Source organism: Punica granatum, chromosome 3 (assembly GCF_007655135.1).
Source record: "Punica granatum isolate Tunisia-2019 chromosome 3, ASM765513v2, whole genome shotgun sequence".
NCBI classification, from domain to species: domain Eukaryota; kingdom Viridiplantae; phylum Streptophyta; class Magnoliopsida; order Myrtales; family Lythraceae; genus Punica; species Punica granatum.
The window spans coordinates 36,655,041-36,933,408 of NC_045129.1; the positions used below are offsets into that span (position 1 = coordinate 36,655,041).

General features: G+C 38.3%; 36 protein-coding genes, 1 non-coding gene and 1 pseudogene across 60 annotated transcripts; 17 read left to right on the forward strand and 21 right to left on the reverse strand.

Moving 5' to 3' along the window:
• Nucleotides 1-7,694: 7,694 nt before the first annotated feature.
• Nucleotides 7,695-10,378, forward strand: LOC116199863 (F-box/kelch-repeat protein SKIP11-like). Of its 2 annotated transcripts, none has more exons than XM_031530426.1 (2): nucleotides 7,695-7,980; nucleotides 8,348-10,378. In XM_031530426.1, exon 2 carries the CDS (start codon nucleotides 8,617-8,619, stop codon nucleotides 9,928-9,930), a length of 1,314 nt encoding a protein of 437 aa, XP_031386286.1. In that variant the 5' UTR covers nucleotides 7,695-7,980; nucleotides 8,348-8,616; the 3' UTR covers nucleotides 9,931-10,378. The 2 variants fall into 2 exon arrangements, with proteins under 2 accessions (XP_031386286.1, XP_031386287.1); XM_031530427.1 differs by having other exon boundaries at nucleotides 8,579-9,930.
• Nucleotides 10,379-45,030: 34,652 nt separating this feature from the next.
• On the forward strand, nucleotides 45,031-46,052 carry LOC116199926. Of its 2 annotated transcripts, XM_031530517.1 has the most exons (2): nucleotides 45,031-45,589; nucleotides 45,632-46,052. In XM_031530517.1, exons 1-2 carry the CDS (start codon nucleotides 45,134-45,136, stop codon nucleotides 45,776-45,778), a joined length of 603 nt encoding a protein of 200 aa, XP_031386377.1. In that variant the 5' UTR covers nucleotides 45,031-45,133; the 3' UTR covers nucleotides 45,779-46,052. The 2 variants fall into 2 exon arrangements, with proteins under 2 accessions (XP_031386377.1, XP_031386375.1); XM_031530515.1 differs by having other exon boundaries at nucleotides 45,037-46,052.
• A 13,398-nt stretch (nucleotides 46,053-59,450) lies between these two features.
• Nucleotides 59,451-60,707, reverse strand: LOC116199942 (HVA22-like protein c). Its single transcript, XM_031530533.1, has 4 exons — nucleotides 60,547-60,707; nucleotides 60,286-60,435; nucleotides 59,965-60,208; nucleotides 59,451-59,813 (listed from the first exon to the last, which is right to left on the reverse strand). The coding sequence occupies exons 1-4, from the start codon at nucleotides 60,603-60,605 to the stop codon at nucleotides 59,745-59,747; spliced, it is 522 nt and encodes a 173-aa protein (XP_031386393.1). The 5' UTR covers nucleotides 60,606-60,707; the 3' UTR covers nucleotides 59,451-59,744.
• Nucleotides 60,708-66,981: 6,274 nt separating this feature from the next.
• LOC116199874 (transcription factor TCP15-like) lies at nucleotides 66,982-68,953 on the reverse strand. The gene has a single exon (XM_031530444.1). The coding sequence runs from the start codon at nucleotides 68,577-68,579 to the stop codon at nucleotides 67,422-67,424; it is 1,158 nt and encodes a 385-aa protein (XP_031386304.1). The 5' UTR covers nucleotides 68,580-68,953; the 3' UTR covers nucleotides 66,982-67,421.
• Nucleotides 68,954-80,890: 11,937 nt separating this feature from the next.
• LOC116199930 (ran guanine nucleotide release factor) lies at nucleotides 80,891-83,122 on the reverse strand. Its single transcript, XM_031530521.1, has 7 exons — nucleotides 82,903-83,122; nucleotides 82,745-82,780; nucleotides 82,411-82,548; nucleotides 82,165-82,251; nucleotides 81,707-81,754; nucleotides 81,537-81,613; nucleotides 80,891-81,368 (listed from the first exon to the last, which is right to left on the reverse strand). The coding sequence occupies exons 1-7, from the start codon at nucleotides 82,975-82,977 to the stop codon at nucleotides 81,227-81,229; spliced, it is 603 nt and encodes a 200-aa protein (XP_031386381.1). The 5' UTR covers nucleotides 82,978-83,122; the 3' UTR covers nucleotides 80,891-81,226.
• Nucleotides 83,123-83,230: 108 nt separating this feature from the next.
• LOC116200596 (cation/H(+) antiporter 15-like) lies at nucleotides 83,231-86,493 on the reverse strand. The gene is made up of 5 exons (XM_031531430.1): nucleotides 86,223-86,493; nucleotides 85,356-86,125; nucleotides 84,978-85,188; nucleotides 84,434-84,882; nucleotides 83,231-84,323 (listed from the first exon to the last, which is right to left on the reverse strand). Exons 1-5 carry the CDS (start codon nucleotides 86,457-86,459, stop codon nucleotides 83,585-83,587), a joined length of 2,406 nt encoding a protein of 801 aa, XP_031387290.1. The 5' UTR covers nucleotides 86,460-86,493; the 3' UTR covers nucleotides 83,231-83,584.
• A 4,526-nt stretch (nucleotides 86,494-91,019) lies between these two features.
• Nucleotides 91,020-94,577, forward strand: LOC116199815 (cullin-3B). Its single transcript, XM_031530349.1, has 2 exons — nucleotides 91,020-91,657; nucleotides 92,354-94,577. Exons 1-2 carry the CDS (start codon nucleotides 91,494-91,496, stop codon nucleotides 94,389-94,391), a joined length of 2,202 nt encoding a protein of 733 aa, XP_031386209.1. The 5' UTR covers nucleotides 91,020-91,493; the 3' UTR covers nucleotides 94,392-94,577.
• Nucleotides 94,578-95,244: 667 nt separating this feature from the next.
• LOC116199910 (haloacid dehalogenase-like hydrolase domain-containing protein 3) lies at nucleotides 95,245-98,084 on the reverse strand. Its single transcript, XM_031530498.1, has 9 exons — nucleotides 97,906-98,084; nucleotides 97,667-97,786; nucleotides 97,210-97,292; nucleotides 96,975-97,058; nucleotides 96,790-96,865; nucleotides 96,606-96,678; nucleotides 96,144-96,217; nucleotides 95,809-95,902; nucleotides 95,245-95,609 (listed from the first exon to the last, which is right to left on the reverse strand). Exons 1-9 carry the CDS (start codon nucleotides 98,054-98,056, stop codon nucleotides 95,546-95,548), a joined length of 819 nt encoding a protein of 272 aa, XP_031386358.1. The 5' UTR covers nucleotides 98,057-98,084; the 3' UTR covers nucleotides 95,245-95,545.
• Nucleotides 98,085-106,396: 8,312 nt separating this feature from the next.
• LOC116199864 lies at nucleotides 106,397-110,039 on the reverse strand. 5 transcript variants are annotated; one of them, XR_004155612.1, is made up of 10 exons: nucleotides 109,845-110,039; nucleotides 109,547-109,730; nucleotides 109,222-109,320; nucleotides 108,787-109,130; nucleotides 108,179-108,390; nucleotides 107,820-108,076; nucleotides 107,565-107,743; nucleotides 107,304-107,405; nucleotides 107,030-107,109; nucleotides 106,397-106,692 (listed from the first exon to the last, which is right to left on the reverse strand). XR_004155612.1 is itself a non-coding variant. In XM_031530429.1 (8 exons), the coding sequence occupies exons 2-8, from the start codon at nucleotides 109,692-109,694 to the stop codon at nucleotides 107,334-107,336; spliced, it is 1,311 nt and encodes a 436-aa protein (XP_031386289.1). In that variant the 5' UTR covers nucleotides 109,695-109,730; nucleotides 109,845-110,039; the 3' UTR covers nucleotides 107,303-107,333. The 5 variants fall into 5 exon arrangements, 1 of the variants encoding a protein (XP_031386289.1); XR_004155609.1 differs by having other exon boundaries at nucleotides 107,030-107,180; XR_004155610.1 differs by having other exon boundaries at nucleotides 107,030-107,180; nucleotides 109,828-110,039.
• Nucleotides 110,040-110,253: 214 nt separating this feature from the next.
• Nucleotides 110,254-113,011, forward strand: LOC116199905 (origin of replication complex subunit 6). Its single transcript, XM_031530489.1, has 10 exons — nucleotides 110,254-110,539; nucleotides 110,638-110,684; nucleotides 110,772-110,876; nucleotides 110,967-111,047; nucleotides 111,477-111,588; nucleotides 111,678-111,740; nucleotides 111,824-111,911; nucleotides 112,067-112,137; nucleotides 112,479-112,575; nucleotides 112,672-113,011. Exons 1-10 carry the CDS (start codon nucleotides 110,420-110,422, stop codon nucleotides 112,749-112,751), a joined length of 864 nt encoding a protein of 287 aa, XP_031386349.1. The 5' UTR covers nucleotides 110,254-110,419; the 3' UTR covers nucleotides 112,752-113,011.
• A 5,109-nt stretch (nucleotides 113,012-118,120) lies between these two features.
• On the forward strand, nucleotides 118,121-120,311 carry LOC116199914 (sphinganine C4-monooxygenase 1). The gene is made up of 2 exons (XM_031530501.1): nucleotides 118,121-118,613; nucleotides 119,512-120,311. Exons 1-2 carry the CDS (start codon nucleotides 118,392-118,394, stop codon nucleotides 120,064-120,066), a joined length of 777 nt encoding a protein of 258 aa, XP_031386361.1. The 5' UTR covers nucleotides 118,121-118,391; the 3' UTR covers nucleotides 120,067-120,311.
• A 2,597-nt stretch (nucleotides 120,312-122,908) lies between these two features.
• On the forward strand, nucleotides 122,909-125,960 carry LOC116199887 (putative membrane peptidase YdiL). Its single transcript, XM_031530469.1, has 10 exons — nucleotides 122,909-123,237; nucleotides 123,334-123,431; nucleotides 123,802-123,909; nucleotides 124,001-124,083; nucleotides 124,313-124,446; nucleotides 124,527-124,576; nucleotides 124,655-124,747; nucleotides 125,216-125,307; nucleotides 125,480-125,586; nucleotides 125,705-125,960. The coding sequence occupies exons 1-10, from the start codon at nucleotides 123,010-123,012 to the stop codon at nucleotides 125,744-125,746; spliced, it is 1,035 nt and encodes a 344-aa protein (XP_031386329.1). The 5' UTR covers nucleotides 122,909-123,009; the 3' UTR covers nucleotides 125,747-125,960.
• Nucleotides 125,961-129,077: 3,117 nt separating this feature from the next.
• LOC116199881 (protein FEZ-like) lies at nucleotides 129,078-130,967 on the forward strand. The gene is made up of 3 exons (XM_031530456.1): nucleotides 129,078-129,507; nucleotides 129,669-129,976; nucleotides 130,065-130,967. The coding sequence occupies exons 1-3, from the start codon at nucleotides 129,327-129,329 to the stop codon at nucleotides 130,650-130,652; spliced, it is 1,077 nt and encodes a 358-aa protein (XP_031386316.1). The 5' UTR covers nucleotides 129,078-129,326; the 3' UTR covers nucleotides 130,653-130,967.
• A 5,020-nt stretch (nucleotides 130,968-135,987) lies between these two features.
• LOC116199922 (glutathione S-transferase U10-like) lies at nucleotides 135,988-137,222 on the forward strand. The gene is made up of 2 exons (XM_031530510.1): nucleotides 135,988-136,512; nucleotides 136,595-137,222. The coding sequence occupies exons 1-2, from the start codon at nucleotides 136,186-136,188 to the stop codon at nucleotides 136,946-136,948; spliced, it is 681 nt and encodes a 226-aa protein (XP_031386370.1). The 5' UTR covers nucleotides 135,988-136,185; the 3' UTR covers nucleotides 136,949-137,222.
• Nucleotides 137,223-138,454: 1,232 nt separating this feature from the next.
• Nucleotides 138,455-139,238, forward strand: LOC116200597 (glutathione S-transferase U10-like). Its single transcript, XM_031531431.1, has 2 exons — nucleotides 138,455-138,802; nucleotides 138,885-139,238. Exons 1-2 carry the CDS (start codon nucleotides 138,476-138,478, stop codon nucleotides 139,236-139,238), a joined length of 681 nt encoding a protein of 226 aa, XP_031387291.1. The 5' UTR covers nucleotides 138,455-138,475.
• A 332-nt stretch (nucleotides 139,239-139,570) lies between these two features.
• Nucleotides 139,571-141,408, reverse strand: LOC116199949 (60S ribosomal protein L34). The gene is made up of 4 exons (XM_031530543.1): nucleotides 141,242-141,408; nucleotides 140,956-141,035; nucleotides 140,037-140,146; nucleotides 139,571-139,919 (listed from the first exon to the last, which is right to left on the reverse strand). Exons 1-4 carry the CDS (start codon nucleotides 141,318-141,320, stop codon nucleotides 139,826-139,828), a joined length of 363 nt encoding a protein of 120 aa, XP_031386403.1. The 5' UTR covers nucleotides 141,321-141,408; the 3' UTR covers nucleotides 139,571-139,825.
• Nucleotides 141,409-149,035: 7,627 nt separating this feature from the next.
• On the reverse strand, nucleotides 149,036-153,201 carry LOC116199810. Of its 2 annotated transcripts, XM_031530332.1 has the most exons (5): nucleotides 152,601-153,195; nucleotides 151,261-152,516; nucleotides 150,026-150,439; nucleotides 149,639-149,865; nucleotides 149,036-149,525 (listed from the first exon to the last, which is right to left on the reverse strand). In XM_031530332.1, the coding sequence occupies exons 1-5, from the start codon at nucleotides 152,783-152,785 to the stop codon at nucleotides 149,271-149,273; spliced, it is 2,337 nt and encodes a 778-aa protein (XP_031386192.1). In that variant the 5' UTR covers nucleotides 152,786-153,195; the 3' UTR covers nucleotides 149,036-149,270. The 2 variants fall into 2 exon arrangements, with proteins under 2 accessions (XP_031386192.1, XP_031386193.1); XM_031530333.1 differs by lacking the exon at nucleotides 150,026-150,439 and having other exon boundaries at nucleotides 152,601-153,201.
• A 10,295-nt stretch (nucleotides 153,202-163,496) lies between these two features.
• LOC116199916 (probable sulfate transporter 3.5) lies at nucleotides 163,497-166,002 on the forward strand. The gene is made up of 7 exons (XM_031530503.1): nucleotides 163,497-163,690; nucleotides 163,847-163,934; nucleotides 164,007-164,133; nucleotides 164,249-164,535; nucleotides 164,670-164,866; nucleotides 164,997-165,443; nucleotides 165,567-166,002. The coding sequence occupies exons 1-5, from the start codon at nucleotides 163,638-163,640 to the stop codon at nucleotides 164,853-164,855; spliced, it is 741 nt and encodes a 246-aa protein (XP_031386363.1). The 5' UTR covers nucleotides 163,497-163,637; the 3' UTR covers nucleotides 164,856-164,866; nucleotides 164,997-165,443; nucleotides 165,567-166,002.
• Nucleotides 166,003-171,662: 5,660 nt separating this feature from the next.
• LOC116199800 (probable leucine-rich repeat receptor-like protein kinase At1g35710) lies at nucleotides 171,663-177,973 on the forward strand. Its single transcript, XM_031530306.1, has 5 exons — nucleotides 171,663-172,222; nucleotides 172,344-174,518; nucleotides 174,667-175,074; nucleotides 177,125-177,504; nucleotides 177,624-177,973. Exons 1-4 carry the CDS (start codon nucleotides 171,748-171,750, stop codon nucleotides 177,472-177,474), a joined length of 3,408 nt encoding a protein of 1,135 aa, XP_031386166.1. The 5' UTR covers nucleotides 171,663-171,747; the 3' UTR covers nucleotides 177,475-177,504; nucleotides 177,624-177,973.
• Nucleotides 177,974-178,001: 28 nt separating this feature from the next.
• Nucleotides 178,002-178,962, reverse strand: LOC116200598 (UDP-glycosyltransferase 71A16-like). The gene is made up of 3 exons (XM_031531432.1): nucleotides 178,836-178,962; nucleotides 178,326-178,547; nucleotides 178,002-178,207 (listed from the first exon to the last, which is right to left on the reverse strand). The coding sequence occupies exons 1-3, from the start codon at nucleotides 178,960-178,962 to the stop codon at nucleotides 178,002-178,004; spliced, it is 555 nt and encodes a 184-aa protein (XP_031387292.1).
• Nucleotides 178,963-179,369: 407 nt separating this feature from the next.
• Nucleotides 179,370-185,115, reverse strand: LOC116200599 (DNA repair protein XRCC4-like). The gene is made up of 7 exons (XM_031531433.1): nucleotides 184,689-185,115; nucleotides 184,086-184,178; nucleotides 181,505-181,642; nucleotides 181,387-181,434; nucleotides 180,845-180,973; nucleotides 180,487-180,609; nucleotides 179,370-179,871 (listed from the first exon to the last, which is right to left on the reverse strand). Exons 3-7 carry the CDS (start codon nucleotides 181,625-181,627, stop codon nucleotides 179,635-179,637), a joined length of 660 nt encoding a protein of 219 aa, XP_031387293.1. The 5' UTR covers nucleotides 181,628-181,642; nucleotides 184,086-184,178; nucleotides 184,689-185,115; the 3' UTR covers nucleotides 179,370-179,634.
• A 3,721-nt stretch (nucleotides 185,116-188,836) lies between these two features.
• LOC116199801 (probable leucine-rich repeat receptor-like protein kinase At1g35710) lies at nucleotides 188,837-195,184 on the forward strand. Of its 4 annotated transcripts, none has more exons than XM_031530309.1 (5): nucleotides 188,837-189,420; nucleotides 189,543-191,645; nucleotides 191,794-192,201; nucleotides 194,318-194,705; nucleotides 194,806-195,184. In XM_031530309.1, exons 1-4 carry the CDS (start codon nucleotides 188,946-188,948, stop codon nucleotides 194,677-194,679), a joined length of 3,348 nt encoding a protein of 1,115 aa, XP_031386169.1. In that variant the 5' UTR covers nucleotides 188,837-188,945; the 3' UTR covers nucleotides 194,680-194,705; nucleotides 194,806-195,184. The 4 variants fall into 4 exon arrangements, with proteins under 4 accessions (XP_031386169.1, XP_031386170.1, XP_031386168.1 ...); XM_031530310.1 differs by having other exon boundaries at nucleotides 194,819-195,184; XM_031530308.1 differs by having other exon boundaries at nucleotides 194,825-195,184.
• Nucleotides 195,185-195,571: 387 nt separating this feature from the next.
• LOC116199931 lies at nucleotides 195,572-198,658 on the reverse strand (annotated as a pseudogene).
• Nucleotides 198,659-206,002: 7,344 nt separating this feature from the next.
• LOC116199911 lies at nucleotides 206,003-209,389 on the reverse strand. Its single transcript, XM_031530499.1, has 8 exons — nucleotides 209,124-209,389; nucleotides 208,692-208,917; nucleotides 208,172-208,243; nucleotides 207,976-208,043; nucleotides 207,574-207,730; nucleotides 207,155-207,235; nucleotides 206,928-207,017; nucleotides 206,003-206,464 (listed from the first exon to the last, which is right to left on the reverse strand). The coding sequence occupies exons 2-8, from the start codon at nucleotides 208,893-208,895 to the stop codon at nucleotides 206,333-206,335; spliced, it is 804 nt and encodes a 267-aa protein (XP_031386359.1). The 5' UTR covers nucleotides 208,896-208,917; nucleotides 209,124-209,389; the 3' UTR covers nucleotides 206,003-206,332.
• Nucleotides 209,390-211,909: 2,520 nt separating this feature from the next.
• On the forward strand, nucleotides 211,910-211,983 carry TRNAT-AGU. The gene has a single exon. It is a non-coding gene; the product is annotated as a tRNA-Thr (tRNA).
• Nucleotides 211,984-217,817: 5,834 nt separating this feature from the next.
• On the forward strand, nucleotides 217,818-223,074 carry LOC116199822 (beta-1,3-galactosyltransferase GALT1). 5 transcript variants are annotated; one of them, XM_031530364.1, is made up of 9 exons: nucleotides 217,818-218,788; nucleotides 219,009-219,084; nucleotides 219,305-220,228; nucleotides 220,566-220,801; nucleotides 220,907-221,188; nucleotides 221,391-221,519; nucleotides 221,641-221,820; nucleotides 221,907-222,014; nucleotides 222,552-223,074. In XM_031530364.1, exons 3-9 carry the CDS (start codon nucleotides 219,463-219,465, stop codon nucleotides 222,765-222,767), a joined length of 1,917 nt encoding a protein of 638 aa, XP_031386224.1. In that variant the 5' UTR covers nucleotides 217,818-218,788; nucleotides 219,009-219,084; nucleotides 219,305-219,462; the 3' UTR covers nucleotides 222,768-223,074. The 5 variants fall into 5 exon arrangements, with proteins under 5 accessions (XP_031386224.1, XP_031386220.1, XP_031386221.1 ...); XM_031530360.1 differs by having other exon boundaries at nucleotides 217,818-219,084; XM_031530361.1 differs by lacking the exon at nucleotides 219,009-219,084.
• On the reverse strand, nucleotides 222,782-224,208 carry LOC116199921 (protein DMP9-like). Its single transcript, XM_031530509.1, has one exon. It carries the CDS (start codon nucleotides 224,063-224,065, stop codon nucleotides 223,370-223,372), a length of 696 nt encoding a protein of 231 aa, XP_031386369.1. The 5' UTR covers nucleotides 224,066-224,208; the 3' UTR covers nucleotides 222,782-223,369.
• Nucleotides 224,209-224,324: 116 nt separating this feature from the next.
• LOC116199944 (50S ribosomal protein L18) lies at nucleotides 224,325-225,774 on the reverse strand. The gene is made up of 5 exons (XM_031530539.1): nucleotides 225,641-225,774; nucleotides 225,193-225,548; nucleotides 225,008-225,096; nucleotides 224,723-224,875; nucleotides 224,325-224,597 (listed from the first exon to the last, which is right to left on the reverse strand). The coding sequence occupies exons 2-5, from the start codon at nucleotides 225,296-225,298 to the stop codon at nucleotides 224,442-224,444; spliced, it is 504 nt and encodes a 167-aa protein (XP_031386399.1). The 5' UTR covers nucleotides 225,299-225,548; nucleotides 225,641-225,774; the 3' UTR covers nucleotides 224,325-224,441.
• A 905-nt stretch (nucleotides 225,775-226,679) lies between these two features.
• Nucleotides 226,680-228,479, forward strand: LOC116199919 (E3 ubiquitin-protein ligase MPSR1). 2 transcript variants are annotated; one of them, XM_031530506.1, is made up of 2 exons: nucleotides 226,680-227,440; nucleotides 228,047-228,479. In XM_031530506.1, the coding sequence occupies exons 1-2, from the start codon at nucleotides 226,825-226,827 to the stop codon at nucleotides 228,130-228,132; spliced, it is 702 nt and encodes a 233-aa protein (XP_031386366.1). In that variant the 5' UTR covers nucleotides 226,680-226,824; the 3' UTR covers nucleotides 228,133-228,479. The 2 variants fall into 2 exon arrangements, with proteins under 2 accessions (XP_031386366.1, XP_031386367.1); XM_031530507.1 differs by having other exon boundaries at nucleotides 226,681-227,440; nucleotides 228,042-228,479.
• Nucleotides 228,480-230,256: 1,777 nt separating this feature from the next.
• Nucleotides 230,257-230,784, forward strand: LOC116200600 (probable calcium-binding protein CML30). Its single transcript, XM_031531434.1, has one exon. It carries the CDS (start codon nucleotides 230,257-230,259, stop codon nucleotides 230,782-230,784), a length of 528 nt encoding a protein of 175 aa, XP_031387294.1.
• A 1,222-nt stretch (nucleotides 230,785-232,006) lies between these two features.
• LOC116199904 (expansin-A1-like) lies at nucleotides 232,007-234,648 on the reverse strand. 2 transcript variants are annotated; one of them, XM_031530488.1, is made up of 4 exons: nucleotides 234,555-234,648; nucleotides 233,403-233,551; nucleotides 232,861-233,173; nucleotides 232,007-232,610 (listed from the first exon to the last, which is right to left on the reverse strand). In XM_031530488.1, the coding sequence occupies exons 2-4, from the start codon at nucleotides 233,539-233,541 to the stop codon at nucleotides 232,301-232,303; spliced, it is 762 nt and encodes a 253-aa protein (XP_031386348.1). In that variant the 5' UTR covers nucleotides 233,542-233,551; nucleotides 234,555-234,648; the 3' UTR covers nucleotides 232,007-232,300. The 2 variants fall into 2 exon arrangements, with proteins under 2 accessions (XP_031386348.1, XP_031386347.1); XM_031530487.1 differs by lacking the exon at nucleotides 234,555-234,648 and having other exon boundaries at nucleotides 233,403-233,742.
• Nucleotides 234,649-241,063: 6,415 nt separating this feature from the next.
• LOC116199883 (methyltransferase-like protein 7A) lies at nucleotides 241,064-243,657 on the reverse strand. 5 transcript variants are annotated; one of them, XR_004155613.1, is made up of 8 exons: nucleotides 243,233-243,657; nucleotides 242,918-243,013; nucleotides 242,614-242,832; nucleotides 242,272-242,368; nucleotides 241,957-242,044; nucleotides 241,828-241,880; nucleotides 241,648-241,710; nucleotides 241,468-241,545 (listed from the first exon to the last, which is right to left on the reverse strand). XR_004155613.1 is itself a non-coding variant. In XM_031530460.1 (7 exons), exons 1-7 carry the CDS (start codon nucleotides 243,512-243,514, stop codon nucleotides 241,352-241,354), a joined length of 1,044 nt encoding a protein of 347 aa, XP_031386320.1. In that variant the 5' UTR covers nucleotides 243,515-243,657; the 3' UTR covers nucleotides 241,064-241,351. The 5 variants fall into 5 exon arrangements, 4 of the variants coding, with proteins under 4 accessions (XP_031386320.1, XP_031386323.1, XP_031386321.1 ...); XM_031530460.1 differs by lacking the exon at nucleotides 241,828-241,880 and having other exon boundaries at nucleotides 241,064-241,545; nucleotides 241,643-241,710; XM_031530464.1 differs by lacking the exon at nucleotides 241,828-241,880 and having other exon boundaries at nucleotides 241,368-241,545.
• A 146-nt stretch (nucleotides 243,658-243,803) lies between these two features.
• On the reverse strand, nucleotides 243,804-245,865 carry LOC116199943. Of its 4 annotated transcripts, none has more exons than XM_031530536.1 (7): nucleotides 245,708-245,865; nucleotides 245,136-245,304; nucleotides 244,890-244,952; nucleotides 244,759-244,806; nucleotides 244,606-244,656; nucleotides 244,321-244,378; nucleotides 243,804-244,178 (listed from the first exon to the last, which is right to left on the reverse strand). In XM_031530536.1, the coding sequence occupies exons 2-7, from the start codon at nucleotides 245,301-245,303 to the stop codon at nucleotides 244,051-244,053; spliced, it is 516 nt and encodes a 171-aa protein (XP_031386396.1). In that variant the 5' UTR covers nucleotide 245,304; nucleotides 245,708-245,865; the 3' UTR covers nucleotides 243,804-244,050. The 4 variants fall into 4 exon arrangements, with proteins under 4 accessions (XP_031386396.1, XP_031386395.1, XP_031386397.1 ...); XM_031530535.1 differs by having other exon boundaries at nucleotides 244,606-244,659; XM_031530537.1 differs by having other exon boundaries at nucleotides 244,606-244,659; nucleotides 245,136-245,278; nucleotides 245,708-245,864.
• A 6,531-nt stretch (nucleotides 245,866-252,396) lies between these two features.
• Nucleotides 252,397-254,851, reverse strand: LOC116199846 (cytochrome P450 704B1). Its single transcript, XM_031530398.1, has 6 exons — nucleotides 254,451-254,851; nucleotides 254,056-254,271; nucleotides 253,649-253,945; nucleotides 253,134-253,526; nucleotides 252,852-253,052; nucleotides 252,397-252,734 (listed from the first exon to the last, which is right to left on the reverse strand). The coding sequence occupies exons 1-6, from the start codon at nucleotides 254,733-254,735 to the stop codon at nucleotides 252,555-252,557; spliced, it is 1,572 nt and encodes a 523-aa protein (XP_031386258.1). The 5' UTR covers nucleotides 254,736-254,851; the 3' UTR covers nucleotides 252,397-252,554.
• A 716-nt stretch (nucleotides 254,852-255,567) lies between these two features.
• On the reverse strand, nucleotides 255,568-257,511 carry LOC116199838. Its single transcript, XM_031530388.1, has one exon. It carries the CDS (start codon nucleotides 257,454-257,456, stop codon nucleotides 255,801-255,803), a length of 1,656 nt encoding a protein of 551 aa, XP_031386248.1. The 5' UTR covers nucleotides 257,457-257,511; the 3' UTR covers nucleotides 255,568-255,800.
• Nucleotides 257,512-257,825: 314 nt separating this feature from the next.
• Nucleotides 257,826-264,579, reverse strand: LOC116199803 (anaphase-promoting complex subunit 2). Its single transcript, XM_031530322.1, has 16 exons — nucleotides 264,178-264,579; nucleotides 263,790-263,879; nucleotides 263,481-263,712; nucleotides 262,999-263,282; nucleotides 262,734-262,805; nucleotides 262,103-262,344; nucleotides 260,928-261,344; nucleotides 260,571-260,772; nucleotides 260,333-260,447; nucleotides 260,139-260,221; nucleotides 259,517-259,636; nucleotides 259,313-259,401; nucleotides 259,142-259,223; nucleotides 258,811-259,002; nucleotides 258,632-258,700; nucleotides 257,826-258,540 (listed from the first exon to the last, which is right to left on the reverse strand). The coding sequence occupies exons 1-16, from the start codon at nucleotides 264,406-264,408 to the stop codon at nucleotides 258,418-258,420; spliced, it is 2,643 nt and encodes an 880-aa protein (XP_031386182.1). The 5' UTR covers nucleotides 264,409-264,579; the 3' UTR covers nucleotides 257,826-258,417.
• A 1,779-nt stretch (nucleotides 264,580-266,358) lies between these two features.
• Nucleotides 266,359-269,822, forward strand: LOC116199889 (mitochondrial uncoupling protein 3). Its single transcript, XM_031530470.1, has 2 exons — nucleotides 266,359-266,852; nucleotides 268,116-269,822. The coding sequence occupies exons 1-2, from the start codon at nucleotides 266,361-266,363 to the stop codon at nucleotides 268,641-268,643; spliced, it is 1,020 nt and encodes a 339-aa protein (XP_031386330.1). The 5' UTR covers nucleotides 266,359-266,360; the 3' UTR covers nucleotides 268,644-269,822.
• Nucleotides 269,823-270,527: 705 nt separating this feature from the next.
• Nucleotides 270,528-272,352, reverse strand: LOC116199840. The gene has a single exon (XM_031530390.1). It carries the CDS (start codon nucleotides 272,208-272,210, stop codon nucleotides 270,789-270,791), a length of 1,422 nt encoding a protein of 473 aa, XP_031386250.1. The 5' UTR covers nucleotides 272,211-272,352; the 3' UTR covers nucleotides 270,528-270,788.
• Between the last annotated feature and the right edge of the window lie 6,016 nt (nucleotides 272,353-278,368).

Below are 278,368 nucleotides of genomic sequence, written 5' to 3' on the forward strand. Positions count from 1 at the left end.
ATTTTAATTCGGCCTGACTAATCAGTTTCAAATGTTCACTTTTAAGATATAAAATTATCTCAATCATAAATTTTCTCCATTCGTAAGATTTGAATATGAGACCTTATTTAAGAAGAATAAACGCAGAATTACCTCAAGTAAATCAAAATATATGGTGGGTTAAGAAAAAGAAAAGGAAAAAGTGTGTGTTCATGCATGCACCATAATGTATCCGCGCATTATATAGTAATAACGTTAATTAAAATAGATGAACAGTCAACATATTTCGTATACAATTTATTATTTGAAAAGGAAATTCGGAGCCGACATAAGAAATCTTGATAATACCATTTGCCCAATTGCAGGGCAATGTGCATTTCCACCTTTCATTTTCATAGAACAATGATACTTCACGGAACATCGGTTAAATGTACTGTATCTCTATCAATGGAACCTGTTATAAATGAGCACAATAAATATGTACATTAAGTAAAAGGATTATTTCAAAAGCTAATGAGTTGGGTGGGACTCTGCTTCTTTTGGTGCATCGAAACGGAAGAGACACACACAGACGGAGGGAGGAAAAACAAGAAATAACACGAGGACCCAAACGTTCCTAAAACGCTTCATTGATTTTCAAAAGAGCGAATTGAAAAAAAAAAAAGGAAAAAAAAGAGAGAAATTCGATGGGAATAAAGATAAAAGTAATTAATATTTTTAATTGGGTTGGCCGTATACTGCCAAAGTATAGGGGTCAAAAAGCTCCAATGGCACTGTCCATTTGATAAACACTATGAATCATGTTCATGCATGGCCATAAATAATGCTTATTAATTAATAAAATCATTTTGGAGCACTTACGTTATTTATCTGCACGAATAATATATAAATAAAATGGAAGCAAAAGCCAGCACGTACGGACAGTTTTCCAGGGGTTTATTAATCATTTTTCTTGGCCTTCCCCACATTTAATTAGTTTAGTTAATAATAATTATTATAATAAGCTCATTAGCCGCAAGTTTAGATGCGTGCGGGAGGCCAATATAATAATAGTGATAATGATAATAACATGAATAATAATTATTATTATCTTGACTTAAATTAGCCCAGATAAATCCATCCATAGAGACATATTTATAATTTATAATTCAATTTTCGTGTAGACTCTCTATCGCACACATATAATCTTCATCATTAAGAAAACACACTATCCTTCATCCGAGTGAATTCGTTTTTCTAACGCAGCAAAACTTATGATCCTTTTACTTCCTCCTCAAAAAAAAAAAAAGGGAAAGAAAGAAAGAAAGAAAATCCTACATTTGAACAGAGTAATTTAGAGTAAATTATATATTTATTGTCAACTAAAAAAAAGAAAAAGAAAAGCTTCCATCGTGAGTTGATTCAAACGGTTTGACACTTGTTCCCCTATGTAAAGTGTTGGGTTCAAGTATCATAAATGGAGAAAATCTATACTATGAGAGATTTACTCCCCTTAATGTATCGAACTGGCTCAAATTGAATTAGTTGGGCCTCTTAATCTTCTGGAGACCCCAGTGCATAACCAAAAAACAAGAAAAGCTATATATGCATATAACAAAAAAATTCGGGTAGAGCAGAGGCTGCAAGTGCAAGAGGACCTCACGTGCGGAGACACATGGCACACGTTCCTAGACTGATGTTTTTCCTTCCTCGCTCCAAATTTTATTACCAAAAGAAAAAGAGTTAGTGAAAAAAAAATCAATTTTGACATTTTAAAAATTTTTGGTACGAATTTTATTTTTCTATAAAAAACACGAATTTTAATTTTCTTGTCACGTTAGCTATTTGTATCATTTTCTATCCATTTTGCTAACTTGTCTGAAAAAAATGTCTACGCGATAAATGTTGTCATGTCACTTCAATAAAAATTTTAAAAAATTAAAGAAAAAAAGTGAGAAAGGCATTGATCGGACAAAGGGTGAGCCACTGCCCCTGATTGGAATCGTTGGTGACCCTAGAGGGTACCGACAAACCTGATTAGGGGAGTGGTGGACGAGCGAAATCAAGGAAAATCCTCAAATTGGGGGTTCTCCCTATTTCGGCGGGTGGGTCTTTGATCTTGGCCACCACCCTTGGGATTCTCCCGATTTCAACAGGTAGGGTTTCCGTCCCCATTATTACCCCTTAATTGAGGTAGCTGACGCCCTTCGAGGACACCGACGATCCCAATCGGGATCACGAGAGCCCACCGGGGCCCTCATCCTTTCTCCTATCAAAGCATTTCTCTCTTTTTCTTTTAAATTATTATTATTATTTTTGCTAACATCGCATGACACCATTTACCACGTAATCATCATTTTCCGTCACATCAGCAAAACTGATGGAAAATGATATAGATGTCTAATTTAACAAGAAAATTAAAGTTCGTATTTTTTGTCAAAAAATAAAATTCATGTCAAAATTGAAAAATGGATCAAAATTCATACTTTTTTGAATTATTAATCCAAAGAAGAAAAAGAAAAAAACGTATCCCAAAACCCCCAGCTGGGTTTGGGTTTGGGCACGTGCTGGCGATCAAAATGGGTATGCGTTTTTGGGTCAGATCGAATTTTCTCTTTATTTTTCTTTTTCATTTTTCATTTTTATTTTACCCCCTCAGAATCTAATTCTTTCTTTCCCGGCGGCGCCGTTAAAAGTTGCATGCCACAGTCAAACGGAGGCACTCCACCGCCGCGCCTTGAATATGCATGTTTCCGTTCTCAAATTTTCTTCTCTTTCTTATTTATGTTATAACAAGGGGTGCAAAGCAGGTACGAACCTTAGATTTGAACTGAGGAGTAAACTTTTTGGTATACGATGGTATCTTTTCGAGTTAGGGGCAGAATAAAAGGATTTTAATGGAAAATTGAACAATCATACATAAATTTCCCTTAAGTGTCAACATTTTTGGGAGGCGATTGCACCCCTCAATTCCACCCTGTTCCATCCTTGATGAAAGTCCACAATCCATGCAAACACCTTATAAGCATTATAATTCGAGTTAGTGTAATTACATATGTCTTGCAAGTGAAGGAGTAAATATTCTCCCGCATGAATTTCATGGTAACTCGAATTAATTAGATTTATATTAAGAGAAACGCGTCAAACACCGCGCTTTTTCTTTAATTATTAATTTTTCCATTTGATAGTTGATTCTATGGATGACTTGTCATCATTAGTATTAATTCCGAGGATAAAAATTAAAAAATGAAAGAGAAAAAGACAATGCCCGCTTGGACTGGGCACGTACCCCTTAATTAGGATTACCTTCAATGATAATCCATTACGTGTCCTTTACTAGCTTGGGTGATGATTATGATGTATTAATTAAACTAGTTTATCCTCAAGGATAAAATACTTCTAGAACTACTCTTGCAAGCGCAAAGTTATCTCGACAGCAAACTCATGGGATACCCTCGGAAAACTAGGATTCACAATTGAGATATTATGGGATTTGCACATAATCGGTGCGTACCTCCGATTGAAAACTAAAACTTATGCATACACCGAAACTCGGCCAATTCAACCAAAACCCTTCCTTCCTCTTACTTGGTGAATAATTAGTGGGGGTTCATATATATACAAAGGGAAAAAAAGAAGAAAAAGGAAATATTTGGCTGAGGAATTAATTATTAATTGTATTAGGAGGCTAGTGGAAGAGGGAGAAAGGTGTGGGTGAGGTGGTGATGATTAATTTCAATGGTGATAGGCAGAAAAGTTTGAGGGGAGGGACCCCATTCTAATTAACCTCTATATTATAGCTTAAATAATTGAAAGTGGGAAATGATTGCATAGAATCCCCGCACAGTGAAATATATGGAACATATATATATATTTTTTCTTTAGGCATGGGAAAGGTTCTTACTGCATCCGTCTAAAATCATAATAGAATTCGAAATAGCAATAATTTGGTAATTAAGAAATATGTAGCTAACCATACTCGGAAAAATAAAATTAGTCGGTAATACATACATTCATAAATCTAAAAATGATTTTGCAAATTGACTTTAGATTTGCTCGTTTTTATTTTTGCCCCATTTATTGTCTTTAAGAATTCATTTATTCAATCTTTTTTTTTTGACAATATTCATTCATTTTATCTTGCTGGCATTTTCAATGTTGATGTTAGGTTGTCAAAAAGGATATCATATCTGAGTGCCAGACTGCCAGCCATTGGCGTTTCATCATTTGGAATTTGGTTGACAATTTTTGCCCAATATAGCCTTATTTTTAAAATTATTTCCCATAATAATCTTCCTTAACAAATATTTCCCACAATAGTCTCATAAAACTTTTTCATTTGTTTTTAAAGTCCTTGAAACTCTATTACCGAAAAAAAGTCCCTGAAACTCTTTTACTATTTTATTTGAGGTCCATTACATAAACTTATAAATTGAAAAATAAAAAGAAAAACACAAATAAAAGCAACGTGATATGAAATGGAGAGAATGGGGGTGGTGTGGGGGCCCTAGAGGTGGGCATGGTTCGCTTCGGTTTGCTCGTGTCAAATTAAAAGAAAATGATTAAGTTCGAGTGATAAATTCAAATTTTAATCACTTTGTGATTAAAAAAAAAGCCAAATATTTTACATGAGTATAGTGATTCTCATCTTCATTATCCAAAGGAGTCGTGGCCGATGTCGGGGTGGGACCTAGGGGTGTACAAAGAAAACAAAAAAAAAATCCAATTAAGCTACCAATCCAATCGAATCTAATTCATAAGAACTGAACATCTCAAACTGATTCGAATTCAATACGAATTTTAACCAAAGAGAAATTCGATAATAATTTATTGTAATCAATCCGATTAATTATGGTCCACTGAACCTAATCAATTTAGTTAAATTTATTTTCTAGAAAAATACTAAAATAACTAAAATACAATAAGATAAGTAAAATAACTCAATAAATTGAAACATGAAATAAGAAAAATATTAAACTAAAAACATTTTTTTTATGGTTTGACTCATGACAATTGTGTCCGACGGAGCCAAACTCAATTATTTCTATCTAATTTAATATATTTTTTAAATAAAAATTAAGTTAACAGAATAAAGAGGAGTTATATTTGATTCGATTTTTCTCATAAAGTGGTTATGGTTTGGACTTGTAATCTCGAACAATATCGAAGCATTTTTTAAACCAAAAAATTGAAGCATTTTATTTTCTGTTTCAGCATGATTTCCGAATTGAACCGCTGCATGCCCAACCTTGTGTCCACCCACTACCCCTCCCTCTGTAATTTTACCCCGTCTTTCTTTTTTTATATTTTTTTTCCATCTTTTATTTTATAAGTATCATAAAGGGACTTAAAATAAAATAGTGAAAAATTTTTAGGGACTAAAAAACAAATGAAAGAGACTGTAAGACTATTATGGGGAATAGTTTGCCAAGAAGACTATTATGAGAAATAGTTTGATAAAGAAGACTACTTTGATAAAAAAAAAAAAAAACTCGAGAATTTTGACCGTTCCTTTGGCCAATGACGCACCTTTTCCTCCTCCCCTACCAGTTTTTATTTTCTTTGAAAAATTCAAATTAAAATTCCACTTCGTTGTGAAAGAAAAAAATATAAGGCAATTTGATATGCATTTTACTTATAAAAAAAATTGATATGTATTTGTGAATTGCAAAATGTACTGCCAATACATGATTAAGGAAGCAGCCTCAACATTGCAATGTACTTCCATGAACCGGAAAAGTACAAATATAAAAAAGTTCTCTTCTTAATTAACACAGTAATACTCATTATCGTTTTTCTTTTCACACATCAAAACTTGATGAGTTGAGTTATTCACGTAAAATTGCAGGGCGAGATGCTTGTTGAAGCTCAACGTCAATATTTCAAGCTATCATCTAGCCTCAACCCTCACAAGGGGCTTCGCTTCCTATCGGACTATATAAATTGAGCTTTTGAGTAAAAGTTTTTATTTTATCTTGACACCATCTCGTTTTAAGAAAAAATACATCTCGGTAGTTATTTAGCCCGCAAAGGACCCGGCTTACATAGATCAAGCTGCCTTGTTAGCTCCTATATGGCGTTTGAATTGACACTGCCGAGCCAGCGTCCTTGGTGCTAGTTGTGAATGAGGATCCTTCTTGTTTATTGTACGATAAAGTGTATTTAATATATTCAGTGCATTTGCATTGAAAAAAAAAAAACTTTCCCATTTGACCTTTATAATGTTCAACCTTTTATTATCACTTTTATTCCGATCAAATTATTATTCAATTCATTCATTTATCCACCTAAAAATTCATCGATAATCTCCAAAAATAATCAAGTCAATTCTAATGATTTAGACATTGATTAATTAGTTTTGTTCAGCACGTATAGTTCACGTACCAAGAAAAAATCTTAAATGATCCGTCTTGACGATAGTAGGTGACGACAAGTTCATATAAATTTATGCTTCCTAGTAGATGCTAATAATAACCTTCCATGACATCGAGGATGAAGTTGATCAATCAAATATCGGCCACGGAATTTGAAGCCGTAAAATCATCATTATTACACTAGATAATAGCATGAGAAGTGACCGGTCAAAACCATGATTAATAATATTACCTTAACTAATCCCTTCTTGAACCCAAAGCCAAAACGATCATGTTGAACGATGAGACAGAGGTTGACCGTTGACCAATGAGAACAAACTAAAACGAAGAAAAAATAGAAAAAGGGAATTTGACCAGACGATATATTGGAACAGTCCCCAAATCCAACGGAGCAAACACGTGAAGATAACGGAGTCTTCTAAATTTATTTATTTATTTATTTTTTTGGTCGCAAAGGAAGGACGGCGTGACTAACAGTTTTATTCTTCCCGGTCAACACGTGTCCTCTCCGGTGGATTTCCAAGACGGCGCCGCATCTGCACCGATCAGAAAAGCCGCCTCCCCCGGGCCCCACCGTCCCCTCATCACCCCGCCACAAAACCTCCCCTCCCTCCGCTCCGCTGGACCAAAAAATTATTTAAAAAAAAAAACACATACACATCCGATTAAATGCACCGATTGATTAACTAATATGTATAGACACATTTTCTTTTCTTAGCTTCACAAGTTTTTTCTTGGCCTTGTATTTTGTGATATTCACATCATTGATAATATAAATAAGATCTACCCGAAGAATCGCATTTTTTTTGGTAGTATATGTGAAATTACTTCCTTTAACAAATCAATACAGAGAAATATAAGTGTGTATTATATTTTCATTACATCAAGCAAATTTTTAATCAGAAATGAGTATGATTTATCTAGCTTGAAAACGAATATTGACAAGTTTAAAATATACGTCAGTTTGAATACAAACGAAACTGATGAATTCATAACGTGTCCCGTTATCGAATCGTTGCTGTTGTGGAGCCAGAAGTCCGAGCGGGGTGATTAGCAACATGTTTTGAGAGGGATTATGAAGAAGTGCTCGAGTGTAATTGTCTTTATTACAAGCATTATAATTACGAGAATATGCTAATAAATACTTGTATTTTTTTTTCTTCGTCCCTTTATTCTTTTTTTGTTTTTTAATTTCAATAGCTTTTGACGCATACTTTTGTTTTTAGCACTAAGAATTTGATATTACGAGAACACTTTAACATCCAATTTAATATTATATCAAATATATTAAAAATTAATTAGTAGTATTATAATAATTAATATATATATATATATATAATAATGGCATGAGCAATAGGGGAAGGGAAGAGGAAGGGGGGGGGTCCTCTCCAAAAGAGATTTTGCTCCGCACCCAAAACCTCAAAGCTCCATCTGATTTGCAGAGAACAGAGAGAAAGAAGAGAGAGAGGAGGAGGAGGAGGAGGAGAACGCGAAGAACTGAAGCAGTTGAGCTGAAGCTGTATAGAGAGAGAGAGAGAGAGAGAGAGAGAGAGAGAGAGAGAGGAAAGAGAGAGAGATCGTCGTGAGCTCAGAAATAATAATATACCAATCGAGTCCCTTTTTCTCTGTTCTTATCCAATCCAATCCCGTGAGTTCCCTTCTCCTTTATCTGATTCATAATCATTATCATTCTCTGCTGTTGCTGTTCGTCTCTGCTCAACTCTGTTCTTCTCCGCGTCATTCCTCGGAGATTCGTGCGTTTATTGCTCTGGTTTTGCTTCTATTAGCAGATCTAATCTGATTGCTCTGCCCGTAATTGGAGTCCTACCGGTTTGAATTTGGGCGAATCTGGAAACTTTTTGGTTTCGCCGGTGGTGTAATTGGGGATCTGGGGCTGTTCCATTTGAGGATTTGAGTTATGATTCAAATGATTTGTGTAATTCGTCCCAATTCATTGATGTATTGGATTCAGATTGTTAACAAAGCGTGCCATGCGTCGTTGTTCGTTATTTCAGATCGTTCACGGCTCAGCCTGATGGAAAAAGGATTTCACTTATATTGAGTTGAAGCGTGGGAATTTGTTAATCTCTGAATTGGGTCTGAAGAGAGTTTTGCCGTGAATACAGTGATTTGGTTGTTGATTTCGTGATGTTTGATTGTATGCCTGTGTGACTGATGAAGAAAATGAATTCGATTGGATTGGGTTTATGAGGTGCTGAATTCATTGAATCGTCTTTCTTGGAAAGGATCCTTGCCTCTCAAACTTTGAAGATTATACAGCGATATGTTGGAGGGCCGATCCTGTGTTGTCCCGAGGGTGTTTTCAAGCTCTTGCCAGCAGGAAAGCAGTTGGGGTTGCATGAGTTACCGGCTCGGGCTCGACATTGGGAATAGCAAGCGTCCACTGGAGATCGATAGCGAAGATGACCAGCATCAGAGGAAGGCAACCAGGCTCATTGATTTGGAATCACGGCCCCAAGAAGGGGACGACTTGCAAGAAGGTTCCGATGATCAACGCCAGTCACCGGATTCTCATTCTCTGATCCCTGGCATTGACAGGGACAACGCTATCAGCTGTCTCATACGCTGCTCTAGATCCGATTATGGTTCTATAGCATCACTGAATAAGAGCTTCAGGTCTCTGATTAGCAGCGGCGAGCTCTATAAGCTGAGGAAGCAGAATGGTGTGATTGAGCACTGGATTTATTTTTCTTGCCATTTAGTCGAATGGGAGGCCTTCGATCCTGTCCGGGTTCGCTGGATGCGTTTGCCCAGAATGATTGAAAATGAGTATGTAATTTTTCCCGACAGGGAGTCCCTTGCTGTGGGCACGGAGCTTCTCGTGTTCACCCGAGACGTGATGACAAATTCCTATGTTATCTACAAGTATAGTATCTTAACTAATTCTTGGACCTCAGGAATGAAGATGAACGTCCCACGATGCTTGTTCGGCTCTGCTAGCCTGGGAGAGATTGCAATTATAGCAGGGGGACGGGACTCACAGGGGAATACACTTAGGTCTGCGGAGATGTATAACTCGGAGACTCAGGTCTGGGAGCAACTCCCAGACATGCATGAACCGAGAAATATGTGCTCTGGGGTGTTTATGGACGGCAAATTTTACGTGATCGGTGGGATGGGAGGGAATGAGTCCAACAAATCTCGAGTCCTAACCTGTGGTGAAGAGTTTGATCTGAAGACTAGGACTTGGACCAAAATTCCAAACATGTCCCCTGCTCGCGGAGGTGGAGCGGATACTCCTGCAGCAGCTGAGGCTCCTCCTCTCGTTGCTGTGGTAAATAACGAGCTTTATGCAGCTGATTATGCTGACATGGAGGTGAGGAAGTATGACAAGCAGAGAAAGGCTTGGTTTACAGTGGGAAGATTGCCCGAGCGGGCGGCCTCCATGAACGGTTGGGGCCTCGCTTTCAGGGCCTGTGGAGATAGCCTTATTGTCATAGGTGGGCCTAGGACAGCAGGTGAAGGTATCATAGAGGTTAACGCATGGGCCCCAGCAGCTGGCCCGCCTCAGTGGAACTTGCTAGGCCGAAAGAGGTCGAGTAATTTCGTGTATAATTGTGCTGTAATGGGATGCTGAAGGGTCTTGGGCTATTCTGGGGTCATCTGTAATGTTAACGGTTCGACACTCCCGGGGGGTTGTACAAGATTGGTTTAATCTATCCTACGAGAGGAAGAAGATTCTTGCTAACGGGTACTTTCCCTCTCTTTCCTTTTTTCTTTTCCTTTTACCCTCTAGGGCAGGCAGGGAAGAACGGGGGAAAGATTTTCAGGTTTCACTCAAGATTTATAGATTTTTTTGAAAGAGGTCTTGAGTTCATTTTCGTTTCACTACCCATTGATTTGCAATTTTGCCAACCAATTGGTATTTCACTTGTGTAACCGAACTAAACGTTGGCGTCCTGTATCACAGCAATAGATTTTGTAACTTGAAGTGCCAATGGATTCTTAGAACGATGTCTACGTTTGCTGAATTTCTTGCTTAGAATACAAAAACACTCATATGGAATAAGTTTGTTTTAACTTCCTTTGAATGGTCTTCCACATAGTGTACAAAATAACTCATGGGTTGTGCAGTCATTTTTAAAGGTTGAATTCATGGCCTAAGAATTACTTTCAGCTTCTAGCTTATGATGGTAGCTTCAATATTTTAGTCGGTTCATAACACCTTGCAGTAAAACAGTTTACTGCATAATGGTGTCCGGGTGATATTTTGCTCTAACTGAAGCTGGTGATGTAAAGCTGCACGAAATCTTGTAAAGAAACAATTAAAATGAAATGAATTTCGGCTTTGATTTCAAATCGTAGAATATCTCATGCAGAGGGATCTTCTTGGAGCTTCCATAAAAAAAAGCCGGTTACATCTGGATCTTTCATTGCTGTATGAATGATCGATCCTTGACATCCATGGATTGAGTTGGCAAATGAGGGTCTCAAACTTGCATGTTAACATTATGATTGGAAAACTGATCCGGTGAGGCATTGTGATGGCTTTTGCATAGCTCTGTCTGGCTGGGTTGGAAAAGATTAGAAGTTTTGCTTGAAACATGTTTAGAAGGGCACTTGAATTTGTACAATCATCACCATGCTATTACTCTGCATTTAGCTTCTTTCTTTGTTAGATGCGGGAATAGCGACAGGCCGATTCCTGCTACAGGGTATTTCCCCGTGTCTTTTTCAACAGTTCTGTGTAGCATAGCATTTTCAGGTGAGCTAATGCTGGTCTGATCACAGCCAGTCTGATCACAGCATTTATTGGCTCGTGAGTTGAAAGGAGGGAATGGGCAAATGCAAGGTACAGATACTTTGCCCAGTGAAACAGGAAACGAAACGCCTGAACGTGAGGGAGGCCTATTTGGAAAGCAGAAATTGTGTTCCGTTTTCCAAACCAAATAGTGACTCGGTGCATATATGCTTGGCTGAGCCTAATACCACGGATTAACCCCCTCCTCTTCTGCCACAACCCCTTACTCCTCCGTCCTCCAATTCCCGACTCCATATAACAGACAGTTGCCCGTTGCCAGCTCCGGTTGTCGGATGCTGGTGAAATCTGTTTGCAAAATCTTCGGCATAAAACATTGTTAAAAGGGAACATTCAAAAGCAATTACGCGAGCTGGACGGCGAGAATACTCATGGTTATGATATGAAACATCACACCAAATGGTTGGTTATGTTATATGAACATCATCGGAGCGTTCCACAAGAGGGCACCAGTGGAAGGCAGGGATCGTGGCTGACAAGCTCTCCTTAAGTTAAGTGGGCTCTCTCCTGCACTGCCAAAGAACTCTTGCCTTATGAGAACTGCAAAGTCCGGAGAGTTTGATTCAATCCTCGAACGTTCAAGGCAACCACACCAAGCACGTTCGACTTGGCTTCTAGGTCTTGGTGGTAACAGAAACCGTTATTAAGTCAGTCCATGAGGGCTGATTATCCATACGATCCGATCTTCTGGCCCGAGCTGCCAAAAACTACCTTAATTAAGATGTAGAGTTACAAGCTCCACGTGCTCTCGCCTTAAACAAAGAAGTTTATCGAACAAAAATTGTTTAATGCTCTTTCCTCTTCAACAAGGTTTTGGGTTCGAGTCTTTTGAATAGAGAAAATTCATACTGTGAGAGTTTTATCCCCTTAGTGAGTAGATCCGACTCGAACTGAATTACTCAGGGTCCGTTAGGCATTCGAATATTATGGTATACATTGAAAAAAAATTGTTTAATGATGCTTCAACTTTACTTTAATTAGAGAAAAAATTTTAACAACTCAAAAATCTCAGAGTTGCGGAAGGTTGAAAAATAATTTTAAAGTTAAAGAGGAAGATCAAATAAAGGGACGATTGATTTGGTTCAAGGTATGAGAACAGAAACGGAGACAACAACACGAGGGAGGATGAGTCCGAATTGGAAACTAATTAATAACAAATTTTACTTTTTGTCTCGATCAACGAGGGATCAAGGGAAACTTTTGATTCGCCAGGCCCAAATGTTTTATTTGTTCGAGTAAAAATTGACCATTCAACAAAAAGTAGAAGACAAAACTTTTATGTGTATGTTTTAGACTTTCAGGGTCAGTGTCACATCTTATGGGCTACTAACATATATGACAATCTAGCTGTGATTTGAATTATATCTAATAATCTAATTAGCTTATTATAATATTGCATCTCGCACTAACTTAGAAAAATATTATAAGAACATGACACCCAAAGTGAAGGATGACCGAGGGAGGCCGAAGAACAACATTGATAAATTATAATTATTGATGTGATCAACGTGGACTGTGCGTACAAGATTATAATGAAGGAGTTTCTTATGCTCCAATTAAGGTTGTGTTTGGCAAATGAGTTTTGAAAACTCAACTCAACTCATTTACACTAGAAGATAAAATTTTGAGTTTTTTGCAACTCATGGTGGGCTCCATGTTGGGTTTTCCTTCCAATATCAATTTACCTTCAAGACACATTTTAATACAAATTTGACACTTTCAATGTCAAAACAGTACAATAATTATCACTAAATTCAAATACAAATTAAACAGTGTCTATTATCGTCATCCTCTTTCTGCGCACCATAAGCGATTAACAATACGGTCGTGCACAACATTCATTTCATCACTACTCATATCCACTTGAGTTCTAACTCCTTGTTTAGGTGTTGGACTTCGAAATTCATCGTATTCCATCCACGCATCGCCGTACTCCACAAATAATCAGTCGTGATAATTATTGCGTCGTATAAAATTATGCAAAACAAAACACGCAAGGGCAAGTTGCCCTTGTCTTAACGGTATGAAGTTTGACATTAATCTTAGTATGGCAAATCTCCTCTTCAAAATACCAAAGCAACGTTCGATGACCTTACGCACTGATGCGTGATGCTGATTAAAAAGCTCCTTCTCTCTTGTCGATGGATTGCGCCGACCGAAATCACTTCGGTGATATCATTCCCCCTTGTATGGAGCCAAATATCTAGGAATGTTTGAAAACCCTGCATCGACAACATAATATTGGTCTGGAAAGAAGAAAATGACAATTTTTCAGTTAAATATGTTAGGGTTGAAATTTTATCGAAAAGAGAGAAGTAATCAGCAAACACTAACCACCACATGGCGCTGGAAATTGCTCCAATGTAGAAGTTTCAGAAAATATTCTTGAATCATGTGCCGAACCCTCCCAACCTGTCATGACATATGTGAACATCATATCATAGGAACAAGCGGCCAGTATATTTTGTATTATCTCAACGTTTCTATCGAGATATGGTACTCTATTCTCTCTAGGGGTACATGCAGCCACATGGGTTCCATCAATTATTCCGATACAATCCTGCGTGACAATACAGAATTATATATAATTTACATAATATTACGATATGAATTATTACAGTTTTGCATTATTAGAAAAATACCCTAAAGAAACGCCATCGTGGTTCCCTTTCAATTTTTGGATGCACAGGGACGTTCCTCGGTCGAATATACTCAGGTGATAAGGCTAGTATTCCTCGGAGAATTTTTATGACTACTCGTGACACCGTTTCCTTTGAATGTTGATACCTTTCCGCCACAATTGCATAGTGTGAACTATGTGAAATAACCAATAAGAACATTCCTACCATCTCTTCTACGGTGATACCATTCCTACTGTCAGTGATACCACAACGCAGCCGAAGTGTGTCGCAGAGATTTCTAAAGACATACGGTTCCATTCTAAACGACTCGAAGCCTCTAACGTCATTCCCAAAAACTTCAAGCGGGTATTGTCTTCCTTGGAGTGCCGAAGTTCTGCACGGGATGTTCCTTTGAAACACTCGTTCGGCCTCCATAAGTCGTACCATCAATAAGAAGAACCACCGCTTCCTAATTACGATCTCGTCGTCGTTAGAGGAACTGTCATACCGTGCAGAATTGCTATTCCTTGGCATATTGTATTGCTACCGTACGCCTATAACTATTGAAAGAATATCATGCACAGTACGTTAACAGTAAAAAACGACACTTCATAACCACACAAAACAGTCAAAGCACACATAAAATATATTCAACTGAAAATATTCCTAACACACGAGACAAACATATCAGGAAAACAAATGTCATAACAAAGTAAAGTAAAAGCAATTAGCGGAAAATGTTCAACTAAATGTAAACCCATATACTCTGCGCGCCGATTCAGGAGTCAGCAAGGTCCTGTAGCCATTCAATTCGCTCATCCTCGTCTAAGAACATGAAAACCTTCCTTATTTCCTTATCTGCCAGCGCCATGGCGGCTTTCACATAAAAGCGATGCGGGACCTTCTCCTTCAAATTTTTCAACTCTAACATGGCTTCGTTGACGCTATTCTTCTCTGGCTTCTCAGGGCTTGAAATGGACTTGCTTCTCTTTGACGTCGATGGGGTTTCGGGAGCATTCTTGTTGAAGCTATCCCTGAACAATTCCATGCACTCCTGCATCATGGACTTTTCCGATGAAGCTCTTTTAGGCACTCGACGTCGGGATTCTGATATAATTGGCTCTTGAACATTAACGAGGTCGTCACTCTCGTCGGAGCCCTCCCCGATGTTGACATACTGTTTCTGCTTTCCCCTCGATGCTGATATGAATGCCGTATGCAGTCGTCGTTCCTCAGATGAAGTTGTTGGTGGATTGGTCGAGGAGATGAGAAGAGCACCGCTAGCACACGAAGAACTGAAGAGCTCATTCAGTAGAATGTAGTGCTTGCAGCCTTTGGTCCGAAATGCTTTGAATGCCCTGTTCTTCTGCACGTTGAGATAAGGAATATGTTACGAGAACAGTTCAATAGTTAGGAAGGAACTATAGAAAGCGAACGTATGAACAAAGGACATGCAAATATCTAGTAAGTTGAAGTTATAGTCGGCATTTTACATGGAAGGAATTGTTAGCACTTCATAACTCATATTATTAGGAAATCAGCTTCACGCGCAGAAGACAATAACATATATAAAGCGTGTACCTCGATGAACATATCCCAGACATCGGGGCTGGCCTTGATGGTGTTCGTGTCTGCATCCCATCCCATTCCAGTGTGGTTCCTTAGCTCAGTGAACTGCCTGTACGTCCCTTTCAACCTAGCACACTTGTCCCTTAGCTTCGTCCAACAAAGTTGCGCTTCAGGAAATTGCTTTTTCTATTTCCTTCATCATCTCTTCCCAATGAGGTCTCTTTCAGGAAGTCGTCTAGGTCACTTTGAACTTCTCAAGCATGATATGGATGAAGGCCAACTCCATCTCATCACTCCATTCGAGTACATGCTCACCCTTTGGAGCCATGATCGATGCACTTTTTGGACCACAACTTCCACACATAATAGGCAAAAAATAATATTAACAGAACAGAAACAACTTGCAGTAGATCTAAATTCCAATTACTCACAAAACATGTTAATTCATACTCAGATAAACCCTTGGCTGCTTAGATTAACCCAAACAATGCAACAAATCGCAGATTGAGAGAATAACAGCATGGAGAAAGCTACCACAGAATTTGTGTAAAATATTCCTACATGTGCGAAATATCAGGCAAATGATGTATCGACTACACAGTTGCACAATAACAGTAACCGACACAAGAAGAGAAGCATATCACTCAACCAAACTGAAAGAAGAACAGAAGCTTAGACCGCAGACTTATTGAAATAATAACACAACAGCTTCAAATTCACATTACACGGAACAAGAAAACAAGCTTCACACTGACATTCAGCGAAACAAGAACAAAAGATTGCCTCTCAGTGACCAAAGAAGCAAGACAAGCCATAAAATTATGCAACAGACATGGAGTAATGGCGAGAGGAAAGTAGAAATTACCTCAAATGTAGATGGTGTTCCCAAGCAGAGGAGACGCGGTTGTTAAAGCCTCGTGTGCTGGTGAACAATGAAGTGCAAGGACCCTTGAAAAAGCCCAAAGGAGGGAATCTCTGTCCTTTTGTTGCAGACTTTGCAAATTCGGGGAATCTCTCCTGACAAAGGGGGCCTTTGCCCTGTTCTTGCAGGTCCTTTCTCCCGCTTCTTCTGCTCAATCAAGCAAGGGAAATTTGCAAGCTGGGAGGTTAGTTATCCGTCAAATTGACTATTGCTTCTTAGTAGTTGCGAAATTCCGACATCAATAACCTTCTTCTTGCAGCCATTTCGGTGAAATGTGGACCTATTACGACTCGCCGACGTCGATTAGGAGGTTGAAGTTGCCGATGTCGATGTCTTCTACGATGTGGCGAAGGAAAATGGAGTCGAAATCGGGGCAGATGCTGGAGCTTCAACAGTGTCGAAGGCAGGTTTCTTCTCTCAGCTAGCAAGAACGAGGACCCCTACCCAGAAAGCGCAGCCGACAGTTCTTTCAGTGAAAAAAAAAAAATAGGGCAAGACAACACTTTGAATTTTTCAGTCTTTTGTGGGTCCCTCAATCTTACCGTTGGACCCCCCCTTTTTTGTCCGTTTGCGAGTTAAGTTAAAATTTTTTTGGTTGCCAAACAGAGCCTAAATTTGTTTGTCCCCCTTTCTCCTCAGAGAGAGGTATTATCCATAATTGATGCACATATTTAAAAAAAAAATGCCCACTTCAGCTGATAACTACAGTAAACTCACCTCAATTATTATTATTATTATTATTTTGACTGGATAATCAATCTATTGATGAAAAAAACAAATACTGAGGAAAATGTTCAAGAGAATACAAGACAGAAAAATTACAGCAAATCCATTGAGATTACTATAAATGAAGATATATGTGACTATAACACCTCAAATAGACCTTAGATACAATTGCAGAAATTCTTCAAGTTACTGTAATTTGTTCTCAACCTATTGATGCTATATTCTATATGGATCCCAGTTAAGGCCAGAAAGCAGACAATGGTACAATCCATATAGAGACTGCAACTACTAGAGAAGCAAAGTCAAGTGGAGTCTTGGACCAGTACCCAACGACCCTTCACATATCACATCTCTAGACCAATTCGATCGATCAATTCCTAAACAACCCAATACCTAGGCATTCAAACCGATTCAACTATGATCGCTTCAAACGAGTGACGGCATGACTAATCAAGAGCAACCAGACTATTAAACCAAAGCACCAAGCTTCCTTCATCGGTACAAACCAGAGAGTGTCGTCAGAGAGACGAAACTTGTAAATACTAATAAAAGGGGGTATGGCCGCAAAAGATCGGTTTTGTGGGCGATTGATACGATTGATTGGCCAAAAATACGATTCTTTGTAGTGGATGGCAGAGATTCCATCGCACTGAGGCACTTGTCCGCAGATTAGAAGCCATCATCAATGAGGGGGGAGTTGGACAAGCGGGGAGGTGAGGATGCCACCACTGTGCCACGAGTGTTGCTGGACAGCGGCGGTCAGTTGGTTGGGAGGCGGGCAGTAGACGGCCGGGGATGGATTAGTCGGGATGTGGCGGGACAGGAGGTGGGTAGACCCGGTCGGAGGGTGGTGAAGCCTCTGACGTTGGAGTTACCGATGACTAGGGAATTGAAGGTCCTTCTTCACTCTCTGCTAGAGTTCTTCTCGGATAAGGAGAAGGCGTGACCTCGATGGGGAACAAGAGACTGCTCCATCGGAAGACACCTCCATCACCGGAAACGAAGAGGAGGAGGAGAAGGAGGAGGGCCGCTGCGATCTCTGGGACACCATCAAACACCGTCTCCACCTTAGATCGGTGGCCGAAGATGTCGGAGACGACCCTCAACTCCACTGGATGTCGACAGTGAGCAACGAGCAAGGCTGAGCCACTGCCTAAACCAAGGATAAGGTCAGCTACTGTTGCTGTGAGACTGAGGTCAAGCTCAGCCATGTTTGGACTGAGTTAACTAAGCTGAGCCGCGCTGAGGTCCTTCGCAGATATTAGAAGCAAGACAGGATTTGGCTAGCAAGACCCGCGATCGATGAGATCCGTGGCCGGCGAGTCCTGCGACAATGACCATGACCCCTCGATATTGAAAAAAGATCGTCCAAGTGAAGGAGTGTCAAGACCCGCGACTGGATCGGAGGACAACTGGCACGAAGGATCCGTCGCCGTGGCCTAGAGCAGCGGTGCCGAGTGGCGATCCTAAAAGCCACCCGCGTTTGTCCAGTAGAAAGGAACCTCTTGTTAGAAACATGAACATAATGTCTACAACAACATATTTTGAAGAATTAAATAATTGCAAAGTATCAACATAATATTTATGTCGTCTACGTGATGCAGTACGCGCCAATTTTTTTCTTTTCATAACTATATATCTCCAAGTTTTTGTTTTTTGGTTTAACATGAGTTTCATAAATTTAATACAATGAATAGACATCGAAATCGTAATAACAGAAGAAGAAAAAAGTCAACCTTTGATTTGACTATATTGTGGAGTTCACTCTTCAGCAGTTGCAGGGGCTCTATGTCCATGTCCACGTCCATAAACAAAAATAACTCGGAATTAGTGCCAACCTCCTTCCCCCTGGCAAGAGGGGATGGCCAATCATCGGAGAGACCCTGGACTTTATAATGGCTAGCTACAGGTGCACCCCGGAGAGTTTCATCAGAGATAGAATGATCACATAACCCAGATGTCTTCTGGACCAATCTGCTGCGCGAAAACTTGGTCGTGTTCTGCAGAGCTTCCGCCGACAAGTTCCTCTTATCTGGCAGTAAGGAGTGCGTAACCTCGTGTGGCCCCGCTCCATAAAGAAGGCTCTGCGCGTCCCCGATGAGGTTCTTAAGGACTCTTAATGCTGCAGACGACCTGGCAAGTCGGTACCTAGAGAAAAATAGGTTATGACGACCCTATTTCAAAGGAAATGGCCTCGGGAGAAAAACTCACGGCCTTTGGCCGTAAAAAGACGATATTTTAGCCGAATTCCATCGTTTAGGGCCTCAAACGAGCATTTTATCGTTTTTTGGGTGTTTTTTGCAATTTTAGAAAATTTTATTTCTTTTTGTGCAATTTAGGTTTTTTTTAATCCCTATTTAAGCTTTGTAAGCCCTAGGGCTAAAGGGAGTTGTTTTTGGATTATCAATAAAAATTGGAGCTTTCGTGCTTTTTGCCTAATTCTTGGATTTGTTCGAGTTGGATGCCAATTACCTAGGTATTCGAATAATCAATAGGGATTGAAGGTCGTAGTTCCGGTATTCGTGCTCGAATCAACGGGTCTGCGACAAGTTACTCGTGTGTACGCTGCATCAGTTGGTATCAAAGCTTACGGATGATCTTGGATCAGCGATGCCGCCCAAAAGGATGGATCATGTGGAAGATGTTCATGACCGTGACAATCTGCGACGTCTAGAGCAGAGGATGGATCGTATATTGGAGCAGCTAACGCAGCAGATGGTTGCACTTATGGAGAACCAGAATCGGAAAAACCATAATCCGACTGCAGACTTAGAGGATATCAAGTATGATTCCAATTCTGAAGGGGACGCGATTTTGTTTTCCGAAGAGGATCCATCCGATGACGCATTTTCTATAGCGGAGGGCAATGGAAAGCCCAAGTTCAACAAGGAGGAGGAGATTGTGACAAATTTCAACATCGATGATAGTGGTCTTTAAGGATCAGGCTTCCATGAGGGCGCTTTTGCTTACTGCTGGTCTGCGGCCTGTGCGACCGTCGGAATCACTGGAGGAAGGTATTGTTTTGGTTGCAAGATTGTTTCAGTGCAGCCAGTTGACATGTCTGACACTCCTCCCGAAGATCAGCATCTTTGCTCGATTGGTATCTCTAGAGTGGAGGAACCTGTAGAGAGCCTCAGAGAAACCCAACACAGCTTTGGTTTCGGGAGCACAGGAAAATTTTTAATCGCTGGAAAATTTTCGGATTATGATGAAAAGTTCGGATTGGTGATACAATTGTATGTGCTCTCAACATTGAGAGTGCTGGAAAGTACTCAGATTATGCTAACATCGGTTTCCGATCAAGTATGGAAGATGTGTATATTTGTGTGGATAATTTTATATCTAGACTCCTAGGGCGAATTCTCTCCACCTATGGGAGAATGATGCGGCAGACGACCTGACAAGTCAGTACCCGGAGAAAAATAGGTTATGACGACCCTATTTCAAAGGAAATGGCCTCAGGAGCAAAACTCACGGCTGTGAACAGACGAGATTTTAGTCGAATTTCATTGTTTATGGCCTCAAACGGGCATTTTATCATTTTTTGGGTGTTTTTGCAATTTTAGGTAAGTTTATTTCTTTTTGTACAATTTAAGTTTTTTTAATTCCTATTTAAGCTTTGTAAGCCTTAGGGCTAAAGGGAGTTGTTTCTGGATTATCAATAAAAATTGGAGTTTTCGTGCTTTTTGCCCAATTTTCGGATTTGTTCGAGTTTGATGCTAATTACCTAGGTATTCGAAGAATTAATAGGGATTGAAGGTCGTAGTTCCGGTATTCGTGCGCAAATCAACGAGTCTGCGATAGGTTACTCGCGTGTACACTGCGTCAACTCTTCTATAGATGAATCCAAACAAGACGATGCCGAGCTTCCTTCCCGAGTTCCTCAATCACCTTTGTGGTGAAATTTCTTGCCAAGTATCCGGATGTCTACGAGCAGGTCTTGAATGGTATACATAGCATTCGTATAGTCGGCTAATCGGCTGACCCCTCCCTTTCTTCTTATTAGTGTCTTATTAATGACTGACTAATCATCCTGTCCGGGTCCAATGTGAGCAGAGCAGATGGAAATCGCGAGGAGCAAGGAGCCAAGGACCCCGATAAGTTAGCCATGAGGCTTGCCCCACCTTCTCAAGGTTCCTCCTGTGAGGCGATAACCAACATCACTTACTCTGGCGTACCATTCCCAAGGGCTGGAAGGTTAGTAATTAAGCTAAGCTTTAACATGTAACAGTAAAATTTTGACGAAACCATAAAAAGTGTGATGTAAAAAGTTCATCTTGATTTTTTTCAGTGAAAAAAACGTTCGTCTTATTAAATATGACGTGATTTATATAATTTTTCCATATACAATAACAATCTCACTTAATACCCTATCGCATCAATAGTACTCTGATGCAAATTTTCGGTTCATTAATCAGTATACTCCACGCACAGGGTCCCCAGGTACTTAATTCCCTGATCAGGGGGATGTTTGATCCTACAAGACAGCGGGAGCGTGCCATTCCATCCAGCAGTCCATTCCAGACGAGAAAATCACCTACAACCCTGCTCTGATCCCAGCCAGCAGTCTTCCTATTCAGATCGAACCTCTTCTATAAGCCAAGGAGAGCATATATGTTCGGTTAAATACGGAACAAAGGCGAGCAATTTTACCGAGCTGTCTGTTTCAATCCTATCTGCCATGTAAAATCAAATATCTTCTTGTTCCACATCACCATGTAAAATTTCAGTGCGGAAGAAATATTGTATCGTTAGCAACTTCACAGCCTCGTATCTCATGTAGTTATCGAAGACATCCACCATCAAACCGAACTAGCAGAAAGGATATCTCTGGCAGCTTTGACTGACATAGTAGTACTCACAGATTTGACAAAGTGAGGCGCAAGTGGAAGGCAGGCTCGTGCCGAATAGTCAAGATCTAGCTCCCCGACCCCGGGTTAAGTGGGCTCTCCTCCTACCATCTTGGCCGGGCCGGGCCACACGAAGAACTCTTATTTTAGGAGTCACGATGGTTGAACCAGACCTTGCTCTGATATCTCTAGGCAACCGCACCAAGCCGGTTTGACCCGGCTTCAGGTCCTTGGTATCTTGGCCGGACTTAGGCGTCGTCCAAAATTAGCTCACGGTTGCATGGGCCCTTATCTATGGTTTGCAGAAACAATTAGTGGGTCAGTCCATTTGGGCTGATAGGGGCCCATCAATTTATTTTTTTGGTCGAAAGCTGACGGGCCGAACATCCAAGAAAATTAAAGGTTGGAAAGACGGGATGTAGCTACTATAAGATCTCCTAACAAAAGGTACCTAAATCGTGAGGAATTGAAGTAACAACATGAACATCAAGAGGACGTAGGATAGATCGCCAAGCAAAGCCAATCCGTGCAATAGTTCCCATCATTTGATCGTGGTATCTTATATTTTAAAACATATATGACGAAATTCAGCAATTTCACGCATAACATCGGCCTCTCATGTTATGTGTCGAATGTGTATATGTAGTCGGCGGCCCATCTCCATCGTCATCAACCATGCCGATGAAAAAGCAGCACAAATAAATTAATTATCAAAATCCCGTCATAAGTTATTTCTTTTTTTACTCATTATTGTGAATTAAAAAATATTTCATCGATGTTTTCCTTTCAAATGACGGAAAGTGCGAAATTACTTATCGAAAGCCTATTTTGTCACATTACCAAATGCTTTGTTTCTTTTGTAATTGGAAGTTACAATTGCTATTATCACTGCAATTGCTTTTCTATTACCTTTTATGCTGATAGGCCAATGCCATTTCATTGAAAATAACGCAAGATGTCAAAGTTTTTCTTCTCTTTTCTTTTCCTTTTTCTTTTTTGGGTAGATTGGTGTGAATCTTTTTCACCGAAAGAAAAGGATCATCTTTTTTCTTTCGAGAATATAATGGCAAAGTAGTAATATTATCTTCAACATCACGAAAACGTTTCCTCCTTTCTTTCATCGTAGAGTACATAAAGATAGCCATAAAATAGTTCAATTTTTTTTTATTACAAGGAAAGCCCATGGGTCTCGTACATTAAAATATAAATTCTAAATATCTAATTGTTGGGGTTAGGGATGTACTCAACCAAACAATAACGCAGCGATTAATCTTCCTCCCCTTCTAGTGTAATCGAGATAGGAACTAATCAAATCAACCAACAAGCAGTAAAGTAAAACAACACCAAGAATTTTACGTGGAAAACCCCAATGTGGGGAAAAACCACGGGACCAACTCCGAATCAACGATCCACTATGAAGGTTATACAATGTCTTTCATCAAGGGTAAACCCTTGGATCACCAAACTCAAGAGAAACACTCTCTTGGATCACCCAAATACTAAATTCGTCACACACACCGGGTGGTTCACAAAATCAGCTGAAACAGCACCTACAGAGCTCGAATAGAAATTCTGACCGTTCAGAAGTTAGCCCCACGTGTTGTGAAGCTGCTGTCAAAATTTCGTCCCAATCGGAGTTCGTTTGATGTCCCGATCGAGGTTTGATCTCCAGCTGCGCGCTGCCCCTGCTCTTCGAATTCTGCTGTCTGCTCTTCCCTGGTTTTGTGCTGCTATGCTGCTGCACTTCTGCCGCTCTACTCTAATCTGCAGCTGTTCTGCTGCTATTTATACCTCAGCTGATTTGCTGAAACAAAAACCCTAATAAAATGGGTTCTTGGGCTTATTAAGGCCCGATAAAAGCCCAATACAATTTGAGCCCAACTTCCTCCAAATTGGAGGGATACCCAACAAACTCCCCCTCCCGACTATTTGGAGGCTTCAAGCATACCGGCTATACTTCGGCAAACATGAAGTTTCTCCCTAGCGAGAGGTTTTGTCATCATATCAGCTCCATTCTCATCAGTGTGTACTTTGTCTAGCTTCACCAGCTTAGACTCCAACACATCTCTAATCCAATGAAACTTGATATCGATATGCTTCGACCTCGAATGGAAAGTGGGATTCTTGCAAAGATGAATGGCGCTTTGACTATCACAGTGTAGAACATACCTTTCTTGCTTCAAGCTCAACTCCTGCAAAAACTTTTGCAACCACAACATCTCCTTACAACCTTCGGTCACCGCAATGTATTCGGCTTCCGTTGTAGACAAAGCGATGCACTTTTGAAGCCTTGATTGCCATGAGATAGCTCCCCCTGCAAAAGTCATCAAGTATCCCGAAGTGGATTTCCGGGAATCGATATCTCCTGCCATATCTGCATCCGTGTAGCCCACTAACTCCGGCTTACCAGTGCCAAAGTGTAAACACACCTTGGATGTTCCTCTGAGATACCTCAGAATCCACTTAACTGCATTCCAATGCTCTTTCCCCGGATTGGAGAGAAAACGACTAACCACACCAATAGAATGAGCGATATCTGGTCTTGTACAGACCATGGCATACATCAAACTTCCTACAGCTGATGAGTAAGGAACTTTCTTCATCTCTTCTTTCTCCTTCTCACTTGTAGGACATTGCTTTGAGCTAAGTTTGAAATGAGAAGCAAGTGGTGATGAAACTGGTTTAGCATTACCCATGTTGAACCGATCCAAAATCTTCTCGATGTACTTCTCTTGAGAAAGCCAAAGTTTTCCACTTGATCTGTCACGAGAAATATGCATCCCAAGGATCTGCTTTGCCGGTCCCAAATCCTTCATGGCAAAGGACTTGTTGAGCTCCTTCTTCAACTCTGTAATCTTGCTCATATCATGACCAACAAGTAGCATATCATCCACATATAACAGTAAAATGATAAAATCACCATCCGAGAATTGTTTCACGAACACACAATGATCTGAAGTTGTCCGTGTGTAGCCATGGCTCAACATGAAAGAGTCAAACTTTTTGTACCACTGCCGAGGTGCTTGCTTAAGTCCATACAAGCTCTTTCTCAGCCTGCACACCAAATGCTCCTTACCTTTAACTCGGAATCCTTCAGGCTGCTCCATATATATTTCTTCCTCCAAGTCACCATGCAGGAAAGCTGTTTTTACATCGAGCTGCTCGATCTCCAAGTTCAGACTAGCTGCCAGTGCGAGAACAACTCGGATCGATGACATCTTGACAACAGGCGAGAAGATCTCCTCGAAGTCAACTCCTTTCTTCTGGTTGAAACCTTTCACTACCAGTCGAGCTTTGTATCGAGGTCGTGAGTTCTCTGTCTTTAACCTGTAGACCCATTTGTTCTTCAATGCTCTCTTACCTTGCGGTAGCTTCACTAGGTCATACGTGTGATTTTCAGACAAGGAGTTCATCTCCTCATTCATCGCCTTCAACCAGTGCTCCTTGTACTCATGTGCCACAGCTTCATCATAGCACTCAGGTTCTCCCCCGTCAGTCAGTAGCACATATTCATGAGGCGGATATCTTGTAGATGATCGTCTTATTCTATCAGATTGTCTAGGTAGATCTGCAGGCTCTAACTGTAACTGCGAGCCTGTATCATCCGTAGTCACATCATCATCTACCTGAGGAATCTCACCCCCAGTCGTGGTTTCTTCATATTCACCAGGTACCTCTTCCATTGGATGCTCTACATCAACCGGTACAGGAATAGAGATCTCGTGAGGATTGCCTACACTGGCCTTCTCTAACTTTTGCAAATCCTCGATTGTCTAGTCCTCAAAGAAGACAACATCCCTGCTCCTGATGATCTTCTTGCTATCAGGGTCCCAAAGCCTGTACCCGAACTCTTCATGTGCATAACCCAAGAAGATGCACTGTTTTGCCTTGGCATCAAGTTTTGATCTTTCATCTCGAGGAATGTGAACAGATGCCCTGCACCCGAATACTCTGAGATGCTTGTATGATACTTTCTTGCCGGTCCACACCTGCTGGGGTACATCTCCATCAAGTGCAACTGACGGTGTAAGATTAATAAGATCAACCGCTGACCTCATTGCCTCGCCCCAGAAAGGCTTAGACAGTTTCGCTTGAGAAAGCATACAACGAACTCTCTCAACAATTGTGCGGTTCATTCTCTCTGCAAGCCCGTTCTGCTGTGGTGTCTTCGGTACCGTCTTCTCAAGTTTGATACCGTGAGTCCTGCAATAGTTCTCGAAAGGACCTCTATACTCACCACCATTATCAGCTCTGACACATTTCAGCTTCATGCCTGTTTCTCTTTCCACTGCTACATGGAAGTTCTTGAAAATCTCAGTCACCTGATCTTTAGTTCTCATAGGGTAAGCCCAAACTTTCCTGGTGTGATCATCTATAAATGTCACAAAATAGAGAGCACCACCAAGAGATCTATCCGACATAAAACAAACATCTGTATGCACAAGATCAAGTATATGATGGCATCTAGAGGGACGACTTCTAACAAAAGAAACTCTCCTCTGCTTACCAGCTAAACAGTGATCACAAGTGCTCAAGTGCATACCTTTAACGGGCAAAGACTGCTTTCTAGCAAGAATTTGAATACCTTTCTCGCTGATATGCCCAAGTCTCCTATGCCATAGCTCGATAGGATAATCCTCAGCAACATTAATTTGACCGGAATTGTGTCTGGCACGCAGCCTGTAGAGAGTGTCGGTCTTCTGACCCCGTGCCACAATCAACGAACCCTTGGAGAGCTTCCATCTCCCATTACTAAATTCGTTACTGTAGCCTTCATCATCAAGCTGACCCGTCGAGATTAGGTTAAGGCGAATTTCTGGAACATGCCTCACCTTCTTCAAAAACAACTTGCAGCCAAGCTCGGTCTCTAGACAGACATCACCAATACCGACAATCTTGCATGATTGTCCATTCCCCATTCTCACATAACCATAGTCCCCGGTAGTGTAAGATGAAAAGAAATCCCGATGAGGAGTGACATGAAACGAGGCACCTGTATCTGCAACCCAGGTAGAGTCCTGACATGTGAAATTCACATAAGCTTCATCACAAATGATGTAGGTCTCTCCATCACATGCCACTGCTGTAGTGCCTTCTTCCTTCTTGCTCTCACCGTTGCCATTCTGATTTTTCTTCAGAGCTCTACACTCCCTTTTGTAGTGTCCCTCTTTTCCACAGTGATAGCAAGTGACCACTTTCCTCGTCTTCGACTTTGATCTGCCCCTCGATTTGCCACGTGAGTTACTATGCTTGGAAGAGAAATTTCTGCTTTGACTTCTCCCCCGTTGTTCAGTAACCAAAGCTTCAGACTGAATGGAAATTCCCGTGCCTTTCCTTCTAGTCTCCTCATTAAATAAACTGTCTGTCACCGTAGCCAACGATAGCTTCCCGTTTGGCGCAGAATTGCTTAATGCAACCACAAGTGTGTCCCAATTATCCGGTAGAGTCCCTAAAAGTAGACAGGCCTGCAACTCATCGGGTAATATTATCTCCAGGTTCGTCAACTGGTTAATAATATCCTGGAAATTACTCATGTGCGCAGCCATATCACCTCCATCCTGGAAACGAAGATGAACCAGCTTCTTCACGGGGAATGCCTTATTTTGTGGTGTCTTCCTCGCATAGAGATTTGTCAATTTATCCCACAAAGCTTTCGCATTTGTCTCCTGAGCAACATGATGATAAATACTATTGTCTATCCACTGCCGAATCAAACCAATAGTCTTCCGATTTGTGCGTTCCCAAGCCTTGTCATCCTTATCTTTGGGTTTCGCGGAATCCCCTCCAATAGGATCGTACAAATCCCTGCAAAATAGAAGATCCTCCATCCGAGACTTCCATATAGAGTAGTTGGTTGCATTCAACTTGAACATGGATCCTGTAGACTCCTCCATCTCGAAAACACCGAAAAAACTCAAACTTCTCTAACCCGAAACTCTGATACCACTTGTTGGGGTTAGGGATGTACTCAACCAAACAATAACGCAGCGATTAATCTTCCTCCCCTTCTAGTGTAATCGAGATAGGAACTAATCAAATCAACCAACAAGCAGTAAAGTAAAACAACACCAAGAATTTTACGTGGAAAACCCCAATGTGGGGAAAAACCACGGGACCAACTCCGAATCAACGATCCACTATGAAGGTTATACAATGTCTTTCATCAAGGGTAAACCCTTGGATCACCAAACTCAAGAGAAACACTCTCTTGGATCACCCAAATACTAAATTCGTCACACACACCGGGTGGTTCACAAAATCAGCTGAAACAGCACCTACAGAGCTCGAATAGAAATTCTGACCGTTCAGAAGTTAGCCCCACGTGTTGTGAAGCTGCTGTCAAAATTTCGTCCCAATCGGAGTTCGTTTGATGTCCCGATCGAGGTTTGATCTCCAGCTGCGCGCTGCCCCTGCTCTTCGAATTCTGCTGTCTGCTCTTCCCTGGTTTTGTGCTGCTATGCTGCTGCACTTCTGCCGCTCTACTCTAATCTGCAGCTGTTCTGCTGCTATTTATACCTCAGCTGATTTGCTGAAACAAAAACCCTAATAAAATGGGTTCTTGGGCTTATTAAGGCCCGATAAAAGCCCAATACAATTTGAGCCCAACTTCCTCCAAATTGGAGGGATACCCAACAAGGAGATTTGTTGGGTATCCCTCCAATTTGGAGGAATTGGAGGAAGTTGGGCTCAAATTGTATTGGGCTTTTATCGGGCCTTAATAAGCCCAAGAACCCATTTTATTAGGGTTTTTGTTTCAGCAAATCAGCTGAGGTATAAATAGCAGCAGAACTGTTGGGTAAAATCCATGGGCTTACTTGAGACTCGGGCCCATCCGCAACCCAAAAACTTAAGCCAATGGGTTGCTAGACCATTATCTCTTATAAACCTATGGATTTCCTCTCAATTTTTCCATGTGGGATTACTTCCATCACCCGCCCTCATCATTCTCCATATAGGAGAGAAAACCGGCCCAACAATTCCCCCCCATTCTCGACTATATGGAGGACTTCGAGCCGGGCTTTTTACTTCCGAACTCGGATACCAATTGTTAGGCCATTCACTAGCCACGAGTTCCACACTCGGGCCTTGGCGCGGTGTGGGTTTCCACGCATAGCGTGTGCACTTCTCCAGGATCGTTACCTTGGGCTCTGATACCACTGTTGGGAAAAATCCATGGGCTTACTTGAGACTCGGGCCCATCCGCAACCCAAAAGCTTAAGCCAATGGGTTGCTGATGGGCCTGAGTCTCAAGTAAGCCCATGGATTTTTCCCAACAGTGGTATCAGAGCCCAATGTAACGATCCTGGAGAAGTGCACACGCTATGCGTGGAAACCCACACCTCGCTAAGGCCCGAGTGTGGAACTCGTGGCTAGTGAATGGCCTAACAATTGGTATCCGAGTTCGGAAGTAAAAAGCCCGGCTCGAAGTCCTCCATATAGTCCAGAATGGGGGGGAATTGTTGGGCCGTGACCTAACAATTGGTATCCGAGTCCGGAAGTAAAAAGACCGGCTCGAAGTCCTCCATATAGTCGAGAATGGGGGGAATTGTTGGGCCGGTTTCTCTCCTATATGGAGAATGATGAGGGCGGGTGATGGAAGTAATCCCACATGGAAAAATTGAGAGGAAATCCATAGGTTTATAAGAGATAATGGTCTAGCAACCCATTGGCTTAAGCTTTTGGGTTGCGGATGGGCCTGAGTCTCAAGTAAGCCCATGGATTTTTCCCAACACTAATAAAATGACAAGGATAGTCCCACTAAATATCAAACCTGGAATCTCTTGATCACCATAGGTTTATAAGAGATAATGGTCTAGCAACCCATTGGCTTAAGCTTTTGGGTTGCGGATGGGCCTGAGTCTCAAGTAAGCCCATGGATTTTTCCCAACACTAATAAAATGACAAGGATAGTCCCACTAAATATCAAACCTGGAATCTCTTGATCACCAGACAAGAAGTACGCTATCGCGTTATACTCTTTTTGATTAAAATAAATCAACTTTCTTATCTTGATCGGCCAAAACACAATCTAATTTTGAATCATTCAAGAAACAAACACTTAAAATGATCAAAACATTCCATCAAAAAACTGCAAATGCGTTCTAATATATACGAGAATGCAAAACTTTAAATATAAGGGATTCTCTTAGGAAAAAATATTGCATGTTAATATAATTACAATTCACCATATATTAGAGCTCCACTATGGCAAAGCCCATCATGAATGAAAAGGGTGTCTCAATAAGATTTTGACACCCAAAAAGGAGCAATTAAAGCCATCACGAACTAACCATATCATTGAGCCCTAAAGCTAAGCCGCTTCATGCAATATATTGCAATGCAACCCAATATTGATAACCAACGGTAAAGGATGGTCCATCTACTTGTCAAGTAGTTGAGGCACACCCATCATGGAGACTTCCACCTAAATTTTCATGCCATTCCATAGCCCTACCACTCTTTTGATTTCTGTTATGGCCCCCTTTCCCCCTCCCTCGCTCACCCCCAAGATTTCATAATAAGCAAGAAATCCAGTATTTAGGACAACGATGGATTCTATGATTGTCTGAGTTTTATCCTTGAATGGACCAACATTACACAAACTGTATTAGTCGAGACTGATTGAACTTCAAAATACTGGAGTGGAGATTGAAAAGAAATTAGTAAATTTAAATAAATAAATAGATAATATTATATTAATAGGTGAACAATAAGATCTGTCGTTGCATTTTCTTTTATGGGGCAAATCGCCTGAAAGGTCCTGACATTTTGTTTCAATTAAAGATAAGTTTTAGTTGTTACGAAAACAGGTTATTAAACCATATATCCTATTATTTCACCGGATTCTCAAATCTATTATATGCTTTAAAAATTACTCAAAATATCTCACGATTTACATTTGGTTCCAAATCTATTACATCGTCAATATATCCGTCAATGAAACATAAGTAGGCTTCAAATCTATCTCATAGTTTTAATTTTTTTTTAATCTATCACATAATTTTAATTTTTTTCTTAAATCGATCATCGAGTAAAGGGCCACAGTGGCAAGAACAAGTTCACTTACGTTCCACGTCAGCAATACTGTTAAATGTTGATGGAAGATATAACGGTGGGATAAATTTTGAACCAAATGTAAACCATAAGATATTTTGGATAATTTTTAAAGTATAAGATAGATTTGAGAATCCAGTGAAACCATAAGATATATGGGTTAATAATCCATCACAGAAAAGAAAGACTAGTGACGTTAGAATGCTGCTAATATGGGATTCTATTCATCTTACGATCAATTTTAACTGTTTATCTTGACATTTTTACAAAATAGGATCGTATAAATTTTAGAATAACGAGAAAATTACGAGAAAACTTTAATAATTGAAAAGTTGGAATAATATTTTAATTCACCGAAAACGTTGAGATTTTTTTTTATGTAATTAATCATCCTTTATTCTTAATTTATAAAATTGGTCCTTTTTTTAAGCGTACTAATGTGGCAAAATTTCTTGTAAGCTTACATTCAATCAATTAATGAAATAATCCAACATATGGAAGTAATCATAAAGTGTGACAGCTCGAACGTGGGGGGACAAAGGAGTACTATTTGGCGGGGTACTTGGCTGGCAGCTCCAAGTATTAAGATCCGTGTCACAGGGAAGATATTAAAAATAAAAACAACTTCCGAGAAAAATAAAAATAAAAACAACTTGATATTTGTATGCATGCGTGTATGTATAAATATGTATGTATATATCATATTTTTCCAACGAAATAATAATAATTTATTAAAATACAAGGATTGGTTTATGCCGTGTTTGATGCTTGTGTTCCCTCAAATAAGGATTGAGGTTGAAGTCTTTTTAGTTGTCAATAGAAAAAAATTTTAATTGAGAAAGTTTTAGTTTTTAATAGGCAATCTAACTCGATCTAAATTAGTTAAGTCTAATTAAACTTTTATATATTACGAAACACATCGGAAAAAAAATCATAAAATGGAAAAGGGAAAAGCAAAGAAGATGAGATATGGTACGGTAGGTCCACTTACCATGTGCTAGGGCTTCCTTTGATTACCATCACCCACATGCTTGCCCCCATCAGAATATTAGGTGACATACTTGCACATGCTTCTTCCGATAATAATTATGCTCCATCATCATAATTTCGGTGCCAAAATTGATTAATATTATTCCCAAACCTTAAATAGTTTAAAAAAAATGTATTCATAACGATCCAAATATCTCGAGTTATAAAAGGTTGTTAATGTCGTGGAACTAACAAAGTGCTATCAGAAGATATTCAATCTCTGAACAATTATCAGTTGCGTGAACTATCACGGATATTTAGATACGTCAAACCAAATTCCGTCATCCGTTCGAGTAGAAGTTAATTACTTGACTTTGTGCACTCTAATTATGTGTTTCAGTTTTTTCGAGTCTCATTCAATGTTTCAGTTATTCTGACGAATAACATGACAAATTAGGGTGACTTATTTTGAATGTATGGTGCAACTGATTGGACCATAAATCTTCCCACCATGACAAAGTACTCTCATCTGATAATCTCTCTGATTAATTAACAATACTCTAGACCGTGATCAAATTAACGACTCGTGCGGTTTTGCCAGTTGATAAACGGTGGAGATGAAGACAATCTCTGTAGAACCATCTTTAGAATATTGTGAACCGCCTTAAATCTAATCTAATTATTCATTATAATAATAAAATGTGTAGTACAGTGATATGTCCTCATCTGTTGATTTAGAAATCACAAGTTCGATACTTAGTGAGACTACACGTGCATCTTTATTAGTTATTTTAAATTTTTCTTTCATTGTACTAGTTATTAAGTCTCCTTTATAACTAAAAAAAACTATGATGAGATTGCATCTCGCACTAACTGAGAAAATTATTAAAAGAACACTGCCCAAAGCAAAGGGCGACAAATGGGGAGTTCAAAGTATAACATTGATTATTAATTTGAATGTTATCAACGTACGTGGGGCTGATCAGTTCAACTTGGTCCCACGAAACTTCGTTTTTTTTTTAATGATAAGAAAGATTTACGGGTCTAACAGAAATTAAAAGCATAATACATAAATATTGCTGATAATAATTGAGTTCGAAATATTTTAATTTTTAGTTGAGGGAGCGAATTCCACTGCGATGTATAATCTCGAGTTGAATTTCACTGTACTGAACCTTTGTTTTTTGTTTTTTTCACTCGAACCCATATTTTTCGAATCAAGCGATGTATCTATTGGTCAAACCGACCTTGTTTCATCCGCGAATACAATATGGGAGCTAAGTGCCAAGCAATATTCGGGGCATGATCCGGCACGAGCCAGAGAAAAGTTGTAATTTACATCAGGTAATGGAGTGCCTTTGTAATTTTATAATCCAACATGTAGATTGCCACTAAGGATGCTTTATTTCCAAGTCTTCATCATCTAATTAATTATTTATGACGTGTAGTTATCTATTGTGAAAGCCTTTTAAGAATCAAAATAAAAGATTTTCTTTCAAGCTAAAAGAGTTTTATCTTTTAGTAGGTCAACTTGACTCGATTGAATTAGTCAAAATTTAATAAAACTTTTGAATATTAGGATTCACATCGAAAAAAATAGATGCTTTTCCTTAATATATACATATGCACCACATACAATAACAAACTAGATAGGCCTACCCCTTCGAGGATTTTTTCAAAAAATTAATAAATTAATATATAAAAATATTTTATATAGTTAAATCGATTTCTTAGCCCTCCACACATAGATAAAAAGGTTTTAAAATGAAAAAGGTAGGTAATGCAATGAACATGTCTTCGCTTAAATTGAGACCTTATTCTTTATTTGATTCTTGTTAACGGTACTTTTAATATCCCTTTATTTTCATTCCTCTATTCTTTTACTCAACTTAAGCATCTCTCTCGCATTAAAAATAAAATAAAATAAGGAAGTTCTAAAAATTAATATTTTTTAATTAAAGAAAGGTCTCCGACGCCTATAACATGAAGGTTACACTAGCCTAAGTTAGAAGTTTAATATCTACAATGATCTATAGTTAGATTATCTTTTAAGTGAAGAATTGCAAAACAAAAATTAGACGACTATACACACACATATATATACCAGTAGATCTACACGTGCGTTGCACGTGAAATATTTTTCAATCAAGTTATAATGCGTACTACTGAAATGTAGAAAAATGTAAACATAATTTAAATTTCATTAAAAAATATAAGCTTGTATAACATGCTTCATATATATTGATTATTTTAAGTGAACAAAATCAACAAATATATATTATTAATGGATCATCAAAATCAATTGATAAAACTTTAATTTAAATTAAAAGTAATTGTTATGCCCAAACTAAATAAAATAATTAAGTTGATTTACATGTAAAATTCTATTTATAAAAAATTTCAAAAATAATATTAACAATGAATCATACCTCTTATACCATCATTTATTTTTGCTTTCTATCATGTGCACTCAATTACATGAAATAAAATCTCGTTAGGAGATAGCACTCAGAAACTAAAAATTATATCTAAATAGATTTAAAATGGTATAAATTTATTCAACCTGAGAATTGACATAGTTTATCATTGCAAAAGGTGAAAGATTCATTATCTTATCAGATCAATTACATTACCAAAGTCCTATGAAGAAGATTTAGACTTTTATCATGGAAGTATTAAGAAATATAAGTTTACAATTTTAAGAAATAGAATATATACATATATATATATATATATATAATGAAAACATAACACATTAGGTGCTATTAGTTACGGAAATATTCAATAAAGCACAATTTTATAATATTTAAACTACATAAATATTTTCAGTTTTTGATATTTTTTAGGATTCTTAATAAAGAAGATTATTTATGAATTATTAATAAGGCTCAAATTTATGACTTTTACATATTTTTTTCACAATATATAATATAATAAAATTTTAATTTTAAATTTTACATAAGTGCGAAAATACTTAATATATTTTGAATTTTTCCAGTTTTCATGATTATATAAAAAGCATATTTGAATTACCCAATTTTCAAATAAAATAATTTTTCCTCTGTTTTCAAAATTTTCAAATTTGTATTCCGTATTATTTCATGCAATCCTCAAGCTCCACGCCTAGTATTCAATATGAGGTATGACAATAGCCAATTTAAAAAGAAATATATTATGAATCTGTGATTTTTCATGCTAATTTTTATACACATATATACTTAAAGTATGAAAAATTGCATTATTAAAATGATAGATACTCATTGTTGGACTTTCAAATAAATTATGCATCAAAACAAATGATGAGACAAAAACCCAATTATATTTTCATTGTATGTAAAATGAGAGGAAAAGTATCATAAAATAAAAATAAGGTAATAAATTAATTAATAATACAAAGCCTTGACCTTTGGCAAAGAGTAAGAACAAAATCAAGATAATTGGGATAGAAAAGGATGAAATTTGTTAAAAATGACAAAAAAAATCATATACTAATAATTCTAAATTTTTTAAAAACATAGAAACAAGCTCAAAACTAGTGAATGATTAATAATTATAATTAATCTTCTTTATATGTAAAGTGGGTGTAATTGTATTTTATCTTAATTTTTGTTTTGATATCTCTATCACATGAAATATATATGTGAAAATATAATAATTTCAAAAATTAAAAAATGATTCAATACATAGACACAATTACAAAATACAATTACAAAATCTTACTTCACTAACCCAAATTGCATTGGTAAATAAATATCAATAAGAGTTTGCCCATTCAAATCAAGGGCCAATTGTTTTTCCTTCATTAAACTCCATGCAAACTTTATTTATATGTATTCTTTAAAAAAAAAAATAGAAACATCATATCTGTACTTATCAAAAAAATAAACATAATCTATCTTCCTTCCTTTGTGGCCTTTCTCTTCAAGGAAATTGATGTCTCTCTCTTCTCTCTCCCTCGCTCCTTCATTCTCTCTCTTTTACAAAATCCAACCAAACCCATGGCTCTTGTCTAGGCTACAATCTCTCTCTCTTTCTCTCCGTCTCTCGCTCTTCCATTGGAGGGATTAAGAAGTAAGGGCTTATGCTCACCGGTAGATAAAAAAAAAACTAAAATAAAGGACAAAAAATTGAATTACTGAGACTTTGCAGTTATGATACAAATCTAAGGTGAACATGGTGATAAATTGATTCTTTTTTACTTGTCTCTTCATTCACCTATATTCAATGAAAATTAGAAATTCAAGACATATAAGCACTTGAAATAAGAATGATATTTCTTCGTCTACTTGAGATTAAATAAGGATTGAAATACTTGAATGACCAAAGAAAAACAAAATAGTATCAAGAGTATGTAGAAAAATTAAAGAGAGACAAGAGACGATCAAATAATCTCGAAACAATGGAAGAGTCGGTCACATGTTATATATTCTTTGCTGATGACATGTTAAAACCTATAAAATAAAATAAAATAGATATTTTATAAGAGAGATTACATATATTTTTTATGTTATAGAAACACGATCATTGAGATTTTCGAGCAACAAGACAGAGAATTTTCAAAGACTTTTCATTGAATTATTAGGGAGAAGAATTTCATATGGAAAAGGGAAAAGTTTGAATGGTTTCTCATATGTCTCTTAAAAAACTTAAAAGTATATATAGTAAAAATAAATATACCTTTTTGAATAGTCATGTCCGTTTAGATCATAATTACATCATTTCACTGACCAATCACATTTTTTCAAATATGAAATATGAATTAAATATTTATTTTATTATGCCATTTATGATGATTAATTATACTTGCACTTATTTAATCAATAGATTTGATTGTCTAATTACATTATAGTTTTCTTTTTATAATTTTTTTATTGATGCTAAAAAATATTTTTCAAATAAAATAAAAAGTGACATGTGAATTTTATTTCATCATGAGCGGTGCAAGGGCATCTTAGGAACTTACTTATGTTTGCGTTTTTGAGTGAAAAGAAATCAATCAATAGCCAAAGGTATTATGATTTAAAAAGTTGAGATTTATTATTTAATTATATACATGAGTAAAATTGTAATATCATTATGTTAAGTAAAGGTAAAACGGGAAGAAAAATTGAAGAAGCACTATAGGAGGGATCGTACTTTTGTATATAGTATAGATATGGGAAAAGACATTTTTAATCCTATAAATTTACACCTCATTTGGTTTGTAAGTAACATTTTAAAATTAAATTTTGAAGGGTTAGTGTAAAGAATTTATTAATTATGGAGTTGTATTATAATAGAGTGGTATAAATGTTTATGTATAGGGTTCACCTTTTGACTTTATATGATTTATTTTGTTTTGTTATGGGTAGAGTTAAGTTAAAGTAAGAGTTTAAAATTTTACTTACAAAACAAACGAGCCTTAGTTTTTAGTAAATTTTGATCCTCTAAATTTTAAAAGTTTTATAGTTGAACTTGAAAATGTAAATGAATGTAATTAAAAACTGAACTTATTTATTGAGGTTGCAATTTACACATATATTTAAATATATATCATACTTAAATAAAAGATAGTTTAAATGATGAAATGGACACTATTTAAATTTTTTTGAAGGAGACATTATTACATCGAGCTGGAAAAAAAAGAAATCCTAATAGAATGATCTTTATAATTCATAAAAGTGACACTAAAAAAATAATAAAAGAAATAATCTATTATATTCTATTTCTTTTGACTCTGGTGCACCAAATGTAACTTTACATAATATCAGGACGATAAAAGGGAAAATTCTATAGCTTTTTTTTTTTTGATAGTTCGCCAATACTATAGTTATGTTTGTTCATCTGGGGAAAAGCATATATTCTCTTCGAATTATTACGCTGATACATTTATATGATGTGGTAACGATTAGTTTTTGGCTAAAACCAGGGCGGTAACATTTTCATTTTTTTTTAATAGCGGTAATTCTCAAGTCTCAAGAGAAAGTTATGGTCATTGAGCCCTTCGCTTTCTGCAATTGAGAACAATATATCAATGTGCTCGTTAGTTGAGCAAGATTCCAAGTAATTTTCTTTAAATAAACGACTGTGAATTGGAAAATCAGATATGGATTGACTGGTCAAAACTGGAAACAACGTACGCCTTCTCGAAGATTTATGCAATTTTATTTTTTATATAAATTCTTTTTTTAATGCTTTGGGCACCATTAATGAATTTCTCCCCTTCTTTCAGTATCCGACGAATAAGAGGATGCCAAGTTGTCAATCGAAAATTATCGTATTATTATCGCATATATGTATATGTATATACCATATACACTCAGATATATATATATATGTGCGCGCGCGCGCGCCTGTGTGTGCGTACACCATGTGGTGCACTGACAATTTCTTTGGGGCCTCGGCGAAGCCGGCGGTATGATATATTTTTCTTTTCATTTGAGTCTTGAAGATCCATTTTTGTTTAATCTTTTACATTAATTTTTTTCACCAGAAAAAGAAATATAATTTCTTTTCAACGTATTTTGTATTTCTACTTTGTATTAATTATGAAAATCACGTTTTCTGTGCAATAAAAAATTACAAACATAAAATTAAGAGAAATACTCACAATCGAATCTATTAATTTCTCTATGTGAAAATAAAACATATGATCCGCATAGATCCGTATCATCTGACATCAAGTGCTCACATTTTTTTTTTGGTTGAGTGCAGTAAAAATATCAACTGAATCTATAAGTGATTATGCTCATCTTCAATCTAAAAACTCAAATTAATAGATCGTAATATCTAATCCCTTATAAACTCATATTTTTCTATTCTATTTTTCCGTATAGAATTAACTCTCAACATTCATCCTTTCGTGATGACTTGGGACCACCTACACGTATCACGTGAACTTGAAGAACCTTCTCTCAAAAATTGACTACGAGCCGGGACTAGACTTCCGTGCTCGGGGAGGAGGGGGCCTAAAAGGAGACGCTCAATTGCTAGAAGTTGGCAAGAGATTTGGTGTGGTGTGAGTCCACAGGGATTATACGGAAGCATGCCTGCTTTGTGAAATATGCATTGGATCTAGGAACTAATAGATTGTCGTATTTAATCTCTTATAAACTTGTACTTTTTATTTTATATTTTCGCGTGGGATTAACTCTCATTGATTGCTGACTTGATAGAATATTACTTCCAGTCTCTTAAACTTCTTTCTTTCAAAGTATTTTATGTTTCTATTAATGTTATTTCTAATTTTGATTAAATTTACTAAAAAAATTAATTATTATGCAATTAAAATATTATAAACGTCAATGAACGGATTACGAACTTTCTTTCTAAAATAAAATTAAATTATGATCACCTTTATCCTATGCGATATTTCTTTTATGCTAAGGGAAACCATTTATTTTACAGAAAATTATTTTCATGAATCTCATATTCCTAATATTTTGAGGTGACTTCCAAGAATTCAATTTTAATTTGGGTACTACGTCGAGCGAGTTCTTTCATTCATCGATAAAGCTATTTTATATTAAATTAATATTGTGCTATATATTATTATTTACTTTGAGATAAAACTGTGAGATATTGAAATATCACAAATAAAAAATTTAATTTTGTTAGATACAGTGCAATTTATATATTTATTATCAACAAAAACCTTATAAATAATTAGCTATACAGATTTCATTTTTCTTAATGGATGATTTCGACTTGACCATATAAGTACTCGTTCAAATTGTTTCGTATTAATTGCTTCGACCTAATTTTTGTGGATAGGGTCGATTTTATATAATTGAAAGCGGTTCATATACATACTTAATAATATATTATTTAAAATATCCTTTTCCCTGAATTTGTAATGAGTGGCTACCACTAAAAAGTCATATAGTTGTTGTTAAAGATGATTCCTCAATTGAAATTGATAAAGAAAAAGTCCTCTTGCTAATTTTTTTGTTTGTTTGCTTCAAATTGAATCATGAATCCAACGATATTTCAAACGAATCGCACATTACTTAAAAACCTTATTTACATTTACTAAAATCTAAGTATCCGCAATTATTATGATGTAATTTCTCTATGAAGGTTAGCATTACCTTTCAAAGTTCTTAATAATAATCAAAATTAGGTCTTGGCTATGATGTAAATGATACTTCGTCGAATGACGTAAGATAATGAAATTACAACATCTCTTTTAATTTTTTTGGTTTTTTTTTAATTTAGTTGGAAAAGGAAAATGACAGGGAATCCTAGGGGGTAGAACCTACACATAGAGGCAAGCCCAAAATGTCTCATTCGTTCATGTTTTTACCAATTTTTTTTTATAAGTATGTTTTTACAATGTTATCAATGCGAAATATATGTTTGTCTAGTAATGTAACGCAAAATATTGTTGACTGTCCCAGGGCCTGTCCTTATAATAAGTACGATTCCTTCTTTCTTTTCCTTGCACACTACTTGGAAATTGAATAGACTCCAATTAACTAATGAATATTCAAATCGTGTCGATTCACAAATGGATAAAATTTTATCAGTTCTAAATTTTTTTCTTCATAATATTTGAACACTAAATTTTATAAAGAAGAATAAATATCAAATTATTTAAACCAATCGATATTGATAATACAAATCAAAAAAGAAAGTACAATTTTATTTTGCCCACAAAATAAAAAACATTTCCTATACTGGAGAAGAAAAACCATTAGGGGTGATAGTTTAGTAACTCGAAACTATGGTTTGGAGACTCTTAGGTCTCAAGTTCGCATCCCCAGGTGACGTATGTTAGGGTAGACTCTTTGGCTTAGGCTTGAAGTCATCTTCGACTTTTGTGAACTATATTAGACCCTTAGTGGTGCTACGTTGACGGGACCAATACTTATATTGATAGTTCAGTTAGTCTGCTATGTTCGCGATTGAATATAAAAGCCCAACCATTACGTAGTGAAGGGCAATAATATTATCATCACTACTGTCCATCTACCTATAAAAACACACTGGAGAAGAAATCCAATCGAGTAGTTGAGCATTACCCTTTCAACGAACTATTATATATCGAACTCCTTTTCTTTTCTTTCTTTTCTTTTTTTATAATATTACTATCACTATTACCCGCGATGTTTACCTATTAAAAGTACTGAAGAAGAAAAAGGAATACTCCAATCAGAGTAGTTGAGCTTTACCCTTTCAACAAAATATTATATATCGGACTCCTTTTCTTTTTCTTTGCTTTTTTTTCTTTTTTAAGTTCTATGTATTAGGGTTTGGTTTTCAAATTGGAGGGACGCTCCAACTAAAACAGAAAATTTAGCTTTCCTCTCCCAGAAATGTTTCTGAGCTAAATATGAAGTGCTCTCGGTCGCCTTCGACGCCGTGTCCCGATCAACTTCATAAAGGGATGGGACAAAAATCGATTCTTTTTTTTTTCTTTTAAGTTCCATTACATGTATAGGATGTGATAAAATATTCTGACTATTGAAATTTTGTTTTTAGACAGAAATCACGAGAGGTGTTTTCAATTTATAAATTAGTGATCGATTAATCTAAGCACCAATTATGCCCTAATCATGAAGTATTTCCAATAGTTTTGAACCTTTAATTAAAGTCATGAGGGCAAAAAAACTCATCGCGACGATTGCCGAAGTTTTAGGGTATCCGATGATACTACTGTTGCCGAAGTTGTAGGGTTTCCGATGGATGTAAACAATAATAATAAATCCGTGACAGTGCAAGCCGTCCCAAATGGATAGAGACATGCCATGAACCGTACAAAAATAATAATCAGACGTGGACAAATTTATTAGCCGTTTGTGTACCAGGATAGAGAGGAAAACACGTAAAAAAAAAAAGGATAAAACTGAGGGGGTCGGGTCGGGTGGTGGTGGTGTTGGTGTGGACCCAAATTAATTTAAACAACAAATGCTTTTTGCGGAGATCTCATCTGCCACTTGTCGATTTGAGCCGACGGTACCCAGCAAAAAAAAAAAAAAATGTGTTGTGCCAATGGTGGGTGACGAGGGTCCCACCTTCCCCTCCTCTATCCATTCAATTTATCCTTCAATTCATTTGTACAAATGTACCAGCCGGGCCCATCCAAAAAAAGTAAAAATTGTACTAGCCTGAGAAAATAATTAGATGGGTATTGCCCATCTATTATAGATGATTAAAAATCTATTAAAATGTCAAAAAATACAAGACCACTGTTACATTAATTTTTCACTTATAAATATTCTAATTGCGTGCTTCTTATCCAAATAAATAATATTTTATTTAATTTATTAGTGTGATTTTAAAATCACACTTTAATTTAATTTTACTCACAATAAAATAAAATAACTCATACAAATTTAAAGGATGGGTTCCATTTATACCTTTTTTTTCACAACAGAACAAAATAATTCATACAAAGTCAAAGAATAAACTTCATACATAACCATTTATACAACTCTTTTTTAAAATTAAAATCTAATTTTAAAATATTACTTACAAATCAAACTCAGTATAACCATCACTTTACCAATATTTTATCACTGTTTCCTTCCCTCCCCTCCTTGCCTTTTTTTATTTGTCCCTATCCTCCTCCACTTTCCAATTTTTCCTATTGGAAGTCCAAAGAATGTAGAAGAAATAGGGAAAGGGAAAATACAAGAGCACATGAAATTTTATGGATGAAAATCGAATTTAGAACCGTGTAGTCTTATATTGATCATATACCAGAACGTCGTTTTGCTCCAATTACACATCCTATTAATTATCTCACGGATGTTATTAATCTAATCATCATTTCATTTATTGTTATGAGCACTAATTAAATGGAGATGTGGCATCCATTTTTAAATCGAATTTGGTGGATCAAGGCAATTACAATACACAATTACACATAACAGTTATTGCCTCTATATACATATATACACACACATACAAAGAACACGCATAGATAATAAAGAAAGAAAACAAAACATCATATATATATATATATATGCCCAAGCTTGTTTTCTTTATTTGATTTGTGAACTCCATCAGCCATCATCAAAAATGAAACTTCGATCCCTGGTTACATTCAAAGCGGCATGACGTGTTAATGCATCGCATATTAGAAGTCGTTTTTGGTAGACAAAACAGATATATTAGCAACGGCTCTTTTTTTTTTTAAGCAATGGCGTTTCATTTATACTTCAACTTTCCAATTTATATTATCAGAAAGCATTTTTTTACTATGAATAAGTATATAAAGGAATAAAAATAATCAAATTTATTTTTTATGCTTGACAGGACTAAAGACTAATTAATACATAGTATCTACATTAGCTTTTCTTTTTCTTTTGGTGGGGGTTAAACGCATATATTGGCTGGTTGGAGTTGGGGTGAATTTTAGGCCTCCGATGAAGAATAGGATAGATCTCGTAAGGGAAAAGCCAAATCCAATGGCACAGGCAGAAAGAGTCCCATTCTCCAATCGCATTCCGAGACTGCCAATTATAATCCTTGTCATCCTCTTGTTTGCTTTTCCACACAAGCATATCTTCCTCTCCTTCTCTCAAATATATATATATATATATATATGTAAACCTCAATGTGAAATTAAATTACCTGCAGTGAAGTTTTGCACTCTTCTTTTTCGTTTTTTTATTCTTTTTTGGTGAATCTCTCCTTTATTTTACTTTTTTCACTAAGTTTATTGAATCATTCTTATTATTGAAGAAAATAATAATACAAATATATTTCATATGCTCTATCAGAAAATAATGCATATTCCTCGTGATCACTTCGCATACAGTGGAGTATAAGTTCGTATTTAACAAAGAAAGAAAAAAGTATTGGGGGACCTCTTAGGATGCCCCAATAGAGAACTCAAGAATTTTAGGTTGTGTTTGGTTTTAGAGTTGAGTTTTGATTTTAATTGGTTTGTAATGATTATGTTGTTGAATTATGAGAAAAAGTGTGAAAAAGTAATAAATAGTTGAGAGAAAGTAATAATTGTATTGTTGAATCGTGAAAAAAATAATGAATAATTGAGAGAATTTAATATTAAAAATTCAATTGAATAGTTTAAAAAATGAAGAAAAATGAAAAAATAATAATTGTATTGTTGAATTGAAGATAAGTGGAGTAGAGATAAAAAAAAAATTGAAACCAAACAGGCCGTTTAATTTTCTTTTTGGTTGCATCACTCAGTGTTCAAGTTCGAGCTTAGTTGACCCATTATTAAGGGGTAAACTCTCACATAATATATTTTTATCATTCACAAAACTCGAATCTAAAATCATAAACTTAAGAAAAAGAGATGTCAAACCATTTGAATAAGACAACAGAAGTTCAACTTTTATGTGATTAATCATGGGAAGAGGAATCTTTAAGTCACTCTCTAACTTTCTTGATAGCTATATACATGAGAAGTTTCTTCCAAGTGCCAACAACCTATATATGCCATTGGCATTGATTAGCATCGAGAATTGCAATGAAATATATATATATGTATATATATGTGTGTGTGAGTGTATATACATTTTTTCATACTTTTAGGAGGAATTGTCTTATTCTAAATTTTTAGATAATATTACAACTTTTAAGTAAACATTCAATATGAAAACATTTCGTGCGCGAGAGCAATTCAATGCCATAATGAGAATTAGATTGATCAGATAATAGATTGAGCATATTTCATAGTCCCCCAGAAAAGAAAGCAAATATTCTTTTTTGATATGTACCATAGTCTTCGAAATTCAATAGATTCTTACTAATTCAATTATAGTCGGGTATGTCCATTAATGAGGTAAAGTTCTCTTAGTATGATTTATTTATTCAAAAAATTCGAACTTGAAATATTGTTTAAGAGAAATTAACGCCGAATTACTTGAATTAACCCATGTTGATTGAAATTGAAATATTCAATAATGATCAGTTGCCCATAATAGTGCCTCTCGATAGTGTATAACCTAATCAAACATATTTATTATTATATATCATGCTTGTAGTTGTATATGTCTCCTCTCATTTGAGCCTGTGAATGTCTCCTCCCTTTCTCCCATCTCCAAGAACACTAAAGAAGTTTTCTTTATTAAATAGAGTTCTAATAATAATATTGGAATAAAAAAGAAAGAAACATATTATGCATTAAAAATTTAAAATAATGCCACCTTTTTTTCGGTTACAAAAATAATACGACCTTTCTCCCGTTTTGACCGCAACCCCCACATTTGTTCCACTTCTATTTAACCCCAAAACTCTCTCTCCTCGTCCTCACCCAAACCCCCACATTATTCCCTGCCCACTCTCTCTCTCTCTCTCTCTCTCTCTCTCCCCCCCCCCTCTCTCTTTCTCTCTTCCTCTCTCATTGAGAAATGGCCGGAGACATGCCACTTCTCAAGCGCCAAAGGGAAGAAGTGGAAGAAGAAGAACATGGAAACCTAACCCTAAAACAAGAGGCAGAACAACAACAACAACATCATGAACAAACCCTTAACAATAAGCGCCAAAAGTCATCTTCCTCGTCCTCGTGTTCTTCGTCATACAATCACATACTCTCCTTCCTCGAAGAGGACGAAGAGAAAGTGTCGACGACCCACCAGGACCTGTCATCCCTCATCACAACCCTCCAACAGGAGCTCTCCCCCTCCGACTCCCTCGTCGACCTGTTGACTTCTTCTGCCACGACGATGTCTGAATTTGAATCTGACGTCGCCTCGGCCGCATCCGAGGAGGAAGTTGATGACAGGGAGAGGGTCTTCAGGCACTTGCTCGAAGCCTCCGATGACGAGCTTGGCCTCCCAACCAGGGATGAGGGAGCCAGCAGCAGCGGCAGCGCATTGGAGTCTCCGTCGCTGTTTACTGTCAATGGTGGCAGTGCAGACGCGGAGGGTTTGACTTTGACGACTTTGACCTCCATCGATGGGCTGTGGGAGTTCGAAGATGAGGCTGCCAACTACTATGCCGTCTTGCAGTCTGAGCTTTTCATGGAGGGAGATGAGAATGGGGTGAACTATTAAAGAAGGAATGGGACTTATCCAAAAAAGGAAAAAAAGAAAGAAAGAAGGAATGGCCCCGAAGAAGAAGAAGATGGATAGTTCGGGGGGTTCTATTGGAAAAAAAGAAAAAGTTATATGAAGGGTGAAAACGAAAATATGAAAAAAGTTTTTATTTTGGTTTCTGCCCTCCCCCTCGTGTAAATGAGCATATTACCCCCAACGTAGCCTTGATGAGTTAATTTAATTGTAGAAGAGAAAAAGAAATTATTCATATTCCATTTTTTGCTTATTCTCATTTTCTTCCTCTTTTTGATATAATTAAACTTCAATTGGTCCATCCTATTGGCCGTTGGTCTGTTTATCTACCGAAAACAAAAAAGCAAAAAAACTTCAACTCTTAATTGAGATGGAGAAGGATGACAAATAGCTAGATTGACGAGTACAAAATTGACTCGTTAACCCTAACTTAAGGGAAAATGAAGTTATGCATGCAAAAAAAATTTTATTGAGATACTTATAGGTCATCAACACTTACACATATCATACAATATGTGAAATAAATAACTTTAGCGATATGAAATCTTTTATCAAATTAATATGGGAAAAAAGACCCTCCAATTCTATCATTATTTGGTTGTTTAAGTACCTTACAAACTTCTAATAAGCTAATTCATCACTCGCCAAATAACAAATGCATTTAGCAAGTACAGTTATACAGTTCAAACGATGACGCAATTTGGTTCATCAATTTTATTGATGTTAGTTGCAAAATCTCACACGCATTACATAATTGTAAAGCATCATCTCGGCATCTAATAAAAGAAAGTCTCTGTTGATAGCGCTTGATTTCATATTCAATCTAAAATATCGAAAAACTCATTTCTCTAACTTTTAATTTTTTAAAATGCCTATGTGTCATATATATACATTAGAATTATGAAAGCCAGTACATAAATGACATTTTTTTAAAAATAAATTTATACAGTAACTGTGCTGTTCATTACTTCCTAATTTTTTCTCTTCTCCACTTTCTCTTATGCTTTCCTCTCCCTTTCTCCACATATATTATCATTCTACGGTATGTGTTTCGTTGAATTTATATAAGTGGCGCTACTAAAAATATCGGGATGACTAAGAGGCGGATCCCTCGGTATATAGGTTTACCGAGGGATCTGAATCCCTTGGTAAATTGGGCCATATTTTTTATTTGACATTATTTATCTATATAATGCACGTGATATTTAATTGAAAATAATCACATCGTTTATTTGACCGATCTAAATAAATTTTAATGTAATATAATTGAGAATTTTATAGGCTCTCCCTTATGAGTCTAAAACATGTTTTCCACTGCTATTTATTTTGAGGTTTTATTTCTAATATTATTTATTTCATTCATTCTTTTTTTTAAAACTTTTCATATATAATATTAAAATGGTAAGTAACTATAAAATGCATCTACTTATAACTTGGGCTCCAAGCGTAAACATAATTTTTGTTATAATGTTTACTCGCTCCGAACGTAAACATTATATTTATATACTTATATCTATAGATGGTTTTCAAAAATCCAAAATTTTGAATATTCAAATTAATTTATTTCATATTAACGATAAATATTTAAAACTTTTAATTCTAAATTAAATTAATTTTATATTTAACTTAAAATATAATATTCTCTTCAACAAATATAATTTATATGTGATATATATCCCTATAATTATTATTGTAAAATAAATATTAATTTTCTCATTCAATATTTTATTTTATTTTACTTTTTATTAAAAAATTCATACTTTTTTAATTTACCTAGGAATTTTCCCTCGGTAAATCCCTAAGTAATATTTTACCGAGGGATTTTTCCCTGGGTAAAATTTTAAAAAAATTTAAATTTTAAGTAGGGAAATATCCCTCGATATATTATTTTTTAAAAAATATTTTTTTTAATTTTACCTGAGGAAAAAATCCCTCGATAATCCCTCAGAATTTTTTTTTATTATTTTACTGAGGGATTCCTCGGTATCCCTCTGGTATCCCTCTGTAATCCTTCGGTAAATTTTTTGACGGATTATCGAGGAAATTTTACCGAGGGACGCAATTCCTCGATAATCCCGTTATTTTCAGTAGTGTGGCACTGCACGTAATGCGGGCACAACTCTAATTTTTCACGTTGTTTATGTTTTCAACTCTCCACAATCTGCTTAAACTTGTACATTGGGATATAACATCTATACTTGTATGTTTGGTAGAACTTTTACGTGGCATGACAGGATGCTAAGAGCCCCAGTTGCCATGTGAGGGAGGAATATTGAATGTATATATGATCCATCCGCATGTCATCAAATTACATCTCAGAAAAACCGATATATATATGATAAGAAGACCGTGGTGTACTCAAGCTTTTTGATCGTTTGACGGATCGAGCTAATTTTCATGGTGGTTGACAAGAGCTCGATCTCATCAAAATTTTATACAATCGATTTCACGAGATTTAAAGTTCTCCTTCATGTGTAGGCAAGTAAATAGGCCCTTCTGTTGGAGCTAGGTAAAGACAATTGCGGTCTGTTTGGTTTCAGAATTAAAGTAACTTTGATTTTGATTGTAGAAAATGATAAATGTTATGTAGTGTGTTGAATTAAAGTTAAAATTAAAATTTTTGACTTGGAAAACGTGTATTTTTTGTTGTGTAGTGAGTTAAGTTAAAATTTTTGTAATTTTAACCCTGAAAACAAACTGGGATTGATATTTCATTTTCCTAATTTTACTATGTAAACTCAAACGTTGTCTTGGGGGGAACATTTACATGTCATCGTCCATATTTTCTCGATCACTTTTGCATTTCACAATTGCGTGCAGTTCACGAGGGTACTCTTTTTTTTTTGGGGAATAGTGATCACGAGGCAAACTTTGATTTATTGGTGAAGTAAACATGTAAATCGCACTGAGGCTGAAAAGACAAGGCATCTAATTATTCTAACAAAAAAACAAAGCATCTAAATCATTTTTAATTTTGTAAAGGCATTTACTTGAAAAAATAAAAAGAAAGAAAAAAAAGGGTAAACTGTACTGGTGATCTAAAAAATTTTATAAATGTTTTAATATAATACAAAATATTTTTTTTGCTATTTGATGGTACAAAATGTTTCAAAATTGTTTCACTATAGTACAAACCGTCATCTCGCCATTGACGTCGTCAAACCGACGCTGATGGTGCAAAATCGATTTTTATGGGACGTTACATGATGGTGTAAAATGTTTTGAAGTTGTAACTTAATAGTACAAAATGTTTTGCGTAAATTACATGATGATGCAAAATTTACGAATCTTGTAAAAGACGGATTGACGGCGTCAATGGCGAGATGACGATTTGTACTACACTGAAATAATTTTGAAACATTTTGTACTATCAAATAGTAAAAAAATACTTTGTATCATATTAAAATATTTATAAAACCTTTTGAACTACTAATGTAATTTACCTAAAAAAGGCACTCTCATCTTACCCCTCCAAAAATTTAAAAGAAAAAATAAAGAAACATTAATTGATTGCTGGCACCGCAAGGCACTCTTGGTTGCTAACCTGCGCCCTGGGGCGCCAATGTGCTTATGTATTATTGAACTTACCAAAATGATAAAGAGAGAGAAAGAGAGAGAAAAAAACTAGAGAGGTTGATTGGGTTTAAACCGATCAAAGAAACTTCGCTCAATTGGTTTGACTGTTGGACTGTTTAAAAGTTGGTTAATTGATTTGGTCTAGGGGTGTAACTCGTGAAGAGTTTCAGTGTCAAATACTAGTTCAAGATTCATCTTAGCTCTGCTACTCTATTTCTACAGTTATAGCTATCTCTACATGGATCGAGCTATACTTTGCTTCCAGATTTTTACTGGGGTCCACACAAAATTTAGTCGCAAGAGGTTGAAAACTAACAACAACTAAAATGATTTCTACAAGTATATTTATGGTGATTTGATATGCTTTAGTAATTTGTATTTTCCTTTATAATGATTTATGTGGATTTACTATTTTTTTGAATTATGTAATGTACTTTCTTGGACATTTTCCCCTTGTACCCGTTTTGTTATTAATTGACATTCATTGATTTAAAAAAAAAGAAAAAAAAACTAGAGAGAATAAGGCCTGCTTGGTTGAGAAAATTTCTTGTGTCCAACTTGTCACGTAATTCGTACTTTCAATAGGGTGAAATGTTACGAGAGAAATGAGATTTAGTGTAGCAATACTGATCAAATAAATTCTGAAACGAGACCTTTCAGATTCAATGTTTACCGATGCAATCTCTATTGCTCGTTCCGTATCTCTACCAAAATTCATATGCTTTTTCCTACTGAAAAATATGCAATCCTACCAAAAGAAAAAACATGTCTTTTTGTAGTCGAAATAAAATACCATGAGCCCTCGTTTCATTATCGAAAAAATATATATACTATGAGTGTATAAGAGAAAGAGTAGAGTGAGCAGAAGTTGAGGCAATGATTATTTGTTTCTATGGCCTACGCTTTTACTTAGAATAAAGTCGACCATGCATCACAATCATCACAAGCATTCTTTGTTATTAATCCAAATCACGTTAATAAGGTTGAGTCTTGTTGCTGCTAGTACTAACCCGCACGTCGTGTCAAGGACAGACGTGCTATAGCTTGCGAAAAACGTTCGGTCGACCAGTACAGTACGGTTAAAAAACCATAATAACGCACACACAATATGATAATCTAACGGTCGATATTAACTGAATTAATTTCATTCGATTATATCATGATCAATGAAGATATATGCTTGGGACCACACGATCCAAACGAATTAGATACGATGTGAGAGGCTGGGGCATGTGGGGGCCACGACATTATGGGACTAGATTGGCAATGCCCTGTCCCCCATGTATGTCCATGTCTTACTGGCTCATCATTAACCACCCCATTGAAGACACCCCTTGGTGATGGATGGAAACATATGGAGTGATAAAGAATTTAGATGGCTATATAAAAAGAACAAGAAAAGTAAAAGGAATTGCATGCTCTTCTCATGCTATATATTATCTTATCCGTACCCCTGCTTAAATTAGACTAGATACCGGCTTGTGCTGCGTGTAGGCAATATTTATCTCGTTAACACGATCAACTCTAACTAGGTTTCTGCAGTTAGAAGAACTTTCGCACTCGGCAAATTGCACTGCGATACATGAATTTCATACTCTCTAAAATCATTTCGTGACCATAGTAAGTCGACCTCTGACTGAGTTTAGATGGGAAAACACAAACAAAAAAACATTGGAGCATGTTCTCTGATTTTGTTTTTCTTTTTTTGGGGTAGGGTTTCCTGAGGAGAGGACAGAAAATCCTAGGAGAAAAGCCTTGTCCATTACATTTGGATAAAGTTATAAAATCTCTGGTGGAGGGGAACACATAATATGTACTGATGGTATCATCCAGCAAAAAGAAAATGTACTGATGGCACATATAATATATATATATATATATATGTATGTTTCTATTTATATCTTTATAAGTGGGGGATATTTTACCCCACAAACAAAAGAGTTGTCTCTAACGAGAAGATGCTCCACTTTCAATATTGAATGGATGCCTTTAAGATTTTTATTCCGTTGTACTAAATCGATACGCCCCTCTTATAATCGAAAAAAATATGAAAGCTTTATATATGTGTTTTGTATATTTGTGGAACTTATATTATCAACACAAAGTGCTTTTTAATTAAGAACTAGGAAAAGAGAATCCGCATTTTGTTGCAGAAAAAAAAATTTAAGTATTATTTGAATTATTATAAATATTTAATATTAATAAGTAATTTTATTATTATACTTTTACCATGATTACATATTATTTGTCGTTGAAAATATCTTCTTAAATTAGATTATATTTCATAAACATATTACATATGTATGAGTTATGAAAGCCAACACTCACTGAATGAAAAGAATTCAATTTTTAAGGAGTTTTCAATTTAGATATTTAAGTTTGTTGAACACATTGGAATTAATTGACTATTTTATATGAGGTTTTCAATAATTTGGTTATTTATGAAATATTAATGATAATAGCAGTATATATGTACGGATCTTATATCAGCTTGAGAAGATAATTAATTTGAAAATAAGAAATAAAAGTCCTACATATGTTTTTTAAGATAGGGCGGTAAATTACTATCTAGAATGAGTTACAAAATTTGAGCGTTTGGTTTCAGAGTTAAAGTAACTTTGATTTTGATTATGGAAAAAGACAAATGATTATGTAGTGTATTGAGTTAAAGTTAAAGTTAAAAAATTTTACTTGGAAAATGTGTATTTTTGTTGTGTAGTGTATTGAGTTAAAGTTAAAGTTAAAATTTTGTGATTTTAACTGCGAAACCAAACGGAGCGATATATGTTTCTCATAATTAAAAATGAAATTATGGTGATACTCGTGCTATATCAACGTGGGTTGATAAAGATGAGAGTATACAAAAATGATAATAATTAGAAGATAACTACTTGTTTTAGTATGATCTTATCTGTTTTGCATTGAGCCTTATCGTTCCTCTTCTCTCTTTTATTTATTTTAAATGGACAATGATAAGATAATTCCTCATCTAAGAGAGAGAAGAAATGATGAGAAAGAATAGAAGGATGAGAAATGTCACAAAAAAAATTATAATAATCAAAGATAAAGGGAAAAGCTAGTCCGTTAGGTTGCTATGTTGAGGTAAATTCCTTTCAAATTATTTCAATTAAAATTAAATAACAATAATAAACCTGAGTTTGTTTAAGTGGTATGACACATCTTTCTTATAAATAAGATTTCGGGATTGAGTTCTGTGAATGGAGAAATAATACAAATGCAAGTAAATCGTTAGTAGGCCAATCTAGCTTGCTAGGATTATTCAAGACTCATTGAATTTTTGGATATCCAATAGTGTACACCGGGAAAAAAAACTAAATAACTACAAAATGGGTTAAAATAAAAAAAAAATAAAAAAAATAAAGAGAGTGTGCCGTTGGGGAAAAAAAGAACTCCCAATTACTCGCCTCCTTGGATAGACGGACATGCTTTAAAATTATTAAGATTAAGATAATTGGTTTTCATCGTGAATAATTTGGATAACTTATAGGAAATCCTATTAGTAAAAAGAAATTGGTATTCCAAATGGATTGGGTGGATGACAAAGATATCATAATAGACTTGCAGAGTCAATGCCAGAAGGAGCAGGAACAGTCGATGGCAGATAATTAAATCATGTCGGTATCAAGAAACTTATTAAGTTAATATGTCAAGCGTTATTTGGTTACGCTCGCAAATCACACAGGAAAAAGATACACATTTATATCACTTGCTGACTCATCATATCATGGAGTCATGGATGCACATATGCATGTGTGATCGATTGCATTGGAATTGTCGGTGTAATTCATATGAAAGTGGACCATATTATTAAAAGTAAAATTTAGAAAAAAAAATTGATGCAGTACAATGATAGATGTTCTTATTTAAAAAATTAAAAAATTAAAGAGGTTTCAAATTTGATTCCCGTGAAGCGGACTATTTATGTCCCTTTCATTGAACTTTTCATTTCCTTGAAACTAATAGATTTCCTTGTAACCGATAAAAAAATATTCAAATTTTAAAAACTTTGGGATCAAAACTCAGAAGTACATATGCGGTAAGCAAAATTTTCAAATTACAACCTTATATTTTTTTAATCAACATGTATTTTAATCAAATACAAAAAATTTCTACTCTATTAATTGTATCTAATCCTCATAAGTATTGTTACCTTGATCACAAAGTATTTTGAGTGAGTTTTAAAATTTCATATGATAGATAAAATTCGTTTTTTAACAGGGCAAGTCCTTGTCATGGTTTTTCGAATCAAATTCCACCACCATGCATGGACAAATGAACCTTGCTTACATGTAAGGGATAGATGGAGCGACACAAATTAGGCAAAGTGGGATACTTTCTTAGGACGGCTTGAAATTGAAAGGGCGGCCGTGCCGTATCCGTTATTGCTTTAGCGACTTTATGAAAAGTTAATGTATGCAATTTCGTATTGGGCCAGTCAATAGCTTTTCAATTCGGCGATTGGGCTAAGTCAATTAGTAGTTATCTAAAAGCATTGATATCAAAATTAATATTTGACATTTAAGTTTTGATTCTTCCTTTCTTGTCCATAAAGCGCATACTAGTTTGATTCTTATTTTCTTTTCCTCGAATAATTCCCGAGTTCAACCTATTTGTTTATCCACTATTGATTTTTCACTCTGTATATTTTTGAGACACTCAAAGAGAAAGGGAAAATCCAAATGAAATATTTGGATATAATTATATTTTCAGTTCTCGACAGGACGATCTCTTACATAGCTCTCCTCTAACGTGCAGTGAGTGACATATCGCTTGGCATCGTCCTGAAATTTGACGGCGTTAGTGATATGGAAGAAACGATCCGATGGTTTCTGTTGCACAATCTATCGGGAATAACTGGAAACAACTCCACCGGGGGGGGGGGGGGGGGGGGGGGGGGGTGAATTACTCTGCCCACAAACTATAGGGCTAACTTGAAATTAAACTTATTTATTTATTTATCTATCTATCTAGTCGTTTATTTATTGATTCATTCAATTATTTATATCTCGGGTAATGCATCTTTCGCTATTCCCCGAGACTCCACTTGTTCGGCATCATATGAGTTGGCCTTCTTTTAATAACATTTTTTAATATAACCATAAAGATTTCGTATCTATATATCTGAAATTGTTTAATGAAAACGATTGAATTAATTTATATAATTACTATAGAGAGTGACTTGGATTTGCCATTATATATATATATATGTGTATATATTGTCTTTCAGTTTTGGCCGACACAGAATTAATGCGTAATTTTCACCTTTTTCTGAATATCTAATTTATTTAATGAGTCCATTTTCATATGCTGCATAAGGAAAATTTTATATATATCGGTTGTCTAACTATTATAACCACTGGCCGGGCTACTCATTTCTTTACTTATTAGATATGTATTATATACAGTCACTTTTATTATTGAGGTAGCTAACTTTATGCCAATTGATTACAGATAGTTGTAGTACCCAAATAAAACTATACAATAATTATTCTTTTCAGTTATAAAAGTAGGTCTATGACTTTAGTATAAAGAAATATAAATCTTAATAGCTAATAAAGGGATATGAATAGTATTATTGAGTATTAAATCCGTAATTTCTTGATTGTTAGGAAAGAGCGTAGTTCACTTCGCTATACCCATTTACTATGCAATAGTTAATTAAATGTGAACTTATTTAAAAAAGAAAATCGATGTACCGCAATTTCTATTTAATTACACGAGGAGTTAATGGTAGATTTAAGTCTACCGTTGTAATTATATATATATATATATTTATATTTATATTAATATCATATTACCCTGTCAAAGTACGGTTAATTATTAATGCATATGAGACATATCATTATCTAGTCGGTCGGTTCAGCGAATGTCCATATAGGCCTCATGATCAGGAAGCTGGCTGGGCTTTCGTGTAACCAATCTAAATATCTAAATCTATTCAATCAGTGTTGGAAGTTTTCAAGGCCAAATCGTGGCTATAAAAATAATTCTACAGGTTTGTCCCCTTGGGAATTATAATTCCAAGAAATCTAGTGATTTATAAGTGATTGGGTATCACAATCCATTAGTTCGAACTTTTTGTTTGAAAATGGACCCAATCACTTATAAGCGCAGTGAATTTCTCTTTAATTTTTTCGTGTAGGACAATATGTCTCAACATGTCCCTTTTAGATATCAAGTCTTTTATTTTAGCTTTTATAGTTCTAAGTGTTTACTCCATTAGATACTTATGATTCAAATCAAGACTGATTGTTGACCAATATTGATGTAAACATAAATGGTGTTAAATTTTTCCCACTTGAAATAACAGTGGTTGTCCTAAAAGTTTTTATTTTTTGAATTCGAGTCCTATAAGTTTAATTTTGAAAAAACAGTCATAAATTGATACCAGCCATTAACAGATGATGATATGGACTTAACGCCGTAAATTTTTTTAAAAGTTTATCTTTTATTTAAATTTAAGAAATTAATAAAATATTTATTTTTTGAAAAAAATTAAAAATTAAAAATTTTATAAAAATAAAAAAACTACATTAAATAAAAATAAAAATAAATTAAATTAAATTAAATTTGCCAAAGGTTCTAATTTTTTTTTAAAAAAAGGGGGGGGACGATCATAAAGGGTGTCCCTTTTAGCCAGAGCCTCCGACGACCTCGCACTACTCGATATCTTGATAATTATCTAGTCCCTTCTCATTCTTCGACGTGTTTGAAAATTATCCTTCACTTCTAATTTTATAGTTATTTTTTAATATTAATTTTCTTATTTATTATTTTCTTAACATTTTATTTTTATTTAATTTTTCTGTATCTTTTTAAAAAGTTTGAACTATTTATGAACTTTCTATAATCATTTTGATTTTTGATTTTTTTTTGAATTTTCTGTATATTTTAAGAAAATTTTCAAATTTTTCTGTAAATTTAATTAATTTATGTAATTGTTCTGAATTTTTCCTCTATTTTACTATAACTGTTAATTTTTATTTTAAATTATTCTCAAAAATTTTTTAAAAAATAATTTTTTGAATCTTTTCTACTTTTTATTTAATTTCAGTTAATCTTATTCAATTTTTAAATTTACTTTTCTAATTTTTATTTTTTAAAATCTTTATGAATTTTCTGAAGTGGCGTGCGATGGTTAGTCCACGTGTGCCATATTAACTACCACTTGTAAGCTTTTTTACGGTTTTAAGTCCACATCATCGTCCGTTAAAGGCCAGTTATGGAATAAACTAAGACTGTCACTTTTTGAAATGATTTAAAATTACTTTTTCCAAAATTGAACTTATAGAACTTAAGTTCAAAAAATGAAAAACTTTTAGGACCATCCTTATAATAGGCATTTTCAGTACAAGTGGAAAAGATTTATCGCCGTTTACGTCCATGTCAGCACTGGTTAACGGTCAGTCACGATTTGAACAATAAGTATTTAACGGAGCAAACGTTTAGAGCTGAAAAAGTTAAAATGAAACTTATAGGATTGAAAAAAAGGGCAAACTTATCGAACAATTTTTATCATTCTTCCCATTTAGTTTATAAAATTAATATTATTAAATACGGTATGATTTGTCTATTTATTTTCTTACGCTCCCATCACGCGTGAACTATAATATTCTTTTGTAAGTTAATCACGTGGAATTAATTAATTAGGAGATATACGTGTATATGGAGTCTTAATAAAATGACATGAAAAAGCTAATTTGGAACTAATAGGTCCTAAGTTTAATCATCATCTATGTGAACTATATATATTATTTATTTTTTCTTTTACAATATACGCGTGGGCTAGAATAGTTTTGAAAGTTTATCTCATGGAATTAATTAAATAAGAGGTATGCGGGTGGTTTATCAAACTTCATCTAATTTTAAAAATTTATCTTATTAGATATATATAGTGTGGTTTATTCATATATTCTCTTGCATCACTTTGTCTCGTTTCATGTAACTTATGGTTCAGGTTCGCTACAGCGACTGTAGAGTATTATGTGATGACAAGATTTCACACCAAAAGAATATAAAAATCTTCAATCTTTGTTAAGAACAAAGGATGATGCTTGTTGCCAATTTATAAATACCCCGAATTTTGGGTGTATATATATATCAAATATTTCGATTTCATTTCAATTGAATTGTGTACGTGTGGAGGTTATACATCCACTTCATTGCTTCCAGAACCCCACATGGACAATCCAATCAAAGTACCCCAGCAACATGTACGACTCTTTGCAAAGACGCCCAAATTGGGCCGAAGCAACGTTGTCTCATTGACTCCACAAAATCAATTTCTAGGACCAGAAAAAAAAAAACATAAACAAAAGGATTTCAAAAAGAATCCTCTAAGGCAGTGAAGAATAATTCACGAGAAATTTTCAAGATAACCAGAGACCGAGAATGGGGACTAATGCAGTCGTACTCGTTATCGACTTGAGATTAGAAAATTCTGAATTAAGATTTCATTAATAAAACTTCTCAGTTCTCATACCTTTTTTACTTTTAATTTTTCATATTTTATCTTAGGCCAAGTGACCGAAAATGTTCAGAGGTATTATCTATCATTATAAAAATAAAATTAAAAAAATTTACATACATAAAATAATTGAGTTTGCCATTCTGTCTACTCAAGTTTTTATACTAAAATTTAGTATAAAAACGTTTTTTTATTAATCGAGGTCAATGGACTTCCAGATACTAGAGTATACATTGAAAAATTAAGACGGTCAAAGTATGGAAGCTGTAGCTTTGAGATTATATGTGGAAAAATTCAAGCTGAAAAACCTGCCCAAGAAGACCTCATGATTAGAGTGAACAATTCGAAAGTCCATGAGCACCATATGACCATACAATTCACAATCGCAATCATGAACGTACCTCTTCTTTTCTTCGATGAATAATATTAATAATGTCTTTTTTCTTTTTGGAGTGTATTTCTTTTTTTATAATTGTGAACATGTATTTACCGTTCGTACTTTTTTTTCCCGACTATACTATGTACTATGTAGGACTTTCATGAGTATTCACGAGAGTTATTATTATTATTTTTTAAAAAAGAGTATATTATCCATAGTGGTGGGCGGCAAGAATTGTCAAATTTGGAGTCTTATTCATGCAGGTTTGAATTTCCTATAATTTTTTTCTCTTTTGAATCAAAACCATGGATTCAAACTAGTCTAGATCAATAAAGAATTTGTATCCATCTATAAATTGGCAAACCTGGAACAGCCAACAAGTGATACGCGACAGTAACTTGAAGTGATAATCAAGGTCGAGGTCAAGGTCGTGTCGACGTGTACACTACTCGCATTTGAGTGTTGCAATGAATTAGGTCATAGAAATCATCATGAATTGTTGTGTTGATCAATTGCAAATTGGGCTAATAGAAAACATCACTAGACACAATATGCAAAAATGTACGAGAAATGAATCATAAGCTATCTTGTGTGGAGTCCATGATAAAGCCACTTAATAATTTCAATTTGGGCGACTAGGCCCATTACTGATAGGCTGGACCAAGAAAGCCCAAAGTCAGGCCCGTAACAAATTTGGATGATTATTAGGTCACGCGCTAATCCTCATTGATAGTTGGATATGGGCTTTGTCTTCTCTCTTAAACTTCGTTTTCTTTCAAAACGGTCCCAATAACGAGAATTGCTTGTCATCTCTTTCTATTCCGCCGTACCAAATATGGCATGGTTCAGACACCTTAACCTAGCGATGGACAACTAGCATATCTCTTATAGACACCAAATACCTAATTTAATTCATATGATAGTAAAGTAAAGATCATAGCCATACCAACATTGGTTGGTTGAATTGGTTTGACGCTTGTTAACCTTAAATAAGGTATCGAGTTCAAGTATTATAAATGGTAAAAATCCATATTGTGAGAGTTTTAATCAGCTTAAATTGGATTAATTTGAGCCTATTGGGCTTCCGAATACCAAGGTGCACGCCGAAAAAGATCATAACCACACGAACTTAACCTTGAGAGGTATATTTGGAATTTGATGCGTATGAAGTTCTCGATTCGATTATTTAGCCAGCAGTTGAACTTAGTTAAAGATATTCCAACTTTCTTGGTTACTTGCCAAAAACTAGATATATAAGCTTGATAATGAGATGCAGCAGCCAGGAAGACAACCAACAATATCTAGCAGCATGAAGAAGTGAATCATGGCTGCTTCTAAGGGACAAGAGCAATTCGTAAATGAAAACTCGAACATCACGCGCATACACAGGCGAGAGCTTAGGAAACGCATATAGTTAGGCCCCCGCGAGTTATAAGCATACAGTCTTAACATATTATCCAACTGCAGGGTAGGATTTCATAAAGGACATTATTGCTATTGCAACTACTTCAGTATCTGTAGTCATCGTCGAATATCATGTAGTTGTTGCTCCTTCTCGTTCTTGCCTCCCGATCAGCCTGCAGAACGAAATAACAGAGAGACATAAGAAATCTTAGCACACATGTACATATTATGTAGGTCTTTGTATGTTCTAAGTGCAGGCAGAGCTACATACAGAACAATCTGTTAAAGTTGGAAATATTGATTTGCATGTGAATATATATGCACCTTGGCTATGAGCCTCTCGAAGGCTTCGGGTCCGTGCTCTTCGATGTACCTCTCAGCAGCAGTGAGAACATCGTCTTGCTTGCGGAATATGTTTTTTTTGTGCGGGATGTACCACATGGTTGTCGACTGCGGGTTCATGTAAAATGGCCGGATGAAGCGCCGATAAACATGTGCCGCCCCATTGAAGTGCGGCAACACCAACCAGCACATGAAGATCAGCTTAGCGTACGGCCAAATGGGAAACCTGAAACCGATTAGAGACTATGAGACCAGACCAGTATTCAGTATGCATAGTCGGAAACGCACGTAGCATTACTGTACCACTCGATGAGTTTGGCGAAGGTGAGCTCGAAGAGGGTGATGAGGGAGTAGAGGACCCAGTAAGTGAGCCATTGTTGGTCGTCCGACCGGGACTTCGTCTCGATAGCCTTGATCGAAGCGTACAGAGGAAAAACAAGACTGACTAAAGGCCTGCACAACAAACCGAACCGGACAACCTCGGAGTTAAAATTTCAAGCGACCCTATAAGTATAATTAAGGAGGAAATAAAAACATTTGCGCAGGTTGAGGAGGGGACTTAACAGAGCAAGAACATCGAAGTTCTTGGCCACGACTTGGAGGAAGTTCCCAGAGCCCCCCATCTTTTGTTCACTGTTGCTTTCTGTGGGTTACAGAGAGGATTTTACAGATCAGAGATGAACTGTGTCTCAGCCTCGGGTTAGTGAAAGCTGAAAAGAAGAAGAAAAGCGACCTCCTTTTTTCTCTTTTTTTCTTCTCGAGGAGCACACGAGGTGTACTGTTCTTGGCTTATTCCCGCTTGAATCTCGATTTGCTGTGCTTTGAGTGAGTTTCGAATCCCAATTCAATCAAGTAAAGAAAAGCAAAGTTTGAAAAGTAGGGTAAGAGGAGGGAATATGATGGAGTGAAGTGTCTTTTTCTTTTTTTTTTCAATTACAAAGGAGGTTCATGATCTAGTACATTGAAATAGAAATATTAAATATCTAATAAATGAAGTATTAGTAATTTCACTGAATATGGAATATGAGACCTCTTAATTATTAAGTATCACTTTGTGATTCCCTTATAGGCTGAAGTGTCCTTCGTGTCATTGTAGTAAGGGAGCTGATTTTCCGGAGAGAACAGAGGAGCACGAACATAGAGGCACCGAATTCGTCGAAAATTATTCGGTGCGGTGAAGGTGTATCAAGTTCTCGTTGAGCAATCCTATATGCAGTTGACACGTCATGATCAGTGGATGACGTGGCTCGATAGAGAGCAACCATTGGTTAATTTGGTCGAGGGCGTAGCGTATCGCTATCTCGGTGAAGGGAGATGTGCGTCTTTGGCGCGGGAAAATTTTGGACCCACCGGTCGCGAGCCGTACGGCTAATCAACAAACCCTTTGTTAATGTCTAAAATAAGTTTTTTTAAAAACAGAAAGATCATAAAAAGAATGAAAAAAGGTCTTTCAATCGAAAGAAATGGAAAAAACAAGTCTATTTCTTAAAATTTTAGAAGCAAATAATATTACATCCATGAATTAAAAGGAGTTTATATGGTCAATATGAAGTATTATCTTTTTTGAACTTTTCGAACTATGAAGTATGAACTAAACTATTATTACCTAATTACATAAAATTTGTGGTAACTTTTCCGAGTTTTTTAGTGTAGTATTGATATGTTTTTTGAATGCTCATTTTGAAGCGATATTTTATTTTATTTTTTCCGGTCGAAACCAGCGCGCTCTTTATTGATAATAACCGACCGAATGCAACAAGTCCATAACATTTGACCGTCATTCCATACAATGCAAAGCCCAAAGAGAGGGCACACAAGCCCAATTAACAAAACATCAAAACTATTGCACTAGACATGAATTAAAACTCAATACCCCAATCAGTCAGTAGCCTCTTCTGTGCAGCGTTTCTGATTCTTCTCTGCAGTATCTAACAGGCAGGGAACCTTTCTTAAAACCACTGCAGGTTAGTATCTCCTCGACTTCTTTCTCTTGAAGCCCAGCTGATGCGGCAGAGATAACGGCAAATCGGTACCTAGAGAAAAATAGGTTCTGATGACTCTATCTCAAAGGAAATGGCCTCCGGAGCAAAACACACGACTTCGCCGTGATTTTTCGATATGTAAGGCCAATTTCATTGTTTAGGGTCTCAAACGGGCATTTTATAGTTATTTGGGTGTTTTTACAATTTTAGAAAAGTTTATTTTTTTCATGCAATTTAGGTTTTTTTAATCCCTATTTAAGCTTTGTAAGCCGTAGGGCTGAAACAGTTAATTCGGATTTATCAATAAAGTTCAAAGCTTTCGTGCCTTTTTACCCATTCTTGGATTCGATCCGAGTTGGATGCCAATTACCTAGGAATTCGAAGAATCAATAGGAGATTGAAGGTCGTAGTTCCGGTATTCGTGCCCAAATCAACAGGTCTGTGATAGGTTACTTGCGTGTACGCTGTGTCACCAGCACAATAAAGTTGTCTTCACTGGATTTAATCGAAGCCCTGACATGAGATAAAATCTTTTGAAGATGTCCATAATAGCTCGTAAAGAATCAGAGTCCCCTTTAAGGAAGATTAGGAGTTCGTCTGCAAAACCTATATGTGTCAAGGCAACCTTCTTGCGCCTAGGATGATACGAAATTCAAATTCCATGGAGAGGATACCTATACTTATAAATAGAGAGGTTAAGTGTGGAGAGGAAGATGAGAAAGGGAGAGGAAATAAATCGGGAGAAAAAGTAGGAAATGGATTTAGTATAGGTAATGTATAACTTTTCAAATACCATGGGCCTCAATGATGGGCCATTTTTCAATGACGAATAACTGTAGAAATTATGGACTTTGAAGCCCAGCTTAAGTGAAAGGACAACTTTTGTACATGTCCCTGTTGATGCCGCAACGCACCAATAAGAATTTGCACCAAATATAAAGCCCATAATGTACGATTAATTAGACCCAAATAACTCTTTATATAATATAATATATATGTATATGTATATATAATGACCAATGTCCTCTCAGTTAGCAAATTGTAGCATGACGGTGCGATAAAAAATAATTGGCGTCCTCATCGTCAGAGGCAAACCGATGTCCGAACGGCATTAATTAGTGTTAGTCAATAAACTGAAAATATCCGTAATTTCGCTTATAAAATTCATATCATGAAAAGGCATATTACATATTATAATAGCTATTACATTTTTGTTCCCAAAAAAAAAAAAGAGGCACCTAAACACTAGATCACAATGGGCGTCTGCTCCTTTATGCAAATGCCCTGGACGGTGATCTCCGGGTCTGGGAGATGATCGAAGATGCAAGGGTTGAGCCTTGGATGTATTGACTGAGAATTTAGCGGCTAGTGAAGCCTTCGATGTCATACATAAATTTGATAACCCAGCCAAGGTTATATTTCAATGCACCAACAATTAGTTAATGTTGTATGATAGATATACACGAGTTCAAGATTTTCGACAACCGGGTCAATCAACGTATAAATCCGTTTGAGTCGGCCATCTAATTCGGAAGGCTTGGTGTCACCACTCTAGTGCGTAGAAGTGGTGGAAGATTCGAGTCAGATCTTTGGGAAGTATTCATGTAGCCATTTGAATGCATTCTCCAAAGCCAACCCTCGTATCACCTGGTCCAACCTTCTCTCATCGTCGTAGTGTTGGACAGAAGTATGCTTATGTGGGAATGCACTTGACAAATACTTATAAGACTATGAAACGCACAAGTATTATATAAGACTATAAAGAAAAGTATTTTGTTTTGTAACCCCAATTCATCTTGTATGCATATAGTATCATATACTGCATGATATAGTATAAAATGATAGACTATAAAAAAAGAAAAAGAAAAAAGATCATGTATATGTATGCACAATTTTAATTGATTTCATTACTGCTCAGAGGAGAAGTAATAGGTAGGGTTAATATGCTACTTGTGTAAGTGATATGGAAACTATCTAAATGCTCATTTCCGCTCATGTTAATCATATCCAAGATCCGATCTTGATGGGAGCTATACCCGATCCCAACTAAGGAATCAATCTTTCGCAACGCAAAAGACATTGTGCATCATGAGGATCATCATAATCTTATGAATGACAGAAATGTCTTTGATATTGTCAATGACAAAAAAAATATCTTTGACACTGTGAATGACCAAAAAGAGAGCTTTGCTGGATTCTCATGAAGATTTTTAGTCAAAGTGATGCGTAAAAATAGAAAGATTTTCACATGAGTGTCACATAAATTTCAAATCTATGTAACACCCAAAATGGTATAAAGTTAAAATTGATTTCTCATTTGAAAATTGTTTCCTTTTCCATTTTCTTTTCAAAAATGGATAATTACATAGATTTGAATTTTATGTGACACCCATACAAAAATCCCTCATAAAAACAACCAAATGGTAATGAAATTCCTGCTTATTACGATTCAGGTCATTTGCAAATGAGGCTTCAGACCTCTTCCATTTTTGTTTTTTTTTTTGAGTGATATGTCGGTTGCTTGTAATTTGCTGTAAGACATCTTTATTAATGTTACTTCGTATGAGTTATAAAAAAATCAAATAAAATTGTTTTTACAACCCGTAACTTATTTTGTTTGGACCATTTTAAGTTAACAAACATGAATTAGAAATGCTACCGATGTGACGGCTCATTTTGTAATACAATCTTTAATTTCATAATCTTCATGCAATTAAGTTGCGGGAAGTAATTTTCATATTGTGCCACTGGCATGAGCCTCTTCTTGTTTGAGTTTTGTAATTTTTTACGCCGTATATCACAACATTTGAGCTCGACAAGGCGCAAATTTTTAACTGTTTACATTAATAACTTGTGAAGTAATGTATAGAGAAAAGTTAAATGATATGATAGTGAGCCGTATATCGTTAAAATAATCGCAGAGAATCATTGAGCCAATATTATATTTGCAAAAGAAAAGCATGAATAACGTTTTATCAACTTCTATCAATATACCTTACAAAAAAAGGGATCTCCGTTTCATCAGTAATTATCTTTACAATTATTAAATATGTATTAAAATTATTAAAAATGGTAATATATAATCTTGATACCGAGTCCCTTCAATTTTCTAAATATTTTATAAAACGTTTCTTATATGTTGTCATTGTTATTCAGAAAAAATAAATAAATAAATAAATAAAATCAAGGCATATATATTACCTCTGGGAATCTGGAAATTTATGTCAAAGTTGGTTCAGTTTAACGTGATGTGTTATATTGATGTCCAATGTATAATATATTTTTTTTCAGCGTAATTATATTGGCGTCAAATATTTGGAACTTGCATTCTCGATAGCTTAGACAAAATATATATAGTTGTTTTCCTCAACGTAATTTGATGATCACATTTCATCATATGGTAAATTTTCTTTTGATAGTATATCGAAATACATTTAAATACGATATATTGCTTATAAAAGTTAAATCATGTAGAAATACATAACGCAATATATGCAGACTAACACCATATAAGGGCTAACACCTTACTTTCAGGTGGAGGTCATGCTTCCGTGCACCATACTTCCTCTTTTGAGGATGAAATTTTCTTACATTTTTCCTTTAAAAAGACCGAAAAATAATTCCTTTCATGGTGAAAAAAAAAGACCCTCTTTTTTCTCTGTAACAATGACTGCCTTTTTCAGCAAATAACATGCGAACAAATAGATGTTTTCATATTTATATTTAGCGTAAGAAAAACTTATATTACGCTCTTTCTCATGCATATATATAGTTCTTTTTTTCTCTAACAGGACAAAGCCGCATTAATCCCAATACTTCTGATGTTCAGAGTGGATTCAATAATGTTCATAATTCGGAAAAAGAGAGGATATATTGCAACTTGTGATGGAAGCATATATTTGGTCTTTTTTTTCGGGTGAAAATATATTGGTCACTTACATAGAGAGGAAATAGACAATATATATATATATATATATATATGTATGTTATATATGGATACATGACAGAGCATCAAATTAATGTACACATGATATGAAAATCTGATAGAATTCTTAAATGTATGCCAGAGATATGTACATGCATTAACCAATCATCGTGGTTCTCTGTCATGCACGGGCAACACAGGCTGGATCAAATATATACATATATGCACACACACATATTTGCACATTTATATTTCTCTCTCTCTACATGCATACAAATGTTATATGTGGATATGGATATGGAAGTCAGGATTTGAGCTGGTTAACTAAATGAATGGATATTACAACCAAAAGAAATTAGGCCCACATGAATCTATACATAGATATACATGTGTATAAGATGGAGGACACTGCTGATCAATCCTTTTTCATCGCTATATGGAACGGATATGAAATCGATAGGGCTGTTGCTATATAACCCCAGCCATATGTTTTTTTTAGGACCGGCTGCCAGTTTATTGGTCCCAAAGACGGAAACCTTAACAAATCTTGGACATATTTGCAGTGGATATTCATGATGCATGCTAGCTAGCTTTGATCATATTTGTAATGTCCACAGACCAATAAGATGACCGATTCTGTGTGATTTTATCTGGTCTCCTACATGGCAAAAATGGAACTTGCAAGGATATATAAAAATATAAAAATATATTTCCTTCTTTTACTTTTCTGGGTTGAAATGAGACTACATTCTTTTTAAAAATAATTTTTGGTTATAAATTTAAAAATAGGTTTAATTGGATGCAAACCAGGAAAAATCAGCTAAAAATTTAAAATATGATAAATATTAAATGACAGAGTGACTGTAAACTGCAATATCATAGATTCAATAAGATGATGAATAATATACTGGCAGCCATGCTGAAAATAAGAGAGGAGCGTGAATTTATAATATGATTCGAGTATCACCGTGATGAATCATGACTCATAATCATGGCAATTATATTGCAATTGGAAGAGAATGGAATTATGGGTTTGTTGGATCTAATTGAGTCGAGTAAGGTGAAAATGAGCTTTAACATATATATATTGAGTTCCTTCAATCCAAAGATATGTGTAAATTTTAAATATGCTTAATTAATATAATTTCCTTTGGTTTTCCTATTGGAAAATTCCATCACAACAACAAGATTTAAGGGCCAAACACACTGCCATTAGAATTTAGAACCTTAATTAAGTCAAAAACACTCATATATTAACACTTCCTCTCGCACCTGAAAACCCTAGCTAAAATTCCATAACACTAGCCAGCTAATTAACTACCAGTAGTGTATCACACACCAGAGGGATCACATCATATATATCAATGACCCCAATGACAAATCAAACTTCCCCTATCTCTAATAAATCCAATTGACAAAACTTCGGATATTTAATCTTTTATGCATATATTAAGAGAAGAATTAAGGACGGAAATGTGAGAAAAGTAGAAGCATCGAACCGATGAAGCCATAAACATCCTTTGATTGAAAACTCAGGAGCGATGGCGGCTCCTTGTATCCCGACCTTCTTCTTCATCGTCGTCGTCATGAGCTCCATGATGTGGGTTTGTCGCACTGGCTGGGGACTCCAACCCGCCACCACTAACGGGGACCGGCCTGAACGCATTCAGAGCCGCGAGCATGCCCAGGTGGCTGTCCGTCACCGTTCCACCACTGCCGCTGGCCATCGGTTGGCTGGACAGTAGAGCCATTGGGGTGTGGAAGTTCATGAAGTGGAGCCCGCTAGACATGGACCCTCTGTACATTGTAGCAGCGCTGTTGTTACTGTTACCACTTCCACTAGGAGTAAGCGGCCACAAGGGCTCCCCGCTTATGACCTGGTTACTGCTCTGGTTCGCGAGCATCCAAAGCGTCGTGGAAGGGACGACGGTAGCATGGCTCGTGCTCAGGCTCGAAGTCTGGCCCGTGCTCGACTGCAAGAGATAATTCCCCATCTGGTGATGATGAGTGCTGTTCTGCTGGGGCTCCAGTTTAGCCTGTAGCATCGCATTCATATTATACGAACCCTCACCGCCAGCACTAGGATATGCGATCCTGTCATCGAGGCTGAAGTTCCTGAGCTGTTGGGAGGCAGCGCCGGGGAAACTAGGGTTTAAGTAACTCCCACTCCTCATGAAGTGGGAGGGGGCCGACATGCTGGACCCCGCGCTGCGGAGCGAGATGTTGAGGGAGGTGAAGTTGGCAGGGATGGTGCCGGTGCCGGTTGCAGCGATCACGGCAGGCTCAGCCTGCTGGAGGAGCCACTCAATGGTCTCGCCATCAGTCTTGTGGCCGAGCTCCCGGGTGAGCTGGAAAACCCTGGCTGCACACTGGGCAGGCATCCGGATCCGACGGCCACGGCCATCCACCTTGGTGTGGCGGTCCTTGGTCGATGCCCGCTTGGGGGCGGGCTTCTTGGCTACAGGGTCGGAGAGCTGGAGTACTCCACCAGGGGTGGAGCTTGGGCGGCTCGTGCTGGGCTCTCCGCTTCCTCCAGTGCCGCCGCCGCCGCCGACAGGGATAGCGACCGGGATGGAGGAGGAGGAGGACGAGAGGGAGTGGTGGCGGGGGTGGTGGAGGTCGAGGGAGTCTCTTCTCTCAAGGAGCTGTAAGGGGAAGTTGGGCCTGCGGATGCCATTATCTTCATCCATGTTTGGAATTGGAGCTGATATATTATATTTGTTTATGGAAGAGAAAGAGTATCTTTTTTTCCCGTCTTTGCTATCTCTCTCTCTCTCAGTACAATATCTGTAGCTGACCCTCAATTCAGTAAACTCAGTGGCCTAGTGGGTCTCTCTCTCTCTCTCTCTCTCTCTCTCTCTCTCTTTCTCTATCTATGGGTTTGTCTGAGTGAAGGGTAGAGAGGTTCCTTTCAGACGGGAGCTGGCAAGGGGGAGTTTGTTTTCTCTGTCTACAGAGAGAAAAAGAGAGAGAGGGGATAAGGGGAAAGGGAAGGGGAGAGAAGGGGAAAAGCTTGAAGCAACAAATAAAATGAGTAGGAAGGAATCATCATATGGGGGGATGAGATGAGCTGTTGGAAATGATATTATTTATATAATCCTTTCTTTTATATGGAAGATCAATTGCTCTCTCTCTCTCTCTCTCTCTTGGAAAATTGAAATTTGAACCCTAGAAAGTTCAAGCAACATCTATCCTAGTTGTAACATATCATGAACTGTTGGTTCAGACAAAAGAGACTTTAATTCGCTTCTCTCCAGTTAAGGTCTTGGAATCAATCTCATTAGAAAGTCAGAGAAAGTAATTTTCTATGAATGAATTGATCTGGTATAGATGACATGTTTAGATCGGTCTCTAGTAAGATATTACGTGGCCTTGCATTGATGATAAGTTCTTCGCACACCTTCATTGTGTATTTGTAGGGGCACCTGCATCTCTTTGGGTCGTATAAAAGATTATGAAAAAAAAAAAAGTGTGAATTGGCTATATACTCACAAGCAAGCACATAATAATTTTGGTGTTAATTACCATATGCCTATGTACAATAGAATTTTCAATTTAATATATGTGACGTGTAACATAATCTTGCAACACATTAAAAAAAGAAAAAGTAATTAGGAGAACACCTAATTACGTACATTAGCTAATTGGATCTTGAAATGGGTTGAGTTACTCCCTGAAACATAGCGGCATGCATAATCGAAAAAGTTTACCGGTTGTCATATGACATGGTCAATTGGGTTATTGGGAAGTCCCATGACAAATTCTATATAATTCATGAATTTATGAAGAGCTACATCATCTGTAGTTGGGCAACGCACATCCACTTTGATGTCATCAATAAGCTCGAAATTTGTTTAAAAACGTGAAGTTATACCTGATTTTATGCCTAGTACCTGGATCGATCAATGCGAAGTACTTTACCCACCCTAATCCATGGTCCCCAAAATTCCAAAACTGTTTCTTCCAACTCGTGAAAAGTTTACATCTGACTTGTTGGAGAAATCTTTTTCTGTACAATATGTTTCGAAGGCAGATAAGCCGATGATACAGAGGAACTTGATCATGATGAGTCAAGCACAAGTTTCTGCTGGAAAAAAACATGAATTGAGATCCAAACGTCCTGAGATAATTAAATGACTTGTCACCACGAGGAAATAATTTTGTTTTGTTGCCATCTAATTTTACGGAACAAGGCAATTACATACACAATTCAAAATTTCTGGGGATCCCTTTTTATTGTGGTTGGACAGTCCCTTGGTTCAGAATCCACGTGCGGTGCTCCTTATCATTCAAGCCATAGAGACAGTGTGGTGGCCCCCTGAGGGGTGGGACCAGGTCAAAAATTTATCAAATTATTTAAAAATATATGCAAACTCGCTAGAGACATTTCGTGATCAAGACAAATCATTATTCGAGCAAGAATTAGCATTCTCGGACGGACCGAGAGCGCACCTTGTGATCTCATTAGAATTAAAAATATTTGTAGAAACGATAATGAATTGCATCGACAAAAGAAGAAAATGAAAAGAGAGGGGACTGATGATAAAAGAATAGATAATCAATTATGGGGGGTTGTGGGCTCCCATCTCATTCAATAGAAATTGTTGCCTTTTGCCTTTGGCCTTTGCTTTTCTTTTTCCTTTCATGAATCATAGTTGAGGGTTTTGAGTCTTTCATTGCAATCCAACTTAGACCTTTCCATAGAGAATGATTTAATCAAAACTAGCTGACTACCGGTGCATTGCACAGGAAAGATGAAAACATAATTATTATTTCGGTGAAGAAAAATATTATAAATATATACATGAATCAAAAACTTATTAGAAGAAATTGAGAAATTAGAAAGTATAAGAGAATATAGCTAAATAAATAAAACAATCTCTATATATATCTTTTTTTCTCCCAATTCTTTTAACAAATAATTAATCATTGTAGTATTTCAAAATTTATTATGCTATGGACAAATTAAAAATATGAAAGGAAAAATTCTCATGCCAATATGTAACAAAAAAGAATTGGATTAAAATATGTCAACAAGTATATCAATTAAAAGAAACTAAAAAGTTCTCATGCAAATATGTGGAAAAAAAATATTCGAATAAATATATGTGAGCAAATATATGAATCAAAGAAAATAATAAACACTCCAAGTAAAATATCATCATAATAAAGTAAGCAAAGATAAAATCTATGAAGTCTTTTTGAAACGACCAAAATGACGTAATATCGGTATTGGCACTGGATGAGCATGAAACACAGTATATATATATATTTATATATATAAGTTCGCAAAGTTCTTTACAAATGGAAATATGATGGTAGAAGTTGTAATTTATACTATATCTATATATAGTTGCCAATATATAATATAAATTTGTATGTGAGCGGCCAAAATATATTTTCAACTATATACAATTTTTATAATGTATCTTCATGTATATATAGTTGCCAATATAAAAATTACTTATATTCTTATTATGCAAGATTGCGAGTTCTCTTTAGATTCGTCAATACTGATTACCAAATCTATATTTTGCTATAATATATAGGAATGACAACTCGATTGCTATAGTATAAATTTTTTTTAATGAATAACAACTAATGTATATAGTATATATTACGTTGGGCATATGCAAATAATATATATTATACTCTATAATTAATAATACAAAATTTCCTTATATATATTAGTAATAATGTGACAAAGCGAGAGAATTTCGTTTCTTATTTTTTATTATATGACGGCGTGAGAATTCGGCTCTGGCTTTAGTTATATATATATAGATTACTCGTTTAATTGCTTTAGTCGGTGATAAAATTTTAAAATATCTTTGATAACTATACATATATGTATATATGTATGGTTTTGCTATATTCTCTCAAAAAGATCTTTCTAATTCAAAAATACTATTCACAAGCCATAATGGTATGTGTTGTAATTTATCAATGTTGGAAATTTTTTATTATATGTAAATATTAGGAAAATTTGCTAAGTACATTATAAAAGCTAGGTTGTAACATTTTTCTATATATGTACATGTATTCTCTATATCCAACTAACTATCTTCGAGATTTCTTTTTTAATTCCTTTCTATTTTTGGGTGGTATCTCCAAGATTTCTTTTAGTTAGCTTTTCTTTTTCTTTCTTTTTTTTTTTGGTGGAAACCTTTAGTTAGCTTTTAATCAATTAGATTATGTGCATAATGTCTGTAAAATGAATTCTAAAAGGGTGATCATATGGCTCTTTAGCTGCTAATAATCACGGTCAGTAAGGTGAAATGTAATTAACGGAAATAACATATATGAGTATCATAATTTGCGTGGCATTCACTACATTGGTTCACCGTTTCTTTATAACAAACAGGTCATGAGTGTGTGCCCCAACATGGTGCAACAATTTTTTTTCTTCCCAAATTTAAAACAAATTATTAGAAGAGAGCATAAAACAGATTATGAGTTTGTATAAAGTATGGATGGATTCTTAAAATTATTCAACGATGCGGTGGAACAGTGATGAAAAAAGGCATGTTTGAACAGCCAGCACACATACGCACCAAACTAATTAATAATGGAGTGATTAGGATTTTGGATTATTGTAATTACTGAATTTGTTTTAATTAAGGACACACTCACCCGAACTCAATGATGACAACCTTAAGATATTGTCATGAACTTTCAATGGAGTTTGATGTGTACTTTAGTACACCAAAATGACACTTAGTCATGTCATTTCCCTACACGCACAAAGACATTAATAATAATTATGAGGGATGATGCACACATCTATGCCTTGAACCCACAAAATATCTAATCATTGAGCTCAGGAATAAACCGATTAATTCGCGTATGGTCTGCAAGCTCGATCGACAAAATCAATTTAGAAGATAACAAAAGATACCAGAGTACATATATACGGATGGAAATCGTGCTCCTGTGTGAGAGATTGAGAGAGATGTGGCTGATTTGAATAGACCGGGTCAATAGAGGACAGATGATCATGTTTTGTTCCTCTAGGCGAGACGACAAGATATCTTCGACCTGTTATTGCAGACTAATCCTGGTACGTGTCAACTTATTACTCTAAGCATGAGAGGTGCTTTGATGGGTTTCGTTTTTTTTAACTAAAAACTCAATTTGCCTTTGAATCACGATCTGAAAATTGAGGTTTTGGACAGATGGCAATCTTAATAATTTGTGAGAGAGGACATGCATCAGTAATGGGTTTGAGTATACGGAGGTTGTGTGAGTTTGATGTGATGTCACCAGATGCAGCGACACAATCACGTTTCCATGTAGAACCAAACTTCCCTGTGTATAGGACCTCACCCTTTATTATTGTGCTAGCTTTATGATCGAGGTGATGTTCCTCCATGGAAATTATAATTATGAGCTATAGGGTTAGCTGTTCATCTATACTTACATATATAACTATATATATAACTATATATATAATTGTGCATTCTTTTCTTTACTCCCTTTTATGGAGCCTGTCTGAATTTGTTCTGATCTCCAAATTCTCTTCCTGTAGATGATTCGTTAATGGATCGTGACGTGTGTTAACTCAACTTGTATAAATGTATTTATTCAACTAAGAATTAGTCGAGAAAATAATTTATTCGACGGCTAAAAGTCCAAAATATATACATATTGAAATTAAAATGGGTCCAATTATATCAAGCTTAATAACGATGAAGATTTTACAAGGTTGACACCCAAAAATAATCATAATGATTATTTTATTATTAGTCGTTAGTGCTCCATTTGGATTCAAAGTGAGATTTTAAAATCTAACTTTAACTTAATTCTACTAATAACAAAATAAAATAACTCATACAAAGTCAAAGGGTGGGCTCCATTTATACTACTTTTTTTCAAAATCAAAATCACATAACTCATACAAAGTCAAAGGGTGGAACCCATACATAACAATTTATATCACTCTTTTTTAAAATCAAAATTTGATTTTAAAATGTTACTTACAAATCAAACGCACTATAGATTTCTTGACATAAAATCATAACCATGCAAGTATCATATATTTTTTATCTTTAATATTCACTCTTGATGTTTTGATTATCTATAATTTCAATCACATATCTTCGCGTTGACGTTCGGTCTCACCTATTTTAATACAAAATCGAAATGAATTGGCGCCGGTTCAACCTAATTAAAAATAATTTAATTAATTTAAAAATAAATAATCATACAAAAATGTCCAACGTTATCTTGTCATTGTGTTCTTCCTCCCCAATCCCTCATCTCAAATCAAACAAGAAATTTCAATCGAACAACAATCGTCACTGCGCGCCCTTCCCGACTCTGCCTCCAGCTCCGAGCCAGAATCCTCCCCCTTCCCAGCGGCAAAAATTCAGTGTGCACCATCACCGGTCACTGCTCTTCCTCCTCCTCCACGGTGCTCTTCAGAGCCGAGAACAACCCTCATCGACGGATCGAACCTTCGCATTTACGACCTCCGGTGGGGTGTCGGTCTTATCCCTCTCTTATTGTCACTCTTTTCACCGTCTTGACATCTTCCCGATTCTAATCGTAGAAGGACCTGTGATTTTTTTAATTAATCTTCATACTTGGTTACATTAATTTATTATTTATGATATTGATGGGAAAAAATGTCTTTGGAGCGAGCAACGTGACGAAGCTATTGAACGAGTTGTTGCCACACCAGAGGGAGGATGCAGTGAACTCACTCGTGTATAGGGCCGAGATGAGGTTGCAAGACTCGATCTATGGCTGCGTTGGGGTCATCTCCCTCCTCCAACACTAGCTTCGGTAGCTTCAACTCGATTATTTATTTTTTTAATTAATTAAATAATATTTAATTTGGTTGAACCAGTGAATTCAGTTTGATTTTGTATCAAAATGAATTCGGTCATTCACAGGCAAGATAGAACATCAACAAGAACATACATGGTCGCAATTATAGATAGTCAAAATATCATGGATGAATCTTAAAGATAAAAAATGTAACACTTTTACGGTCATGATCTTATAGTAATAAATCTTGCTGTCAATAATAATATAACCGTGGTGGTTGTTTTTGGGTGCTAACCAGTGTTACATCACCCTAATAATAATTGTTGATATGGATGAAAGGACTTCCCCCTTCGCCATCATTTTATTTAGCTTAAATTATATTGAACGAAGTTCTCCATATAAAGCTTGAACTTTCGGAATTCTTAACTATTTCAAATGAAATGAATTGAATTGAGAATATACGTATATATATATATATATATATACCCTCAAACTCTATATATATATGCACAACATAATATACATGTATATATTATACGTAAGCTCATATATGTGTATGATGGGAGAGCCTTGTATGCCCTAAAAAAGTAGTGAATAGGAAATGGAAGGCTAAAACTAATTCGAAAATAACAAAAATTGAATCCGAAATCTGACGACCATAAATTATATGGTCCGTGAAGGGAAAAGCCGTCCTCCACATCTTTGGGCCAAAGAATCCAAATAATGGACCCAAAAGTTACCTCCACAAAAACGACAGCCACCACTTCTCTTCAAGTAGTGATGATTCCTTTGATCCTAAATATTTCCGATTCCTTTGTACAGTATCGACCATGAATCTTTATATTTTGTTTCCTTAAACTTAACACAAATTATTTGTGTTAGTTGATTAGAAGTTCCTGTATATAAAGAGAGTCAAATTTTTTGGTCGAAAGTATGCATAATTGAAGTTTAATTAATTAAGTACATCTTTTTTCATCAACCAATGATCCAAACTCCATTTTAACTTTTTCTAATATTGTCTAATATTTGAAAGTTTAACAGGTGTTAACTAATTCAAATTTGAATTGTAATCAATCCATTAAAGAATAAGATTATTTTAATCGTAAATTTTCTTTATTAATAAAATTCGAATTTGAAACTTCCCTTGATAGGAAAAGGCACTAAATGAAATTCCCTTTAATTCATTAATTAATACTCTCCATGGTCTCTTTTTTTTTTCTTTTTTTTTTTTCTTTTTTCTTCTTTTTTTTTTTGGGCAGTGATCTCCATGGTCTCTTCTTCCTTCCTCCCCCTTCAATTCCACTATTTCATTTTTCTGACAAACTTGGATATCTAACTTTTTGAGCGCTTAATTAACCCAAAAATTCTATGTCGCAATTTACTGTCATGAGCAATTTATTGTTAATATTGCTATATTTGGCGGCCATTACACGGGGGTCAAGAATAAATTGAAGACTATCCAATCGATCGATTTTTTCTTTTTTTGGGGGGAGGGGCTAAATCATGAAATTCAATTTTGTTGGAATGCTGGTGGGTACGTAATTTATAGCTAGCTAGCTAGCTAGCTATATGGTTTTAATCATATTTATAGGTTATACTAGCTAGATGTTCTTTCTATTCCTGTATTTAGCCAAGCTGGTCTCACTGCGTTGAAAGCTGTTTATGAAATTTCATCGGCATACATATATCCATATATCTATATATATTATCACTTGAGGATTACTAGGGGCCATCGTGGTCCATTTTTTGTACGGATGGGTGGTGTCCACCTAACTACGTTCAACAAATGGTCCACATCGATTCGAAAGATATGTTTGAGGATGACTCACAATCTCACATGCACTTCTCTCTGCAATATTTCCGATTTCGGGATAGATGGAATATCGAGATAGATTGATTCATCAACAGTATGAAGATGAATATGTTATTGTTTGTTCATAACAACGTTGCGACTTGTTCATCCGCAGAATCTGTATTAATCTCCTCCATCGATATTGATCGATAATTTATAGTTATTGGATGTGCGATATGAAAAAATGAAGCAGAAGATTAAAATTGGGGGAAACATATAGGCTCTAGATTTTTCTGAAATTTGAATAAACAAATCATTGATTTTCATTTTTTGGGTAAATAAACAAATCATTATTTCGATGCGTTAATATCGTATTGAAATTGTGAACCCTTGACAAGTTGCGATCGTCAAGCCTTTGATGTCTCCACCTCTGATCGTCATGTTCCTTTCAGATCTATTTTTGACCATTTCCTTATAAATTATAATCAAAGAAGAAATGGGAATAAATTAACAAATATATATTTATATAAAGGTGGAGATAAAAATTATGATTTTTGGAGAAAACGTGTATTATAATTACACACGTTCTTGACTAAAATTGAGGAGAAATTTTTCGATAATCCTATCTCACCATATAACATGAGGAAGAACTAAATAGAAATACATTAAACTCATAAATTGAATATTAATCATATAAATAATTACCATAATTGTTACTGATTACAAGAATTCTATTTGTTCTTTCTCATCATATCATTTTAAGATATGATCATTTAAGAATTTTTCAAAATTAAGAGATTTTGAATTCGATTCTCATCAATGACACTTCTCGTACACTCTTTGTCTAATTTCTTATTTAAACTTATTCACCACCCTTATATACGAAAAAAAGAATATATAATTTTCCATTACCTCCTCTCCTAGACATTTTTTTATATTAATTATGTAAAAGAAGAATCAATAACTAAACTTTGACTATTTTTCAATGAAATTCGAGGAAAACTTTTCATCATTACGTCCCTCTTTTTCCTCCTTGGTATCAATCAAACATATATAATGCATAACCGAGAATGACAGGTTGGCTTGCACAATTCTGAAAAAGAAAGGGCAGGACGACAGGCCCTTATAACAAAAAGGATCACACGTACACACGCACATACATTATATATATATATATATATATATATATATATTAGTAAGTTGTTTTACGGGAAATCGCCTCATTTCTTATTTGAAACTAATCTTTATTCGGACATTTGAATAATCTTGAAGGCAATCATCATTTGCAATTTCTTTCCGATAAAAAATCATTTGCATTTTTTTAAAAAAAATTGGCCTTTTTTAAGCTGTCACACTCTTTCAACTTCACTAAAGAAAAGTATGATAAAAAAAAAAAAGGAAATCACACCCTTCTGGTGACTGGGTCTTCGAGTGAGATAATCTCGGAGTTAAATTGTTGTCGTACGAGAGAAAAAAAAAACTGTAGTACGATGTTGTCCTTTATGTAATTTATGCATGGGATCCTTCAGTTTAATCAATCAATGGGCTGATCAACCTACTACTAGCCTTTTCCACATCACAAAGCTAAGCTAGATATATGTATATCCTAATTCCAATTTTATTTTAACTCTTATATCTTTATTATGAAGTCGACAGCACTGGGGAACGTATCACAAGCCGAGAGATATCAAGGTAGGGGCGGTCGACATCGAGCAAGTAACCAGATAAAAGTTCACAAATACGGATTCTGCTGACTGATAATCTATTAGTCTATATAAAAGTGTTTATAGTATTAATAATTGTTTACTAATTACCAGGATTAATAAATGGATTCATAAACTAACAAGTAAAGGATCCAAGGCTGCGGGTGTTACTTTCATGATGAGGGGATTGGAGAAAAGTATCCAACTTCCTGAAGTGATAAGGTTTTATATATTTGTCCGAGCAGGCAATAGAATATAAAAGGAATTGTTCTAATATAGAGAAATGGGGTATCTTATTTTATACAAAAGGGGTTGGATGTTCTTTTCAAATCTAATCATATAAAGCATTCATGGATGGGTTGGTCATAGACAAGTTAAATAAATGAATTCATAAATCTGCAGAATTCACTTGCAGATAGATATTATGGTATTAGAGAGAGAGAGAGAGAGAGATGTTTACTTGATTTCTACAGTTTATATTATTTATTTTTTTATTATGAACATGAATTCCTAACTTGAAACCAAGCTTAATGTGGTGTTTGTTTTAGAGTTGAGTTTTGATTTTAATTTATTTGTAATGATTGTATTGTTGAATTATAAGAAAAAGTGTGAAAAAGTAATGAATAGTTAAGATAAAATAATAATTATATTGTTGAATTTTGGAAAAAGTAATGAATAATTGAGAGAATTTAATATTAAAAATTAAATTAAATGGTTAAAAAAATTGAAAAAAAAGAAAATAATAATAATTGTATTGTTGAATTGAAGATAAATGGAATAGAGTTAAAAACGAATTGTAAAATCAAACGGACGGGTTTTCAAAACAGATCATCTATACTAGATTTGCATATTTTATGAGAGTTATTTTTTACCGTCTCTCTATCAAGACTTGAACTCGAGATATTTATAAATATTGTATGAGGAGACTCGATCACAACCTGTGACTTTTAGATCGGGAGGGGGAAGGGGATTTTTGAGGAGTAATAAGATCTTTTTGGATTTGAAATATAGGTAAATTTTCTCATAGTATTAAATTTTAAGAGAGGTGACTACCTTTCCAGCCTCCCTCGATCCAGAGCACATCTCTACATATATCAACATACATATACATATACATATTATATTTTATATATATATATATGAGATGAATAGTGAATTAATTTTGTCGTGTCTCATGGACAAATTATGCAAATAATGTAGGAGTAGGATGGGAAGCACCTTTCATAAACGGAGAGCTGCAAGCCACTTGGGCACTACTGTTGACTTGGAAAACAACCCATCAAAAATCGAAGTCAATCGGAGAGACTTGTCTTTTATTTACAGATCCCCAACCCAATGTCGGCAACAATCATACATATACATATACATACATATATATATATATTATATTTATATTTATATGTGTGTGTGTTGATAAATGTGGCACTGTTAATCATCTTTCAACCTGTCAATCAACCAGCCCCATGTGTGTGAAACCACAGGACATATTACAAAGAAGTTAGCAGCAATCTTGGAGGAAAAATCGAACCTAGAATGTCTCTTAATTCTTACGCAACGGTGTGTGCCGCTAGATTGTTACACCTCCTTTCTCTTGCTATTAGCCAGAAAAGGTTATATATTTCCTTTTTCTTTTCCTCTTTTCTCAGGTTTCAAAGGAGAAGTTTTAATTATCAATAACGGTTCAGTACTTGTTATTCTTAAAAAAGGTCTCAGGTTCGAGTTTGATTCGGAGGGTTTTATTCCTTAGAATGCTGACCCGACTAGAACTGAATAAATCGAGACCTATTGACTTTCAAATATCAGAGTACACGGTGGGAAAAAAAGGAAAAAAAAATATTTAATTTCTTGGGGTAAACTATACTAATCATAATATATGGGCTACCTATTCATGCAAATATTCATTTTGGAAGTTGAATAGCACTGCTACCTATTCATCGGGGTCAAGATTCCTAACGAGAAAAACAACAGTTGATCCAGTACTTATGTTACCAGTCTCTTTATATGACGAAACCAAGTGATAGCCAACATTATTTGAAAGAGAAGTTCCATCAGACGGAGTAGCTCATCGTTTCGATCTCACAACGTATCGGTTCTCCATGGGCGGTATATGGACTGATCGATCGCATTAAAAAGGCCAGCTGGGATTGCATCCATTTAAAGGTAGGGTAAGGTATTTCTAATGTCGAACGTCAGGGAACCAGCTCGTGGTCATGCCCTACATATAAATTGCACAATTTTCCTTTGGGGCCCAAAATTGCAAAACGTCGGGTTAAATGGGCTGGCCTCACTTCCCCCTTAACCACCAGCCTATATGCTCTTTTCTTTTTCCTTTTTTTCTTATGAAATGAAATCATGAGTTGCAATCAATCTTTTTACTTTAAAGTAATACTTTGACGTAAATTTGCTCCGGCCACAAATCATATTTGTTAAGTAGAAGAATTCAACTTCCATAATACCCGTTTGTAGGTAAAAAGCATAGTATAAAATAGCCCCATGAACTTTGCCATCTTCAAACAATTTGATGTCCTTTCAAATAATAATGGTCTTTATGTGAAATAAATATTGTAGCACCAGAAGTATCTTGAGTGCCCATAAGATCGTAAAAGAAGGCACGTATAGTGAATTCAATGACTGAAGATTCAATCGGAGTTCCCATCATGAGTAGTTCAAATGCCATTCATGCCCTTTAACGACAGTACAACCGCTTACGAGATGATGCTGTTAGACGATAACATTGAGAACGAATAAACTCATATATATGCTTGACTATAAAGCAAATGAGTTTTAACAAACTAAAAGCATTCCTTTCTAGACATTCCATGAACACGTGAAGTAACCATTCATTCCGAACATCACCTTGCAGACCAAATCCAGGAACGACGCTGCAAAAAGCACGAGGTATGTGAAAGCCAAACCTATCTACCCTTCCCGACTTTGGTTGGAGATGAGAGACGCACGAAGAAAGCCATAGAAAGTAAACCTAACATTCTCTGTACACCTTAATCTGGACCCAAGAACACGCCCTTCCACTTTGCTTAGATTCTCCTGACCAGTCCAAGAATGTTGCTGATTAATTGATGAAAAGGCTCCAGTCATTGATCGTGAAGTTAGAGTACGCCAGCTTGAAGACTTCCTCCATAGGCAAGATCCCTACCTGGGCCGCTGGGACTGCTAAACCTGCACCGACTGTTCCGGCAGTTTCGCTCAAAGGGCTGTAGAAAGTGACGAGCATCAGCAGAAGGGTCAGCAAACATAAGCAAACTCAGAAACCATCCCTTCAACCCCATCCATCAAGAAATCCACACGTCTTAGCAAGTAGATAAATCCGCAAGAAGTTCATGAATCAACAGAGGTAGATACAAACTTATCTGAATACTCACTTTATCAGAAGAGGCTCGTATGCGACAATTAACACATCAGTAGCAACCGCTCTGAGACGGATATTCGCCAAATAGACCTGCAAGGAGTTGATTGAGTTCAGCATGGAAAGAGAGGAGCATTCCACTGCCTGGCAATTGGCAGAATATCAGAAGAATAAATAGACACTCACCTTCACAATGTTTTGTGCCTCCCTTCCTTGCCGACCTTTGGAAATAGCCTATACAAATCACACACATTAAGACTACTCATATAGTGTTACCTTCCTAGTTCACATCCAACATTCACGCATCTTGTTAACAAGAAACAATTAAAACATCAGGGATAACCGGAGACCAGCAAAGATACCAAAATGGGTGCTACTTCAGACAATGCATATCATGCAGATAATTTACTAACATAACCATAAACCCGAGTTGTCAGCAACAACTTAAATCATATAGTCAGCAGAGATATGAAAACTCAAAGAGATAGCAACTGTCTATAACAACAAGACAGTGCTTCTTGTCAATACAACTAAATCAGATCATCCCAAAAGAATTGCATAAGCCAGAAGAGGCAGATAATCACAGATTATGCACCCCATTGTGTCATTTTACGATATTACAGATCATAAATTAGAACCCCTACCATTTGTCCAACTGCAGTGGTAACAACTGCAGGCATATCCCTGTATGTCAATCCTGGGGCATTCAGTACTGCAGACTGCTGGATCGCCTGAAGAAAAAATTCTAGTTCAAAAGACTGTGATTAACCATAAACATCGAATCAGGGTTTCAGGGCACTACAAAAGAACATTGATTGATTAACTCTAATGTAAGACACAATGAATCAAACACCACGGCTATTAGAGTTTGAGCATGGGAGGTCCCATACCGAGACGAGCCCAGCATCTTGCTCGTTCGCGAGGTCCTGAAGGAACCATGCCGCACTCTGGTCATCCGGCAACTCATGCTTCATATCCAACAGCTCGAAAATCAAGCTCTCATCCCGGGAAGGGTCCACAACCACCTCCTTTTACACCCAGATTACAAAACAACCACGAGGAATCAGAGAAATTTAGATCATTTATGCTAAGAAACCGCCAATCATCCTCATTGCTGACTGCTGAATGCATCATCGCTACTTATTCTTTATGCATTGATGAAAACAGATTCACTTGATTCGAGAATCGCTGGCCACTTTAAAAAAAGAAAACTAAATTGCTCACCTGATTGTCGGGTACATCCCGAATCTTGCTGACATCCTGGGAATTCCCGAGAACAAGAAAAACAAGAAGCGATTAAAGCAGATACAGTAGAAGAGCGCAAAGACTGATGATTCCCCAAAAGAAGTCAAAACTGGGGCAATGGGAGTGAACAAGAGAACCTCGAATCGCAGAGGGAATGTGGTCATGATGGCGCCACCGAACAGGGGTCTCTGAGCAACGGCATCGCCGGACATTTTCGTGATCAAACTGACAACTGAGGGCAGGACGCAGCGGAGGTTCGCGAGGTTTAACCTCAACCGATAAAGACAGCTTTAAATGGAGAGGGCGGGCGGGGCTGCGCGCGTCGGGAGAACGCCAAGCGCCACGTCCGGAGAACGCTAACCGAGAAGAAATCTGTGGGGGTAGAAAGGGAAATTCTCCTAGACTAGGGACAAAATCGTAAATTGGGACAAAAATTGAGCGCTTTCTGGAAGCTGATTCTGATAAAGGACAGTTATAACGGAAACCGTGAATTTGATTTTTTCTTTTTTTTGTTGTATTTCGAAATCATATCCATATGGAAATTACTGTTTTCAAAAAAAGATAATCAAACCATAAGTCTCGAATTTTTCGGTTCAATTAACCGAATAACAGAAACTCTTTTGGGTTGTATTGGATCAGAAATATATTCTAAGGAACTTAATTCTCGTCCCGGGTCATACCGGGCAGTCTAATTACGTCGCATAAAAGTTCGAACTAATTAACGTTAGCATTTGAGACTATGTACAGATTAGAAATATTTGGGCTGGCTATGCTATACAGGATGAATCTTCCAAATCAACGCCCTTGGGTTGCTTGTCATCAACAAACTGATCTCCGGAGGAGGTATTCTCCTTCGTAGTCCCCGCAGATATAACGACCCGACCCTTTAATATCATCACTATAGTGTTGCATCACCAACACCGAAGTCTGTCCGTGACAGAAGTCTGCCGACGAGACATAATCACCGATGACCCCGAGCTCCGGATTCTCGCTCCAGTTGAGCATTTGCTCGTCGAACACCGACATCGCCCCCTTTCTTTTACGCCCCACGATTATGAGATTGTGCTTGCCCCTTAGAGAGCGGATCTGGGCGAATCCCTGCTCGGTATCCTGTACTGCTATTTCCAGGTACGTGGAGCGCTCGTTCTTAACGGTATTGAGCTTAAACTCCTCGATCAGTTGGATGTCGAGCCTTTTTTCTAACACGTTGATGCTATCCATGTCTTGACTCTTGATGACGAGCCGAAGCACAGTGATGGAGACCATCGGGTGGCCTGACATGCGGATGGCCAGGGACAGGGCCTCCCGGTCGTCGGCTCCAGAGACAAAGATCACCCCGATGCTGTACTGGAACGTTGTGCGGCTCATGCTGTCGCTGACGGCCTTGTCCACGAGTATCCCGACCGTGCAGGGGGCGTGCTCCTGGACTTTAATGTTAAAGTTTCGCAAAGAGGTGGCTTCCGCATGGTCGATGTCTGTCATCATCTGATGGAACGGAAGGATGATTAGGGGGATGAGCTCGTCCTGGGCGAGTCGATAGATGTACTCGTGCATGTTCCTGTTATAGGACATACATCACAGCACGTTAACACCCATAGAGCCAAACAATTTGAAAGTCTCTGTCTCAAATCAGTTATCTGAGTGATTAATTCCTCGAACTCTTATTACTTGAAGGGTGCGATCACGCTGTAGGCCCTCGCTTTTATCGCGCCGTTCGAGTTATTGAGGTAATTGTCGAATGCCTGCATGATGTGGGAAGACCGTTTGGATTTCACCCTTCGGAGCTGGTCCCCGTAAGGGACCAGCATCGGGGTAGCTCGCCCGATGAGATCTCGGAGGTGGACAATGTGCACAGACAGCGGGGCTGTCTCGGTGGGGTTCATGGCCTCGAGGAGCGTGACCATGCCTGGGACATTCTCCTCGTTGTAGATGCAGCATAGGACTTTCAGCTCGTGGTTCCTCGGTGTTACATGAAGCCCCCTCATGTTACTCTTATCAACAGAGGCGGCATTTATTCGCACGTACGACCCGTACATGATGTCTATCAGAGGCGCGACTATCGCTGTTATTACCAGCTGAGATATCACTAATACAGTGAAGTGTCTCCCCCCAATTTCCTGCATCAATCAATCGCAAATGCTTGCTAGTTAATAGGTGAAATTTCTTTGAACAAAACAGAAATGACGTTTGAACATGAATTAGGCGAACTTACTTTTACTCTAAGCCACTTGAGGAAGGTGTATAGATCGAAAGGGCCTTTTACGTTTAACATTAGGCCGAGCAGCATGGCGTGCTGTAACTTGAGCCTGCAGAACAATGCGGCCCCCATGCCTGCTGCGAACTTTGTTATGAGCCCCACGAAGACCACTGGCAATATTTGTTCCAGATCCTCCAAACCTACCGAGGCCAAATCCACTTCGGCCCTGTCAACTCAAACAACGAGTTCAGACAATCAAGCAATATCAGTCTGCATCTCAGAAATGCCATTGCCAGCAGAATAACTAGTTGAAGAGCAGATAATTATAAATACGTGAGCACTTGAATTAATTTCTGGACTTGTGTCTGTAAGAGATTTTATAGTCAGTCTTACCCGATAACGACATAGAACATAGGGAAAATGATCTCCATGACGATGAACTCAGCCTTATCGATCAAAGTGGATCCTAGAGGAGGTCCGCTGGGAATTACCAGACCCATAAAGAGGACGCCTATCTGAAGAGCGCCGATGAAGTCAGAAAGCAGGGCCCCCAGTAGTGCCCCAACCAGGATCATCACGACAAAGACCTCCTGAACAGGCTTCCCCTCCGGGGCTTTCTTGACCAGCGCTTGTATCAGGGGTCGCAGCGCGAAGAGAACGAACGTGATAAAGAATATGGTGGACAGGATGGCCCCGGTGGAGTGCATGCTCAGGGTCTGCCTGTAGTATATCCTGATCACGATCCACAACCATGAGAAGAACTCGCTCACCATCGAGGATGACATGGCAAGCTGACCCAGATCCGAGGCCAGGATGTTGAGCTCATCGAACGTGTAGGCCACGTTAGGGAACCGGGTCAATGACAGGAAGACTGCCATCAAGCACTGAGGGAAACCCTTGGGAATATCTTCGGGGTGCAGGGCCAGCAAACTGCCGAGCACCACTATGAAGGACCCCAATATGCTCGAGAACCCGATGATGGTCGCATTCTTTATGTTCTTCCGGATGACAGTCAAGTCCATTTTGACCGAGACGAGGAAGAGGAAGTAGGTCATCCCAAAATAAGCATAAACTTTGGGCACTATGATCTCATATCTTGGGAAGGGGTGTTTTTGGAGGATATACCTGCGGCCTGTAATGTAAGGACTTATCAGAATCCCCGCCTGAAAACAGAAAACACCCCAATTCGGGCCAATTCCGGATTAAGAAGAGAACTTAATTGATCACAGGTGAGATTTGAATGGCGTATAACGTACGTACCAGAGTGTTGCATACAAACTTGGGCTGCTTGAGAGGCCGGAGAAGTAAGTAAACCAACCTAGAGGCCAAGCTCATCACTATCATCTGCACCATGAACAGCACGAAGATCTTGTCCAGAGGGTCGTCCCCGAAGAAGATCCCACTCGACGACTTCGGGGCATGTAACAGGCAAATGGCCTGGCTATGGCCTGCCTTTGCATTATGCGAAAAGAGCTCTCTAGCAACTGGCGACCCCATAGTTCTCTTCTTCCCCTGCTGTTTCCTTCTGACTTCTGTGGATCAATGGAATTGTTACTGGAGGAAATTGAGAATCCGCAGGGCATAAGAAGAGAAGATTAATGGTAAGGCCATGGGAAAAAAAAATGGTCAAATTCTGTTGCTCTTTGCGGTTGAGAACAGCACGCCACGGCCATGTACGGTGGAGAAATGGTGGCGGAGGGAAGTTTTGTTACAGACAGCATCGTTGCGTTGTCCTTTTGCAGTACCTTGCTTCACCTTCTTTTGATTCACGTTCTTCCACAGACACATGATTCAATCTGGTATCACAAAATAACTAACTAAACAAAATGGAATAGAATATCAGAAGAAAAGGTCATTGCATTATCAAATTTAGTTTCAACCATAGTTTTCATATTCATCCGTGCACGGATTCATGGGTTCGTCTAGAGGTTCGATGGATCGAAAATTGGAGTTTCTAAGCCTATATATAAATAAGGGAAAATTATTTTTTTTTTAAGAAAAAAACCTCGAGTTTGTACTTTGCACATTGTCTCAGATATAGCCAAGCGTCCAACTCTGTTAAAGTGGACCCATAGCTGCATACATGGCATTGCTCATTGCAAGCCACGTCATAAAATATTTTAGAAAAAATCTTGAAATCAGAGAAAATTCATAAAAAAAAATTCAAAAGAATTATGGAAAACTAACAAAATTAAAACTTAAAGAAAATTGGAAAACATTTTGAAAATTTTAAAAAATACAGAAACCAAAGAAAATTAAGAAACTTACGAAAAAGCCTTAAAAATATTCAAAATATTTTAAATTGAATTAAAATTCTTGAAAATCAGAGAATTTTGAGACGAATAAAAAGAATAATTATTTATGGAAATTAAAAAACCTAGGACATATCATAAAACTGTTCGGGACGTTTCTTTTAGCGTCTTTCATCTCTAGAGGGATCCTTTCGCTTTTCATATGACCAGTCTTTACCCTTCTTTTCTACAGTCAGTGACTCTTCCATGGTCATGTATCTCTTTGCACTTATGGAGAGGTAGCCCAGGTCCTGAGCTGGATGGAAAATGCATGTATTTATAGAGAATTTAGAGATAGATTATGTTACCACCATGACGATATATTCGATATATTTTTGTATCTCATACCTCGATATATTAGGAAGCGTATCACGTAGTTATGAGAAATTCCCTATTATAACTCATACTGATAAGCCCTCGCGAGTGTGCCTCGCTGGGAGGGCTAGACATGTCTCGTGAATGATCGGATTGGGCTTCATTACCTCTCGCCCGAGTCGCTGAGCCTTTTGGGCTAGATCGGGTCGGAGTCCGAAATCATGTCCTCAACATATTTATAGAGAATTCTGTAAACTGAACTTGAAGAATATCACGTAGTTTGAGCAATTCTTTATGATTATTGAGAAAATTTTTAATTTTTCCATTTTTCAGTTATATATTACTACATGCAAATTATCTAGACATATTTCTAATATTCATTGAATATAATACCAATATATGTCAAATGCATGAACCTCGATCAAGATACATCAAATTTTCATCAAATGTAACAAATCAAGAAACGCCTTAACGAGGAGCTGAGAGTTATTGAATGGGTTGATACGAGCCAGTAACGACGTTTAACCAAGAGTTGGAAGTTCTCAAATCGAATGGTCACATTCTGCTCTTCCGCTTTTATATATTATATATAAATTACGCCTTATGGTATTATGAAGAATGCAACTGCCTAGTATAATAATTGCAATAAATTTTTCACATTATATGAGGTTAACATTTTAATAAAACTTTACGTTTATATCGGAAAACTTATAATATGAAAAATATTGTAAGAATTATAAATTTGTAGTGTAATTGGAAAAGTGATTATATTATTTTTTTTTTTGGAAAAGTGATTATATTATTTTTTAAATCTACATATGTATATATGTAAAGGAAAACTCTTTTTATGTAAATTAATAATTAAAATAATTTCTAGAAATGCATGACTTGAAGTACTTAATATTTGAAATAGAAAAGATAAATCTATTTAAAGATTTCATATTTTTATATTTATTAATACTAGTGTCTGACCTCGCTACGCGCGGTGTCAAGATTAAATTTAGTATATAATTTTTATTGAGTTACAATTGGTATTATGTTAAAATATTAACTTAGGATATAATTGTGACAATGGTAATTTTCTTAAAAAATTACTATTAACTTAAAATTATCAAAAATAATAATTAATGATTTTTTTTTGCCACAATAGGGAGGATTATTTAGGGGATTTTTTTTAAAAAAAAAGATGAAGAATTGTGACCCCACCATTGTAGAGAAGAGAGAATAAATAGGGGGAAGAGTGATAGTAAAAGAAGTGGTGTGAGGATGGCTAACAAATATATAAATGCATTTATTTTTAAAGTGCATTTCGTTAAATAAAAAAGTAAGACCAATTAACTCTCTTCTCCCATTTGTAATAGTATACGTTATAAACTTCAAGAGGAGCTTAAGTATCCATCCGATTTCAGGTTCGAAACCCCTTGGAGCCACCGGAGCGCCTTTAGCGTGATTACCCGTTCCGTGCGTCGCTGAGAGTTCACAGAGCCCGGGGATTAGCCGGGCGAAACCTGAACACCCCGGGTTAGCAAAAAAAAAATATACATTATACAATATGAACTTATGATGTCTCTTTTTTAAACCTCCAATTGATATAATCAAAGGGATTAAAGAAGGGGATTTGATGCAGTGGCACAGGTCGTCATTTGAAACCATGAGGTATCGGGTTTAATCTACATCAGTGGGTCTTGCGTACCCCTTTATTTGGTTTTGCTACTCTTATACTAGGTCATAAATTTCCCTTATAACCGAAAAAATAGTGATATTATAACTTTCTTTTATCAAACACAGTAATTATTACCATTAACTGAAAAAAATAGTGATATTATAATTTTCTTTTATCTAACGCAGTAATAATTATGACCATTCTAGTAGCGCAATACATATTCAAAAGGTATTTTTTTAAGCAATATGTTTTTGTTTGTATTTATATATATATATATATATATATTAACCCATTTTAAATATCTGTAATTTATTAGTATTCATTAATGCACGAAGCATTTTAATTAAAGAAGATCAATTATTTAGTGAAAGTGTCAATTATGATATTATTAAGCTACTGAAATTATCACCAAAAAAAAATACACTAACCAAAAGTCCGCGCATCGCACGACCCCATAAACCTAGTACTAAAATAAACTTGTATGCGTTGAAAATTTGACGAGTGCATGTCTAGTTCTGGCAATTTTTTTCATAGACAAATCAATTACAGTTTATATATGATACTTATGTTATTTATGATGTATCATACATAATATAATATAGATAATACATCATATTTATATATATATATATATATATATAATTCCATAACTAAACGTTCTAAATTCATCTTGCCGAATCCACCATGTTCTTACTTTCGTATAGATATATAGATATGGTTAAGTCAAAAATTTTTCAGTTTTCAACCTTGAAAATTTATACTCAAATACATTTGATAAAAAAAAAGTCGAACCAAAATCAAACCATATTTTCGGATATTTGAATTACTTTCGATTTGATTTTCATTTATTTGATTTATCTTGGTTTTTGTAGCAGTCCTATCATATCACAACTTTAGTTCTATTTGCATGATCTTGGATCGAAATTGAAACCTTATATGCGGAAGGGCACTGATAGAGCCTAAGCAGCGCCTAGCATGGGCTTAATGTGATGAGTCCACTCCACATGAAAGTGTTCATTACTCCAAGGAATTGATCGCCAAAGGGTTTGGGTAGGTGGTAAGACTTTGGACCCATGCCATTCATACAGCCTCTGTAAAGCTCAGAAGCTAAAGCCCGTTTGGATTATCAAACAAAAAATTTTAACTTTAACATTAACTTTAACTCAATACGTACACAATAAAAATACACATTTTCCAAGTCAAAAATTTTAATTTTAACTTTAACTCAACACACTACACAACAAAAATATACGTTTCCCAAGTCAAATTTATAATCACATCTCATTTGTTGTTTTCCACAATCAAAATCAAAGTTACTTTAACTCTGAAACCAAATGCACCATCAAGCTCTCCTCATTGTCATGGACCTCATGGTGTTGAAAGAACAATTATCTTAATTATTGCTATGTGGATCCCTCGCTATGAAAAATGTATGGTGTTAAAACCTGCAACACAAGTGAACACCTTTTTTCTTTTTTTGGAAAAAGTTAAGGAGTAGTGAACACTTTTTTTTTTTTCTGGAAAAAAATTAAGGAGACTCCAAGGATTCGACACGGGTTTAAGTACTTGAATTATACCAAACTTCCGTCATTAACATAAATGACTTGATGGCCAGGTTACCTTATCGAGTGCCTGATGATCACTGTGCACCCTGGTTTCTTTGGCATGAATCAAATGCGAGAACTAGTCCACTGAAAAGCCGCTAAATGATCGATACGTGATGTGCCAAATTAACCACGAACAACTCTATGTTATCAGTTTTCTTCATTGGCTGGGGACGCGCCATAGCCATTTGGTATCGAAACGTCGCAACGCCATAGCCATCGGGCCATCTCACCCCGACAGAAACGTTTCGCCGCCCGAAACTCGTACCAGAATCAGAGAAGAAACTCGCAACTCCATCCTCTCTCTCGTTAATGGCATCCTTCTTCACCTCCTCCTCCTCCTCCTCCTCCTCCTCTTAAAAAGCCCCAAAAATCCTTTCCCCATTTCTCCGTTTCTTCTTCCTTCTCCCTCCTCCCTTCCTTCCTTCCTTCCTTCCTTCCTTCTCCCCTCCCGTGGGTTTCCTCTGCTCCTCCGACCGCCGCCTCTTCATCTTCTCCCTACCACGTGAACCCGATTCTCCAAGAGGGCCCGCTTTGCCGGGATTAGGGTTCGTCAGGTTTTCAATCGGGAGCCAATCTCTGATCCCCCAGGCGTTGATTCGGACGATTTTAGGGTTTTTGTGATTCGGCATCCTCGGTTCGACGGAGGGGCGACGACATGAGCAATCCGCAGAAGAAGAAGAACTTCCAGATTGAGGCGTTCAAGCACAAGGTGGTGGTGGATCCCAAATACGCCGACAAGACATGGAAGATCCTCGAGCACGCTATTCATGAGATTTACAACCACAATGCTAGTGGCCTCAGCTTCGAGGAGCTCTATAGGTTGCCCTAATTCTCCCCTTCCCCCCGCCCCGCCGATTCCTTGAATTTCTTCTCTTTTGCCTTGGCACCAGTATCTTGCGCAAACTTTAGCTTTTCTTGAGATTGTCTGCTGCAATCCGGGTCGTTGAAGCTGTATAAGACGTTCTGGCCGGTTTTGGTTGTGGTAGTCTTGCTTAGTTTGATTGAGTAGGGGTAGTTTTTGTATGTGTAGCTTTTGGTCATTGTCATTGAGTATATGGTAAGAACGCGGGTCTCTGACTCTTGTTCCCATTTCCTTGAAAATGTTCATTGCCCTTTCAGACTCTGGTGTTTATCATAAGATATGCTCTGCGGTGAATTTTTGTGGATGATTCGCAATTCATTGCACAGCTGTGCGTTTGATCCATATTCATGTCGCTCTGATGCATTGATTTCAAGGACAGGGTCGAAAGACTTCTTTTCAGATGATATGATTTGTTGCTGTGTCGGAATTTTAGCCTGTATGATATCTGAGTTAAGTATAATATGTTATCAAAGAATTTAGCTGCGCACGCCGTACTTTATGCTTATTGTAAATGTTTGGATTCATTTATATCTTGTTTGGTTTGGACAAAACATGCGAGTTCTTGGAACGCATCAGCTTGCATACTTTCACTAGTTGACCCTGTTGCCGGGTTTGAAGCCGCCTAATGCTTTTCGTTATTGTCTTGGATGTAGGAATGCGTACAATATGGTCCTGCACAAGTTTGGTGAGAAGCTATATACCGGGTTGGTTTCAACCATGACTGCCCACTTGAAGGAAATCTCAAAATCCATTGAAGATGCTCAGGGAGGCCTCTTTCTCGAGGAATTAAACAGGAAGTGGAATGACCATAACAAAGCACTGCAGATGATCAGGGACATCCTCATGTACATGGACAGGACTTTTATCCCCAGTACCCGCAAGACACCAGTTCACGAGCTGGGGTTGATTCTCTGGAGGGACAATGTCATCTACTCCAGCAAAATTCGTAGTCGCCTCTTAGATACCCTGCTCGAACTAGTGCTTAGAGAACGAACTGGTGAAGTTATTAATCGAGGGCTTATGAGGAATATAATTAAGATGCTCATGGACTTGGGTACTTCAGTCTACCAAGAAGAATTTGAGCAGCAATTTCTTGAGGTTTCGGCCGAGTTTTACAAGGGTGAGTCTCAGAAATTTATCGAGTGCAGTGACTGTGGGGATTATCTAAAGAAAGCTGAGAGGCGGCTCAATGAAGAAATGGACAGAGTGACGCACTACCTGGATGCCAAGAGTGAAGCTAAGATAACAAATGTCGTTGAGAAGGAGATGATTGCAAATCACATGCCCACCCTGGTGCACATGGAGAACTCAGGCTTGGTGAAGATGCTTCTTGACGATAAATATGAAGACTTGGGAAGAATGTACAGCTTATTTCGCCGGGTTCCCAACGGCCTTTTGACTATACGGGAAGTGATGACTTCTCATATTAGAGAAATCGGTAAACAGTTGGTTACTGATCCAGAAAGGCTGAAAGACCCTGTTGAGTTTGTCCAACGACTCTTGGATGAGAAGGATAAGTATGATAGTATTATAAACCTTGCATTCAATAACGACAAGACGTTCCAGAATGCATTGAATTCGTCCTTCGAATACTTTATTAACTTAAATACCCGTTCTCCTGAGTTCATCTCACTGTTTGTTGATGACAAGCTTCGCAAAGGCTTGAAGGGGGTTAGTGAGGAGGATGTGGAAGTTATCCTTGATAAGGTGATGATGCTGTTCCGTTACTTGCAAGAGAAGGATGTGTTTGAGAAGTACTATAAGCAGCACTTGGCAAAACGGCTCTTGTCTGGAAAAACTGTCTCTGATGATGCAGAGAGAAGTCTCATTGTTAAGCTCAAGACAGAATGCGGGTATCAGTTCACCTCGAAGCTAGAGGGCATGTTTACGGACATGAAAACCTCTCAGGATACTATGCAGGGATTCTATGCGAGCCACCCTGAGCTTGGTGAGGGGCCCACCTTGACTGTACAGGTTCTGACAACAGGGTCGTGGCCTACCCAGCCCAGTGTTACATGCAATTTGCCAGCAGAAATGTCTGCTCTCTGCGAGAAGTTCCGTGCCTATTACCTTGGGACCCACACAGGTCGGAGGTTATCGTGGCAGACTAATATGGGAACTGCAGATATAAAGGCGACATTTGGGAAAGGACAGAAGCATGAGCTGAATGTTTCCACTTACCAAATGTGTGTCCTGATGCTATTCAACAATTCCGATAGGCTCAGCTATAAGGAGATTGAGCAAGCAACTGAGATCCCTGCTTCAGACCTGAAGAGGTGCCTACAATCCCTCGCTCTCGTGAAGGGGAAGAATGTTCTCAGGAAGGAGCCAATGAGTAAAGATATTGGAGAAGATGATGCTTTCTTCGTCAATGATAAGTTTGCGAGCAAGTTCTACAAGGTCAAGATCGGGACAGTTGTTGCTCAGAAAGAATCAGAACCCGAGAAACAGGAAACCCGGCAGAGAGTGGAGGAAGACCGGAAGCCCCAGATTGAGGCAGCCATAGTGAGAATCATGAAATCGAGGAGGGTGTTGGATCATAACAACATCATAACTGAGGTCACGAAGCAGTTGCAGTCAAGATTCTTGGCAAATCCAACAGAGATCAAGAAGAGGATCGAGTCTCTCATCGAGCGGGACTTCTTGGAGAGAGACAATGTTGATAGGAAATTGTACCGGTATCTCGCATAGAGCTTTGCCTTCTTTTTTACTTGTGGGAAGGTTAGCATTTCTGCCATGACTGGGTTTGTACTTTATTCAAGTGGGAAGATTTGTTCTTTCGAACGTTGCAAGCCCCATTTGGTTTAAGTTGAATTGGCCAAGCGTAGTTTCTCTATGTTAAAGTCTTGCCATATAATCCGATATCTATTCGTCCAATCGAGTTGTGCAATTTAGATACTTGTTTCGTGGATGTGCTTGTCTTCTCCAGCTTGCAATTAGTTGAGTGAAGGATGTTGTGACGAAGTTCACTACCATTTTGTTCGTCTTACCACATAGCAATCTTTATTGAAATCAAAGTCACATGTCGACCAGCACAAATCCCAGAAGTGGAACGCTTATTCACTCCTGATTTTCTATGCTTTTAGCAAGTTTCTTCCCAAGACCAACCAAAACAGCTCCAGATTCATCCCTCGGATGGGAAAAATGCAACTGAGACGAGAAGAAATGCTTTATGGTCCATAATTAGCCAAATTCTATCAGGTACCAAAAGTTTAGCAGCAATCCCTCGAGACTTTTCAATCTCGAGAGGTTAGGTAGCAGCAGTCACGAACAAGTCAGTTTACTTCAGTTGGTTAATAATTTGGAAATCTGCTTTTCAAATTAAGCAGGCTTTGTTTGGTATTTAGACATGTAGATGGAATATGATTTAGTTTTATTTGTCTTAAATCTGCTCTATAGTCCATTCATCGTGCAGAATTGTGCGGTGTGCGTTTGTTCTGCGTTAGCAGTTCCAACCAAATGATATCCGTATGGCTTTTCAGGAATTTTCTTGTGATTGAATTTCATCTCTGCCACAATTAGTTGGCACCCGAAGAAAATCATCTTCATCATCATCATCATCGGTCTGATATAACCAGTCATGCTGAATTACATTACTGATGTAAAAGGCAATATAAAGAGAGAAATCAGAACTTTCTGCCTTTTATATAACTGTGTTTAATGAATCAAAACGACATTGCATATGAGCCAGCACTGGCTGACAATGTTCAATCTTCCACGATTTTGAGCAGTAAGTTTTCCTCGATGCTGTCAGACAGGTCAGGAGATCCATCCCTGTGATTCGAATACAAAATGCACGACGGACAGAGCAAGGAATGACATTGTGTGGGACAAAATTCCGTGAATTACTCGAGAATGAGCATCCGGCTCTTTATATCCGAGAATGTCTTCACATCTATTCCCCACAGCCTGCTCATAAAAGAAAACCGTTCAGTCATATAAAAAGGAAAATTCTTCCCAACCTCAACTTCAGCGACCCGGCATCAATGTCCATCTAAAAGGTTAGGTAAGTGGATGGATAGTTTCCATTGTGTAAACAATATAAGGAACAAAGAAATTGCGAGAAACATTTACATATGAGTTGCCATCTAAGGGAGAAGGGGCTCACCAGCAATCAATTCCGATGGCAGCAGCACCATCCTTATCAGCCTTTTGATCATCTCCAATATGGACTATTCTGCCAGCTTCCACCCCAATTTGATCTTGGAAATGGCACAAAGAAGCAAGCACGATTGAATAACTGATATATAGCTACTACCGAGCAATCAGTTTGTGCTTTTTCTAGATTTCTGTTATATAATATATAAGCAAATCCCACATAGAAATCTGAAAATCAAATGTTGAATTCTTGCACAACAATGCTACGCAATCAGTATCATAATGCACATCTAAGATTCAGCTATAAATATTTCGAGAAGATATGAATCGAAACGATAATGGTACCTGATGCAGCTTTAAATATTTCAGGATCTGGCTTTTCATATCCAACCTCTGAGGAGATGACGATAGCATCGAACCTACAAGAAAAGGCAACTGCATCTATCCCAAGGAACAGGAAGAGAGAATAATAGATTTTTGGTTCCTCATTGCATCAAATCATATTACAAAGCCCTCTTGTCACAGGAGGAGTCCAGAAAAGGGTACAATAACAGTTCAAAATACTCAACTTTCAACCCGTTTAATCATTAAAGAGACGCAACATAAAAGGATAAGTAGCTAAATAAAGACAGAGACGAAAAAAGTGCTCTCTTTGGGGCATCTTAGATGAGCTCGGCATGACTGTCTTAACAAATATACCACTTTCTCAATTCTCTTATTCTCGCCACCCAAATGATGTTACAATAACCCATTGCCCGTTCAGTTGATAAACTAAAAAAGGAGTCTCAAGAGATGATCGATGCTTACAGATCTGCAACATTTAAGTCCTTCAATAGCTTCCTCAATCGGTTGTCGAAGTTGGACACAACAGCCAACTTAACTGTTAGAACAGCTAACAGCGTCAGTAAGAAACAAACAAGAAGAACCAACAGTGCTTTCTATTGACTTCCTCTGCAGCAGATGATAAAGGAAAATACTTGATAGGCATGACCTCCGGCATCTTTAAGAAGGCCAAGGGTTTCGTAGGTCCCATTGGGAAGACACCATGCATCTCCATTTGCATAGTACTGAAAGGAAACAGTTTAAGATTAAACTTCACTTTTTTTTTAGGCCATTACGCTACTCCGGCGATCATTATTATATCGACTCTACGAAGAAGTCCTTCAAAAGATTGACCTGATAGACCTCCTCAAAATAGTCTCCATCCTCACAACCAGTGGCTTCAGATACAACAAGCTTCCAAAATGGCCTCCCATCTCCCTGAAAAAAGCATACGCTAGAGATCAGACGAGAAAGGTTAACGAGTCTTACAAAACCAATTAGATGAATAACAAAGAGGGTAGCACTATTCCAAGTAACAAAGCACAAGAGACTAGAATAAACAAGATGACTGAAATGGAGAGAGAACGACCTGGTATCGGAGTTTCTCGGGCCATGGAGCTGAAAAAGCTCTCTTAAATCCTTGTTTTATCTCGGGTGCAGTCACGGTTAGACCTAAGAACAGCACAACAAGTTAACAAACCAAAAAAATCAACGAAGCAATGCGTCTATGATGAATCTGCTAACATTAGATCGTGTATGCACGGCAAAATGGTGAAACTATAGTCAAACAAATTTATTACAATGCCTGCGTTTCCGATAACTTTTCCCGTACCTCCATTGAGCCTACCCTCTATTCTCCACCTATAAATTCAAGGACAAAATTGAATGGATTGTCGAACCGATGAACTGCCCGTCGAGCTTATAATCTCAGCAAAAGGATCAAGAACATGTCCTAGTCCTACCCAGATGACTGGAACATAATATAGAACACACAATATTAGTGGGAAATCCCTCCGACGGACGGTGAACTGAGTGAGTGAGCTCACCATACTTGCTTCCTATTGAAGCGTAGGTCTCTTCCACAGGTCTCTGCAGCTGCAACAGAGTCCCTCCGGCGTCCACCAGCAGACCGTCGTAAGCTTTTTTAACAGCAGCTTTCCCTGCTTCTGGGAAACACACCACAGGCAAAGGATCAGCTCAAATTCAGACGTTTTCACCCAATTCAAACTGAGAATTTGCTATGAAAGTTCAACGTCGAATTGATCAAGAGAAAGGGTATGCCGACTTGAGTGGAGGAGCATGGAAGGAGGACGGCGGAGGGAGGAGACGGGTGGCTTAAAGCTTAGAGGGTTGACAGCTCTAAAGAGGGATCTCCCCGGGCCGCAATTCGTCAAGCAACGTTCCATGGCGCTTCCAGACTCAGAGCTCATGGTCATGGAAGATGACGGGGAGAACGAAAACCTTTTATCAGTAATTAGCATTTAGTCCTGAAATTTTATCTCCCTCGCAATGGAGTCAATGATCTTTTATTTAAATTTGATTTACTCCTGATAACTTTATCTTCTTCTTCAATGTAGCCCTCGTCCAACCCTTGTACTTTTCGGCTCGGGCATATTGGACAAGGACAAAATAGACGATTTGGTCCCTCAAAGATGCTGCTCACGGCAACTTCATCCCCGAAAGATTTTCCCTATACTATTTGGTCCGGCCGTATGAAACCTTTGGACCAATTGGTCCTTCTGTTCCAAACATTGCAAGTCCCTGACGGAAACCCAACTAGACGCCGTGAGGGTCGAACTTGGTCGCCCCTGCTCATCTTCTTCACGCTCTCCCGCTCGAATTTCCCCCAAATCGAGCAAACCCTTCCTTCTTCCGATTCCGTAGTGTTCTTCCTCCAGTCGCCGCAAGTTTTCTGGTGGTTGTTTTTCGGAGAGAAGCCCGACAGCCGCTGTGTTCTGCTTCCTCATTCTGCTGCCCGAAGTGTTGCTCGTCTGCTGTGTTCTGCTCAGCTCATAGTCGCGCTGGTTCTGGTGTGTTCTGCTGCCCGAAGTTGCACTGGTTCTGCTGTGTTCTGGTCCCCGAAGTCGCGCTTGTCGGATTCAGTGTTGAAATTGCCCCAGCCGGCCATCGGATTTCTTCCGAGAAGGCGATTGTTGTGAAGATTTCTTTCTTCCGATTGCCCCAGCCGGCCGTGAGAAGCCCGATTGTTGCACATGGGGAGCAGGTGAGTTCAACTCCCCCTAAGAATCATGCTTATGCTTTATGGGCGAAGGCTTATGATCATCTCCGAGGCTTTCTGATCGATTACTCCTTTTTACAGTCCTTAAGCTTCAATTTCCTTTCTAGTTGATTGTGAATAATTCTTGTTCGACTGGGATATGTTGGTAGATTATGCCTACTTTGCCGATTCTTTAATCAAGCCTTGAAAGCGACCGATGGAGTCTAGGATATCTGAGAAGCTTCTGCTTTGATCTCCTTTTTTACTATAACTCGATTTTGGTGAAGTTTTGTGAATTTTTTGCCTTGCGTACTTTCTGGAGTTCTGATTATGGATCACGTATTTGTGCAGATAACTAAGTGAGGTCTCATGCATAAGTTAGAAGCTGCATGAAGCTGTAGATTTTATTAGTTTTGTGTTCTAATCTTGGCTGTAAAGTCCGATCTGGTTCTCATTTTTCAATTTTTAAGCTTCCCTGGACCTAGATTTATCATGCTTGTTCCAGTTTTAATTTTGTCCATGCTTTTGCATCAGATTTGGACTGATTCCCAAAAAAAGGAAAAAAAAAAGATTTAGACTGATACCTGGATGTACAATCAAGCCTTTTGAGGATGGTAGGAGGCTTAGGATTTCTGAGAGGCTTCTGTTTGGATTACACTTTTTTCTAATAATTGGACTGGACCAATTCAATTTCGGTTAATTATTGTAATTTTTTAACGTTTATCTGTCCCTGGGGCTCTAATTAGTTGGTCACATATTTGTACAGAATCCTTGGTCATATAAGGTTCATCAATAGGAGCTACATGAAACTGGAGAGTTTGATCGGTCTTGTGTGCCAAATCTTGGCTGTTATATCTGTACTATTATTCTTCATTTTTAACCCTTTTTTTTAATTCATGAGTTCATGATTGTCCAATTTTAATTTTGACTATGCTTTTTCTTCAGATCTGGATCGATGATAGTGGTTGATATTCATACTTTCCAAGCAATGGCTTTCGATCGTCATGGGGGAACTCTGAAACTCTGATCTTATTCCTCAGAAGTTTTCCTTTTGATTGATTGTGAGTTCTCGTGCTTTGACTGCAATTTATGGGTAGATTTTGCGTTGTATGCAGATTATGTAATCAAAGCCTTGGACAGATCAGTGGAGTCTTGGATGTCTGAGTTCGGATAACACTTCTTTCAATAACTAGATAGACACTTCGATTTGTCTTGCTAATTAGTGGATCACACACACACACACACACACACACACATATATGCAGATTCCTGGAGATGTGATAGGTTTTATTCCTCTAGGCTTTGCTGTTAATCATTCTTTGATTTTGTAGCTTTTCCAATCTCATAGTGAGCAGAGTTCTCATATGCTTGAGGCTGTGAATTTTAGCACATATTCTTGCGGCTGTGAATTTGTGAATTTTGCTGTTGAACTTGGTATCACGTATTTGTATTCTCAGCACTGTGATTTTTGCTGCTGAACTTGGTATCACATGGACTTGGTAGCACATGAATTTTGCTGCATTTGCTTGGTGCTCTGTTTAGGTACCTGAATTATGTTTGCGTGCGGTTGCTTAGTCTGTTGCCGTGCATGTGCTTGGTGCTTGTATTCACAGCACATGTACTTGTATGTTTAATTTCATGGTCTTGCTTTTCAGATTATTAGCCCATTTGGAAGCGACATTGAACAAAGACAGTACAACCAGAGAGAGAGAACAGAGAGGGGAATCACAATAGATATGGGAGGTGAGGGAAGCCATTGGAGTGGGACAAACCAATATGTCCAAAAGTCCACGGCTTATTCACCGGTTGAGGAATCAGTCAATCTCTGTGGGTGTGGAAGGAAGCTCCTAGTACAAACATCTACAAAGAAGCAGAGCTATGGTAGGCGTTTCCTTAGTTGTCCCTTATGGAAAAGAAGTGATCTTACATGTGGATACTTTGAATGGGTTGATAATGAGGAGCAACTTGAAGTGCAGCAGACTGCAAGACCCCGGACTGGAGCTTCTTTTACATCCCCGAAGAAACAAGCTTTAAATGGAGAAGATAACAAGCTCATAAAGAAGATGAAGAAGAAAATTCAAATGTATGAACATGAAAACAAAATGCTTAAGATTGCATGTGGTGTATTGGTTTTCATCATTGTTTTAGTCGTAATTTGTGTTGTATTGAGATGACTCTGGTATTGATAATATAATACAATGTTTGACTTTGCGTAATCTGCTGTTATTGTTGCAAATTCTACGTGGCTTTCTGTTATTGTTACCTGTAATGTATTTTTTAGACAGAATACAGAAGAAAATGCATTTTTCAACAGAATACAAAATAATTTGTATTTTTCACCAGAATACATAACATAAAGCTTTTTTTCAACAGAATATAAAACAATTTGCATTTTCTAACAGAATACATAACATAAAGCGTTTTTTCAACAAAATACATAACAAAATGCATTTTTTCAACAGAATACAAAACATAATGCATTTTTCCAACATAAAACATAACAGAAAGTGTTTTTTCAACAGAATACATAACAAAATTCGTTTTATGTATAGAATACATAACATAATGCATTTTTCCAACATAATACATAACAAAAAGTGTTTTTCAACAGAATACATAACAGAATGCGTTTTTCCAACATAATACATAACAGAATGCATTTTCATCTTTAGAATACATAACAGAAAGCGTTTTTTCAACAAAATACCACACATAATACATAACCACAAACATACAACTATTGCAGGTCTCGTTGACATCTCATTAGGTGAAACTACAATTAAAACTATACAAACTGCCTATCGGGTCTACTAACTCATCAAGATCTTCGACTAATGGTGTTTGATCCTTGTGATGAGCTTGAATGAGAAGTTGAAGCTGAAGCTGTTGAAGCTGGTGCAAGTCCTCTTGGCCTTATAGGAGGGGCTCTATAAGCATGAGCACTCCAATTGCCTCTACCCATCACTGCTGCAGGAAACCTGAATGGAAATGTACTTGGACTTTGAGATGGATTAAATGGTGTTGGAGGCCTCCAATTAGGACCTTGGTTTACCGGTATCCCCATTCCTGAGCTAAAAGTCCTTCGTTGAACCTGTAAAAACAAGATTAGACAATATGTTGGCATCCCTTAATTAAAACAAAATTGTAATACTCAATGTAAGTTCAATCAACCTGTGCAGAAGAATGTGAAGCCGATCGAATGGATCCCATTGAAACAGGTACGCTAGGCCCGAGGATGATAGAGTCTTGAGACCCTACAATGGGGACTGAGGGGTCTACGGGGGCTTCAACCTATCAAAAGAGCAAAACAATTTGCATTTATAAGACACAACTAATTAAATTTATCATAGTTAACATAATAAACAATGGTCAAACTTGTGAATCAGATGCATTTAGACCCTCCATTGTTCTTCTATTTCCCCTCATATTTGGAGCATCATTAGTGGCTTCATTCATACATCTTCTAATGTTATGCCCAGCCTCTCCACATCTAGAGCAGTGAATCTCACCATACTTTCTTGTTGCCTTGGACGAGTTGACAGAGTTGCTTGCCTCACCTTCAGATTGCCTTCTCCTTTGCTTAGGCCTTCCAGCTGGTCTTTTAAATGCTGGTGGTTCAATTGGTGGCAGTTCTGTGCGGTTCCAGTCACTTTCACCAGTAATTGGTTCGATGTACGGAACATATGTGGCTCTCCATCGTTAAGTAGAATACCATGAATGAACATACTTCTCGGGTTCCAAATTATTATAAGCCATGCAAGCAATAGCATGTGCACAAGGTATCCCAGTTAACTGCCACATTCTACAACTGCAAGTTCCAGCACCTAAATCTACAACCTTGCATTGAGGCCTTTTCCACACTTGAAATTTGTAACCATCTGCATCACCAACCCACTCAAGAGTCCAATATGAACTATCTTTTCTAGACTTGTCTAGCCTACTTTGTGCTACTGGACAAATTGGACCCACAAAGCTATTTGCCTTCAATCTGTGCTTATTCATCTTCCCCATCAAATAACATCTAATCTCTTCAAGCATCGTAATGATTGGCTTACCTCTGAACTTCACAATCTTCGAGTTAAACTGCTCACAAGTATTATTTAGTAGATTATCATTTTTAGAATAATCACTAAATCCAGCTTTGCTCCAAGCGTTAGGATTAAATCTCTTCAGCCATGCCCATGCATCCTCATTCATTCTCTTCATTATCATCATATTACGTTCAAACTCCACCATTGTGGTACTTCTTGCACATTTCCATAGTTGCTTGGTTAGTTCCATGTTCTTGAATTTGCTGTAGAAGTTCCTCCATATGTGCAATACACAATTTCTATGTGGAGCACCATGACATAATTCCTCCAAAGCCAATTTCAAACCCTGCAATAATCTTTATTGTCAAATAATATTCTAGTTTTATTCAATATTAATAAATAATAGTTAATTGATAGGTACCTTCTGCTGATCTGATATAAAGTTCCAACCATTGTCACTGTACTGTCCAATATCCCCAAGCAAATTACTCAAAAACCAACTCCATGTATCCCTACTTTCTTGCGCAACAACAGCTATTGCAATCACATAGAAATGTTGATTGCCATCTTGAGCAACAACAGACAATAACTGTCCTCCATAATACCCCTTTAGAAAACACCCATCCAACCCAATGAGGGGTCTGCATTCTTCTTTAAACCCCTGTACATTTGCATTAAAGCAAATGTATAGCCTATCAAATGTTGGTGGCAGCTCTAAAGTAGGTCTATGTACTGTCAAACCAAATGTAGAATTAGGATTTCGTCTCCTAAGCTCCTCACAATAGTCCCACAATTTTTGATATTGCAACCTCTCAGATCCCTCTACAATTTTCCTGGCCACGCTCATTGCTCTGTATATCTGATAGTCATCTACATGAATACCTCTATACCTTTTAAACCACTCAAAAGCATCATGTGCTGACATTGTCGGGTAAGATCTTAATTCATCAACAAGTTGAGCAGCCAACCACTTCTTATTAGCTTGCTTGTTTTTGAATCCCCTAGCACAAGTATGTGGCTCCACAAACTTCTTTATTTTGAAAGTTTTCACCTCATTACTCCAAGAACAAAAGATCTCCCATTTGCACCCTTCCGATCTACACTTTGCCCTAACCCTTTTGTTGTCATTCTTCACAAACTTGAACACCCTTCCTATTGCTATGTTATAATCTGTCACAGCTTTCTTGAACATAGTTAAGTTTGTGAATAACATATGTAACTGTAATTGAACCTCCCCAAACGTGGCATTCTCATCAAACTCGGGGTACTTTCTTAACTCATCTTCACCATTGTCATCATCAGAGATACACTTGTCCACTAACTCTTCTGAAATATAGCCTTCCTCTTCGTCACTAGATATAACCATATCCGCTGTTGTTGGTGATAATCTAACAACTATTTCCTCCCCATTTTCAGAATCTGATCGATCACCAAGATGCTCTTCTTCTTCACCCAAATGACCTTCAGCATCGTCATTAACCAAAATGCATTCTTCATCCCAATAAACTCCTGAATCAACATGTTCAGCACCTTCATATTCAAACTGATCCTCCTACCTATTTACATCAAATCCTTCAAGATTATTTTCCTCACCAACCTCATAATCATTCCTTCACAAAACCAAACAATATAGTTAATATATAATTAATACCAAATAGAAAGACCAATTGGAATGAAAGACAGATAGTGCTCATTGCCCAGAGTAATGATTCCTGATAAACTAAATCACTAAGCTCCCTACTACTGAACAATCCACGAAAATAAATATAGCAATGATTCATGCACTTGGCAACCCTTTCCAATTTCCTTATGAGACACTGGTTATATCAGTTCAGATACATATTCAACATATCACTCACTTACTGCCATTAGGAAATATCCACACCTAAGCAGTCTATCCCCTGAATTAAATATCCGCCCTACCATAATCAACCGAGAGTATACAAAACGCAGGCTCACTTAATGCCAATTTCACCAGATTGAACTCCTTAGCAGAACGCATTCAACATCATACTACCAATACCAAGCATGATAAATCTAGGTCCAGGGAAGCTTAAAAATTGAAAAATGAGAACCAGATCGGACTTTACAGCCAAGATTAGAACACAAAACTAATAAAATCTACAGCTTCATGCAGCTTCTAACTTATGCATGAGACCTCATTTAGTTATCTGCACAAATACGTGATCCATAATCAGAACTCCAGAAAGTACGCAAGGCAAAAAATTCACAAAACTTCACCAAAATCGAGTTATAGTAAAAAAGGAGATCAAAGCAGAAGCTTCTTAGATATCCTAGACTCCATCGGTCGCTTTCAAGGCTTGATTAAAGAATCGGCAAAGTAGGCATAATCTACCAACATATCCCAGTCGAACAAGAATTATTCACAATCAACTAGAAAGGAAATTGAAGCTTAAGGACTGTAAAAAGGAGTAATCGATCAGAAAGCCTCGGAGATGATCATAAGCCTTCGCCCATAAAGCATCAGCATGATTCTTAGGGGGAGTTGAACTCACCTGCTCCCCATGTGCAACAATCGGGCTTCTCACGGCCGGCTGGGGCAATCGGAAGAAAGAAATCTTCACAACAATTGCCTTCTCGAAAGAAATCCGATGGCCGGCTGGGGCAATTTCAACACTGAATCCGACAAGCGCGACTTCGGGGACCAGAACACAGCAGAACCAGTGCAACTTCGGGCAGCAGAACACACCAGAACCAGCGCGACTTTGAGCTGAGCAGAACACAGCAGACGAGCAACACTTCGGGCAGCAGAATGAGGAAGCAGAACAAAGCGGCTGTCGGGCTTCTCTCCGAAAAACAACCACCAGAAAACTTGCGGCGGCTGGAGGAAGAACACTACGGAATCGGAAGAAGGCAGGGTTTGCTCGATTTGGAGGAAATTCGAGCGGGAAAGCGTGAAGAAGATGAGCAGGGGCGACCAAGTTCGACCCTCACGGCGTCTAGTTGGGTTTCCGTCAGGGACTTGCAATGTTTGGAACAGAAGGACCAATTGGTCCAAAGGTTTCAAACGGCCGAACCAAATAGTATAGGGAAAATCTTTCGGGGATGAAGTTGCCGTGAGCAGCATCTTTGAGGGACCAAATTGTCTATTTTGTCATTGGACAAGCTTAGCTGTCTGATGTTTTAGATTACTAGTTACCACGCGATATGAATAAGGATTCATTTACTGCACGATTGACCATCCATAGTCGGTCATAATCATTTTCCGATTGCTTTGATGAACGTTAATGATATTGTAAGCCTACTGTACTTGAACTCGATGAATTTCTTACCACATCGCAGTTTTGAGACGGTCGGATAATATTCCAATTATATTTCTTGACATCGAAGCTGTCAATTGATAATTCCCTCCCTCTTAGAATTGCAAAGCTGGGCTTGAAGGGGAGAATCTCGATTCCAGGCTTGAGGGGAATAATAGGTGGCCCGACTTGTCAAGCCGGAATTGTCATTCTAAGCAGCCCAACCAAACAGGACGTAATAACGTCCATAAATGGTTATGAAATGGATTCAAAAATTTCAAATGCCAGCCATGAACTAATTTTATTCCTAAAATTTACCAAAATTTGTTTTACATTTCTTGCTTCCATCCATCCCATCTTGGAAATGATGGAAACCATATCACATTCTCAGACATGATGCATTCTCCATCAAGAATCTTAGGATAGACAACTCGATTCCGTGAATCACCTATCTTGCTAATACCCGATAGCTTCAGGGAGTCGAGAATCAACGGCAATTACATCCTCGGAGCTTCAAGTGATAGAAAGGGAGTGGAGAAGCCTTCCCATAATCTGATCCCCACCTGCATATATTGGAATGAAAGAAGATCTGATCAAACATTGGTTTTGTGCTGGTCAAGCTGATTCTACTCGTCATCTTACTAAGACTAAGAGCAGCAATTACATTGATCCATCCGAGAAAAACCTAATAATTTGCTTTCACATATTCATTTTGCACAATGCAAATCACACTGTATTCTTCTTTAGCTGACCAAAGAGCTTTCAGGGTTTTATAGCAAGCAAACAAAGTGAAGCATGTACAAGTATAGGCTGGAATCCATTAAGTGTAAGCAAAATGGTATATCGTACAGATTGCTCGATGGAAGGTGCTACTATAGTTACAGGAGCATAAGAACTTACCCGATTGGAACCAGGAATTCCCCCGAGGACCCAGCAGAAATAGGAAATAATCAAAGATCCTCAATTGGATTCTTTCTTTCCTGGATGAAAGTTTACACAGCCAAGATATAATTCAGGTAACCGTACAAAGTACAGGAGAAATTTTCCTTAACTGCCCAAGAAAAATCCATCGTGAGAATAGTTAATACAGGAGACATATATACAATCCATAATTGAATAGCTAAATCACTGCAGGGGTCAAATTTTTAACTGGAAATATGAAAATTAGGCTTACCAGGTCAAACAAAAACGGTAACTCGACAGCTCAAGGAGCATTTGGTGGCGATGGAAATTCCCTATGGTGGAACAGCTTCACCAGTGCTCTTCGCTCACAATCCTGAACAAATCCCAAGACAGTAGATTAGTTCGATTAGACATTGATTTGAAAGCAATGTATAATATATATATATATATATCATCCTTAAAAGATGAAAGTGTTCATTATGGTAAGGACCATAATGGAACTACCAAAAGACAATAGGTACAGATATGTTACCTTAAACATGTTTAAGCGAAATGGTCTGTCAGGATTCTGTCTTTTCAATTTCAAGTATGTGTAAGCAAAGCTTAATTGATCTCGTGAGGTAAATCGATCAACCTCATTGAACCAGAGACATGAAAACAAATTAGACATTGGTGTGTGGGCCCTCACAATAAACGAGCCTTCTGGAACATCTACAGAGGATATTATCCAATGTTAGCAGAAACAAGTATGCAATTTCAGAAATAGAAGAAGCAAGTTGAGACTTACAGCTGGGAAGAGGAGTATTTGGATCTGTAGCATCAAACTTGATTAGGCCATCAGACTGATAAAACATAAACTGTTCGTCAATGGCTTTATGATAGTATTTGTTGAGCCGCTTATTCTGGAGAACCTCCTCCCAGACACAGTGGCGCACATAATGGTTTGAAATGGCATATTCTGACCTAGTCCGCCATAAGAAGTACTCAATAATGAGCATCGGATCAGTGTTGAGTCGCAATTTACTGTCAAGCCATATGGAATACCTAGACAAAAGAGGAGAAAGGATGGATTGTAATAAGAGCTGAGAGAATCAAAAGAAGGTTGGAGAAGCAGACCATTAATGTTAAGAAATGGCAACTACTTACCTTGAAGACGGGAAAAGCCGGTGTGACAAGAATTTAGGCACCTTCCCAGTTCGCCTCATATCCTCATAGGGTAGGTTCTTCACTACAACTACTCTCCATAAACCAATCTTTCCATTATCATCGGGGGCATTCCCTTCTGATGCCAAAGTAGACAAGGTAGGCTGATCCACGAACATAACAAAACAAACATTCTTCTTGGAATATTCACTCATCTGCAGCAGATTGCCCGTGTCAATTTGGAAACATACAAAGACAGCAAGCTATTTATTTCCTCGAGCCAGCGTGCATCTCATAATTATTTAGATCATACATAACATGAGAGCACATGCACAAATAAAACGGCAGATTTTATCACTAAAAGATTCAAGAGTATCAATGCACCAAGAGGGTGTAAAACCACTGTGTGAGGAATTTACAAAACTGCAAAAGCATTATTGTCTAATAGAATGCCTTTATTGATAAATCTCATTGACATCCTAAGGTTTTACAGAGTAGATTCAGCAAGGAGCCCACCAATTACTTGTAAAAGCCAAACTAGTTGATATAAGACTTTAACACGTTCCATATACTAAACAGCTTGGAAATGTCTAAATCTAATGATTATTTACCAGTTTGCTCGTTGGCCTCCTCAAAAAATCAGAGCTCCCAAATATGCAAGAAGATACCACAATCATGCATTTATTCATGAATATCTTGTCCTTCTCTTCCAAATCGAATCCCGTGCTGGGGGAGCCTGCTGGACCTTTGACGAAACCACAATGAAGTGTTTGACTCCTCGCATAAAATGTCATTTTTCTCTCGTCAAGGGTTTGGTGTCCAGCGAAACTTGCTCCCAAAGAAGTGTTATCTTCCCTGTCAATATACTGTAGTGAAAATTTCGCGAATTCCTCAAAAGCGGCGGGTTCAACTAGGTTCTCAACGGTTTCCAACAATCCAACTTCACAAGGAAAGTCTGAAACGTCGACAAAGAACACAGATAGAATTAATATGCTCTAACCAAGCTAAAGTAGTGGTGCCTTATCACTTCATTAACAACTACTTACATTTTCCACGGTGCTTGCTTTTTGGCGGGCCCTCAACATCGGACTCCACTCGCAATTCTCTCACTACCTGGGTAGATGGACTCCGGTTTTCGATCTTACCTGCAGCAAGTGGTAACTCTATATAGCGGACAGATACATTTATGAAGAAGCCCAGTAAACAAGAATCAACAGAACATTAATAGTTTAGAGTATAACAGCAATATCAGATCGCACTCGGAGATGGAAAGATTTCAGTACAAGCTATATTTGAAAAACATCCAAAGGACTGATACCCGAACTATATTTCCTTATTAAGATTGAGAGATAAGAGATGTCGGAGTCTCACCGTGCAAGAGCAAGTTTAGGCCAAAAGCTGCCAGGCAGAACACGAAAATGACTGCAATTAGGAGCACCAGACGCGAGAACCTGTGCTTACTGATCCTTCTCCCTCTCCTCTCAGACAAGAGCTCGTTCTTGAGCTTGGTCGGTCCCATTTTTCCGCTCCTTCCGAGGAACCAGCTAGCTCATCTCTGTGCAAATCACAGTGACAATTAAGATGCAAATGCGGTTGGAATCCGTTAAGCTCGCATTGGAAGGAACCGAGAGGAAACGAACCATCTGCATTACCAGAAGAGAGATCTCACCGACAGAACACTGTGCAGTGGGAGAGGGAGAGAGATCGACCGAGCAGGGAGGACTAGTTCTTCTTCAAGCAGGCAGCTTTCAGTCATTTTGATACGCTCCTGCGTCCGAGAATCGAGCTTTGAGCTTTCTTCTTTGGCGTCCGTCCGAATCGAGCTCAACTGCTCAGAGCTTCTCTTCTCCCATGGTGATTGATGTTAGAACACCGACGGGAAGGAAAAAGGAAAAGTGCTTAATTACAAAACTCCCCCATATTTTGTGTTTTCAGCAATGAACCCCTCAAAGTTTTCAGTTAGTCCTTCCATGGGCCGGGCCGATATAAAGGCCCGGATGGCCAAGTGAGGCCCGAAGGGAAACGGGTCCGGCCTTCTCTGGAGCGCCAAACGTTCAAAAATTTCAAATTGCGGGAGCCGAAACCGCAGGCGCCGGATCCCATTTCGCGCTCCCGCCAAATTCCAAATCCATATCTCCTTCTTCCTCCCCTCTCTCCCTCTCTCTCTCTCTCTCACTACAGACCATAGCTCTCCTCCTCCGCCTCTCTTCACCCACTGAAACCTTCCCTCCATTGCCCTTGGAGATGGACCTCATGGAGATCGCAAAGAAGCTCGGGATCTCCGACCCCAAGCACCTCATCCGCAAGGCAGCGGAGCTCCGCCGACTTTGCGACGTCCAGTTCGATTCCTCCATCATCGGGGTGGTAAGAACCTATCCCCTCAATTCGCCTTCAATCAATGCCCAGCAGCCTCATCTGGTGGTAGTAGTTAGTGATATTCTTTTGTTTTTTTGGTTGGGCAGGGAGAGGTGTGCAAAGCGATTATCTGCTTGGAAATCGCTGCGAACAGGTTTGGTCGTTCTCTGTTTCGTTTTGATTAATCTGTCGGTGGTGAGATCAATGGCGGTTGATCTGATAAGGATTTTGTGGATCTTAGGTTGCAGGTAATGTTTGATAGGCAGAGCGCGATTAAGCTGAGTGGGATGTCGGAGAAGGCGTATAACAGATCCTTCAACTCGCTGCAGAATGGGATTGGTGTCAAGTAGGTCTTCAAACTCTTTGTTCGAACTACATGTGAAGGAAATGTGTCATCAGGAACAGGAATGATTCGTGAGTTTGGATATTTTTGCAGCAATACACTGGACATAAGAGAATTAGGGATTCAATTTGGATGTGTTAGGATCATTCCTCTCGTGAAGAAGGGCCTTTCTCTGTAAGTTTTAGAGTCCTCCATTTCCATTCGAGGAAATTCTGTAATTGTACTAATGCAATGACTAGTTTTACTTCCGTGTTCCGTGGAGCATGACTGGTGTCTTTGCTGGATGCTCGATAAATTGTCCGAGAGAGTTTCCTAAGCTTGTGAATTTGCATAAGCTGGCAGTATTATCTTGTTTCCACTGACTGCTTTTAGACCAATAAGGAATGATCAAGCTGAACTAATGGTGTTCCAAATGGGGTGCTCAAGAAGCTTGATGATCTCATGCAGAATGTTCAGTTTTTCCCAGTTGGATGATCGAATATTATAGCATTTTGCTTTCTTATTGGCTTGCAGAATGTGCAATTTTTCTTTCCAGTTTGATAATTAATCAAATAAAATGGCATTTTGCTTCTCATTAGTAAAATATTGTCTTCAAATTTCCAGGTACAAGGAAAGGTTTATTTCATCTCTGCCTGCCTCTCGTCGTGCAACTGCTGATTTCACACGGCCTGTGTTTACAGCAGTAGCCTTTTATCTATGTGCAAAGAAACACAAGGTAACACTCTACGAGTTAAAAATTTGGCCTTATCAATTTCGATTCCTTCTTAATCACAGTGCTTTAAGTTTGGTGCTTCTTTTTTGCAGCTTAAGATAGACAAGCTCAAGTTGATCGAGGTGTGCGGTACATCTGAAACTGAATTCTCTTGTGTAAGATCACCAGTTAATTGCTCTGGTTTTACCGTTTCCATACTTCTTCCGAAGCACCTCTTACTTTATGACTGTGATTTCAGGTTTGTAACTCCATGAAGGACCTTTGCTTTGATGTTTTTGGAGTTGCAAAGGAGAAAAAAGATCCCACGGAGGTTAAAGGGAACCGAGGTAAATATTTGATTTTTCCTGCTTAGTGATTATCATGATTAATGCTCCAACTTATGTAGTTTCAATATGCTTTCCTCCAGCCATCATGTTGCTAGAAATGCATTATTGGATGAGTACTTGAGTCTTATCCTGATTGTTCGGTTTTGCATTTTCAGATCTATTAGATGCCCTACCTGAAAAAAGAACATTCGAGGACGGAGGTTATCCATCTGATGATGGATCAGAGGTATGACATGTAAATAGCTGAAAACAATGAAATTTGTTCCTTATAGGCAACGCTACTTCTTTCATGATTATTAAGGTTTAGGGCATCATGATGGTGGCCTCTATGTTCTATTTGCACTGTTCCAGATGAGTTCCATTGCTTCCTATAACTATACCATTACATTTGTAACTTCGTCTATTACAAAAAGCAAAAGGCCTTTCAAATAGCCTGCAAGTAGTTGTTGATAAAGCTCTTGAAGCAACACTATACCTTACAAGCCAAAAGGGCAGGTTGGAGATAATTACGGTAAAGTAGCATGTTAAGATTATTACTGAAACTTCATTGGTGATGCTCTCTTGCAGTCTTCATGTTACAAGAAGCGTAAACGTATGGAGAAGCATAAATATGAGCAGTGGAAGTCTTCCGTTCTCGAATCCAATGACCAAAAAAAAGCAAAAGGTTGTCAATCATTTCCTTTCTAACTAGTTCCTCCCAGCACGATATTGACCTAGGCTTTGCCTTAATCTGGTTATCGTTTGCTATTCATTCTGTCAGTTTCTTGCAAGCGGACTAAGCAAACACGGATCAACTTCCTAAAGAAGGCCCCCGACGCTGAGGAGTTGGAGGCAACTTGAGCAGCATCCTGCACTTTCTGGTGCAACAATGTCAAATAGTCGACCACAACGGCTCCCCAGGTGCTGCGCCATTTTGTCTCATATAGGCGACTGAAGCTCTAATTGTTTCATCTCATGAACTGTATGTACAAATGTTGGAACCGTTTGCTGGACTAATTCTTTTAGTTCCTTTCGTCTATGTATTATCCTGCTCTCCGAACTGAACCCAGATGGTTTCATCGTTCATCATTGAGTAATGCAATCTTCTTCTTTTGATAGTCTTTGATGCAATTCATATCTCTAAGTCGTGCATAAAATATATCTATAGTGAGATCATTGTAAATAAGATAGGGAGATGGATCGGAAAGGCCGTATCGGTGTCTCCGATATCTCGCCCTTGTCAATGTCAAACTGTCGGCAACCTCCACTGGGGCTGAACATGGCCGAGCTAGGAATCTCGTTGAGGGGGCCAACCAAGACTCTCTGAACTGCTCGGAAGTTTCTTTTCTAAGGTTATCATATTTTATTAAATGTAACATGGTATGGTATTTATCTCGCATTTGGAAGGATTATTATTTATATATAAGTCGAGACAAGCAGAAGGACCGGCTTAGGAAATTGATATGTTTAAGATTATACTGATCTAGAATAGAGGCTGGAATTGGATACCAAAAGATCCGAAACATAACAGAAATTGGATATTGTGGATGCACCTTTTCCATATTCTATTTTATTATATATATATATATATATGTGATGATGATGATGATCACATGGTCATAAATAAGCCCACCTCCTCTAAGAATGGAAACTTTTACCTTGTAGAGCATATACCGGTCATAGCCCTTTCATTATCGTTGGATCAATATGGGATCCATCCATAACTGTTTGTTGACTGTTGATTCAATTCGTTCGAGATGGATTTGTCCGGCGTTGACTTTTCCTTGCCGTGGTTTTAGTACTCTTGGATGGACCGCTCATTTCTAGTTTTCAACCCCTTATGATTTTCTTTTTTCTGTTTGGGAATAAGTGAAGATACGCAAAACTCATGTCATCTCAGCATTTTTTTTTTTAATTTGGCCCCACCAAATTGAGACATATATAATTATCTAGATCTTGTTTGGCAAATAAAAGTTTTTCTTACTCAATTCTATTTTAATTTCACTTATCTTCAATTCAAAAATATGATTATTACTTTTTTCTTTTTTTCTTCAATTTTTTTTATCTTAGTTACCATTCAATTCAATTTTTAATACTAAATTATTTCAACTATTCATTATTTTTTTTTCACAATTTAACAGCACAATCATTACTTTTTCTCAATTATTCATTATTTTTTTTCTAATTTTTTTTTAATAATTGAACTATACAATCATTACAACCCCAAATAAATATAATTATTTGGAATTAGAATGAAGTCGAGTTAAAACTCCATTTCATTCTCAAATAAAGTCCTAATTTGTGACATTATCGAATACATGATAGAGAAGAAATTAAGCCATCAGATTTTCAATTTGAGAAAAAGGTATTCATCAACTTTAATACAATTTAGCTAGCGTGATTTAAAATGTCCACTTTCGTCTGTCTATTGATTGTTAAATGGATTATTGTGCAATAGCACTTGTACAGTTGCTGAATGAGGATGCGCTCAACCCCTTGCACAGTCATCAAAACTTTGTCCTCCATTGCCTTCAAAATATTTTGTCTAAAGAATTTCATTTCTTTAAAAAAAAAAAAGAAATAACTTAAAATTTATGAACTTGACACGTGTCCCACTGAACAATAATTTTAGTTTGATTTTACGATTATCACCAATTTATCATAAAAGCCAAGTGTAATTCTCATTTTTTATATGGTTCATTTAACAGAAAAAGAAAAAAAAATATTTTTTTGATATGTACCTTGATGTTTGAAAGCTCAACGGCCCTCAATTAATGTAGTTGATTTAAATCCCTCCGTATTAGAAGAAAATCATTTTTTTTTGTTGAAAAGAAAAAAAATATCTGCAAAGTTATTGTTATGGGATATGACATATCACCTTTGTCCATATATGAGCTATGGCGACCGCCACTTGTCAAGCACGCCCCTGCTGTCAAAATTGACTTCCCGTACCCTCTTGGCAGACCACAAACACGTAACAGAGGGCCCCATGAACGATGGCGACCGAAGTTTTGCCAAAAAGAGAGTTCAGTTTGGTACATCGTTAATAAAAGAGGTATTACGTTGCATATCCATCGTATTATCCGTTTGTTATTATAATTTGAAAATTACTCAAACAGACTCATACTCTATATCTGATTCTAAATATATCATGACATTAATTTATCCATTAACATTCTTGCCACCGTGACCCTGTACCTATAATAGATTTGAAAAAAAAAATTAAAATCATATAATAGATTTTAGAAAAAATCAAAATCGTGGGATAGGTTTAGAGCCCGCTTATGTTTCTTTAACAAACAAATTAACGGCATGATAAATTTGGAATAAGATGTAAAGTATTTTTTGATAATTTTTAAAGTATGAGATAAATTTTAAAAAATAGTAAAATCATTAGATATATGACATAAAAATTCCTTAATAAAATCACCACTTGCCGCTATTTATCCAATAACATATTGCCATATATCTCCCCGCTTTCATAGGACATTTTTCCTCAAAGCACGAGTACGAGACAATGTTGTAATTCAATACATATTTGTCATACTCTCGTTTAGGCATTGTACAACACTCTAATATACTAGTACAATCAGTTTTTCATAATCGTTATGTTTTAAAAACAAAGTCTTTACACCCTTCTCATTTCGCTTTGTACGACTTTTCGTGAGAAGAATGTGAATACAATGTCACACTTCAATTTATTTATGTCGTATTTAAGTTTTGGCATTGTATGACGTCCCGAGGCACGAATAATAGGGAATTTTCAAAATCTTCACACTTGAAGAATTAAGTCATCACAATATTGTGATTTCTCTATGCATGACGACTTGTGAAAGGAAGCGCGACGACCATGTCGAATGCATTTGACATGACTCTACGATCCATCAGCTACATAATATGTTTTCTCTTCAAGTCAATTCTTCTTCCTACGGTTGATTTAATTTTTCCGAATTTTCAATTTTTTGTTTTTTTTTCCAATAATTTTTCGGGTTATTCTTTAATTTCTAATTTTTCCTATTTTCATGTGATTTTTATGAATTTTCTATAATTTTTAAATTTTTCTTTATATATAATTTTTTCATAGTTTTAATAAAATTTTAAATATTCCTATTTATTTTTTTGAACTTTTCACCTAATTCATTTTATTTTTGTGAATTTCTATGTTTTTTAAATTTTTTTTAAATTTTGTGAGAGGCACGCAACTAGTCAAGTCTTGTATGCAATTGTGGGTCCACATTGACGTCATATTAACTCCACATAAGCAAATGAACTCAAAAGCTTAAAGGACTTAAATATCGGGCCATTTCTTAGACGGAGTGAAAACTAATAATTTTTTCGTGATAAAAAAAATTTGGATCGAACAGAGATTTCAAATAAAATTTAGATTTTTTTTAATGCGATATACCTATCTGATTTAGTTTTTCGTATTGGGAAAGTACTTCTATGTATCCCAATCTTTATACTTTTTTTCAGTTTTATCCTAACAACGATTTTTTTTTCTGAGGAACCTAACGTTACTATTTTGATTTCAAATCTATCCCCGGGGACAAATGGTGATATCAAACTAGTAACGTTAGGATATCTCAAAAAAAAATTACATGTTATGATAAAACTAAGAAAATGAGAGAACCTTAGGATACATAGGAGTATTTTCCCTTTCATATTCTATTATATTATAATTATGACATATCAAAATTATGTTAATTTTATTGTAAAATATGTGATGTTATATATATATTTTATATGCATTTGTTTTTTGGTTTTATAATCGATTTAGTTTTTCATATATATATATATATATTTATACATATTTATACATATTTGTATTAAATTATTGAAATATCTTATATTGTTATTTAAGTGAGAGCATCATTTTGTAACCGCTTTAATTTTTTTCTATAATTTAATTTTATTGTGAAACCATATTTTTATTTGTTCTCCAATTTTTGTTGAACAAAAAAGAAGTCCTTAAAAAAAAAAAGAGGCGAGCTACATATGAGTTACACTTGGAGATGGAAGTCTTTCCATTTAATACAACTACCAAAGTATTCACAAAAATGAATCATAACTCTCATAAATCTAACAAATTTTTCGTGAAATTCAAAATCGAAATTGGATAAGAATATGAAAGCAATTGTGCACATGCATAAAATAATTAATAATATCACATAACACCATCCTTAATATGGAACAAAATTTTATAAATTAAAATTACGTTTACTGTGTGCATAGCGTGGGCCACGTACTCTAGTAATATTGAGGCAAAAAATAACATCACAAATTATATTAATAGAAAATTGTGTTATATTATATATATGTATTTTTTAAAATATTATTCAAATATATTATATTATTTCATAGAAAAAAGAATGTTATAATCTACCATCAGAGCTTATCCTGTTCGATACCTTTTTATTATGGTTGGATCAATGTGGAATTCATTACAAAGTGTTGATAGGACGATAATCTAGTACCCCTGAATGATATAATTCATACTTGGAGCTCAGCATTTAAACAGACACACAACATGATATTTCATGATTTTACCAACACTCATTTCACTGCTCCATTAGATAAAATCAATGGGTATAATAGAATATCAAATTTTTTTTTTTACTGTAAAGAAAAAATATCATGGAAGTGATTGAAGCTGTTATTAGCCATTGATGTCTCCGTCCTCATGCGCGCCATGGCCATGCAGAGAGGCTTACGTGCCTGCGCACTGCTCGGAATTTCTACGTTCCGTGGTTGAACTCACCGTCGAAATGTTTTCGTACTTGAAATAGTAATGTTCCATATACTATACATTATTGTACTTTCCATTATTTGAGATTTTAATTCAAATATTTCGCTCAAGAAGAAGAACAGTATTTCCTCCTTGTACGAAATATATTTCGTTGTTCGAGTGCGAAAACATATTTCGTTCTTCAGAGCAGCGACTGAAGGTTTCGCCAGTAGAAATTCCCACGCGCCGCCACTCGTCAAGTGCAGCCACTGCGGTCAAAACCGGCGTCGTGTCCTGTTGGCGGACCACAGACGCAAAAGAGAGGAAGCCGACTGAATTTTCGCAAAAAAGAAAAAAAAAAAAGAGTCCGGTTCGGTACATCATAAATAAAATAAAATAGCCATCTGTCGCGATTTATCCAATAATATAATGCCACCTAGATGTAACGGCATATCTCCTAAATTTTATGGGGCTTTTTTTAAAAATAATAATAATAATAATTGATTGCGAAGAATCTTTCCTCTTCTTCTCCCCTCACGAGCGAACCCTAATTTCTCTTTCCTCTGACCAAATTCCCGATCTTCTTCTTTGAAATTTCCGATCATTGCCGGCCTCCTGCACCCATATATAAGTTGGGGGAGAGAGGTGGGGAGAGAGGAGTCATTTGGTCGTCGAATCTGAAGATAGGGCTTGACAGAGGGTCGTCAAATTTCGGGGGCGTCGATTCTCATGCCATCTTCGATCATCGGGGCTTGAATTCGTGATTTTTTCGAGACATGGGTTCCGCGGTGTCGGATGAGTTGCTGGGGACTTTCGCCCCGATCATAGTATACTGGTTATATTCCGGAATTTACATATTGTTGGGATGTTTTGACAATTACCGGCTGCACTCCAGGAAGGAGGAAGACGATAAGAATTTGGTATCCAAAGGAACTGTGGTCAAAGGCGTTCTTCTTCAACAGATTGTTCAGGCTATCGTAGCAATTATTTTGTTCACGGTATGAAATTTCCTCTTTTCGCGATTTCCATTTATGAGTCTGTCGCAAAGCAATTGATGATCTTCTTTATGTCAACGATGAAATGAAGTTCAAAATACCAGAATTAGAATTTTTATATTTTTTTCCTTTTGATTGGGAGGGTATGCTCTTCGAGTAGACATCTTTCATTGTCGCTTAGATGCTAAAAAATTGTTTTTTCCCTTTAAGGTTTTAGTATGGTAGTGGTTTGATCGTACGATGTTCTTGTGAGGCAATAGATTTCTTGATTATCAACTTGTGATGTGAACTTGTGTCGAATCCTTTCCCGTGAATGTTTCTGCAGATGGGACTGACTTAGAACCATGGAAAGGTTTTGTCTGTTGATGTGTCACTGTCATAGATTGTTACCTTCAGCTGCAAATTTCACCTATCTAGATTAGATGAAAGCAGCCCTATGTCCCATATGTAAATTCAACACGATGGGTGTAACAGTATTATGCAGGCATCCTACTTAGTCTTCTTCATCATACTTCGCTTTATCTCCACATCTACATCTATCATAGCTTAATGGTAGGCGTGATCATTGAAGCTGTTGTTATATATTGCACCATTGATTATGTTAGTCCAAAGCGATGGATTTCGATTTTTAAGTTCCTTAAATTGTCTTTCCTTTGTTGAAGTTAACCGATGAAGCAGAGGGAAAGGTGAGATGTAAACAGACCAAAACTTGACTGGGAATCGAAAAGTTATCCCTCAGATTATGTATGCATTAATTTGTATGTGATAAAATCTTTGTATAATTGATGTCATCAATCTTTTCGGGAATTCACTTGTTTCTTTCCATAGTTTTGTTTCTCAGAGGATACAGGGAAAGATGTTGGTCATAATTTTGAGCTTAAATTCATCGTTCCTGTTGCAGGTCACAGGAGACAGTTCTGGGGCTTCTGCAGGTTCAGGCACTTCCCTTATCGTCCTTGCAAGGCAGTTCATTACCGCGATGCTGGTCCTGGACACGTGGCAGTACTTCATGCATCGGTACATGCACCATAACAAGTTCCTCTACAAGCACATCCACTCGCAGCACCATCGCCTTGTGGTCCCCTATGCCTTTGGGGCCCTCTACAACCATCCGATTGAGGGCCTCCTCCTTGACACGGTCGGGGGGGCCCTCTCCTTCCTTCTCTCGGGCATGTCCCCTCGAACCTCCATATTCTTCTTCTCATTCGCCACCATCAAGACAGTCGACGACCACTGTGGCTTATGGCTTCCAGGGAACCTATTCCACGTCTTCTTCAAGAACAACACTGCCTATCATGATGTTCACCACCAGCTATATGGGAACAAGCACAACTTTTCCCAGCCGTTCTTTGTGATGTGGGATCGGATTCTCGGGACTTACATGCCCTACACACTAGAGGAGAGAAAAGGAGGTGGGTTCGAGGCCCGGCCGACGAAGGAATTCAAGGACATGTGAGCTACGACACTTGAGCGGTTTCTTTCTTTTTCACCCCCTCACACTGCCGATGGTGCTGCCTGCTTTTTCTATGTAGCTTAGTGTATATATACTGTTGTGCATTTACTTCTTTTCGGGTTATTTTAATGTTTAGTATCATAATACGAATTTTTGTGGATGATTATTATATCGAAGCCTTTGTGTGATCATCTTGAAGGTAGAATACACTTGTTGATGACAATGGTTTCTGTGAATTATCCCTGAAAGACATTTTTGTCCGAGCCATGCAAGTACGATATTAGGTAACTGGTTGGTTATTCTCGGCAGCTTTCCATATTCAATGCGTGTGCTTCTTCGCCGGTACTAAGTCTCGAGGTACAACCCTGCAAGGGTGATGGTGTCATGTCGTAAATAATTTGCTTCAGATCCTTTTACATATCAAGTGCTGATGAGCAATAAAAGCAAGGAAGAAAAAAAATGATCAGGGCCTGCCATTTGTTCTAGAAAAAGCATGACAAATCGGAAACTGGTTTTTGGTGAATTGCCGACTGGTCGCCTGACAGTCAAGGCAAATATTGGATCATGGAGAGCGACGACGCAATGCGCATAGTGATAGGCCATTGAGGACGGTACAACGATAAGCTTGTCCGTCTACCTCCTCGAGACAGGATATCGTATATGAATATGATGCAACCTAGCGAGTTAAGTGGTCAGCTTTGCAAAGAAATGTGAAGGATTCTGATGATCTTAAATTTCCATTGGACTTATACGGATTTAAGATCTACCCACTTAAAAGTTTAAATCGATAAGTGTTGGTACTCAAATCTCATATAAACTCATGATTACTCTTTCATTTTTTCTATATGAGATTATAATTTATAACACTTGCCCTCACGTGCAACGTGTGGTCTATTTCTGCTTACGCGTTGTCACGTGCCTTTAAATGTCCGCCCTCAATAACTTATCTCGAGTTGGTCTCTCATCTCTTTTGAACTTAGGCTTAACTACCTCGATGTGGGCTTCTTCTTCACTGGCGGGTGTTGAGTGTTGTTCTACACGGAAAAATTGAGAAAAGAAACCATAAGCTTATATGAGATTTGAGTTCAACAACCTATCGGTTTAAGTTTTTGGGTTATAAATGGGCTCAAGTTTGTGTAGGTCAAAGTGAGAATTTTACATGGTATAAGAGTAGAAGATCTTAGCATAGTCGTGACCTTCCGTTGCTTGGAGCACCGGCGTGTCCAGCTTGACCGGGCACGCCCGATAACTCCAATTCCGCTATAGTTCTTGAAATCCTTGCCTGACAACCCCAATTCTGCCTTGTTTTTTGAGGCTTTGTCGATATCCCTACAATGTCTCCGATCTTTCGCTCAACCTAGTGGTCCATTCCTCACACACTTTCTCCTTCTAGGCCATTCCCTCAACCACGCCATTTTTTTACACCGCAACCCTCTATCATCCGACTCTCTCACTCAATGAACTCGTCATTCGATCCCTTTAGTACTTAATTCTTCAATCTTCTGATATGAATTGCGAGCTTTGCTCTTCCTTTGCCTTTCCCGTTGCAAACTAAGCCAAAATTGGCCTTATTCTCCTCTCAGCGTAGTTGTCTCACTTCTACTTTGTTATTGCTGCTCCTTCAATTCATGCAGTCCCCCCTACTTTCTTCCTCTGCTAAATTGTTGCTTTCGTGTCTCCATACACCACGTGCAGCCCATGCTCGCTCTCTAGCCATCCGGCAACTTAACGAGAACATCCGGCATCTTAACGAGTTCCCTTAATCTCCTTCATTCTTTCTGGCCATCCTGAGCTTCGGCCATGACCTTGTTATCACGAGATATCTCTCAGCCTCTCTAATATTAACCAGTCATCACAGCTTCTCCCTCTCTGTCGGTTTCCGATCGCTTGGCATATTCTTGACCTCATCACCCTCTCTCAATCATATTTAGTTCCGGCCTCACAAAAGTACAATTGACTTCTTTTTCGTCTTCGAGACTCTAGCGGAGCTGCTGCTATCATGTCCTCCTTTCTTTTCATGGATTGATGTTGCTATGGTGTCTTCATTCGTTCTTTCACAGATTTTAATTTACTCTCTTGAGTCAGCAATATCATCCTCTAGGCTTCCAATGCTTAGATGAAGAGCTTCTATGATGGCTATGAACGGGAATGCAAATCTAATTTATTTGGAGCTAAGGAAGAAGAAAAGGATAGGGGCCACATCACTCTGCCCAATTTTCAACAATGCCCACCTAATGGTAGAACAACTCAATGATGACAATCATATGGCAAGAAAATTAATAAGGATTTTCACTGATCCAATCACAACGTGAACTTCATCCCATGACGCTTGCGAATGAGTATTAGAGATATCATATTAAGGATATCGAAAAATATCTGATATTTATGATATTGTGTAATTTTTTATATCCTCCATATTTATTATAATTCGTCTACTATAAATAAGAGCACCTCCACATGATTATGTGTGGGAGCCAATTCTATATATTCTTGAAATTCTTCAGATGCGAGCCCACTCCAAACTTGTTAAGTATTCGAATTACCATAAGATCATTGATTGCTAACCAATCTGCCGAAACTATCCTTATAGTGAAGGAGGCAGTCACATGGCCATTGGTATGGGCGTTGCCTCTAAGGGAAAGAGTTTTAATCGTCTTCCCCAGAGCACCGTGGGCCCGACTGTGGACCTTTTGACATTAGTATTGGCATTGTATCCGACATGACTGGGCTATTGGCCCATGGGCCTGGTGGGCCATAAGGCCAGTTATTACATCAACTGAGGCCCAATGAAGTCAACGTTGGTCGTCGTAGTCGTTTTCTTCTTCACTTCATTGCTTACGGGCTCGGATTAGTTCAGCTCAGGTAGCTTCAGCCTTATCCGATGCCCGCATAGAAAGAGACGGCGAGCTCCGATTAAAGACCTTGATTGCTCGCGTCTGCTCGGAAATGGGTTCTCCGGCGGTGGCTGCGTCCCTCTTAGCTCAGTCTCAACTCTGCTTCTTCTCCAGCTCGCCGGGCCTGTCCTCGGGGAAGCAGGCGCGCGCCTTTCTTCGCAGCCGAGGCGCCAGCTTTCCGTTCCTCTTATCGACCCGCCGTCATCTGAGGGCATTTTCGGATCGGAGTAGAGCTTCTCCGGTTCGATGCTACAACGCTGGAGAAGAATCCGAAGAAAAGGTGATGAGTTGATAAGAAAATTGTAATGGAACTTCGATTCAATTGTTGAGTGAACCCGTCATATTGACTTGTTTTCTCTGTGTGTGTTTGGCTTAGGAGAGTGGCAGTGGTTTGGACTGGCCGGTACTACGGCGATGGGATGTGCCGTGGCAGTGGCAGACGGTTTCTCTTACCTCCCTTGCCTGTGGAGTAAGGTATCATCGTCCACTTTTAGCAATTTGTTTGCCTGTTCATATTATTACAGTTCTTGTTCATATATTTGTCTTCAGTTATAGTTGAGGCAACCTTTGTCAAAATTCTGCACTTGCCATATATGTTCCATTGCAAGAATCCTCCAAAAAAGCTACTTGATATGCATTATGGTCTCATTCTACTCGTTGGGTTCTGTCTCAAAAGTTCAGATCCCTCGGTTGCTGCCTGTTTCGTTTCGATCGATCTAAATTAGTTTTCAGCATGAACTCTTTCAGGGGGCTGACCAAGTCGTTGCACACTGTTCTTTCGAGGAGTGGAGTTTTTCAAATATTGGTTTAGACTGTAGGATGAGTCTAATCTTTTCCCAGGCAGTTTTGTTGTGACAGGATTGATAGAGACGGCAGCAATATCATACTTGGGCCTTCGGCTCGAAGAGTTGAGCTTGGATGAGAAGGCAGAAATTCTTTTTCTTGATCAGGGGTATACATTTGCTGTAACTTTCCCAGTGTATATTTTTGAAATTGCAGCTACATATGGTCGTCTTAGATTTGTCTTTTGATTTTCTTGGCAGTATAACTACTGCAGTTACACTTGGAGTTCTGTTTGGCATTACCAGGAGTTTTCAACCACTTCCGAATGACATTTTCCGATACGGTATTGTTGCACTTGCTAATGACTCAGTTTACTTATCATGATGCACCAGTCTATATACAAATTTCCTAGCATGCTTTCAAGGATCTCAACGACCAACCAGGTTCACTATAGTTGGGCCTCTTCGGTCATTCAATAAATAGATAAAAAAATATCCAGTTAAAACAACTCCTTTAAATTTCTGCGTCATATATTCTCGAGTGTTTATTGACATTCACTAGTGTTTCTTCAGATTTGAGGGAGCCTTTCAATCTACAGAAAGGATGGGTCTTATGGGCTGGAGTAGGTCTTGTTGGCGCTATAGGCGCTATTGCATTGACGGGAGCTGCTATGTCCTTTTCCAATGGTGAGCCCCCACAAAGAGAGGTTAGAACATTTGCAGATACTCTGGCTATAATCCCAAAGGAATCTGCATATCTTGACTGTGTTTTATTTTCTGATTTCAGACTGATGCTCTTGTACGCTTGCTTCCGTTGATCGGTTCCTCAAGCATAAGGTAATTTTTAAGATTATTGATTGGTAACCTTTATCATGTCAAATGGCATTTTGCTTCTAACTGTAAGATCCATTGCAGCACGGCTTGCTTGGTTGGCATTACTGGTGTCCTCGCTCCAATTCTTGAGGAGACGGTATTTCGAGGGTTTTTCATGGTGTCCCTAACAAAATGGTATAGTAAATATTTTATTGGCATTTCAAGTTTGTAGCTTTTCTTTTAATATGTCCTTGTGATAATTATACAATTTCTTTTTACCAGTTTAGTTGGAAAAATCTTTTTCTTTGTGGAAAGTCTCGTTGGACCATAGTAGTATCTTCTGCGGGTTTTGTTTTGGTCCTGAATTTCTCAGCCTCTATGAACTGATGATAGTGTCATATTTTGTATCGGTAAATGAACGAGTTGGACAAATGTAGAAGCTTGACGTAGTATTTTCTCCCTAAACCTAGTCCCTTTCAGGAAAAAAACAAAATATTCAAATAAGGTACCACTAAATCTAAATTCGCTAATAAAGGTACTGGTTTCTCAAATAAGCTACCCTAATAAGGTACTGGTTTCTCAATGATTGTGAACTGAGCATGCATTCCGCAAGTGTGCCACTAAATCTAAATTCGCCGAAGACCTGCAAAATTCTTTCCGCAGGGTCCCCACTCCTATTGCCATGCTGATCAGTGCAGCTGTGTTTGCTGTGGCACATCTTACTCCAGGAGAATTTCCTCAGCTTTTTGTCCTCGGTAACATCTCCATAGCTCAGATTTCAGTAAACCCTTTTTCTCAATGAATTGTGATTAACTTGTGGTCCTTCTACATTCTCTGAAGTCTGAAGTATGTTTCACTTCTCGTGAGCTATTTTTTTACCCCCAAAGTTCACTGGAAGAGCACTTTCACTTTCACTTGCACCTGCAGGGATCGCCTTGGGGCTCTCGTACGCTCAAACTCGAAACCTTTTGACCCCAATCACAATTCACGCCCTCTGGAATTCGGGAGTCATTCTCCTCCTTACCTTCCTTCAGGTAACATCCCTTCCAAAGCTTTCACTGGGCTCCCGATTTCCATCTTCCGCATGCTGGCAGAACTTTGTTAACTCGATCATATTTCTGAGAACTGTTTCCGTTGGATTGTTTTCTGCAGCTCCAAGGATATGATATAAAGGAACTGCTGCAGGCTACCTGAAAGAGATGGATTAATAATTTTTGCTCTTGTAATTTTCTGTATTTTCTCCTCAAATCTGGCCAGTGTCTCATTTTCTCTTCTAATATTTTCCTCCTCTAATTTTTCTTCTGTATTTTTATGAATTACATAATTTTGTATAAATATTTCTACCGCCGTGAAATTAGCTATCGCTATTGTAATATAAGAATGTAAAATTTACTCTTGATGCAAAAAATGCCCAATTCCATAACACAATGATTGGCTAAATAATCGAACATGGGGTCGTAATATGGTCTGCAAAAAGTAAACGCTTCGTGCTTAGATCAGATTGCCTAAGAAGCGGATTGAACTCGAGGTTCGAATTTCCGTGTCATAGTTGAAGGCTAGTCTGGCCGCTTTGGCTCAAAATGGATCTTACGACGCTTTAAATCAACTTACCCGCACGCGATTTGTTATTCATAACATAATAAGTTGATTTTGCAACACATAGTCACAAGAAAACGAACTCGCTTGACTCGAGAATTTCGTGTGCTCGATATATTATATTGAGCATTGTCGCAAGGACCGATTCTTTGAAAAGAAAATCAGATAATTATCGGAGAAATCGAATGGGGGTAAGTTAGACGTGGAGTAAGGGTCAAATAGGGCGAAGTTTTGGGACTAAAAATTCAGTGAAATTAAGCTCCCCAAGAAACCAAAGCCGCCCGTTGTCTCTGTTCTGTTATAAAATTGACCTCTGGTTTTCCTCTTCGCCCTTTAGACGTGTAACCAAAGTCATAATTAGTAAGCCTAAGCCCAAAAAAAAAAATCATTAATTATTATTATTTTTTAATTGAAAAGGAAACAAGTACACCTATATTTTGTCAAACACTTCAACCAAAAGCATCCAATGTCTCGTTCCCCGTGGCCGTTTGGTCCTCCCATTCATCGGAGAAGCTCCAATATAGCTATTTGCATGCATTACTCTTACCGAAACATAAGCCACAAATGTTTCTTAACATTATTGGAAGGGAATTTCAGGAATTAATCGATAGAATTTACACTCATTGTGGCGGAAACACAGACAATATTGCTGACGATGATGATGGCGGAGAGTATCCAAATTTTGTACCGAAACAAGAGAATGGAAAAGTTTATACCCGTTTGATTTCGCAATCTAATTTTAAAATTTTAACTCTACTCATTACATAACAAAAATTAACTTTCAAAAGTTAAAAGAGTGGGCCCCATACATAAACTTACATATCATTTCATTATAATTAATTCTCTACACAATTCTTTCAACTCTCATAAGTCAAAATAGTGAGCCCCATATTTATTTTGTCTATTTCAAAATCAAAATTCAAGTTAAAATATTACTGTAAAACACAAGAAAATATCAATTCCACACTTTTCCTTTAAATATTCTAAGCATATATTTTCCTCTAGATTACTTGCTTAATATATGTGTATGCATATTTTATATAGTATACACACACACATGAATGTAAGGTTACATTGAAGGTCAAATTTCTAATTAAGGAGCTGGTGATTCCTTTGACCGCCTGTAAAAACTATTAGGTTGGGTTTGTTTCAACTTAATCAAATTCAGTGCTTAAAAGTTAATTACAATTTAGTTATAAGGGAAAATGAATAGGAGAAAGAGGGAAAGATAGGAAATGAAGTTCTAAACTACTTAATTATTAAGTCAAAAACTACTTAATGAGTTAAGTAAAAATATTTAACTTAATGAAATAAGTCATATTTCCTTATTGGACTCTTTTTTTTTACCAAATATATCCTCATCCTGATCATATATCAATTCTTCTTACATATTTCTTTCTTTAACTAATTAACTGCTAATTAATTTGTCAAACGTCACTTTGCTTGTTTATTATGGCTATATAGGTATCCAAGTAAGATTTAGAAAAAGTTTACATATATATATATATATATATAATTCTGACAGGTCAATGGAATAGAAGCTTAGGAGAATGGAATAGAAACTGAATTTTCGGATTCAGAGACCCTAAACCTGTAAAATAATCCTGATTGATCACTAACGTCCAAACTCTATGTATATTTAAGTTAAGGGCATTAAAAGTTAGGTTTTCGTTCGATGATCTTAATTAGTTATAATAATAATATAAAGTCTGAGAAACAATAATTGCAAGAAATCGTACATATAATTACAAAATAATTGCCAACGTGGATTAATTCAAATGATTCGGTACTAATTGTTTTCCTTAAATAAGGTATTCTTGTATTCGAATTTTGTGAATGGATCACTCCCTAGTAGATCGATTTGACTCTAATTAGATTAGTTGAGATCCTTTGGACTTTCTAATATTAAGATGCACATTAAAAATTATAAAATTTTCTACTTCCATCGCATCTCAAATTATAAATCTTAATTTACAATTCTTCTTGCCTGGACTTCTTGAGGTTGCTTGATAGCGGTGTTGGCGGTTTTTAGGTTATCTTTCATAAAGGCATCAAAAGTAAATGTATAGTAGGTGATACTAACACATCATCAAATAAATCATTAAAATTTTAGTGGTGAACTAAAATAGAAAATAAAAAGGACGTTTTAGCGATCTAATGAACTTTATCTGAAACTTTAATATCGGTTAGACCATATCTCTACTGACTGATTAATTTTTTACTAGACATTGATCACTTGTTGTGGACTACAAAATTAATGCTTCTAGTGGTTTCAAAACCTTGCATTATAAGTAAAGTTTGTTATTTCACAGTTGATCGCATCACATCTCGTAGATACGTTGAATTTATTAATTAAATTAACCTTATTAATTCACTTATTAGTGAGCTAGCCAGACAGCCAAGAGGCAGCTTTCTCCTCCTTGCAAAACGAATGCAATGCATTGGTTTTAGACTTTGTTTGGATAGCATCTTATGAAAGGTTATTCAGTGGTGAGGTGAGATGGGTGGAGTGGGGTGGGTTATGGAGAGATGGAATGGGGTGTATTATGGAAGAGTTCTTTTTAATTCTTCATAATTTATGTTTGAATAAACTTCATTAAATAGTAGGGTCGGATGGTGTGATAATTTAGAAAAAAATCTTGACATTTGATTATTTTTTATAATGTTACCTTAATGATTGATCTTCTTATCCCTCCATAACACTTTAAATTGATGGGATTAAAATATAAAGATTATAAAGGGTTATGGTGGGATTAGTTATCCCTCCATAACCTCCCCCTTTTAAAAATTTTAAAAGCCAAACACGAGTTATTATAATCTCTCCATAACTCATCCCTTCGTAACTCTCCATAAACTTCAATTCAAATAAGATGCTAAAGTCACCACAAAGGACGGCTGACCCTTCGGGACACCCTTCTCTTCTCGGGAAACCCATTTCCAATTAATAATTTTAATTTAATTTGGCATCAAATTCAGAGAAACCTAATCTATGCTCCCCCAGCTTAATTACAAAAGTCCTAACGTTTTGGTCTCTCTCCTCTTCCTCTCATTTCATGTTCCTCAGGGTTTTAGGTTTAGGGTTAGAACAAAAGAAAGAACTGTAGTTAGTACTACTCCTATTGGAAGTTCTGCGTAAGCTAGCTAGATAGGGTTTGTTTTATAACTTGGTGAGGGTGAGATGAGATCATCTGTTGAGAGTGAGAAGATGGAGGAAATGATGTTGCCTGGGTTCCGTTTCCACCCAACAGACGAAGAGCTCGTCTTGTTCTACCTTAAGAGGAAGATCCAACAGCGCCCCCTTTCAATCGAGATCATCAAGCAGCTCGACATCTACAAATACGACCCCTGGGACCTCCCAAGTAAGCCGCCTTGGACTGACTATCTCTTCTTTTCGTGATCGTCTTCTTTACCTTGAAATTCTTTTATAAATCAACATGAAGCATGCATGCATTATAACTAAGAAACTTAAGGTCGAATAATTAACCACCTTTTTGGTTCTTTTCGGTTCGTCGAATTGAAGAGCTGGCAAGTACAGGGGAGAAAGAATGGTACTTCTACTGCCCAAGAGACCGGAAGTACAAGAACAGCACAAGACCTAATCGAGTGACTGGAGCTGGTTTCTGGAAAGCAACGGGCACGGACCGACCCATATATTCATCCGATGGGGGAAACAAGTGCATTGGCTTGAAGAAGTCCCTCGTCTTCTACAAGGGCAGAGCCGCAAAAGGAGTGAAGACGGACTGGATGATGCACGAGTTTCGCCTGCCAACTCTCACCAACTCCGCTCCACCCAAGAGATACCTTGGCAAAGGCATTATTCCTCCAAATGTAAGTAATCAACCATAAGTATACGAAATCAACTTATTCTCTTAGTATCATACAATTCTGAGAGGGAGTTGAAAATATATATTTGCAGGATGCATGGGCTATATGCAAGATATTCAAGAAAGCCAACTCCGCAGTTCAAAGATCTCTTTCCCATTCCTGGGTTTCTCCTTTACCGATCGCTCTCGCAGACTTACCCGATAAACATGCAGTTAACCGGCAGATTACCAGCCCTCCCGAGAGCACATCGTCCATAAAGACTGCTTCTTCAGCCGTCGTTCCCCAAGTTTTCATCGAAAACAAGTACAACTCGCATTTGGACCTTTCGAGCTCATACAGGACCCGTTATCCTTGTACACCACTAATGACTAGTCAAAACCTCAACAGTAGTCCGTTCTATTCTCTTAACATGTCATCGTCTTCTCCTGTTGGGGATTTGCTTAAGGCCTCATCATGCCATGGCGTGGTGGATCACTTGTATGGCAGTTCCATTATCGATCATGGCATCGGAAATGCATGGGAGATCGACGGTGCAGTGAAGAATGGCTGCAGTGGACAGTGGGAGTCCGCAGAGCCGAACCTCAGGTTTTCCTTTAGTAGAAGTCTGCCCGATATGCAGTCTTGGGAGTTAGCTTCCTCATGTTCCACTTCCAATGAACGTCCTGCAAACTACATATGATCATTTCGAAGTCGGAACATTTTAGGAAATTAACCATCGAGGCAAACTTTTGTGTCTAGCTAGGTAAGAAGAACTAATTTTTCTCTAATTTTCTTGGTTGAGGCAATTGTACTTTTATCCTAATACTTTTCCAATATATATTATGAAAATCCAAAGTATTGCTTATCTTTGTTTAGAGATACGTGACATTGAATGAAAATTAATATTAACCAATATGTTGAGAATATTTTGTAATTCCACCAAAAGAAAGATGTGATAAATATAACATATGGAGTGGTTTTGAGGGAAATCTCGACAGTGGGCCTCTTTCGTGTATATAAGTTAATTGATCAACGATTTTGAAGGCCCAAATTGGAAGAAAACCAAGCAGGCTAAAGTAATTAACAGCATTTTGCTAAGTGAGCCCGGCCCATTAATTAAATCGGGATCGATATGATGATCAATATTTTTATATCATTGGCAATCTCGGGGTGAGATACACAAACTATCCCGATCCGTCGTATTACTTTCTTGCTCATTTTGGAATTCATGTTATGGCTGGAATAAGGTACGGATTTTTTTTTCCTTTAGAAGGTAATGAGATTATGAGAATCCATTCCAACATTTTTTTTGGTAAGTCGATATTACGGAATATTTTTTAAAACATTTTAGAATATTCTATCATCTATATAATCTATATAATATATATGATAATCTTGAATTTTTAATTTAAGATAAAAAAATGTAATTTCTAATCATATAAATATAACTATCTAAATAAGTATGTATTAATATATGGTTATTTATAATAAAAATGTATTAATATATTTCATTAATATATAGTCCACGCACTATCTCTAGTACATGTTAATTTTTGAATTTTTTAAAATTGATTGAATATTTTTATTAGAAATTTGATGTAATAGAATATTTTTAAATTATTTTAGAAGATTTTGTCGTCTACATAATATTTGATAATCCTGAATTTTCGTTTTTAGTAAAATTAATATCTAATCAAATTGACATTAATATTAAAATAAGCATATATTTATATATATGAATAACTATATTTTTTACTTAATTGGTAAAAATTTATAGTTAACAACAATTATATATATTTAATATAATACATCTTATTGATCGTAAATTATGATTTTTATACATAATTATATATTTTTATTTATTATATTCTTTGAAATTAGCGTGTATATATATATATATATGATATATAATTTAATTTACAAAAAGAAAAAAAATCACGTTTTGTCTTGTGCAATGTATAGGCTTTGCAACTAGTAAAGAAATAATCGAGAGGAAACGAGGAAGGTTTGAGAAGAGGACCTCCTGTCTTGCTGACTTCTACGGACGTACTATATCTCTCCTCTTTATCTTATTTAATTAAGGAAGATTTTGTGTGATTTCTTATAAGTTTTATTATTATTAAACTGAGACAATATAATTAATGTTTTGAAGAAGACTACGTACTGTTAATCGGATGATTGAATATATATATTTTTTTGTGTTTGCAGAAGAGTGGTGTTCCCTCTCAAGTTTTAGAAAGACCAGTCGAAGGACATATGTTTAAAAACAAACAGGAGGACTCGATCCACATATTGTAATATATATATATATATGATAAATTAAATGAGAATCAGATGAATCAGGGACTCCTAATTAATAATCAATGGAATATTATATTATCTAGGAATTAAAGAGCACGTATATATCCTTCAAAAGTTCATGACTTTAATTTGCTGGTTCGATCGATCGTGTCATATATACCATTCAGAGTAAATTACTATAGCGTTCGGTAACGAAATTAAGTTTGATTTAATTTACACAAGTCGAGACCCGGGAACACATGGCATTCCTTCTCTAGAGTTCATTGCCTTTACTTCCTAACTAGACTATCTATTGTAACTCCCATAAATATGATTAGTTGCAGATTAAATTGGTCCGCTTTCTGGTTGATTATATCTGAGCAAGTTAAGTTAACCCGCTGGAGTTTCTTCCTGCGGCATTTTGTTGATCATGGAAGGCGTGGATCTTCTGTTGATACCGAAGACAACGAGGACGGTGGCAGACACTTCCCCAACTGAGTCCAATCCCAATGAAATGATGAAGGCAAGCAAGAAAAATCTCCAGTTTCCTTGGATTTAATGATGCCTAACGACATTTTGGAACTAATCCTCTCATTTCTCCCGATCAAGATTCGAGAGGTTTTACAAGGCGGAATCCATGTGTACGTAAGAGATGGCAAGCGATTGTGCGGTCGAGAAATTTTATAAGGAACATTTATCACATTCATCACCAACCGCTGCCATGGTACTATATGTTCAAGTGGACGAACAACCCTGCAGGCCAGGCGTACAGTCTTACCCTTAGGAAGTGGCACCGAATTCCACTACTTACATGCGTCGAGAGCTCCAATTTGATCATCGCTTCTTCAGGCGGGTTGGTTTCCCTCTTTGATTTTTTAATGACAGCACGGGCAGGCTATACGTTTGCAATCCATTTACAAGACTATGGAGGGAGCTCATTGGGTTCCCAGGCTTAAGGTTCTCGGGCTATGGTGCCCTCTCAATGACATGCAGCAGGAAAAGTTCATCAGCAGAAGGATCAGCCTATAGCATCTCGATCATTGAATCGTAAAGTGTTTTTTGGAGAATTTTTTGGAATGGAATCTCTCGATTCATTTGTACGACTCCGAGTCCAAGACGTGGAGAACACCTTTGAGGGAAGTCTTGACAGAATGGGGAGGGGGTAATGTCATGAGAGTGTGATATGCGATTGGGATCTGTAGTTTCTCATGTACGGTGCAGGCGGTGGCTGGAACTTGCAATATCAACATGGCTTGGCGAGGTACCGTCTATCAGGGCAATCGCTAGAGCATGAATATTCCCTGAAAAGGAGTTTCGTTCCCGTGCCTTGTATCCTGACGTGCGGGCGGCTGATGAACCATGGGGAGAAATTGGTGATGGTGGGAGGGATAGGGAAGGAAGGCCGGCCAAAAGAAGGTTGAAGGGGTGTTGGGATATGGATCCTGAATGGGAGCAAGTGGGATGAGATTGCTATGATGCCGCCGGAGTTCTTCGAACGGTTCGGAGGATCCAATGATGTGTTCGCTTGCAGCGGGAGCCATGGCTTGGTAGACATTCATAGGTATGGGAGGTCTGCACTGCTCATGTTTGACATGAACAAGAGGCAATGGAGGTGGGCGCAGAAGGGCCCACTTGTTGCGCAGAAATTCTTTCTGGACATCTTCGGCGGTTTCTGCTTTGAACCAAGGCTGGACGCTATGCCCTGATCATGTCTTAAATTCCTGAATCCCCTTTCGATTAGTAATAAGATTTATTAGAGAGAATATTTTCTTAAATCTGATGTGTCCATTTAACGACGTTAAAAATATGCGCTATTGATTAAAAAATACAATTTTTTTTAGTGTAACAAAGGAAAAGAATGGGAAGCTCCAGTGGACTCTTCGCCGGCAACCTCCCGTCAAGAGGAGGTCAGCCGGAGTGGTCGACCACTCCAACGACCTTGCTTGGGCAGGAAGTCACCAACATGGGAGCTGTATCGAGCTCCCCCCTTCACTCTCTTTGTGAAGCCTCCGATGACCTCGCCCTAGGGGGAGGTCGTTGGTGGAGGAGTTCCGGTGGGGGCTCCCTCGCCTCCCCTTAAAAAAAATGAATGGAAAAAATACTCTCGTTTTGCTAAAACATAAACTCGATGTCATTTTGGGCATGTGCCTATCATTATCCGAAATTTCAGCGATACTTCTCCCAAAAATTTCAATAATCCAAAACATGCTAATACTTCGATCTACTAATGTTTTTAGAGAATCTCAAATTCTCAATTAATTAAACCATTCAGTAAATCATATATAAAAGATCCTGATAATGTATTAATCATCTCGAATTTGCAAAAGAATAATTATACAAAAATTGCAGGCCCTGACATACTTTCAAGATCTCTTATAATAGCTTAATTACCTGTAAAATAAACAATGATATCTAGGAAGTCTTCAAAGCCGATCTCAGCTGTCAAACATGTTAGAGAATAGCTTGGCTGGGCAGGAGAGCCATGTCTGAAGGCGGGGATCGGCTTGAAGGACTTTCTAGATAGCCTTTATTTATTTTATAGGTAATTAAGCTATTATAAAAGACCTTAAAAGTATATATGCTACGACCTTAAATTTTTATATAGTTATTTTTCTTCTAGTAATTGGAGATTATTAATATATATATATATATATATATATATATATTTATATTGATATTTTATATGTGACTTATCGAATGGATTAATTAATTGAGAATTTGAGATTCTATGAAAATAGTAGCATATTGAAGTATTAACAGATTATGAATTATTGAAATTTTAGGGGAAATGTTATTGAAACTTATGCCGTTGATAGCTCCCCAGCCATAGATTCGTGCTCGTGCAGCCGCCAATATTCAATTCGTAAAATCCAAATAGACCCGATTAATTAATTAATACGAACTTGGGACGGCAGCGCTCTACAAGTTGAACGAAACCGGAAATGGACAGACTACAATTTTGTCGGTTCGCAGATCCATTTCAGATGCAATTTAACATTGTTGATCAAACGAATTATTATCAAAACATGTTTGAGTTCACCGTCGGATCATCTGAAAGTGATTGCGTGATAGTCTATCGCAGTTATTTGAATCATCCTACCAGTTAGCCAGTTGGATTTCAGCAAAATCCATCCGCCTCACTCCTTTTAATTAAGCTCGAATTAAATTGCATGAAATAAGAAAATTTATGTTGATAGAACTGAACTTGTTCCCCAAGTTTATTGGTCGTACAAACATATATATATATATATATAATGTTAATTTACAATATATGATTTTTACGTATGTCTAATTTCTTTGAGCTGAACTTTGGATTTGTTTTATCACACAAACTTTCGGGGTCGTTTGATTTTAGGGTGCGAACTTTGATTTTAACTTTCCTCCAACAAAACAAATTATCTCATAATAGTCAAAATTGTGGGTCCCACCCCTAAATATTTATATCGGGTTGTTTCAGTGAGGAGGGCAGCTACCAGTCAAATTGCTTTGACCGGTCAGGGGAGTGTGGGGCCCGCAGCATTGAAAAACACCCCATTCAAATCAAAATCAAAATTCAGATAAAATCAATCTGACAAATCATCCCGAATATTATTCAACTCCCATCTTATCCTTATTCAAACATGTCCATAGACGACCACAATGCAAAATCTGACTGACCTGCCCCAGTAAATAACAAAAACTAGTTCATTTAAAATATCTTATAAATTAGATGGATACGGTGTACAAAGCCAATCACCAACTCATAAAGCAAACAAAGTAGATACTTACGATTCGGTCCGGTTTTTCATTGAGATAAAAAAGAACTACATACATGATCACCCAGTCAAACCAAAGCGACATTAAATAATATAATTCCTTGAAGAACCACGATATGAACAATCTTATATAAACCATCGTTCAGCATCGATCCATGCACAGCGATTAAAGGAAGATAATTCCCAAGAAATTAAACAATGGAATCGGAGAAGACAGACCAAGCGGTGCTGATCGGAAGCTGGTACGCCTCCTACACCAACAGGGTGAAAGTTGCCCTCAAGATCAAGGGCATACCTTACGAGTACATAGAGGAAGATACCACCAACAAGAGCGAGCTCCTCCTCCGCCACAACCCGGTCCACAAGAAAGTCCCTGTGCTTGTGCACAACGGCCGTCCGGTTGCGGAGTCGCTGGTGATACTTGAGTACATTGACGAGCAATGGAGCCGCAGGCCCAGACTATTGCCCGAGGATCCTTATCACAGGGCCAAGGTCCGGTTCTGGGCCAACTTTTACGATGAAAAGGTAACTCTCGCAGCCCGTAGTACTTATTTTATTCTCTAGGAGATTAGACCCGAGTCTGAGCATGTATTGATTCTTTGATCAGATCAAGGCTGGAAGCTATTCGATAATGAAGTCAAGAGGCAAGGACCGGGACAAGGCCGTCGACGACTACATGGAGCTGCTCAAAGTGTTCGTAGAAGGTATCCAGAGGGACTTCCCGTCGAAATCCCCGTTCCACGAGGGGGAGAGCTTGGGCCTTCTTGGGATAGTAGTGGGAGCAAATGCGGGCAACTACGAGGCCTTCAATGAGGCCTTTGGGCTTGAGTTGGGTCCGCACAACTCCCCAGCATTCTTCTCTTGGGTCGATGCCCTTAAGGATCATCCAGTGATGAAGGAGACCCTCCCACCTCACCACAAGCTCGTTGCCAAGCTTAAGAAGAGCCTTCCAGTCTCCTAGGTAGACAATTCTAGTTTGTGTGTACAACTGTTTGGAGATGCAATGAATTCCTCGAAATAAAGTTTTACCCGTCAAACGTGTTCATAGAAACGGTCCATCACTCGTAAGGCCTCACAACAATAGCCACTAACTCTCACTCCAAGCCGATCTCCGCTCTCAAACATGTTAGAGAATAGCTTGGGTGAGCAGGAGAACCATGTCTAACAGCGGGACCGGCTTAGAGGACTTCCTATATATCCTTGTTTATTTTATAGGTAAGTAAGCTATTATAACAGACCTTAAATGAATATATATATATATATATATATATATATATATATATCCTACAACCTCAAAATTTTTGTATAGTTATTCTTCTTCTAGTAATTGGAGATCATTAATATATATATATATATATATATATATATATTATTAGGATAATTTATATGTGACTTACTGAATGGATTAATTAATTGAGAATTTGAGGTTCTATGAAAATATTAGCATATTGAAGTATTGGCAGGTTCTGAAATTTCATATTAGCATATCGAAGTATTGGCAAGTTTATGAATTATTGAAATTTTAGGGGAAATGTTACTGAAACTTCGGCTCTTGACAGCTCTCCAGCAACAGATTCCTGCTGGTGCAGTCGCCAATATTCAATACGTAAAATCCAAATAGACCCGATTAATTAATTAATACGAACTGGGGACGGCGGCACTCTGAAAGTTCGACGAAACCGGAAATGGACAGATTACAGAGGAGATGTATTACCAATATTCCAATCAAAAGCTGGATGGGGGACGCTCGTACTGTATTATCTATCGTCTGTATGTATTCCAATATAGAGACTCACTCGCTCCCCTGCCTTTTTGAGGTGTATATATATATATGCCTTTTTGATGGAACGAATTATTATCAAAACATGTTCGAGTTCACCGTCGGATCATCTGAAAGTGATTGTGTGATAGTCACTCGCAGTTATTTGGATCATCCTACCGGTTAGCCTATTGAATTTCGGCAAAATCCATCCGATTCACTCTTTAAGTAAGCATGAATTAAATTGTATCAAACAAGAAAATTTATGTTAAAAGAAATGAACTTGCTCCCCAAGTTTCGAGGTCCTACTAACACACACACATAATTTCTTTGAGCTGAACTTTGGATTTATTTTATCACACAAACCTTAAAGTCTTCGTCCCGAATATTATTCAACTCCCATCTTATCCTTATTCAAACATGCCCATAGACGACCACAATGCAAAATCTGACTCACCTGCCCCAGTAAATAACAAAAACTAGTTCATTTAAAATGTCTCATAAATTAGATGGATACGGTGTACAGAGCCAATCACCAACTCGTAAGGCAAACAAAGTACATATTCAGGATTCGGTCCTGTTTTTCATCAAGATAAAAAAGAACTACATACATGATCACCCAGTCAAACCAAAGCGACATTAAATAATATAAGGAAGATATATGATCACCCAGTCAGCATCGATCCATGCACAGCGATTAAAGGAAGATAATTCCCAAGAAATTAAACAATGGAATCGGAGAAGACAGACCAAGCGGTGCTGATCGGAAGCTGGTACGCCTCCTACACCAACAGGGTGGAAGTAGCCCTCAAGATCAAGGGCATACCCTACGAGTACATAGAGGAAGATACCACCAACAAGAGCGAGCTCCTCCTCCGCCACAACCCGGTCCACAAACAAGTCCCCGTGCTTGTGCACAACGGCCGTCTGGTCGCAGAGTCGCTGGTGATACTCAAGTACATTGACGAACAATGGAGCCGCGGGCCCAGACTGTTGCCTGAGGATCCTTACCACAGGGCCAAGGTACGGTTCTGGGCCAACTTTTACAATGAAAAGGTAACTCTCGCAGCCCGTAGTACTTGTTTTATTCTCTAGGAGATTAGACCCGAGTCTGAGCATGTATTGATTCTTTGATCAGATCAAGGCTGGAGGCTATTCGATAATCAAGTCAAGAGGCAAGGACCGAGACAAGGCCATCGATGACTACATGGAGCTGCTCAAAGTGTTCGTAGAAGGTATCCAGAGGGACTTCCCGTCGAAATCCCTGTTCCACGAGGGGGAGAGCTTGGGCCATCTTGGGATAGTAGTGGGAGCAAATGCGGGCAACTACGAGGCCTTCAATGAGGCCTTTGGGCTTGAGGTGGGTCCACACAACTCCCCAGCATTCTTCTCTTGGGTCGATGCCCTTAAGGATCATCCAGTGATGAAGGAGACCCTCCCACCTCCCCACAAGCTCGTTGCCAAGCTTAAGAAGAGCCTTCCAGTCTCCTAGGTAGACAATTCCAGTTTGTGTACAACTGTTCGGAGATGCAATGAATTCCTCGAAATAAAGTTTTACCCATCAAACGTGTTCTTAGAAACAGTCCATCACTCGTAAGGCCTCACAACAACAGCCACTAACCCTCACTCACCCTTCGGTTTTCCTGTCCGAGACTAGCCCCACTACTTTTTAGCAGACTGACCAAGAAACGTCATTGGCTCAGCCAATCCAGCCTGATACCTAAGTAGGCGAAGCGGCACTCGGTAGTTCGACCAACTCTTCCCGAGTTCAGACAACTCATTTAATATGGAGGACACAATTATAAGGTGAACAACCAGAAGGGATTTCAAGGAAGTGGATCTAATATAACATGATATAAACTTCATAAAGATGTTTCACAGTATCCATCAGACAAGCAATTCAATGGAAAGAAAACAAAACCTGAGCGAAAGTGGACTAGTCGACAAAGTGAAAGTACTTGACGGAACGCTCCAAACCAGCCAATAATCCATCCCAACACCTCACATTACTTTCAAAGATCGATCCATTAAGGAAGAGCCAAAATTACTCTCAGATCATGCTGAATCTGTCATTCCACTTTAGCTCTTGCCGGCGAGCTTTTCCTTGGCCTTCTGCATCTTCAAGACTTTCTTCACGATCTTTTGCTCTTCCACCAAAAAGGCACGGATGATCCTGCACAAACACAAACCTCGTCAAAGATCCAAGTGCCCAGTGCCATACAGGATTGGAAACACATACAACCGGCTTTCTAAAAGTAGATAGATCCATAAACAAGCAATTCACACAAACCTCTCTCTGACAGCTCCTCCAGACAAAACTCCACCATATGCACGGTTCACAGTTCGGCGATTCCTAGGTAATCTTGACCTCTTGTATTCAGCAGGCCTCAAGTGAGGAATCTGCAGACAAGGATGTTTGGCTACAGTTAAATGTCAAGAAGAAAGACATGTAGCAAACAGAAAAAATTCCTGGCAAAATTCAGATGCCAGTGGTTGGACGCACCCAAGAATCGAACTAATCAAATGCATTACAATATGCACGGAAGCAAAATTGATATATCACTATTAGACATGATACAGTATCTTATGCTTATAACTCGTAACTTCCACAGATATCTACGTTATAAATCATCACTAAATAACGATGAATCACCACGTCAATGGAGAAAAAAATAGCAGCATTTAGAAAAACTGTCTTAAGGAATACTACATCAAGGCCCAGCTTAAGGCATCATGAGCAATGATACCAATAGAATATAGCTTTCCGGCTTCTTACTACCATATGAAGCATGAAACTTTATCACTTTTTTTTTTTTGGGAAGCAAACTTTATCACATTTGATCCCATCCAATTGGAACTCCTGTTACACTGCAACTCCTATAAAGTTCTAGGGAGGTCCCATGAAAACGCGGAACCACCTAATTGGAAAACTTATCCATTGAAATAAGCTAAAATGCCCTAAATTCAAATGCATAACAGTGTAAAATGTACGAAAGCATTTCTCAGATGGCCAGCATGTTCAAATAGTAATAGACCCAGCCCACATTGATTGGATAAGAAATTCACGAACCCAGACCGCGACATCTTCTTGCATATACACATATCACTATCAAGCCACATCATTTCACATTAATACCTCATTCTGATCTAACGTAAATAATTAAGAGGATTGGATTAAGAAAATGACAAAAACAAAATTAGATTCATACCCCCTGAATCCTCTTGCCGGTGACAGGGCACTTGGGGCCACTGGCTCTCTTCTTGGTGCTCTGGTAAACAAGCTTCCCACCTGCACCGCATCACCAACCAAAACCACTTCATAAACATAGTTCCAATGACCGAAATCTCTCGCTACGAGAACGCCAATCACAACAATGGATCAGATTCATCTCCTATGGTGCACACTTTAATCATTCCCGGCAGTGTCTGAACCAGAACACAGGCTCCGCAACCGATCGAAGAGAAACACGCAGAGATAAAGAGTGAAGAGTTTACCAGGGGTTTTGACGACCCGGTGCTGGTTCGACCTAGTGGCGTAGCTGTGCCGCTTCCGGTAGGTCAGCCGCTGCACCATTTTCTCCCTTCCCTCTCTTCCGGTAGGTGAGTCGTGTCCTGTAGCTGTGCCGCTTCTAGGGTTTGCGACTAGCAGGGAAATTTTTGACGATTAGGGTTCAACCCTTATATATGCAAGCCTTCTCTTCATATGTCCGAGATCAGACGGCTGGCATGCAATCGAAATTCGACGCTTGCACTTTGGGCCGATGATATTCGGCTGGTCCGCATAATTATTGGGCTTTGGGCGGGAGAACTCTGGGCCGAATTCTGAGTTTCTATTATTTTCTTTGTTTCTTTTAATTATTAATAATCACTAGCCTATTACCCCGTGCGAAGCACGAGATTTTCACATATTAATTATATTCATATAAGTGCTAATATTTTTTTTGAGATACGATTATTACAATTAAAGCGTATTGCTTTTTGATAAGTTTGTATCCTAGTATCTTTAACCCAAAAAAAAAACATGTATATGCTGTAAGACGTAAATTTAATTAACCTTAATAAGTCACAAAATTGAACGATAATTCAAATAGCTATTCGGACAAATAGAATACTATCAAATTAACTTAATTTCATTAGTATAGGAACTTGGAAATTCAAACCGAAGCAAAGGCGAAACCGAAAGATACGAGAGAGAGCCGAGTCCTGTGTTAGACACAAACCCCTTGAAACAGAATTGTCCCCTCCTGGGTGCTTGAGGTTACGTGGACAATCGTTTCCCAGGATAAAACGGCAACAAGCGAAGCAGCAGCACAAACAGCAACGCTTCAGCGAACTCGAAGAGAAGCGTGAACACTTTTGAGGTCGAATTTTCTTCTTGTTTTTCAATCGGCTATAGGAAGCAATGGAAGGCAGGAGACTTTTTCTCTTATTCTCTTTCCTTTTTGCCGTGTGCCCCCTTTTATAGACTATGGGTTCCATCCGTTATATGACTCTTCCTATTCTCCATTTATGGGGAATAATTCACATATATTCAATATACATGTTAATGACATTTGATTATTCGTGAATGCAATCCATTCATTTCTTGTAACCGCCAAGAAAATCAAGAGTCATTAGCTCGTGAGCAATTTCCTCATTCACCCATTAGCCATAATTTCCAACAATCCCCCACATGAATGGAAATTGTTTTGTTTCGACTCGTAAATAGTGTTCACCAGTTGAACCTGTATAGGATAGGTAGGTGTCACCACCCTTGAACCTTCCCTTGTGAAAATGCATGTCCTTTACTAGCAGTCCAATAGACACGATGTCCTTGAATTGTTCTGCTGTTTTGTGTAAAGATATTACACACCTCACACAAGATTCAACTGACTTCCTTCGGTTCTCATAGTTGTGTCCTTTTTTTTTTTTTGCCATGGAACACCGTTCTGGTTCTGCGAGAGTTTCTGAAGAATTAAGTCCATAAAAATTCTCCTCTAAAGCGGCCTCACTTTTCTCTCACATAGGTGATTTCACATATCATTAAAGCAATTTAGATTGCTAGCCTTATCCGTTTATCACTGTTTCATCAAGGAATGGTCCAGGGATTTTCTCCCCTACAGTGATTTGATTCGGTTCTATAACTTGGTTGTCCCATTGAACCTAGATCTTGGGATCTCCAGTCAGCTAGGTTGGGTGTCCGCTATAAAACCTTTCCTCTAATGGACTTTAGACCCATTCCCTTTGACAACTTCTCAAACTGCTCTTTACTTAACCCTTTGGTTAGCGGATCCGATATATTATCCTTTGACCGCACGTAGTCAATAGATATAATTCCAGTTGAGATCAGTTGTCTAATGGTGTTGTGTCTACGACGTATATGTCTAGACTTACCATTATACATATTACTTTGTGCCCTTCCAATTGCTGTTTGACTGTCACAGTGGATACAAATTGGTGGCACAGGTTTTTCCCATTGAGGAATGCCCTCTAGAAAATGGCGTAGCCATTCAGCTTCTTCTCCACATTTATCCAGAGCAATAAACTCAGATTCCATTGTGGACCTAGCGATAATAGTTTGTTTCGAGGACTTCCATGAAACTGCTGCACCTGCTAGTGTGAACACATATCCACTAGTGGATTTTGAATCCGTTATATCAGATATCCAATTCGCATCACTGTATCCCTCTAGGACAGCTGGATATCTAGTATAGTGCAGCCCGTAATCTCGAGTGTATCTAAGGTATTTGAGTACCCTGACAATTGCCTTCCAATGGTCTCCACTCGGATTACTCGTATATCTACTGAGTCTACTAACCGAGTATGCAATATCAGGCCTAGTACAACTCATCAGATACATCAGACTTCCAATGACCCGCGAGTATTCTAACTGAGAAATACTCTCTTTTCTATTCTTTGATAGATGAAGATTATTGTCTATTGGAGTCTTTGAAATTCCAGAATCATTTTTGGTAAATTTTTCCAGAATTTTATCTATGTAGTGTGACTGACTCAAAATTAGTCCATCTGATGTTCTCATGATTTTAATTCCTAAAATCACATCAGCGAGTCCCATATCTTTCATATCAAATCTTGAATTCAACATATTCTTCGTAGATTTGATCATTCTGTCATCACTACCAACAATGAGTATGTCATCCACGTAGAGACATAAAATGACGTAACCATTTTCTGTTTCTTTAATGTATACACATTTATCACACTCATTGATTTTAAATCCTTTGGAAATCATTGCATTATCGAATTTTTCGTGCCACTGTTTTGGCGCTTGTTTTAACCCATACAATGATTTGACCAATTTACAGACTTTCCTTTCTTTTCCTGGAGCCACGAACCCCTCGAGTTGTTCCATATAGATTTCTTCATCTAAATCTCCATTTAGGAAAGCTGTTTTCACATCCATTTGATGAACTTCCAAATTACGCAATGCCGCAACTGCAAGTATCATCCTAATGGAATTTATTCTTGTCACAGGAGAATAAGTATCAAAATAGTCCAAGCCTTCCTTTTGCTTGTATCCCTTAATTACAAGCCTGGCCTTGTACTTATCAATGGATCCATCTGCTTTCATTTTCCTTTTAAAGATCCATTTGGATCCTAAGGGTTTACAACTAGTGGGGAGATCCACTAATTCCCAAGTGTGATTTCGCAGAATCGAATCAATTTCACTTTTGATTGCCTCCTTCCAAAGAGGTCCCTCAGAGGAATTTACTGCTTCAGCATAGCTTTGTGGTTCATTTTCTAACAAATATGTCAGAAAATCATTCCCGAATGATTTTTCAATTCTAGCTCTTTTGCTGCGTCTAGGTTCAATCTCTTCATCCGAACCCTGCCTTTCATGATCTACGTCATGAAGTCCATCATTCATAGTGCACGAGGTTCGTTTTGATGAACTCGATACCTCATTCAATTTACATGGAAATACATCTTCAAAGAACGATGCATTCCTTGATTCCATTATCGTGTTCTTGTGTATATCGGGAATCTTAGATTCATGCACAAGAAATCGATAAGCACTACTGTTATGTGCATAGCCAATAAAGATGCAGTCCACCGTCTTAGGACCGATCTTTACTTTCTTTGGTGCCGGAACGACTACTTTTGCCAAACACCCCCACACTCGCAAGTGGTCGTAGGATGATCTCCTACCTCTGAATAATTCATAAGGTGTCTTTTCCCTTTTCTTTCGAGGCACCTTATTTAATAGGTAATTGCTTGACAATATTGCTTCACCCCACATATTTTGAGGTAATCCTGAACTTAATATCATCGCATTCATCATGTCTTTCAATGTGCGATTTTTGCGTTCAGCAACACCATTCGATTGAGGTGAATAGGGTGCAGTCACTTCGTGTATAATTCCGTATTGTGCACAGAATTCCCCGAAAGGCGTTACATATTCGCCTCCTCTGTCACTCCTCAATCTCTTGCTTTTCTTGTTGAGTTGATTCTCAACTTCATTTTTATAGAGAACAAATTTCTCTATGGCCTCATCTTTGCTTTTCAACAAATATACGTAACAGTATTTTGTACTATCATCGATAAAGGTAATAAAATAATTATTACCACCTCTTGTTGTTGCGAACTTTAAATCGCATACATCACTATGAATTAGATCTAGTGGCTCGGTGTTCCTTTCAATCGTTTGAAAGGGTGATCTTGTCAATTTTGCCTCAACACAAATTTCACATTTGTGCCGTGAATCAATTTGGAATGTAGGTATGTGATTCAAGTTAATTAATCTACGCAAAGTATTATAATTAACATGACCTAGTCTTCCATGCCACAAATCAGGAGACTCAATCAAATACGCAGAAGAACCAGAATTCTTATTGATTATGGTCATTACATTGAGCTTAAAAAGCCCGTCACATACATATCCCTTTCCTACGTACATTCCAGACTTGGACAGAATAACTTTGTCCGACTCAAAAACCATCCTGAACCCATGTTTGTTCAGCAATGACCCGGAGACTAAATTCTTCCGAATCTCAGGTACGTACAATACATTGTTCAGAGTCAACTCCTTTCCTGAAGTCATCTTTAAGACTACCTTTCCTTGACCTTCAACAGCAGAATGGGCAGAGTTTCCCATATAGATCCTTTCCCCAGTGACCGGTTCGAGCATAGAGAACAGGTCTCTACTTGAGCACACATGTCTGGTGGCACCGGTATCAAGCCACCATTCCTTTGGGTTGGACCCAATGAGGTTCACCTCTGAAACCACAGCAGATAGGTTGATGTCTGCCACATCTCGAGCCATTTCATTGACCACGTTTGCTTCATGATCCTTTTTCCTTTTTGGGAGCCTGCAGTCAGCAGATCTGTGACCTTTCTTGTCACAGTTGAAGCATTTCCCCTGAAACTTGGGCTTGAAGACTCCTCCATTCGTACCCAGCTTCTTCTTGCCTTTTTTGTTCTTAGAGCTTTGCCCTTGCTCCATGACATTTACCTTAGCAGCAGGGAGGATGAGATCCTTTCCGGAGTTTTTATTGTCTTCTTCAATTCGAAGCTTGACAACAAGATCTTCCATTGTCATCTCCTTTCGCTTATGCTTCAGATAATTCTTGAAATCCTTCCAACCAGAAGGCAGTTTCTCAATGACAACAGCCACTTGGAAGGATTCACTTAGAGCCATTCCCTCAGCCTGAATCTCATGTAAGAGCACTTGCAATTCCTGCACTTGACTCATTACGGTCCTTGAATCCACCATTTTAAAATCGAGGAATCGTCCGACGAGAAATTTCTTCGCACCGGCATCCTCTGATTTATATTTACGGTCCAAGGATTCCCATAGTTCCTTTGCCGTCTTAAACCCCTGATAGACACTATACAGAGAATCATGAAGACTATTCATGATATAATTCCGGCAGAGATAGTCGGAGTGCTTCCAAGCGTCAACCGCACTGAGAGCCTGCACATCTGACTCCCCCACAGATAGGGTTGGAGCATTTTCAGTCAAAAATCTTGCAAGGTTCAGAGTTGTGAGGTAGAATAGCATCTTTTGCTGCCACCTCTTGAAGTTCAACCCATTGAACTTCTCGGGCTTCTCGACATGGTTCACAGGGACCATCGAGGGAGCAGCCACGTTTTGGCTAACCAAATGGTTAGGCAAGATAGGAGCAGGGCCGGAGCCAGTAGTCTGGCTTCCGTTGGTCGTATCTCCATCGTTCCCCGACGCCATTCGAATCGTTCAAATAACAAAAATCTGTTTCAAGATTGTAAGACGTAAATTTAATTAGCCTTAATAAGTCACAAAATTGAACGATAATTCAAATAGCTATTCGGACAAATAGAATACTATCAAATTAACTTAATTTCATTAGTATAGGAACTTGGAAATTCAAACCGAAGCAAAGGCGAAACCGAAAGATACGAGAGAGAGCCGAGTCCTGTGTTAGACACAAACCCCTTGAAACAGAATTGTCCCCTCCTGGGTGCTTGAGGTTACGTGGACAATCGTTTCCCAGGATAAAACGGCAACAAGCGAAGCAGCAGCACAAACAGCAACGCTTCAGCGAACTCGAAGAGAAGCGTGAACACTTTTGAGGTCGAATTTTCTTCTTGTTTTTCAATCGGCTATAGGAAGCAATGGAAGGCAGGAGACTTTTTCTCTTATTCTCTTTCCTTTTTGCCGTGTGCCCCCTTTTATAGACTATGGGTTCCATCCGTTATATGACTCTTCCTATTCTCCATTTATGGGGAATAATTCACATATATTCAATATACATGTTAATGACATTTGATTATTCATGAATGCAATCCATTCATTTCTTGTAACCGCCAAGAAAATCAAGAGTCATTAGCTCGTGAGCAATTTCCTCATTCACCCATTAGCCATAATTTCCAACATATGCATAAGTTAAGGTCATAACAATTAACTTGTGAAAAACACAATTATGCAGTATTTTCAAATTATAATCAAACATGTTGTTCTTTTTTAAAAAAATAAATAAATCATATTAAATAAATAGATACATGAAATAAACTCTTTTAAAATGAACATCTTTCAATCAATGTTACAACAAAATAATATTTATTACAAATTTAGATATACCTAACGAATATTGTAATAAAAATTACAGTTCATATTGCAATAACATCTTATATGTAAATATTAAAAGAATAATCTTGTTGTAATTTTATATAATAACAGTTACAGACTATAACAAATTACAATGCATACAAATTTCTTCATAATTAATCATAGAAGAAAATATTAGATATGCCTATATATATATATATATATCATAAAATGTTACATATATTATTATTATTACATAGTTGCCACGATATAAACAAGAGCAAAAAACCCAATTGCTTTTCCAACATCTTTTGAAATTATTTTAGAGCGTAAACTTCTATTGCAAAAATTTATGTTTATACAGTGGAATTTTTTTTAATAAGAATCATTTTATAAGACAATAAAATTAGAATTGATTAACTTATATATATGAATATGCTTTTAATCACTTATTTATAGAAAGTTAATTATTATCTAGAAAATGATTTATATTGAAATTGAATTATTTTATAGAAAAGAGAATAAATCATTTATATTGATGAATTTAATGCACAATTAATGTACAAATTATCTTTTACATTATGTATTATAGATTAATCAGGCAGGCGGGAGATGCGGTTCCCTTTGCACCCCACCCACCTTTTAATGATACTGAAAACGGCTTGCTACGTCAATCGCCTCCTAACCCTTTTAATTCAAAGTAAAAAAAAAATGAGGCCGAAAGCTTATGCTGCGTTTGAAAAGTTAGTGTGATTTTAGAATCATGATTTTGATTTTAACTCACACAACAAAAAATACACGTTTCCCGAGTCAAATTTATAATACCATCTCATTTGTCTTTTTCCACGATCAAAATCAAAATCAAAATTAAAATCATGATTTTAAAATCACACTAACTTTTCAAACGCACCATTAAAAACCTCTAATGCCCCAATGCATTGCAGCTATAGAACCTCGGCCCAAATTGATAGGACATTTGTAGGGTGGGTTCGATTGATTCTTCCAGTCTCGGTTCCTGAGGAAGCTGTGATAAGCACCGGGAAAGTCGAAGACTTCGCCAAAGGAACAGGATCCACAGACGGCATTGGTGTTGCATTTAATTTTTTTTAGCGATCGATTCGGAGCTAAAGCTCAGTACAAGGAAAACTAAGTGGTCTGGATATCTTCTCGATACTATAGACCGGTTGAAGAGCCTTATCGAGCTGAAAGAGACTGCCAGACTAAATTATAACATGAGAACGGACATCCGATATAACACCGGGCTCTCTTCCGAAAATTGGTGATCTTTATTGCTGTACAGGGCATAGATAACAAAGTATGGTATCCCTGGGATTCCATAAAACTCCTCCAGGAGAATCTCATTTTATGCAAATGATAGAAACATTGTGGTGCGAGCGGAAGCTAATCCTATCCCTATTGCCCTAAACCTGTGCTGTGTATTTTGTATATGTAGACTGTAAAAATCATGTATAAAAACCTAAGTCAGCCGCCCTGCTCGTCTCAGCAGGGGAAGAGCAAAAATGAAGGCTCGACGTAAATCTTCCGGCTGACAAAGTTGATTCGGTCGAGCTTCTCACAACACCATAGAACTTGGTCTTTCGTGACCTTCGCCATGTTCAGGACCCTTGAGATCAATCTCACTTCCACCTGAGCCAACACCAGTAGCAGTGTCTGATCTGCCTGGTTCCGGTGTTTCTGGAACCGCCTCACGATGCAGTTCCCACTCCTGACTATGTCCTTCAGCTTCTTTTCCTTCTGCAGAGTACCAAAAAGAATTAAAATGTTAACGAATTTCCTGCTTCTTCGTTTTATTCCTCTATATATGGGTTCAGTCAATATGAGATGAACATGTAGAAAGCAGTTTTAACCTTTTGGAGGTGATTTCTTGTGGCAATCAGAAGCTCGAGATCTGTGGCGTCTAGGAGATTGAACTGAGTTTTCTTGCAAGCTCTGTGGATCGCATCCCCTTCTTCCTTATCGGAACGAACAAAATCCCAGAAAAGGCGGATTGATTCTTCGATGATTTCCATTAGTGCTGGATATGGTACGGCGTCTTCTGCTCCCCCTTTGGCCTTCTTCTCTCCGAAGCTATCATCTGCAAGACAAAGGCACATATATATGTTGGTGAACTGATACCAAGAAAATTTTCCAAGTAATACGTTCTCGAGAATGTATATCGTTACATATTCCAGATCCTCTTCTGCAAACAAACTGATTATCAATGTTGTGCGTAATCAAGGCGATCCTACTCCTACCTCTTAAAGCCGGTACTTGGAGAAGGCTTCTCACAACGCAACGATTCTTGACATAATTCTCAATCCTTGGGCCCTGGAAAGGCTCGTTCTCGATGAACCTAAGTAGGAGCACCTGGAATAGCTGGAACTCGCCCGCCACAGAGTTATACTGGTGCGACCCGTATGGATCGGACTCCAGCAGCTCCCTTGATTTACTATACTGCCACTGGAGTATCTCCCACGAGAGGCAAACTTGCCCAACATAAACCATTTCTAGGTCCCCGTAGTATGCTTCCATCGACTTTGCAGTAGGATCAATCTTGTTTCTCCGTAATTTAATTGGCAACAAGTTTTGCGAGAGCAGATATTTAATCATGGGGGACGATGGCCTCTGAGTTGCATTCGATCTTAGAGGGTCTTTTAGATGGACAAGCCCTGCGGAGGAAGCACTGCAACGAATTAGGAGAAGCTTTCTTGAGACATTTATTCGCATGTTTATAATATCTTATATTATTAGCTTACTGGCTGACACTGCTCCTCACATGATATTAATTTATTTCGCTCCTAAAGGTATCTATTTTAGTAAGTTTCAACCCTCGTGATGACAGTAAAATTTTGCCCACATGAACTACAGTTTTCTAACTGCTGCATTACATTTCGTGTATTTCGTTGAAATTTAGGCTAAAGATAGAGATGTGGACTTTAAACTAATTCACATTGTGGCCTTAAAAGGCATTGAGTGGACAGAAAATGGGGTTGCTTTACAACCCCCACCCCACCCTTTGAAATGAAATTAATTTAGTGACATCATGATAGAGAGGATGGATGGAGACACACCGTCCACTTAAACTAAAACATCTTATGAAAGGTTTCCCATTCCCTGAAGAAAAATATACACGACAAAGTCACATGATTAATCAAATCATATGCAGGAATCGACCATATTGGACATCGATTGTCGCAGATTGGACACAGATAAGTTTTCCAATTTTTTCCTAGAAAGTGAAATCAGAAAGCTGAAATACCTATAATGCACCAATGGACCCGGAGCTACAGGACCCCGGCCTATGGCGAACCTCGATTGTTTAGAAATGAAGGATATAACCTAACATCTCCACCTTAGAACTAAAGCAACTGATCTAATTGAATTTCTCATAATCACCAATCAACGTAAGAGATTTCGTATATATTTTATCTATTGATATTCTAGAAGGATGAAATTCTTGCAAGACTACCAGTGGGGTCGAGAAACGTACCGATGGCGTGCATCGTCTGGTAATTCAAGACGTCCAACTTTCGCATCCTTTCAGCGTAGCTCTTGTAGACCTTTTGGATCTCCATGACCCGATCCTTGTGCTCGAGTTTCTGATCAGTGATCTTCAGCGGCTTCATCAGGTCATCAGCCATCTTTGGAGGAGGAGAACAAACCGACTCCTTTTCCGTTTCTGATTCCTCTAGAATGGTCGGGAGCCCGCCGGTTCTCGCGTTCTTGAGTTCCAACTTGAGCTGCTCAATTATCTCATCGTGCTCCCACAAACTGTCCATATCATTCTGATCATCGAATTCTGCTTTGCCTCTTTCTCCATGTTCCAACTCTTCTTCAGCTCCTCCAGAGTTTCCGACCGAGAAAACCTCATCTCGCAGCTCCATTTCTATATATCCACCATCATCATCATCATCAGATTGGTCTTGTCGATCTTCAATTGAAGAAGCTGTTTCCGGGTCAGCTAAATCTTCGTCCCACCTGTAACTTGCCTCTGAGTCTGATTTTTCTTCGTCTTCCTCCCCAGCTTCCTCTTCAAATGGCCAAAAACCTCCCGAGAGAGATCCTTTATCAGTGCAAGAATCAATGTTATCACCTGCTTCTAAGATAGCTTCACGAGTAAAAGAATCGACTTTGTCAATATTCGTATAGAACCCGTCATTAGAATCAACAGATTCCAACGCTAGATCGTTTTGAGATGAATTTCCCGTGAAATTCCGACCTTCACTGGAAACTTTCTCCTCACCCACAAGTTCGTTTTCAGAACTAATCGCCTCTGCCTTCTCAGCGATCTGATGAACACTGAAATTCCCCCTTTCTTCCTCCTCCTCTAAAGGATTCTCAATACCGGTGCCGTCCACCGACTTCCTTTCTTCGGCGAAGTCTTCGACTTTCTCAGGGCTTATCGCAGCTTCATCAGAAGAATCACAAGCCCCAAGACTGGCAGAATCAATTGAACCCGCATACAGTTCCTGAATGGTAAAGCTCAGAACTCTGGGCTCTTCGACGAACCTGCTGATGTTGTTCCCGAAAGAAAATTGGTACTTGCTCAACGAAGCTTCCAAAAGAAGAGAGCCCCTCTCATCTCCACTACAGGTGTGGTGATCGTCTTCTTCACTACTCTCAACCGCTTTATCAGGCTCTGCCTCCTTTAAGCTACCACGGGTCTCATGATTTTCTTGCTGGGGGTCATAAAAATGGCAACTTTTCTCGTTACTCTCAGACCCCTCATCACCTGCGTGATGAATCCTGCAAGGGAAAAAAAAAAAAGCATACGGATTCATTTTCCACCAAAATTCCCAAGAAAAATGGAAAAATCTCAGGATCACGTACCTGAATATATGTCGGCTGACTGAACCGAGGGCGCAGAGGAAGAAGTTGCAGAGCAGAACCCAGAAGGAGCCCACGACCCGCAGCATGTTCCCGTGGAGGAACCGGTTTAAGAAATCGCCTTTTGCTCCTCCACCAAACAAATTATCAGAGTGGGTTTCCAGCAAGAACAGATTCCGGGCACCCATCAGGTTCAACCATCAATCCCTGTTGTGGGTTGGTTTTCTTTCTTGCTCTGTTTTCGATTCCAAGCAAAGTTAAATGAGGCAGGGGAGCGTGACTTCAGGCCAAGGTGGCTTAAATTCTCTCAATCAAATTGGACGTTCAATGGGGACAGAGACAGAGACGGAGAGAGAGAGAGAGAGAGAGGATTAGGAAGCGAAGTGGACTCTCCACTCGCAGACACCGAAATTTGTGGAGAGAAATTCAGGCGATGTCTTTCTGAGTCCGAGCCTGCGAGAGAGCGAGATTGAAGGAATACAAGCTTACATGTACGGTTTTGACGAACCGCCGCAGTGATAGTGAAGCAGAGAGAGAGAGAATTACGTGGTTGAAGACTGCAATGGAGTTGCTCGGAGGAGAAATTTGAACCTAGAAAAAAAGTTCTTTGGAGGATCTAACTTAAATTGATTTAAGTGGTTTATTATTTATTTTCTTAGAATAAAATCTCGGGATCATTATAAATAGAAAAAAATCACGTTAATAGAGTTTCATTAAATAATAGTTTGACCCAGCTCAAACTGAAATAGTCAAGGCCATCTTCGAGTATGCATATCGAGAAAAGTTCTTTGGAGGAATTGTTGTTTTTCGAGATTGACATCACTTGTTGCTGGATTCGTTCCAAGAACGATACATCATGAGACAAGATGGGAATCCATGGGATAAATGTCAACAATTGAGCCAATATATCGATCACAATTTAAGTCGGTAGACGTAATATAGCGACACCCTCAGAGAAGTACTACTGGCACCCTGTAACAAGGCAAAGCAGCTAAATACGAAAATGATTCACACAGTGTTTGAAGATGACTAAAGCTAGCTAGGGTTATAAGCATATGATAAGAATGAAAACTATACGGTAACGGAAAAGGAAATATTATCAAAGTCGTCGTTTTTCCATAGAACAATAATCAAAATACGACAATAGTTCGGTGATTTTTATCAAAAAAAAGCATTTATACGATAAAGTGTTGGCGAGGATGCATGAAACGTGAGGCACGCACTAATTGATTGGTACATTGTCTCATGTTTCATGCAATATGCATCAACTTTTTGTTAGGATCAAAATTTTCATGTTTATTGGATTAACTTTTTTTTATTGTTAATATAGGGAAAAAGAAGAGGGGGTACGGATGTGGAATTTATTATGGGTTCATTTTCTTTATGCTTTGGGAATTGGATATATCATTTTCATTATATTCTTTTCGTTAGAAATTTCCATGGATGGACACGTTTCAAAGATGAAGAGAAAAATCTTTGAAGTTGGGTCAACGTATGGACGAGATGTATGTGTTAGGCCGTGAGCCGTGGCAAAAGCACTTACTTTCTCCACAAGCCCCTGTCGGACTCGGAGGTGCTTTAATAACGCCATAGCACGCCATGGAGGAGTCAAGCCAAACGCGGTTCTAGCAATCAATAATTGGAATTTTACCCGCAAAAACAAAATCATTATATACATATATATATATATATATATATATATGTATGCATTTCAGAATATTCAAAATTCAATGAGATAATAATAAAAATTGAAAGCCAACAAGAGTTTGTTCAAAATAAATAAGGTTTCGGGTTTGAGTTTTGTGAAATGAGAAATTCTTGATTAGGAGAGCGTTATCCCTTAATGGATCGACTCGGTTCGAACTGAATTAATTGAGACTCATTAAATTTTCAAATATCATGATACACAACGGAAAAAAAAAGTTGAAAATTAATACTTTATCGGGTTTTCCGATCACAATATTATACTTTATGATAGAAACATTAGATCTTAATATCTACTTCTTTTTTTCCTCCTGAAAAGTGCAATCAAATTCACTTGTATATGTAAGTTCCCCCCCCCCCCCCCCCCCGAATTTTAGTGAACGGAGAGTGAAATAAACTTAATATTTCGAGCCTTACATATCAAAAATATATAATTTCGAGCCCAAATCGTTATTTCCTGTCTCCAAGATTTGGCTAAAAAGAAGTGGTCTTTTTTAATAATAATAAATCATAATAAATCGTGAACGTGAAGTTTGGTTTTTGAAACGGCAAAGCCGGTTCAAGGGTCAAAGTCTTCCACGAAAGAAAGAACAAATGCTCAACAATTATTTCCTTTCCTGTTTCTTTCTTCTTCTTTTTTTTTTTGGTAATTTAATTTCTTCTCTTAATTTGTCTTTTACGATTATCTCTGGGTGAAAAGCAAAGGTTCTGTCCCCACCCCGAGATTTTGCCGGCGGTGCAATGGCCCAGAAATAAATGTTGATTCCCCTAATAATTCATAACATCACACACATTTATTGTATGAGTTACTCATAAGTAACATCACATACATTTATTGTATAAATCATTAATCCTTGATTTAATTTTGTAATTAAATTTGTGTTAAAGTGAGCTTTGACGAGGAACGAACAAAAGAAAAATCCACTGGGGTTCGGCTTTTGTAAGGAAAAACTTGCAATTAATTTTCGTATATATTATAACTCGAAAGTACCTTTAAAAAAAGTTAAATTAAAATCTCGGTTGAGAAACTTGAATAAGCTTAGACAATCTTTTTTTTTCCTATTACAAACTTAAACAATCTTTTTGCTAGTCATATATTGACATATTAATTTCGAAAGAGAAAATACGTGCATGCAAGAAGCTAAAAAGGAATATTGTAAAATAATAATCGGTTTAGGCTGCCTAATTAATTAATTATTAATATTTGTATTTATAGTTTTACACGTCGAATTTTCCCTTTTGTATTTTCTGCCTATCAGAAAATTGAATTTGCCAATTGATAACCTGATTAATTAGCTTTGACTCGTATAAAGTATAAATCATTTAAAAAGATACTTGCCGACCGTTACATATCTAATTTAAAAAAAAAAAATCTAATTCGAATGGGTCCTAGAATAAGTCAAATTGAGATACTTCATTCTGCAGGAAAATAAAAATTCGATAAACAAATCATTATCAACAAGATTGGAGGTGATCATTCCAAAATTGGGCGGCGTGGTTCGGGCATTGCCGATTGACTAACATTTGGAGGTGATTATTATTCCAAAATAGAGTTCAGGGTAGTGATAGTCACACATCAATATGAAATTAGTACTTGATGGCCATGGACATCACAGAATTCTTCCAAACTTGGGATAGAAAATCTGCTAGTGGGGAAAGATATATGCCTCTTTCGTTGAATCTATTCCTCCATAGCTAGCCATTGCAATAAGTGCATGGAAGACCATAAGCTTTCTTCAATCAAATCGAATCTCATTTGGATTAGGAAATGAAGTGGACTCTCCACTAGCAGATTGGGATGTTGTCATTTGAGCTATATATACATACATGTTTCGAACAACTACGACATGCAAAAAGGTCCATGAATTCACGCACGTGAGCGATCTTGTTACTCTTTTATGCTAAAAATACAAGACGGGCCCAAATACGAGCCTCGGGATTCGCACTAATAACATTGTATGACATACTATAAGTTTAAACGGTGGTTAGTTCGTATCCTTTCATTTTTCGTGAGCGTTGGAAAGGGAAAGTAGGTTGTAGGGTCAAAGTCACCGTACCAAAGAGAAAGATCAAGTTCTCCTCAATTTAATTTACTTATTTTTTTTCTTTTTAATGCATTTGTAATTAATTAAATTTCTTCATTGAGACGTTATGATGCTTTAATTAACATTAGCAGGAGAGCTCTGTCCCCCACCCTGAGATATAGTCGGCGGGGCAATGGCCCAGACTATAACTATGGATTTCTCTAATAATTGATGTGATGATTACTCATCAGTTATCAGATACACTTATTGCAAAAATCACAAAATCTATATTTAAATTAACAAATATACAAATTTCGTACTCTGAGAAACAACAAATAGTAAATGAAAAGGTTAATTAAAATCTCAAATGAGCGACAACGAGCTTACGAGAATGGGGTGCATAAATAAATTCTGAAAGAGAAAATTCAAGCATATAATCGTAATCGTTTTAACTTTAGCTAGGTGCCTAACTAATTTGGCAAAAATGAAAAAAAAAAAGTGTTCCCTAACCAGTTATTAATATCTCAGCAAAGAAAAAAAAAGTTATTAATATCTCAGGCCCCTTGCGCATCCATTTTCTAATTACCTCTGCTAAAGCGGTCTAGGCCATACTCCTTTTTTGTTCCGCTGAGGTTGTTATATCCAGTTTTTGTTCTATTTCATTTTCTTTGGACATTAGCCCGTTGCTCTTAAAAAAAAAAGTATTTTTTTTTGTGTACTCTAATATCAAAAAACCCCATAAGTTCCAAGACTCCCAACTAATCTAATATGAATTGATTGACTCATTAAGAGGTAAAGTTCTTTCCACCATAAATTTTCTCAATTAACAAAGCTTAGGTTGTGTTTGATAATTCAAATTAAGTGCCGAATTTAATCATTTAGCACTTAATTTAGTTAAGCTTGTTTGATAACACAATATAAAAATTGACTTAATTTAATGAATAAGTGAAAAAATGTTGAATCATTAAGTAATTCAAAACCTACTTAATCATTTAGCGCTTTTCGCTCAGCTGAAGTCCATTTTATCATATTTGCAATAGTGCCCCACAATTTTCACAACTTTTGCAAATCGGTCCACCTATTTTGGATAGAGAATATGAGAGTGAGAGGAGGGGGCAACAGGCCAGGGAAGGGCAACTGTTGAGGGAGGCCCTTGATTCCAACCACCACTGCCCCTAATCTCCCTTTCTCTCTCTTCAAAATCGAAGAGAAATGGAGTTCAATCAGAGCTATGGGGGCTTGATCATCGACCCCTATCGGGATAAAGGAGATCGCCGATGACATCAAGAGAAGGAGATTACGGGTGGTGGTGGCCCCCAATTCCGACCACTACCGCCCAATCGAGATCACCGACAACCCCTGACATGGCCGGCGACCTTAATTACAGCGGTGGTGGCCGAAATCAGGGGCCACCACCGCCCCTTCATTCTCTGATTGAAACTAACTCTAGCTTTTTTTGGGGCAATTTTCTATTTTTTCTTATAATTTTCTGAATTTTAAATATTAAATAAAATATGGGCAAAAAAGTGAAAGAAGTTGAAGTAATGGGCCTTTATGTAAATATAATTTCAGTTATTATAATTTTCACCAAATCAAACACTTTTCACTTAATCGTTTAAGCATTTATTCTACTTAGATCTTAAATTTTCAGCACTTAATTTTCAGCAATTGAAATTAAGTCCAAACAAATACTACATTAGACTCAAGACTTTACTTCAGGGAAAAGCGTGCCGAATCTCTTGAACCAATCCACGTTATTACAAAAAAAAAATTTTGTATGTATCATGGTGTCCGAAAGTTTAATGGATTCCGAATTATCCAGTTTGAGTCAAATTAACCCATTATGAGGTAAGATTCTCCCAATCAAGAAATTTCCATTTACATGACTCTAACAAAAAAAAAACTAGTTATTAATATAAGCTATTACGTACACCTGAATATCTTTATTTCCCAACTGGTTATTAAATTAATTACATGCTAAACTTGTTCGATAGTATAATATTCTAATATAGCTTGGCCTTTCAAACGAATGAAATTGCCAGCCAAATTTACAACAAACTATATAAAAAAGCTTTCCTTCTCGCATAATTTTTTTTTAAAAATCGTGTAGGAAATTACTTGCCGACAACTTTTAAATCGACCAAGCCGGATGAATGGACAAAGATTTAAGCAAGCAGTTCAACAGTACTTAATTAATGCATTTTTTGGCGAAATTGAAATGTGCGTATTATTCTATGCACACGTGCTTCAAATATTATGGCGCCATCTTGCGATATCTAAGGTTGTGTTTGTTTTGATTTAATTTTAAGTGCTGAAAATTTAAGATCTAAATAGAATAAGTGCTTAGTTAATTAGCTAAAAAAATGCTTGATTTGGGTGAAAGTATAATGATTGAAATTATATATAGATAAATACCCACTACTATAACTTCTTTTCACTTTTGCCCATATCTTATTTAATTTTTTAAATTAAATTTAGATAATTAAAAAAGTGCAAAAAAAAAAAAGAATCAATGGTTCAACGAAGAGGGAGGGGCAGTGCCGGCCACCACTGTCATTATCGAGGTCGCCGACGACTTCGACTGAGCTGTGGTGACTGGAATTAGGGCCACCACCGCTCGAGAATCGGGATTCGATACTCCGTCTCTCTCTTCAATTTGAGAGGGATCAAGCCCTGATTCCCGAGCAGTGGTGGCCGGAATAGGGGGCCCCCACCGCCCCTTGCATTCGAGTCGTCCCTCTTCCTCCCCCTTTCTCTCTCCCTCTCTCTCTCTTACAGTCTGACTGAAATCTGGGAATGAAACCAAATTACAAAATCCAAAAAGTTCAAGGACACTGCTGCAAAGAAGCAAACAAGTAATCCATGCCGAGCGAGTAAGCAAAAAGAGAGCTGAATCATTATGTGCCTTTTTTTCATTACTTACTCATTCAGCATTTTTGTGACAGAGTCATTAAATTAAATCACTTTTCATTTTGTATCAAACAAGCTAAATTCCATTAAGTGCTGAAATTAAAATTTCAGCACTTAATTGGAGTTATCAATCACAACCTAAGGGAATTTGTTGCTTATGGGGTAGCTCGAATTAGTGATAAGTATATAATCATAATTAATGATGACAGTGACCTTGTCGCTTGTTATTACATTCAGAATATTAAGATATGTCTATATAGTTTTCTATATATTATACGACCAGAAATTAGGCCATTTTCACATTGCAGTGTAATTAAGTGCAATTTAAATCACCCTATCCTCACACAAATTAACAACGTTAATCATCAAATCTCTCAAAACGAGATTTGGTGATCAAGTGTTACCATTCTAGCTAAGTATGGTTTGCAAGTATGTATAAGTTAGTCAATATATTTTCCCTGCTATTAATTCATCGGAAAACACCTAGATTTTATAGAGTGCTAAATGTAAGAAAATATAAAATAAACATAAAACCTAGTCATTATCAACTTGATGCAACATTTTTTAAATAGATAGATAGGCGGGGGAAATCCATCATTTCCAAATCGCATATACTTAATTAGGATTATTAAGGTAGTTCATTTATTACTTAATTTGGAATTAAGGGCCTTCTAGCAGTAGCATATGATTGAGAAAAGGGAAAACAGTAAGGCACTTGTAATTCCAATAATAAAAATTGAATTAAAAACTTCTTAATTAATTGGACAAATTACACAAAAAACCTAAATTTTATAAAACGTCTCAGTTTTGTCCTAAATTTTGTTTTGTAATAAAAAAACCCACATGTTTTGAGAATCGTCTCAGATTTGACTTCTCATTACCATTCTGTTAAGTTTGCCGTTTATTTGCTTACGTAGATTTCACGGGACCACAAAGTTTATACATCATCTAATAAATCATATGATTTTTTTTATTACATACCAAATTTATGATGAAATTGAGACTTTTTTAAAAAAATTGAATTTTTTTATTTAACCTATCTTATTTGTTTATTAATTTATGTCTGAAGTTTATAGTCCACGTATGCAAAATTAACGGAATTTATAACGGATGTCATTTTTGAGACAATTTAGAAAACTTATGATTTGTTTTGTTATAAAACAAAATTTTAAGAAAAAACTAAGATATTTTACAAAATTTATGTTTTTTTTGTGTAATTTGCCTTAATTAATTTAAACAAAATCAATAACGTATCATCGTATTGAATCTTATTTTTAGAGCCTCTGAAAACTTTATACGAATATAAATGCGTTTCCTACCTGTATCACCCGGTTGCATATATTGATCATACTGATGCTGCGCACTTCGAATTAGGCAGAGCCGAATTTCTCACGAATGGCATTTTTGCAAGTAATGAAAAAAGCAAGGGCAGTTTGTACCTAAGTGACATTTGGAGGAACATCCTCCGAACATTTTCGGAGGAAATTTAATTTTCCTATTGATAATCCTATCCTTTTATTACTTGCCCTTTTTACCGAGGCATAATAATTATACCGAAGAATGAAACTTGGATTGCGAGATGCACTGAATGGGAGAAGTGGCGGTGGTGATATATTGTAGAAGAGGGAAATGTCAAGATAAAATTGATGGTTAACGGGACGCTATCTCTTGACCCAATAACTCCATATATGTCTCATCACTTAAATTGTTACCTTAATATCGGAATTCTATCCAGATATATATACCTCCCTGAGGCACCGTAAAAATATCATGTGGTTGTACTGATCATTGTTCGAAGTCATCACTAGCGTCAAGACACTGATTCGAGACGAATCGTTTAACGAGTCTCATTTGGACCAACTGAGACCAGCTAGCTATCGAGCATGGCCGGCCCCAACAAAGGATTATATGGAAATATTACTCCACATGTCACTGAGATCGCTAGCTAGATTCTTAGTGCATGTAGGCCAGATATCAGAAAATTATGTGGAGTGAATGTGGGAAAGAATCTACTAGTGGGGAAGATGCCATGGCTTTGACAGATTCCAAATTTCCATATAATATAAGCTCAGCCAAGCAATAGATACCAGTACGTGCGGACATGAAAGCCGACTACCAAAAGCAAGACAAGTGCACGGGCCAGGTCCTCTGAGCGTGCCGTGCAGGACTTCTCGGATCGTTTTGACGGCTATGATGTTTTGTTCTTCGGAATTTAATTCCGAAATCAAGAAGGAATCACAGCCAAGAGAGAGCACCGCCCATGGGCCGGTTACGAGAAACGATTTCTCGTATCCGATTCGATATGGATTCGTCGAACACTTCGACAAGTCGCAGTCAATCACCAAAACTAGGCACATAAGACGTATCTATTCAAATAGAATAGTGGTTTTGAAACAATTGTTAGAAAATCGAGCACATGCGTAGCGGAAACTTTAAAATCGGTAAAAATCAAATTTTTATCGCATGTTTGTTTTTATTAAAAACTTCGAGATCAAATTTTGACATGATGAATCACCTTCTAACGAATAAATAACATTATATATTGAATCCACAAGAAAAGTTAGAACCTTTAAACTTACCTTGTCGGATTCGAGTCGTTTCGGTCGATTAAAGCAATCGTCCAAGTGTCTGGTCTCTAACTCGTCCACACAAGTGTATCACCTCCGAATATGGCCTCCTCTTGACCCATACACTTCGATCTAGGTCACCAAACTCGAATGAAATCGTCATGGAAGGAAAGGACCGCTTCAAGGATGTCTTGGATAACACCGAATTGCCGAATGGAAGCCGAGAAGCCTCCGATCAGTCAAGAGCAGTGTGCAGCTGAGTCTATGAGGTCTCGGACGACTCTCCTCTCTATCTCACTATTCGAGTCTTGAGCTTAACAACACGCTTAGGGTTAATCACAAGATCATATCTATATATAGATTTACCCTAAGGATCTCATTGCAATTATTAATTAATCTATATTAATTAATAAATCACAAATTAGTCATTGCACTTTAAGTCATCTAATGACTTGCTCTCCAAGTAATAAAGAAAGATAATTCTAGTCCTTGATACATGTTTCTATTAACAGACAATCTATTTATAAAAACTTTTCAAATAAGAAAACTCACGTATTTCCTTAGTTAGATCTATCCTTGATATGAATTCGACTTCAGGATGTGCTAGCACCCTTACAACCATATTGCTAGCCTACTTGGATAATTAATTCCTAAATAAATTCCTTAATTAGAATTAATTATTTTCTCGGTTTAGACACGCTCAATATGTGTGACTAACTAGGTTCATCATCAAATGGTAATGAGATTATAATATCAACTCATTTGACATTATTAAAAACTCTTTTTATAATCAAAAGCATAATTTTCAAAATGCCATCAGCTCCCAAAGTTCATGAGTGACGCCTATCAGCATATCATGACAATTCAAATGGTGATGAATGTATAATTAAAACATTCTAAAGAATCTGTGATAGTATACACCATGCATTGAGTCCCATTCACTATAATATCTCGATCTAACTAGAAATACGGCAAATGCCAAACCCTTTAGCCAATCATATGGATTCTCTGATTTCATTATTAGATTTGTAGAACTTAAATAGAAACTATTTTCTATTCAAGTCTATCTACCCGGCCGATGATTTCTCAATCCATAATAAAACTCAAATTCGTAAGATATTTTTCATGTTTACTCAGGTTAGTGAATACTGTCTTGATTATACACATACCTCCAAATATAACTAACTAGAACCACTATCTGTCGAATACTCATGCTAAGTACAAATACATTAGCAGTAACAAATTCTAATTACATATACATGAGATAGCGTCTCATCTCAGGTCTAAGGACTATATGCATTAATACGGTATTGATAATATTCATTGACATTAGTAAATTACCATATGAATATTATCTGAATGTCACGTTCGACTACTTATAATATAAGCATCCATATACCTGTCATGACAACAGTTATCAGATAGTATGAGACTCACTATTCTATCTTCATTAGTATCTATATATCAATTATAGATACAAATACAGGTGATGATCTATCCGAAAAAATAATGCCCGGTTAAGTTTCCTACAATCGTAAAAGGTTTAAAGATATTCCTACCGAATTATTCCGTCACTCATATTTTTAACTCTTTAAAAATGAAACATTCAAACAATCTTAAAGACTTTATTATTATAAACATAGATAATATATCAATAATATAATAAATTTCATTGCCATAAAAAAAATTATTCAAGTACATAAACCAGCTTTAGGGCATATCCCTACAAGTTATTATAGTATAGGCAGCAGCTAAAAGATGACTTTTTATGCAGAGTAAGAGGAAGCCGAGGCTTTTCTGGGTGTCGGCGATAGCCCCAATGGTCACGGTTGTAGATGGTGGCTTGTTTGCTTATTTCGGACACGTCGAAAAACATGGCATCCAAATTGTAAGTCCTACCTCGTTCCAAATTTGATATTCTCGTTATTTATTTTCCTCCCGTGCGCTAGCTATCTCCTTACGAAATTCACATATAATTACTCAATTAGTCTATTGATTCATTCTAATTGTAATTGTAATTTTTTTTTTTGCGTGTAAATTTCAGGTGGGTCGTTCAGCATTTGAACTTCGACCCCCAATATTTACCAGTGACTTTGCAAGCTGGAATCATCTCCGGAATTTTGGCCTTGGCAGTATGATCATCTAACTTAAACAACTTAGATGAATTTTTATTAGTTTGATTTATTGGTCTTTATTATTTGCAGGAAGGTACAGCAATAGGGAGGAGCTTTGCAATCATGAGGAATTATCAGACGGATGGTAACGAGGAGATGATTGCTTTTGGACTCATGAATATTGTCGGTTCTTTCAGTTCTTGCTATCTCACCACAGGTCGGTATTGCTTATCGATCGCTCTTCATACCCCAAACTTTTATCTGTTAGAGATTAGCGCCGCACCCTCGACCAGCCAACCTCATATTGTTTTTAACTGACAATGTCTGTATAGGGCCATTCTCGAAATCTGCTGTGAACTTTAATGCCGGTTGCCGGACGGCCATGTCGAACATAGTCATGGCGGTCTGCCTGAGGCTGACGCTGCTGTTTCTGGGCCCTCTGTTCAGCTACACCCCTCTGGTGGCCCTATCCGCCATCATAATGGTCGCCATGTTCGGGTTGATAAAGTACGAGGAAGCTTACAGGTTCTTCAAGGTCGACAAGTTTGACTTCATCATCTGCATGGCTGCCTTCTTTGGCGTCACCTTTATCAGCATGGATGTTGGGCTCCATATATCCGTGAGTTTTCGATCTCTTCTTTACGTACCATTGCATAAGATATGTCCAAATCCAGCTCCCATGCATAAAATGTCCGAGGTCCTGATGACTTCAATCATCACATATTAATTGTTGTCTTTCTTTTCCCTTAACAGTTGGGACTGTCATTGGGGAGGGCACTTCTTTCCGTGGCCAGGCCGGCTACGTGCAAGCTTGGAAAAATGCCGGAATCGGCCCTTTTTAGGGACATAGAGCAGTACCCCTTTTCGAATGAGAATGAGATTTCAGGAATCTTGATTCTCGAAATGGGTTCTCCAATTTATTTCGCCAACTGTGTCTAAGTCAAAGAAAGGTGAAGATCGATTCGCAGTTGCTGTATATATTTGGAAAATGACCCATAAAACTAAAGGCTTGTTCCGTCCTTGTTTCTTTGAAGTTTCGAAGTGATTTTGATGTTTGATTTGGTTGATATTTTATGGCAGGGTCTGGAGGTGGATTAGGGAGGAAAACGGCATCTCAACCTCCAAGGAAAATGTGGTCGAGCATTAATATGTTTGATAGGGTCAGAATTTTCAGGGCTCGATTTGGTCGCACTTACCGTGAAAGAAAGTGAAAGGGCGGCAGGAATTGGCTCAACATAGAGGCAGGCCCCCTTTGAGCTAATTGAACATAAAAACTTGTTTTGCGTATTTTAAGTATTTCATTGGTTGGCCTGAACAGATTGATCTTTTCCATTTGCTTATTATTCTGTCGACCCAAAGGACCTCAGCAGACAGATTAAACATTAAACGGAACATAATGTACACTTTTCTGGGTGTACGTTTTACCTGATATGACCGCTCTACTTGGCAGCGGTGACGACCATTGATATTGCCGGGCTTGAGATGCTACAAGAGCTAAACCACAGCTTGGAGTCCAATGATATTAAGGTAATAAAAGCGCCATAGATGTCAACAAGACCCATCCCCATGCATCATTGAGTTGATTGGGATTTATATCATTAAGCAAGCAATATTGATGATATAAACTCTAACTTGTCCATTCCTTTGCAGGTATCAATAATAAATCCAAGGACCGAGGTGATGGAGAAGATGATCTTGTCGAGATTCGTGGAGAAGGTTGGCAAGGAATCCTTCTTCTTGTCGATAGAAGACGCTGTAGAGGCATGTAGGTTCTCGATGAATTTCGAACCGAGAGCAATGAGTGGCTCCTCAGGGAATTTGGAGGGTCCTTAGATTGGCGCGAACACGTTTTGCCACTCAATTGAACTCCACCGATCTCCTACTGCAACTTGCAGAACCGCAGTATTTGCTACATGGACAAGTGGTTGTATCATGTTGGCCCCAATCAACATCTCCGATCTCCACTCTCGATATTTTTGGAGAGAGATGGATATGTAAATACTTTGGCTCGGCTGTATTTTCTATCTCTATTATGAATGCATGAATTACCTTTCAGAGGAAAAAAAAAATAAGAAAGAAAAGGACAGTGCCAACGGATTTAAACCGCTTGTTTTCCTTTGGAAATGTCTGAACATAACTGCAATTTATTCACCCGCAAATCCTCGAAAATTTGTCCAAGCCAACGTTGTATTCTGTTCTACCTAGTCGAATAGATACAAACATTAATCACAAGCCACTCTAAGACATATACAATAAAGCTGCGTAGTACACGATCAGCAACGGGAGCGATACTAACGTGCCAAGTACAACTCTGCACAGTTATTAGATTAAAGGATGTTTCAGCAAAATGAAATTTAAGGAATATAAGTTACGGGCAAGTCTACAATTCGAATTTATTCAAGTTACTCACGCGGTGCTCATCACATTCGGGTGTAGTCCATACTCTTTGGCGTAGATGAAAGAAGTAACTGCCAGGGGCAACGCTGCCTACAAGAACAAATTTAGACGAACTTGGCGATTTGGATCTAGAAGCTCTTTTTTTTTTTTTGGCCCCCCTTCCCTCTTCGGCCATGTACAAGCCAATTTTCATTATTGTTTTTTATCGTCCGATCAAACTCAGGCCTCCTTAATGGGCTCCGACAAAAGAGACCCAAGGCCCAAGTTACAGACCATAGACAATAAGGCCATTACCTGAAAGATGGCAATTCGAAATGGGCTGTCAATGCAAGCCCATTAGAAAAGATCCAAAGGCCATAACAGCTGGGCCCACGACGAACCTCAGCGGTTGGTCACCTCCCACACGCTACGAACTCATTGTGTGCGGCCATGAATGCGCCTAAACATCAATAGAATTAATCAAAATTAAAATCGTATGGTGACCAACCATTATAATTCGATTATTCCTACTGATCCTTCGCAATTAAGTCGATGAATGATAATAACACGAGAATCATAGCAATATTGAACATTGAAGTGCCCGTCCCAGCTCGGGAAAGGATCTGCACGGAGCCATCAATCACCCTAGGCATTTGGAACTTCAACTTGCCAGAGGTCACATACGAGAGTTACTAATTAGTCGTAACATCGACCATCAGACCTTCAAATGCAGCTATACAAAACCTATGAATCAGTAGTCTAGTTCCGATTCCCTTTGAAGTAATAACAAAATTAAAAATATACATTACTAGTCTGATGCCAAAGCCCAAGCAATTCCGAGTATAACAGCGATACCATTGGGATTCTTGGCCAACTTCAATGTGACCACCTTCATAAACTTCAACCTACTAGGATTATCTGATTTTGTACTGCCGCTTTCGTCGACGTTCACAATAACATATAAGATGTCTTCCCACGATAATATAAAAAAGAAGAGAGAGGGAAAAAAAAGTAAAGTAAATAAAAATGAAGTAGAAGAACCCACATTTCAAATGAACAAATTCAAACTTGAAAATGATCTTTCTAGTTCTCGAAGAATGAGGGACAAGAGGATTGATGAAGAAAGATCTCTTGTTCTTATTATAAGATCGTGATTGGATTCGCAGATGTTTGGTAAAAAGAATAATCTTCTCCTTTGAGAATAATCAGAAAATAGTTGATAACTTGCTACGGATCTTGTCAAAATAAACTTGTCCTAATAAATATAACGTGGCAAAATAAAGTTTGATCACAATAATTATAACTTATGATGATAAACTTATTTTCCCGATGAAAACGTTATATATTGTGTGTCACAATATATGAATATATATATATATACACATATATGTTAGTTATTATGAAAATACTTGGTTTGTAGCGCTCATAACATTGAAGATATATGTATATATATAAATATATATGTATCTACTTAAATATTAAGTATGTGCATTATTTGACTTTATTTAATGTAATTTAATGTTCCTATCACAATATACAGATTAAGTATGTATATACATCTATGTTTGTTATTATGAGAATACTTGGTTTTCGGCCCTTACATAATATTGAAGATATATGTATACATATAAATATATATGTATACATATAAATATATATGTATCTACGTACATATTAAGTATGTGCATCATGAGACTTTATTTAATGTAATTTAACATTCTTATCACAATATACATTTCTTATGATAAAATTTCTTTCGTAGCAATATAATTTGTCACAATATACAAAATTTCTTGTAGTAACAGCTAGCTCCCAATTACCCCGTTAAAATAGAGTCAAGTAAAGAAGTTTCTTGTTCCCAAACACGTCTAATTTACAATAAATTAAAACAAAGAGATGAAATTCCCGATATAACCTCATCTTTCTTCTTCCACAAAAAACCCTAGATGTAACAACAAAATAAGTGGTAGCCGGAGCCCATGAAGCTTATGATGCGGCGGCCTCCATAGCTGCCACCCATGAGAAGGCATACTACTATGTGTTCCAAGTTCTTGTTCTTTTGGTGTTATTGTTTGTTGTTCTTTGGAGTTTCTTCTTCGACCCTTCAAAAAAAAATGGCCTCTATTGATTCAGCTGTTTCAGTTGTTGTCGACATTGCAAAGTGCTTGATTGTGCCCGTCGGACGCCAGTTTGGTTATGCATTGTTCTACGGGAAGAACATCCAGGCTCTCAAAAGTGAAGTCGACAAGCTTCGTGATGCCAGAAAGAAAGAACCGCTTATTTGTTGCTTTCGGCTAAAGAACAATTCTATGAATATAAGAAGAGAGATCATACTTCAAGAAGATGGATCGAGTGCTGTGACGTCATGCATTCTTCAATTTGGGAATAGCACAGTGGTACACCTCTCGTCTAGTGACCAATAAGTCTCAGGTTTGATACCCAGTGGGACTATCCGTGCCCCTTTATTAGATATTTAAGATTTCTATTTCAATGCATTATGCCCATGGGCTTCCTTTGTAACCGAAAAAATTTAATAGATCATTCAAAATAGTACTTGTTGTGTCCTTTATTTTCTCTTCCCATTTTAGGTTCATAAATCTTGTCCATAACAAAAGAAAAAATAAGAGTGGTCTTTTCTATAATTTTCACGGATATAAGTTACATTATGTTTTTTTCTCGGTAATAAGATATAATATTGCATTAAATAATAAGTTAATATCTTAGCGTAGGTATAATTTTCAAACTCAATTACGTTTAGTTCCTCGTTTAGCATGGTCTGATTCATTATAGTCAATTGATTAAGTCAATGGGCAGTTAGCCGGATAAGATGTCTCCCGCTGCCCCATTGTATACGCTAAAGACTTCATGGAAATTTTAACGTGAAATAGGTCGGTGAAATTACTTTTAACTTCGATATGTAAGTGGGAAATAGCAAACGGAGCCTCTTAAGAAGAGTACCCACTGGTAGGGGCCTGGATTGGGGATGTTAGCTCGGGCAATGCTCGAACAGACGACAGAAGGATGCCGGGGTGGGGGTGCCGGCTTCATGCGCAGCTGAAGACTGGAAGTATGGGAAGAAACATAGCAATTCGCGAAGAAAAGGAGATACGCTGTCGAGCAGGAGAAGGCAAGGGTTGGGGGGGTCGTGTGGATCGCTTTAACCGGAATCATCTACCAGTCAATAGGAAAATGGAGAGGAAGACCCAGACAGGGGGTCCCGCGTATGTCAGGAAAACGGGCAAAAATATTTTTGTCGGTTTCCAAAATCAAAATTGGGTTCAAATTTAACTCACAAACCAAACGAGTCATGCTTTCTTTGATTTGTTAGTGTAATTTTAAAATCATATTTTAACTTAATTTTTATCATAAATAAACAAAATAATTCATATAAAGTTAAAGAGTGAATCCCATTTATATCACTTTTTTCCATAATAAAATAAAATAATTCATACAAAGTCAAATAATGAATCTCATACATAATTATTTATATAACTTTTTTTAAAATTAAAATCCAATTTTAAAATATTCCTTACAAATTAAATGCACTACAATAGATTCTCGTCCTTAGTTTCAGGCCCCCCACACAATACAATAATTTGCTGGTGCTTTTGTTTTTTTTCTTTCTTTCCTTCCAGACATTTGATTGGTATGAGCCGATTTCACCCTGCATTAATTACACGAGACTCCATAAACTTTGAAAAATCATATGTAGATTATGCATACGTATTTGAATAATTAGCAATCCTATATGTTCTCTCGTAATGCAAATAACACTGGAGACTCTTGAATAAATGTCATAAATTATTGGTTGGTATTCCGAAGATTATTTCAATCGAGGAGCTAAGGGTTAAAAAAAAAAGTAACATAAAATAATTGTACCGTGGAGGGCGGAAGAGAGAATTTAATTTCCATGAAGTCTTTGACAAATGAAGTAACATAAAAAATATTGGGGGGATGAAGGCGCCATATGTCCCAGCCGGACATAATTGCTATGTATACACACACAAATAAATAAATAAATAAATATGTATATATATATATATATCTATCTGTCGGGGTGTGCGCACATTACTTTCTTTTTAAAATCCTTAGCTCCTTGATTAAAATAAACTTTTGGAATATACCAACCAATTTATGATATTTATGTACTCACATGACGGTAGATTTATTTAAGAGTCCTCATTGCTAATTGCATTACGAGAGAACATATACTGATTGTTAATTATTCAAGTATGTATGCATAAACTACATATAAAATTTTTCGAACTTTACCAAATTCGTAGGCCCATTTAATGCGGGGGCACAATCATCTACAGAGATCTGTCATCTAATTAACTAAGGACCACAAATTGCTGCTGTACCGATCGAGGGAAAGAAATAGAAAAGAAAAAGCACCACATAGTTTAGCACTGGCTGTGAGGACCAAGTCGATTGCATGAAGCTAATGAATGAAAGAAAGGGAATAATAATAATAATTCAATGCGCAATTACCGGATAAGATGTCTCCCGCTGCCCCATTCTATTCGCTAAAGACTTCATGGAAATTTATCTTCTCGTCCTTCGGTTCAGGCCCCCCCACATAGTACAATAAGTTGGACCGTAGGTGACCTAACTTGTTGTATCTTGACCTGATCCCTGTCCTCCTTGTACTTTGGCTGTCTTTCCTGTGTGTATTATGAGGTTAAGAGAAGGAAGAGTTGAGAGAGCTTGTAATATGTCATTAAGTTTATCTTTTGGGATTCTCCATGCTTGTACGTCGATATTATTGCTCATGGTGAAGATCATGAAGCTCCTTCCTTTGCCCGAGGGCATACATTGACGCACCGTTGGTTGAAACACGTATATCGCGTGTTCATTCCTCTCCCTTCTCTTGGGGGTTGAGTTTCATTCCGTTTCCGACGCTTCAATGACGGTGTTTGGTGGCTTCGACAAACTGAATACACAATTCATATACAACCCCTCACTGAAGAAACCGAAATGAATAGATATGAAAAAGATTACCGAGCTGGTAAAAGATTAAAAATCTAACCTAACGGGAACAAAAAAAATGGAAAACTTCAACTAACATAATATCATGATATTATTGCTTGAATGACCCGTCATGAGAGATGATTCTTCTCATGAATGGCAGCTCACGAGATATATAAGAGATTTTTTTTTTCAAATAAAACTGGAGACTCTTGAATAAATGTCATAAATTATTGGTTGGTATTCCGAAGATTATTTCAACCGAGGAGCTAAGGGTTTAAAAAAAAAAAGTAACATAAAATAATTGTACTGTGGAAGGCGGATGAGAGAGTTCAATTTACATGAAGTCTTTGATAAATAAAGTAACACAATCAATATTGGGGGATGAAGCCACCATATAATTTTAATTTTCTCCCTCGCTCCCTATAAGTATGTTTGCTTTGCGCTCTTGAAGTTCCACACCCATATTTGCCATATTCCTCAGTACATGCATCCAAGCTCAGTCATCATGTCACCACTGCCCATTCTTCTACTCCGTGCCATCCTGGCCCTCATTTCCGTGCTCGCAACTTCTCATCCTCTCGTCAGGCATTCTTATGTCATTGCTAGCAGTAGTTCCATCGGAAATTATGATCGAACCGCTGCTAGAGGTGAGGTGGAGGCACTCTTGAAATGGAAATCCAGTCTCAAAGGCCAAGGCCGTCCTCTCTTGCCCTCGTGGAATGCTACCATCCCGTCCTGCAGCTGGGTGGGGATATCATGCGATAGTTCTCGGAGAATCGTAAGCCTGAACATCTCTGGCTATGACCTTTACGGTACGCTCAGAAACTTCGACTTCTCCTCCTTCCCCGACATGACCACTCTCGTGCTAGCCAATATTTCTCTGTCGGGAACCATCCCTCCAAGTATTGGTAACCTTTCCGAGCTCAATCACCTCGATTTTTCGCAAAATCACCTTTCAGGTAATATCCCACCTAGCATAGCAAACATCGCGAACTTGTTTTATGTCAATTTTTTTGACAACAATCTCGAGGGAACATGAGCATCTTATTGGCGCTATGTTTGTTCACAATGAACTTGTAGGTTCGATTCCTGATTCACTCGGAAGGTTGGGCAGTTTAACCAACTTATTTCTTAATGAGAACAATCTCTCTGGCCAAATTCCTTCTGCCATATGCAACTTGAGTAAGCTTAGTGTGCTATATTTGAACAAGAATCAGCTCACTGGCTCATTTTCAAGAGAAATTGGGAAGCTGGAATCACTCACTGATTTAAGACTTAATAAAAACAAGCTCTCTGGCCATATTCCTTCCACCATTGGCGACTTGAGTAAGCTTAGTTTTCTATATTTGCACAAGAATCAACTCAGTGGCTCAATTCCAAGTGAAATTGGGAAGCTGGAATCACTCGGTGAATTAGATCTTTCTGAGAATGAGCTCTCTGGCCATATTCCTTCTACCATTGGCAACTTGAGTAAGCTTAGGTTGCTATATTTGTACGCGAATCTGTTTAATGGCTCAGTTCCAAGAGAAATCGGGAAGTTGGAATCACTCACTGTATTACAACTACTTGGAAACAAGCTCTCTGGCCATATTCCTTCTACCATTAGCAACTTGAGTAAGCTTAGTGTGCTATATTTGTACGAGAATCAGCTCACTGGCTCAGTTCCAAGTGAAATCGGGAAGCTGGAATCACTCATTGAATTAGCTCTTTATGATAATAAGCTCTCCGGCCATATTCCTTCTACCATTGGCAACTTGAGTAAGCTTAGTGAGCTATATTTGTACAAGAATCAGCTCATTGGTTCAGTTCCAAGTGAAATCGGGAAGCTGGAATCACTCACTAAATTAGCTCTTTATGATAATAAGCTCTCTGGCCATATTCCTTCTACCATTGGCAACTTGAGTAAGCTTGAGGTGTTATCTTTGTTCACGAATCTGTTTAGTGGCTCTCTTCCCGTAGAGATGAACAATCTCACGCAGTTAACGAATCTGCAGTTGGGTGATAATAATTTCACTGGCAATCTACCTCCCGATGTATGTCGGGATGGTGTGCTTGTAAACATTTCTGTGGCTTTTAACTTCTTCACTGGGCCCATTCCTCGAAGCCTGAAGAATTGCTCAACTCTATTCAGAGTCAGGCTTGATTACAACCAACTCACTGGAGACATATCAGATGCCCTCGGCACATACCTGAATCTATATTATCTTGATTTGAGTTATAATGAGCTCCACGGAATGCTCCCTGCAAGAATTGGGCAATACAACAATTTGACCCTCTTGAGAATCTCCAACAACAAAATCTCTGGGGCTTTACCTTCTGAGCTTGAAAACATGAAAAGGCTTAATGTCCTCGACCTCTCGACAAATCATATTTCTGGGGGAATAACAAAAGACCTTGCAAAACTGAAGAAACTTTTTGAACTTTCATTGGAGAATAACGAACTCACGGGAAGCATTCCTCCTGAGATTGGGACGATTTTGACTTTGCGAAATCTTAGCCTTTCTAAGAACAGACTAGTGGGCCACATCCCTAAGCAACTCGGGAACTGCATCGACCTATTGTCCTTGAACTTAAGTGGGAATGAATTGCATGACAGTATTCCCGTCGAGATAAGCAATCTACGATCTCTAGAAATCCTTGATCTTAGTGGAAACTCCTTGGTTGGAGAAATACCGGAGCAGTTTTGGCGGTTGCAAAGTTTAGAGACCCTAAACCTCTCACACAACAATCTCTCTGGTGAGATTTCATCAACTTTCAATGATATGGCAGGCTTGAAAACAGTTGATGTTTCCTATAACCAGTTGGAGGGTCCGATACCCAATAGTACAGCCTTCCATAATGCTTCAATTGATGCTGTGAGAGGTAATAAGGGCTTATGCGGAGGAATTGTAGGTCTTGAGACATGTCCTTTGGAGAAGGAAGACAGAAAGTTGTTGGTGATTTTGCTCCCTATAATTGCTATTATGCTTCTTTTTATGGTCACTTTGGGATTTTGGCACACTATGATTGGTCGGACCAAAAGAAATGTCGAGGACCAATTGGTCTCTACCAATGGGAATTTGTTTGCAATATGGAGCTATGACGGAGTAATAATGTACGAGAACATCATCGAAGCCACCGAGGAATTCGACTCAAAGTACTGCATTGGGTCTGGAGCATACGGGAGTGTTTACAAGGCAAGGTTGTCGACCGATCAGATTGTTGCGGTGAAGAAATTCCATATTATGCCAGACGAAGACATAGTTGGCACTACTGGTGAGTTATCAAAATAAAAATTCTCCCAATAATTCACAAATAGCTTAGAGTATGAATTATCAAAAATCGGTAAAACCTCTAAGTGCTCGGGGAAGAAAAGTTATTTCTCTTTTGATGATGTTGTTTTTTCATACCTCTTTGGGCATAGAGATATCATGGCAGAAGGCTTTCAGGAGCGAAATCCGAGCTTTGATAGAGATCCGACACCGTAACATTGTCAAACTATATGGCTTTTGCTCATCGCCGAGGCACTCGTTTCTTGTGTACGAGTACTTGGAAGGTGGGAACCTAGAAAATCTTTTGAGCGACCGTGAGACTGCAGCAGGATTTGGGTGGCTCGAGCGCAGGAATGTGGCAAGAGGCGTGGCAGATGCACTGTGCTACATGCACCATGATTGTTCTCCATCTATAATTCACCGCGACATTTCCAGCAAAAATATTCTTCTCGATCTGGAGTATGAGGTCCATGTCTCGGACTTCGGGACAGCAAGATTTATGAAACCAGATTCATCAAACTGTACTTCATTTGCCGGCACATTTGGATATGCTGCTCCAGGTAAGGACTCTTTTCCGAATAATTGTGAGACAATCTATATCTATATATCTATATCTATATTAAAACAAAGTCCCCAACTGAATTCTCACGCCGGCATATCATCAAAAATATAAAACGGAGCTATAGATTATATGCATATAGCCCAGCAAAATATATAATGGGAACAAAATATATAGCAGACTATATACATTGATATACATTACGCAACATATAGATTATTTGTACAACATATTACATTGTCACGTCATCATATAATACTATGGAAGTTTTTAAATATTTAACCTAAACATGTAAACCTTTTAATTAAGTAATCTAGCTAACATTCGAAATAATTTAAATAAGTGATATATATTCAAGTAATATTATTTTATACCAATTTAAAGTTAGAAGGTATTCAATATAGTTCAAAAAGGCACGTTTGTGTTTAAAAAACTTATAAGTTGTAATTACATTATATCAAGATATTTAAGATAATCTACAGAATGTCACTATATATCTCTCCGTAATATACTATCTAGTATACTCTCAACATAGTATCGTAATATATATCTATATAATATATATACATATATCTTAGTGTCTCTAAAATATATTATTTATTTAAACATATTACATGTATATATTCTCATTTTTGAATTATTAAGTGGATATTCTTCTAGGGTTTACAATATTATGTTTCCTTTTATTGTACTTGGATTTTCCTGCTTTGGTTATATATATATATGTGTGTGTGTGTGTGTGTGTGTGTGACTTCCATTTTATCTTCGTTTGTTGAATAGGAATAGGCGAATTTTGTCTGAGTGTTCTTATTGTCCGGTAATACATTTAATTTGTATCTATAAAAGTTTTCTTTTCCATTGTGATTCTCTTTAATTTTTAAATTTTATTTAAAGATTCATAATTGTGCAATACTTTTTCTTACTTATGTTTAACATTGATGATACTCGGTGAGTACTTTAGATCTTTTTCCATTCTTTTACTCGTCAAACTTTACAGATTTGCAAAACAAAACATGTTTCATTATGTCCACAGGACTCTTTATTTATTCACTTTTAATTTTCACTAAGAGATTTACTTCATAGTTTGTAATTCTTCAATTTTACTTTGTAGGATAATACTTTTTCTTTAGAATCAAGAAAATCTTTTTTTGAAGTTAGATTTTTTTGGACAAATTAGATTGTTCTTATATTTATTTTTTTACAATAGCTTTTGTGTCAGTGTTCCATTAACATTTACTTTCATCTTGAGAATTTAAAAAATATTTAATTTTACTTTAGACTTTCTCCAAAAATTTCCCCCATATGCAAATGATACAGTAGATATTTGATTTTCTTAATAATTCATTATATAATTCTCTTCAATACATACAATATACTATGTCGAATAAACATGTTAATAGATCAAATTAATTAACATTTTATGGTCTTACATATTGTAGTCTATTTATACACTGCATAATATTGAAATTAACAATTTTCACAATAGGATTTTATCATGGTGATTAAGGAAAGAGTCAATTGTTTCTTTGCGAGATGATTATACTGTATAATTATTTTCTCCATTGTTTTTTGGTTTCCCAATACAAATATCTTAGATTACATCTTCAACTGCTACCATTTAATCGAATTGAAATCATCAATTTCAGGTCACAATATTTCCTTATAATCATGGAGGAAATAATTTTCTTTCCTGGGATACATATAAGTATCTTGATGATTACTTTTTTCAGTTATTTTACTTTCTTAAAATAATTATCTTAGATTGTTTTTGTTTTCGGTGCTTGAAAAACAAGCCACTTTCTTTCTCCTTTTCATCTAATTATTTTCCAATTTGAAATATATATATATACACTTTACAATTGCTTTACTTTCTTAAAATAGTTATCTAGATCGTGTAAGAATCTTATTTAGGAAGAGTTCTTCGGAATAATTTATTTAAAAGTATTAAAAATCTTTCCCACGCAATCCATGAGTTTTCGCCTAGTTTCTATAACTTCAAATCAAATAGGTGGCCCAAGTTTTTCATAAGTCCATCTTTCTTCTTTTGGTAGAGCTTGCATACACCATGGAGGTAAACGAGAAGTGCGATGTCTACAGTTTTGGAGTCTTAACCCTGGAGTTAATCATGGGAAGACATCCGGGAGATCTCATATCATCCTCTCTTAGTAGTGTTTATCATATGCAACTCAAGGAGATATTGGACCAGCGTATTCCATATCCCAAAGATGAAATTATGGCTGATTTGATTTCTGTCCTAGATATAGCATTTTCATGCTTAAGCTATAGACCGACAATGAAGCAAGTTTCTCAAGGTTTATCCACTCGAAGATCCGGCACGCTTGATTATTCTTGGGAGATCAATCTTGGAGAATTGTTCAATTTGAGAGGCTTGATTTTGTGAAAGTTTCCTCGTTAGCCAGCCCATTCAAAGGTATTGATATATTTATTGTCTTAGTGCGTATAGTTACTGCACTTTCTTAATCGCAATAGCAAATCTTTGGACAAGTTGATCTTTATACTGAAAATAGCAGTTTCATGTTTAAGCTGCAGCCTAAATTCACATCCAAGTTCGCAACAAGTTTATCAACGTCTACATGCTCGAAGATCCACCACGGCTTACTGGTTCTTGGAGATCAATCTAGGAGAACTATTAAGTTAATTTCAGGGACTTGAGTTCGCGAAACTTTGATCTTGTATGTAGTTTCTTTGCTACTTAATTAATGATGGAACCCATTCCGTGCAGGGATCTTGTAGTTTCTTTGAGAAGTAGAGTTTGTAAATCTTCTACCTTCCGGAATTTCTACGCTTGAACGGTAACAAGTGCGATCTAATGGATCTCGTCTATGTATTCTCCCCATTGGATTTACTTCATGAGGGTTAAAAGAGGGTTTATTCATCAATTCTCCAATAGTTCGATAACGAGTTTACTCAATGCAAAATAGGAAGAACCTTAATAGCTACCCTGCACTTCTCCTTCATCTCCTTCACCTTCTTCCTCAATTCCTCCCCAGTCTTGGTCTCCATCAGAACTTTAATAGCTTTCTTTAACTCCTCCAACGAGACCACAATCACATCCTGCTCACCTGCAACATCTCTCCTGTAATCCTTCTTCACCTCGACTCCAAGCCCGAGTACTCTGAGCACATTTCGAACACATTGAGCTGCTGCTCTGAGTACATGGGTTACGCAGCAATTGGAACCCCGAACCACAGACTCTCCAGTATGGAGTTCCAGCCTTAGCGCGTCACAAACCTCCGACAACTGGGTGCGCCAATGCTGCCACCTGTGGGCCCCCTATCACCTTCCTAATCGGAGCTGTCTGACCTAGGAATCCTTCTGGCAGGGCGTGCTCGAGGTTCGCATAGTCACTGGGGTACTCCATCTTTCCCTTGGATGGTGGCCGGCATAAGGACCACAGAAACCGGTGCTGGCCTTGCTCTAGAGCCTGGGCTATCTCTCTGGTCCTCCCCGAAGCTGCCCATGGGGGAACATTACTGATGATATGGGTTGGTTATCAAGCCATGCTATCAGGTCCTCATGAAGCTGACCACTGCATGATCCGACGCGGGCATCTCCTTTCAAGTCCAATATTGGTCCTACGGTGTACATTTCTGAGTTCCTGTCTCTCGCAATGGAGCTGACTGCATGTGATTCCAATTCCAAGAATGTATTCACGACAATACATTCTATTTCGCCGAACTGTTTGAACTGATCAAGCAAGATGTTGGACCAGTCTCATTTGAGCACCACAGAGGGAAGGACCTTTGCCGGAACAGGGTTGACCCAGCTGGGGATAGCTAATTCGACTACTGAGTCCTTTTAACTCAGTAATGTCTCGGCCTTGCTCATCACGGAGGGACTGGAGGTGAAGCAGCACTCGATCCTTCATCCTTTCCAGTGATGAGTTTAGCAAGCTACACAGCAGGGACAAGTTGGGCTATATCTAGTGAAGGGATGAAAATGATCTCTCTCCTCTCCATCCTTCCCAAGCTGCACTGAAGATTGTCTTTTTAAAAAATGAAAAATGGAGAAGATTAGTCGGAATACGTCCGAAGATCAAGTTTACATCTCTAGAGAAGGGAAGGGCAATGAGAAGAAGAAGATGATGAAGACAAACCGTCATGAAAAAGATAGAGATCACTGCATGAAATTCTTAGACCTTGCCATCCATCCAAAAGTAAAGTTGACGCGGGAAGTTAATGGAAGAATAATGAGAAATGACCATAAAAGCTTCCTCGAAGCAGTTAGATATGTCAAAGTTATTGCAAATAAACATAAATCGCCACCGAACACAACTTTAGAAAATTTACCATGGTAGTCAAATTTTGCTATTTCAGGACAATCATATCATAAGTCCTTCCATAATCCAAAATTTTCATTTCTACTGCTAATGGACGCCAGGCCATGTTGTACAATCAACAACATTAGATATGCGCAATTACAAAAATGAGGAATCTACAAGAAAACGCCATCAACAATGTAAAAGAACAAGTCTCTGTACATATAAGGGAAAGAAAGCTTGTTCCGCCTAAGCAAAAGCAGTCTTGATCTATAGAACTATTCATTTCAATGCAATCCTCTTCCGACTACAAGATTTACCCTTCTGGACATCTTCCGATGTCCCAGTGCCGCTCTTTTCGGTCGTTACCTCATTGTAACTTCCCTCATCAAAAGGGTCCGTCTTTTTCGTGGATTCCTTGTCTTCTTCTGGTGATTTCCCACCATTAACACCTGCCTTGACAAGTTGCTCGCCGAGCTCCCTTAGTTTTCCTTTCTTCGAATTTAAGACACTAAGGAACTACATCCAAGAACAAGCCCAAAGTCAATTTCGTGACTGAGATGTAATTCTAAGGTTGCTCATTATATTCACATGCAATTCATCAAGTGCTCTGATCATATGCCAGCAAAAATTCAGACGGTCTTCATCATGTACCATAAGTTCAGTCGTGGATTATCAATGAATTATATAACATAACTAGAACCAGTGGTTAACCCAACAAACAGAATTTTCAAACCCTTCCTCTCATCTTAGTTTCTTTTTCTTTCGTCCTTTTATTTTTTCTCCTCAACACAGAGAAGATATAATCAATCCATCACGTAGGAAACATGAGTTATAACCATAAGTTAAACGTAATTCTTTAGACATTTTCTCTTGATCAAGTTGCAGAATTATGGAAACTAATTGTCCTTTCACATTTAACTAACTTTCAGGCTGAATAATTACATAGTTATCAGAGTGAAAAACTGCAACAAGCACATAGTTTTAATAGTAAAAGATAAACATTATTCATGAGGCTCTAATTATCTTTAAGAGTGCGTAATTATCAGAAACTATATCCATCAAAAGAACAAAAACCACCTTTCCTTGGATATATTACTTATTCCCGCGATAAAAGAGGAAAGAAGAAAACACCCTTGCGTAGACTGCAGACTCAAACTCTGTCTTCTCATTGCTGAAACTTTCACTCTGTGCCAGGCATTTCTCAATTTCCACTTCTAATCTCTCAAATGATTTAGTTTTTCTGACAACTTCTTCCTGTTAATAGATAACAATCAAATAAGAACTCAAAAGTTTCATTGTAGTGTGAACCGGTTAAGGTAATCAATAGTTTTACTTTTTAGTCATTTTATCTTTGATCCCAGTGAGTCAAATGCTACTTCAAACCAGAGGACATAGTTTAGGTGAAACTAACGACTTATTCCTTCTCCAAGCAGCCATATAAGAGATTATACTAATAATGTTTAACCAATTATAATCATAGGAGGCTTACACTGAGCCTTATGTTTGCATCCATAAGAAAGTTCAAGATTCCTGAATTGGTCTGTTTAGGATTGGGTGAAGGTTGGCATTTCCATCGCCATTCTAGCTTTGTCCCTTCCCTCTCGAAGGTCCATGACAACTGCGAAACTCGATAGATCAGGCAGATAAAGGGCAAGGTCATCTAATAAAACAAGACCAAAGGTAAAACCTGAGTGCATCAAAATATCAATCTTAAAATACAGCATATTTCTTTCATCTAGTACAGACACAAAGACAGGAAAGAAAAAGTATTCCGGCAAGTTCTACGATCACACCACAAACAAGGATAAAAATGAATTAGCAAACAAGAGGATAAGCTCAGCTCTATGATTTACATCTTCCTTTTGTGTGATTTCTCTGTTTCTTTCTTTCTTTTTTTCTTTTTTTTCTATTATGGTTTAAAGGATATCATCTGCATGGAATGATCCGTATGAAGATAGTATCAATTTGGGTCATACACCCAATTTCCTGCCCATCTTGACTAAATCAATTAAAACCTGTAAAATATGCAACCTGAAGCTCGGCCCTATTTGCGCCCTTCAGCTCCCTCCATCCCCCTTCCTTCCCATTGCACGTTAATGTCCGAGAAAATTACACTAGTGGATGCAATCAGCTAAGAAATTTCACAAACTCTGATGGAGAGGTCGAAGTGGGTGTCATACCATGTGGCCTTGATGAAAATCGGCTCGATCTTGTCGGGCTCAGGAGGATTTGGGAGCTCGAGCTTAAAGCACGAATGCCTCGGCGACTCCATTACTTTACTATTGCTCTGAAAAAGAGGGAGGGATTCCTTCAATCAGAAATATTTTGCGTTTCTGACTTTTGAGTCAAAGCCCAATTACTTGAATCATTTGCTGTTAAATTCCCATATCTTTTTTTTTTTTGGAAAGTGTAATGAGCCAGGTTTGTTAACCTTTACAGGAAAAATTACAGTGGGTTTGATAACGAAATCAAGATTGATTTAATTTGATTTAAGGGATAAAGATAAAAGTAATTGGAAAAATTACGTGAGAGAATTTAAAAAATAAAAAATAAAAAAAGTAATTATTGTGTTATTGAATTAAAAAAAGTGTTGAAATTGCGGAGAAAGTGTTGAATAGTTGAGACGATTTAGTATTAAAAAACTAATTGTAATATAGAATAAGAAAAAGTATGAGAGAGAATTTTATAAGAAAAATTACATTGCGTTTAGCAACGAAATTAAGTTTGATTTAATTTGATTTAGTTTAATTTAAGGAGATGAAGACAAAAGTAATTGAAAAAAGTACGAGAGAGAATTTGAAGAAGAAAATAAAAAAAATTTAATGATTATATTATTGAATTGAGAAAAAAGTTGAAATTGAAGAGAACGTGTTGAATAATTGAGATAATTTAGTATTAAAAAATTAATTATAATATATAATAAGAAAAAGTAAGATAGAGAATTTGAAGGAAAAAGATAGACAAATTAGGGTGTGTTTGTTTTCGAAAAAATATTCAACTCAACTCAACTCCACTCCACTTATCTTCAATTCAACATCATAATCATTACTTTTTTTATTTTTAAAATTTTTTTAACCATTCAATTCAATTTTTAATATTAAATTCTCTCAACTATTCATTACTTTTTCACAATTCAACAACACAATCATTACTTAATCATTATTTTCTATCAATTATTTATTATTTTTTCACACTTTTTCTCATAATTCAACCATACAATCATTACAAACCAATTAAAATCAAAACTCAACTCAACTCAACTCTCAATCCAAACGCACTCTTAATGATTGTATTATTGTATTGTAGGGAAAGTAAAGTAAAATCAAGTTAAATTTGATTTTTTAAATAAATATAGCAGTACGGTACACTAATGTTTTTAACCTTTTTTTTTAACGAAACAACATGGCTTTTATAAATTTTACTAGATTGCAAAAGAATATTCTCTTGCTTATGTTTTCTTTCAATTTTCAGTATTATCGGGTCGGTGACCTCGTTTGCTGCTAGGGGTATAAATGGTTTGGTCCAGGTGAGGATTTTAGGTTTTTTCGGGTTCTGATGTTTCGAGTCGGATATGTTAGGGGAGAAAACCTGCCCAATAACCATTGAATATAATTAAACTCTCGCTATATGGTTTGATTTTTTCGGTTCGAATTTCGGATAACTCAAATTTGCTACTAAAAAAAAAGGTTTGATTGTTATTCTAATTCCATTCCAAGCTACTATTTACTACTCTACCATGAATAAAAACACAATAAAATAAAATAGACACAAAATATATCATATCTTATAAGATGAATACATGAAATTAAAAAAAACAAATATTGCCTAAAACACCTCAGTTTCTGTTTTTTTTCTTTTTAATGGCTATATTCGGTCGGTAGGGGCCTATCGGATTGCATTTATAGAACCTGAACCCTGAAGTGGAACCTGTAATCAAAGGACATAACCACCCAAATTAGCAACCTAATTTTTAGGTGTCGTTTTTTGGGTTTTGGATTTATGGATTCTTACTTACAGCTTTATCGGCTACTATCACACCTCGACTAACTCTAATGCCAACAGGCTGCCTGCGAGGTCACTAGTCCCAATGAGTCCCCTCTCCTTTTCTTCTTAACGATCTCTCTTTTATATCGGGAGTGGAGCCTCACCAACAACCTCGGTTTTAGTCTTAGTTTCTAACTAAGAGGCTAGTTAGAAACTAAGCCTGGGTGATTGATACTCCAATAAAGATCTTTCTCAATTTAAGATGTTGATATCATGCATTATCAAGATATATTAAACATAAATTCGCAACGTAAGACACTTTTTGTCCATTATGTAAACGGCCGTTGTGGAATTGCCGATGTGCACTTGATGTCGATATTTTTGTCAACTTTCTTGCTTGGTTCAGTGCCATCCATTTCTTTTCTCTTTTTTTTTTTGGTTCAATGCCGTCCATTTCATCTAATGTCATAATAATTTAATTAGTTTTATTTTTCTTTTAGAATCCTCGTTATATATATATATATATATATATATAGGACCCATGACCTTTTCTATTTTGTATTTGTGTTTTTACTCCAAATTGTCCATGATTTATTTACGCGTTTTGTCAAACATATCCCATGTTTTTTTTTCTTCTATTGCTTTAATTATTTGTATCGTTCAGGGACTGGTCACTCTTTGTATCGATCTTCAAATATCATATTCATGGCATTTCACAAAATTTATAAACATCTTGGATCACATACTGGGTTGTTGTGCTCAAGCCACTATCGACACGCTCCAACTCAAGTCCTTTTTCTTCGAGTCATCTTGCCGGTCGGCCTTTGTGTCTGAGCTTTCTGCATATGAAGAAACAGAACTGCAGGTATCACACATAGCTGACATGTTAAATAGCAATCCCAGAGTTGCAGAAGATCAAATTTATGGGAGACTAGTTAAATAACTGAAATTTATTACGTGTTGCCTATAACATCCCAAAATCCCACATTGATGGGAGAAAAGTTAGTAAAGTGAATAATAAAGACCCGTCTATGACCAGTCTCTTGGTGCGGACCTCGTCATCCAACTCGGTCGTGCAAAATCTTATATGGTACTGTTGTTCATGGAGTTTCGGAAGACAGCGATGGAGAGGTTTACTTATCAACAGGACTATTTGATCATCTTGTTGATTGGAATTGTCGTCTAGAAAGGTCGGATCAGTGATAACACCTCGTGGTATGCACGACCGAGTTGGATGACGAGGTCACACCAAGAGATCCGTACATCGAGGCCATCAATGGCACGCCGACGACGAGAAGAGTTGTGAAAGCGGGCGAGCGAGAAAGCAGTCACGCACAAATTCAGCCTACCCGAAGTCTTGGGTCCGCTGGAGCAGTACGTAGCCCAGACCCACCAGAATGCTGTCCCCGAGAGAGCAATCAGCTTCGAAATGGCATCAGCGGCAGTAAGCTTGTGGTTCATGTGGAATGGGTCCACATGAGCTATGAAGTTGAAGTGAAAGGGGGGGAGGATGACGAGGCAGACGAAACTGCTGATGCCTGGGCACTTCTCGGGTGTGAAAAGCGCGAATCATCGAACCGTAGCCGAGTAAAATGGCCATGTACAAAGGAACCACCCCGACCATGATCTTTGACACATCTTCCCAACCAATCATATCTAAATTTCTGAACTAATTTTTTTTCTCCTTTGTCCTTTGTTCTGGTACTTGACAAGATGATGAAAGGGAAGAACAAGAAATGTACACGGCAACCGGCCTTCAAACTCTACATATATAAAACAGGGAAAAGCTAAGTGAAAGAAGATAAACTTGTTTAGGGAAAATAATAAGGATATAATTAGTCTAAGTTTTTTTGGATTATACCCTAGTATCCGGAAGCTCAACGAGTCCTAACTAATTCAGTTTGAGTCGGGTCAACCCTAGTATGAATTTTCTCCATTCATACGCCTCTAATCTGAGACCTTGCTTAAGGGGAATAAGCGCCGAACCGCTCGAATAAATCCATGTTGTTTATAATTAGTATGTATATATATATATTTATTTATTTATTTTATTTTATTTGGGGGGGGAGGGTTAAGGGATTAAATTTTCGTTAAGGTATAATTAGTATAAGTTATAATTATTAATGGAGCTTTCAGGAAATTGGTTCCATAGCTAACGCCAATGAAAGAGGAGAATATTTGCCTATTTTTCCTTCTCAAGGTATCACCATTAATTAGAGCCAAAAGTCAAGCTCGGGATGGATTAGAGAGACGTGCAAGGAATAGCCTTCAAGATGATCAAATCGTTCTGGTAAGTGGGGCTTATGAGAGCGATGATGATTAAGCTGGTTATTATTTACATACATATACACTTGTGGCAGTGAACCACCATCTTATCTCTTTCTTTTTTCTTTTTTTTAACAGAAAATACTAAATCCCCAAACCAATAGAATGAATCAGGAATGAACTACCAATATAAGTTTGATTTATCGTAATACTTAATTAGTAAATACATCATTGAACATATAATCCTTTGTTAGGAAAAATCCACAGGGCTTACTTGAGACTCGGGCCCATCCGCAACCCAAAAGCTTAAGCCAATGGGTTGCTAGACCATTATCTCTTATAAACTTATGGATTTCCTCTCAATTTTTCCATGTGGGATTACTTCCATCACCCGCCCTCATCATTCTCCATATAGGAGAGAAACCAGCCCAACAATTCCCCCCATTCTCGACTATATGGAGGACTTCGAGCCGGGTTTTTTTACTTCCGAACTCGGATACCAATTGTTAGGCCCTTACCATTCTCCATATAGGAGAGAAAACCGGCCCAACAATTCCCCCCATTCTCGACTATATGGAGGACTTCGAGCCGGCCTTTTTACTTCCGGACTCGGATACCAATTGTTAGGTCACGGCCCAACAATTCCCCCCCATTCTGGACTTTATGGAGGACTTCGAGCCGGGCTTTTTACTTCCGAACTCGGATACCAATTGTTAGGCCATTCACTAGCCACGAGTTCCACACTCGGGCCTTGGCGCGGTGTGGGTTTCCACGCATAGCGTGTGCACTTCTCCAGGATCGTTACCTTGGGCTCTGATACCACTTGTTGGGGTTAGGGATGTACTCAACCAAACAGTGGTATCAGAGCCCAAGGTAACGATCCTGGAGAAGTGCACACGCTATGCGTGGAAACCCACACCGCGCCAAGGCCCGAGTGTGGAACTCGTGGCTAGTGAATGGCCTAACAATTGATATCCGAGTTCGGAAGTAAAAAACCCGGCTCGAAGTCCTCCATATAGTCGAGAATGGGGGGGAATTGTTGGGCCGGTTTCTCTCCTATATGGAGAATGATGAGGGCGGGTGATGGAAGTAATCCCACATGGAAAAATTGAGAGGAAATCCATAGGTTTATAAGAGATAATGGTCTAGCAACCCATTGGCTTAAGCTTTTGGGTTGCGGATGGGCCCAAGTCCAAAGTAGACCTGTGGATTTTACCTAACATCCTTCGCATCTACTTCTCTTCTTCTTCTATCAACTCTTATACACCTCTACATACATATACATTCTATCTTCCTATCCATACACAATTTTCCCTCCTTATTTATGTTATGAATAAGTTAACTAGTTTGACCCTCACTTTATCAAGTAGGATTAATGCAATGAATTCATATAAATAAAGAGTTTATCCTAAGTTTGATCTTTTTGGGATGCTTTGTCCTCTCGGATCTTCTAAACTTTATTTTTGTACCTTGATATTACTTCATTAATAAAGTTTGTAATGGGTTATCAAAAGAGAAAAAAAAAATTGTGGTGCCCCATATGTTGTGAGACTATGGGACCCAGAAAAACGAAAAAATTCCTCCACATAAGAATGGGATGAAACAGCTACTATCGACATGTCTTGTTATGGCACCAATTTTAGTGGTTTCCTACCGTCGTGGGAATAATCTTGTCCCACCGATGAAAGCAAATTTCTTGTTGTCGAGTGGCTAGAGAGTAGAGAGAATACAATTGCACATTGACTTAATCAATTGATTCTGAAGATTTTTTCGGGAAAAAAAATATTTTTGGTTCTATAAATTTGATCTTCAATCATTTTTGGTTCTATAATATTCAAAAGTGTCGAATTAGTCATATATGTCTGTTCCGTAAGACACTTTTTGTCCATTATGTAAACGGCCGTAGCAGAATTGCTGATGTGCACTTGATGGTGATAATTTTGTCCACTTTCTTACTTGGTTCAGTGCCATCCATTTCTTTTCTTTTTCTTTTTGGCTCAGTGCTGTCCATTTCATCTCATGTCATAATAATTTAATTAGTTTTATTTTTCTTTTAGAATCCTCATTATAAATATCTAGGACCCATGAACTTTTCTATTTTGTATTTTACGATTCGCTTCACAATTGAGTTGTCCCCCTCAATTGGACTTCGCTCAACTTTGCACCATACTTCTCCATTCCTCGATACCGATCTAGAACTATTTTAAGGAGTGGCATTATCACGTCCATAAATTTTATATGGTCGCTGAAGTTTTTGCTTAAATCTTATATATTCATTTTTTTTTTAACCTCAACTGGTCTTGCCCTATAATTATACACATGAAGAAAAATCTATCGATCCGCAGCACAAGGAAGTGAAGGGGGGCAAAAAATGCAGAAAGAAAGAACCACTTATTTGTTGTTTTCGGCTGAAGAACAGTTCTATGAATATAAGAAGAGAGATCATACTTCGAGAAGATGGATGGAGTGCCGTGACGCCGTGCATTCTCAACTTGGGATTAATATATATCTTCTTAATTTAATAGATCCCTCAAAATAGTACTTTTCCTGTCCCTTTATTTTCTCTTTTCATTTTAGGTTCATAAATCTTGTTCGTAACAAAAAAATAATAATAATAAGAGTGGTCTTTCCTATAATTTTCACGGATAGAAGTTACATTGTATTTTTTTTCTCGGTAATAAGATACAATATTGCATTAAATAATAAGTTAATATTTTAGCGTGGGTGTAATTTTCAAACTCAATCACGTTTAGCTCCTCGTTTAGCATGGTCTGATTCATTATAGTCAATTGATTAAGTCAATGCGCAATTACCGGATAAGATGTCTCCCGCTGCCCCATTCTATACGCTAAAGACTTCATGGAAATTTATCTTCTCGTCCTTCGGTTCAGGCCCCCCCCACAGTACAATAATTTGCTGGTGCTTTTTTTTTATTTCCTTCCAGACATTTGATTGGTTTGAGCCGATTTCACCCTGCATTAATTACACGGGACTTCATAAACTTTGAAAAATCATATGTAAAATATGCATACACACTTGAATAATTAGCAATCATATAAGTTCTCTTGAATAAATGTCATAAATTATTGGTTGGTATTCCGAAGATTATTTCAACCGAGGAGCTAAGGGTTTTAAAAAAAAAAGTAACATAAAATAATTGTACTGTGGAGGGCGGATGAGAGAGTTCAATTTACATGAAGTCTTTGATAAATAAAGTAACACAATCAATATTGGGGGGATGAAGGCACCATATAATTTTAATTTTCTCCCTCGCTCCCTATAAGTATGTTTGCTTTGCGCTCTTGAAGTTCCACACCCATATTTGCCATATTCCTCAGTACATGCATCCAAGCTCAGTCATCATGTCACCACTACCCATTCTTCTACTCCGTGCCATCCTGGCCATCATTTCCGTGCTCGCAACTTCTCATCCTCTCGTCAGGCATTCTTATGTCATTGCTAGCAGTAGTTTCATCGGAAATTATGATCGAACCGCTGCTAGAGGTGAGGTGGAGGCACTCTTGAAATGGAAATCCAGCCTCAAAGGCCAAGGCCGTCCTCTCTTGTCCTCGTGGAATGCTACTATCCCGTCGTGCAGCTGGGTGGGGATATCATGCGATAGTTCTCGGAGAATCGTAAGCCTGAACATCTCTAGCTATGACCTCTACGGTACGCTCAGAAACTTCGACTTCTCCTCCTTCCCCGACATGACCACTCTCGTGCTAGCCAATATTTCTCTGTCGGGAACCATCCCTCCGAGTATTGGTAACCTTTCCAAGCTCAATCACCTCGATTTGCCGCAAAATCACCTTTCAGGTAATATCCCACCTAACATAGCAAACATTGCGAACTTGTCTTATGTCAATTTTTTCGACAACAATCTCGAGGGAACATGAGCATCTTATTGGCGCTATGTTTGTTTCCCAATGAACTTGTAGGTTCGATTCCTGATTCACTCGGAAGGTTGGGCAATTTAACCAACTTATCTCTTAATGAGAACAATCTCTCTGGCCAAATTCCTTCTGCCATATGCAACTTGAGTAAGCTTAGTGTGCTATATTTGAACAAGAATCAGCTCACTGACTCACTTCCAAGAGAAATTGGGAAGCTGGAATCACTAACTGATTTAAGACTTATTGAAAACGAGCTCTCTGGCCATATTCCTTCCACCATTGGCGACTTGAGTAAGCTTAGTTTTCTATATTTGCACAAGAATCAACTCACTGGCTCAATTCCAAGTGAAATTGGGAAGCTGGAATCACTCAGTGAATTAGATCTTTCTGAGAACGAGCTCTCTGGCCATATTCCTTCTACCATTGGCAACTTGAGTAAGCTTAGTTTGCTATATTTGTACGCGAATCTGTTCAATGGCTCAGTTCCAAGAGAAATCGGGAGGCTGGAATCACTCACTTATTTAAGTCTTCATGATAATAAGCTCTCTGGCCATATTCCTTCTACCATTGGCAACTTGAGTAAGCTTAGTGTGCTAAATTTGTACAAGAATCAGCTCACTAGCTCAGTTCCAAGTGAAATCGGGAAGCTAGAATCACTCATTAAATTAGCTCTTTATGATAATAAGCTCACTGGCTCAATTCCAAGTGAAATTGGGAAGCTGGAATCACTCAGTGAATTAGATCTTTCTGAGAACAAGCTCTCTGGCCATATTCCTTCTACCATTGGCAACTTGAGTAAGCTTGAGGTGTTATCTATGTTCACGAATCTGTTCAGTGGCTCTCTTCCCGTAGAGATGAACAATCTCACGCAATTAACGAATCTGCATTTGGGTGATAATAATTTCACTGGCAACCTACCTCCCGATGTATGCCAGGGTCGTGTGCTTGTAAGATTTTCTGTGCATTCTAACTTCTTCACTGGGCCCATTCCACGAAGCCTGAAGAATTGCTCAACTCTATTTAGAGTCAGGCTTGAATACAACCAACTCACTGGAGACATATCAGATGCTCTCGGCATATACCCAAATCTAAATTATCTTGATTTGAGTAATAATGAGCTCCACGGAATGCTCCCTGCAAGAATTGGGCAATACAACAATTTGACCCTCTTGAGAATGTCCAACAACAAAATCTATGGGGCTTTACCTTCTGAGCTTGGAAACATGAAAAAGCTTACAATCCTCGACCTCTCGACAAATAATCTTTCTGGGGGAATCACAAAAGGCCTTGCAAAACTAAAGGAACTTATTAAACTTTTATTGGAGAATAACAAACTCACGGGGAGCATTCCTCCTGAGATTGGGATGATTTTGACTTTGCAAAATCTAAGCCTCTCTAAGAACAGACTAGTGGGCCCCATCCCTAAGCTACTCGGGAACTGCATCGACCTGTTGTCCTTGAACTTAAGTGGGAATGAATTGCATGACAGTATTCCCATCGAGATAGGTAGTCTACGATCTCTAGAAATCCTTGATCTTAGTGGAAACTCCTTGGTTGGAGAAATACCGGAGCAGCTTGGACGGTTGCAGAGTTTAGAGACCCTAAACCTCTCACACAACAATCTCTCTGGTGAGATTCCATCAACTTTCAATGATATGGCAGGTTTGAAAATAGTTGATGTCTCCTATAACCAGTTGGAGGGTCTGATACCCAATAGTACAGCATTCCATAATGCTTCAATCGATGTTGTGAGAGATAATAAAGGCTTATGCGGAGGAATTGTAGGTCTTAAGCCATGTCCTTTGGAGAAGGGAAACGGAAAGTTGTTGGTGATTTTGCTCCCTATAATTGCTATTCTACTTCTTTTTATGGTCACTTTTGGATTTTGGCACACTATGATTGGTCGGACCAAAAGAAATGTGGAGGACCAATTGGTCTCTACTAATGGGAATTTGTTTGCAATATGGAGCTACGACGGAGTAATAGTGTACGAGAACATCATCGAAGCCACCGAGGAATTCGACTCAAAGTACTGCATTGGGTCTGGAGCATACGGGAGTGTTTACAAGGCAAGGTTGTCGACCGATCAGATTGTTGCGGTGAAGAAATTCCATATTATGCCAAACGAAGACACAGTTGGCACTACTGGTGAGTTATCAAAATAAAAATTCTTCCAATCGTTCACAAATAGCTTAGGGTATGAATTATCAAAAATCGGTAAAACCTCTAAGTGCTCAGGGAAGAAAATCTATTTCTCTTTTGATGATGTTGTTTTTTCATGCCTCGTTGGGCACAGAGAGAGCATGGCAGAAGGCTTTCAAGAGCGAAATCCGAGCTTTGACAGAGATCCGACACCGTAACATTGTCAAACTATATGGCTTTTGCTCATCGCCGAGGTACTCTTTTCTTGTGTACGAGTACTTGGAAGGTGGGAGCCTAGAAAATCTTTTGAGCGACCATGAGACTGCAGCAAGATTTGGGTGGCTTGAGCGCATGAATGTGGCAAGAGGCGTGGCAGATGCACTGTGCTACATGCACCATGACTGTTCTCCAGCTTTAATTCACCGCGATATTTCTAGCAAAAATATTCTTCTCGATGTGGAGTATGAGGCCCATGTCTCGGACTTCGGGACAGCAAGATTTATGAAACCAGATTCATCAAAATGGACTTCATTTGCCGGCACATTTGGATATGCCGCTCCAGGTGAGGACTCTTTCCCGAATAATTGTGAGACAATCTATATCTATATATCTATATTAAAATAAAGTCCCCAGTTGAATTCTCACGTCGGCATATCATCAAAAATATAAACGGAGCTCTCTCACGTTGTCACGTCATCACTTATGGATTAAAAAAAATTTATATTATTTTATTGTCAATTATGCAGTAGAATATATAGATTATATGCATATAGCCCAACACAATATATAATGAGAACAAAATATGTCGTAGACTATATACATTTATATACATTGCACTACATATAAATTATCTATACAACATATTACATTGTCACATCATCATATAATACTAAGGAAGTTTTTAGATATTTAACCTAAACATGTGAACCTTTTAATTAAGTAAGCTAGCTAACATTCGAAATAATTTAAATAAGTGATATGTATTCAAGTAATATTATATTATTCCAATTAAAAGTTAGAAGGTATTCAACATAGTTCAAAAAGGCATGTCAATGTTTAAAAAATTTATAAGCAGTAATTACATTATATCAAGATATTTAAGATAATCTACATAATGTCACTATATATCTCTCAGTAATATACTATCTAATATATTCTCAACATAGTATCGTAATATATTTCTATATAATATATATACATATATCTTAGTGTCTCTAAAATATATTCTTTATTTAAACATATTACATGTATATATTCTCATTTTTGAATTATTAAGTGGATATTCTTATAGTGTTTACAATATTATGTTTCCTTTTATTGTGCTTGGATTCTCCTGCTTTGGTTGTACATATATATATATATATGACCTCCATTCTATCTTCATTTATTGAATATGAATAGGCGAATTTTGTCCGAGTGTTCTTATTATCCGGTAATGCATTTAATTTGTATCTATCGAAGTTTTCTTTTCCATTGTGATTCTCTTTAATTTTTAAATTTTATTTAAAGATTCATAATTGTGCAATACTTTTTCTTACTTATGTTTAACATTGATGATACTTGGCGAGTACTTTAGATCTTTTTCCATTCTTTTATTCATCAAATTTTACAAATATGCAAAACAAAACATATTTCATTATGGCCACACGACTCTTTATTATTCCACTTTTAATTTTCACTAAGAGATTTACTACATAGTTTGTAATTCTTCAATTTTACTTTTTAGGATAATACTTTTTCTTTAGACAAGAAAATCTTATTTTGAGGATAGATTTTTTTTGGACAAATTAGATTTTTCTTATATTTATTTTTTTACAATAACTTTTGCGTCAGTGTTCCATTAACATTTACTTTCATCTTGAGAATTTAAAAAATATTTAATTTTATTTTAGACTTTCTCCAAAAATTTCTTCCATATGCAAATGATAAAGTAGATATTTGATTTTCTTAATAATTCATTATATAATTCTCTTCGATACATACAATGCATTATGTCGAATAAACATGTTAATAGATCAAATTAATTAACATTTTATGGTCTTACAGATTGTATTCTATTTATCCACCGAATAATATTGAAATTAACAATTTTCACAATTGGATTTTATCACGGTGATTAAAGAATGAGTCAGTTGTTTCTTTAAGAGATGATTATACTGTATAATTGTTTTCTCTATTGTTTTTTGGTTTCCCAATACAGTTATCAACTGCTACTGTTTAATTGAATTGAAATCATCAATTTCATGTCACGATATTTCCTTATAATCATGGAGGAAATAATTTTCTTTCCTGGGATACATATAAGTATCTTGATAATTACTTTTTCAGTTATTTTACTTTCTTAAAATAATTATCTTAGATTGTTTTTGTTTTCGGTGCTTGAAAAACAAACCACTTTCTTTCTCCTTTTCATCTAATTATTTTCCAATTTGAAATATATATATATATATATACTTTACAATTGCTTTACTTTCTTAAGATAGTTATCTAGATTGTGTAAAAATCTTATTTAGGAACAGTTCTTCGGAATAATTTATTTAAAAATATTAAAATTCACTTGATATTAAAAATATTACAAATCTTTCCCGCTCAACCTGTAGGTTTTCACCTAGTTTCTATAACTTCAAATCAAATAGGTGGCCCTAGTTTTTCATAAGTCCATCTTTCTCTTTTGGTAGAGCTTGCATACACCATGGAGGTAAACGAGAAGTGCGATGTCTACAGTTTTGGAGTCTTAACCCTAGAGTTAATCATGGGAAGACATCCGGGAGATCTCATATCATCCTCTCTTAGTAGTGTTTATCATATGCAACTCAAGGAGATATTGGACCAGCGTATTCCATATCCCAAAGATGAAATTATGGCTGATTTGATTTCTATCCTAGATATAGCATTTTCGTGCTTAAGCTATAGATCAAAGTCCCGTCCCAGTATGAAGCAAGTTTCTCAAGGTTTATCCACTCGAAGATCCAACACGCCTGATTATTCTTGGGAGATCAAACTTGGAGAATTGTTCAATTTGAGAGGCTTGATTTTGTGAAAGTTTCCTCGTTAACCCATTCAAAGGTATTGATATATTTATTGTCTTAGTACGTATAGTAACTGCACTTTCTTATTCGGAATAGCAAATCTTTGGACAAGTTGATCTTTACACTGAACATAGCAGTTTCATGTCTAAGCTGCAGCCAAAATTCACATCCAAGTTCGCAACAATTTTATCGATGTCTACATGCTCGAAGATCCACCATGGCTGACTGGTTCTTGGAGATCAATCTAGGAGAAGTATTAAGTTAATTTCAGGGACTCGAGTTCGCGAAACTTTGATCTTGTATGTAGTTTCTTTGCTACTTAATTAATGATGGAACCCATTCCGTGCAAGGATCTTGTAATTTTTCCATTTCCTCTGGTACTGTTTTCTCCAAGCTTCCTCTCAGTCGTATTGTCATGTTGGTGATTATAACGTATCGATAGGCATATACAATGTCGATATACATATCTTCTATTGCATTTCATATATTTCAATAATAGTAGAGGTGTTGCCTGCAGCCCGATAATTTGAGAAGTAGAGTAGGTAAATCTGCTGCCTTCCGGAATTTCCATGCTTGAATGGTAACGAGTGCGATCTAATGGATCTCGTCTATGCATTCTCCCTACTGGATTTACTTCATGAGGGTTAAAAGAGGGTTTATTCATCAATTCTCCAATAGCTCGATAACAAGTTTACTCAATGCACAATAGGAAGAACCTTAATAGCTACCCTGCACTTCTTGGTCTCCGTCAGAACTTTACGCCCCGTTTGGATTCAGAGTCATGCGATTTTAACTTTAACTTTAACTTTAACTCAACACACTACACAACAAAAATACACATTTCCCAATTCAAAAATTTTAACTTTAACTTTAACTCAATACACTACACAACAAAAATACACGTTTCCCAAGTCAAATTTATAATCACATTTCATTTGTCTTTTTCCACAATCAAAATTAAAATCAAAATCAAAGTAACTTTAACTCTGAATTCAAACGGCCCTTAATAGCTTTCTTTAACTCCTCCAACGAGACCACAATCACATCCTGCTCACCTGCAACATCTCTCTTGTAATCCTTCTTCACCTCGACTCCAAGCCCAAGCTCTCTGAGCACATTTCGAACACATTGAGTTGCTGCTCTGAGTACATGGATTACACAGCAATTGGAACCCCGAACCACAGACTCTCCAGTATGGAGTTCCAGCCTTAGCGCGACACAAACCTCCGACTACTGGGTTCGCCAATGCTGCCACCTGTGGGCCCCCTATCACCTTCCTAATCGGAGCTGTCTGATCTAGGATCCTTATGGCAGGGCGTGCTCGAGGTTCGCATAGTCACTAGGGTACTCCATCTTTCCCTTGGATGGTGGCTGGCATAAGGACCACAGAAACCGGTGCTGGCCTTGCTCCAAAGCCCGGGCTATCTCTTTGGTCCTCCCCGAAGCTGCCCATGAGGGAACATTACTGATGACATGGGTTGGTCATTATCTCATTGTAACTTCCCTCATCAAAAGGGTCTGTCTTTTCCGTGGACTCCTCGTCTTCTTCTGGTGATTTTCCACCATTACCACCTGCCTTGACAAGTTGCTCCCGGAGCTCCCTTAGTTTCCCTTTCTTTGAATTTAAGACACTAAGGAACTACATCCAAGAACAAGCCCAAAGTCAATTTCGTGACTGAGATGTAATTCTAAAGGTTGCTCATTATATTCACGTGCAATTCATCAAGTGCTCCAATCATATGCCAGCAAAAAGTCAGACGGTCTTCGTCATGTACCATAAGTTCAGTTGTGGATTATCAGTGAATTATATAACATAACAAGAACCAGAGTGGACAAGAAAAACCCAACATTATCGATTTGATTCGGCTTGGTTAACCCAACAAACAGAATTTTCAAGCCCTTCCTGTCATCTTAGTTTCTTTTTCTTTCATCCTTTTTTCTTTTCTTCTCAACACAGAGAAGATATAGTCAATCCATCATGTAGAAAACATGAGTTATAGCCATTAGCTAAATGTAATTCATTAGACATTTTCTCTTGATCAAGTTGCAGAATTATGGAAACTAATTGTCCTTTCACATTTAACTAACTTGCAGGCTGAATAATTACATAGTTATTAGAGTGAAAAACTGCAACAAGCACATAGTTTTAATAGTAAAAGATAAACATTACTCATGAGGCTCTAATTTATCTTTAAGAGAGCGTAATTATCAGAAGCTATATCCATCAGAAGAACAAAAACCACCTTTGCTTGGATATATTACTTATTCCCATGATAAAAGAGGAAAGAAGAAAACACCTTTGCATAGACTGCAGACTCAAACTTTGTCTTCTCATTGCTAAAACTTTCACTCTGTGCCAGGCATTTCTCAGTTTCCACTTTTAATCTCTCAAATGATTTAGTTTTTCTTACAACTTCTTCTTGTTAATAGATAACAATCAAATAAGAACTCAAAAGTTTCATTGTAGTGTGAACCAGTTAAGGTAATCAATAGTTTTACTTTTTAGTCATTTTATCTTTGATCCTAGTGAATCAAATGATACTTCAAACCAGAGGAGATAGTTTAGGTGAAACTAACGACTTATTCCTTCCCCAAGCAGCCATATAAGAGATTATACTAATAATGTTTAACCAAATATAATCATAGGAGGCTTACACTGAGCCATATGTTTGCATCCATAGGAAAGTTCAAGATTCCTGAATTGGTCTGTTTAGGATTGGGTGAAGGTTGGCATTTCCATCGCCATTCCAGCTTTGTCCCTTCCTTCTCGAAGGTCCATGACAACTGCGAAACTCGATAGATCAGGCAGATAAAGGGCAAGGTCACCTAATAAAATAAGACCAAAGGTAAAACCTGAGTGCATCAAAATATCAATCTTAAAATACAGCATATTTCTTTCATCTAGTACAGATACAAAGATAGGAAAGAAAAAGTATTCCGACAAGTTCTACGATCACACCACAAACAAGGATAAAAATGAATTAGCAAACAAGAGTATAAGCTCAGCTCTATGATTTACATCTTCCTTTTGTGTGATTTCTCCGTTTCTTTCTTTCTTTTTTTCTTTTTTATTTCTGTTATGTTTTCAAGGATATCATCTGCAGGGAATGATCCTTATGAAGATAGTATCAATTTGGGTCATACACACAATTTCCTGCCCATCTTGACTAAATCAATTAAAACCTGTAAAATATGCAACTTGAAGCTCGGCCCTATTTGCGCCCTTCAGCTCCCTCCATCCCCCTTCCTTCCCATTGCACGTTAATGTCCGAGAAAATTTACCCCAACTACGAAACGAGTTGAAGTCACTAGTGGATGCAATCAGCTAAGAAATTTCACGAACTCTGGGTATCTATCCCAAATTTATCCCAATTCTAGGTCAACTTTTCGACCCAAAATCATCTCACCAAAGGATCCATTCAGTCCAACATTTGATTAATCTCTGTAAGAAACATTCAACTATCCTAGAAAAATTAAATAGAATTTTTTGGGGGGATGAAGCCAGAGGAAAGCACATACTCTTCTCTGCCCGTTTCCAGCGTCGGTGAACTTGTAAACAGAACCGGGCTGTTGAAACCCTAAGTACTACTCAGCCGATTCAAAGTAATCTGCCACTGGTTGGTCCCACTGAGTCGCTCGTTCCCTCACTTCTTCCTCCGATGCTGTAAAACCCAGAATGCGAAACCGCGAAGGGTTGAAACTTGGAGATGAAAAATTTCAGGATTCATGAGGAGAGTCAATCGAACAGGCAAGTAGGATGAAATTTGACCTTTGCAGACCCAAGAGTCGAGGCCGTTCGTGATGGAGAGGTCGAAGTGGGTGTCGTACCTTGTGACCTTGATAAAAATCGGCTCGATCTCGTCGGGCTTAGTACGATTTGGGAGCCCGAGCTTCAAGCACGAATGCCTTGGCAACTCCATTACTTTATTACTGTTGGCTTACTTCAGTGAGAGTGTGCTCTGAAAGAGAGAGAGGGATTCCTTCTTTCCTTCTCTTCCCGCCTCGCTTTTTGTTCGATTTCCATTTCAAAAGGTAATGATTGTTTATTGAATTGAGAAAAAAAAAATATTAAAATTGTAAAGAAAGTGTACAATAGTTGAGACGATTTAGTATTAAAAAATTAATTGTAATATAGAATAAGAAAAAAATATGAGAAAAAATTTGAAGAAAAAATAGATAAAGTAATGATTGTGTTGTTGAATTAAAAGAAAAGTAAAGTAAAATTAAGTAAAGTTAAATTTGATTTTGTAAACATACATAGCAGTACTGTACACTAACATTTTTTATCTTTTTTTTTAACGAAACAACACGGCTATTATAAATTTTACTAGATTTCAAAAGAATATTCTCTTGCTTATGTTTTCTTTCAATTTTTCAGTATTATCGAGTTGGTGACCTCGTCGGCTACTAGGAGTGTAAATGGTTCGGTCCGGATGAGTATTTCAAGTTTTTTTGAGTTCTGATGTTTCGAATCAAATATGTTAGGGGAAGAAACCCGCTCGATAACCATTGATTATATAATTAAACCCCCTGCTATAGGGTTGATTTTTTCGATTTGCATTTTGGATAACTCAAATTTGCTACCTGAAAAAAAAAAAGGTTTGTTTGTTATTCTAATTCCATTCCAAGCTATTGTTTACTACTCTACCATAATAAAAACACAATAAAATAAAATAGACACAAAATACATCATATCTCCTCAAATGAATAGATGAAATAAAATAAATAAATATTGTCTAAAACACCTCAGTTTTTTTTTTATGGCTATATCCGGTCGGTAGGGGCCCATCGGATTGCATTTATAGAACCTGAAACTTGAAGTGGAACCTGAAATCAAAGGACATAACCACCCAAATTAGCAACCTAATTTTTAGGTGTCGTTTTTTTGAGTTTTGGATTTATGGATTCTTACTTACAACATTACCGGCTACTATCACACCTCGACTAACTTCGATGCCCGCAGGCTTGCGAGGTCACTAGTCCCAATGAGTCCCCTCTCCTTTTCTTCTTAACGATCTCTCTTTGATATCGGGAGTGGGGCCTCGCCAACAACCTCGGTTTTAGTCTTAGTTTCTAACTAAGCAGCCAGTTAGAAACTAAGTCTGGGTGATTGATACTCCAATGAAGATCTTTCTCTATTTAAGACGTTGATCGCATGCATTATCAAGATATATTAAACATAAATTCGCAGTGTAATTTTCAATTTATTTTATTCAAATTTTGGTTATAGCCCCTTTTTCATTAACAGAAAAAAAAAGATAGTAATTATCTCCTCCAATTGTGAATATATAAATAATAACAAAATAGAAATATATATTTACCATTGTGCTACCAAAGCCCAAGAAAACTCCCCAGGCCAACGGCAATCATGTTGGGATTTATGGCCATAATTCCCACCGCTCTCATGAACCCCCATTTGTTAAAACTATGTGATCTCCCATTGTTATTTTCTTATGCATTTCCAACTCCCTCGACCGTTTAGTCATCGTGACATTCATAATCATCTCCTGGAACTCCGCAGACATCGGAGGTGTGAGTTGGTGCTGGATAACTTGTGTTAAAGCTGCCTGCGAGAATTCTCCATCCTTGTCTTGTGGTACTCCAAGCACAGCAGGAGTCATGGGAACCACACGAGAGACTGCATGAGGCGCGAGCTGGATCACCAGGTCCACGCCCAACGAGCCATTATATCAAACCTCATCAAGGGGACGCCCGAGACAAGGAGGTGTGCTCTAATTAATTAGCATGCGGAGGTGAGAAGTAAAACTTAATTAATTTATTTAAATACAACATTATCAAAGTACTCTGTGATGTGGTCCAAAGGTGACATTTGAGTAGAAATTAATCTCAGCCAATGAGTTGAGTTCGCACCGTCTCTCACCGAAAGTAAAAAACTCGATATTTTACTTACTTCATCGAGTTGAGTTTGCATTTCAGTGATGTTGCTTAATGGGTTAGGAACTCCAGAGCCCTAGAGCTTAAGCAAGTGATCCATAAATGTGGGCTCAGATGCATATTGTGGGCTGGTCAATGGCCTTGTTGAAGTCTCTCTTGTATTTCTTGTTCTCTTTCTCTGGTATGGTATGTAAGCCCAGAAAAGATATATTCAGGTCCTCGTCCTACGGTGATCATCCCGACTGATTCTCGAAATATGTAAAATTATCCCCGACTGATGCATATTGAACTTGGTGCAGTACGGCCTCTCATATGTTTGCAATTGATAGCAAAAGTTATTCGGTCACCGCAGCAAACACGGAAAATGGAAAGAGAGAAGAAAATCAATGGTGCATAGCAAAAGCTCATGAAACTTATTATTCAATTACAGAAGAAGCCGTATGCTGTCGTCGTTGTCTGAACATATTCGACTTCTAAATGAACAGGACAGGTTTCTTATCCAAAACAAGGAAAGGCAAAAGGCAAGTTCATCCGCATAGCCAAGAATACTTCGAAAACTTACTATAAACGGAAAGCGAAAACAGATCAATAACATTAACACCACGTAAGAATATTTCTCCTTTGGAGCCAAAGCAAGAAATCAACAACCTAAACTAACAACTATGAAGTTACTGCGACCCATGATTTCTCCTTCCTCTGCTGGACAGAACTCCTCTTCCTTCCCCCGCCTCTCGTACAGCTCGCCAAACTGAGAATTCGATCATGCTATGTAGCTTTTCTATACAATCTCTCCATACTGCAAACTCTAATAAAGAAAGGGGGAAAGAAGAAAAAAAGATTCAAGATTTTGGAGAAACAAATCCCATAGAACTTCCCGAGAAGGCAGGTCGACGGAGCAATGAAACGTGTAGAACCTTGCTTGTCCGGGTCACTGGGTCGGTGGCAAAAACGGAATTCGAATAACACGAGCTCATCAAGACCTGTTGTGTATAGGATCGGATCCTCCTCGAACCCGCCTCTTGCTCGACGTGTAAGGGTCAAATTTACCCTTCGGGCTAGGAGACGGTTGCCCCGTGCTCATTCTTTCCACAGAGCTGCCGGCCTTCTGTAGAACCCGTCGTGTACTCTCTCGTGCAACATTCCGAACTTCTTGCAACCCGGCTAGTCCGATGCTCCTTACGGCGGAGACATCACCAAGCCTCATCGCTAGAATCCCGATAAAGATGAGAAGAAGAAGTGCTCGGCGTGCCATGAAAACTCGTGATGGATATCGATCAATCCTAGCTAACAACACTCAGATGGGCTAGCTAGAAGTTCATCAACGGAGACATCTCTCTTTGTTGTTCAATTCCATCTATGGGGAGAGACACAAAGATGTGTTGTTATTTATGTCTTGGTGGGATTTTTGGAGGCTGTGCTTTAAGGAATAAAGAAGGGGGGGAGAGGGGGCCCAAAACAATTTGTAAAGAGTTGAGGGGGGTAGTTCTCAGATTCATATTCTAAATCATTGTTATTGCTAAGTATGAAATCTAAGCATATTTGTTAAGGCTGCAGATTTTTGGGGGGGGAATCTGACATGGATGGAAGAAATAAAGCGGAAGTTGGAACAAATACCACCTTTCATAAGACACGTATCTTTTACCCCTCTCTTTTTTTCTAGATCTATTCTTACCGAATTTAATTCGATGATATCTGGTTGCTACTAACATGCTACTTAGTGGGCAGATTGTACTTTTCCAATCAGCTCCGCAACTATGTTTCATTTGTATCGTATTTCGGTTCATTTGTGAAAGGTAGACTTTGCAGACAGTTGACTACATATAAGTACACAAATGAATTGAAGTACGATACTGGATAGAAAATATGTACAGCATCTTCACAAGTTTCTTGACCAATTCCTTCCACCACGTATATATACTTTCTAGCTTACATAAGAAAGATGAGTGGTTTTCGACATTTACAATAGTGCTACCCGGGTTACTTGGAACGTCATGTTAATCCTTTATATGCATCCGGTCAGATTATAAGACGCGCGTGGCCAGTGTGAGATGACCTTCGTCGGACGTACGCTTCACTTGGACATTAGCTGACAGGGTCCATAAGCGGGCATCGGCAACAGCAGTCCAATGCCGAGGGTGTTATTGTAAATGACTGTTCCTTTCTTATTAAGGAAGAACATTTTGTATCATAAAACTAATGGAATGGAACAGTGGGAAATGCTACAGTATCAAGCAAGCCATCTCATGTAATAAAGAATCAAAATGAGAGAGAGAGAGAGAGAGAGAGAGAGAGAGAGAGAGAGAGAGAGAGAGAGAGAGAGAGAGGAAAAAGAAGAGGAATAGGGAGATCACCCAAAAGAAACAAATGCCCGCTTTATAGTTATATGCTACACTCAAGATTTTCTCGTTTTTGGAATTCCAAGCTCCTCTCCATGCAAGCCCTAAAAATAACACTTGGTTTCTTGCGAGAAACAATTTTGGATGTATACAATTTTTCCTTTTTCGATTCAAATCACAAGATGTTCTTTTAATCAAATCGCTCCAAGTATTGATTCGAATCAAGTTTTGGAAATACTTTTAGTGAGGTTCGAATCCTTATACTGCATGTAAAGTTCACCCCACGTAAAACATAGTTTTCTAATTGTGATAGACCTCATGGTTTGCTCCTTTTGTTTATAAAGCTCAATATCCAATTGAGTTTTCGAGGCAAGTGAAATAAAATATAAAAATTGTCTAAAATTCTTTCTTCTTTTTTTTTCCTTTTTTTTTGGTTTAGACCATCTTTTTATGTACCTTATTACTTTATTTAGTGAGAATAATATATATATATATATATATCATTTAAACAACAGTACTCTAAAAATAATCACATGCAGCTAGGAACATTCTAAAGCATAAATTCCTCAACTTTTCCCCTGATTTAAGAGAAGGGATCTGATAAGTTTTGTTCCTTGGGATGAGGGTGATGGGTGGATTTTTCTGTTCCAAGCAAGCACTAAATAAGCTTTAATCAATTAATTAATCTAACAAAAGAGTTTAATGTATTGCTTATAATCATTTAATAGTTATTATGTGCTGATTCTCTTGCTTTTCCATCCTCCAATTGTACAAAAAAGAGCTTATTTGAAAGTGACCTATTTCTCGTTCAAAAGAATTGGACTGACATGTAGTCTCTTTATGATCTTACTTGTGGTCTGATTTACAATTATACCACTAAAAGGAACAAGTCCCTTAGCAAAAGCAATAGCACCACCTGTTGGATCTTGTTCTTATGTAATGCTAACGAATGAGTTAGTATAAAATTTCATTGGATTTATAAGCGATTAGACTTATTTCTGACCTAAAAACTCGAGTTGGTAGATTGTTAAATTCAATTTCTTATAAACTCATGGATTTATCTCTTTAATTTTTCCATGTGGAATAATTTCTCTCAACGCACGCTCTCGCGTAGCACCATGTGGTCTTTCTAACATTTTATCTACACGTGTCGCGTGAACACATAAATACCCGCCCTCAACAACTTATCTTGAGCCGGGCTCTCATCTCTTCCAAACTCGGACCTTAACTACCTCAAAGTAAGCTTTCTCTTCCACACTCGGACAAGGGGGGGTCAAATCAACTGCAAGTCGGGCTTTCACTTTCGGACTCGGACTTCGTTGGCCACGAGTTCCACTCTCGGGCCTAACGTAACTCACACAGGCGCGCGAAAGCCTGTCCTCCTCTGATACCATGTAAAATTTCACCAGGCCTATAAAAGATTGAACTCATCTCTAACTCAAAAGTTCCAGCTAATATGTTGTGAAACACAATCTCTTATAAATTCACGGATTTTTCTTTTTAATTTTTTGGTAGGGGCAATTTCTCCTAACACTCGTCCTCACGTGGCACCGTGTGGTCTTTCTAACCTATTACCTACACGTGCCGCATGAACACATAAACACCCACCCTCAATAACTTACCACGAGCCAGACTTTCATCTCTTCCGAACTCGGGCCTTAACTACCTCGAGGTGGGCTTTCTCTTCCACACTCGGGCAAGAAGGGTAGTACTAACTGCAAGTCGGGCTTCCACTTCTGAACTCGGATTTCACTGGCCACGAGTTCCACACTTGGGCCTGGCGTAGTGTAAGTCCCCACACGGACGCGTGAAATCCTAACTCGCTCTGATACCATGTAAAATTCCATTAAGCCTATAAGCAATTGGACTCATCTCTAATCCAAAAGTTCAAGTCGGTAAGTTGTAATACCCAATTTCTTATAAACTCGTGAATTTTTCTCTTTAATCTTTTCGTGGGACAGTTTCTGTTACATAAACTTCTCTCTTTCCTCTCCTATCTTCTTTCTTATACATTACGTGTCGTATATTAGATATTCATATACACAGCGACTTTGGAAGCAAAGATGTACGTACTCACTAAACCCAATCATGATGCACTCAAACTCGACCATACATTGCACTGTAATGTCGAGTTCAACGTAAGGACTTTTCTCTCGAGAATTTTCGATATTACCCTTTTCTATATAAGAAACTATTAAGAAATATGATGCAATCCCACCTTTGCCTTGGCGTCCATTGTCTTATCACTAGATTAGGAAATAAACAGATGGAGGAAGCTGCCTCTTTTTTTTTTTTTTTGGCCCCAGTTTTGGTACGGGTACGTACCATGATGAGGTTCATGTACTTAACAGATGCACTGTGTCTAATTGTCCCCCTGTTAAAGTTTCTTTGTTCCCAACCAACTCATTCTACCATTGATTAAAAAATCTGAGATGGGCCATCCCCCAATCGGGTCCTCGTTCCCTGCAGGAGGGCCCGATTGATCAGATTCCTCGAACCGTGAACAGTCCAATTCATGCTCAGTGGCCCGATCATACGAGGTATGGGGCAGGGTGAGTACACCGTACGTGGATCGGTCAATTGTTCGGGAGGAAAGAAAGAGATGTGAGTGTGTTATGTGTTGGTGTTGCTTTGGAGATTCTCAAGGAGCTATGTGCATTAAAGTTGTGGCTTTTGGTTCAAAAACAAAAGGGAAGGGAGCAGTCTTCTAAATTGCAACGACCAGATCCCTCTGTCCCTTTGGTCTGTCTTGACTAAAGCCGATTGCCCCAAAGTGAGAAAGAAAGAAAGAAAGAAAGCAAAAGTTAATGAGAAATTAAAGCACTGTTGGGTAGGGTTGGTTTGATCGACCAGTTCTTTGGACTCCTAATGTCACGAGGAAATCGTTTTCCTACTGAAGTTACGTGCCCGAGTTCGAGATTTGTCAGCTTGGTTTCAATATATGTGTTCTCATACCTTCCGGGAAGGTTGTTCATGTCCTTGATCGGTCCAGAGGTCTCAGTGACTCCAGCAGTTTAGGCCCCATATGACGATGAAGGTTCCTAGCCAATTCGGATAATAACATATCGGAGATGTAAAGCGTGTAAAAAATAAAATCGACATATCATGTGATGACAACTTTAAGATGAGATCTTACAAATCATACAATGGTACACCAGGCTAGTTTCACGATCATGCAAAGGACTCGACCGTCAAAGAATAGAATCAGCTAAAAAGTGGCTCCCCATTTCATGTAATAGAGATCGAATATTCACACGTCTAAACACAATGACACTAAACAACGTGTAAATACAATTCCCAACGGTCTTTGTCCAGTACATCATTAGCTCGCCCACGGAACAATAAGAACACATGTTCCTCTTATTGGGAGAAGTTTTGATATTCTTCGTTAATGGAATAATCTCGGCGACAAACAGGTCCCTGAACGGAAGGATCACACTGGTTCTTGATGAGCAGCGACCGGGCTGGCTGGCGCCATTGCTGGAGCTATTGTGAAGTGCACGCCCCGACGCTGCCCTGCCTGTAGCACGAAAGCAACTTGCCTTGCTGCCAAAGCTGCTGCCTCCTGTTCCACCAGGAAAGATAATAAAATTAAAAATGTCATGAAATTTTCAAAGTAATATCAATGGAGAGACCGCGTAATTGTGCAGTCGCCCGAGTACAACTTAGGCGCAACCCCCGCTTAGTCTCTGCCACAAAGAACACCTAGAGGTAACATGCACAAGAATCCTTTTCGATAAGTAACATGCATAGACTCCTACTAGTAACAAAATTTAGACTATATCATGATAAAGCCAAGTTTTAGATAGCCACCAGATTGCCAATCCTTTAGGTGCCTGAAATGAAAGAAATGTCGCAGGAGCCAGATGTGCTGTCACCCGTAAATCTTTCCCACATTTTATAAGATGTTTTATCCAGTAAATTATCAAGCTATAAGCTATAATGGTTTAACGAATAAATGGATACAGAGAAAATAAGACAAAGCAAAAATCAGTAATCATGATGTTCCACAACAAGCCAACACTTGCCTGCCTTTGTCTCCGACGCTGCAAGATGCTGATGGCCCAAGCCATGATGTAGCATGGCAAAAGAAAGCCGGCAGCCCGAACCAAGAAGAGCTGCAAGTCATAATAACATCTCAATCAGTATCTCCAAAAAATGGTCCAAAAGTCTCTTTCGCCGCGCTAAGAACCAAAAAAGAAGAGTATAGCTTGCATTAAAAAGTGGAGGGGGGAGTGAGATGAGGCCTTCTTACAGAGAAATAAGCAGCAGCGTCATCTTCCCCATCTTCTTCTGGGATTGACAAGGCGTGGCGTAGAAGCAGAAGGGCCATTAACTGCCAAGAGTGGTGAACAAATTTCAAGTCAAATGCACCTTATAAGATGCAATCAAAAAATTTAAAATACTTGTCAATTTCTCTATATAGAAAATCCAAGAAATTCTCTCAATTTTGGAGACATAAAAATATTTCAAGTCACGTACTTAACCCAAATGTAAGAGAAAGTAAGGCTGCATTCCTTTAACAGGCAGATTAATCTTGTCAAAAGAGACTTAACAATCGAGTGCTTAAAAATTAGTTAGAAAGTTAGTTACATGGAGAAAAATAAATGGGAGGTCAACAAGAGAAAACCTTGCGGCATGTAACATGAGTGGGGTTCAAAATAGAGGGCTTACAATTAAAGCAGCAGAGCGGCAAAATGCAGCTCCATTGGCATTTGAATTTGTGTACTCGTCATACTCGGAATCCAAAAATTGACGTTCTGCCTCTGCTATTGCTAAGAGACGAGGATCTCGCAAGTCCAACGGGGTGCCTGAAATGGTCCAACCTCCCCTACAGATATTTGAAAAGAAAAGAGAAAATCAATACATATAAAATGAAAGACCAATGTAAGGAAAGACAACTAATAGAATGGTTATGTAGTGATGCAAGATGACCAGTCCTCTCTCTCCCTCTATATATATATATACGTGTGTGTGTGTGTGTGTGTTACTGGTATGACTCAATTTCTTCTGCGATTGCTTTCTGTTGCATTAACCTGAATGAAGTGATAAGTCATCAAGGAAAGTCACTGTTACCCTATTTCAATCGTAGCGTCTTCAGGCTCAGGTGGACGTGGTGGGGCAGTATAATTAGGCTGAAATTGCTGCACATGACATAGAAAACAACAGAAATAGACAGAATTTAATTTGTCAACATAAGTTTAGACAAAGAAAAAAAGGAGATGGAGATTTTCTTCCTCCTGCATAATGGCAATAGGCTGTTGAGATTTACCTGATGACAGATTTCACAAATGGTATCACCTTTCTCATTGCACCAGTGTTGAACACACTTCCGATGAGCATACTGTACATAATAACATCAGGTTCAGATAGATAGAGATATTGTTTAACTCCAAAAGGAAAACTAAGAAAATAGCAGGAAATGCAAAACATCATAATAAAACGAACACAACAAAAACAAATGATTTGCTAACAATTGTCCGAAGCCGATATCTTGTCTAAAAAAATGCAGTAAAGTTCCTCCTTTTATATCCCATTTTGAAACTGACAAATTCTGTATCAGATACATTCAAATGAATCTCAGCATCGGGGGTTTCTCACATGCATGATTTTCGGTCAGGGATCAGAAGAACAATAACTTCAGCATTCCAAGCATTGACATTTCAATAACAATATACAAGAAGGATCTTTTTTCCATATATATCTGACGTCAACAGCATCAATTCAAAAGCTCAATTGCTACAGCATCATCACCAACAAAATCCGAAACTACGGAAAATCTTCCATCTCACCTTGAGACTGCCGCTGCATGCACAAGGATTCTCCAGATTCTGGACACTATCCTCCTCCTGGCAAATCCGGCACTCACCCATCTGAATCAGGGGCTGCTCCTCGTTGTCCGCAGCCCCGACAGGGCCAGAACCGCTGCCACTCGACGAGGCCTCCGCGCCGTGCCTCTCGAGGCCATCCACGTACAGGACAACATGGTCGCTCATTTTGCTGTATCTTCGTCCAAACCTACCAAAATCATTTCATCCAAAAGCAAAAACAACAAACAACTTCTTTTCAATCACAAAGAACTCCCTGACAGCAAAAACCACAGAAACCCCATTGCAGGGAGGACCGAGACGCCATCAAAGATCAGAGCTTTCATTCGCTTCCGCAGGAGAAGACGAGTTGGGTGCCCAAGAAACACAGAGAAACAGAGGAAGAAAGAGGATTACCTGTGAAATTGATGAGAAATGGGAGGTGGGTTGGTGGTGAAATTTGGGTAAACGATGGAGCTTCTTGAAGAAGGGGGAGGGGAGGAATTAAATTAAGATTCTTTGATCACGCGTTTCTTCTATTTGGGGAGGAGGAGGAGGAGGAGGAGGAGGAGGAGGGGATTGATGAACTAATCCTTTTCCCGGAAATTTAGAGCGAAAGGAACAGGCAATGTGGATGATTTTTGTTTGAGAAAAAATATAAAACCATAGCACGAGTTTTTGCTTTACATATGTTTTTTCCCTTTTGTATTGTGTGTGTGAATCTAATGGAAGAAGTTTCGGGTTTGGCGGGAGCTTCGGGGGCTCGCCGACCGTCGGGGCCACAACAAACACGGCATCTGCCCAGGTGCATGGGGCCTGGCAGCACAACATGCAGACAATTTTGGCCGAAATATGAAATATAGTCGTTGATTACTATGATTATTGATCGTGACGTGCTCCCAGCTAATATTGAATCGTTCCTTCCCATATAATTTATCTAATTTCATGATTCGACTTCAGCCAATCCGTATTTAATAATATTTTTCAAATACATATCGAAATATCGAAAGAATTATAGCTCAATCTGTCTCTAAACTCTCTAATAAAGCATAAAAATGAATTGTGATAATTCTTGAAGAATTATGTGAAAATTAGCCTCCCTAAGACCATTTAACCCTGTGTGGTCGGATCACCGGTACATCAACTTCTGCCATCTTCCTTCCGAGTAGTCAAAAGTCGAATTATCTATGTTCAATACATACTTTAATAATGTCGAATTAATAAATAAGTTAGGACTTTTAAATTTAATGATCTCATATAGAATGATACTATCGGTACATTTAATGGATGTGATTCATGGTTCGCAGTACTATAACCTTATGTTTGAGATGGAGAGAGAAATGAAAGAAAAGGAAGAGAAATTGAGAAATTTATATGAAAATTTACGTATATATTTCCCTATCTCAATTCTCGTCATTTTGAATATACTGAGAGAATTTTATTTTGATATAAAGTGATGTTGACAATCGTGATTTGAAATGATGCAACTCTTTGTGTTTATTTTACATCTCTCAACTAAGCTTCAAAAATATCAAAGCAGTGTTAACGTCAGAGGCACTGATCGAATCGAATGATGATTTTGGGCTAAGTGGGAGCTTCCTTATTTCATGAGAAAAAAGAAAAGGGCAAGAGGGACGGGGGGCCCCGGAATCCGCGTAATGCGTCAGCGAGGTGTATAGACCGGGCATATGCAGTGATTGAAAGCTAATCCCCAGGGAAGGTTCGGCCCGGCGGCTTCCCGTTCAATTCAACCGACCTCGGTTTCTCCGACGGGGGGCAGATCTGTCTTTTCACAGGTCCATCGTTATTGCCGTTCCCGCGGCTTCGGCCCGACTGTCTTCTCTTTGGCTTTGTCATCCTTATCTTGACATTTAATTGGCTCCTAGTTTCGTTGGGAAAATTGGGAAAACTAGAAGGTCAATGTAGATTATTAGCATATATAAAGTCAATAATAGGGATTTCCACGATTGAGATTGACTAAATGAATTTCTTTTTAGCCATAAATGCATATATTAACACCAATTGGAATTCAAAGAAGCAAAGAAGAACATGGAACAAAATAGTTTCACACATCAAATAGTGGTTTGGGATAAGAGAGGAAAAGTAGTTGATTAATCGTGAAATTAACTGCGTAACATGAGAAAGTATCAATATGCATGGAATTTTCCCAACACATTTAATTTCCAAGAAAGGGGAGAATAAAATAATGTTGTTAATTTGACAAATTGACGCGCTTACCATGAATTATTTGTGGATCTTGTAATCAATTATACGTTAAGATGTCTTTTAGTAACATGAAGGCAAAAGCCGAGAACATTGCAATTAGGATGTTGGGATGGGGGGGCATGAATGCAGATCAAATGAGATACATCTTCAAGCAACATATGCATACAAAGTATCATAATAAAATAATTTTGCCATGAGTTGAAATTCTTCCAATTTATGTATATATATCTAAGCAAAGTTGCGATCTCGGATTCCGGCCCCATGCTTCACTGGGAAAAAGGAAATAACGTTCGAAATTGGATTCGTTTAGCGTGCACGTTAACAAAAAATTTCATCAAACACTGTTTTTGTTTCATACGAATTCAACCTATTATCGTACTACAGTCTGGTTTACCAGGACTAGAGTGGCAATTCCAATTATTGATGCCATTGACGCGTTGAACAAATCAATTTGAAGGTCTCGCATTAAAGATGAGGGTCATTGTTGCAATAATGGAGCAAATAGTAGCCGGTAGTCAACTATAACAACGGTCCTATATTTAATGCAAGCCTTAATTAGACCATACCAGATCATCAAGAATATGAAGGTTTTAATTTTATGGCCGGGCTCTATCAAGCAACCGTGACAATTTACGATTAAAAATTATACACTTGACGGGGTTTAAGATTAACGAAGCCGTGATATTATTGGATAGGAATCCAGTCGAGAAAATGACTTTCGATCAACAATCACATCATGGTGGTGAAACTAGTTGCTTAATAACTAGAACAGAATAATTGTTAAGGTCAAAATAGATGCATTGATGATGATCATGATCTGATCTAAGGCACCCCATTCAAATTTTAAACCTAGCTATAACATGGAGATCGGACCGGGCCGAAGAGTTGACCCGGCCCAGCCCAATGAAGACCATTGATAATTATTGACATGTGTTATTATTTGGTTTTTAATTAAAGCCCAAAAGCGGCAGCAATAAGCTCTCGTAGCTCAGTTGGTTAGAGCACCCGTTTAGTAAGCGGGAGGTCTTGAGTTCGACTCTCAACGAGAGCACATTCGTAGGATTCTAACATTTTTTTATCCCGTTTGGACTTCAAACTATGGGCCCTCCATTATTTTTGCTTTCAAATTTCAGTTTTGTCCTATAGTCGATTATCTATGTGAATCGTGTCCGTGTTTCATTCTTGCCGTGATTGTTGGGCAATCCATCGGTTCGACGAGGCCACATATCAGTGTAGAAATTTCATCAAGAGGTGGGTGCCTCGAGAAGGTAAAAAGAACCTTTTGCCATAGTATAGGACATGGCAGTGGGGACTGTCCGTTAACGTTGCTTCCTTATCCCGCAGCTTTAGTTGTGTGGGTGTGGATGCATGAGAATTGAGATTGACATGAGATGTTGCATGTCAGTGCCCACATTTACTAAAGACCATTGGATAGAGGTTTTGTCATGATATGGCCTCATTCCACGGTCCACCGCAGCTAAAAGTCGTCGTAATTATGTGAAGTTTGACATGTCAAATAGCTCTAATCCAACGTGTAATTGGATGGAATTGATACCTCTAACTCTCACATGATGTCAATGCTCGGATTAGATCTATCGATCGGTCTCCCCTCTAGTTGTTGTGAAGCTCGGTGACTGGCAAAAAGCCATGTATGTGAGGGAAGGCATTTGTGTGCCGCCGAATCAAGCTATGGTTGTCGACTCGATGATATTAAGTTTAGTATGCCATTAAGGACATGGCTTACGAGATAAGTACTCATCAATAAGGAAGGTATATTATTACTAAATTTTCATTAGGCTTAGACGGGCCTGGTCCATTTCCACTTAAAACTTCAAACTGATAAGTGGTGGTACCCAAGTAATATATTAATTCATAGATTTTTCTTTTCTTTTCCGATATGGGATTTATCCCATTTTACTCCTCAATACCCGCCCTCACGTGCAACGTGTGGTCTATTTCTACCTACATGTTGTCACGTGCCCTTAAACACCCGCCCTCAACAATTGACCTCGAGCCAGGCTCTTCTTCCGTACTCTGGCAAGGGGGGATTAACACGAGATGCACTTCGACTGCACTCGACATACTGGGCTTGGCGTGGTGTGGGTGCGCACACGCTCGTAAGCACGCATACGCGTAATTTAGGCTCTGATACCATATTAAATTTCCATTAGGCTTATACGGATCTGAGACCATTTCCACTTAAAAGCTCAAGCTGATAAGTGATGGTACCCAAGCCATATATTAACCCATGGATTTTCCTTTTCTTTATGTTGAGGAGTAAAATTGGATAAATTCCACATCAAAAAAGAAAAAGAATATCCATGTGTTTATATGAGACTTTGGTACAACCACTTATTAGCTTGAGCTTTTAAGTGGATATGGGCCTAGGCCTGTATAAGCACAATAGAAATTTAATATGGTATCAGAGCCCAGATTACGCGTAGCGCACCCACGCGCGTGTGCGCACTCACACCGCGCTAGGCCCAATATGTCCGAGTGTAGCCAACAGTGCGCCTCGTGTTAGTACCCCCTCACCCGAGTAAGGAAGATGAACCCGGCTCGAGGTCAATTATTGAGGGCGAGTGTTTAAGAGCACGTGACAACGTGTAGGCAGAAATAAACCACACGTTGCACGCGAGGGCGGGTGTTGAGGAGTAAAATGGGATAAATCTCATATCAGAAAAGAAAAAGAATATACATGGATTTATATGAGACTTGAATACCACCACTTATAAAATTGAGCTTTTAAGTAGATATGGGTTCAAGTCTGTATCCAATAGAAATTTAATACTTATGATGCTGCAATGAGCGATCAGTCGACATCAAGCCCTGGGAAGGCAACTGGGGTAGAGAGTCTAGATTACAAGATATGTAGTAAGAAGTGTTGTTTCTGTTCAGAATTTGAAACGGGCATTATGAATGTGTACATCAGAGATCACTACTTTCCACGTTTATGTTCTTACATATTATTCTCAATCCTTACTATCACCTTTTTTGTCCTTTCTTTTCTCGTTACGAACAAGATCTAATGACTTAGCAGAGATATAAGAGAGGAGAAATAAACTTGTGAGAATTAAATGTCGGATTGAGATATGTGTCATTACACTAAATTTTGTTTCCCATTTTTCTACTACTTTTAAAAGAGAATAAGAAAAACAAAGTGGTATAGTAAGGGAAGAACCAAGCAATGAAGCATAAGCTCGATGGATGTTTTCCAGCTAATGCTTTAACTTGTTATGCATGCACGGGCTACCCATTTTAAGTAAATTTTGATCTATCATTTTACATGCAGCGAACCGTTATGAATGCACTACAGAAGCATGTCGCAAATGGACTAAACTGAGATCCATACAAGAAATATTTTCAATCAAGAGACTGATAACACCTCTTTTTTTTCTTTTTTCTTTTTTTACTATTATAGGGTGTTTTGGTTTCGCGTGACTAATCCCTATAGTCCGTACTCAAACCCGCAAGCGCACATAACAAGGTAAAGCGGCCAAATGACGTGCAGGTTGGTTCTAAGGGATTTCGAAGAATGATATGTAATACATCGCGATTTCACCCAAAAAAATAAAATTGAGGAGAGAAAATCTAACCATGTTAAATGTGCTGACTTTGATTCTAAGGTGAAGTTATCGGTTTGCATCACCTAATTGGATTGAGCTCCTTTTCCTTCAGGTGATCAAGAAAATTCAAATTTTCCTTTGCCTCTAAGTTATCATGTTATCCACTACCATTAGTACCTTTTCTGCCTTTTAATTGGCTCAATTTGTCTGGTTCATTGGGTCAATCATCAGGACCAATGTCATAACTTTCGTCGACATTAATAAAAAGTGAGTACATCCGATGTGTAAAACCATACAGATTGATTCAATTACGTACCGACGCTGCAATATGAATAAAATTCGTAAAAGGCACAATAAAGCAACAAAGTAATAATTCAAATATATGTAGATATAGATATTGTATGATTTAATTAGCCGAAATCCGAATATTAAATAAGAGGAAGAGAACCGAGTAAATTCTTATTCGATTTTGCTCATGGAATTATAGAAGTCTACGTCCTCTCCCTGTCACGAACTCGAACATCGCATTAACAGACGACACGGCAGCGGGATTGGGCTCTTTTGAAGTTTCCGCTGTTTGGGTTGGCTTATGATATGATGATGTTTCGCCAAACTTGAGAGTAACGTCGCATCCGCAGTTTGATCCTCCTCCAAACACGGATTTCTTTATTTACACATCACGTTGGTGGAATAGATCCCCCAAAAATTTGCATTTTGACTGTTTCCCTCCAACTACTAAAATGGCACAAAGGATAAAAAAAAGAAAAAAAAAAGAGTTGAACTCTTATGTTATTTCCATGTTAACTTCGAGAAAATGATAATTAGCGGATATTTTTGGTCTTCCTCCCATTTCTATTATTTTCTAACTAGTACTTTCCTTTGACTATAAGTGGAGCCATGAACATTTTAAAGCGAAAAGGGAGATAAAAGAAATATTAGAGGTCTTTCGGTTCATAACTCTTTCTTGTTTCAAGAATAAAAGGGGTCGGAGAGGATCGACATAGCAATTATCGTAGAACGTAATCATATAGGCCTGAATGTCAGCACGGAATGAGCCATAACTACTCCACGACCCGGAGTTTGGGTTCCTCATCGTGATCCCAATGAGATTTCGAGGAAATATCACTATTCACAAGCCTATAGTCAGAGTAACTACAATCGGATTCGATAATAAATAAGGAGACCGCTTCCTTTATTTTCTCCTAAATCTCTAGAAATACTTGGACCTCTAATCTAGGGATTTGCACGAATACCGAGTATACCCGAAACCGATCGGAATCTACCCGTTATGGTAGAATCTGAGTAGCTCGTATTGAAAATACGGTAGGGTCTGGGAATTAAAATAAAGAACCGGTGAAAACAGGTTTCAATTCCTGCATATAGGGTACCTAAAATCGGAACTGGAATCGGTACCCGGACTCGATAATAATTTCCTCTAGTTATATTCAGATGTATTTCTTCCTTTTTATTTTATCATCTTCCCCTCTCCGTCTCTCTCTCTCGGTGGAAGCTTCTCATTCCTTATTGTCGACAGCTTTAGTTTGATGACGATAAGTGTGTCATTGGTAAGACCTGATCGTATTACGAATGTTTACTAAATCTATGTCGATATTTTATTTTGCGTGATTACTGATTATGGATGAGACATTTCCGGTTTTATTTAGCGAGACAAAAAAATTTACGGATTTTAATAGAGTACCTGGAACTTGTGGTATAATACAGGTTTTGATTCCAATATTCCACAAAGTATGATCTAATTCCAAAATCTTGAAATATGTTCCTTGCATGATATGATTCGGGTATCGTAAAAAAAACAAGGTATCCGAAACCGAATACCCCTACTTCCATCTTATCTAATACTTGAATACTAGCATACCATTGACTGAGCTACACCTCGTTAGTTCGGCCCATACTCCTTTTTTATTTTTATTTTTTTTAATTGTTTATGAGCGAGATGCGTTTTCCGGGAACAGCATATTTAATAAACCTCGTAATTACATGGTCCCCATAAAATGGAAAAGAAAAAAAAAACAAATAATACCTGGTCATAATGACTTTGGGGCAACAAAGCTGGCCAAAGTAAAAGCAGCTTCGATACATTTTTCTTTCGCTGCCGGCTGCCGTCGGATCTACAGACACGTGGCGTTCTGTCAATAAAGCCGGAGACAAATGTATCGAATGTTACAAACGAGAAACAGCCGCGTGGCAGCGTCACGGCTCTGCTCGTCCCCCGTTGCACCGACGGCTCCTCCACCGTGACGTCTCGCGATTTAACGGCTATACATACACTCAGTTATGATGAGTTATTTTACTCCTCTAACTTCAGCTCACACATAACGTATTTTTAATATATTCACTCTCCCTTACATTAACCCAAAAACAATTTGTGCTACAACAAAATCATTTGATAAACATAATATGCAGCTTTAAAGGTTGATCTTTATTAATTGCTATGTGGCCTTAAATTTTTATTTTTATGATTAAAAAAGATTGTACTAGGGTCAGAAAAGGAAAATATCAATTTACAAAAGTCTTAAGGATTAAAATTTAATTTTATTTACAAAAAGAGCCAATATAAAACATATTACTATCAAGTCGAGAGTGTATGCCTCTACTCCCTCCTTGAAAGAAAAGCGAGTTCCTTTTATCTTTTTTTTTTCTTTTTGTTATAATGATATTTTGAAGTTTAATGGATTCTGATTAATTTCTTATTTGAATCGAGTCAGCCTAATCAAGATAAAATTTTCTCAATCATGAACCCCGTTTTGACCGGGTGGACACGAAACATGTGCAGCATGTTACGTAGACAAATGACTTCCTTTATTTATTTTTATATCAAAATAATACTAAATTTCATATCTGTATTTATATATAAAATTTTCATAACAAATGTTGTATAATATATAGGTGTGATTCGTTTGAAGTCTTTTAAGTTGAATTAAATTAATTGACTGGGACCTTCATGTTGATAGTGCCACGTGTCTTGCAAGACAGATTTCATAATCTTGGTTGGTCATAGGAATGTGTGTAGAATATTTTTCCTTGTGTTCTAGGTCTCCTCTATGATCCTACCAACTCACCCTTAATTAAAATTAAAAACAAAACTATTTATACAAAATGAAGCTTTTGGTTTTCTTTTCCTTTTTTTTCCCCAACAAAAAAAAAGGAAAACCGTGAAGGAAGGGATAGAGTAGAGATATAATTGACTGAGAATGCTTTCAAACGAGAGAATGACCGTCCGATGAACTACATCGACGGTTTCTGTTTAACGGAAGAGGTCTTGGTCCAGCCAATAATTGTCCGGTCCGTGAAATAGGCCGCACAGCAGCAAAACTCGACGCGCTCCGAAGCTCAAAACCGTCATAAACGGCGGCGTCTCCCCCTCACCGTTATCTCTGTCTTTCTTTCCTCCTCGCCGAAGACTTTGAATTGAAAGCAGTCCGTCCGTCCATAGCGTTAACTGAACGGCACGGACAGAGATCCGTTTCCCTCCTTAGTCCTTCTTCTTCCTCCTCCTCCTCCTCCATCTCCATCTTCTTCTTCCTCCACCAGCTGCATTCAAAGGAGAGTTGCTTCCTCGATGCCGCCCATTCCGCGGCTGCTGGATCTCTCCGGGTCCCTGTTCTGCAACTTCCAGTGGCAGTGTCGCTGAAGCTTGGGAGGTCAGCGGCTGCGCTTGACTGGTAATTACTACGAGAACTCGAGCTGCTCTGGTTTCCGGATCTCTGCTCCTCCTCCTTCGCAGTTGAATCATTTGTCCCTCGCATCAGTGTGTGATGCCTCCGGTGCTTAGTTATCACTTCGTCGTGCTAAATTTTCCGACGGCAAAGGCCTCTTGATGACCCTTTGGCTGGACCAATCTAACGTGATGATGGAGGAAAAACACCATTTTTACATGTTTTCTGAAGTGTGAAGATCCGGTTCAGCTGAGCTTCGTAGGGTCCTTTTCTTTGGCTGGAATCCGATCCTTTAACTTGGAAATCGTTGGCACATTTGAGGTTTTGCTACACCAAATTGTCGATTTTGTTCCCCCTTTTTTTTTTTCCTGGTTGATCGTCAATTTTCAATTTTCTTTGGGCTGCGGAGGGTATACATTAGGACAGGATGCTTCTGAGGCAATGGCGGTTTTGGTAAATTCGACATGAAACTGGACTTTGACCAGGTCAATGTCACTGCTTGGGAGTATTAAAATCTGGGGCAGTTGGAGCTGAGGGTCATATTAAAACGCTTCGCCGCCATTTGCTGCAGCTGCTTGAGAAACTCTTCATGCATCAATGTTTTGGTTTTTGGGTGAGCTGACCGAACTATGGCATACCCCACCTCCATTTTTCTGGTGATCAAAATTTGGCTGTTCTTCATCTGATGGGATCTGTATTTTGTAATAGTTTATGTATAGCAGAAAAAGCTGTAGTGCCCTCTTATATTTCACAGAGTTGAGAAGTCATCCACTCGTGATGACTTGACTCTTGAACCTCTGTTTATTTTCTGATAATCTTTTCTCTTCGACTAGGTATGTTTCATTGCTCATGGGTCTCATTATTTTCCGTTATGGTGCTCTTGAAAATGGTTGTTCAGACTTCGTCTTGGTAGGATCTCACATGCCGAACATGTATCTTGTAAATTTTTCTTATTGGGAGATTCATATGTGTGTCAGCTTACTAAAAATATGTTCTGGTCGTGTAGAGTTCTTGAGCTTTTCCTGGCATGTGCTAACAATTATATGTCATAATTTTATCAGTATCTGCTTTATTTGATTACATCACTGATTGGCTTTGCGGGGGTACTCTCGGCTTCATTCCCGAGAAGCCCTGAAACATAAGTATTTGTAGAGTGTGAAGATCCTTGCAAGCGTGCTCGGGATCCTGCCTTTTCGAGTCTAGGGTGGAGTACTCCCACTTTCGCTTTGTGAGAAGGAGCTATGTGAGGCAGGGAGATAGATATTGATCACTTGCAGGATCAGCAATATGAAGAAATGGTACGGGTCTGCCGTCGTTGCCTCTTTGTTTATGTTGCTGGTCCTGAGATATGTTTTACTGAGCAATGAGAATGGACAAAGTAATCTCAGGATTCCTATATCCCTAAATGGAACTAATCCTCTCGAGTGGATAAGTGCTACAGCTCCACCTGCAGCGAAAAGTCCAATGAATGCAGCATCGCCTGTGGTTTCTGCTGAAGCAATGGTCTCTGTCCTTCTCACTCCAAGAAATTTGTCCCGTGAAGAGCAACTCTCATTGTCTGCATGGTATCATTTGAGAGATTTGGCAAATCATGCTCAGTCGTTACCAAATGGAGTGGATGCTATTAAGGAAGCTGGAACTGCATGGAAAACTCTTATGGACTCAGTTGAAGAGGAAAAGCTTTCATCGGCAAATGACAGTTCTCATAGGAAGGAAAATGAGAAGCAGTGCCCCCATTTTCTTAACAAAGTGAATGCCACGGGACTTGATAACGATGGTTTTAAATTGCAAGTTCCTTGTGGATTGACTCAAGGCTCTTCTATTACAGTTATCGGAATTCCCGATGGTCTTCTTGGTAACTTTCGGATTGACTTAACTGGGGAACCACTCCCAGGGGAGCCTGATCCCCCAATTATCCTACATTACAATGTGAGACTTCATGGTGATAAGATAACAGATAATCCTGTGATTGTCCAAAATACTTGGACTGCTGCTCATGATTGGGGTGAAGAGGAGCGATGTCCATCACCTACTCCTGACAAGAACAAGAAAGGTGCAGTCAGCCACCAAATTATTGTTCATTGGCACTCGTTATGCAATTAAAATTAACAAAATTTGGTTGCCTCATTTTTTTCCTTATAATTAGTTGATTTAGGTAATACTGCTTTTATATTCTCAATTTTATCAGTGTATTAATACATGCACAGCTTGTGAACTTTCCTGACCGCCATTATGAAATGATGATTCTGCTCTATTTCAGTGGCTACTTGCTGTAAATGTTCCTTGATTGATAAAATTTTGCCCAACTGCTTACTGTGCTCCCATGGGAGCACATTGCATATACTTTATAATTCTGATGCATATAGATGTTTGTTCTTTTCCCGATGTAGTGGATGAGCTGGAGCAGTGCAACCAGATGGTGGGTAAAGATGATAATCGTTCTTCAACTATTCGCTCACATTCCAACAGTTCACGGCTGACTTCAACTGGAAAAGATGGATCAGCAACTAGGAAATACTTTCCTTTTAAACAAGGTTATCCATCTGTTTCCACACTCCGGGTGGGTTCAGAGGGAATCCAAATGACAGTCGATGGAAAGCACATCACGTCTTTTGCATATCGCGAAGTAATTGTTCACTTTTCCTGCATTCTTCTCCTTTTCCATTGTTATAAATTTATGGTTTTTGTGGGTATGGATTTGTTGCTTATAACAGTGCTTATCTTTGTTTAGACTTTGGAGCCATGGCTAATAAGTGAAGTCAGAATATCCGGGGACCTAAAACTCATTTCCATCCTAGCTAGTGGTTTACCTGCATCAGAGGAATCAGACCATTCAGTTGATCTCGAGGCCCTCAAGGCAGTTTCGATTTCTCCTGGCAGACAATTAGATCTCTTCATCGGTGTTTTTTCAACAGCAAACAACTTTAAGCGCCGAATGGCTGTGCGAAGAACATGGATGCAGTATGCTGCAGTACGATCAGGGAAGGTTGCAGTGCGCTTTTTCGTTGGCCTGGTGAGTTTCTATTCATAATGTTCTGTTATTCCCATAATTAACCCTGATGAGTTAATGCTCCGTTATTTGCATCCCTTATGAACATGGAGGTAGTAAACTTCGTATTGCTCATAAGTTAGCTACTTCTCAGAACTTGAAACTCTAATTTTAATATTACACTGTTCAGGTTGTAGTATTGATCAAATTTTAAAACGCATTGCAGCACAAGAACCAGATAGTAAATCAGCAACTTTGGAATGAAGCACAGACATATGGGGACGTGCAGCTGATGCCTTTTGTCGACTACTACAACCTTATCACATGGAAAACCCTGGCCATCTGCATCTTTGGCGTAAGTTTTTTTTTTAAAAAAATTATATATATATATATAATTATTATAATAATTAATCTTATCTCAAAAAGGACAAGTGGAGGCACTTCATATACCTCTTTGACTGCGTGTTTCTTGACAGACCAAGGTGGTCTCAGCGAAATATGTAATGAAGACCGACGATGACGCATTTGTCCGTGTAGACGAAGTCCTAGCTTCTCTCAGCCGGATAAATGTGCCTGCTGGGCTTCTTTATGGGCTTATCAACTCAGATTCTAAGCCACATCGAAGTCGGGATAGCAAATGGTACATTAGTCCAGAGGTATGATCCTTTTTCCGGGTTAATGAAAGGACCAAAAGCCCATATCCATTTGTTTACATGTGTTCTGTTTCGATGTCTTAATGTAGGAATGGCGTGAAGATGCTTATCCCCCTTGGGCGCATGGGCCTGGTTATGTGGTGTCCCACGACATTGCAAATGCAGTCTACAAGAGATACAAAGGAGGCAAATTGAAGGTATAATACTAGAAAATTGATATATTTATTTGTTTTTACTTCTTGTTGGTGTTGTTGCCAAAAAAATTTGAAATCGAAACAAACTCTTCCAACCTTGGTTTTTTATTAGTCCAGAAACAAAGAAAATATATTTGGATACTTGGGAAACTGGAGGAGGTCACTGATTACATTTATCATATGTTATTTTTTTCTTGGAAAATGAGGTGTAGCTTGGTGCTTTTGGTTTTGTTGAACTACGAAAATGTTTTTGGGTTTTGTATATTCATATTCTTGAAAGCAAAGAGATTCAGGAAAAACGTATCAAAAATATGATCCGATGTTTTCTAATATATTTGATACATTGCATTATTTATTTATTTATGTTAGTCTTTGAGCAGAGAAAATGAACTGAAACTACTTATTCAGTGGTTCCCCGTACTTCCAGTTCGACATGAATCTGATAGTCACATATTACATTCATACTTGCATTTATCATGCCAACAGACCCTACTTTTCACATTGCAAAAGTATAACTGAAATTAGTGCCTCATGCTCCAGATGTTTAAGCTAGAGGATGTGGCAATGGGAATATGGATCTCCAACATGAAGAACGAAGATGGACTGAATGTGAGGTACGTGAAAGATGATAGGATCTTTAACACGGGATGCAAGGACCAGTATGTAGTCGCGCACTATCAGGGGCCGAGGGAGATGTTATGCCTGTGGCAGAAGCTTCAAGAGACGAAACGTGCCATTTGCTGTGGGGAAAGATGAGCAGCGACTCTTTAGAGGTGTGACGCATACACAAAATGCTGGTTGGTATCATCATCTCACTGATCATTCGTTCTACTGTAGTTTATATGATTACCAGTAGGGAGAAATTATTTTTAGAATGGAAGGGTTTCACCACCACTGTACAGGTAGGTTGTCCCGTAACAAAATATATAGGTTAGCTCATTGAGATGCGTGCCTTGGAACGGAGAGATGTACAGAGTTTTTCTCGAGTTAGGATACCACGGGTACCACTCGATATTAACACCAGTTATAAGGCTATTACTTATATACCGTTAATTCTTTATAATTCTAGCAGCTGTGACAGTATTATCGCAAATCGTCTCAAAAGTCTATTCCTTCAGGTCATTTCACACCTTTGCAGTCCCCATTTCTCGATTCGGATCAGTGTTGACATGACATTAAACCATCATGGCTTTAATGATCCTAAACTTGATCGCAGCTATATGCATACAATCATCTCCATAAGAGAGGAGATGCAATTGCCAGAAAGGGAAGACACTATGCAACCAATTACAATAAACTACTTAAATCAGACAGTTTCAACATAAACTCCAACAGACTAATAATCATCGGCTAATTTATTAAGTGGACATACACCCAATCCCGTACCGAGTGTTCGGGAACACCAAGAAAAGCCCGCTGCAGACGATCCCCACCATGAGCGGGAAACTCTCCATCACTTCGTCCATCTCCTTAACGTGCCCTGGGAAGAGACAGTTGGTGACTCGATGATCAGAAAGCGCAATCGCCATGAAAACCGTGACGGACATGATGGCATGCACAAAGTCGGAGATCCCGAGTTTGTACCTGCCATCCTTGGGGACCTCAACCCCCAGTCCTGTCCTGAAGAGGGAGAGTCCCCTCGGGGTCACAAACCCATAATAGACCTTCCCTTCAGGGGTCTTGAAACTGTCAGTGAAGTGGAAGAAGAAGCACGAGAGGCTGCAGAGGCTGAGGAGGGCGTGGATCATGTGGGTGTTCACCGGCGAGCACGACCCATCCCCTGAGGCCGAGGGCAGCAGCATTTCGAATGTGAGGAGGGTTCCCGTGGGCAGGAAGTTCACAAGCAACGAGGTCTTCGACAGCGTCTTCTGGACTCCCTTCGCCACTGCCTGCCTCTTCTGGCCACCAGCCGGGGCCACAGTCTCCACAGGCCCTGGTGGCATGGAGGAAGGATAATCTGCAGCGGCAGGGGCAGGGGCAGGGGCCGGGGTGGGGGACTTGCGAGGAGAGGCCGTGTAGATTCTGATCCCGATGTCTTGCTCCGTTCGCTCCATCACGGCAGTTCTTTGCAAGGAGAGAGAAGTTTCGGGGAGACTAATGATTTATTTCCAGGGTAGAAAACGGCCTAATTCATACATTCCTTATGGGTTCCCAACGGTAATTAACTGTCAAGTAACCCACCCTAGTTTGAAATTTCCCTCCAAATCCGTAACTGCCTTTATATATTTATTTTTTTTAAAAAAAATTCGATTTCTTTCTTTTTCGGTAATCTAATTCTATTTCTTTTTATGATATTATTAGATACTATTTACATTAATGGAAAAATTTTTGGATTAATAATGGACACTTTCATGAGTAACAGACACGATTAGATGCAACTTTCATGTTTCTGTTTGTTCAATATACATTGGTTCGCTCTGAAGGAAATCTCTAGCGGGGTAAGAACCCGTGACGAGAAATCGCTATCTCGAATGCTTCCATTCTTTCGCCCCGAGCAAATCCATTCAGATCGTAAGACGATATTTCATTGATGTTGAGGTCCATGCACGCTTTGATGAGCTCTTCCCCGACACGTCTAGCCGCTTCCTGAGTGAACAAGTGCACGAAGCAGAATTAGACCGAACGCCACAGAGAAATAAGGAGTCGTTCCCTTTTCCCTTATAGATACGGAAGTTTCGAATTTCTCTAGTTGGACAATGATGATTCCTTACTATGGTGCCACAAGGAGGGTCGCCGCGAATGGATTTCTGAAGCGTGCTCCCGTAAAATAAACACTTCTTGTTCTGGTCATCTACGAGCATCGCGTAGAGCTGCTTGTCGGAACAGAACACCGAGAGCCTGGGAATAGTGGGAGTGCCCGTAAACTGGCCAAACAAGATAATTCCATACATCAGCTAACATGTGCGGCACATAATAACTCGCAGAAACGACTCGGAAGACAGCTCGAAAACTATCTGAAACATCAAACGAGGACAAAAAGGAGGAAAAACAAACACCTTCTTTCGGTTCCTCCTGTTTCGGATCTTTGCGCTTTCTGTCCAAGGATTCGCCTTCGCTTCGGCCACTGTTGGCCTTACGGAATAACCTGCAATCGGTTTTTTCTTCAGTGATCACATAGCGAAAACGTTAAGAACTGCAGCTGTACATCGAGTTAATGAGAGAAGAAGTTCCTTGCTCTTACTCTTCTGGTGCTTGACGATGGGAATGGCTAAATTCAAAGGGACTGAATCTGTTCGGAGCAGAACACGAGCCCCAAACTGCAACGATGGAACCCGAGAAACTGCCATTTTCGGGCACTCTAAATGCAAATCTTGCTGTTGCCCACGAAAGAAAATCCTAACTTTTGTCGCAGCAGCACCAGGGAAACTTCGGGATTGTACTCAGCGAGGCATTTCGTCGAACAGGTTGTCGGCAGTGGCTATGGGTTTCTCTGTGTTGCAGACAGTAGAGCTGAGAGACTGAGCTCACTGAAGAGACGCATGTTCGTGTTTTGACTTGCGTAACGAGTCCACTGTTATGACCGCCACGGGCAAGAGCCTGAAACTAATTTTCCGTCAAGCATAATTTGACCCTTTCAATAAAATAAAATACTTTTGCAAAGAAACAAATATTAACAATAATTGCATTACACATGTACGACATTGCTTTCTCTTCTTTGCGTAAACTCTCGTCTCTCGAAGGTGATCATCATCAATTGAATATTAACAATAATTGCACTTCTCCTATGGTCGCTATCCCTATGTGGGCACAACCTTATCTTTTCTTCTTTTTCTTTCCATATAATAATAAATAAATAATAATTATCAGATAGCAACATAAACATTTAGGAGACTTTTTAGTCCTTTATTTTTTTTCCCGTCTCTAGTGATTTGTTAGGTTGGTGTATTACCATTTAAAATTACTAGTCTCGGTTTGAAGTTTTATTTCCCTTAAGTAAAGTCTTAAATTCGAGTCTTGTGTCCTGTGAATGGAGAGAATCCATGCTGTGAGAGTTTTACCCCTCAATCGGCTGACCCGACTTGACTGGATTAGTCGGTGGCCCATTGGACTTTCATATAAGGTTCATACCGAAAAAGATTACTAGTAATCTAAATTCCCAGTGAGATGGACTCTCACTTTTAAAATTATCGGTAATATTCATTACCATGTTTGGTATGGACTAATAATGTTTATATTACTGGTAATCTAGATAGACACCTCTGCTGAGAAAGTATATTACAGTTAAATGAGAGTAATTTAGATTACACTGTAACCAAACATGATAGTTTGTGAGACCTAGGGAATTGAAAATTAGATTTCATCAACCCACGTGGATTGCTTCATACCAAATGCCTAAGGAAAATGAGTTATGGGAATGAATGCCGAAACAAAGGACAATCCTATGTTAAGAGCTCAAAAGAGGGTGGCAAACTGATACCAATGAGATGAAGAAGGCGGAGGTTAAGGTGAATAAAATTACGAAATAGTGCTACCAAAGTATGGACTTAATGTGGTTCAGTCATACTTTTTTTCTCATCAGTAGATTGGACCTTTCGGGCATCGGTTTCGTTCATAACTCGAACTCTTAATGGCTAGGTATGACTCCTTTGTTATACTGTAATTAATCGAGTCCTAGACAATTATCCAATCCACCTATAATCGATCCGGTATAAATAAACATTTCGGGTTCCGTCCGAGCAATGAACAGCCAAAAGAAAAGATCCATTTAAACGGAGAGATTAGTTTATGGTCCCCTACTTGTTCCTAAAATGTTATTCATTGTCATCCTCTTCTCTCTCTCTCTCTGCCCACAACCCCACTGAAGTCATATATCATGGCTTCAGCAACAGCCACCGAAGCCTCTGATGATGCCGGCCCGCCTCTCTTGCGGCAGCTCCGCCACCAAGATCTCTCCCTCTTCCTCCCCTTCATGCTTGGTCTCTCCAACGACCACCAGCCTCCACCGGGGCAACCCAACAGGATTGTCCTGATCAACCTGATCACCCAGGGCACGGTGGTTCTCGACCCTGTCCTACTCCACCGTCTACTGCCACAATCCCCGATGGATTCCCCCCCTCCGCCCGCCGCGGTGCCGTCCATCGAAGCCCTGCCCACAGTGGAAACTATCACGGCCAACGAAAGCACGGCTCCCTGCTGCGTGATATGCTTGGAAGAGTGGGGGGAGTGGGCCAGGGAGATGCCATGCCAGCATAGGTTCCATGGGGACTGCATAGAGAAGTGGCTTAGGATTCACGGGTCCTGCCCTGTCTGCCGGTACAGGATGCCCGTGGACGAAGTGGAGTCCCAGAAGCTCACCGGAGATACTGACATGACATCAAATCCCTACTACCGCTATGATCATTACGGGCGCAGAGACGCCGACATCTGGATCAGCTTTTCCTTCTCGAGGAGTACTCGAAGTTCCGGTGATGACAACTCAACCTTCTCAGGTGATCAGGTTCTCCAATGAAATCATCCTCAGATGATCAGATCAGGTTCTATGGGCAGCAACATCGCATCAGACATGGCGGATCGGGAAAATAGTAGAAAGGAAATAAGAGTTTCTTTTTCTCCTGGTTATAAAGAAGATCCATAACCGTAATAAGGAACGATTAGAAAGTAGACGAGTAGGCCAAAGCTTGTAACTTTAGTTTTTTTTCTTTTAGGATGTTCAGTGGTTTCTTTCATGTTGAGGGTCGAACTTCTTGATTGTGAATGAAGTTTTTGATGGTATGTATTGGAGATATTAGTTTATCCGATTAGGCAATATAACATTTGAATAAGATTGTATCAATCAATTAGGTTAATTGGTATAATTAGGATTTATTAGTATCACATTTAGATTTTATGATAGTATTTTGATATTATAAATAAGCTAGTAATTCTATGTATTCGAGGAGTCAGTGAGTCAGTTTAAATAATAAACTCCCGTGACTCTGGCATCTAGTCACTACGTTTCGATATCTCATCTCCTTATGTTTCAATGTTTCAATGTTTCAATATCTCCTTTCTCTTCTCTCATATTATATTTGATTTTCTTCATGGTATTAGAGCAGGTCAATCGGGACAAGCCCGTTGCAATCACCAATTGAAGTCATCATTTGAAGAGCTTTCATCGATCACGCATATTGCCTCCGTCTAAAGAAAGAGCGGAGAGCTTTTGTGGAGTCAAAGAAACTACCTTTTATCATGGTCGCAAAATTTGGTTGTAGATGAAAGTTATCATTTGATTGCAGATCATGAAATTATGGAGTGAGTTTTTCATATTAGGAAATATAACATTTGAATAAGGTTGTATCAATCAATTAGGTTAATTGATACCATTAGGATTTCCTAATGTCGCATTAGATTTTACAATAGTATTTTGATATTATTTCTATCCTAGGCCGATTGCTTCTTGAGACTATAAATAGGCTAGTAATTCTATGTATTTGAGAAGTCAGTGAGTCAGTCTAAATAATAAACTCCCGTGACTTTGGCTTCTGACTACCACTTTTTTGTATCTCCTCTCTCTTCTCCTCTCCTTATGTTTCAATGTCTCGATATCTCCTTTCTCTCCTCTCATATTATATTTGATTTTCTTCGGTATGCGTGGTTTCATGTTGGCCGGTCGCTACCTGCGGTCTTTCGTTTTCGAGTGAATCAAATATCTCATCTTGACTCCACCTAAGAATAAGAAAGCTCAACTCGGGCTCACCTTAAGGTTTACGCAATTTAAGAGTCAGTCCCCTCCACTACTAATGCATGATACAGTTGAGACAATTTTCCGACTAACTGTTGACTGTTAAGCTTGATGAAATGAAGGTGTCATCTTGGCTGAATCTTAATGAGTTTTTTTTTTTTTGTGTAGAATCTTAATGAGTTTTTGTACAATAAGGTTAAGATGGTCTTTTCAACTGGTGGAAAGGATACATCGTGGTTGGCTGTTAAGTAAGACTTCAAATGAACCTACGTCCCGTTCCAGGAGTATACTCTGGACCTGATATGTTGCGAAAGTGATAAGTGGACGGAGACAGAATCTTGATCAACAGAGACCAATTCACTTTAATTTCTGGGTCGACGGTTGGAACCCGTAAACTCGTATTTCTGCACTATCCCTGTTGAGTCCGCTTCTCAGTTTCCAATTTTTCTCTATGTTACGTTGATTTGTATCGAAGGATCAGATTGACTGTCACCCATGATTCAGCTTCCTCCCATGTTTTCAGCCTAGGAACCTCAGGGCAGAATTCACACGATCCAACAGCTTCGCAGTCAGCCGACCAAATCTCACCCGAGAGCTCAGAGGTTCGACGCAGCCATGGGGGCACAACCTTTTAAAAAAAAAAAAAATGCGAACCGCCTTTTAAGAGAGTTGATCATTTCCCGTGCAATGAGAATGCAGGGCTGATAAGCAATACTAGCGGTCTATTAGTACTAAAATATAAAGCCCAAAGTGGCAGATTTCACGCCTGATGGAAGTTGCTTGCACCAAACCTTGGGCTATGCTGCCAAGAAATTTCAGATGACTTTCTGGAGTCGTTTTCTCTAGAAGTTATGTATCCAAAAAGCATCCAAGACGGCAGCTTTGATCATTGTGCTCCCTTTTAAATTACACTTGCTGCATGAAAAGAGGATGCAACGTGGTGACATATGTTCTCACCTGATAACCAAAAAGTTCTAAGTTCGACATGATACTTATCGTGGGACTATCTGTATCATTTCATTAGTTATTTAGAATTTCTATTTTGAGATATTTCGACAAATTGACGGTGGCTAATCCCCACTCAGAATTCGACTCAGAATTCGGTCTGTCCTAACCATAAAGTGCTCTAGCCTTGAGGGTATGATAGACTATGCATATTTCTCCATATTGAACAGTCTCTGATTAGAAATTCCATCAGATTCTAGCAATTACGGTGTGGTAAGTACAAGATGTAACACTCAGTTCAATAAAAGATCTTGGACTTATGTTAGCAGTATCTGTTTGTTTTTCGATAGATAAACGGGGAAGGAGCCTGAGGCAGTAGTAGGTACTTTCGAAGGTTATCAACCGGTTTCACTTTCGGTGATTTTCATTCATACCTTTTGATGAACGTGGCTTTCTCTGGTATGTGTCAAGTAGGTTCCTGGAGACTCTTCTCCTCCTCCTTTCCCCGTCCGTTAAGGAAGCTAAGCTTGACTTGACTTGACTTATTCTCCTATCGGATTTCCTATGGCGAAGTTCCTTTCAACTATAAAATAAGCCGGTATGATCTGATCAGTAATTAAGTTGATTCCCCTAAGTAAAATGCTGCACACTGAGACTACATTTTCCGACTTCCTCTCGAACTTCCGCTTCGTCCTCGAGTGGGCACTCAATGCTCTCTCTGCTCAATGGACATATTGGAAGTTGTTAAAAAATAACTGCCAAAAACATTCTTCTTTTCCTGAACTGGTGATCAGCAGGGAAGAGGTGGATATGGTGATGGAGAGGCTAGGAATTGCATCGAGTGTGCCAGACAAGGCCGATGAGAAGCAGCAGGATGTTATTGGTTTCCGAACAGACGAGATATCGACCCTGTTCGAGGCAGAGCCTGCCACCGTTGAGGAGGTGAAGGGAGCTTTTGAGGTGTTTGATGTGGACAAAGCTGGGGTCATAGGTGCAGGGGACCTGCAGAGGGTTCTGTGTGCTCTTGGACTGATTGAAGAAGATGAAGAAGAAGAAGAAGAAGGTCAAACGATGGACCAGTGCAAGAGACTGATCCAGAAATTCGACGAGAACGGCGATGGGGTCATTCAATTTCAGGAGTTCTTGAAAATCTTGTCGCCCTCCTGAATACCGATGCATCTACCATCTATCATCACTATTTACGTATTATGAATGTATTTCAGTGTCTGGTTCGAGCTGTACAACATGTTGCATGAAATCACTCTCGCTATCAATGCATCTGATCATTGATGCAACGGGATCAATATCGATAAGTGACCCCAATTCTCATTTTCATACTATTAATGGGCTGAGTTCATCTTTTTTTTGCTGCTAGTCAGATTATTAGTTAAACTAAACAAGAACCAAGCAACAGTCGACATCCCTCGCCACTGCCAAGCTGCTCATTTGATTCTAGCCGCCTTAGCCCTAGAGGAGGTTGTAGCGCGGCGCGGGGGTGGGGAGGGGGTGCAAGGCCTCTTAATGATGCCATTTTGGGGTCAGGGCTGGAGCCAACTTGACCAATCTGACTATCAAATCTAGGCCAATTGGTATTGCAAGGGGTTGAATGCTTCGACCCTGGCCACCTAAGGTCCTAAGCTGTAGAAGAGATCATCGGATAAGAGATCATCGGATAGGGACGACCTCCTCTACTGCCGATATTATCCAGGTGGTGACAAATCCCCCCTCCCCTCATGAACTTAGCCCGGATATGATTCAGGTCCTGGTTGGGTTGAGATGGCTCGATCCTAGCCACCTCAGCCCTCAGAAGAAGTCCAAAGAGGTGAGGCGGCGCAGTTGATGGCTTACCTCCTCTTGTTACCTCTTTATTAGGAGTTATTAGGAGTTTGCTTAGGCAGGCCGAACATCTAAAAAAAGTAAAAAGTTTTGGTTTGATTTCATAATTTTTTTTTAAAAAAAAATATTTTGAATAAAATTTGAAGACGAATAAGAGGATATGATCCTACAACTAGATAGCCCCAAGAAGTTCCACAAGCCCCATATGGCTGCCGAAGGAAACTCACGAAGGGGCCCACTTTGAAACGTCAATATGCAATCCAACAATTTTGGCTTTACACCTTTGGGAGATCTAAGTACCTATTGTACATCTAAATACAGAGATATTGGAGAAAGAGAGTTGGCGCAGTGTCATGTAGATAACCAAGATTTCAGATTCGATTCTCGTGATGGAATTATTCGGAATAAAAACTTCAAGAAAGTTCAATCGGAATAAAAAAATCAAGAAAGTTCAATCGTAGAAATATTTTGTTTTATATGACGTAGAGTGTTTATGCGTCCTTGCGTCTCACAGGCCAGAGACAAAGAAAAGCTTGAGCAGAACAATGAACTATATGATGAAGAGATTTTAGTATAGTGGTACAAAGCGTTGACTTGGAATCAAGAGGGTTATGAGTTCGATTTTTACTAGTGGAATTTATAGGTTTATCTTAATACTAGACTTATGTCCTCATTTATTTCGATTTATTTTTTTATCCTTGTATCCTTTGTCTCCCTTATTATTAAAAATAATAATAATAATGAACTATTGCAGGCATATATACATGGGTACTGCTGCTGAGACATACCCCCCATATAGTTCAATCAATGCCGAGGACTATCTATATATCTAGTTGGCGTTCCCTCTTTAGGGGAACTGTGCTCCGGTGAATGTCTGACCGAAGGACCAGCTAGCAGGGGCGACATTGTAGGATACCACGCTCTGCCCGTCGCTCGTTGTGATTTTGAATGAGAGGCTCTGTCCGTTAAGGTAAGCGTTACTCTGCCAGTTCTGGCCCCAGTTCCTGGACATCGGCTTCCATCCGCTTCTCGACCCTGCTTGGACAGACACTGCATGGATGTCGCCTGCCCCGCCGACATTCGTGATGAGGACAAGGTTGAAGTAGGAGTGGCCATTGATATTGAACCTTATGCCTCCCTTTCTCTTGCAGGGTACCCTACCATACCAATGGACGTTTCACAGGCAAAATGTCACATATAGCAGTCATTATTCCCAACAATATATTAGGACAAAGGGTTCCAATATATACATTCGTAACAAGAATTGTTTTTCGATCATTTACTGAATGATTCACATTCACGTCATAAATGATTTCAATTTCATCAATTAATTTTGTTCACGGGCATTGCTGGGTAGTTCTTAACGTTCCGGAAAATCGAATCGAGTGCTAGTAAACTATTTCAAACCTTCGGTAAGCAATGGGTACAATTCCAGCTCTGAACTGGGCAATATGCTGGAAGACAGGCTGAGAGAGATCGAAGTGTTGCAAGGGAGGGTTGCACCAGCCGCCTGCATTGTTAGGGAGAGCATTGTTCGGTGGGCAGAAATTGGTGGCAGTTACCACGATCGATCCCGGGTTGCACCATTTCTGGTCATTCACACACTGGATCTCGTAGCATGACCCGCAACTCAGCCCATCATTGAACAAGGCAGTGCTTAGGGCGGCGGTGTTTGCTCCGTAACCTTGACTGTACAGGTCTCCATACCCACACGCTCCACCTGCCAAAATAGGGATAGGCTTGTGAGGCACATGCTGTGTACCAGATCATCTCATTTGAATGGATTAAAGAATACATAGACAATAGATCGAGAACACTACATGATTTCATAAAATATGTCGGTTGATATGTACAGCCATGCAAATTAAGACATTTCGATTAGCATGAACGTCAATGTATCAATTAATCGATTCTAAAATTATTAGACGAGACTAAATTTTTTGGCTCACCCATGGTCCCCGAAGCATCACTGCCTCCATAGAAAGTGGCATGAGCGTCAGTCCATCCTCCTCCGACATAACAGTTGACAGATGATGCCGTTGCAAGAAAGCCAACTAAGATCAAGAGGCCAGCAATTACACCAGCCATTTTGCTCTCCCTGCACAAGTGTAATATGACTTCGACAAAATTAATAATGTCGTACACTATAAATGATTTTCTTTTAGGGACAGGAATCGCTTTCAGCCGATGAATTGAAACCATCTTGTAATTTCACGAAAAAATAACGTGGCACAGTTGATATCTATGTGATTGTGTTCTCAGAAAATCGCTCCACCTCCGCGCACCGTACTCGAAGTAACTTCTGAAAAACTCCCCCCCCCCCCCCCCCCCCCCCCCCCCCCCCTCGTGTTCTGTTCTCTTTCCTTTATATCGACCTCAAGAGGCCCCTTCTTGTTTAACAGTTATCTCCTTTTGAACGACCTCGCTAACTGTTCCCGTCTATCTCTCTGAGTTGGGCTTGGGGTTTTACTGGTTTCTTAGACCCCCTCTGCTGGGCCGAGTTTAAGGGCCCAATGTAGCAGACCCATCACTTGCCCCCCCCCCCCTAGCGCCCGTGCTCGCGGGGATGAGGAGGGGCCCATCAGTGTCCACATCGTCACAGATTTTAACTTATGAGACTTAAATATGGTTCTAAGGGCCCATATAAAACCAGAACATGGACTAAGGAACTTAGCTGGCCAAGATGGCAAAAATTCGAGGGGAGGTGAAGGGGGTCAAATCGGAAAAACAAGAGAGTAAAATTGTGAGAACTCAGCGGACGGAATAAGAGCATTTCATGGAGGAGAAAAGATAAATTCAACATGATATATTAGATAATAATATTATAGTTTTTCCTAACTTAGGTAGGGGCGACCAATGGACTATGCCTCAGCACCCCTCCTCGATCCATCAATGTCCAGAAGGGGATGGGAGATAGTAGAAGAGAATGGGCATAGGGAATCCCAATAAGGAGAACTGTGTTTGAATCTGTATGGTTTTTTAAATCGAAAACAAGTGTCGGTACATTGTACTCTCATTCTACAGTGCAACAAACATATAGCTAGCTAGAAATAAAGGAAATGCTCGTATTGGCATTATCAGGTGTATGGATTGAGTATTACCTAGAGATTGAAAAAATCAGGAAGACTGAAAGTGAGAGGGAGATTGAGTAGGGAGTAAAGGGAGGGAGTTGAGGGGGAATATATAGGCCTCCATGAGGGGAGCTGCTTGGTATTTAGAAGTCACACCACTGCCTAAAGCCCCTCATTTATTATTAGGGACCCTAAAAATAAAAACAAAGAAATAAGGAAAAGCGAAAAAACAACTCCTGCTGGTTTGAGTGGGTTTTTGGTGAAAAGAAACACGGATGGTCCGTCCAAGTATCGAATCTAAAATATCTTAATTAGTTCTTTTAAATTTTTGGATTTGAATGGTTTTTCTTAATTATTATTTTTATTTTTTATGACTCAGGTTAAATACTAAATTCATATAGACTTTCCAACCTCTGAGATCAGGCAAGTAAAGGGTGGGCTCTAAAGGATTTTTGCAATAGGGTGAGATCGATTCTACAGCCTCTCAAGCTATGCAAGAGAGAGCCAGATATATTCGATCAACCGAAGAATAAAAGAAGAATTGAGTTTTCAATGGCCCCTGGCCCTTGTGCATTTCAATCGGGGACGCCTTTGCGTAACATGAGGACACACAAATCTCTGTCTTCTTCTTTCGGGAGGGGGGACAGATATCAATCATTATCTCATACATCTAATGAAAAGGGCAAGATATTACTCCCGAGCTCCCATATCAATTGCCATACCATAACATGTCATGACACTCTTCATTAGGAATCGCCTCGACTTCCCAAGGAGGATTTTGGATCATGCATGACTACCCCAATCGGGCGGGATTAATTAAGACCCCGGTTCGCTATAGGATATATATATTCACGCCATTAATTCAATTCCTTTTTCTGTATGTAGTTACTAGTTGTCAGACTACACGCATGTGGTTATGACGGCCTCCAGATATATATCCATTGTTGTCTCTCCGATATGATCCTACCAGTGAGCACGTCCCACAAACTTTGTGCATGACCATGAAAAATCTAGTATAACCGTCGACAAAAGTATTCAATAATGCAGAGGACTATAATTGCTTCGTAACTTTGATATTACAAGAGCTAGTCATTTTCATGCGGAGTTCGATCAAAGATATTATGTGAGAGTAACGCTTGCCAACTATTATTCAGGAGACATCGACCGACGTATTGTTGAAATTGCCGATTGCTATTGATCACTAACATAATATATACGGATTATCATATCAATTCATCAAAATCTGTACGATATTAGATAGGATAGCTGGGTAGTGACATCCAACTTATACGTACAGTTATAATTGAAGACAAGCTGGAATTGTATGATCTTTCATTGATAATCTCTCCACATTGTCTTTATAATATTAGTGTAAATTATCAAAATTATTAATTAATGCGCTGAGGGGTCATCTCATCTCTCTAATTATATAATAGCTGGGGAAGCGATGGGATGTGATCTCAGCTGATATGATTTGTTCAATGGAACATGGAGATCTGCATGGAAAACGAAATTCGGATTCCCTCCTGAAGTTCTCAGTTGATTGGCGGAATGAGAGGACCGGAATTCCCGGTCTTATTAGTGTTTAATTTATTATGTCTCTTCTCTTTTCTTTCTTTGTTTTTTTTTAATTAATCCCCGATGAATCTTAAGTTTAAACTTATTAGACGAAAATATAATTCTCGTTTATGTAATGTGGAATTTAAAGCGATGGTTTGATCCGCGGTTCGAAGATCCTATGTAACATTTTGGTGCGAGTCTTTCGACTATGTTAAACTTCGAGAGACCACTGTCCCGTCCAATCTGAGCTTCTCAAAGGTATCCGAGGAAGCTTCGATATATTATCTCGCATACCTCTCTTGCTTGGCATGCACTAAAAATGCAGAGCTAATTTAATAAGGCATCCTCCACCAAGATTTTGCGCTTAGTTTGCTTGAGAAGTATAATCTAACTACTGGATCATGTTATTTCTTCCAATACTATTACTTACTGAAACTCGTCGAATTTCACATGATGAATGATTTTTTTTTTAAGTATCGATGTCGTTAAATTTACACGGCTAAATCTGTATACGATGAGTCAATGGGGCATTATATATTCTCGAGGAAGAGCTGCGTACATGATTTTGAACTTTGTACAGTGATTAACTGTCAAACATTAAGAGAGAAAATTACAATCAAATATCACCCTTTTTTCATGGGGCCCGGCCCCCGTGTGATGTTTTTAAAAGATGGGCCTTAATCGTCATAGTATTTAAAATCAAAGTCTTATCAAAGACTTTTTTTCTTAATAAGCATCGCAAAATTTGAATATATCAAATCCGTCCTAATTGGATTGCACCAAGCTCTCATTGATTAATTTGACTATTTGCTCAATGAATCTTATATTCATTCAAATTCAGATATAATAAGATCCTCATCTTGGTGGGGTTTTTTGCTTTAATAACTCCCTGTATATGCTGTCTCCCTTAGTTTTCCACGGCAATAATAATTAGATTGAAAGACTGCTAAATTCAATGAGGTATAAGATTAGGTAGCCTAGTCTACATTTCACGACCCAAAATCAAGCAATCAGCCAACTAAGACTATAGGAAATGTTGGAGATCAGATTATAGATGGTGAAGCCAAAAAGAAAGTTAAGTGTAGTAATGCTTACTCTCAATTCGAAATTAATATATTCTCGGCTCAATTCTTATCGACGGACTCTCGTTCTTTTCTATTTACTTCCTTCCCCGAATCACCTACCAGGATCATTTCTTGTTATGGAATAAGTGTTTGCCGTGATCACTGGAAACTTTTTGCTTGGTAAAGGGGGGGTTGGATATCTTTGACACTTGGATATGCTGCGTGTCTTTTTAACTGTCTTTAATTTAGGAGAGCTAACCTACAACTACCTCGTCTTACATGCATGGATTTTGGTGCTAATTATTAATATTTTCTCTTTCTAATTATAAAGTACGATTCTTGCATAAAGCACTTCCAACTTACCATATATTGGATTGGACATGTCAGATCTTGATTAGGACTGTAGATGTTGGCTCACATATGTAAGTTTGGAATATGAATCGATGTCTTCATAGATGATACAATTCCAGCAGAAATTTCATGCCACCCTTACTTCTGAGGTCATGTGAAACTTGAACATCTCGTAATGTTATATTAATTACGTTGTACTTCCATCGTTCCCATACACATTCAAAGTGAAAAAAAATGTTTTACTTATGTACCGTGATTGGCTCGACCATACAAAACGAGTAATATGCGCTCTAATCGATATTTTTCAGAGACATCCCATTCATGTCTATATTGAGTGCCAGCTGTTAAACGAACAAAATCAGTGCAATTATTTTTCTTTGTTTCGATAGTTAATGCAATTGTGTTCTTGCTTGTTCCACTTGTGCGGACCTCCCTTTCCCTTTCACCATCTTCTCAAAATATGTATAACAGAAAATTTACGTTAATGATAAATTTGCCAAGGTTTTACTAAGTAATTCAAAGAGAATATACGCGGTTTGGATTCACAGTACATTGATTTTAACTTTAACTTTAACTTTAACTCAACACACTACACAACAAAAATACACATTTCTCAATTCAAAAATTTTAACTTTAACTTTAACTCAACACACTACAAAACAAAAACACATGTTTTACAAGTCAAATTTATAATCACATCTTATTTGTCCTTTTTCACAATCAAAATCAAAATAACTTTAACTCTGAATCCAAACGGCCCCTAACGCAGTGACGCACGACTTCGCTTGATAATAAGAGGTTACATGTTCAATACTCGTTTGTGGATCTACCCATACCATACCCTTTTTTATTATCTATTAAAAAGAATATATATATATATATATATACACACACACATATATGGGAAAACAAAGGCTGAGCCGAATTTTTATGCCACCACATCATCAAAAATAGAAAATGAAGCTCTCTCGCATTATTACGTCATCGTTTATAAATTTTTAAAAAATTATATGAAATGTCCTCTTTTAGCAGCAAAATATATCAACAGAATATATACAATACATACATATAATTAAGTCCAAAATATATTAATGGAAGATAGCTATCAATCAATATATAAAATATATCAACGGAAGATACGTATATATTCAATATATCATAAGTGCAAACCAAATATATATATATATATATGTATATCAGTTCTTTCAATTATGACCATATAAGCAGAAAATATATCAACAGAATATATATATATATATATATATATATATATAGAATATATACATATAAATCCAAAATATATGAGCGGAATATACATATATATTCAAGATATACATAAGTCCAAACCAATATATATATATACATATATATATGTATATATGTATTTATCAATTCTTTCAAATATATATTGCATGTCTATATAAGTAGAAAGGACGCTATATCAATTCTACAAATATATATGCATATATATTGATTTCATTATTTAAATTTATGATCTTTATGTATATAGATCGCACAAAGAATCTGAACTCAAGAATTTGGAGCACATCTTCAGCAAGTAAAGGTAATAATGCCCTCTCCTTTCCATTAACCAAATTAAGTATGTGTCTAGGAAAGACTAAATTCATGCTCATGTGTGACGTAGCTATTTTTTCATTAATTTTTTTGTGTGTGTATGATAGTACAAATTTTGAGGCGTCACAATGATTTATCATATAATAAAAGAATTGAGACATGAAAAAAAAAGGTACGTGGACAATTAGAATGAGATTGACAAGACTGTGGGATGCCGTGAATACAAAAACTAATAAAATCATTAGTCTTGATAAGATTTTCATTAACAAAGAGGTATATTTTTGCACTTTTTACTAAATATATATTATTTCTCATAGAATTAATTATTTATTAAAATTTTCTTCTAATAAAATTAGGGTTCTTTAATACATGCAAGCGTAAGAAAGTCTCAAATCGATTTGTTCTGACCGTTACCTCGTAAAGGAGACTTATACACTATCAACTAATGAAATTAAGGATCTTTACATTTCAAGATTTCTTTTTTATTTCATTCATATTTTTGTATGTTTCCTTTCCTCTTTTTTCTTGGATTGTAGTTTGATTTACTATTATAGTGATTTGAGATTATCTATTTTACCAATTTATTTTATATTTTATTACATGCAATTAATTACTTTGCACGAATAATTGGTATGCATTTGAAATGAATGATTTGTTCTAATATATTGATATCTATAACAATAACATAATTTATCTGATTTATGTTAAGTATTATTTATGCGAAACGTATAAAACTATTTGATAAGATTAGTTTTGCAACTAAAAGTTAATTATTTAACTTAGGCCCGTACAGTGCGTAGGTTTTCAACTAGTTTCTACATTATTTACTAAGAATAATAATGTAAAATTCACACCCTCACGTGGCAACTTATGCTCAATAAGTGAGCACGAGCCGGACTTCTTTTTTGTGCTCGGGCGAAGGGGGATTGACATGAGGCGCACTTTTTGGTTGCTCTCAAATTTTGGGCCTCTCATAGTGTGAGTTCACACTGGGCTCATCTCCAATATAAAAGTTCGAATCAACAAATTGTAATACCCAATCTCTTATAAATTCATTGGAGTCTTTTTAGTTTTTCCATGGGAGATATAAACTCTCAACAAATAATAATAATAATAATACTAATAATAATCAAAACAAATCAAAATTATACTATCGTATATGTAGGGCTGATTCATGTGTTTGAGTGATCCGGAATTGTTTTCCGATCACTAGATCAATCTGATTGACATCAGTCTATCAAAGCAAAATAAATTAGGTGGTCTCGGAGCACGAGTGGTGTTTTCAATGAATTATGCTAAGGAGATGATATGATCTGTTCGGACTAATTGGGTCACTCTGGAATCGTCGTTTCATGTACGTTAAATAGGACGTATTCGTCTGACGAGTCGTAATCTCATGAGAAGTATGCACGTGCTGGAAAAATGAATAGTCAGAAGATGTATCAAGTACTGAAATGTTGCTGGGGGGATTGAAAACCGCTGTCATGATCGACTTGGGCATCGTTGTATGTAAGCACACACATGCAGAGTGGGAGCAAATCTTTGAAGGGATCGTCAGAGTTGTGCCATGTTGCATGTTTGAAATGTGAACATTTGTTTGGTACTCCCTCCATTATATTAGGACAGTGCTCACAGAGACAATGAAGGCTGATATGAAGACATGAATGGTCCCCTTCTAGCATTGTTGGCCCAATTGGCCCTTTAATTACGTTCGCGTCGGCAACTGCTGAGCTGATCTAACTCAGAGGGACATGTTTGGTACGATAAAATAGAAAGAAATACAACATAAAAAAAAGTGACTACTCCGTAATGCAGGTTTCAGTTTATTCCATTAATTATGTTCCTCCATGCTGAACATAACCTGAGAGGTTGGTGCAAAATTAGGTACGTGACTAATCGTGCCTCGTGCCTCGGGCGATATTGGGCTGGATATGAGAGACTTCCTTTGGCAATGATTTTGATTCTACTCAGAAAGAAAGAACATATTAATTGATCATAAGATGGTGAAATATTGTGATTCCTTTCAAAGTCATTTTTTTCGGTTACACAGAGAGATCCATGAGTCTAGTATAATAAGATAGAAATCCTAATGCTGATAACGAGGCACGGGTTGTCCTCAACGAGTATCGAACCTGAAATTTCTTGACTACTAAGTGAAGGCGTGCGCTACTGAAGGGACAACATCTAATCGTGAAAAAAGTGCTTATTTGTCTGTATAAATGAGTCTATCAACTGATCAATAACACGGCATTGCATTACTCTGAATATGCAAAATGTTCACTTGCTGGCTATACCATAGACATGTGAGTTTATAAGCGGGGCATTGGTTAAGAAAGCCGTGCTAAGTCGGAGATCTGAGAATCCAGCATGGGATATGTTCTTTCCCGTGAAACGGGTGAGGTGGCACCCATCGGAGACTGCCTGCTGCAGGGGATCAAGAACATTCTGCAGCAGCCTGAGAAATGTTCCCTCTGAAGTTGAAACACCGGATATGGAAACAGCATTAGAACTTATATCCACTATATATTGTGTATCCGATTTTTAGGACGGATGCAAGTAAATAATGACCTGACCTTCTGCAGCAACATGCTCCACGAATAGGTAAAGACCGCCCGGTTTGAGCACCCTCTTCACCTCTGAGATATCAATGAATGCCAGTTATTGCAATGAGAAATTACATGGCCCCTGGAAGACATGTAGATGGATATTCAAAAGAAAACAACTAATGTTCTATGTTTCTTTAACGACAGAACCTTAATAAGCCCGTGACCTAAGTGATTACAGAAGTTGTGTTGTGCCTCCTTCTCTGGAACAATAAAGTGCATCAACGAGACAATCAAGCAAGTTCCATTGGACTAGTCATGTTCGGAATGAAGTTTGACCTATCTGGTGCCTTGTATAGAAAGTTAAGGGCTCGTGCCGGAAGTAGGCATTCATTTGAAATGGCAACGGTTGGCAAATTATATATCTCTGCATATGTATAAAAGATATACCTCAGACAAAAGGAAGGCCTAGAGCTGAAGTATGAGCAATATCGTCAACTATAGAGAGGTTTACGACGCTTCACTGCTTTAATGCACAAACAAAGGATGATCGGAAATGCTCAAGAGATTTGCCATACATTATGCTATTTAGTCATCCTGATTCATCCCGTTCTGTTTCCATCATCATTCAAAACATAAGCAATGTGTAATGACCTTTCAGTGTCTGATCGACGTCGCCTACGGAGCACAAGACAAGAGTTCCAATAACTGCATCCACGGAAGCATCCCTTACTGGTATTGCCTCCCCAACCTGAATTTAGCCGATGGGAAAGGGAAGAAATGCTTTCAGTATCAGCGTCAAAAGTGAAAAAATAAACCCACATCATTAGGGAGGCTAAATTTGACGTAAACTTAGCAAACTAATAGGATGCTATCATCTGCAGAAGATAATCTAGTGTAACTTGAGATATCTCAAATTGAACATTAGACAACATGACTTGAGAAATCATCATGGAAGATTGACAACTATTGGTCCCATTCGCAATGTAGACGCACCGCCTGCAAAAATTGGAATTTCTCGGGCAGTAGACCTGCTCCCTCTGCTGCTGCCTGTGCATATTTTTCCATCGCCCTATTCGGGTCCACACCAATGACTCGTACACTGTTATTGCCTACATAATATCTGAAGTTAGGGCCCGTTCCAACACCGATCTCCACCACTTCCTTAGCTTCCCCTTTCAACTCATCGAAGAGCTGCGACTTGTATCCTGCAATCTTGCCAAGTAACCAAAGATTATTTCGAATTTTAATTCAGTTTTAACAATAGCAACGACTCGGTAATACTGTGAGAGACACAAACCTCTGCCTCATATGATTGCATCGTCATGTCCATAACTTGAGCATAGAATTCCTCGTACCAGTTTGGTCTCGGGGGGTGAACCCTGTTCAGAATTGCCTAGAAGCATATCAAATCACCGTTGGACAAGATTAGACTACCGTAAAAACTCATTTCATAGAGTAAGGAAGACACTGACCAGATTTTCAGTCCGACCTTTGAACATTGAAACAACATAAAGCAGCAGCTTGATTATGAAAACAGAGAGAGATCTTGTTCGTATGAATGGGATCTGACTCGAAGTTCGACGCTGAGTTCAAGAATAATACACACACGTACCTTATAATCAGAAGATAAGTCAGAAGCAGCATTTGAAGAGTGAACGGGGCACAGAGCAGCAGCAGAAGCAGCAGCCGCTGATTCAATGAAGTGCCTTCGTCCACAGCAGCAGCAGAGACCTGTGTTAATGAAAGCTTTTCCCAATTCAAAACCCGAGCTTTCTGCCGGTCCCGAAGACGATGGGGATGGAGTTGGAGAAGCACTCTTGTGCAGACAGCAGGAAAATATTCTGGGTTTGAACGGAAGAGCAACAGTTGAGAAAGTAGAAGACTGGATCATCATTGTCTTGTGCGTTTTAGGTCGTTAATGGCAGTCATATGTTTTCTCCGACAGTTAAGCACTACCCGCCACTCATTTCGGGGCTTTATCCATTACGATGGTCTTTCTTTCTTTGTCTCCTTTCACAGGTCATTACATGCAAGAAAATTCAGTTTTATGGCTTTGGGCCCTTGAGTTCCGTTCTATCACCTGTTATGATAAAATGTTCCATTAACCAGAGTTTCGAGTAAATTGTGTTCGCTCATCTTGATGCAAATGTCGTACTTCATCTCGGCCTATTCCTGTTCGTGTCTAATGAAACAAAACAAATCCAATATTTCTTTCCAAATTCTGTCTGCAAAAGAGTGACAAACTTCCAAGTGTTACACAGCCTCGAGCCAATATGCAAGCATAGTATCAGTGCACATACGAATTGAGTTCTGGTTTATTCATACTAGCCGTCTTCTCTGCCGTATGTTTCTTCTTCGGTTATATGCGTCCTATTTTGGTTCAAACTCTCCTAATTACAGAAAGGAGTGACCGATGGAAGAAAGTCCAATTCAATGCTGAATATTTTCCGACTTCTCTGGACAGCTTTGTTGCTCTTCAGTACTGATGCTCTTCTCGCCGCCTTCGTCTTGCTTGAAGTTGCTGTCTTCTGGAGCCTCATCACTATGATCGCCATCTCCTGCAAGAACAGTATGGCAACCTTGTTTATATGAGCAGCGTAAACATAATTTTCCATTCTTCCTTCTTTTCCTTTTGGTTGGACGGAATGAATTCTAGGTTCATCCTCACAAGGGTGAACGGTGAGTTCCACACATACATACCTCCATGATCATCTGAAGGAGCATAGGCTGATCGCCTCACTTGCTGGTGCGGAGTGGGCTGCTCATAGCAATATTAGAGAATGGAGAAAATCGAAGCAGAGATGAATGAAATATCAACGAGGAAATTCAACATGCAGGGCAATATTAAATGAGATAGATTGATACATACATGCTGCTAGCAAAACGGAGTATGCATTAACATATCAATATGCACATGTACTGGGATCAACTAAAAATTTCATACAGAAAGGAGCAAGTCATGGTGATGAACTAAAGATCAGGTACCTGAAGCTTCGGTCGAAGAGCTTCGAGGGGTCCTTTGGGCTTCCCTGCCCCCTGCTTGGAACAAGAGAATTAAGACGTATTTCAAAATTAAAACTTCAAAGTTGTATCAATCGACCAAAGGCATTTCTGCGATTTTAAAAGCTTAACGAGTACCTTCCCAAGTGCCCAGTCCGCAGAATCAAAGAATGCTCGTTCATGATCCTGCAGCAGGATGGAAACAATTGAATTGCCTTAGATCGAAGAATCTGTCCTCTCAATTAGACGAGGAACGATGAACTACATACCTTGGATATCAATGGTGGCTTCTTTGTTAACAGCCCTCCATATTTCTTCTTGATGATCTCCTCCTGCACAAATGCAGATCTAGATCAGCAAAAGGTACATGGAGTCACAATCTGAGCCTATTGCATTAAAATTTGGCTCGCTGCTGCAAACATGAAAATAGGACCGAAGGTTGTGAAACCATCACCACGAGAAGTTCCGGTAAAGTAAGCAGAAAAATAAGATAGAGAAATAGAATAATGTTACACCTCCTGCTGTGGTGAGGGCATCGGGTTTCCATCATTCCCAATATCTTCTTCTTTCAAATCTTTTACATCAGTGCAGACATTAGTTTTGTTATCTTCCAAGCTGTTATCTTTGAGCTCTTGGTCCTTCACAACCTCGGCAGCTGCTGTGCTTGACATCAAGAGCGCCATACTAATAAGGGCAAAACAAAGAAGTCATTGTGCAACGAAAGAGACAATCCATTAGGAGTTATAAACATTACGTTTCTCACTTTCCGAGAACCATACGAACTCGATATAGAACGCAAACAAAACCTTTAGGGCTTGTTCCTTTGTTCGGTTCAGGAAAACGAAGAGAACTCTGCTATATGTTATGGCTTTTAAGGCAATCTATACTCGTAAGGCATAATCGATTTCTTCTCCTCTGTGTAATCCGAACTAATCCCTAAAGCATCAAACGATCAATCAAGATTTTTGGACCCGACATCCATTTCCACATCCAAGACTTTCAAAATTAAGCGGGGAAAAAAACTATTGCCGATGAATTGCTTCGAAGCAAACCCGGTGACATGATCATCATCTGTAATAGTAATTACCTGATCAGGGATCAGAGTCGGAAATTTGATCCGAGAGCGAAGGTAGAGTTGAGAAAACCTGAAGAGATGACACTGAAGAGGACAAAACCATCAACAGACAAAACAGAGCTGTCCGGTTAGATTCTGAGTTGCCTCAAGGCGACGCAGTCCGTTACGGCATCTTTCAGAGCGCGGAATGTGGCGGGTAATCGGATGAAACCGTGTGGGCCCAAATCCTAGGCCTGTGGGGCCCACGCTGGGCAGGTGCAATAGCCGTGCACCGGTAATTCTCTAATCTTGAAAGAAGGACCCTGAACTTTTCTTTCTTTTACTTTCATCCATATGCTTTTAATTGGCCGAATTAAGTCCTCCAACTTTAGGATAAGGTGTAACTTAGTCCCTCCCTTATGAATTGGGCTGTTCATGGTGCGGTTCCGTTCGAAAACCGAACCGTAACTGTTCCCAAACCACAAAGATGGTACAGTTCGGTTAGTTGAGTACCAATATGAAACAAACCATTTGACAACCGAAGAATCAAACCATTTTCAAATAAGTTATTTTGGATCAATTGATCAGTTAACCGCTTGTCCCACGTTTTGGTTTGATTCTCCAACTGCCAAATCGAACAAAAAAATGTCCAAATTGAAATAAATCTATGGTTTTTAATTACTTTTATTTGAAATTTTTTAACGACAATATTTGGCAATTATACCGATAATTATCATTAGGCAAAAACTATTTTATTTGTGAGTTTTTTAAAAATTTTACTAACAGTTCGGTTCGCTTAACCACAGTTGACTGGCCAGAGATGGTTCGACAACGAACCGAACTGTTCATCCCTGCAAACCGAATTGAAAGAGAGCCGGTTCTAAACGGTTCGGTTCGGTTCAATTTTTTGGTTCTTATGAACAGCCCTACCTATGAATCCCGTGAGTCTTTTATGCGCCGGTTCACTTGATTAGGCCCGATCCATCCTTTGCTTCCAAGGTTTGGTTCCGTAATTCTTATGAGTCAACCTACCCTACACGTGCAACCAAGCATTCCTTGTCTTTTGATTTCCTCGGATTTTTGCAATTCGGATACGGATATCGAGGAAATTCAATGGCAGAAAAGATTGCGCTGTAGATAATGCAGACGACTTGACCACAAAAGATTTCAATGGAACTGTGCTTTGGTGAATTTCTGACCGAAGGGCCACTTAGCCAGGACAATATTGTAGGATATACAAAGCTACGTCCATCGCTCATGATGACCTTTAAGGAGAGGCTCTGCCAGTTGAGGTTCACATCGCTCCGTCAATTTCGTCCCCAGCTCCTGGACAGTGGCTTCCATCCGGTTCTGGACCCTGCTTGGACAGATATTGCATGGACGTCGCCATCTCCGCCAATGTTCGGGATGAGAACAACATTAAAGTCGGAGTTTCCATTGATTGTAAATCTTATTCCTCGCTTTCCCTTGTAGGTACCCTAGGAACAGAAATTCGATCCCTAGCCAAAATGTCACATGTAGCAGTTAGTAGTCCCAACAAAATTAGCTATGGAGTGACATCGCCCTCAACTTCCGGTGAGCCAATAAGCGTATAACTCTTAACGTTCCGAAAAATCAAGAGTTCAAGCTCCCTTTTACTTTCGGTAAACAACTGATATGGCTGCAGCTTTGTCCAGGGCAATCTGCTCAAAGACAGGATGAGAGAGGCTGAACCCACCAGCATTGTTCGGGGTTAGAGGCAAAAACTACATGTGCCACAGATACGGCGGTATCCATGAACTTTTAACTACATGCGAATCACACGAATTTTTTATGCTTTGAAAGATATTCGGCAAGCAACCATCTTGCAAAACCTTGAACTAATACAATATGCCGTATCCTTGGCCCTATGAAAGACTTCCATGGACGTCCCTGCAGGCTCCTAAGTGGATAGCGTTAATGTTGAACAACCTTGATTATGGTTACGACTTCAATCATGAGAACTCCGGATACACATGTACCATCTTGGTCAACCTGACATGGATGACATTCTAGAGCCATGTACCCTCTGCCAAAATTGAGATACATTTGGCTCGTATGATTAAAATCTACTTATAAAAAGTGTGAACAAGATATAAAGTACAAACAAGTAGTTTGTGTTTTACTCCAAGTAGTCAGTACTCTCGACTTGTTAAGGATAAAGCAGATGGTGATGTGAGTAAGGATTGGATGGTATTTCAACTACAAAGTGAGTTTTAACCAAAAATTAATTACTGGACACAAATTACCCAAAATTTTCAATATAAATCATCTTTCAAATGAACGCTATTGAATCCGATGGACTTCATGTAATTTGTAGAATCTTTTACGTATGTACGGTCTCCCTGGTCATCATAACTATGTAGCGCCGCATCTCTCCCAGTATTCTTCAGGTTCTTATGTTACTGGCTGGTTGCACTGACGTAGTTAGAGCTCTCCAAGGGACTATAGGCGTAGCTATGGCCAGGTGCAACCTCCCCGTTTAGGTCATGAAGAGCAAGATTCCCTTCCAAAGCTCGGACTATCTGTTCACGCAGTGGTAGAAAAGACTGTGGTTACGGCTCGTCTGGACGTATGATAGGGGGATAAAATGAGAAAATCATACATTAATCAATACTATCATGGTATTGCATTCCTTCTCCATTACTACGGTGGCATGGGCGAATAGATTTGTAACATACTAATGAATTTAAAGAGATTGAGCGTGACAATACTGCAGTGGAAACTATTACCCGAAAGTTCCCATGACACGGGTGGTTACATGAGAATACGTGTCTTCGAAAAACTTTGCCAGTCCGAAATCTGCAGCCTACAGGGGGCGTATTATCATTGTAATTAAGTGAGAATTTGACAGTGGACATGCAAATTAGAGGAGCCCTTCTTATGTAATATGCTTCGAGTCCTAGCCGGATGCATATGATATATGCAACAAAGAGACTAAACGCCTTACCATACACACTTGGGTAACAGCATATGAAATGGCAAATTGCTTAGGCTTTGGTTGCGGGAATTATTACTTCCAGAGATAGTCTTCTTCGTGGAAAGAAACTTTACATTTCTTGTCTAGGACGTGAAGGTGAAACTAGACTAAATTAACAATTTGCTCCCAAAAAATGCGTCGTTCGAGAAATTATTCAGTGAAAGATTTTACATGGCTAACTGATCTAGCCGTCTAAAAGGTTTAAACAAATTAAACTGTTAAAACTCTGTCTCATTTTTCGTCTCATCCTTGACGGAAAAGTTGATATGGCTTGTTATTATCTTATTTGATCCGTTAAATCTCACGTTGAACTCAAAACTATGTTATTTTGACTCTTAAAAAAAATGAAAACATTCTTTTTTTTAGCATCTGTGCTAGAGAAAAAGGGTGAGGGGAGACCATAGGCCCCTGCAGGACAATCCCTACCCCTGCCCAACCATCTCTACCTTGGGCGAGATTGCAAAAGTGTTAGGGGAGAGGGTAGAGGACAGATCATCCTTGACTGGAGAACTCATCCTTGGGGGATGTTGTCAATTGGAGGCTCACGATCTGCCCTCTTCCCCCCCCCCCCCCCCCCCCCCCCCCCCCCCCCCCCCCCCCCCCCCCCCCCCCCCTCTCTCTCTAGGGAGGGGGACCTCAAACCAACCACCTCCCCCATCGTAGACGTCGCTGGAGGCCCTGCCGAGCTGCCCCAGTTCAAAAAAAAAATATTTTTTATATTTAAATTTTCAAAGAAGGTAATGAATTAGCAAATAAAATGATGGTTTTTTCAAAAAAGTTTATGTCAACTTGGAATATAACTGACCAAATCAATGGAAAAATAATGGCTCACGTCATCTTCAGTAAGTATTAGATAAAAAATGAGACGGAAGAACTGGTTTGTCTAAACGTTTCAGAGGTGAGATCAATTATGTGTTACAAATCTTTGACAAACCAAATCTTGATCGTCACCACCCTAATCGAGGTCTCTGGCTATGTCAAGGGTTGCTGGCGACCTCACTTGAAAGGTGGTGGCCGAGATCGGGTGCACCACCGCTTGGGAATTGGGGGCCAACCCCCCCTCAAATCGAAGAGAGAGAGTGGGGTCGCACCCCTATTCCCGAATGGTAGTGGCCCCCGATCCTGGCTACCACTGCCCAGGCGAGGTCGTCGGTGACCCTTGACGTCACTAGCGACCTCGATTAGAGTTGTGGTAGCCGGAATCAGGGCCACTATTGCCTTTCCCCTCTTCCTCAGTCAGATGCAATCTGACCTTTTCTTTGTTTTTATTTTTCGTAAAAATAAAATAAAAATATTGGGGGAACAGTAAAAGAAGAAAAAGTTTTGTGACCTTTCTGTAACTAGGATCTCTAATGATTTAATGTTTTCGACACTTATTCCACCAAAAAAAAATTGCTTAATTCATTAAGCACTTATTTATTTAAAACACTTGAAATTCAACATTTAATTTTAAATCCAAACAAACACAACCTAAGTGTTTTTACTTTGTGCTCACTCAAAAAATAAAGTATTTTTATGTCATCATAAAACCGAGTTTCTCTACTTTCTAAATGAGTCTTTAGAGAAAATAGGTGTTGGAGTCAACCAAGAGATTGTACCTCTTTATTAGTTATTTCTATTTCATTTTACTGGATTTATGGATCTTCCTTGTAATAAAAAAATTGATTTCTTTTATCTTTTGTGCCCAATGCATCAGATAAGTAGTACTTAATTATCACCCCAAATATAAGCATTGATTTGAATTACAATTAGTATTGTATTTTAAGGGTAAGAACAAGTATCACAATACACGGGTGACGTTTGATAAAATAAGTGTTGAAAAATTAAAGACTTAATTAGTTGAGAAAATAAGTGTATAAGAAGGGAAGATTGATAAGTAGGAGGAGCTATTTTTTTGATGAGATAAAAGCATCAATAAGTGAAAAATGACTCATTCCGTTAAGTCAGAATATTGGCTTAACTCATTAAGTGATTTTCAACTTAATAATTAAATAGCTCAGACCCTCATCCCTCATCTTTATCTCTTTCTCCCTTTCATTTTTTCTTATTACTAACTTGTAATTGATTTTTAAACACTTATTTAATTAAATTGAAACAAATACAATATTAGTTTCTCAATTGCAAAAATTTAAGTGAATATTTCTATGATTAGCCATAGGGCCATGAGATAACAAACAATTAACAACTAAATTTTTTTCCTACAATGTTAATTTTTTTCGATATAAAGGATGTTCATGATCCGATGAGGATCGAACCCAAAACATTTTAGTAGTGAATCGATATTTTATACCACTACACTAAAATTCCTTCCTCTAAAATATTCACTTAACTATATTAATTTAAGGTCTTTCTAACCTGTCCTTAATTTTTCCTTCCTTTTTTTTTTGGCTGAATAGTCGTTAATTTTTCCGAGCATTCTCCTTCCTTAAGGCATAGAAAAAGAAGCAGTCAACTTACCCCAAAAAAAACAAACAAACAAACAAACAAACCAACAAACAAGAAGCAGTCACTTTTAGTATGGAGGCGAAGATAAAAAATTGAGATCTCGATCATTAATTTGTAGTTCATCCGCAGAGATAAAATAAAAATAAAATAGAATTGAGGCTTTTGTACGATTTTCTTTCACTTTTGTTCGACACAAAATTTTCAAGTCACTTTTATCTAACAACAATTAGTATAATAAGGAGTTACATAATAAAAATATTCATAAATATTTTTCACCCCAAAATTTTTCGAGAATTTCTTCTTCTTCTTTTTTTTATCAAGATGAGCATGCTGTTTATTAATAAATCATCAGAAATTGGGCATGGGCCCAACATCAACTATGGACACAACGCAAGTTCGTACAAGAGCATTAAGCCCAATCCACCAAGCATATAGGCCCTGAAAACAGAACTCAACAGAATCAACACTACTATGATGAAAAAATCGTGTGCTAACTTTGCCATCGGAGGGGCAATCTCTTCTTGCACGAAGTGAAGACCAGAGTTAAGGAGTCACACTTACCTCAGATTACTTGCCGGAAAATTCGGAACCATCGCTCATGAACCTTTTTGATTCCTTTCTCTCCACACATGGTAAAGATAGACATTCCAAGCAATTTTCATTAGAATAGTTTGGATAGTTTTTGCCATTCATCCGATAGGATTGGTTTAAATGGTAAATGCGTAATTGGGCCTATGGCCTTGGATGACATAAGGAAGATGATGGGACTTGGTACCTATGTACTAGAGCCACTCTTGCCAATGATCGGGTTCTACTCTTCGAAATGAAACATAGTTGATGTATGGGGTGATGAATAGTAAAGGTTAGCGCGACTCTTTTCTATTGCATTTTCAGCTGGTGGAGCCAAACTTAGCCTGTATGGCTCCACTGTCCTTTTAACGGACTGTCTCTTAAGGGGCTATAGCAGTTGAACCGAATGAGTGCTGCCGATCCAAAGATTGTTTATGGCAAATGCAAGTAAATGAGAACCTTTTGCAGCTATATGCTTCCCGAAATTCCAGTGTTCCTCGCCCTCTTTTATCAATTAGAACTGTATCAAAGCATGCGCGTATCCTGCTGCACATGTTTTTATCTTCATTTTCATTGTCTATCTCGTGATTCCTGCAGTTTGGTCCTGTAATCCAAATCTGTTGACACATCATGGCAAACACATCGGCAACATTTGCAGGAGATGCCATTGTGGATTTGTAGAAACTTAACGTAGAACAAAGTCTCGTGCTTCAGAGGAAGAGCCTTTTGACGCCATCACCATTCATGATACGAAAATACTGTTGGAGAAAACTTTTAAGTTGATGATAGTAACAACAGAAACAACTTCTACACTTGATCAATGCGGTAGCACTCTTCTCCCCTATAACCCTTTCACGGCAACAATGATCAGCAGCGTCGCCGTACCATGACCTCTAAGCCATGAGCCATTGACAGGAGTGTCATCATCCGGTATTCCACTGGGTGGTTTTGCACCAGCTTGAACTCGAAAAACCTGCAGAGAATTGCCAAGGCCATCTTCATCTGGAGATAAGCTGAGTCCTTTCCTAGGCAGATCCTCGGCCCGGCCTGCATCAAGGCACCAAAGGACAATAAAAGAAGTTATTCATTTGGTGTCTTAGGAAAACATTGAGCGCCAAACTGTTACTGCTAGACCAAAAAGTCTTGTTATGTTGCTGCTTTTACCTGAAATGCGGTAAACTTGAATGGAGAAGCATTTTGGAAGACACCATCCTTGAGCCATCTCTCCGGCTTGAAGGAAGATGCGTCGGGGCCCCAGTTGTATTCCATCCGGCCCATGGAATAGGGAACATAGGTCACCATCCCTCCTGCTTTCACTCTAGTTCCATCGGGCAATACATCATCCTCCAACACACCTTTTGGATCCTGAATATTGATGTTCAATCGAAACATCATCAGATAAACTCTGTCCATATTGTGCTTTCCGCAAAATGTTCAGTAAAGTACCTGAGGGACAGCAGGGTACAAGCGCAAAGTTTCTGTTAGCACGGCGTGCAAGTAATACAGCCTCCCCAGCGAGTCGTAATTCAGCAGCCCCGCGAACTGATCTAACCTCCGGCTGAACGATTCTTGGTCATCCAGTTCGCAAGGGAGCAGCGACACCTTCTCTTCATTCGCTCGGTCTTCCTCAAATCTCCTGAGCTCTGAATAGAGCTTCTGGGCCACCTCAGGGTGGGACATTACCATGTAAACGGCCCATGAGAGGGTAGTAGCAGTCGTGTCCCGCCCGGCAATCACGAAGTTAAGGACCATGTCCCTGAGGCTCTTGTCAGTTAGTTTGCTCTCTGGGCCGTCAACGTTGCCTAGTTCAATGAATCTAGTGAGCAAGTCATGCTTAATCTGCACTCTCCATCGAACAAATTAGCGTGTAATTAGCCAACTTCATGTGCATGTCTCACGATGTTCTCAATGAACATTTTGGATAGTGTTATGTAGAACGTAAACTTCAAGTTCAATGTTACCTTGTCATCCTTGTGACACTTGCGAGCTTCAGCTATTTCCGCCTTCCTTTTCCGAATAACTGAGTAAGTGAAGTCATCAATGATCTTGATGCTCTTTTCCAGCACTGCCTCCGAGCCCACATTGAGGAACCTCTTCAGCCTCCACATAGGGTCAATGAAACGCAGGGTTACGATTATGTTTGCTGCATCAAATGCCCGTGCAAAATGGTTCTCCGGTAGATTCGGGGCAAGGGTCCCGACTTCGACCCCGAACCCAACCTTGCATATCGAGTCCAGCGTCATCCTCATGAACAGTTCCTAGGACACACATAACCAGAAAATAATTTTTGTGTCCTGTAAGAATTTGGCAGCCTTATGATTATGACTACGACCGTGTTTCCAGATACATATCGGTGTATACTGCGTACCTGCATGTCGACTTGTTTATTTAGGAAGGAAGCTTGAGAAAGAATTGAAGAGAGCTTGAGGCTGTAGTCTCTGAAGACAAAAGTGCTGAAATCCCTCAAGTTCTTGGAGGCGAATTCGAAGCTTGCAGTCTTCCTCTGCTTCCTCCATGTCTCGCCATCAACATTGAAAATCCCATCACCGAGCAACACTTCCATGTACGAATGGTATACTTTTCCCTTCAAATAAAAATATAGTTCGGTCCGTAATAAGAATGTGGAATGCCTTCCGAAATCACTTGGAATGATGCAGATATGGACGTTTTTCCAGGCATAATTGACAAAAGAAATGATCGAGAAAATTTGGTTATGACAAGGCAGGGAAAATTTTAAGAGCGGAATGTTGGACGAGCTTTTACCTTTGGATAATTGGCAAAATTGGTCTTGAGAACATGCTCCACATTGGCAGGATCCGCGATATAAGTGTAAGTCATGAACGGCATGGGGACTACAACGATCCTCGACTTGGAGAGGTACTCAACTAGCCAGTCATGCATCCGCTCATAGTTCACGAGTTGTTCTATCATCGCCCCGACGAGTGGCCAGGTTTTCGGGCCTATCTTGTTCCTCTGGTTCCATCTGTGGACTAAGATCCATGACAAAACAACGCAAGCTATGACTAACCCGAGGTTATTGACTTCCATCAATTCCAGAACTATTTCAAGAAAGCTTAGCACAGAACAAGCAGAGGAAGGGAGCCGTTTTATGAAGAAGACAGGAAGGACAAAGCGATGGAGAATTCGGGTTTGGTTTCGTCAAAAACGATCTTTGTATGGTGAAGTGAAATCAGGTGAAAGAAGACTTCTTGGTCTCATTTCATTTGTACTCCTTACCTAATTAATTCCATCAATGCAACTGATATGACCATCTGTAGCAGACCTGTAACCATATGTTCTTTTTGGGCGCAGGAAAAATTGTTGTCGACAACACTTGTTGTCGTAGGCCTTCCTCCAATTGATCAAATTTTGCGGGGTGATTCAATTCTTTCGGAGTACTGATTAGTGATTGCAATTATGCCCGGTTGAAATTTCCATCGCAGAATTCTTTACTGTCTCCTCAAATATGTGGACATTTCCTATCCCTGATCATGTCTTGAATGATCAAATCCATCGAGCTGTTTTGCCTAGTCGACTCTCGAGTGATCAATTATCTTTACCAGCCCTTTGATCGAATAGATTCTTCAATTGGCATTATGACATATGTCGTGTATCATGAAATTATGCTTCCCATATAGTGGAATTTTCACGAGATAGTTCCCCTCGAGAGAAGGTATCAAAACATGAAATTAACTGCAAAGATTGACAATTCGATCATCTATTGCTCTAATAAAATGAGTTCAAAGAGTTCAACTCGTCTTGATGACAAATGAGCCTCAAAAGTTGATTCGGGGCATTGTGAACAATGCGACGACACTTGGATGAACATGAAACCATTAAAATAACCCAACCCATCTTATCACACGCATAAAGATAGAACTGAGACATTGAAGCAATTCTTATGAATTGTGACGAATTTTTATTTTGTTAATAGAACGAATCATCATCATCATCGATGACGCATGAATCCAACAAAGGCGCCCAACTTGAGCCAGTTAGGAAATTGAAGGGAGAAAAAGAGAAAATCAAATATGCTATGAGCTAATAGCTTTTCTTATTTTCTACCCAAAAAAAAAACAGAGAGAAAAAGCTTTTCTTATATGGTAAAAATTCCTAAAGCTCCATTAGAGCCCTCAAAGCTTGCTTCTTCATCACTTTACCATATAACCCTCTCCCCAGTTTGAACACTCTCTCCATCTCCACCACCCCACCACCACCACTCCTTTTCACTTGCTCCACCCCCACCTTCACCACCCTCTCATCTCCGCCGGCTGCCTCGACAACGCTCTCCACCACCACCTCCGGTGTGGGGACCCGGCGCCCCCACCTCCTCATGATCTTCTCCGACCCATAGGTTCCCGAATATGCCCCCCATAGGGATGCCCTCAAGTATCCCTTCTGCTTCCCCCTCACCCCCCACCTCCTCATGCCTTCCTCTAGCCTATAAACAAGAGATCCCAGATCCATCCCGAGCTCGAGGCCTATCTCTAGATCTTTTAACTCTTGCTTTGAGCTTATCTCCTCCTCGAATTTGCACCTCTTGCAAGAGCACCGGAACCCCCAGTTCCCCGACATCTTCCGCCTCATTTCTAGCGGCGCGAGGACATCGAAGTAGGGGAAGGTTATCTCCTCCCCCACCTTTATGTCCCTCGATGCGTGGACGATCAGATGGTTCCCAACGTGGAGTCTCCTAGCGTTGGGGCAGCAGGAGTGGTTGATGAAGGAAGGAAGGAGCCATATGCCGACTCCGTAGTAGTCCCGATTCCTCCCCAGTACTTTCGCGGAGATCGCGTCCTCCACAAGGGAATTTACATCCAGGATGGTTAGGATTCGACCCATCTCAATCGTCTCTTGATGATTCGAGCATGTGACATCTCCTTCCTTCTCTGGCCTGAAGATGGCTATATCGGGGACCTCAAGCTCGCCCATGTCCTCTTCTCCGGATGATAGCTTCCCGATCAGCTGGCTCATCCTCTTGCATTTCGAAGAGGAATCAGCAACCCGATTGACGAAACTCTTCCACATGACCAGTTGTTTGCTTTCTCCCAGTTCTTCTCCTAGCAGAATTCCTCTCTCTATGGCAATCGCTTTGGTCACCACCAGCAAAGTGCCCGTGTCGATATTCTTCGTCGCGAATAAGCCACGCCCGCTGAGGTCCGATTTCTTGATTTCAACCGCCCCTACAAACTCCGCCAGTTCTGGCAGCTCGCCACGGAACCCTCCGAGCACCCAGTCGCTGAGATCAAAGTTTCCGGTCCTTGACTGGAGGTCGAGCTTCCTGCACCTCTCCAACAACCTGCTGAGGGCCTCCAGGTTGGCAATCGCCTGAGGATCAAGCGAGGCCAGTCGGAAGCACTCAAGTGCCGGAGCATACCTGCTCAGTTCCAGAAGGATCCTGCCCTTGCAGAGCAGAGTCTTGAAGTGGGCATTCTCGATCCCAAGCGCCTCGTCGCAGTCTCGCAGCGCCTCATCAAGATCCCGCATTCGGTACCGGGCCACTGCCCGGTTAGAGAGGGCCAGGCAGAGGGACTTCTGGAGCTTGGAGAGCCAGTCCTGGTCCGAGGCTCGGAGGAGGGCGCCGCTCGAGATCCGATCTTGGCAAAGGGAGATCAACTGGGAGTACACTTGCAAGGACTGAGCCCACTGTTCCCTGAGGAAGAGCTCAGTGGCTTTGGATCTCAGCTCCTGCATTAGGAGATCCAGCTGCTCTTCGCCGGCCATGGTGGCAGCAGGGCCCGGCTGCTGAGGAGGCTGTCCCTCTTGTGCCATTGCTGCGTTGCAGGAGGAGGAAGTGTCGTTTGTTGTCACTCAGCTGGCCTGTTGTCTGTTCTTTTTGTCTGGTCAAGATTTGAAAATTTGTAACGGTCACATTTTGTTCCACCTTTGAACGTCTCTCGGGCCGAGATTCTGTAACGGCAACGGCTTGCAACGGCTAATGCTGGGATCCTATTTTTCTCATTTTCGCCCTGATTATTTGTGCAGTCTTTATTATTAATTAATTTGTCAGTAATCTCATATAAATGATATTCTCAAATTTGGGCTCTCCATATAGAGGATTCAGATCGGATACTCACTATACGAAAGAAGTCGGGTGAGAGGTTGTATATCATTACTACATGAACTCGATCAGCTTAATGGTTGAGAGCAATCTGACGATGTTATAATCATTGCAAAGTTCATAATCCCTAATGATATGAAACTTACCATGGTTTTAAAGACATCTCTTACGGTTCCCTTCCGGTCAGTGTGTATAGACGTTGAGTCCCATCTGTGCGGAACCCACCTTACATCCCAAGTGAAAAACAATAGTATCGACCACCTCCCGTTTACACAGAATTCAACGTATTTACATAAGAAACCTAAGATAAATAAAACCCGGAATTTGCTGAACTTAATTAGCAATAAATAGAAGCGGAGAGACATATATGCCGGGGTCTAAGAGGGCTCATCCTTTGACTCAAGCCAGCAAATTGTAGCCACTGGAGCAGCAGTCCCTTTCTCTGAAGATATTTCTCATCACTTTTCATGCTACCGGAGGATGACCCACATAGAACAGCTGAATTTAACCATTGCCTGCATACCCCGTATCAATGCAAATATTCTGATAAGCAGTTCTCATACTTCTTCGGTTTGTCCCTTTTCTACGATCTCAAGGATTTTGTAAGGGGTTCCCTTTCATCGACTATCCAGTGCAAGGGATCTTACTGGTTCAGTTCTCAAATTGCTAGCTTCACTTCTTGAGAGAGTACATCCCATCTCTAACTTCCAGCTTTTCTTCAGAGACCAGGCCAGATAGGAAACTTTGCAATTGTTGAAGCGATTTATCATAAGTAGGATCGGCCACACAAAACATCTGCCACAAATTCGTGGTGCAAGGAAAAGCTTAACGATAACTCCAAGAGCAAGTGATAAATAAGTAGAGAATCCAATAGAACAGCCCTTACCTTGAGAGTATTGTGAATTCTATCCAAAGCCATGCTGCCGAAGTTTGTGAGCATGCCCATGATGAATTTCTACAAATCGATACCAACAAAAGGAATATATGTAAAGCACATGACAATGAAAAATTACGTTGAAACTCCCGTTTCATCAGTAGTATGTAACGAATATCTGCAACACTGACCTCATATATAGTCATTTCCTTGCGAAGTTGATCCTCCACAGAGGCCACAGGCCCCTCTCCTTCCTCGTCCCCAGCTAGAAGCTCCTCGCAGCTTCCACCATCACCACTGTTCTTATTAACATCAGATGTGTTTTCAACTAGTGTAAACATGTGGTCATCAGATTCTGGGTCCATGGTTTCTGCAATAATTCCCTGTTTAATTAAGTGTCAGTGCTTGTCCAAAAGATGGCGATCCATTATTAGATTAGAGAACTCAAATTGAAAAACAAGACGCATAAATTCCAAGAGGACGTGCCAAACTAAAAATATGTGAAAGAACTAGGGACAGTACCTTGCTTATCCAGAAATTTATTTTCCGATTGACCACATCGACTGGTAACCCGATAACAGCCGCAAGTTTCTTCGAGGTCCAACTGATGGTGAAGATAGTAACAGCTGCTGCTTGGTAAAAAGCACATATACATATACATACATATATAGTGACATGACATTAAATCTTCACCTTGTTTGATCTTGAAATTGCATGATGATTGCTGCATGCACAGGAGCTACCATAAACTGAACCTCCCTATCTTCGAATTGCAGCTCCAACTAAAAACAGGACAAAGATAGTTTTATCTAATGTAGACCTTAGATGAATGAGAGGAGGAACTTGATATTGAAAAAACTCAAAAACAGTTGAATAATGCAAGCTTGAAATGGCTACCTTCACTGTACCAAGATTCTTCTTCCACAGTAGCTTGCGAGGAGTCCTGATTTCAGTATATCGTCTCGAATAATCAGAAAGCAACTGATCAACGGGCCCAGGTAAGTTGAGTGCCTCCTCCTGCAAGGTCATAAATATCAATTAATCAGCAACAATACTTATTTTTAGACACCATGAGTTCCCCTAACAGTAGAGCTTTAATGAAGGCATACAGTGCACATATTCATGCCCTCAGTAAAAACAGACAAAAACTAGACAACAAAAGAAATCAGTGAAATCCGAGGATCGGCTCATTAATTATTGCAGAGTTACATGTCATGCTTTCATGGAAGGAAACAGTACATTGGATGAGCCTTTACTTTTCTAAAGCAAACCTGCAAGTGCAAAAGTTTTGAATATTCCCCAGTCGCAATTATATGAATGGTTAATTCGCTTAACTGATGTATAGAGACAAGGGTCACGAGGAAATGGTGGCACTAGAAGAAATACAAGCTAGCCTATTTTGCGGTCTTCCAATTCTTCACCAAACTAAAGAATAACAGTACAAAGAAACTTATACTACAAAAGCTGTCCAGTCAGTCATGTGGAATCAGCCAAGAGCGGCAGATCATAGTGAAGTTACCTGGATTGGAGGCCAGAAATTGGAAGATATAATCGTAGCATCCAGGATATCCAAAGATATCCCAGAATCTTCTGACACAGTACCTGAGGATACACTCAAGATGGCAACCATTTTAGGACAATCAGCAAAGAGAAATATACTTTGAAGGAACTTTGATAGGAGTACAGTCTCCTGAGAAGAAAAGAAAACTCAACTGGTTTGAGATGCCTGGCCTATAGTTGCCTTTATATTGCTGTTTGTTCTCTTAGAATCAATAAGATCATTCAGCATGATTTCACATTTCTGCATGCTACTCTCTCCAAAATGGATCTGCAGAACAGAACAATCAAAAGAAAGGATGAGAATCAGTAAAAAAAAATACCTCAGCATTTGCACAACATGCATTTTACAATTCATAGAGCAAAGTATCAACACGATATACATATTACTTGCCTTGAGAAGCTCTAAAGTGCGTATCTCCGACTCAATATCATAATCAGATTTATTGAGCAGCTTTTCAGCCAGCATTACACGATATTCATTAACAAGTTGGTCTTTTGATCCTATAATGCCAACAATCATCCCCAGTATATCCACCTTCCTATGATTCCTGCTACCCTTTAATGGGTCAGCCTCTACAGGATCAGGTTCCCAGCTGAAACGGATATAAACACTAAGATAAGCAACTTGAGTGGAACCGGTAGCATTAAACATAACACAAATGAGCTGACATCCATCTGATTTGAAAGATATTATATGAAACTAAATACAAAAGAATATTTCAATGTCCATCTTAGCATATGGACATACCTTGCAGCAGTTATCCATGCTTGCTTGTCATCAGTATTAAATCCATCCTCCAAAGCACTATTCTCCTGGTTTTCTTCTTCCCGGTTCAATTCTTCAAGAAGGCTATCACCGGCATTTCCAGTTCCATTTGAATTTCCACCAGTCCCATCAGTAAGCATGGTGACAATGCATTTTATCGTATCTTTCCTTCCCCTTAGGTACTCCCTAATTGGTTCACCAACTGCCTCTAGAAATACTCCTGCTGTGTCAATTGTCCTAAGTGCTTTAATAGTGGAGACATACTGATGCAATATATCATTAGTTGAGGCGCCGGCTGTAAGTAGCCGATATCGAAGTGCGGAAATAAATGACTCGACCAGTTTAGAGTGTTGTCCAGTATATTCGAGACATTGCTTCAAGTCCTCAATTGCAGGAGTGCTGCAAGATTCATTAGAAATATTATGGATGCAGTATATGCAGTATTTAAGGAACAAGAGGCCTGAACCATCAATTCCACATAGCAAGGGTCCATAATCTTGCAGGCACTACTTCCACAGCTATCAGGAGAGGCAACAAGAGTCATGGTCAGATAGGCAACAAGAAACCCAAAAAGTGTGCCTTCTAGAAAAATTGTATTCCTAAGATATTGTGCTGCTTTAACACAGTGGACTACATGGTCGAGATTTTGATGAGCCTAGCAAACACATGGAGCATAGCAGAAGAAAGACAATGAGCACCGCATTGTTAGTAACCATTCAGAATGGTCTTTGTTATTCCCAACTGCACTAGTGCTCATGCTGTACTAATGAATTTTTAAAAGTTCAAGTCAGATGACTGGATGTACCATCTAAGTCTCCCCCCTGTTGTACTTCACACGCGTCGGTACTTTTTCTTGGACTTGCTCAACCATTTATCAGATAGGGATCAGGTCAAAATAATGCTCTCACCGGAGCTATGACATTGTATGACCACTTTCTAGGCTTGAACACACCATCTGATTCATATCACTGAGTCTGCTTATGCATACTGGACACTTCTACGAGCATCATTTATGTGAAATTATGATATACTTGCACAGGCTGTGGCTGTTTATAGACAATAAACTCATGCCATCACCTCAACATTAAAAAGGTAGTCAAAAACATCAACAAAGTTTCAAACCATTTCGAAAAGAAAGTTTATATCGAAATACATACCTCTCTGGATAATCCACAATAATCTCGAATAGTTTTGCTATCCTTAAGTCTTGCAAGGTTTCATAAGCGAAGTATTCTAGTCGCAGCTTCCACCTAACAAGGGCTTCCGAGGGAGCATCAATTCCGGGATAAGAAGGTGGTCGTGAAGCCAGGGGTGATTTGAGACCAGATGAAGGACTATCATAGTTAAAGGAATCGCCGAGATAAGAAAGAAGTGCATGCAAAAACTGAAGAGGCACGGCCTGCAACATATTCGATTGCATTCCATCTATCAATGATAAAGGATAAGTGAAAACATAATGGGGATATGCTGACTCAGCATGCAAAAAATGTTGAGCTCTATATACTCAGAATGTTAAATGGAGCAGGGCATGGCTATCCATGAACATGCCAATAATCTATCATCTAGTCAAATAAATTATCCATCCAACAGTACAATTATTTTCATGCACAACAACATTTACAATTTCTTGTCCACCCACTTGGACAGAACATAGATACAAAGAGACATATTACCAAAGAAAAACTATAAATAATAATTCCACTAAGTACTAAAAATTAAAAAGCGTCACGCATCCATAACTTGAAACAGTTTCACTTGTGCACATATATGGTTTCAGCAAAGATTCACCTGTATCCAGCCTTTTATGGACTCTAAAACAGAAGTCCTAAAGTCATCACCTGCCAGATCATGTACTTTTGCCTGCCAAAAACAAAGAATGGCCACTTGTAAGCTTATAGCTGTGCTTTCGGACTTTCAAATGGTGGCGACTTTTTTTTTTAATAAAAGAGCTCAATTTTTGTTAATTCCAGCATCTAAACCGAAAAGGGAAACAATAATTAATATTGCCAATCACAAGGAAGAAATGGGCATGCATGACTGGAAACATATTCACCTTCAGAAGCAAGAATATAGCAGAAGCATAGGCATCTTCAGCCATAGAGGTAAAGCCAAGACCTCTAAGATCACGGACAACCTTCCCAATATTCTTCACCAGCTTACTGTCTGAGCGTTCTCCATGAAGATGACCCCCATCAATATCCATCACGCCACTTTTCGGAGGCATTTTGTCTTTCTCATCTACATCCATGTCATCCTTATCATAACAGTCCTTGGACTCTCCCGCCATTACTGTATTTAACTCCTCTAACCTCCCCTTGAAATACCACCGGAGAATCTCTATTAACATTTTGCAGCATGGAAAAGAGAATGAGTAATCAAATCAAACCCAATTAGATAAAAGAGGCACTCTGACACGTGACATGATTAATATAAAAGAAAGGTCAATTATGAACTCTAAATTGCCAGTACATAATGGAACAGAAAACAAAATTAAGATTAAGGACAAAGTTGAAGCCAGATACACACTGCACATACCAGGAAAATGACTGGGAAGAGTAGCCATTAGAACTGAAGAAACCATTAATTGGTATTTAGAAAGGAGCAATTCTTTTTCAGTCACAAAGCCACATTTTCTCGGTAAAACTTGGTCCTCGAACGTCTGTAAAGCATCAACCAGCAGGAACAAACACCTCTCCTCGTACTGTTTCTCCAGCGATATTTCTTCCAGAGCCTTGCACAATACTTGCTGGACCTCTTCCTCATAAATCTGTTTCCAAAGATTGCATTTAGGTCCAGAAGAAACTAAATGCCAGACAACGTAGTATATCGTACTCGAAGACATACATGTGATCGATTAGCTTCAAGAAGGGAAACGTCCCTGTAAGATTCAAAATGCTGCCAAAACCTCGCTGCACCATTTCTCTCGAAAACTTCCTGCCACGGAAACAAACAGAACAATAACCCAAATGCCTGCATTTGTTTGCTGACCAATATCGAAAACCATGTAGCAGAAACAAAGGTTTCATCAAGCAAACATTCGACTTGATTTCCGACATTCGTATTACTTAAGAGTGCATAGCTCTGTGTCATGGATATTCATCTAATAATGCAGAAGCATCAAATTTTTATGCTTCCATGATTTTCTAAGGCAATTTCAGCTTAAAGTGAAGGAATTTATGAACTTTCTAACAAACAGGAATGAGCTTAATTGCCTTAGAAAAGGAGTAGGCACCTCTAGTGAGCTGAGGAAGTGATCCCGGACGAGAGAGTGGAGCTGATGCTTGCAGAGGCGGTGGACATAGCTCACCAGCTCCGAACCCACCGAGAGGTCGCCGGCTCCGGAGAGGAGAGACTCGGTGGCGGAGGTGAACCCGGCATAGCTCTCGAGGATTTCCTGAACCGCGTCGCCGCCGAGAGCGTCCAGAATCCCTAGGTTGCAGACCGCCGTGGTAGCGTCCCCCATTGCAAGAGCATCAACGCCTGAAGAACTTCTCCGGCGAAATCAAAGGTTGCGGCTTGAGATTACTGAGAGCCGAGACTGTAAACTGAGTGAGCAGCCCGCCATTATTCGCCGGAGACGACAAGCGTAATCTGATGCGCTCAGGCCCACTGGGTTACAGTGCATGCTCCAATTGATGGCTTCTGAAAATTCTCACTTTGCCCCAATGTTTTTAAACCGGCCCGGCTCTGCCGGTTGAACCGGTTGGCCCGCGACCCACTGCCTTCTCCAGGCCGGGTTTAATAAAGATCAGTTTAGTTGAAAACCGGTCAAAACCGGATCGGTTTTTAAGGGAAGCTCGTGTGTATGTATGTTGATATTACGAGAATCATGGAGATGTATCGTAGGTTTGTATTCTTCCCTAGCGTATAGTATTTTGTTTTGCTTCTTTTCCTTTGATGTAAGGGCACGATCTCTTATTTATGTACTTTCTCATATTGAATGCAATTGAATTAGAGAATTTCAAAATTACTATGAGACTAATCAACTTCTCTTTCTCTAGTTTGAAATGCTCATGAAATTTTAAGAGATTACCTTAATATTGCACATATTTTTCAATTGAAATTCAAATCAAAAGAGTAAGAAAAAAAAATAAAAAGTAAGGTCAATATTCATTTCATATTTATACTCCCATCTCCATTCTTTTCTTCAAGACTTCTTTTCTGATTCTCAAAAAAAGGATAGGCTATATCATTTTATCTTACCTCGGTGAATGATAGTTGTTAACTTCTAATTATTGAATGTGTTCGATGCTAGTGTTAATTATTGTTAGGTTACATTAATAGAATAACTTCAAGAATATACAGTTCAATATACATAAAATGTTGCATTTTTTCATTTATTTTAATTACTTATAATTTATTAAAATTAAAAAACAAAAATAGTTGACCCAATGATTGAACCATCTGACCCTCAACCCAGTGAAGAGGCTGGGCCAATACCTTGGTCGGGTTTAAAAACATTGCTTTGCACCCTGAAATATGAGATCGGGACAATGTCGCGTCCTTGGTAATCCATGGATCTATCTTATAATGCGATTTTGAAATGACTAAACTCTCTGTTTTAGAAAGTTACTCGAATGATCAAGATCATTTAATCTATCAAATGCAATGTGATTTATCTATTTATATATTAACAGAAACACGAACGAGGCCACATGGACTCTGGGGAGCAATTGGTCCCCAAAAAAAAACATTGAGTTTCCTCAATTTTTGTCCAAAAATGTAATTACTCAAGATTTCGCTTAATAATAAGAATGTGAAATTAATATTTTTTTAGGTAATTTAAAGTGAACTTAATATTTTGTCTTGCCTAAAAGAAGTATCTATGCATTATTTATGTCAAGTCATATTTCTGCACCCGCTGAATGAAAATTATGGCTCCGTTCTTAAATAGAAAGAAAGAAAATTAAACTTTAAAAAGAAATGCTAGCGGATGAATTCTAATCCTTTATAGCAACATCCATGGTACAATTGTCTGATGGCACTTTCTAGTCAAATGTTTGAGTTGCAGTGCATAATAGGATCAAAACCTGAATTACAGAGAGTTCAAAATATACCCAATATTCAACTTCAATATGTGAGATCAAGGTTTCCATCGATTATTTCACACTCAAGATAATTTTTTTTTATTCCTATGACTCATGAATTAACTTCATGTCAAATTACTTGTGATTTTCGGAGCGTCCGAATATTTTGCCTAATTCAATTTAAAGTTTTTAGATGATGTCCCACTTGTTCCCGCTAAAATTGATTTTGACTTCTATATATTATGTTGGCACTAACCATTGTGCAAAAATAGGAATAGAATTAAAAGTTCAGGTGCATTTTGATTGGAAATCTAAACTTGAGGGTTGGAAATGACCACAAAACATATGTTCGGTCCAAAAGGAAAATCCCTCCCACCTTTTCCAACCGATGACCCGACCCGAACCGGCCCGGCCCAAAAGAACCACTCGTGCCTTCCACCGTTTCACCAGTTCGTCCACCACTCTCCACTCTCAGCCGTCCCACCGCCGGAATTCCTACATGAAATCCAAGCAATCGCCAGAGACTGGCCGCGACCCGACCGGAACGAAGATCCTCCTTACCTCCCTCTCCGCCGCCGTCGCCGAGACAGCCACCTTCCCCATTGACCTGACCAAGACGAGGCTTCAGCTACATGGCGAGTCCCTCTCAGCCTCCCGCCCCACCACGGCGTTCCGCGTCGCCGCGGAGATCCTCCGCCGCCAGGGGCCTCTCGGGCTCTACCAGGGCCTATCGCCCGCCATCATCAGGCACCTCTTCTACACGCCCATCCGGATCGTCGGATACGAGACTCTGAGAAATGCTGCGGGGGAGGGATCCGGCGGGGCCCTTTCGCTGCCCGGCAGGGCTCTCATTGGCGGCATCTCCGGCGTCATTGCTCAGGTAAACAGCTACTAACTTCCAGAAAGCATATAGCTTTTGCTTCTCAGCTGATGTGATGTTCGACTAGGAAGTGATGCCATAGACAATTGATTGAATCCATTTGATGAATGTTTGGATTGAATTTGCGTGTTTTATTGTTCCGTGATCAGCGACGAATGGGCAATAGTATGACACTGACCTGTAGAAGGTCAATGTTGATCCTTACGAGTTTCTTTATGGACATATTATGTTACAGTGGCTGCACAATTTCATGATGATTATGTGCAATCCCTCAACTCATACCTCGGACGTGGTAGCATCAAATGCTTCATATTTTTATTAGAGTAAGTATGGATTTTGAGATTTTCTTTGCTAAGAGAAAACTTCGTACATCACCACTTGGTTGTGGCATTAGGTCGTGTCTGAAACACCTTGTAAAGGCATGAGGCTGTCCCTCGAGAGTGTTGAAAGTGCTGTAAAATTTTGTTGAGCCGTTTGTGTCTACTCAGGAATGTCATTCTACTACCAACTTTGGTCTCATGGAAACTACTTGGTGTATTAGGTTCTTGCATAATGGCTTTCAAATCATCTGTGGCACAGAGTCATGTAACTTTCACCTGTAGTTGTGAACGAAAGAGCAAGTAGTCGGTTCTGAAAGGTAGGAAGTTCAGACAACTTACTTCCATATGTAGCAGAAAAGCAAGTCCCATTCTTTTTTTACACAGAGATTAGGTGTCCTTTTGTTGCCTCAAAGTCGCTTTAAAATTGAAAAGAAGTTTAATAATTAGATACATTCTTGCCGTAAGGCTTCTCGCAAACCTTCATATATTCGATACATGCTGTTCAGCCGATTAACTCTCTGTAATCCTAAGCCAATCACTCCAACTCCAACCCCTTTGACGATGGCTTAGAATACATTGTGGACCAGGTTAGTCTTTCCAGACAAATGTCACTTGTTTACATTGGACCAATGGAGCCTCATGAGTGCAGTGAATATGGCGCACTGATCTATACAGGTTCTTTGCCTGAGGATTGAAGTAGGTGCTTTGTTTCTTTCCTTCTTTAGTGATGGTCAAGTAAATTGATTGCATTAACTATGAGAACAGAATATGCACAGATGGTAACTGCTCAAGTCAAATGCCACAAACTTCAAGAAAGTTCTTGACATGTCTGTTTCCCAAATACTCTTAGAGTCACTCTGATTTATATACTTTGATTTCATTTTTTTCAGCGAACTTCTATTTGATCTAACGGTTCTCTTCCTGCTCACCACTAGTTCTGCAGGTAGTGGCAAGCCCTGCTGATCTTGTTAAGGTGAGAATGCAAGCGGATGGCCGTTTATTGAGCCAAGGTATTCAACCTCGATATTCCGGCCCTTTTGATGCATTCAGTAAGATCATCCAATCAGAAGGCATGGGAGGGCTGTGGAAAGGCGTTGTACCAAACGCGCAGAGGGCATTTCTTGTTAATATGGGTGAACTTGCCTGCTATGATCAGGCAAAGCGTTTCATCATTAGGGCCCATATTGCTGAAGACAACATCTACACCCACACTTTAGCTTCCATCATGTCGGGTCTGTCAGCCACTGCTCTGAGCTGTCCTGCTGATGTGGTGAAGACGAGGATGATGAATCAGTATAAGGCGATGTATAGCAGTTCTTATGATTGCTTGGTGAAGACTGTTCAGATCGAAGGGCTAAGGGCTCTCTGGAAGGGGTTCTTCCCTACATGGGCAAGGCTTGGGCCTTGGCAGTTTGTGTTCTGGGTATCCTATGAGAGATTCCGTAACCTAGCAGGCCTCTCTTCGTTTTGATAGAATCTTGCGATCCACAGCTCATTATACATTCAATCATTTCCTGGACGTAGTCACATAGATCAGTGCTTCTCAGCCGAAGGTGGTGCAAGACTTCCAAGGTACGGAAGATTATATTTATGTTGAACCTCCAATTTCCAGTTTAGACGGTGATTTTAAGAGCTCAAGTGGTGATATGTTGTTAATGAGTATGAAAACATAAGAGTGGTTTGACAATTTCAAAACTCAGTGATTTAGTATAGGAGATTGATCAAAACTTAAGATTGAGAGATGATCTAGCATTAAGTACAATCAAGGCATTCGCTTTCTAGATCAGGTGCAATAAAACACATGGGCCATACTACTGGTTCCATTCGTCTAGATTGGGTTAGAATCATGAATGCAGACGTCGATCATATCGATTTATTAGAAGTAATGAACTATATAGTGGGTTAAATCTAGATGGTTGATCATCGTAGTTCTAGCTAGATGGTCACGATTGCATCATCTTAGATCCATTATAATAGAATTTAATTAAATTAGATTTGCTTAGGTCACGTATGGAACAAATCTAGGTAACTCGAGTAATAACATAAAGGTGATAATTGCCTAAAATGGCCAAACATCTACCACTAATACAAACTACATTCCAACTAGTACAGTCCTTTTTTTTTTTGTTGACCTCTATATTTAGGGTGCTTAGTTCAAGTATTGTTAAATTACAGAAAATGTAAAGATTACAGAAAAAAATTTAGGAAATGATTGTTTTTTGTTATAAACTTTGGAGAACCGTTAACCGTGAAAGAAAAAAAAGGAAAATTATTCTTTTAATAATTTAAATGTTTTGGTAGATTTCCACGTTGTCTCTAACTCGCAATTTTCCCTGAATAAAAATGAATACGTTAGGTAGAGTTGGGCAGAATTAACTCATGTAGATCATTGATTAGGATGCTTAGAACTGCATTTACACAGCATGGCCACTAAGGTAGGTTACCCAAATCAGGGGGTACATTTAAATTTTGGCTCACTTTACTATTTTGTGATTTTGGCTTACCGGGCACGTCTATCTTGGACGTCTCTGGATTGGATCATGTGCATGCATTATTCTATTGCATCTTTGGCCCCAAACTTTTTGCATTTTTCATTTGGATCCTTGCATTGTAAGACATTCCTGCGTTATAAGAGCATTCCCATTCCTTATCTGGTTTTTTTATTTTAATTTCACTGTGCATGTATTTTTTCATCCAGTGGTCAAACCTTGACAAAGCCCCCAACCATCGCATTCAATTTTATAGTCTGTGATTTGGCCTTTGATACAACGAAATGGAAATGGAACATAATGGTTAAGAATGTATTTGGTATTAGAGTTGAGTTGAGTTGAGTTTTGATTTCAATTGATTTGTAATGACTGTATTGTTTAATTATAAGAAAAAGTTTGAAAAAATAATAAATAGTTGAGATATAATAATGATTGTGTTGTTGAATTGTGGAAAAAGTAATTAATAGTTGAGGAAATTTAATATGAAAAATTGAATTGAATGGTTAAATTTTTTTTAAAGAGAAAAGTAATAATTGTGTTGTTGAATTGAAAATAGGTTAAGTTGAGTTGAGTTGAAAAAAAATTTAAATTTAAATACATCCAAAGATAATCTTACTCGAAGGTTATCTCAGACAGAATTCACACAGTTGAAAGTACATTAGATCCATAGACAATAATGCTCCGTTAGGTTTCGCTGTTAAAATCTTAAAAAATTTAACTTTAATTTTAACTCAACACATTACACAATAAAAATACATATTTTTCAAGTAAAAAATTTTAACTTTAACTTAACACATTACACAATCATTTGTCATCTTCCACAATCAAAATCATAGTTACTTTTAACTCTGAAACCAAACGCACCATTAGAATATAAAAACTAGGAATTCATTATGTTCAAACTTTATACAGTATTATAGTAAAATTAACCAATCATGGAACTGTATGATCGATTTTAGGGAAAAATCGAAGTGGACTATTGTTACTGTTGTCCGTCTCGGCCGGTTAATCAATCTAGATTGTCAGCATTATGCAGGGCATAAGCTACAGTCTCGTGATTTTCCCTTCGAATTGTTGTACTGAAATATGCAGGTTGTGAACAAACTGTATATATACATGTGGTAATTCTACAAAGAAATTCCCGACCATCTCCGGAAACTTCTCGCGTCGCTTCCTTCGGAAATCGCCATCCCGATCCCGGTCCTTCCCCCCAGCCCGATCCCGGCATAGTACATCCTCCATTTGTCCTCTTGACCCTCCATAGGGACCAGACATGGTGACCCAACTGCCCAGTTGTCCCACCCGTCCGTGGCGGAAGCCTCCAATGCCGGCCCTTCCTGGAGCCTCCTCCAGTTCCTCAGCCCATCCTCCGATGCCGCCATTGCGATGCTCGTCCTCCCATCAGCTGCAACTGCCTCGTATGCCATCAGGTAGGTCCCGTCTCCCGCATTCCTCACCACACGCGCGTTCTTGACTCCTAGTTCATCAAAAGAGCTGCTCAATCCCCCTCCCATCGTTATCTTTCCGCACTTCACCCACCGGATCCCGTCCCTCGACCTTGCGAATCCCACTGCATATCGCCCCTTCTCTCGATCGAATGAGTGATAATACATCCTCAGATCATCACTACTATGCATTACAACCTGTGCCCCTGCGATGAAGAGAGAATCCCACTCATTTCCGGAACCGACATCAAGCAGGGCCCCGCTGTGGTGATCGCCTTCGATCCTAGCCCAGTGTCGCCCGTCCTGGCTGCATGCCAAGCCCGGGAGAGACCGGAGGATCTTCCGCTCTTCGCCAAGGAGAGATCTCACTGGGTTGCTAAGAGGAAGGCTCGTGGACTCCACCCGGAAGTCCACCTCGTCAGAACTGTATCCCGTGTAATAGAGCCAGTAAACCGAACTGTACATCGGGCTCGACATTACCACCAGTTCGGACGGCCTTATGCTTTCGGTGTCGAAAGCCCACCAATTGTCCCGGCATTCCATCACCATCCCTGCATCCCCGCATGACCGAATCACTCGCCCTTCCCCCCTCGACCAGTGAATCCCATTGCTCGAAGTCGCGAGCCCGATCAAATCCCTATCCGTACCTTCTTCACTGATGGATCTCCCATGGTACCACATGTACCACCTTTCTTCATTGTCCCCAATGTACCTCTTAACCACGGGCGACCCTATCTCTGCACAGTCCCACGAGTCCACGGGACCTAGATCAAGTACCAATCCCCTCGAGCTCGTCGACGTTGTGGCCCTGTCGGGAGGAGGGCCGCCAGCCAAGCGTCGGGTTTTTGAGGCAGGATCGACTTCTACAGCTGGGTTCTTGTTCCTCGGGCTGTTGCTATTGACGCCAGTCCTCATGGAGCATCGAACAAATTGGAGGTGGCGACTGGTTCTTCTTGAGTTACTAACACGTAGGTCTTGGGGACGAAATACGGGGAGCGATCTACGGCTTGGGCAGGACCCGGGTGTTACGATATCCGGTCTCGTCATCGGAGCCCAGGCTTGTTGGTGAGTAGATGCTAGGACATGAAAGGTCGCTGAGTCCATAATGGGAGAACCTTTAATGGAGATGTAGAGATGAGGAAAATCAAATGCCCAATGAAACTTTTTTAAGCTCCTCCGTCGATTATAAGGAGCAGAGGGAAGAAGTTTCCTTCCTCCAGAGGGCTCGCTATTGGTCCGTAACCTCGTTTCTCTCTTATTTATAAGCACAAAGGCCTCATAATAACACAACGAGATGTTTTCCATTTTTTAGTTAAAATTGACCCTCACTTCAGTATATAGTAATTGGTTCTAACCATAGAAAGCGCATGCTTTCTACTAGATTTTAAACTCCTGAATTGCAGGTAAAAAAAAAAAATTCATCCATTGACGGTGCAGTTTGTCAACTATATCATCATTAAAGTCTCTAAAATTGTGTTATTTGAATTAGTGATCCCCTTTTTAATCTGACAGTCCAAACAAAAGCCTCCACGGCCTTGGAAGTTTGTTCAAATATGCTGCTGCAAGAATCTGACCAAAGGTGTCCCGGTTTGCAAGGACCATGCATCACGTATGTTGACCCACGGCTCGAGGCAAATACTTGAACTGTCCCAAACAATAAGTGATCGGGTGGACAGCACCAACTAAGTGAAAATGATAATGGCGCGTCCGGTTTGATTAATATGTCATCATACATTATCAAGTGACAGACCAGATAAATGGAAATTATCATAGTCAAAATCGCGATTAAATTAAACCGAGATTAGATGTAAATGGTTATATGTGGCACTAGCTACTTACCGAGGTCTTAAAATATTTTGGTGGTGATTTCCCTTTGCTTTCAATTTTGGTGCATTATCTACTATTCTTTGGGTTGACCGACCTTCCAATGGAACGCCTCTCTACTTGTCAACTGAGCTGCCCGTGCATGTCATATATATGGTTCGTGCGTGTGCGCTTCGACTCCCACTTCCTTTTCTTAGATCTCGACCCCACACTTCCCGATTATCTATCTCGCACGAGCAAGAGACTACGGTCGGTTGTGCATTCGGTTAATAGGAGACGGAAAGAGACATTCATCGGAACAACATCCATATGTTGTATTTGGTTCCGGGACATATAACCCATCGCATGCGTTTTCCCGTGTCCAATGATTGCAATATCCAATAACAATGAATATCACTGCCATGTACCATAACTCCAATAATCCCATTTACCTACTCTATGCCTATACCAAGTATAAAAACAGATAATATACCAGACTGTTATATTTACCTCCAAGTTTAACTTTTTAATTAGAGCAAACAATTACAGTAATCTATAGTTTCACATGCACGTAATAATACCAAGATCATGCATGAAAAAGCCGCCGTGTTTCGTGAGGTAGGCCAACATAACTCGACCTCCCTTGGCAGTCCTAGCAAAACTGGAGTCACTTTACGGCGGATGAGGGGCCGGGGTCGCTAAACTTTTTATTAGTCGAGTTTTGTATATCTCTCGGACCAATCGGAGGTGCCTTCTCTTTGCTTAGAACGCTTGACGGTCGGATTGTACGTAAGGGCCGGGATTTCCCTTCCCGAATTAATTATTGGTTCAATGTCATGCAGCATTTAGATATGAACCATTGAATTGGGGTTGAGAGGTCAAAATTTGAAGGACCTACCTTTCGTGTATATTGTTCTCGATAGGGGACTTGGAAGAATAAGAAGACTTACTGATATGGAAACGGGCTTTTGCGTCAATTGTTCTGTTCCTCAAAGATTCCTTACAATAAGGATTTCAATTAATGGAATCCATGCTAATAAAATATATGCATTAATATAAAAATATTCTTTTCGGTAAAGAAAAATCATAACAATTTATTTCCGCCTTTCTTCCCCAACTATGTGGACTAAACAAATTAATGTATTTATTTACTTCTGATACAATATTTTATTCATAATAATGCTCTTAATTGGGCCCGTGGTAATTTCTTGACGCGAGAGATCCAATCAGTTTTTTTTTTCTGATATCTAGAAGTTTAATGAGTTCTGATTTATTCAGTTCGAGCCAGATTATCCATTAAAAAATAAAACTCTTCCAATTAAAATTTTTTTTCATTGAACTCGTACTTTATTAAAGGGAAACAAGTGTTGAATTATTTGAACCAATCTTTATGGGTCTAATCTGCTTATTTAAACACAACAGGATCAGCAGAGAGTGAATGAACCTTCTAACCCGATTCGAATACGATGATAACGAATGCTAAATGTAAGTCCCGGATAGGAGTCGTAACAAGCTCGAGCCTGAGAGAATAGGTTGAAGACAGATCGTTACATCTTCTAGAAGAAAAGCATTTTCGGAACTGGATCCTTTAATTTGGAGAACAATAAATAATGAAACATTGAGAGATTCTTTCTCCCCCCCACCACGTGTTTGAGTGGGAGTTGATACGGGCTTTCTAATAATATAATAAGCTTGAAAGTTAGACACAGCTTGGACTTTTGGCCTGCAGTGGCAGGCCATGGAATGATTTTTGGATATTTTGAATGCGTTGAGGCACGTAAATATGTGCACCATGAAAGCAGCCTCCTTCGATTTGGTATATAGAAATATTTTGAACACATTTTCTCATGGAATCCATATTTAAGATAGAACAATAATTTCTGTAATAAGCCAAACCGTACATATATATATCGCATAAAATCTTATCAACCTTAATGAAAAATGACATATATATCCATATATAGACAAAATATGATTCTGAACCTTCTTTTTTTTTTTCTTTTATGTAAATGATTCTGAACCTTTACAGGCTTACTGCTATTATATAATTAGATTTTCCTTATTCGGTCATGATTAGGACATGGTAAAAAATGTGTCATAAGAAGGGGTAAGCGTGAAATTTTGCATCACAAGCAAATAATAACGTCGATCACCTTGCTGGAAAAAGACCGTATAAATTAACATGAAGTAATGACGTAACTACAAGCACTAAATCGAACGTGTATCCGTTGTTTTTGCATTGCAAAGGAGAACTGATTTGGACTTAAACATGGGATTAGAGAAGGGGGAGAGGGGCATTATTCCTCTTAAGTCGAGGACGACCTATAGCTTCTATCCTAAGATTATCTTTCTCAACTGAACCTACGAGTTAGTTGGCTAGTTGCACTGTGTCCTATTATGTACATGATGATGTAAGCGTAATTGACGGCTTATCATCATCTCATTAAACAATTATTGGTCAATCAGCGTTTCCTCTTTTTCCTCCTCGGCATATATCGTTTAATTTCCAATCTTTCTCCGGTATATAAAATTTTAACGTTGAGGGTGTAACGTGGTTCTTTTAAGATTTTTATTTATTTATACGAGGCTCATAAGCCTCTATGTAATAGAAATATTAGTTAATGATAATAATAATAATAATAATGATATTAATAGTAATAATTGATTCGAGTTAAAACAAATATTGCTATGCGCTTAGGTCAACTAAGATAACACGATGAGTTATCTCTTGATTGTTTCTCACATATATATTACTACATTAATTGGAGAGATTACATGTGACATAGAGCATGAGCGGGCTTTACATGTCGGATATCCTGTCCACATGTTTCTTTCCATTTTATTCGTCTATACATTACTCTCGACAGCCATGAATTGTGTCGCCGTTTCGAGATCACTAGCCAGGAATTCTTTACGGCCTCATGCTTATCGTGCGAGCGTCCCAGGGTTATATGTATATATGCACACGTATACATATATACATGTACATCTTTTGGAGAGTCGTCCTTGCCTATATATTATAAATCGTTGGAACATCGGATACGGTCAGAGTAAGGGACACCGTGAGTAGCTAATAATAGTACTCTCCCGACCTTAAAATCCCCACCATCTTTCAGTCATCAGCGGTTCTTCAACCGAAATCAAGATTTAAAACAATTCCAAATCAAAGTCAACGAGAGAAGTTTAGGTGTGCGCCGTCCATATGCGATCTATGTCAGATCACCACCACATACGCATATCTTTTGGTTTCCATGATTATATAATCTTTTTTTTTTTTACAATGAGCAGACCACGATATATCCTTAAACTGAACAAGATATAACCGTTTGGATATCGACTTAACTTGAGCATGAGGCACTACAGTAAGTTTCGAACTTATGCATTGCAGATCAAGTTAGCTCACGCAAAACGTTATGGCCTGTGCAGCACTCACATCCCGTCATTTCAATTTCTCATCTTTTGTTTGTTATTTTTGGAAAGAATTAATTACCAGCTGTCTGGAATGGACGTTGTATTCTTCTGGACCAACAGCAATAATATATCCTTTTAGCTCACGGAAAGAGAAAATAACATAATCTTTTATCAGATTTCTTGGCAAGTTGTTAATCTTATAATCAATCGGTTAAAGTCCGCTCTGTTAATAATTACCTACTTGCACTGATGCAACGAAGCTACGACCTGTACCATATATTAGATAACAGCAAACAATAAAAAAAAATGTATATAAAGATATATGTATGTACTAGACCACCCGCAGGTCGTTCCTTGGGCATTCTTCTCCTTCGTTGCCATAATCACGGATGCCACGTGATATGGGCTCTTTATGAACCATGCAATGGCACTTCATGTGCTCAACTTGCACGCCGTACTATTGATAGGACCATTCCTGACGGGCGGAGCTAAGATTTTTATTTAAGGGGACAAACTTATACTTTTGAGGTAAATTTTAAAAATTTTAAAGTTAAAAGGGGCGAAATATTAATTTTACATAAAAAAAACACATACTTTTGGGGCAAAATTTAAAAATTTCAAAGCTCATTGGCTCCACCCCTGATTCCCGAGTAAGAAATCACATCCCGGAACAATGCATGCATGCATGTGTCACGGGTCAGCATTCCGATCCCTCCCCAAGTGCGATAATAGAATTTCGATGACTGTGTACCAGTTGCCTTCATTGTACGTGGGCTAATATGAGTTGCTATATTATAGATACATGCTCCGAGTGTTGTACTTCATATCGGTTGGATATTTGTGTTAGCTTGTCAATCTTGAGGAGGGCTGGTTTGGGGAGCCTCGGTGCTCGTATCCCTGGACACCCGCACGGGCATCAAACTCGTGACAAGTGGTATCAGAGCTAGTCCTGGTGGGAGAAATCCATGATGACACGGGGTCGACGAGGATGCAGCGACAAGCGTTGGGACGCTTCGGCTTAGGCGAGGCAATGATTTCCTACGAGAGGAGATCGTGGAGACTCCAAACTTGGGTGTCGAGAGTTGCTGCGTTTAGCAAGGAAGCTGGTCGTGGTGTCTCACTGGGACGACCTAATGGTTGACAGGCTAGGGAAGACACATCATACAACTGTTGGGAATTGGTGTATGCCCTAGAGGCAATCTATAATCAGTTCTGTAATATGATATCTATTTCATTATATTACGAGGCATATCTGTTATTGTGTAGATTGCGCTAAATATGATTTTACACAATAATGTCCTTGGAATAGTAGGTTCAATAGGCATCAAGTGTGACTTGATTGTGAGATCCTATAATTAATGAACATTATTCCTAAATGTCCATAGTCAAAGTATTATCGTTAATTAGGACAACGATAATACGGTTAGACTAGTGTGAGTGTTGATTGATGACCAAGTCTCATAGGTCATGGATATGGAGATATCAAATCACACCACATGTATACATTAAGAGTAATGTGTATTGGACTGATCCACCATGAGATTGCTACATGGGTTGTTACGTGACTGTCATTAGCATATCTCAAAGTGACTATAGTGTAATGGTCCTTTGACTTGAGGTCACCATAGATTCCTACATGTAATGTCATATACTTTGATACTGTCAAACGCCACTGTAACAGGATGGTTATAAAGACAGTTATTGGGTATACCACAGAGCATGGAGAGGAATGTGAGTGATCAAGATAGGATTTGTCCCTCCTACGAAACGGGAGCGATATCTCACGGCCACTTGGTGGTTAAGTCTAAAAGTGTATGCATACCCAAATGAGTCGATATAACGATATCGAGCTCATTTGTTCTGATAGACTTAACCGATAAACCAAGAAAAAGAGATATTGAGCCATACAAGGATGTCATCGACCATGCCTTGGGCTCAATAGAGATATAGAGGACAAAGGGATTATATTACACGGTAACGTAGGTCACGAGGTTCGTCGAGAAATTGACTTTCCGATTACTTGAGTAACATTGATGCATTGCTAGATG

Coding starts and splice junctions, on each gene's coding strand:
- LOC116199916 (XM_031530503.1), top strand. CDS start 163,638: ATGGTGGCTTGTTTGCTTATTTCGGACACGTCGAAAAACATGGCATCC. Junction 163,691..163,846: donor AAAAACATGGCATCCAAATT/GTAAGTCCTACC, acceptor TGTAAATTTCAG/GTGGGTCGTTCAGCATTTGA. Junction 163,935..164,006: donor CCGGAATTTTGGCCTTGGCA/GTATGATCATCT, acceptor TATTATTTGCAG/GAAGGTACAGCAATAGGGAG.
- LOC116199810 (XM_031530332.1), bottom strand. CDS start 152,785: ATGGGTGCCCGGAATCTGTTCTTGCTGGAAACCCACTCTGATAATTTG. Junction 152,517..152,600: donor GTCAGCCGACATATATTCAG/GTACGTGATCCT, acceptor TTTCCCTTGCAG/GATTCATCACGCAGGTGATG. Junction 149,526..149,638: donor CAAGAAATCACCTCCAAAAG/GTTAAAACTGCT, acceptor GGTACTCTGCAG/AAGGAAAAGAAGCTGAAGGA.
- LOC116199846 (XM_031530398.1), bottom strand. CDS start 254,735: ATGGAAGTCAATAACCTCGGGTTAGTCATAGCTTGCGTTGTTTTGTCA. Junction 254,272..254,450: donor ATTTTGCCAATTATCCAAAG/GTAAAAGCTCGT, acceptor TTTTATTTGAAG/GGAAAAGTATACCATTCGTA. Junction 253,527..253,648: donor AGTGTCACAAGGATGACAAG/GTAACATTGAAC, acceptor TGGAGAGTGCAG/ATTAAGCATGACTTGCTCAC.
- LOC116199930 (XM_031530521.1), bottom strand. CDS start 82,977: ATGTCCGGCGATGCCGTTGCTCAGAGACCCCTGTTCGGTGGCGCCATC. Junction 82,252..82,410: donor AAGATGCTGGGCTCGTCTCG/GTATGGGACCTC, acceptor TTTTTTCTTCAG/GCGATCCAGCAGTCTGCAGT. Junction 81,755..82,164: donor CCACTGCAGTTGGACAAATG/GTAGGGGTTCTA, acceptor TGATTTGTATAG/GCTATTTCCAAAGGTCGGCA.
- LOC116199864 (XM_031530429.1), bottom strand. CDS start 109,694: ATGGGACCGACCAAGCTCAAGAACGAGCTCTTGTCTGAGAGGAGAGGG. Junction 109,321..109,546: donor CCTAAACTTGCTCTTGCACG/GTGAGACTCCGA, acceptor CACTTGCTGCAG/GTAAGATCGAAAACCGGAGT. Junction 108,077..108,178: donor CGGCTTTTCCCGTCTTCAAG/GTAAGTAGTTGC, acceptor TCTTTTGTCTAG/GTATTCCATATGGCTTGACA.
- LOC116199881 (XM_031530456.1), top strand. CDS start 129,327: ATGAGATCATCTGTTGAGAGTGAGAAGATGGAGGAAATGATGTTGCCT. Junction 129,508..129,668: donor CGACCCCTGGGACCTCCCAA/GTAAGCCGCCTT, acceptor GTCGAATTGAAG/AGCTGGCAAGTACAGGGGAG. Junction 129,977..130,064: donor AAGGCATTATTCCTCCAAAT/GTAAGTAATCAA, acceptor ATATATTTGCAG/GATGCATGGGCTATATGCAA.
- LOC116199944 (XM_031530539.1), bottom strand. CDS start 225,298: ATGGCAGTTTCTCGGGTTCCATCGTTGCAGTTTGGGGCTCGTGTTCTG. Junction 224,876..225,007: donor ACAGGAGGAACCGAAAGAAG/GTGTTTGTTTTT, acceptor TTGTTTGGCCAG/TTTACGGGCACTCCCACTAT. Junction 224,598..224,722: donor ACCCTCCTTGTGGCACCATA/GTAAGGAATCAT, acceptor TTGTTCACTCAG/GAAGCGGCTAGACGTGTCGG.
- LOC116199863 (XM_031530426.1), top strand. CDS start 8,617: ATGTTGGAGGGCCGATCCTGTGTTGTCCCGAGGGTGTTTTCAAGCTCT.
- LOC116199840 (XM_031530390.1), bottom strand. CDS start 272,210: ATGGACTCAGCGACCTTTCATGTCCTAGCATCTACTCACCAACAAGCC.
- LOC116199914 (XM_031530501.1), top strand. CDS start 118,392: ATGGGTTCCGCGGTGTCGGATGAGTTGCTGGGGACTTTCGCCCCGATC. Junction 118,614..119,511: donor TAGCAATTATTTTGTTCACG/GTATGAAATTTC, acceptor TTCCTGTTGCAG/GTCACAGGAGACAGTTCTGG.
- LOC116200600 (XM_031531434.1), top strand. CDS start 230,257: ATGCTGCACACTGAGACTACATTTTCCGACTTCCTCTCGAACTTCCGC.
- LOC116200598 (XM_031531432.1), bottom strand. CDS start 178,962: ATGAAGGATCGAGTGCTGCTTCACCTCCAGTCCCTCCGTGATGAGCAA. Junction 178,548..178,835: donor TCAACCCTGTTCCGGCAAAG/GTCCTTCCCTCT, acceptor CCCCATGGGCAG/CTTCGGGGAGGACCAGAGAG. Junction 178,208..178,325: donor GGCGCACCCAGTTGTCGGAG/GTTTGTGACGCG, acceptor ATGTGCTCAGAG/TACTCGGGCTTGGAGTCGAG.
- LOC116199919 (XM_031530506.1), top strand. CDS start 226,825: ATGGCTTCAGCAACAGCCACCGAAGCCTCTGATGATGCCGGCCCGCCT. Junction 227,441..228,046: donor TGACAACTCAACCTTCTCAG/GTGATCAGGTTC, acceptor GTATTAGAGCAG/GTCAATCGGGACAAGCCCGT.
- LOC116199887 (XM_031530469.1), top strand. CDS start 123,010: ATGGGTTCTCCGGCGGTGGCTGCGTCCCTCTTAGCTCAGTCTCAACTC. Junction 123,432..123,801: donor TCCCTTGCCTGTGGAGTAAG/GTATCATCGTCC, acceptor TTTCCCAGGCAG/TTTTGTTGTGACAGGATTGA. Junction 125,308..125,479: donor TCCTCAGCTTTTTGTCCTCG/GTAACATCTCCA, acceptor TTGCACCTGCAG/GGATCGCCTTGGGGCTCTCG.
- LOC116199942 (XM_031530533.1), bottom strand. CDS start 60,605: ATGGGGGGCTCTGGGAACTTCCTCCAAGTCGTGGCCAAGAACTTCGAT. Junction 60,209..60,285: donor TTCGCCAAACTCATCGAGTG/GTACAGTAATGC, acceptor AATCGGTTTCAG/GTTTCCCATTTGGCCGTACG. Junction 59,814..59,964: donor TCGAGAGGCTCATAGCCAAG/GTGCATATATAT, acceptor TTCGTTCTGCAG/GCTGATCGGGAGGCAAGAAC.
- LOC116199874 (XM_031530444.1), bottom strand. CDS start 68,579: ATGGATGAAGATAATGGCATCCGCAGGCCCAACTTCCCCTTACAGCTC.
- LOC116199838 (XM_031530388.1), bottom strand. CDS start 257,456: ATGGCACAAGAGGGACAGCCTCCTCAGCAGCCGGGCCCTGCTGCCACC.
- LOC116199921 (XM_031530509.1), bottom strand. CDS start 224,065: ATGGAGCGAACGGAGCAAGACATCGGGATCAGAATCTACACGGCCTCT.
- LOC116199926 (XM_031530515.1), top strand. CDS start 45,134: ATGGCCGGAGACATGCCACTTCTCAAGCGCCAAAGGGAAGAAGTGGAA.
- LOC116199883 (XM_031530460.1), bottom strand. CDS start 243,514: ATGATGATCCAGTCTTCTACTTTCTCAACTGTTGCTCTTCCGTTCAAA. Junction 241,711..241,956: donor CTATACAAGGCACCAGATAG/GTCAAACTTCAT, acceptor TTGATATCTCAG/AGGTGAAGAGGGTGCTCAAA. Junction 241,546..241,642: donor ATGTTGCTGCAGAAGGTCAG/GTCATTATTTAC, acceptor TTTCAACTTCAG/AGGGAACATTTCTCAGGCTG.
- LOC116199889 (XM_031530470.1), top strand. CDS start 266,361: ATGACCCGACCCGAACCGGCCCGGCCCAAAAGAACCACTCGTGCCTTC. Junction 266,853..268,115: donor TCTCCGGCGTCATTGCTCAG/GTAAACAGCTAC, acceptor CTAGTTCTGCAG/GTAGTGGCAAGCCCTGCTGA.
- LOC116199943 (XM_031530535.1), bottom strand. CDS start 245,303: ATGGCGCTCTTGATGTCAAGCACAGCAGCTGCCGAGGTTGTGAAGGAC. Junction 244,807..244,889: donor AGCCACCATTGATATCCAAG/GTATGTAGTTCA, acceptor ATCCTGCTGCAG/GATCATGAACGAGCATTCTT. Junction 244,179..244,320: donor TCCTTCAGATGATCATGGAG/GTATGTATGTGT, acceptor CTGTTCTTGCAG/GAGATGGCGATCATAGTGAT.
- LOC116199801 (XM_031530307.1), top strand. CDS start 188,946: ATGCATCCAAGCTCAGTCATCATGTCACCACTACCCATTCTTCTACTC. Junction 191,646..191,793: donor AGACACAGTTGGCACTACTG/GTGAGTTATCAA, acceptor CGTTGGGCACAG/AGAGAGCATGGCAGAAGGCT. Junction 192,202..194,317: donor ATTTGGATATGCCGCTCCAG/GTGAGGACTCTT, acceptor CTCTTTTGGTAG/AGCTTGCATACACCATGGAG.
- LOC116199800 (XM_031530306.1), top strand. CDS start 171,748: ATGCATCCAAGCTCAGTCATCATGTCACCACTGCCCATTCTTCTACTC. Junction 172,223..172,343: donor TTCGCAAAATCACCTTTCAG/GTAATATCCCAC, acceptor ATGAACTTGTAG/GTTCGATTCCTGATTCACTC. Junction 174,519..174,666: donor AGACATAGTTGGCACTACTG/GTGAGTTATCAA, acceptor CTTTGGGCATAG/AGATATCATGGCAGAAGGCT.
- LOC116199905 (XM_031530489.1), top strand. CDS start 110,420: ATGGACCTCATGGAGATCGCAAAGAAGCTCGGGATCTCCGACCCCAAG. Junction 110,877..110,966: donor CAGAATGGGATTGGTGTCAA/GTAGGTCTTCAA, acceptor ATATTTTTGCAG/CAATACACTGGACATAAGAG. Junction 111,048..111,476: donor GTGAAGAAGGGCCTTTCTCT/GTAAGTTTTAGA, acceptor TCAAATTTCCAG/GTACAAGGAAAGGTTTATTT.
- LOC116199904 (XM_031530487.1), bottom strand. CDS start 233,655: ATGGTTTCAATTCATCGGCTGAAAGCGATTCCTGTCCCTAAAAGAAAA. Junction 233,174..233,402: donor TGATGCTTCGGGGACCATGG/GTGAGCCAAAAA, acceptor CTATTTTGGCAG/GTGGAGCGTGTGGGTATGGA. Junction 232,611..232,860: donor GTACCCATTGCTTACCGAAG/GTTTGAAATAGT, acceptor TTGGTATGGTAG/GGTACCCTGCAAGAGAAAGG.
- LOC116200599 (XM_031531433.1), bottom strand. CDS start 181,627: ATGGAGTCGCCGAGGCATTCGTGCTTTAAGCTCGAGCTCCCAAATCCT. Junction 181,435..181,504: donor ACTTCGACCTCTCCATCAGA/GTTTGTGAAATT, acceptor TGCAATGGGAAG/GAAGGGGGATGGAGGGAGCT. Junction 180,974..181,386: donor CAAATAGGGCCGAGCTTCAG/GTTGCATATTTT, acceptor CGAGTTTCGCAG/TTGTCATGGACCTTCGAGAG.
- LOC116199822 (XM_031530360.1), top strand. CDS start 219,463: ATGAAGAAATGGTACGGGTCTGCCGTCGTTGCCTCTTTGTTTATGTTG. Junction 220,229..220,565: donor TCCTGACAAGAACAAGAAAG/GTGCAGTCAGCC, acceptor TTCCCGATGTAG/TGGATGAGCTGGAGCAGTGC. Junction 222,015..222,551: donor ACAAAGGAGGCAAATTGAAG/GTATAATACTAG, acceptor CTCATGCTCCAG/ATGTTTAAGCTAGAGGATGT.
- LOC116199949 (XM_031530543.1), bottom strand. CDS start 141,320: ATGGTGCAGCGGCTGACCTACCGGAAGCGGCACAGCTACGCCACTAGG. Junction 140,147..140,955: donor CCGGCAAGAGGATTCAGGGG/GTATGAATCTAA, acceptor CCTTGTCTGCAG/ATTCCTCACTTGAGGCCTGC. Junction 139,920..140,036: donor GGAGGAGCTGTCAGAGAGAG/GTTTGTGTGAAT, acceptor GTGTTTGTGCAG/GATCATCCGTGCCTTTTTGG.
- LOC116199815 (XM_031530349.1), top strand. CDS start 91,494: ATGAGCAATCCGCAGAAGAAGAAGAACTTCCAGATTGAGGCGTTCAAG. Junction 91,658..92,353: donor AGCTTCGAGGAGCTCTATAG/GTTGCCCTAATT, acceptor TCTTGGATGTAG/GAATGCGTACAATATGGTCC.
- LOC116199910 (XM_031530498.1), bottom strand. CDS start 98,056: ATGACCATGAGCTCTGAGTCTGGAAGCGCCATGGAACGTTGCTTGACG. Junction 96,866..96,974: donor ATTTTGAGGAGGTCTATCAG/GTCAATCTTTTG, acceptor GTTTCCTTTCAG/TACTATGCAAATGGAGATGC. Junction 96,679..96,789: donor CCTTCTTAAAGATGCCGGAG/GTCATGCCTATC, acceptor CTGTTCTAACAG/TTAAGTTGGCTGTTGTGTCC.
- LOC116199922 (XM_031530510.1), top strand. CDS start 136,186: ATGGAATCGGAGAAGACAGACCAAGCGGTGCTGATCGGAAGCTGGTAC. Junction 136,513..136,594: donor CCAACTTTTACGATGAAAAG/GTAACTCTCGCA, acceptor TTCTTTGATCAG/ATCAAGGCTGGAAGCTATTC.
- LOC116200596 (XM_031531430.1), bottom strand. CDS start 86,459: ATGGGGTCGCCAGTTGCTAGAGAGCTCTTTTCGCATAATGCAAAGGCA. Junction 86,126..86,222: donor AGTTTGTATGCAACACTCTG/GTACGTACGTTA, acceptor TTCTGTTTTCAG/GCGGGGATTCTGATAAGTCC. Junction 84,324..84,433: donor AGCGTGATCGCACCCTTCAA/GTAATAAGAGTT, acceptor GTCCTATAACAG/GAACATGCACGAGTACATCT.
- LOC116199803 (XM_031530322.1), bottom strand. CDS start 264,408: ATGGGGGACGCTACCACGGCGGTCTGCAACCTAGGGATTCTGGACGCT. Junction 263,283..263,480: donor TCTTCCCAGTCATTTTCCTG/GTATGTGCAGTG, acceptor AAATGTTAATAG/AGATTCTCCGGTGGTATTTC. Junction 259,637..260,138: donor ATTTCTGGCCTCCAATCCAG/GTAACTTCACTA, acceptor ATGACCTTGCAG/GAGGAGGCACTCAACTTACC.
- LOC116200597 (XM_031531431.1), top strand. CDS start 138,476: ATGGAATCGGAGAAGACAGACCAAGCGGTGCTGATCGGAAGCTGGTAC. Junction 138,803..138,884: donor CCAACTTTTACAATGAAAAG/GTAACTCTCGCA, acceptor TTCTTTGATCAG/ATCAAGGCTGGAGGCTATTC.
- LOC116199911 (XM_031530499.1), bottom strand. CDS start 208,895: ATGAGCGACCATGTTGTCCTGTACGTGGATGGCCTCGAGAGGCACGGC. Junction 208,044..208,171: donor TTTGTGAAATCTGTCATCAG/GTAAATCTCAAC, acceptor TGTCATGTGCAG/CAATTTCAGCCTAATTATAC. Junction 206,465..206,927: donor AGCGTCGGAGACAAAGGCAG/GCAAGTGTTGGC, acceptor CTGGTGGAACAG/GAGGCAGCAGCTTTGGCAGC.